A 245,808-nucleotide genomic window follows, 5' to 3' on the forward strand; every position below is an offset into this window, starting at 1 on the left:
AGTCTATCTCCATAATGCTTCAGGTCCTGAGGCCCAATGCTATTAAGTCCGTCAGACTCTGCTGCTGATTCAGTAGAAGCAGAGTGGGGTCTCTCACCCATTCTCTGCTGTGGAAAGAAAGGGGCGTTTGACGAACACTCGTGTGTCCCCGAGGTGCTTCTTTCTTCTTTCCATTTATTATTTCCTTGTGGTATTTGCTATGCCTAGCGGCACGTGAGCTAGTTTTTTACGAACAGGCGCATAAAGTGGCTCATTTTAGAGGGTTCCAGATGATCACTAGGGGCCACACTGTTATTACAGAAAGTCAATTAAAGAGCATACATGCACTTTCCATTGATTTGATTTAGAACTAACTAAAGCTTCAGTAATGTGCAATTACAAGAAACTTAACGACCCCTTTATATCGAATGCAACTTCTGTGGCACCTAATATACTTTGATGAATTGCTCATTATGTGCAACATTAGAAAAGCTTCTATAAAGTTTAATAATTGCATAATCAATACAAAAATTTAGTCTTATTTGGCTTTTTTTTAACTCCAAAATCTGTAAATCGTATAGATTATGGACCCTCTCTTGCTCCCCTCTTTCTTTCTGTACCCTCAGAATTTTTATTCTAAACCTAATCTGTTGCTTTTCCTGAACATGGAGAAAATCCTTCCTACTGAATCCTAGAAACAGAACCCAAACTTTTTCTTATCTTTACTATCTTCAGCTGTCTTTGTGGCGCAGAGGTAGGAGGTTTCTAGGTAAGTGCTATAAACCAGACTTAAATACCTTGCTCTGTGCACAATCTGTAAAACAGAAATACTAGAGATTATAAACTGACCCAGGCTTCCTGCTACCTTGAAAATGGTGAACTAGGTGCTATGAAGGTCAGCACTGGCATCACTCTTAAGAGAAAAGTAAAGAAGGTGCTGGCCTCAGCGTGGGATGAGTTTCGCTTTTTAAGAGATGGCAAAGAAAGTAGCAAGAAAGGGAAAATGGCCGAGTTCTGCTGTAGCCTTGAAGTGCATTCGTCACCATTGCTCTTTCCTTTCTTTCCCTCCTTTTCCCCTGAAAACTTAGGTTTCATAGGTAGAGCTGACCCTATACAGGATACCAGGATAAGATGCAGGAGGCTGGTGGCAGCTGCAGAGGGACCTTTCTTGTGCTCTGTTGCATGCATGCGAACGGGAGACTCCCCTCAGCGTCGTGCAAAGAAAGGCAGAGGAGGAGCAGCAGCCTCCTGCGCGGTGCTTCGCAGCCTCCACCGTGCTTGCTCCTCCTCTCCCGCTCACTACCTGTGAGCTGCGGTAGCTCCCATCTCTTCCGGTCAGCAGGTGGGCTGTCGCCTTGCTCTTGCATCAGTGAAATGCTTGGAGAGTCTTGTATTTCACGTCTTGCCCACTCTGCAACTGATTGCAAGTTGTGAGATACGGCAAACCTCATGGGATGGAGTCAGGAATGCGATATTAACGAGAAACAAAGGAAGTTTCTCTTTGTTAACGTTCAGGGGCTAATAAATACTACCAGAGAAGTCTGGAGGCTGAAAAACAGAGGCAAATACAGGGACCTCAGAATTGCTTTAATTTTGTTTCGATTTTGAATCCACTCTTGTCATGCTTCAGGGCATGATTCATGAGTTTGAAATACCAGGGGTCGACAGTACCGTTTTACTGTTCGGTGCTAAACTGGAAAGTAACACATCGTCAGTTAGGAGCAGTTCGTATTATTATGTTCTGTACGGTAGGGGCAGCTTTCTGTTGTCTCTAGCAAAACAGCACATGTTCTTCCTTCCTTATTCCTACCTCATTTCTACCCCGCAAAGCTTCCAGCAGCACCGACCTCTGGCTTTGGCAGCGTTAGGTAGCGTTTGCGTAGTTCTGCTGTTGTGTGGAAATTTTGTGTAAAGCGTAGAAATATGTCTATTTTGTTTCCCTTACAGATGCTCTTAGGAACGTAAACACATAATTTTGGTTAAAATGTGGTTTATTTGTCTGTCCCCCAGCCCTCCCCTCACGCTTGTGTGTGCGCATGTGTCAAATGTGGCTTGCATCATACTGGGACAAATCCTGCAGCCTTTGCTTAGACCAAATCCCCGCTGAACTGCAGGGGAGTTTTGCCCAAGTGAGGGCTAGTGAAATTGTCCTCTGTTGACTCTTTGATTGATTGTAAAAAAAAGAAAAAATTAATCTGTGTGAGCGCTGTTGTCCTCAGATTTGCAGTAAAAGCAAGCTAAGGTTTCGACCCCGCTGTGTGGTGAATCACTGGGGCTCTGTTGCTTTCTGTGTTGGTTTGCAGCAGCTGGAGATTTAGCCCCAAGTGTCTGCAGAAAAAGAAACTCAGAGCGTTCTCAGGGTTTCACGCGGGAGGGATAAAAAACCCAAACCCAGGAGTTCTTGTGTGACAGGATGGGACTCATTTAGAGCAGGCACCTAGTCAAGAGTCACAGTGCAATTGCTGTCATCCCACTGCAGTGAGGAACCCTCCCCTTAACCCTCCGCAAGCCACCCGCCGGGGGAGATTTTGCGTTATTTGGAGTTACTGAGCTAAATAAGGCAAAGGGTATAGCAGGTAGGAAACTTACTCCTTTTTGATGGCCATCATGTATAACAATACCATTCACCGTGCCAAGCCTCCACTCATATGGGAGGATCATGTTTTATTAAAACCTGCTCCTTGTTGTCACTCACTTGCTCCACTGTCCTATTCGCTGTCTCCAAAAATAGCATGCCCTGTGGTGGTGGCTTATTATGATTAAACAGATAAAAATAAGTTTAAGGTTTAAACACATCCAGGACACCTGAGGTAATACAAGATATGACTTCTTTATGGAACGTGTGAAGTTATATTTTCCATTGCTTCACAAGACTTGTTTTGTTTGCTTTTTAATTCAGTAAGGTTTAATATGATCTATAGTTTTGCGTTACATGCTGGCACCTCAGGAATTCATATCACTACTTTCTGATTTTTTTTTTCCTTATTCATAGCGTAGTACTAGCTTTGAAAACAGAATTCTCTAAGACTTTTTTTTCAGTGATGCAGTAATAATTTTGTGTTGCCTGTTTATAGTTTTTGTATGTCAGAGAGGACTGCTGTTTATTAATAGTGGGGAAGTAGGTGCCTGGATGAAAACTATAGGATTTTACTCCTGTGATACAGTTTATAGCAGGAGCTCCATTTGTTAACCGGCTGTCTATGGGCCTATATTTAGCCATTTTTTTCCTTTAAATAAGATCCATGCGTGGAGATAAGGGAAAACATTTTTTCCTTCTATGTTTCTACTTCCTCTGAATTCAGTTGTGACTTCAAGTTCCTCTTCAGAGATGCATTTCATCTGGAATAAGGGCGTATGAGAGCACAAGAGCCTGATGGAGCTCGATGTGACATTGCTAGTGGAAAAATCTGAGGGCAGTAATTGCAGACAGCGAAGTGAATGCCATCCTGTGAAGCGTTGCTACAAGGTGAAGTTAGCCTCAAACTCTTAGACGCCGAAGTTCTGTTTTAGTATCACTGCTCATATGTTAAATATGGGAAGTGTTAAATAGTGGCAGTGGGGTCAGTGCTATATAGAAATGGAGAGGAAAACAGAGTCGCTGCTCCAAGCTGCTTATAACCAGTGATCTACTGAAGACAATGGAAATTCAGCACTTCAGCAGCATCTGCTCTGGGTAGGGAAGTATGTGGAGAGATCCTTGACCTGGGAGGCACTCTGGTTATACCAGTGTAAGGCATGACCTGAGCTAATGAATTGTGTTGAAAGGCAAAATGAATCGGCAAAACTGAGACAGTTTTGACTGCAGGACGAGTGCTCTTCTCTGAAGATTGCTTAAATGCACCGTGTAGCTGTACAGTTTGATCAGTGCCAGGCCGTGGAGCTCAAACATGACAAGCATGTTGGTTTGATAGTTGCACCCCTTTAAAAGGTGAAGTACCTTCTCAGTACACAGCAAAATCCATGCATAATTTCACACAGTCTTTTCACACACGCAGACTGAAAGATGCAGCTGATGATTTATTTATATTTTCCATGATACGTATACCAGGCAAAGCAGATTGCTTTTGTACTGTCACAGTCAAAGTGCATTATAGCATCCGATCCTCCTGCTTCAGTTCTGTTCCACCCTGGAAACGATGGACTGTACAGTTCAGAGATCGACAAAAAAGTAATGAGCAGATGTTGCTTGCTGAGTTGTGAAAAAAGCTTAGTGTGAACCTGAAGGCATAGGTGTCCAGGGGCATGCTGTGTGGCTGTTCCTATCGATAAGGGAACTATAGACTGGCCCAAAGGACGAATGCCTTCATAGCACTGAACTGACACCATCTCAGTGTACATACAAACATGAAGACGTACATGTCCAGCGAGTGAATCAGAAGGCACTGGCTCTGCAGAAGGGCTTTCAGTGCCGTCTTGCTTTAACTGTGTCATGCTCCTTAAAAAAGATTGACATAGAGAACAGTAAAACTCTGCTGATCGATATAAGCCCTCAAGCATTTCCTCTGTAAACCTCCATTAGACTTCCTCTTAGAATTACCTCACAGCTTTTCAGTGACTCTTGCGCAGCATTACCGGTGTGGGCAGGAAGGCAGATGCATGGATGGTGGTGCAGATGGCTTAAAGCAGGACCTGTGACTTAGTATGTACGCTTCTGTACAGTGCCGTAATACTTTGGGAGCACAGAGAATCCAGTTGTGTCTTAACATAGGACAGTATTGATAATATCAGTCTGTGCCTCCTTTTGTGAGAAAACGCACAAAAGACCCCAGAAACTCCATTTAGTTTCTCATATCACAGCGCAGTCACTTATTTATATAGTGTACTCGTACAGGTGGTTTCACTGAAAAATTGCTTCTTGACCATCGCGAAAAAACACTCAAGTACTCTACTTATTTATTTATTTACTTACTTTATTTTGATTGCAAGTGAGGTTTGCAATCCAAAAGGAATATGACAATAAATATAAACCACAACTCCGATGCTCATTCTATTATACAAACCTCTCTGGGCCAGTGCTGAAGTAGCTTGAAGTCAATGGAAAGACAGCCAGTGACTTCCGGGGCCTTTGGGGTGTGATGTGAGAAGAGACTGCAGCTTAAAGTGGCCAGAAACTGCAACGCTCATCTGAAAAGGAGGGAGAGCTAATGGGTGAAACTCAAAGATGTGTATTAGTGTCAGACTCTCCCTCATCCATAAACCTTTTTCAAGATTAATTAAAAGGTGAGCTGTTTTTTCATGTTAATAGCTTCTGTGAGAACACCATAGTTAACACAGTGCCTGCTTCTTGTCTAAAAGGGCTAAATCTGCCTGCCAGAACGAGAGCTGTAGGAAGCTCTGACTGGACCAGAAACAGCACTTTCAGGCCAGAGCCGGGAGAGGCTAGTCCCGTGGCATTTTCCTCCCAAACGCGAGAGAGGAACACTCTCTGCTTGCTCCTTCATAGCTGACTCCTTCAGTGACGTTTTGGCAGTAGATGTTTCCATGCAGGACTATTTCTCCTGTCACGGTGCAGAAGCTCGAGAGTGCAGGCAGAGGGGTGCTAATGAAGTTAACAAAGATGAGGCTACGTTTCAAAGTGCCGTATTTCGCTCCCAGAACAGTAGACACAGCTCCTCACAACTGTGTTTTTGATCACAGCTCTCGATGTGCCTACCATTTTAGATTCTCTGGAACATTTGCCTTTAGTAGTGCAAGGTTAAAATATTGCAGTCACCGCGGGTCTCATCTTCACATACCAACGAACTCGCCAGTTACGGAAGTCCTCCACATTTGCCTTTTTCCTACTTCTTACATCTCTGACCTTATAACTTCTTAGATTTGAGTGGGATCAGTATCTGAGCTGAACTGCAGAACTTTGTCCCAAAAGAAGAGCTATGTTATTAAAACAGGAGGCCATAATGTTATCACTATGCAAATTAGTAGTCAAAAATACGAAAAGCAGAAGTCAGCAGAAATTTAAGCTTTCAACAGTTAATAGAATCCATATGTAGCCCCCAGATTTTAAAAATACTCCATTTCCTATGAAGCTTGCATCCATATATGGAGTCCGCATTTGTTTAAATGTATCCAGTTGTCCTGTTTCAAGCAGGAACTCACACTGTTGCATCAGTAACGCATTGATTTTGCTAATTAGTAAAACAAAAATTTCCATTGCAAGGGCATTTTAAAGCAAAGTGAAATACAAGAAGAAAAAACTCCTTATTAAACTAAAATGTGGTGTAACAGCTCACCACATCCTGCTACCGTGGCATCTGCTGTTTAGCAAAGGAAAGGTTCCTCTTTCAGACGCCTTGACAGGTAGAGAGGTCATGTGTTACCTGCATTTCTCAGCATTATTATTTTTTTGACTTTATGTCAGTGGAAAAGCTGAACATGACAATGGAAAGTATCAGTTGAAGGAAGGCACTGTGGGGAACTGTAGGTGTTAGCTATAAAAGCAACAATGGCCTCACTCCCCGAAGCCAACCAAAAAACAGTGAAAAAAATCTGATGACAGAAGTGCTGTAAATCATTGTACTCAGCTGTTTGATCTGATAGGGATGAACCTGTTGCTTTAAGGGAAGTGTTATGCTAATATATGCACTGAAAATTAAACATTTTGCAATACTCTTCCAGATCTGCTGCTAAGCTGTATTTGGGACCTCCAGCAAGTCAAGTAATTCTCTCACTCTCGTCTGTCCTGTCTATAAAATGATTCTTTTGGAGTACTAAGGTTATGTTGTTTAAAAGATGAGCGCAAACCCTTTGCAACCTTTCTCTCAAAAATGTTACACCCATTCAAAATCCAACTACTCCTGGAATGTTACTACAACTTTGAATGGATGCGTATCCAAGCAGCAGCTGAATCAAAGACCAGCATTTGCTTTAGAAATGAAATTGAAACCCAGGCCAAAATACCGCTTGTACTGAATACTGCTGTTCTGTATAACACACGCAATACAGTAACAGATTTGTAAGCCAAAACCGGAGCATTCATGACAGCAACCGGCTGACTCTCCTCAGTTATAGAATAAGTATTTTGTTAGAAAGGTGGGAACTAAGAGAAAAAATCAATTACTTTGTCTGTAGCAGCAGTATCTTGGACCTCTCTGAGCAACTGTCCGGTGGATCTACAGTCTGCGCAGAGCCATGAAGCTACCAAGTGGAAGGGGTGTGAAGGATGGCAAAGGAGATGGTGAACGAGGAACCATCAACTCTTCCACCCAATGCAAGAATGAAATTATCAAGAAACAAATTTAAAAGAAAAGGAAGCACCTTTTCACCCAACACATCCTTAAACCCTGGTACCTATTGCTGCAGGAAACCTCGAAGGCCAGCACAGGTTCAGAAAGGCGTTAGACAACTTTGTGGAAAAAACTTCATCAAAATTCACTAAAAACAAAGATGCAGACCTCCCATGGCTCATGAAGCCCTCCACCAGTCAGAAGTTATGAGTGTACTGGAGAAAGCAGCGCTGGAGGGGTGCCCTATTTTTATGTTCTTTCCCAAAGAGTTGGCTACTGGCTGTTGTGAGAGATGTGACCCTGGCACAGGCAGACGTACAGGATGCTTCAGCAGAGCCACAATTGAATAATAGCTTTTTTGATTTATTGGCAGGAAGGATGATTTGGGGTCAGTCCTAAACAAAAGTATTTTATGTTTTCATGCCTCCCAAAAAACAGTTTGAGGTCAAACGAACCGTTTCGTTTGATCCAAAATGAAACACTTCCTTTAACAAGCAACAAAAATCTTAATGTGTTTTAGAGGCTGGGGGTACTATTGCCCCTTATCTTAAAAGGATTTGAAAGAAAAAACAAAGGTTGATGTTAAAAGCCTTTCTTTCTCTAAGCCAAAACTATTTGAGAAATGTCATCCATATTTCCGTGTCTGACCCAAAACTGAACTTTTCCAACCAACAGGTTTCCCTTCCAAATCCGTTTCTCAGAGCTGAAGGAAGAGCGGGGGGTCCTCATGGGAGTGCTAGAGCTGCGTAGCTGGAGGAGGCCGGCGGGGGGGTCTTTTTAGCTGGCCACTGCAGGCATCAGGCGGCGCCCTTCACTTTGGCCCTGGTCTGCGCGAGTCCGCTGAGTGATTTGGCTGTGTCCCCCCACCACAGGGTATTCCCTTGCAGGCTCAGGTGCTCCAGTGGGCCGCAAGGGAAAGCCCGCGCGCAGCACACTTCCCCTTTCATCTCCTCACACAGATGCTGCTTTTGAGCTCACGCCGTGTTTGTAGGCAATATTGGCTGCTACGCGAGATGACATACTGTTTCGCTTTGGGCCTTTTGCTTGTACCCCATCCCTTTTTGTGATTTTTTTTTCCACTGCGCTATTGGGACATTTTGTGCCCTCAGCATAGCGGCAGATGAAGGGGGGACAGATGAAGGTGAAGAAAAGAGGCCCACAGATGAGACTGGAGGACCTGTCTCTGAGCCTCACTGCCCGCTGAGATGCTGAACATCCTCTTGGCTATTTTGGCCCCGTTTGTTTGCGAGATCTGGAGGCAGTGGGTGCGCTGTAAGGGAGTTCTGGTTATCTCCTGCGTATACACTGACGTTGAGTAGTGACTGATGCTAAATATCTGTTCAATGTTATGTGAGGACACTGGACCTATCTGCATCCATCAAGATCGCAGAAGTCCATCTGTGTTGAGAAAGTAACATACGATAAAGATGAACAAAATAGCTGAAGGTCGAATCCTTATCCCGGTGCGGTCAATAACACGATTACGAGTAATTTCAGTAGGACATAGATTGGGTGTTTTTACTGTTGAGCCTCCTTGCGGAGGGCTGGGAGCGAGCGTTCCCAAAGGACCGCGGGGATCCCATGGGCTGTGGCCAGGCAGGTGGGCTCCCAGCTGAAATGAAAAGGCAGGTCATCGCTAGGGGTAAGTAAGGTTGCCGTTAGCGCTTGAATGATGAAGGATTCTTCTGATTCATTACCTAATGCGGCTGAAAAAGGCAGTCTCTGAGTGCCTAAGCCATTCCTGAGGATGGATTTGGGGCCTTTTAAAAAAATACTTCCACCAAGTGCTTTAGTAGGGAGAGGTTTAGGCTGAGGGAGGAGGGAATATTACTTTTGAAAGTTTTACTGAACAAATCGAGAATAGAGTACTACAGATGTGCCATAGCGTTAGCCTGAGATTCAAGATAGCAGAGTGCTAAACCTGACTAAGATGGGGAGCTCCCCGGCTTTTCTACCTCCCTGTCCTCATCTGTGAAATACTGGTGATATTTATATTCCTGTTTACGGAGGTGCTGTGAAGACTCATTATTTAATGCTTCTAAATAATACGTGTACAAAGACTAATGAATGCTATCTTTACTTTATTTGGTGTAACGGAAACCTACAGGGAAGGTTAACAAAAGTGTAACCCTAACCCATATGAGGATTTGTTTTTATTGCCACACTCAACACAGAGATATCACTGCATACCCAGTGTTGCTTTGAGACGTTTATCTTAGAAACTATCTTTACAAAAGCATCATGGAAAAATCATCCCACAGAAGAAAAAAAAAAAAGTGTATTGTTTGCATTCAAGGTAGAGATTCAGTTCAGAAAACTGTCCAAAGTCTTGTAGCATGTAAATGGGGTAGCGTTTATTGCCATGTTAGTATGTATGCAGGGTATTCTTTGTCACAGAGCAGGGCTTGCTGTTTACATTTGTTTCCACTGTTTTGTAATATTAAAGATAATTTCTCCAACACTCTCGAGAGAAAGAACTGCTTTGTCTTCACATCTCATTTCCATACTGCTCTTAGTTTGCTGCCATAAATGGGTAATTACAAATACAAATGATATTTCCTTGCTGAAGTAAGGGCATGCATATCCATGGGTATAAGTGGTTTCAGTGGCCAGGACCTATGACACAAATCCTGACTGATTCATGTGCTGCAATTACAAAACGGGCAAAAGGTCTGCAGAAAAGAAACAAACAAACAAAAAAAACCCAACAACTAACTGCTTCAGGAAGCTGGTTTTTAGACAAGCTTGGCCTTTTCCAGTAAACACGTGGAGTTATCTGCATGGCTGTGAACAGCAGCCCACGAGCAAAGGAAGACTCAGGCTTTTCCATGGCAGTTCCATGACGTGGGCATGTGTTTCCCACTCCCAGTACTGCTAGGGAAATTCAGAAGCAGTGATAGCCTTCCTGATGGCATTTTGTCTATCTTCATGTAAATCAGGTGATGGCAGTCACGGCAGGGAGGTGGGGTGGAAATAAAAGGGATGTTGTGTAGTTCACTGTAGATGGCCTTTGCCAGGTTCAGTCATTTCCTGTCCATCTGCCAAAAATCACAAGCTGATAAATGGACATAATTTGAGTGTGGGAAACTCTATTGCTTGATGATCTGCAGGGGAGGGGGAAAAGAATGAAAGAAGAATCATGAAGAAAGAAAACAACACTTTATCAGTGGAGATGCAGTCTGACTGGCTGATGCTGAGATAACGGACCTTGTTTATTCCTTTCTTCAACTCTTGCCAAGGGTTTTAACTTGTCCATCCCCTCCCTCTGTCTTTATTGGTAAGAGCAAAGGCTGCACGTCCATGTATGTTGGTCAACATGAAGGGCGTATACATTTGTGCACGTTACCAGCTACCAGGAACAGGCAAGCACACGGCAGTTTTGTTTGTTTGTTTGTTTTTTTGAATCATCCCACAGTGGAAAAAATCAGCACGTGAAGTCCTATTCTATCTAGGCACTGCAGCTTCAAATACCCTGTTAAGCACCTGGCAGCTCGGTGCCATTAGCATGTACCATGGCTAACATACTTTCCAAATGGCTCTTTTTCTGGAACGGGTAGTTTATTCAAAGACTCCCTGTGGTTCTTGACTTGAAGTTTCAGGGCCAGTTCTAGAGCAAATGAAATCTTTTATCGGTAACTGATTAAAATGTTAAATATGTTTGATGCAATGAAGGATCCAGGATGCTGCTGTTCTTGTTTGGTTTTACACGGTATTTAGCATGTTAATAACCTCGGTTAATGCTGCTGTTTTGCACTGTGGCCAGCCTTTACTAGCTCTTTAGTGATGTTATGCTTGATGTTCAGAATCATGCTGAAACTGTGAAGGAGCAGATGCAAGTTTTGGGGGGCTGGTTACTGAAAAGACAGGCCTGCAGCAGTGTGATTCTAATCAAGTCTTTTTTTCTTGTGTTCTCTCTTTGCAGTAAATGAAATTATAAGGAACGACCTTTCCAGTACCAATGTCCATTCATAGCTTGCAATACTGGCCTAGTATGAAATCCACACTTTTGACTTAGCTGACCTGTCAGCTAGAGCACAGAGATACCGAATAAACTGAAGACATTATCTGGTACCACTCTGATCTTCCACCTTACTGAATGTTAAGAACTGAGGATTTACCTCTTGCTCACAAAGAAGTGGTTCTTCAACTTCAGCTGATGAAATACCTTCTTTAAAGAAAATCATCTCAAGAGAAAAAAAAAAAAAGGAGGGATAAAACTCCAAGCTGGCGCATTTCATGGGACAAAACTAGGAAACGCGGCAAAATCTGATTGCTTCTTCCCAGTGCTGATCTTTTGGGCATGGCACCGCTGGAATACAGCCCTGGAAGTGCCTTATTTTACCAGGTTGTGGCATCAGGGCATTTTTAATAAGCTTTGAATTTGCTGTCATTAAAAGTGCTGGTAGGTGCAGAAGCGATAGAGCTTACATTCTGGAGAGTGATATTTGAAAAAAAAAAAACCCATAAGACTGTGTAGCAAAGTGGGGAGAGAAATCCCTACTCCAGTAAGATGTGTTTATGAATTCCAGAATTTCTTCAGCTTTTCCTCTGCTGTAATGTACAGCTTGTTGCCTTATTCTCAGTGCATTTCAAAAGCCTCTTGATTTGTCATCATCTCAGCTCTTTCTTTTTCATATTGTCTTTATTATGTGCTAATGAATCATAGGATTGTTAGTAGTAGCATGTTAAGATTTTGATTTTAATCTGGCTTCAGTCATAGCACAAGTGAGTTGAATAGCACAAAATAAAAAAGGTTGATGGACAAAAAAATTGAAATCTATCTATTACATGATAGATGAATGTGTATGCATGTACATACATACTAGTATATATGCATATATTTATATATGACAAATAATATAGATGATTGCCTAGTGAGGGCACTGAATTTAGCAATAATTTCCATTTCTGAGAATGCATTTCAGATCCACAAAAAATATTTCAGCTACTTCTTTTGAGGGTTTGTTGCACCTAAAGCAGGTATGCGTTTTCTTTCCTCATGCAGTTAAGCAAGCACTTTAGATAGGCAAGAAGGATGCATACAAGATACATGTTATTTACCAAATGGCAAAATATGAATTAAAGTAACTGTAAATACCATTATGGAAGAGTGTAAAATATTTGTTCAATTATAATATTATTATTCCGCAGAAGCCTTATAACTCTCTGCTACATGTATGAAAAAGGATATTACCAAAAAACCACAAAGGTTTAATATGCAGCGCTGTATAGTGTGTTTTCAGATTAGCTGATGTTTCTGGAGCTACAGATAGGCATGTAGTGTAGCCTTTAACATTGTATTTTTTACAATCAACCGCTTACTATATAACTAGCAACAACCTATTATTTCATATAACCAAAAAATAAAAAATAAAATAAAATAGCATGACTTAAATTAAAAATGTTTAACATTAATATTGTGCCTTAGGAATCTATGCCCCCTCCTGGAAATACACCTGAACTGCACCTCCATGTTGAGGTAACTCATTAACCGTAATGCAACGATGATTGAACAGGTTTCACGAAAAAGTGAAATCCACCTAAACGTTTTAAAACATTATTCTGTATAATTATGTCTTACTTTCTTTTAAGAAAAGCCATATTTGTCACATTTGCACATTACTGTGAAGACATGAGAATATAATATGGCTATATGTACATAATATGCTGTTATCAGTCCTAGTAATAGTCTGTTGTTCCTCACCTGTTTAACCCCAGTTATTTACCCTGTATTTAGCATTGTAGGAGTTGCATGAAACATTTCTTATAGACTGCCATATGAAAAGTAAAAAGCTTGACAGATGTCAGCTTGACTTGTAGCTAGAAAATAGATCCAATAAAGCAAAATGTTTTGCTGGAAGCTAGTCTTAGAGTGGTTCATTTTATGTTATCTTGACAAATCTTCCTTTGTCGTATAAAATAAGCATTCTTACATTATATACATATATATAAATATATATCTCCATCTCTTCTATTTGAAGCTGTTTGCATCCTGCTGCATCCTGCTAATATAACCATCTTAGTATGGAAGTAAAAGTCTCCTGTCAACAGACTCTTCTTTATTTCCCCCTGCATTTAAAGACATCGCTGCCAAGGAGAGAAAATGATTTATGATAAAATTCTCAGATTTTATTCTCTTGGTATTTCAGAAATGTCAATAAAGTGTGAGTGGAGGAATCTCTGGTTATGCCAAAGCATTTTTTATTCATAGACATAAATACCTGGGGTGAGGCTTTTACAGCATAGGACAGCACACACACACAGACGCACCCTCCACCGTATTTGCATTTCAGCAATAATTTTAGCAAGGTTTTCAACTGTACGGTTTGGATATGTTGCACCTCCTTTGTCCTTATTTTTATTTTCATCTTTAAGCTATTTTGAAAAACAAACTGTTACTTTTAAGCCTGGATAATGGAAGATTATGCATCTCTTGTATATGTATTCATAAAATAAAAATGAAAGCAGAAATATTTCCCGTATGAGACTGCTATCTTGTTTTTGTACGCGTGTTATAGTTGTTCCTCTCAGTTTATGAAAATGGTTTTCATCAACCCTTTTTGAGAACAAAACAAAACCCAAAAGCCACAATGCTCTGAACTTCGTACTTAAAACATATGGGTAGTTTTAAAAAGACTTTTGCCGTGGATCTTTCTTGCTGTTAGAAAGAGTCCTCTGGATGAATTTTAAATGGTAAAGTGAACTACCTTACTAACGGTTCAACAAAGTACTTGCATCTACTTGGAAAAAAAAGTCTTTTGTTCTCCCTTGAACTACTTCCGAAGTGGGAAGGGCCCTAGCGCCTTAGGGTCGCTAAGGGCAGGCTTTGGATGCGTTGTCTTCCATGCAGGATGCGGGAGAGACGTTTCGGTTAGGCTGGAGGCTCTCATACACCTGCGAAAGGAGGGCTGCCCACAGATTGGTGGAAGAGGATGACTTGCCAGGAGATGCGTATGATCTGTAGGATGGCACCTCCTCTGGATTTTTTCCACCCTTGAAGGAAAAGGGGTAACAGGAGGGTGTCAGCTTAGCTAGACTCCTGATTTTTCTAATCACCTGGTGACGTGTTGCATTTGTATGTAGCAATGTGAATCACCTAAGAGGCCAAATCATACAGAAACGCTGAGAACACTGCGATAACCTTCTTCAGGTCATTCTGGACCAAAGGCAAGTTATGAAATATATGATGCACAACAGTATGTCTGCCACAGTGGTCTTGATTTAGGTGATCAAGAAGGTCTTCCTGAAGAAGAGGGAGGCACAAATATGTGCTTAAAACTTTCTTGAATGAGGACCTTTCTTTGCCTTGCATTTGTCTTCATGGGCGTATTGGCTGATAAACACTGCTGCACCAGGCTTCAGTGACTTTGTTACTGAGGCCCTCACAATTTGCGGGGAGACATACGCCCCACATATATTAAAGCCGAGATGTGGCCCAGCTGAGAGGTGTCAGTGAAAACTTTCTCTGCTTCCCTGTCTGGAGGGTGGAAACAGTGATATCGCTCCTCATGTGGACAGCATGGGCCGTACTGTTTGCGAAGTTCCTGGAGAATGGAAAGCACTAACGATTCTGTTACAAATTCCATAACCCCCCCAGAAACTGTGGCATCATTTTATCCTGAAGCAAAATGTCTGATCGCACACTGAATTCGTCTGAGCAACATGCTTTGGTCAATGTGCCACCTGATTTCCTAGATGCTTCCTCTCCTTCTCATTTCCACAGATCCCCTAGTCAAAATACAGCAGACCCAAGCGTGGCTACATTAACCGCGTCCTGACCATAATTCTTTAAGCAGAAATAGTCCTTAGCAAATTCCAGGCTGACTACTTTCATTCATAACTAAAGCATAAGGTGAATCCCACACATCCATCTGGTACTGTTTGACTAAATATCCTTGCTGGAATCCTGCCTTCAAGATTTTCCTTTACAGCTGAAAATGGCAAATTTCAAGGAGTTAAATCGCTTGGATAGAGCTGTACTGCCATGAAGCTAAACTTTCCCTTACCACGTGTGTAATTTTATTGGATTCATCATTGTAAATCTGTTGAAATCGTCTCAGTAAAAATAAAACAAAATCCCTCTCATCAAGTATACTATCGAGGAGTGATAAATTGAGATCAACGGCCAAGATGATTTTGGTTTCTATAGGTTTTTTAACAAATTATCTAATTTGATGTCATAGTCACTGACGGGACTGCTCATCAAAATAAAGCTAGTCCCATGTTCTCCACCTTTACATATGTTTGCCCAACAAGGAGGTCAACCATTTGCCTGTTTTAATATGCTTGCATTGTTTCCTCTTTCTCAGCAAGTTGAAAAGTTTCTTCTTTAACTTCTTGAAGCCCCTTTCCAAAAAAATAAAAAGGTCTTGATTCTCTTCTTTTCAGGTAGCCAAATAATGTGTTCAGAGCAGATCAGTTACAGATTCTCATACTGTTGGCTTTAATTACAAGTTGGTTTTTTTTTTTTTTGGCCAAAGAGAGCATATTTCTGGACTATGCAAATTTGTGGAGCTTTAACAGTTCAAATGGCTAAGTATTCAGGATTTCAGGCCTCTGGTAGTGTACCTGGCCCTTACTGTAGTCCCTGTGTATATTGGCTTTTGCCATTTAAACCAAAGAGTTGCTGGTGGTAGCTCTTCCTTAGCTACTTTCAGAGATAGGCAACCCACTGTTCACAGATGTTCCAAACTCGTTTTCGATCATTTTAGGAAATCCCATTTTTTAAAGTCAGGGACAGGGCTTCCAAAAATGCTGTTAGCATCAGTTTCCAATGCGTCTTCCAAATTCATTTCACGCGTACAGCTCCTGCCCCCAGCCTGTTTCCAGTGCCACTGACCAGTGGCTTTTAGGATGAAAATGACATAAAGCAAGCATTGATAGCTGATATCAGTTATATGCGCTGATAGGATTACCATATCTCAGGGCTGACTCTCAGCCTGGACCGTGTCCAGCACCCCATTCAGGAGCGCAATTTTTAAAACTGCCTTTTTTTTTCTTTTTTTTTGCCTTTTGTCACAACAGACCTCAGCAGCTTTGGTCAAGAGTAGGCTCACAGCAGGGTTCAGCTCTCCGCACCCAGCCTGCTCGGCAGAGGCAGCAGCGGACGTCAGGAACGTCAGCTGGGTGCTGCCGCTTTATTTCTGCTTTATCCCTTTGGCTCCCTTTTCCTGGCTGGGAGACCGGAGTGGGGGGTAGTCGGGGGGGGGGGGGGGTCACATCTGTGCCGCCGAGGCATCCTGGTATCACGGAGGCCAAAGCAAGCCCCGAGCGCCTGAGTCAGGCGTGGGTTTGCCGTCGCTGACTTCACTCCCTTGGCTCTGACCGAGGTTGTTTCTGTCGGCTCCAGGGCCGTTTCTCGCAAGTCAGTGGTTACGTTGGCCCGGCCAGAGGGCACATGGCCCAGCCAGCTGAGAGGCTGTTTGCTCAGCGCCCCAAAACGGCCCAGGGAGAACAGACTCCGCTTTTTTAAGGTGTCTGATGCACCGCACCGGTGACATTCACTGAATTGATGCTGGGGGTGTGAAATCTCTCCAGCCAAATACGCCTAAGGAGGGAGGCGGGGGGGGGCACAAATTTCAACACCCGATGGCATGCTGGCTTCTGCAGCTGCTGCTGGGGGTGCTTCCCAGTTAGTAGCTAGAAATTTCCCCCTCCGACCCTGCTCCCACATACGAAGGGGCACTTCCCTGGGGGAGGGAGGTGCAGGAGCGGCGGGAGGTACCGCCCAGCTGAGCCCCGACAGCTCGTGCCACCCTCTCTCGGCTCCCGCTGCTCCCCCAGCTCCACCTATCCCCAGAGAGGCGGCTGGAGACCATCGCAGGCCGCCGTCTCTGGAGGCCCCAGGACAGCCCGGCGGCCGGGGACACCCCACGCAGAGGCGAGCTAGAGGCGGGGACAGACCGGCTATGCCGGCTTCACGGCACTGGGGGAAAGTGGACAGCTCTGGTCCTTATATTTCAGGGCTTGGCAGGAATCTGCTGCCTGCAAGGTTTGGGGTTTTTCTGGTTTGTATTGTTTTGTTTTTTAATGGGAAAAATGACATTTCCTCCAACATGAAATCTTTTACTGTACTTGCTTTAAAAAAAAAGAAAAGAAAAGAAAAAGATCTGCTTAGAAAATAGAAACCGCACATTATTTCGGGTCAGGTTGATCCTAACTGAAGTGTTCTCCCCCCCAAATCTCTGGGCCGGGCTGCTTTCCCAGGTCTCGGCTCCCTCCTCCACCCAAGCCGAGCATCCCAGGAGTCACACGGCCGCTGCCTCTGCCCAATTTCTTGAATGGTTTCTTTGCAGGAAACTCTTCATGGATCTTTCCTGCCTCCCCGGCCCCTTTCCAAGACTCCTGCCTGGGACGAGCCGATCCAACCCACTGCCTCTCATCCCGCTGGCAAGCTTTTTATTTTTTTACTGTAAGCTTCTGGTATATTGGAGCCTCCGAGACAGACGGGCCACAGTCGGAGAGCGACCCGGCGGCACGGCGCACACGCGAAGGGGCTGACCCCGCGCCCAGGGAAAACAACGGCAAAGCCACCCTTCCTCCGTGGGGGCAGGCCTAGAGGGGGACTAGGGGACGCGGCGGCCCCGGCAGAGGCTTCGCGAGCGGTGCCCGCTGCTCGCCCCCCGGTTTTGGTGGGGGGGGGGGAACGGGGGAGCCGCCGGGAGTGGGCTGCAGGCCCCGACCCGGCCCTGGCTCTTTAAAACGAGCACCGAAAAGGCAGCTGGGCTGGCTGCCTTCGCACACAGGAAGAGGAAGCTGGAGCCCTGCAAGAAGGAAAAAAAAAAAAACCCCACACAGCCAGCACGAGGCAGAGGGAGGGAGGGAGGAGGAGAAGCGCCGTGAGGCCGCTCGCCGCGTGGCCGGCGAGGCAGGCAGCAAGCACAGGCCTCCTTCCCCCCCACCACCACCCCCCGCAGCGAGAGGGCCTGGGGTGCAGGGTGGCAAGGTGAGGGCTGAGAACGGCCACACTTCAGCACACGCGTGGAAAGAAACCCGGTGCTGGCGCCCCCCCCCCGCCCCCCGCGGCGTTTGCCGCCGGTTTAGTTGCCGCCGTCGCGGCCCGGCTCCGCAGCGGGGGGACAAACCTCATGTGGTGGTGCGTGTGTAGGAGAGGCCTGGCGGCAGGACAGACGGCGCTCGGGCCTGCCCTGCCGCCGCCGCCACCGCCCCGGGCCGGGGCTGCCCACGAGGCTCGCGCGCTGGGGAAGTCGCCTCCGAACGCGGCGCCTGGCCGCTCACCAGGCCCCTTTCCCCCCTGTAAATTTACTTGCGGCAGGTGCCGAGCAGAGGGCACCTGGGAAGGGAGCGCGCGGCGGTTTTCCGCCTGGCAGCGCTGCGGGGTCGGGGCGGGCGGGCAGGGGCGGCTGGGACCGCGGGCCGGGCTGCCGTCGGGGCCGGCCGCGGAGGCACGGCCGGAGGAGAAAGCGCGCCCCCGCGGCCCGCGTGCCGGTGGCGCGTGGGCAGGAGGCAGCTCCGCCTGACTTCCAGGATGAGTTTGCAAGGGGTGGGTGTACGAAACCACCTTCTTTTTCTTTTCTTTCAATTTTTAAACTCGGTCTGGGCAGAGAAACAAGAGATGGGGAAGCCCAGGTGCCATTTTCCTGTCCCTCTTTTTCTTTTGGAGCAAAGCTGTGCATTTTCCACACGAAAGTACCCTTCTGAACAGAAGGAGGTTTTGGGGGTTTCGGTGGAGCCGGTCATATGACTCGCGTTGACCTCAGCCATGCAAACGAAAGCCGGAGCGTCCGTTTGAAGATGTAGGCCAGCGTAGGAGTTTCTGGTTTGGTTTTCCCTGCAGAGTGCATTGTCATCATCACTTTAGAAAGTCGATTTCAAGAGTTATGAACAAGATCAGAAGACTATTGCGCTTAATTTAGAAAGCCAGTTGTTTCAGGTTTCAACTCTTAAGGCGCGAGGGTGTCGGGGCATGCCAGAAGGACGGGGAGGGAGCGCCGTATCTGCCTTTCCAGCCTCAGGAAAGGAAAGCGGTTGGGGAATTTGGTAGCGGCCTGGTGACAAGGCGCGCTCCTTCAGGGCACAAAAGAGAGCTCTTTGCTCGCTGTTGGATAGACTCACTGCTGAACAGCCTGGCCGAAAGGAGGGTTTGCACACGTGTCCGGCTGCCCTGTGCTGGCCGCAGGGAAGCAGAAGGGTAATAAAGCTTCTCTGTGTGGAAAGGCCACAGCTTTTGGAGGAAAAGCCTGAATTCAGGCCTGGCTTGTTCCCAGAAGCGCAGCTCAGCTGTGCTGTGCTGGGTGGCAAGGCGAAAGCAGCTGATCTTCCTGGAGCTTAGTCTGCAGCAGGGTGAATGTTGGTGTCTGCATGGTGCTCACTCTTGCTTTTACTCGCTTTTACTCACAGGTGACCTTGCAGCTCACCTGCTGCTCGAGACCGTTTGATCTGTGTTATTAATAGAACGGAGGCTGAATCTAGTTGAAAAGGCAAAAACGCAAGATGGCCAGGAGATGGCCCATAGTATGGGCCACCTTCGCTGCACAGGGTCACTTGAACATCCATGTGATCGTATGACAGCCAGCAACATCTGGCTTCTGGGTCACGTAGCACCTAAAGGGCACTTTTAATGATGCTCATAGGCTTCCAGAGCTGATGCCTCTTCTGCAGCTGCCAAGGTTTACTCAGAGGAGTGTCACCTTCAGCAGATTAACCCCTTGGGGGTTAACCCCTTGCCAGCAGCCAAGGAGGCCATGAGCCACTGCATTAGCAGGATATATTGGTGAAACAGGTCACAACACAGTGAAGAGTATAATAAAAGCTTAGCTCCGGTTAAAAAAAAGTTCCATCTACTCAACCCCTTTTAAAATACATGGGTGTACCAAAAGTCAAGTACAGAAGTAAAACTTGTTGCTAAAAATAATAATGGAAAATGATTGCTACATTTATGTGCTTCACATGTACAAAGTCTTATATGAGGTTTATAAGCCTAAAGAGTTAAACAGAGTAGTTGACTGGCTAGTAGTGTTAAGTAACTTTACACGTAACACAATATATTCCAAAAAGATTTTTTTGGATGAAGTACATGCATTTCTGGTGACTCAAAATACTCTGCCGAAGCTATAAAGTAGTAGTCGTGAGCAGTGACGACACATCACTTATCACTGCTACCTATTGGTCCAGTAGTTGACCTAAAACCCCACTGTTTCCCTTTCCCCACACCCAGGGTTGTGAAGTGTAGAATAATAAACATACCATATGCTGTCTGCTGACGCACTTCAGTCTCGATTCAGATTACAGTACAGTCTTGCAGAGCCTAACTCCCGCCAGCACTGTTGGGTGATAGAAAACACAGAGAGGCCTTTTCTTTCTAGGCAGATCTTTATCAGTTTAATGTGTCTGAACTGTCTGGATCGAAGGAAAAGACCCTGAGCCAGCGTAGCCTCGGATTTTGTACGTTGTTCGTGGCAGCGCTTTATCAGGACTCTTGTGGCGATCTCGGTCAGGCATCAGAAGTTTCAGGGCACTTCTTAGAAGAGCAGAGAGGCACCCGCGTTCATCACCCAGGGCAAGGGACCTTTCCCACCGGCTCCGCTCCTGCGGGACATATCGCTGAGTGCAGTGGAGTTAACGCAGAATCAGTGTGGTCGCAGCATCTGGCACAGAACTTAACCAAAACTCTTTGGGATATTTGAGGGCCAAAGGACCTAAAAAAAAATCACTATTTTAGTCTCTTTGGTGTTTTTTTAAATAGACTTAAAAGACCTGACGCTGACTTACTGAAACTAACAAGTTGTGCAGCACCATGCCAGTGAAGACTTTAAATACCTTACCTCATTTCCAGGATTTCTGCACTTCATAGCCATACTTCATAACCATGACTAGGAATGATCTTAAGCCTTTGTGGTCACATGTGCAATTAATTTGGACCAATACCCAGATGGAAGATAAACCCAGTGTGGGACTCGGTGACTGATCGCTTAGTGACTTCTCAGTGCCCAGGGTTCCTCCCTCCTCCCCATCTTCTCTCCTCCTGCCACGTCTGCCTGTAGTTTGGCACGAAGACATACTTTGGCAAGGCACTGTGTCAACTGCTTTCCTAGTTCACTGGCTGCATTGTCAGCATGTTGAGCGTTATGCACATATCCCAGCAAGCTGTGCGTGTGCTGTGGGCGTCTGAGGGTTCAGGCACTCACCGGCAATCACAAAGTGCAGAAGAGGGTTCATACTTGAAGGAGTCCTATATGCTGTGGGCATTGAAACAGGACCTACAGTTAGGGTAGTCACGCTTCCCTGCTGGCACTCGGAGGGCTTTTTGAGCTCCCAGTAGTTTTGTATAGCACTGAGCGCAGCAGTGTTAGAGGACTAGGCTTGCAGGCTTGTGTACTGAAATCTTGCCTGCTGGATGCCTTCCCTCAGTACTGACCTTCCACATTAGGATGGGAAAGAGCAGTGTGTTTCTCAGCTCTGATTTCTGAGTATCCACTTGACATTACTCAACGGAGTTCAGTTAGTGCTCTTTAATAAGTGAAACCACACATCCCAGCATTGCCTTTTTCTGTGTGTGCTCTGATAATATAAGTTGCCACTGGAGACAACATCAGTACTATTTTGAGCTGATGGGAATTTTCCAAATTTTGTTTTCTTCTATAAAATTTTGCATCATAATGCCAAATATGTATGTACCGTGGGATTTTTTTTTTCCCACAAAACTATTCTTTCAATTAGCTAAAGAGCTAGCCAAAAAAAAATTGAACTTTGGAGGAGAAAAAATTCTCCTTCTTCAGCTGGCTCTATTGTTCACATCATTGATTATTTTCTTATTGCTACAAAGCACAAATTTTGCACAGTAACAGGAACTGGACTGATTTTGATCTTCTACAAATATAACTGTATCATAGTTACTCCTGAATCATGCTAGAATAAGTGAGATCACAATCGATCAGGGTCAAAATCCTGCCTCTCCAGAGCTTTATGATCAAGAAACAGTGAAGGGGTAAAAGGAATAGAGGACAAGAGGACAACAGGTCAAAGAAAGGGTTAGTGCAGTAGCTGCACTACATGCTCTGCACTTTGGCTGCCTTGTGGAGGAAAAAGGTTCATATGCTGTAGCCCCATCCTGGCTCTTTAGTGAAGGTGAAGTTGCATCACTGTTGTCCCCGTTGGTTTCCAGTCTCCGTCTGGCCAGATAGTTAGGGCTGACCTCAAGGCCGTAGATGCTGATAATCGGCACTGTAAGGCCCATCAGCCATCCATCGTGACCCAGGACACTTGGCTGAACTGCTAGGTCTGAGGTCATGCCTGCTCCTGCTGGCCCCCCAATCTGTTCCCCTTCCTTCAACAGGTCAGGGACTTATCTGCATGCCACAGGGAGCACAGCAGTGGCAAACCCATAATTTCCTGTTTCTGACTTCTGCTGTTCTGAATCCTGGAAAGACGAATCTGGAAGGAGAGACATGCTGTCTGCACATTGGGTCTCGAAGGGATCTCACTTCAGATGGTGCAAAGAACTGAGGGATATGTGCAAGTGGAGAAATAAGAAGCACTCGGTGAAAGGCTTTGGGACAGGCTGCAAAGTAGGATATAGATGGGTGACAAGTGGGTCACCCAGCGAAAACTGAGCCAGGGAGACCTTACTATATGGACGGTCCCCAGGCTGTTGGAGACTTTGTCCAAGCAGTGAAGCTAACTAGGCCCTAGAAGACTCTCTGCTGCCCAAATAGGCCAAACTAGAGAGGCCAAATCCCATCCTTGCTTCACTGCAATGTCCCAGAGTGCCACCTGGGGGGTACTGAACAGGGTGAAAGGGGAAACTCACTGCAGGGGCAATGAACATGTTTGGAAAGATTTGAGCACAGGTATTTAGTATAAATGTTGCTGCCTCTAGTCTTACTATATCACAGGTTCCTGGACCAGTTCTTAGAGCCAAAGCAGGTGTCCCTGTCTCTTGCGCCTACGCACAAAGGGTGGCATCTCCTACGTGGAGGCTTGACCATCCGTTTCTTCTAGTGTTGCTCTGGAAGTCCCTGGGCTCCGATCAAACAAGGGCCATTCTGGGGAGAATAGGGCACCTCAGCAGAAGTCCATCTCCACTACAGGTATACTCATCCCCACACAATTTGCCATCTGAAAGTTTGGCTCCTTGCTGTGATGAGCCATTGATGTGTCAGTCTAGTAGATCTAGTCCGTGGCCAGACAGGCTGGCTGTATTTCAAGCCTAAATCATGGCAAAACCTTTGCAACTTTGCCTCTCTAAAAGTCATATTCCCACCTCGAATGATGCAAAAATCTGTAATTATTTCAGCAGAGCCTTGCTGCAGTGTAGAAAAGGAAACAACACCTGTGTGTGGCAGGGGAAGCTCTCCTGCCCTGTGGCTCTGCTCATTCCTGGTGGGCCTCTGGGTGAGTTTGGGAGTCTGGTGACCTCCCAGCGTAGCTCACAGGGGTCCTGAGGTCAGGCTACAGTGAGGCTCTCGTGCCCCGGCTTGGCTGTAGAAGTCACAGCCACCGCTGTGCTTTGGGCAGTGCGGGGAGGAGGAGGCACTGGGCTCTTACCTGCTTCTGCGCTCTCCAGCCATCAAGATCACTGAAAGAGAGCCTCAGCTCAGTCATATCTCGTGGCATTCATTATAATTATTTCTAGTCTTCTAACGTGTGTGGCTTGCATTACATGGAGCTGGGACGCTTTACAACCTCGCAACGATAGATATGTACACAGTCTCAAAGATTCCCAAAGTAATCCTGGCTGAGATTTTACTCTGATATTGGATAATGATAAAGGATGGAAAAAATAGAAAGGAACATGCCCAAAAATACATGTTGTTTTATTTCAGGTTTTTCTTGTTGTTGCTGTTTATACTTGAGATTGGTTTTGCTCCTTATTTTTGGAAAATATTCTTTGTTAAGGTTTATATGTGTATTTTTCAGTTATATTGCATAAAAATAGATGTCAGTGCTGACTATGAATATTTATGCATGAAGCAATTATTTTAGAAGGCCCATAGCTACAGCACAACCCTTCCTCTGTGTAGTTTCCATCATGGTTTTAAATGGCAAAAGGAAGTTTCAGAAGAAGTTTTATATCCAGAGCTTAGGACATGGAATGCACCATGGTTCCCAGATTTAAAAAAGAAAGGGGATGGGGGCGACTGCAGTGTTTCAAGTGGCTATGTAATGAGTAAAATGGAAAAACTAGTATTTCAAACTTGATTACATGCAATGTTTACTGCCAAATCACTGAATCTGAGGTTTCGGTTTAACCCTTTTTTGCTACTGTGTGGCTAAACTTTATAAACATTACGGAAGCTCTGAGAAGTGAACTTCCATCCCTCCCCGGTGGTCCCTCATCCTCCTTGCTCTGCCGATTGTGCTATTAAGCACAATGGATCCAAGCCTTCCCTCTGTGAAATCACTGTGGCTGCCGGGAAGTAACAGAAGTCAGAATTTGGCCAGCTCTGCTTATGCTATGCTAGAAACAAACAAAGGCCTTGCTAAATACGGCTCACTGTGGAGTAACAGCCTCCAATCAAAAGGTAACACCACCACCAACAAAAAGAGATTATATTCACACCAGGAGTTTTGCCTCACTTTAAATCACCACAAGACATCCATTTGTTTTAATAGTTCTTTCTTGGCAAAATTTTTAGTATTCTGTTTTCAAACACGGGCACCTAAATTATCTGTCTCATTCTGCATTTTATAGGCGCTGTAGTAATGTACGCTCGCATTTCACCATTCACTTAAACCCTTAAAGAGAAGACTTGAATATTGTGTTTGAAAATTTGGCTCAGCCTCTCTGAGGATAGATTTAATAATTAGAAAGGGAAAAAAAAAAGAAAAAGAAATGCAGAGGGGTTTAGAAGTGCTGTGTTACACTGACGGTCATAAAGCAACCTCTGAAAGCAATGCAGAGTCTGCCATTGCCAAACAATCAAATTTCATTAGTTTGGAACCATGTTTTAGGACTCAGACAGCTTGTTTAAATGCGTTTATAATGCCCTGTTGCCAAGGGCAGACCTGCTTCAAGCTCACCTCAGGTCTCTATTGTTTCTGTCTGGATCTGTGACCCATCTCGCTTCCAACCTTGTATGTACAGGGCTGCCTTTCATCCTGAGGGATCTCAAAGCATTTAATAGACTGCATGTGCAAGGATCACTTCACCTACCTCTGGAACGGAGCCACCTCTGGAGTAGGGTAGGAACACAGCAGGTATTCGTGAACCATTAATATACTGCACAAATCTGTTTTTAAAGAAGGGAAGTGAAGAATAACTCCTGCAATTAAAAATACAGAGATGATTTTAAGTAGGTAAACTGCCAGAGTTGGTGAAGTGCCAGAAGGGGATTTGGCCAGAACGCCATGGCTAACACCTGCACCGTTACAAGAAACACTGTGGGATCAATGACTACAAGTAGTCAGAGCCTCCGTTTCATATGTCACTTTAAAGCTCTCCCCTCTAGCCATGTAGCCCTCCCCTGGCACTGAGGTCTAACATCTGGTCTACAGTTGACATTATAAACATAATAATTATTAATTGATCCAGTGAAGACTAAAAACTGCTACCTAATGAACCTCCAAACCCACACTTTGTGAAGACGTTTATCCCAGTGCCAGCTGATCTGGGGATGGTAGAGATTAATGGAAAACCTCCCAAGAATGTTGCCAGGTTCTGGATCCAGACATAATCATCAAGCCCAAATTGGTTACTGTAATGTGTGAGATCTGACAAGAACATAGCAAAAAAAGGGCTGACCACAGGCAAATTTCTTCCCAACTATGTCACCAGTGAACACCATAATTCCAGACGAGAGACAGGAGAATAGCTTTGCCTTTTTAAGAAACCTGTCGATTCAAAAAAGAAAAATTTGAGGAGAAATTAGCAATTTGCTGAAATCTGGTTGATTCTGGCAAATAATTTGAATTGGAGAAAATACTTAAAATAGCTCAAACTTGGGGAGAGAAGAAATTCTGAAAATCTATTATTTGCACAGCTCTCCTCCACAGAGCTTGTATTATACTGCCCGCTACCAGCTGGCCCTAGATTTAGATTGCCTAATATTTTCCGTTATAAAAGATTCTTTCAACATTTTTATTTTTTTAGAAGCTCTAACACCTCCATTGTTTGCAGCAGGCCCTTATAATTTGGCAGGGACAAAGCCCTTGGGCTAGAGAAGTGCCTTTTCTTTCATCCATGAAATTCCAGTCAGGTTTGGCGGGATGAAAAAAACTGTTAAAAAATCACCATTTCCCTTCTCTCTCTTATGTGCCTCAAGAAAAAATGTTGGCAGGCTGCCAGCATAGCAAGTGAACGTGAACATTCTCATTAAATTGAGCCCAGGTTGTCACCAAAGCAGCCGTCCAGACTGTGCTGGGAATGTCTGGGGGCTTCCAGGGCAGCTGTAACAGCAGGGGAAGAGCCGAGGGAGAACGAGCAACACCCTGAGGAGTTTCCTCTACGGGAGAGGGAGATGGAGAGTGGTATGAACTCCTCCCATTAACCGTGCCACTGATTTAAAAGGCCTGGCAAGCCAGACTCTCTGTCTTAGGGCTCCTGCCCCTACTTTTGAGGCTGGGATGAGCTGAGCCAAGTTTTCACTCAGCCAACCGTGAAATAGCAACAATAACCCATGCCCCTCTTCTCTAACACCTTGCTACCCAGGGCAGCAATCTTCTCCTGTTCTCCCCTCTAATATAATTAGTCTTGTGGTCCTAATTGTGGCAGTCTACTCTGCAACACTGAACAGAGAACGGGTTGGGGTTTTTTTGCAACAGTGAAGAGAGGATAGTTGTCTTGGAAAAGCTTGTGGTCTGCAGTCTGGAATGGGCCCAGCCCAGAAGACTGTGCAGGAAGTGACAAGACCCCAGGAGCCAGACTTACTCAGGAGGCAGCTTCCAAACGGCGGTCAGGAAATAGAAATGGGACCATGTATACAGAAATGAGCCCAAAGAGCTAATGGAAGTGGAATGGGAAATGGGAAAATTTGGACATCATTGTGTGGGAGACCTGCTGAAGGACTGGAAGATCTTAAATAGCCAATATAATCTACTCCTGGCAGAGGAAACTGTGTTATGAAATTCAACATTAAGTGGAATATAGTGAGACGAGCATTAAAGCAGAACGAGCACAGAAATACATCATTTGATCGCCTGATCTAGTTTTTGGTCTCCATGAGTGAAGTTTGAAAGAATGGCATAAAGAAGCTCTGCAACCAGCAAATTTCTGCCATCTGTGAAAGTTCCAGTTCAATCTCAAATACAAGAGAGTAGTCTATGCTGCAAAGTATCAGGTTTTATAAGTCTTCCCAAATTTGTTAGCGTTAACTGAAAATTGGGTTGAAAGCCAAACATCAAAGTATACCACTCAGCTTGCCTGTACAGAGCTCTGCATTCCCATCGATATGTAGTTGCCAAGAGAATCCACCTGACTTTGCGAGGGATGTGTTTATCAATGGAGAAGCTGGGAGCAGCCATTTGAGATGTTCAGTTATGCCTATGGACAAAAGGTAGAGGAGAACAGAAGATCTCCTTAGCTTTCCCATCCTGCCCCTGCTCTCGTGGCCATGTGTGTAAGGTTTAGGCACAGTTTGACCCTTTGCTCTTTTGAGTCAGAGCACTCATCTGCACTAAGAGATGGAGCAAAGTGAAAAGCTGCTAGCTGGGCCTCCCCCAACGCTGAGCTTTGTTGAGAGGTGGATCTTATCCCTGTAGGCATAGTAGAATGGGGCTATATGGCTTTGGAAACCTGCACTACTGTGGGTGCGTGGCATGGATGTATAAGCCAATGGGCTGGTGCAAGTTTAGGGTTCTTTGCATCATGCTCTGTTGTGCTGAGTAGGTGTGGTGGTAAATAGGTTTGTAAATCATGAAAGAAAGACTGAATGGTGGCAGTGAGAAGGTAAGAGTTGGTACCTTCACTTCTACTAAGCAATAGCTTTATCTTAAGAATGGGTATGTAAGTTAAATGAGAGGTGGATGGCCAAAGATATGCCAGAGCTTGGGTTAGAGGTTTGGGTTTGACGCCTTTTCAGAAATAAAACGCTACTCTCACATCTGAATTCAAATAGAGTCAAATCTGTGCCCCTCAAGGCAAAGTGGGTGTTCAGATTTGGGTCTTAGTACTTCTTCCAATTTAAATATAAAAGATTGTGTATTTTCCATTTCAGCTGGGTATTGTATTAATTTGCAGGATAACTTCTGGAGTGCTACTAATAAAGCCTACATTCAATGACTTTGGCAGTAAAAACCATCTAAGCAAGCATCAGCAATTCTTGAAGACAGAATATAACTATGAGTACCTGAAGACTCTTTCTTTGGATTGCAGGGGTGGGATAACTTGTCAGGAATGAATAAATTGGAATCAAATATGTCTAGAAGTCAGACTAGCTAAACACAGAATAATCAAAACCATCAAAGCCTGGTGCATAATGGTTTGAGACAAGTGGTCCGCCAAATATTGTTCTAATATCATCTTAACCACAAGGGCTGTTCAGATGTGTTTCTCGAAGACGTTTAAGTTAGCAAAGAGTATTCATCATTAATCTTTTATAATGGCTTTTGGGAGCCACAGTTCATTTAAACATTTTACATTTTTATTACTTATGTATGCGGGGCAGCAATTAAAGCTGTCGTGGTCATATAATGAAGACTAATGAAAGCAAGGCAAAGGCAGGTTTTCATCTTCTGTCAAGCTGAATATCCATCTGCTTCTGCCATCCCCCCTGCCCCCCACCAAAAATACCGTTTTTTTCTTTGCTTGAAAGCCAGCTCCCTGCTCCCCAGACATTGAACCAAACACCTTCACTACTGTCCAGGATGAACTACTAAGACTAAGTGGTCTTTTCTTTTCTTACATTGAAGAAGCATATTTCTTGGTAATCAGACAAGTACCGTAAAAGGCTTGGTCTTTCTCAATGCAAGTAAATGATGCGATAACAACATCTTCATGGTATGTTTTCTTGGCCGCTGTGAAGTAATAGTTTTGGAGGGAAGACAGGGATTAGTCACCCCACAATTAGTCATTCTGCAGTGTAGTTTGATACTTGAGAGATCTGTGTTGCAGAAACGTGGTTCTGCAACCATGGGTCCTATTTCTAAGTATTTTCTGCTTTCTCCCTTTATAATTTTGCAGAAGCAAAAACATTCTTTTTACACTAACATGTTTCTACATTCACATGTCTCTATTTCATCTTTGTACATACATCACTCTCCTTTTTTCGGGAGCTGTGAACAATATTTGGGAAGCACATGCCTGCTGTCCACAGCTGCTTTCCCTCACCAGATTCCAACTGGACTCTGCTTCTGCCTGCAAAGCCTTCTGCTATAACTTATCTAAGGAAGAGTGTATCAGCCTGGCTAAGTATCCCAATGCTAGCGCTGTGAAGGGGAAGCCATAAATGTAGGGCTAGTGTCCCCTCACAGGTGTCTCTTGTAGCTAGTGAGAGGCTAGCGCTGGTTAGCACTTGGAGAGGTGCTGAGGGACTTAGAGCTGTTGCAGCTTTGTACCCCTAGAGTGAACTTTCTGGGGAGTGAGCTACACAGCGAGGCGAACCTGAAGATACCTCCTTCCCAAAGGTAATTTCTAGTAACAGCAAAGAGCAGAGATATCTGAATTAGAAGTCTCCTCTTTCCTGCTAGTCAGAAACTTTGCTACTAAAAATCAGTTTCCTTTAACTGGAATTCTTCTGAGTCAAAAAGGCAATGCAGATGTTTTAAAGTGTTAATCATAAATATCAGAGAAGAGAGAGCTTAATGGCAAAGCTCCCACTGAGTAAGGACTTAATGGTTGGCCTCAAATATTTCAGCTGGTAAGACTCTGCATACTTCACTGATTCATATATGGCAGCTCCACACTTGTCTTAACTGTTCCGTTTTTGAAATTAGTATTTGTGATCTAGCCCGCATGTCACAGAAAGTGTGCTATGTAGCAGAGTTTGTGCTAAATATACTCTCAGGACTGGTCCAGACACCTAGCCTAGATCTATTCCTCTCCTTAGAAGATGGCTTGTTTTATCTAATCTCCCCACTACAGCAAGAACCTGGATCTTCTTTCCAACTGACATTCCTCCCAGCTTTTTGGTATTTCTCAGTTGCCAAACTCTCTTCTCCTGAATGTATTCCATGCATACCAAAGCCTGCTTGAAATTTGGCACCAAGAGCCTTTTATAATTCTACTTGTGCTGGTATAAATAGAGTTAATATCTTCTTGTTTCAGACACATTGTTGTCATTATTACTTACCAGCCCAAACTCCAAACACAGAAATCAAACCTGGCAAAAGAAATACAGAGCCAGTCATGGGCCAAATTGATTTGACTTAAAACAGCATTGAAACAGATGAAATACTGTGTTTCATTTGGAAAAACAGCAGCTGTGTCTGTACAGTAACTACTGTGCTTCTCCAAAGGGTTTTTCCCACATGCAGGGCCAAATTCAGCCAAATGTAGCTTGGAGTCAGAGGGTAAAGCTCCCATGAAATTTTCTGGATCGAACTGTTTGAAGGTGTAAACAGGGTCACTTGATTTGAAGTTAGCCGTAAGTGATATGAGTTGCACCAAATATGGGAATTCAGTGTAACATAGCTGCTGATGGCAGTCAAATATTGAGTGGGAAAAGAGAGCACAGCAGAAAAACGTCAACACAGAGGACATAAGCTAAAGACAGAGCCTTGCTCCACTGTCTTTCATGGCATCCTTTCCTTTCTGGTTATACGTAGGTGTCAAGGTCTGTACTTGCTCCCTACAGAATAGCAATCATCATAATTTAAAATGATTTAATATTGAAATGTCGGCGCTGAAGTACAAGAAACTATGCTTCTCCCCAGGACCACTATGCAGCGTCTGTATATAACTGATATCTTCCTCTGCATGGTATAGGCCTCTAACGTCCAATTAGTGCCATTATGCTATTCTTACCAACTACAGCTGTTTTCTGATATACTGGAGAGTTCTTTTTGGCATGTTATCTAAAGCGTGGTGGATATTCATTTTTTCACTGATCAGGTGGTTTAAAAGATAAACCAACCTGAAACAAAACTCTTGGAGCGGACTTAACAGGATTTATATCTGCATGTAACGCAGTAGGGAGTTGACTGGCGCTGTCATTTGGTTGCGTGTTGTTATCACTGGAAACGAAGTTCCACAGAGCAAGTGCGACTCAAATTTTGTTCTCGGTGGCACCAGCACAAACCTAGAGGAATGCTACTGGTATCAGAGCAAGTACCTTTATGCTACTGTCACTGAAGCAGCATCTGAAATGATTATTATTTTAAATGTGTCATGACCTTGATGGTTTCTTTACGTAGAGTGGGATTGCTGAAACAGATTATAGCTTCCAAAAGTGAAGTTTCATTTCTATTTGTTTGCCTGAGGGGTTTTGTGTCTCAGATGGAAGGGGGATGTCTGTTGTCTGGTGACAGTGGTAGATCTTGTTTCTGTTTATTCAACAGGGTGTGCATGGCATGCCCGTGTTCCTGAAGCTGAACGCTGTGCTCCAGCTGTCAGAGAGTCAAAAATGAGGCATATCCTTGAGCCAGCTTCGGTCCTTTTACACGGGGATGACGGGGGAGAAAATCAAGGCAGATGCAATTAGCAAAAATCAGAAACTGCAATTCTGCTTCTCTCTCTGGCTGCGTTCATGCAGGGCTCAGCACAAACAAAGCAGCCTCCCCCGAGCCTTGGACTCCTTACAACATAACAGAAAGGAGATCACTGCAAGCACCAGGTATTTTTGTTAGCGGGAAGCCTGGTAAATGTTCTTTCAGTGCCAGTAACAGCTCCTGTTGGCAGGCTTACTTGGCAGGCTCCAGTCACTGAAGCAAATTCACTCTCTGTTGTGTGAATGTTGGTGTTGTGTCACCAAAACGGGCCTGAGTCCTGTCATGCCTCTCAAGACATTCTAGGCAGCCAGTTGTGCCACATATGGCCCCTTCAGCCTGAGGGAATGAGATGGCCAAAAAAAGGAACTGCCTGAAAAAGAGTTGCCCGTTAGCTATGCCAAGCAATATGGAAATAATTTCAGAGGTTTACGTGTGAGGTTTGTTTCATATTTGATTTTTTCATAGTCTCACTATAGTTTAGAAGAACTCCGTGGCAGTGCTGTGTAAAAAGGCAGAGCTGAGAGCAGAAGACAGGACACAATAAACCTGAGAGAAGCAATGAACCTAAACTAGCCACTTGGAGGTCATGTTTGGGCAGAGCCCCTCTTGCTCTTGCAGTGTCAGCTAACTCAGGCTGGAAGGGACCTCAGGATGTCTCTAGCCCAATGTCCTGCTCAAAGCAGGGTTAGCTCTGCACGGGAGCTTGAAAGGTCACCTGGGGTCCCCAGAGCCTAGCAGAGCAGAGGTAGGTTACCTGTCACAAAGCTGCTTCATGGAGAATAACTTGAGGCTTATGCTATCAACCCACTGGTGTGTAATTGGACTTCGGGGCCTACCCTTTCCCTCCTGGCTTTTCTGGGGTCTAACATGCCATGTGTTAAGGGGGTTTAGTTTAGCCTACTGAGTTTCCAGTTAAGCTAAGGGAAAGGGAGTTGTTCGCCTACACAAAAGCCTAGCAGAGATGAGCTGCGCTTTCTCCTGCTTCACTCACTGCTGCGCTATCTGAAAAGGACTTTGCCAAGGCAGAGGTTAAACTTCACAATGGCACTTTTCTTTGAAGCAGAAATGAGAACACCGAGGAACTGTGCAGTGATCAATATCCCTGGAGTGCCTGACTAATGTTAACTTAATTCTTTATACTAAATCCACCTAGTGGTAAATATTACCACCGCACACATGCCATTTTACTTTTTACCTGTTGCTACCTCCTCTCCCTTTTAATGTTTGAGTAAACCGAGGCACTTAAAAGGCAAGTGATTTGCTTGAGGTTGTGTACCCCAGTGGAAATGCGAGGCTCGTATCTAGAGTGACCGAGTCGTCATCCGGTTTTCACGCCTTCAGCCCATTCTGCTGTGAGTAAATCCCTACATAAAGAGTTGAGCCTAGGCCTTGTTTTCATCTCAGTGAATCAAATGCCTCATGAAGGGTAATATAAACCATGCACGGGGATCTGATGCTTTATCCTTGCAAAAAGTTACACGACGTGGCTCAGTGCTACATAAAACAGGCTGCTTGGCAGCGACTGTGCACAAATATGTCCAAAATTCAAAATCTGGATCTCTCTGAGTATGTGAACAGAGCCGGAGCATGCAACTGCCAAACACAGTCCCTCGTGAATAGAGTCCCAGGGATGCTGCTTCTGCAGAGGCTGGAGGCTGACCTTGCCCCGCGGGTAGTCATACATGTGCAGTACGCAGGTGCCAGCAGCTGCACACGAGCCGCCGAGAGCAGGGGCCTAAGCCACCGTGGAAGTTATGTCCGGGGGGGGCTGGTGTTTTCGTATGGACACTGCACTGGGATGGGTGGTCCCACAGCGCGGCAGCCCTCCTCCACCAGGCCCCAATCCGGCCCCAGCTCTCCTCCGCCAGACCTGAACCGGCACCGGCAGCTGCTGGCACCCAAAGCATCTCAGCTCTGTCACACCCAGAAACAAGTTATTGCTGCGGATACAGAAAAATTTGGTTTAGGGTTTGTTTGGGAAGGGTGGGAAATGTCCACGCAAAAGAAAAATAAACTGCAGACAATATGTCAGTGTCTGGGGCTGACACTGAAATTTGGGCAACGTGCGGACAGAGGAAGGAGAGCTCTCCTGGTCCTTGGAGGAGCCCATTGTTTTCACTTGTACTTTCTGTGCTCCCCCACATCATTCAGGAGCCTTCAGGGGTGCTCCCGAAAGGGCCAAGAGCTCAGTTTTCTCTCTGCTGGTTTTCCCACTCCGTGCAATCACGTCTGTATTTCCAGACTTAGCCCAAAGGGCTGGAAAGGGAGCTGGAGCCTCCCAAGAAATTGTGCAGAATGCACAACTGGCTCCTGCGCCTGTTGAGTCACCCCACTGGCTATTTTTTTCTTTTTCTTTAGCTAAATCAGGCAATTTGAACTGCCCTTGCAGGCCTACTTGGCAGCTGCTAGGGAAGCCTGATCCATGCCAGCCTGCACTAGGTTTTTCTTGCTCTCAGGCAGGAATTGCTGCAGTAGAAAGAACAGGAAAGCACACACCAGGAGAACTGCAGCCTTGTATATCTGTCAAATGACATTCAGAGCCCCCAAATTGGCTCTTTATCAATTATTAGCCTGCTGCTAAAAGAAGAAAATAGATTTCATAAGTGTGTTTCTGTTCCATACACCAGACAGATAGTCTGGCTAAATGATTTACGGGTGTGAGCTAGTGCATGTGTATATGTATATGCCCATATGGTTCAAATCCTATAAAGCAGAGTCCTGCCTGTGTGTGTGCGTGTATGTATTTAATGCTTTATATGGTACATCATTCCTTTTTTGTGTGTATCTGTCTGGTTTTCTTGGGCAGCGCCAGTTAAATTTCTTTTTCTTTTCTTTTTTTTCTTTCTTTTTTTTTTTTTTCATTTCACATGAATTGTGTGGTGGAAGCCAAAAGCTCTTGTCTGCCAATTCTGCTGTCCCAAAAATAAAAGTTGACACTCTTCTCCTAGAAACAGTTATCATCTCCCCAGTGTAGTCATGGTTAGACACACCCACACCCATCCCTTTCTTGAAGCTGAGGCTGAATTTAATAATGTGCTTGACTGCTTTTATTTCTGACTTGAAATGTCAAAGATTGAAAAGGCGTTTTTTAAAGAATGCAGAGGACTTAAGCGATCCCAGGACACTGAAGCAATAGTAAGCGTACACAAAGGAGCTGACTCCTCTCCCCCATGCCAGCAGCTGGGAGTAACTGCTGAAGCCAAAGGTAAAGATGGAAGAAGTGATAAGAGAATTAGCCCTGCCTTCTCTCCAAGTTAAAACTCCTCTCTTCCATCAGCTATGGTAAACTGCCTGCTACAGCTAATGAATATCCTTGAATTTTTCATTTTGTTTTTTGAGGTTTTGGGCGCCTTCTCTTTCCACACCCCCACTTTACTCAGAGAAAGTAAACAAACATTGATTTCACCCCGATGCTAAGTTCCACAAACACAGTCTGCCGATGGAAAGTTGCTTGGCTCTAAAGCCACTTCACTTCCCTGCCTACCAGAATAGAAAGAGGAGTTGGTAAGAGTCCTGCAAGACACGTAGTCCACTCTTATACTTGCCCTGTGCAATCTGTGTTCTGAGTCACTTGGCAGAAAAGGAGCTTTTCACTGTTGCTGCCATAGGTATTTCAGAAATGATGCTTTTAGCAAGAGGTGGCTACAGCCCCTGGGAATTGTCCGGTTCAGATAGGAAAACATGCCAGGAAAACAGATTGTCCATTCATTTTCTAAGTTATGTTTTCCTGAATCAATCTCATTTCCACCTGAACAATACCTAGACAGCAAGCAAAGGTCTTTTAAAGCAAAAGTAAGTAAGCAAAGTGACTCCTGCCTCTGCTGGAGTATATAAAAAGTATATTCCTTCCCAGCCTGCAAAAACTCCCACATATTCCTCTCAGTTTAGGTGCAATAGTTTCATGCTCCCATAACATGAAGACTCTGAGCCTAAGCTGAACACTGTCTCTCTGTGAGTTCAAGCAGTTGTAGCTGGTTGGATATTTTAAAGCTTCCAGGGTTGAGAAATTCTCCAATACAGTCATTCAGGAGTCATGCCGTTTGGTCAGTGTTGTGGTTTCAAAGCAGGGGTCAGATGGAAACAGGTTAACTTGATGACTGAAGAATGTTCTATATTCCTCAGTGTCATGGTGATTGCCGGTCAGGTGAGGCCATTGGATACAGAAGCCACCGTGAACAGAGATTAGTTGGTCTAAGTGGCTGAGGAAACTCTTGTGATCCTTCATGATGGCTTTCTAGTAGGGTTGTTGGTCCATTACCTTTGTAAAAAAGAAGGTGGATGTCTGCACCTTGGAGGTCTGCAATTAGTTCAGCATAAATTTAACGATTTTTTTCCCCAGTGAACATAAGAGAGCAAAGTTCCAGAGCAAAGAGGTGTCTTTTGTTACCATATAAAGCAGTATCTTTGGCACTGTAGGTGCGTACTGAAGAACCTTTTCTCTAAATGGGTCAGAAACATCTCTCCTTCTCGTTTACTCAAAGATAGCAGTGATCAAAGTACAGTCCCATACTGTTCACAAGATAAGACTTAACGTCTTTAGTCCTAAGCAGTAGCAGGATACAAGCTGTCCAGGAGATAAGTAGCTCATCATTCTGTCAGATGTGTATAAATATCCATATTTTACATTTACGTATCAGATATAAGTCTCAGATTTAATCTTGTTCCATGATCTTGGAACAAAGCAATGATTTAGAATTACTAGAAGTTGGCTGGTCTAGGAACCATTCGTTGCTCACCTGTTCGTAAAATACCTGTGCACAGAGTGATCACACAAATGAAGTGTTAAAAAGTAGACTCTGCTATTTGCCTCTCCGCCAGAAAAAGCAAAGTGTGATGAGGACAGCTGGCCAGCTCCAAGCAACCATTTTTCTTTTCCTGCACAGGCACAGCATCATATACGTTTGGTAATCAACATTTCTCAGAAGATGTGCTTTAGCTCTTCTGCCTGTGTTCTGCCTTGGCAATGGTTAACATTGACTGTTTGACTGTTGTTACTTACTTTTTTTTTGCAAACAGACAGGAACTGCGTGGTGAATTTGTAACAAGTTAGTGTTGCACCCAATGAACTTTCTCAGTCATGGTTGACTTGCCTCTTTTGTGCAAGCAGCAGCTTGGGTTCAAGGCAGCTCACTAGCTACTTGTCCCTGTTTTGAGGACTGGGTTGAACTGTTCCACCTGAACAGTAAAGTATCTGATCCCCTGCATAGATTGTGAACATCACGAAAGCTCCAAGCTGGGAGGAATCCTGGAGTTTGACTGTAGACCAAGAAAGCCTCCTTTGAGGCATTTACCTATACTCTGAACTGCTCTCTGAAGACGGCTTTCTCTCTCCCTTTATAATGAATCTGGGCTTCTAACTGTGGTTCCGGATGCCATTCAGATTAGACGTCTGAAGAAAATAGTATGAGTAGTAGTCTGAATGTGTGACTCTTCATAGAGGTATATAACGCAGCACCTTGCCTGTAATGGGTAATAGCTCCTCATCTTTCCCATTTTATTAATATCCTATGTGAATTTTGTAGTTGTTAAGTATGTAACGTTTTTAGGGGAGGGAAGGGTTTTGGTGGTGGTTTTCTTCTTCAGAAGGTGTTTGTTTTAATGAAAATGGTAAACATTGTGCTGAATACATCCATTCATCTTGGTTAGAGTGGATACAAGATATAGTTAGGTAGAACTTAAGGATCAGTAAGTGGAGTCTGAATCAAACTGTCAGTCTCTGAGAGGTTTTATGTGACACTTTTCTGTGAAAGATATCCAGTATTGCTTTTCTTTGGAGGTATGACAGTCTTTTTGTACAAGTCCATCCCCATATGGATGGAGTTAGAAGGAGTATGGTTGTCAGGTTAAAGCGCTAGCCTGATACCTTGAAGATTTCAGATTAGTTCCCTGCTCTGGACAGATCTCTGGCAGTCTGATTTCCTTCTTTGCACTGCTTCTTTCCATCATAGGGCATTTGTGTGAATTATGTTAAAGGCTGTGATTCTGTAGGTCGTCCTGGTTTCCAGGTTCATTGTCGAATTTAGCAGCACAAAATATGAAGAGAGGATACAAATCAATTGAAAGTGGCATCTTCATCTCTGAAATGGACGGCCAGAGCAGAAAACTTGATTGTGCCAGAAAGTCACAGTAGAATAGAAATCAGTGGCCTCATCAACTTGTGTGTTGTCCAAGGAAACACTAGGCTAGCACTGGCTTCATAGAAGTACCTTACTAGAAATAGACTCATGCAGACAGTACAAGAACAAACTTGGTACCTCTTTGATGAAGGTAGTCTTGGACCAGCCATCTGACAGTGACTGAACCTGACTTTCACTATGGGCTAGTGGTGGAAGGTGATGCGCTACGAGCTTTCCGTTCCCATGAAAGTCAGCCCTATTAGTGTAGTGAATTAGCTTCCCTTTGAGCACTACAGCATAATGAATGAGGTGGATTCCCATTTTGTGAGTGTGGGTGGCAATGCTCCCCATTACCTTCAGGAGGCCTTAATCTAAGGGATCAGGGAAGGCCTCAAGAATCAAAGCAGCAGTAATGCGTAGGCCAACTCACAGTACTTGGATCACGACCAGTTTAAAAGCCTTTTGAGTGGCCTGATGCTGAGCTAACCCTTTGTCTCTGGGTACTTTGGAGACTGTTGAGCTGCATGCGGGGACTAATGTGAGAAACCACACTGGTGGGTAGTGTATGGCAGAAGAGATTCGCAATGAGCTGGAGCTGAGGTCTGCACTAGAGGTGCCATAAGAACCTATACTGGAAGGAAGTGGGAGTTCAGCAGGTCTGGGGTTAGCAGCAGATTATTATAAGAGCCCAAGAGCTGATGCAAAGGGTAGCTGGAGGAAGCCAGACTGCCATGCACAATAATACGTTTTACCAATTACTGGTCTCTAACTCTTGGTATTTATCTATTAATAGCTATTTACCAACCGAGTGATATAAAGCACTCCTGTAATGAAAACTGATCAGCATGGAAGTGGACTGCTGCTGAATTTCAACAGTCTCTCTTTTAAGGAGGAATTTTCTCTCCAGGTTGCAAACACTAAAGATGCAAGACTTTCAGCACATGTGTACCATATCACCAGCTGGTTTATGGCTGTGATTCCTACTGAATGTATTTTTTGAGATATGTACATATTTATTAGATAAGTAGCCCTGGGATGGCTTGTTGTGATGTCCCGTGAAGTGGTTAGTGAACCTGGACTTTTCAATATACTAAATCATGCAGTACATAGCTCTGGTGATCTGAATGCAGAACAGCATACGTGTGAGAAACTGAAAAATATATGTCACTTCACCACTAAAACGCAGTGCCTAGGAGAAAAGCCACAAGTAAACACTGAAGCCAGACTGAGAGAGAGAAGGAAATAGAAAGCTCTCCAAAAACTATGAAACTTATACATTTGTTTCACAAGAATATATCTAAATGTATACATCTTGGCAAAAAAATTATGTATAAAGTATTTCTGTCTTTGAAACCATGCAGATATCAGTCTTTTCAGGGGAGGATACCTGGAAAACTGCACTTTTAAAAATTGTCAGAAAAGTATGCTTGCAGGTAATACATCTAAGATTTCTAAGGCTGATTGTCCCTTAAAGTTATTTATTGCAACAGACTGCATCAGAGTGTTGTGGAGTAAGAAGGATGTTTTCCTCCCCATTTTAAAATGATCTATATTCAAATAAATACAAAGCAAGCTTGTAACTTTGATACAAAGCTGAGACAAGGTGAAATACTAATAAAAAGCAATCAGATATTGTTTCTAAATGTAAAGATACATGGCTCATTGGGTTGCCATTTTTAATGTTACTGCACAGTAAAACCTGAGTACATCTGCATTCACAATGAGAGTTACTCTCTTACGGGGTTAAAGTTGCAGCCTTGCAGTTGCACGACTCCCGCTTGTCTTGTCACTAGCAGCCTGAGCTATCTACGCAAGGCTGCAAGACGGAGCTCGGCTCCCTCTGAGTGATCTGTATTGCAGTCCTAATGGACATATTTTTTCTTTACACTTTCAATTCTTTAATGAACTTTTGACTCTCAGCAATAATTTTCATTTAAAAAAAATGAAAAAGACAAAAAGTAGTGGAGAAATCTAATCTTGGATTATCCCACCCACTCCTGGGAATTCTGCTCTCAGAGGCCCTGTGGGTACTTTATATTCATCAAACAAATTTGAGTCAGAAGAACTCCCACTCACTCACTTGCTGCTTTTTTTTTCCAGCATCCTTACTGTAAACAACAACAAGGGAACACCTAAATAACAGTGTGATATAAGTGCTGGGAGAGAACATCAAAACGAAACTGGAATAGAAAAAGGAAACGGCATTTTTGAAGAATTCTGGTTTAAGATCTAATTCTCGTGCCTCTTAGATCAGCATGAATCAAGAGAACAGTCTCTCTTAGCATCATAATGTTTGCAGAATTTCAGGGCAGTAAAGATTCTCACGCATTGTCTATTTATTTGGACCTTTTAATGGACATAAGGAGAGTGACTGAGGGTGTGTAGGAATTGTTACTTCCTCTCAATGGGTTGCTAGGAAGTAGCAGGCATAAAGCTCTCCAAAGTTTAAGCTAGCTTTGTCTCCTTGGGGACCAGGTATGAATTTTACAAAAGGAGAGAAGGTTAATTCTTGTTTGTTTTTAAGAGAGACAGGAAATTGCAGAATTTAAAGAAATGGTAGGTGAGACTTGCAGCTACCTGTTAAATGCAAGTGTCTAATCAAGGGCTCCTGGAAGGGTTCAGTCTATTCCCGCTATGGAGTTGGTCTCCAAGGAGCTGCCGCAGGTCAAGACGGCTACTGTAATGAAAGAGGTGAGGCCATGAGAACTAATGATTCACAAAAAAGAAAATGTCAAGTAAGTTGGTTATTCTTTGAGAGTTTCACAATGGCAAAGAATAGGAACCAATATACTGGCCAAGAAAACAGGCAACAATGGGTACAAGTATAAACATGTAGGGCTGACATATAGGGGGCAGGCAGCCAACAAAGAGGAAGGAAGAAGCTAAAATAAGCCGATGAATGAACAGACAGGAAATATTTAGCAGTGAAAGAGATAACGTGTGACTTAGAGGGAAATAAGAGGAAAGCGTTACAAGGTTAAATCTATAAAATAATACAGTGGTTATTTAGGGGAAATTTTTCTGATGTCTTGATGCAAACAGAAAGGGCAGAACAAAGCGGTGCAGGGGAAGTGCTATAGAAGTACAGGCAAACAGAGGCGATGGTGGCACCTTGCCCCAACAAAGGCTAGCAAACCCCTTCTGAACTCTGGCTTATCTGGGCAATCACCCTGCTGCTTTACATCTTTTTGTCACCTGGCCTGTAAAATGCAAGCACTATTTTTGGAGTCTTCTGAGCGCTGCTTTGCTGCCTTGGGTCTGAATTTCCTCTGGACTATACTTTGTATACTTTATAATCTGCGTACTGAACTGTACTTTGGGGTTTTGGCAGGGAGGGTTCACTGAAGCTGGCGGATTCCTACACAGGTGACATTCACATAGGGGAGAACAGAAACAAGCATCCTATCTTTAGCCAAAGTGGAAAGGAGGCAAAAAGGCAGATGGAGCCAACTAAGGAAAAATAGTAATGGTTTCAACCAGACCAGGCTAGTTTAACAGTCCTAGCAAAGTGCATCCAAAACCGCTTTGGTATCTCTTCTTGGGCCAGGAAGAAGTAACGGCAGCTCCTGTCTCTAAGCCCCTGACATGCCTCCAGTCCTGCTCTGCCTTCCCCTGTGGATGTAATGAGCTGGTGGAACCCTCCTGTAGGCTTCTTTAGCCAGATCAGAGAGTATGAAGAATAGTCCGAGAGGCACATTTTTACAGGTTAGTAAATAAAGTAATGAGCTTTTATAGTGGAATAGAGCCATGATAGCGTGCAAAATTGCACGTTGTAAAGCCGTATTTTCTAGACAACTTAATAGAAGGAACAGCTGGGTCTACATGGAACACTGTTGTTAGCATAAGGTGATTCATGCAAATATTGGGGGGAAGTGTTTCTTTGTAGTGTGTATGGTTCATTTCCCCCCACACGCACACTCTTTCTGTGCTCTATCTAGGTGACTTGAGTTCTAGATTTGAAAAAAACTTGAATTCACAGGATCTTAAAGTGACCAGAATCTGAGTGTTGAATTTGTAGCATCCTGAAATTAAGTAAGTTCCATATAGTTTTAGGTTTTTTTGGATAGCTCTGAAATAACATCTTGGGGAGATACCAGAAAATCATCAGTCTGAGAAAACTACTCATCCATAAAAGAGGAACGTACATTATGACACTAAGCAAAAGGGGATGAGAATTCTCCAGGACAGCTTCCTTATTCAAGTTTAGAAATAAGGAAGTGGAAAGGGAAAAATTACTAACTTTGCTTTGCTCAGCACAATACCATGACTTGAGCGTAGTGCTTGATTTTGCTCTAGGTGACCAGAGAAATTCAGTGTGGTCACAGCGTTATACTAGTAGGATCAGAATAAGGCCTGTACAGTTTTCAAACATAAGAGTTTTCGCCTCACAGTGTCTGTTGTATGGGGCTGACAGTGTGCTCAGTGCTATGTAAAACATAAAGGAAGACACTGATTTTTGGAACTTGAAATGAAAGCAGCTCTTTGTAGATTCTCTCTTCTAGGCTAAAATGAAGATCTGGAATAAGATGTGTGTGGTGTTACGGGAGCTTCTTCTATTTTTGTGCTTTCTGATTATCTAGGGACGGGAAATTCCTGGCTTAGCTGCACAGGATGTTGAAGGCCTGACATCTATCCGAGACTAGATATAGTCAGCATGGATAGCAAGAGCAGTGAAGACTGCCACACAACCCAGCAATGAATTTTCACGAATTTCATGAATTTTACGAATCGAGATCTGTGAAGACTTTGTGCTCTGGTCCCAAGGAAGGCACTATGTCTTAGGGAGGCAATGCTGTCTTTGCCAGCATGTCTTGCTGTTGTAGGTGATAGCTAGACTAAAGCTATCACAGATATGTCTATCCGTGCTACAATTACGCTTTCTTTTTGTCGCATAGGCAAGCACTTGGATACCCTCTGTAAATGGATGGTGGCAGTCTTCTAGCTAACAACAGCATCTGGACTCTCTGTAGTACTACCTGCTGAGGTGTTCCTACAACATGCTACTTCTTTATTTACCCTTACTCCTGGCTCTTTCCCTTTGGATGGGGCTTGGCAAGCAGCCCTGTGGACATTTTCTGCACTGTACATGTGCCAGAGGAATCCCACTTGGTAGGGACTGGGACTTTTTGACCAAAAACAAGGTTGTGAGTCCCAGTGGATTCTTTTCAATATGTTTGTTAGCATTGTTGCTTCTCCTGATTTTGCCGTATGAAATAGTTTGCTTTCCTTGACTAACGCGCTGAGCTATTATTTGTAAGCTCTTTTTACAAGTCTCCATCTTGGAATGGAGGAAGACTAAATCCTCTTCATTAATTTTCTTCATTCCCAGAAAACGACATAGCAAAAACTGCATGGCAAAACTTGCGTGTGTTTGGGGTAATGTTTTCTCATTTGTGTTTGTTTTATACAATTTAATTGCTAACAAATGGAGTTTGATGGCAAATGTGTTTTAATGATAAGGTGCTTCGGAAAAACAATTCACGCAGCTGCCAGGCTAGCTTGGTCAACCCTTGCTTATGTCTGGCCAGTGCTACATGCAGGGGGGTGCCAGCTTGAGGCATCTAGATGCTCCTCTGCAAGAAGCAGTGCTAATGGCAGTTAGTTGCAGCATAAGGAAAATGATGCCAATCACCCTTTCAATGAGTTATGTATTCATGTCAAAGATCAAAAGTGGTTAAATGACTAATAATTTGCTCATAAATGAATAGAAAAGTTGCTCTTTCCATTTTCTCTTTCAGATCAAAGCTGTTATTAAACTCTCTGAATCCACAAAGTGTGCCAGTTTTTAAACTTTAATTTTCTTGTTTTCCCTTAAAAGTTTCAGCTAGCAGACCCTGACTACATCAGTGTGCATGGCACTGGCATAAGCAAGTTTACGGCTAGAGATTTTCTCTTAAGAAATGGTGTCGTTAACAGTACCTTATAAAGCGATGATAAACATCCTGAACTTGTACACACAAAAAGGCCAAAGATCAAATAGATTTCCTCACCAGGGAATTGTCCTGTAAAACATGATGATCCTGTTGTTTGCATGGTAACACAAGAGTTATAGAATGCAGATGGTGATGACACAGATTGGATTGAGAGATTTTGAAAGATCCGTGGCAGATGTTGGATGTTTCAAAGGGAAAAGGTTATTTTGCAGATTTCGTCATCCTTGAGTCTTGTCAGTTTAGCCCCTGGGTCTAGTCCTTTTCGTGATATTGGGGTGAAATGTGTGTGCTTGCTACTGACCTATATCAAAAAGTACCGGAACAATTCAGCTGGATGATACATAATCTGCATGAGACTCTCCTCAGTCTCACAGGATAAAGGCACATAGTTTCAGACAAAAGACACTTAATCTCTAATGGTGTTACGAAGACAGGAGTGGTTATAACTATGAAACTTAAACTAATGGCAAGTGCTGTACTGTGTCTGTTTGCATTCACTTCAAGGCTTGCTTCCCTTTTGCTGACTCGATTGCCTTCAGTTTGCTGTTGCTCAGACGGGGAGAACATATAAAGTGAGATCAGCTCAACGTGCAGACAGCTCGGAAGTGTCCCAGGGGAGCAGTTAACGTTAGCATCTTCATAAGATTTCTAAGTTCCAGTCAGTTTGGAGTTTGCCTTTATTTGTGGGATGGAGTCAGCATTGGTTGGTTGGACTGATCATTGTCTAATGAAATGTTAGTCCAAAGCAACAGTAATATCACTTAGTACTACAGATCAGCGGATTGTTGTGGAGTCCACAAAAACTGAGGCATGAGTTGCCTTTGCCTGTGAATGGAAAATTAATTTTTTAAATAGGAAAAAACTGTTACTTGCCCAATTAAAAAAAAAAAAAGAAGCCAAGATGTTTCTGTTTGGGCCCGTTTGGCATTCATGCTGGCATTTGCTGTTCTCTATTACTTATTTTCATCTGACATTCTCATTAGACCAAGGCACCATCCTATGAATATATACCAAGAGACAGCTACCTCCTCTGGAGTTGAAAATCAAAATTATTACATGATGCAACAAGCTGGTGTGATAAATGAATAGAGGGAGCGGAAGAGAAATGATGAGGCTAGCAGTGACAGGAAACAGAGCTATATAGGCCACGTATAAAATTTGCAACTTTGCAGTATGTGTTAGGCTTGTTTCTCTAAGATATAAAAGAGGAGAAAGATTGATGATGCCGGTTGTTCCTGCTGGCCACCTGCTTCACTATTATGTTAAAATATAAAGATGCACTCCCTTTATACATCAGGGTGCATTTTATGCTTTCTGTAGTAAAGCATACCATGGCATTTTGCACAACTGCATTTTCTGTTGGGCTTTAAGAAAATGAATCAAGAAAAAATGGAGAATAAGTCATAGATCCTTGAGCACTATGAGCTTGTTAATTCTGGAGTTAGCAAAAGCCCCAGCATGTTGTTTTGCCTTTCTCTTATACATATTTTCCAGAGGAGTGTTATGTCTTAACCGGACCATCGCGTGACCATTACTAGGGAACAGAGAATGGTGATGAGTGCTGTGCTTGGATGAAAGCCTGCCAGTATTGGTAGGACAGCAACACATACCACCACTGCTCAGACATTAAAAAATGTCAGAGTAAGTCATCCTTTTTCAAGGCTGGGAGAGTGGTGCAGCTGACTGTTACATTACAGAATATGGCAGAACATGTACATAAATGAACGTAATTTATGTGTTTGTGTGCATATAGACATAAACTGTATGTTGGGGGGTGTATATAGAGATCAGACTGCCATTTTCTCAGTGAAATCTAACCATATGGCTGAATATAATTGTGTTTAAATTGGCAAAGAACAGCAAGCTTTCTTTCCAAACAAATGTAAGTGCCCATTTGAGGAGAACAGCAGAGTGGGGATGAGAGGTGATGTAACCTCCGTTAGGATCTGGTGTCTCCCTACCCTGCAAAGCGGCCACTGAGCAGGGCAGAAGAGCTCCTCTTCTGTTTTGCCCCTGCGGAAGGACTGCAGCTCTTGCTCTGCTGCGAAGGTTAATGCCCAGCTGTGCCACGGCCAAGGCACTCCTGAGAAATGCCTGTCGCGCTGTGGCCTGTGCACGGTGCTCTCTGCCTCTGCAGCCAGGAGGTAAAATGATTTCACTGAGTGCATTGTATGGGCTGCCAGCTACACCAGCAGTGTAGGGACACCTACACTAAGTACACCTAACCTAGGTAAACTTAGCTCTCAGAGTACAGCTCCCCATCACCACAAGCTAAAAAGCCGCCGAAGCAGAAAACCATGCCAAGCTTAAGTCCTTTTGGTTCAGGCAAAGGTGAGGAACCCTAACACCATCTGGGCAGCAAAATGCTGTCAGGAGATTGCTATGAAAAAGCTGCAAAGTATAATTTCCGATGTGAGAAGTTTGATCCAGTCTCATACTGTGCGTGCTTACAGATTTTTTTCATGTAAGACTGCTAACTTTGCTGAGGCCTCTTTTGTTACTTTATCTATTTCTGTCCTACTGGAATTCCTAATAGGCATCCTTTTAATTAATTGGTACCCCTTCTGGACCTTCATGACTTCCATGTCATCCCCACTATCATATCCTCTATGCTTGCCCACGGCTCACAGCCTAGAGCGTTAGTGCTGTTTTGATTTTGTACATTTATACACAAAACAAGGAAGAGCTGCCAGCTCCACATACAAAGCGTGTGGTGCCTAATGCTTCCTATTAGGAAACAAATTTTCAGGAGCTGAGAAACTTGTCAGATTTTAACAGTTGTGGTGGCTTAGTCATCTGTCTGTGGTAGCACCTAATGGCCTCTGCACTGGGGCCTCGTTGTGGTAGGCGCTGCACAAACACGGAATAAGAGGAACTGCCAGCCTTGAGGAGCTGAGGGAACAGGACAGAGGGAGGTCCGGCGCAGAAAGAAAAGACACGGAGAGGTAAAGGAATTGGCCTAAAGCGTGAGGAATGAAAGTCTGACTCCGCTGCTCGTTCCCGTGGTCCACACTGGCGGGCCGACAGGAACGGCCCTTTGAGGAAGAAACTTTTGAACTCCCAGATGAAAGGACCAGCTGTTAACCAGTGATACGAAATGTGGATTCGACGCAGAGCATTTTCTGGTGTGCCCCCTATTGATTTCTAATTAACAATAAGCTGTTGTACATTTCCAGGCATTTCCACGCGTTTCAGAACTCTTTCCCATTTTTTCTTGAATCTCTCTTAAAGATGAAACCTCGAAGGTAGAAACAACATCTTGTGTGTAAAGCGAAGTAAGCAGCTCAGGAGATGAAACGTTAGCCCCTAGGAGCTCCCCCCGGCACATGTGAGCACACATCCTCCTCGGAAGCGTTCCTCGCAGCGTCCCACCTAAGGGGCTCTCCGTTTCCTGACTGAATACCACATGGAAAATTAAACTTCACAGAAAATATACATAAAATCCAACACCTCTCTGAAGCAAGCTATATGGAGTGGCCAGATATTAAGTCGTTAGTTCTTACCACTGTATAATACACGACCTATAATTACCACTATATAGTACTACACAGCACATGATTCTTTTAACATGCTGATCAAGTTGTCATTTATTTCACTTTCTTTCCTTACATACTCGGGGTCCTCCCTCCCATTTTCTTCTGACAATAGCTCTCTTTTCCTCCTCTCTTTTTCTCTCTCTCTTCTTCTCTCGCTTGCTTTCTGTGTAAGAATATATGCCTTACATAGCCCTAGCCCTGCAGCATATACAAAATTTCCTTAAACTAGTCAGAACATTTAGCTGGGATTAACTTATCGCAGAAGCATAGACCCTATTGCTCTGCCTAAGACTCCGACCCAAGGCAAGTGTACTACTTTCAGCCTAAGCATGGCTCAAAATCCTGATCCTGGGGGGAGCGAGAAACAGGCAATGTGGAACAAACTAAAAAAAAAAAGAAAAGTTGCTGTTACTGCTTGCGTTTCTTTCTCCTGTATACTCTCTTCACTTTTACGAGCTTCTGCATCTGTTTACATCTATAGGTATACAAAGGTATATGTGTGTGTGTGCATATGCATTAGATATACATAAATGCATATGTCTAAACAAACACAAAATTTTAAAAGGTATCAAACACTAAGTCGACGTCCCCGTCCTTCTTCCCTCTTTTTAAAGCCATTTTCCCGCCTCATGGCTGAAGAATCTGAACATTTTGCTAAACGAAATACTGTTGAAGAGCATTTTATGCATTTTGTGTCAGCACGGAAAAGCTGGAGCTGGCCTTTTCTGCACAGGGCTCCCTTCTAAAAACGAAAATAAGCCGGCTCTTCCTGGGAGGAGGAAAGGGGAACCCAGAGCAGAGCGCACTTTATGAATCGCTGCGATTAGCATGTGTTAGTGCTATTAACTGCGCTCAGTTAGTACTTAATGTGTTTAGCGAAGGAGGGCTGCCAAGTCTGAGCCCCCCAGAAAGAGACGGCTGCTCCAGGCCTCAGCGCCGCTGCCTTTTATTTTGCTTTCGCCCGAGACTTTCTCCCGCCTTCCTTTTACGGTTTTTATGTAAACTCTGGGGTCCTCCTGGATGAAAGTGCTCTCTGTTTCTCAGCAGAGCTGCGGCTTTTGGATTTTACAGCCCCAAAATTACTTCATGATGATCCAGAGCACACATCACAGCCCAGCAGCCCCGCGGGAGTTGTGCGGCTGAAGGAAGCTGCGAGTTGCTGAAGTAGCCAGGCTGAAATTTATAACTGTGACCTGGGCCTTGTCAGGCCTTTATGACACAGTGTAAAGTGAATTGCTGCTTAGTCACCAATTTGCTTGGCAAGATTGGCTGGATTAGGAAATACATAAAAGGTCAGACAGTAGGAGTTTGTCTAGACATCCTATTTTGGATTATATGCTCTACAGGTTTCTGTGGCAACCTCTGCAAAACAGTCAGATTTTAGCAATATTTTTACGGGCCGCTTTTCTGTAATAAGCTACAAAAGCTTTTGTGAGCAAAATTAACTTTGTCTCTTGACCGTAGGCAGCCTGCGGCCGTCGAGCCTGCACCGTTTTAGAAAGTGAAGGGGAGTTAGCTCAGCCGGGCTGTTTCCAGGCGGCTGGAGTTCCAGTAATGCCTGATTTATAGCGAAAGGAGAGGTGATTCCCTCGGGGAGGAGTCTGCGCCTCGGAGAAACATGTGGAATTACCACCGATGAAAGAGCCAAGAGATAGAAACTGCGTGTTTTCCTCTGGCTCCCGGGCGAAGTTCATGTGCAATTCGTCCGCGGGCGACTCGCGCAGGCTCCGTCTCGCCCTACGCAAGAGAAACAAACACCCCGTCAAACGCTCCGCTTATAAATAGTAAATGAAGGCCTCAGGCGGATGAAAGGAGGGAAGAGGAAGCTGCGCGGCGTTTGGCGAGTAACTAGCGGCTCCGCAAGGATTTTAGCTGGGCTGCTTGGAAGTTTCGACCAAAATAAATAAATATCTGAGAAACACAGTACTGTAGCAAAGGAGGAAAACCAATAAGCCAAGCAAAATGGGCTCCACCGCCAGGTTTTTCAGTCCCTGACATTATTGTTATTTACTCCCTTCCACCCCATCCCTCTTGCAAAGTGAAAGATGGGAACAACTTCAGATTGAGAGCCCTGGAATTCTTTTTGTCGGCTTTCAGGCTTTTAAACTTTTCTTTTCTTCCTCTTTCTTCTTTTGTTCTTTTTTTCAAGTGAACTCCAGGAGTTTCAATGACATTAATTGCATTTGGCTGGGCTTTCCAGGTGGAATCAAATGGATGCCAATTTAAACTAAATAGAATTGTAGCTAGAAAGGTTTTTATGAAAACCAAGGGCAGATTTACTTTGTCTGCTCAGGTAAAAATTAATGAATAAATAAACACTCTAGACAGCACTTTTGACCAGGTTCATTAAAGTCAGTGCATGTTTTAACTTTATGAGTCCTATCGTCTGATACCTAGAAAACCAGCTTTCAAAGTCATTCTTGAAAGGGCTGGTATTTATTAGGGCTGGTTAGTTTTCTTTCCTTTTTTCATAACTATCTTCTGGATAAATAATACTGTAAAAGGGGGTTTGCATTGCCGGCTGATGACATAGCTAGCACCTGGCGTCCTGGTGGTGCTACTTCACCGGTGCAGCAGATGTTCCTGTAAGGCTATAAGGTACTTTCCACGGGTAGGACTCTTCCTCACCTGTCTCTGAGGCCTTCAGAAAAGTGGATATCATTATCCTCCTTTTACAGATGGGCTACAGCTGTGGGGAAAGCAGGGCTTAAGGAAGTAAGGAGACAGTTTTGAAAAGGTGTGGGCTATTTGCATCGTCTTTCTCAGTCTTAGGGTGAGAGCACTGCTTTTGTCACCACTCAGTATTCAGAGATGTGTTGAGAAGGCATGTAATTAGGCTGCTTTGTTAATTTAAACTGCAAAATACCATGCCAAGTTATGGCTGGGGCAGGCTGAAAGCAGAGTATTGCTAAACTGAGTAAGATTTCTGAAGCAAGACCAAAGAATAATAGCTGCTGTGCTGATACCCTTTGAATTTGAAACCTCGTGCTCCCAGGCAGAGTGAGTCAATGTGCATTTGTAGCTGTCACTGGGGTAATCAAAGCGATTGCACATGTATTAGGGGAGTGTAGCAACATCCCCAGGGCTGAGGGTGTGTGCACTGATGTATGTACTTACATGTATCAGATTCCATGGTCTAAAATAACTGCAGGCAAATGCATATTTCTTGGGCTACCTGTTCACCAAAGCTCCCAGTTGACAGCCGATGAGTCAAATAATTTAAAACTGAAATGTGCGATGAAAGGGAAGTTCCAAGTCTGACCAGACAAATGCTTCTCTGTTTCTAAGGTGTTTTCAGCCAGGTTCCTTTGGTCATACTTCCTTGGTGATTTGCCTATAAAATGGGTGTTTATTTAATGTTTTGAAATACTGTGTTAATAAGAAGGCTGTAGAACCACATCAGATATTTCTGAAATCCAGCAGAAATCTGTTATCTGTTATTGTTATTATTCTGCAAACAGCCCTGTTTAGACAAAGGATCTATGCAATACAATTTGCCAAATGAGTAACAGGTCTCTGCCCTAAGGAGCTTACAGTCTAAAGGCAGTTTTGGCAAGGTTTTCAAAGGTGCTGCATACCCACAGTTTACACCAACTTCAATAAGAACCTGTGAGTACAATGCAACTTTGAAAATCAAGCCAAATGTAAGCAATTACTTTCTTCCTCTTTGATATCTGGAAGTCACTCGTAACTTTTTAATTACAAACATATTATTGAGTCTTTATTATTTGGCTTGCTTAGTGCCATCTTCCCCTTTCAGGACTGATCTTTGTTTTGCTGGTAGACGTTTATCGCTTCTTCTCCTACAATGTAAGGGGAATGTGATACTCCTGCTAGAGGCTGCTAGCCACAGTTAGGAAAAATCCTACTAAAGGCAGCAGCTATTGGGGTGAACGTGTCTCTGTTTTTACAGATGAATGTAAATAAGAGTTTATCTGTTACTTGTAAAAGATAAGCTGAGGGTGCTAGATTTCACTAATACTTACAAATATAAAGGACTAGTAAGCAGGATGTTTTAGGTCTCCGACAGTATGTAGAAGTCTCAGCCACAGTTAAGAGAGGTCTTGGTAGGTGGTTGTACATAATGGTGAGGATATTTAAGGTAGTTTTTAAAAATAGACTTCCTGGCATGCTGATATGTTCAAAATGCTAGGATAATATAACCTGTAGCAAAATATGTCACCAAATTTAAAACTTAACACAAGTTATACGCAGCTTATGATGTTTTGCACTATTCATATATATAGCTGGATGTGGGATTTGCACTGTATATTCAAGATGACCTCCAATTTCTCAACATTATCCCTAATGCACAATGCAATACAGTATATATTCCTGAGGTAGAGTAAAAGGAATTATAAGATTATGCCTACATTAAAAGGAAAGTTTGGGGTTTGGGTCCTTAGGTTACATTTCTATGATTCTCTCACAGGACTCCACGTGCTTCCCTCTTTTGTGTTAAAACCAGGCTATAAAGCATGACCATTTTGATAAAGTAGAAGTCAGTAAGAAGATAAATCTATTGGCGTGGTCTGAGTACCAAACTACAGAAGAGGAATTTAGAACACACGTGGAAGCCTTGAAAATGAAGGAAAGAAATGAATTCTGTCCACACAGCGTAACTTCAGTCACACCCAGCTCTTAGTGCTTTTGTCTTGTGGATCTTGAGTACTTTGCCGAATCAGTCACTGTCACTACCTGGTTTACAGATGAGGAACTGAGGAGTAGGCAAGGAATTTCACACGCTTAGTTCTGCCCAGGGTACCAGCTAGGAATAGCACCAAAACCTTTCTGCTGCAGTGCTGCATGCGCTGGTTCGTATTACCTCCAAACACTGAACTCACCTGAAATTCACATAAAAGTGTTACTGAATTATCACCGATAGCAGCATGCAAACTCCAAAGGCAATCGAGTTTCTCTGGCCCACAGTATTCCTTGGGAACTGCCCATTCTCCCTGACGACCTGCTCAGCCCTTCCTTCTCCTCACGGGTGAGCAGAGGGCTTTGCCTCTGCTCCAAACTTTCTGCCCAGGTTGCCTCAAGCAGTTTGCATTCTGCTTTAGGAAAATGGCTAGATTTTCTTCCTGGGAGTTTCCTAGGTACCTGGCATTCAGCCTGCGTTACGTTCTTTGGCACGTTCCTCTTCACCTTTGCATTGTCCACGTAGTTAGCTATCGTTATCATTATTAATGCATATATTATCTTATTTTGGCAGCAGTTTTTTTTCTACAAGATAACAAAAGCAGTAGATTTTTTTTAATGCTACTTATCTTCCTTGCCAAGTCCCTACCTCCTTCTCTTCTCCTTTCTTGAGTCTTTTCCAATGTCTGTTTTCCCTCCACTTAACTTTCCCTCATGTTGCATACTGTATTAATCCTTTTTCTTCCTATTTCCCTAAAGCCCTTATGCTTTCTTTCTATTCGTGACCTCCATCCTTCTTCTGTGTCTCTTCCCCGCATTCCTCTTTTTTTCTACCTGGCTTGTCCCAATCTTCTCAGCCAGAAGCATACAAATTGTGTCAAGAGGTTTGGGGAGTTTCAGAGCAAGTGCACGAGTAGCAGTCAGTCAGTCAGGCCAAGAGCAGCATCTGCGTTCTGCAGTTTCTCAACAGTTCTTCACCCGCCTTCTGCTTAGTCCAAGTATGTGGAAGAAGTCATGGCTGCCACATCTGCTGTATAGTTGCTCTGGAGTAATAAAAGAGATGATACAGCTATCCGGAGGCTGCAAAGTGCCCACGCCTTTTTAGCCTGAGTGAGCTGGAGCTCACCTCCGCTTTCCTTAGGTTTCCTTAGAAGGTTAGAAAAAAGTTTTGGGCATGAGCCAGGATGGGGTACCCCATTAAATATTTAAAACTGCCCTCGTGTCAGGTCACTGCTGTGGCTAAGCTACAAGAACAGCAAAGGTCAGCAGGTTTGTAGTGCCTCATAATGTTATTTAAGAAGGTGAAGCAGATAAACTGATAGAAAAGTGCATGTGTTTAGACATAGCTTTGGTGATGGTTTTCTTTGTGCCTAGAGATTGCCCAGTCAATACCATAAAAATACTGTTTAAATTGTAGAGAGGAGACTTGAGACAGTCTTGACTCATGTGTTTTTAACTACGCAGACTGATTCAAAGCTCTTAAGAACAGACTTTGCACAGTTGCCTGCCTTCAAACCTAGTTGCTGGTCCTTGCAGATGGCAACAATATCGTATATGTTGTGACTGCTGTACTGGAGAATAATTACACCAATTTTTAAAATAGCATTCATTGCTCCAGGACTTAGTGTCTGAAGGAACAGAAGCACCTCAAAAGGGGCCGGTTTTGTTGGCAGAGCCAGTATCCTTGAGGATTCACCAGCTCCCCGGGGCTGATGCCTTGAGCTCCAAGGCTCATCTCCCTGCAGCCTCCCATGACCCTGCACCTGCAGCAGTGCGGAGCGGATCATGGGCTGGGCAGGCCCCGGGAAGCTGCCGCTCTCTCAAGTGGATACGTCCTCAGCAGGGACACATGATGCAGCGCTTAAATTGCCCAGGGCCCTGCCTAGCGTGACTGGAGGTTGCTACCTCCAGTGGGAAAGTTGTACATAAAAATTAAAAAAAAAAAAAAAAGCCTAATGTAAATATCCTCTTGTGTAAAAGCGTAGTGCCTTCAGCTGTTTCTATCTGAAGCGTGTCGAGGTGTAGGAGGGAAGCCCTAATGGCTTACGGGGAGCTGGGAAACACCAGCTTCCGTGAAATGCCTGTGGCCAGCTTTAAACGTTCTTCGAGGTTTTATTTTTAACTGTTTCAGTAAGCAAGAGATCTTGAGTGATTGTTTGGACGATAAGCAAACAAAATGCTGGTCATTTTGTATCAGCTGTGTACTTGGCCTCATAATTTTCTTTTCTGTGTCAGTTCTTCATCAAGCCACAGAAGCCAAACTTTAATCTTTGACTCTTCCTCAAAACAACACAATGGTTTTTGCAATTGTCTCCTTGACAAGCTGCCAGCAATACATTATCATATATGCAGGCTCTCACAAGTCTTTTAAAAGCTGCATATTATCCCAAGCTGTCTTCTTGGTAAGAAATAGTGCTGTGTTTGCTCTACTGAAACAGTAGTTAGCTGTGAGGTATAAATTTCTAGATGGTGATTGCAGTTTGGATGGTGATGTCGGGGCCAAAGAGAATGCAGTAACTCTTCGAGAACAAATGCCCTGTACTCCCCACCGCTGTGGACTCGCTCAGTATACCATACATTGCAGTCCAACTGATCAGAGACAATTTCGGCTCCTGATTTTCTCCCACTAACGCACACACTGAAACAAAAAACCTAACCAAGCCGCTATGATACACCAACTATTCTCCTCCCTTATCTTTTTTACACTCAATTATTTAATTTAAAATGTTCTTTTTTTTCCTACTCTGTCTTGGTTGGCCCTCTTCCCTTCTCCCTAACGCTATTTCGAATGGGTCAGCCCCTTGTCTATACCAAGTCACTAAGCAGATCACTTCATAAAAGGCTTCCAAAGGGAAATTGCCTATTCCCTTCATCTGACTGGTGAGGTGAAACTTTGTTCTTTGAAACTTTGTTCAAGCCAATAATACATCCACCTACTGACACATTTATAGATTGACTATCTGCTTCCTGTTAATATTCTGCTAAAATTTAGGTCATCTGACCTGCCACTTCTATTGATACACTTCCACAGAGTTAAGCTATCTCTAGCTGTGATAAAAGGTTGCTTCTGCAGATAACCTCTGTGCAGTGGAAATAGTTTTATATAGTTTCTTTTTCATAAAGGGCCCTATCAGTGGAATCGGAGAGAGTACTTTGAGTAGGCTAGTTTTAAGTGTTCCATATTAAGGTAATTTGTCTCTTAGAATTTGCTGGGATATCCGCCTATAGAATTATATTGCTATCAGTAATGAAATAAATATACTGAGCAGTTAACTTTTGCTTTCAATAGAGCAGAAATTTGCTTGCTTTTTTATCTGAAATCCTGCCAATTAAGATTTCCATTTAACAGCTAATCCCATTCATAATTAGACCTAAAAGAAGCCTGTGGTATGTCTTTCCTAGTCATCATACCATCAAAGTAATAGATTGGGATCCAGAAGATTAAAATAAATGGGATAAGTAATGGATAATCACAAGGGACAGTCAAGAGCACATGCACAGCGCAGACATAGGAGTGGGTGCAGCAAGAGTCGGCATGCACAAATGGTCTTAACAGTAGGTTGTACGCCGGTAGCTGTAAGGATGTGGGCTATAAGCCCCGTGCATCCTTTGTCAGCCAGGCTATGGTGAGCTACCTGCTGCTGTAGCTCCTGGAGTCTGTGAGGTGTATCAAAGCTCGCTGGGCTGCTGGGAGCACAGCACTGACCCCAGGGGTGGCCGTGTAGGCTAGGAGAAGGCTTGCAGCTCACAGAGGATGGGATTCGTCTCTGCTGAGATGCTGACGTAGTCATTCCAGGTTCCCCAGTTGAGAAGTCGGCTTTATGACACTAAAGTGAATCATAGCTGGCTACATTGCCTGGATGGCCATTGAATCTAAAGGGAGCTACAGTGAGTAGCTTAGCAGGCATCAGCATTTAGTCAAATGAAGCCTGAAGCTGCCATTCCTCTTACTGAGCTTTGGCCAAGCAGAGCTGCTCTAAGTGAAGTTTATCCCTTCTGAGGGTGTCTCTCTAGTTGTATACAGACAGAGAGTAAACGGACCAATTAAAATGTGGTGCCTAACATCTCAGTAATTTAGATGAGCTGAATTCTGCACCAGATTTGACTGTATCTTGTTTACCAGCCTTAGGAGACTAAGCCCCAATGTGGTAATAGTAATGTTCCACCTAGCCATGTTTATTACCAAGGCAAGAGTTAAGAAGATAGTGCTGCTCTCTCTTCATCCTCTGAAGTCTCTCCATGTACATATTTATTCTGTCACTCCTGAAGTAGGTCATTTGATGTATGTCAACTAGTGAGCATTAGAAAGAATCAATAATATGAAACACTTTTCATGTATAAATACTTTCCATGATCATCAGAATCAAGTTAAAAAGTAATGAACTGTTGTGTTAATAATGACCGCTCGGACCTGAAGCCATCCTCCAGATCGTTTGCCTCACCCATGTCTGGAGTTTGCATAGCTGATACAAATTGATTAAGAAGCAGCATGAGATGGCTCTAGTTTCTCCAAGTGTCAGTTGAATACCTCTTTCCAGTAATCGTGTACAGTCAGCTGGAATTGAGCTAGCCTTACAGTTAGCGCAGTCTCCCAGACAGCCTTCTGTCTTTAATCATTTCCTGTAACTGTGCCAGTTTGCAGGGGGATGGAGAGCCTGATGGCTCCAGGCCTCCATTGCACTGCTGTTGGAGTATCTTAGACTCCAAAAATAAGGTTGGAGAGGTCCTCAAGAGATCAGGCAAAATGTTACCATTCTCCTATTGTTCTTAGAAGTAATACTGAAGTGAACCATTGCCAGCTGAGGAAAGCCTCTGTTTTCTTTTGACCGTAGTTGATGGGCCCTGTTAGCACAGAATTCATATTTATGTCTTCATACTTCTTGTTTTTCCATTGTTTAAAGGTAATGTGTAAGCTGAAGTTCTATGCTGTGTAGAGCTGGCTCTGTGGCTTCCGAGTGTAACCTGCAGTCTGTGAAGACCGTGCCAGCGCATGTTTAGCTATAAGGAGCTTCATTCGTTTGAGTTGCTGCAGTTAATTTGCATTTGCAGGATCAAGCTCTTCATCATTTTCCCTGCTGTTTCACTTGGGTTTTCACAAATGAGCCGGGGCATTTTATTTTAGAAGAGGAAAATATTGGTAATGGAAACCGAAGAAAAAAAGGAAAAAAAAAAGACTGGGAAGGCCACCTGAAATGGCGTTGGCTCATTTCTTCTTTTTCTTTCTTTTATTTTTAATAATGAGAAAATAGAAAAGAGAAGAGTATAGAAAGTATACTTCTTTGAGAATACTTTATCTTGATGAGTTTTCTTCTTTTTACAAAAATTCCCCACGTTGTGTTTCATGGTTTTGAATGAGTGAAGGAGCAAGGGTTAAAAAAATCGCTTTGATTTGAAAAGGATATAAGGCCAAATGTTGTTAGAAGGTTTTTGCCAGATGTCTGCATTGAGCTATATTTTTTTTTAATAGAGTTGGTATATTTTCTTGAAAAATAGACCATAGTTCTACTAGAGTCTTTAAAATATTTCTAACCCATTTCACCTAAGAATTCCCTGATTATATATACTTTTAATAAAACGGGCTAATAGGAATGGCCCCTGATTTATGGTAAACTGGTTTTGAGTCCTAGCTGTGACACTGGGAATTGGGGCGTGCTTTGGGAAGAGCTGAGTTAGTTTTTCAAGATATTCTTGAAGACTGAGTTCTGGAATTCATGCCCCCCAGATATTCACTTATGACTTAGTGAGTGTGACTAGGGTGGCAAAAATAAGGGGAGGAGAAGAAGCATTCTTGCCTCATTCCACTTAAATCAAGAGTAAGGTGGGAGGGTTTTCAAGTTGTTATCGCCAAGGCATAGTTTGTTGGAAAAATATTTTTATCCACAATCTAAACTCAGAGCCAAAATTAAAAATTTCTGAAGTAAAGAACAAAAAATCTCTTGGGATCCTATCAAATGTTTTCTTGGAATCAAGACTGTGAATTAGGCTTCTATTTTGTTCCACAGAAGGTAATGAATAATATTTAATAACCTCCTTATGTTATTGTTGGCCTGCCTCTTAAAGGATATACCCTGACTGGTCAGTATGGATAATGGATGTTAGAAAAGGTGCTAGGCTATTTGAATATGCCTTGGCGAAGATTTTACCATCCACATTCAAGAGTGATATAGGTCTTTACGAACTGTATGATTTTATAGCTTCTTTGAGAAAAAAGTAATTGTTGCTTCATTTAGGACAGATAGCAGAAATAATTTGGAAGGCTGTCTGTGAGGTTCACATAGGGGATAAGCAGTTTCTTTAACCAGCAGAATAGTCTAACCTGGATAGATTTCACCTAATTGAAAGTTGATTTCATTTCGAAGGGGCTGGGTCACTTCACCACCATCAAGGCTGCAAAACCTGAGCTTGTACTCCTGTACTTCCTCTGTTCTCCCATTGCATTGTAAGGTGTATTCTAATGGTCTGTCATTCAGAAACTGATGTGTAGGGCAGCAGTTGTACAGAATATCACTACCTCAGTACTCAGTCCCAAGCAATTGAAAAGCACTTCCTTAGCAATTGTGCAGCCCAAAAACTAATAAATAAATACATAAAAATAATGTCAAGTACCCCATCTCTGCTAATAAAACAAGGTGCCCGTAACATAAGCAAATAGCAATGGTAACCTCTAAGCAAATTTCAACCTTGGTTACTGTTAATAATAATTTTATTGTTTTATTATTTACAGCAAATCAACTTAAAGGTGTTCAAGTTAAAGTAAAATCTCATGATGATCAGTTGGTATATTCCGTACTTGTCGTCTTTCCTCTGTTTTCAGCAAGTGAGCAAACGTATGGATTCTCTGGATAGCCCAGGTGATGTTTCCTTTCTCACTACAGAGTTTCTGGGCAGCATATGTGGCGGTATCAACTGTTCCTGTTTCTTTGAACACTTTCCTCCTTTGATTAAAGGTCACTTTTTTTTTATTAACTTTTTTTTTTTAGCAAGAGTTGCTGAAAAGTGATAGTAGGCTGTAACTGTTTTGCCTTTGTTTAGAGGAGACTTCTTATTGCTTCATTGGAACCTGCTGGTCTTCATATTTGCACAAAGCTAGAATTATTATTTTTCATATCTAAATCCACTAGAAGATTGCCTGCACTAAGTCCTATCATGCTTTTCTTTTGTTATTGTCATAAAAAATTGCTGTTTCAGATCTCTGTGATGATCAACTAGTTTCTTGGGTCTTGTTGATTATCCTTTTCTTTACAAGAAGAAGGAAGCCTCAAACCCCTGTTCTGCCACAGTCTCTATGTATGACCCTTCTTGTGGACAGCTGTGATTTGAGTTGATTGTTATTCTGGTTCCTAGAATTACCCAGCCTTGCAGCTAACAGAGGAATTTGGCTGAGGTCACAGTTTCGTCCTTTTCATTATGAGCAGGATTTACACCAGATTCTGTGTTCTGCTGTTCAGCAGCAGCAGCTCTCCAGAGTTGTCCTCTCTGCCCCCCTGGGAGTAGGTCAGTAGATCAGAGATGCTGTAGTGACTGAAGCTGCAGGAATACCTAGTTTCTGCTTCCTGCAAAAGGTTTGTTGGGTTGGTTTTGTCTAGTAGAGTCAGTGAATCCTGAGCAGTCTCCCAGCAAGTGTTAAGGACCCTGAAGCTAATACATTTAGATCTCTAGAAACGCAGCTATCTGTGTATCTTGCAAAGCACGCACACATTTGGTTTTGCTTCAGAGTACTACTGGTGACCACACAGAAAGCTCCATTTGAGTCCAGAGTTCAACAGCCATTTAGTAAATGACATTTTTATGTCTATCTCGGTAGATTGGACATGTGATAAGAATATCATGTTGTTTTTTTGACAGGAAATGAAAGCCTTTTCCATAGATTTTTGTTTAATGTGAGTTTGCAGCATTGTTGAAGTGCCCCTGTGCTGTGCTAGTCGTTTGGCAGATAACTCCTCTGACTCACTGACCAAGTCCAGCAACATTTTCATTGTTGCACCATTTCCCGCTTCCCGACTGTTGCTGTACCACAGCCGGCACACTCCAGCCAAGAGGAAGCAGACGGGCTTTCCTGAACCCGCCAACCCCTATTTGATGTGCACCTCTCCTAGAGAGGGGCAACTCCATGGCTTTGGTGTCCATGGATCTCCTTCCACCCTTTTTTGCGCCACTCTGCCAGCCTTCCTCACCTCAGTGGGTGAAGGAGAAAAGGAAAATAGTAGAATGTGAATGAGTAGGCAGATAATGGCATTAGAAACTCTCTTCTGGCAATGTATTAAATCTTCCTTAAAAGCTTTGAAGAGTTTCCTGAAAATACAAATACTAAAATATGTGGCAGGGTTGTCAAACCTCAGACCAATGAGCCGTCATAGATCATCCAGGCCAGTTCAACTAGTCCACATTGTTCTCTCAGCCAACATCTTTCTCCACAGCTGCTCAGAGACAGGCAAACAAGCTTAGCAAATCGTTTTGGAAGTAATTCACTACCAGCTGCCACCTTTGCTGGGGTATCGTAGTCCTTCTGTTGTGGTATGACTAATGTATAGGTGCATCTTCTGACAGGCTTCTCCAGTGCAAACAGGGGCTCCAGACTACAGCCGTAAGGGGCTATGTTGCTTGCTACGATGAGAAGCTTGGACATCACTGGTGTGCAGTGCACCTTTATGTACCCAGGAGAGGAGCTGCTTTCTCAGTGAAGCGGCAGCAGGGGAATAAATAACCCAAATTTAATAGGGGTTTGATTCTTGCATCTCAAAATTGTACTGCAGTTTAAAGAACAGAGAATACTATGATTTGTTGGTATTATGGTAGTGCTCAGGAGCCTGAATTGAGGATTGTGCCCATACACATGCTGAGTAAGGAAAATCGTTCTTTGGCCACAGTTTAAACCTTCGACAACTGACAAAATAAAACCAAAACAATCAAACAACTAGGCAAAGACTGGAGAACAAATAAACAAAAATGAGTTGATCAGAAAAGCAAAATCATAATTCACAAACCAGATTAGGATTTATTCTTTCTGCTTTCTTAATGGAAATAACTTAGAGAGGTGCACAAATTTGGAAACTTGTTCTTGCACTGCAAGGGCTATGGGTCTGTTGGGGGAGAGACTGCTGCGGCTGCAATTCCTGAACGCATTTTGTCTCGGATGCTCACGGTGGTGGCAAGGAGGCACTCCGGAAACCTCATACTGCTCTTGTGGCAGTGGTGAGGGCAGAGCAATATCATTTTCACCCTAAGTCTTGCAGCTTCCCTTCTGGAAGAGCTTCCTGGCCCTGCTCTGCCCCATGCTCACAGCACTCTTTCCAGAGAGCGCTGCCCTCCTGTCCCACTGGCCAATGCAGCTACACTTGCATCTTGGTGTAAGCCCTGAGCCCTCTTTTGCTGAGCTTCCTTTTCTGGTCTCTCGATAATTGTCACAGCTTAGTCTTAAGTTACACTGACTGAATCAGCCCCAGAATGTGTATGTTACACAGCACAACCGGACTGCACAGCCTGGGAGATCGAATTCATAGGTGTTCTTTGGCTATACCCTTACATTCAAAACTCATGAATCAGGTCTTCAAAATCATGGGACTGGCTTAATGATCATGAGGTTTAATAAAAAAAACAACATGGGTTTCTTTTTATTTGCTTTTTAAAATTATTTCAGTTTTATACTTTCAGGCGGCTCTCAGATCAGTGTTCAAAGCTCTTCTCCATAGCCACGAGGGCTGCAAGCAGATGTAAATCCAGGAGCTGGAGGTTTAATTAAAACATGGAAAACTGTGAGATTTGTAGGGGCTGCACTGGCAGCCTTGAAATCACAGCAATTTATATTGCTTTAAAACTGGGGTGTGTAAAGCAGCGCTACGTAGTGCCCACCTTCAGTGTGAGCAGTGGACCTGCCAGGATGGAGAAGGGACCTTTGTGTGGTGTCCCTACAGTGGTGTCCCCTGCGAGCCAGACCACACTATTCCCAGATCCCCTGCATGTGTGATGTTGCTCAGAGGAAATTTCTGCCCGACAAGTCTACTTTTTCAACTCGCTGCTTATCGCCTCTGCAATGTGAAGACCCTGTTCAATATCTAAAATGCAGCAAGCAGTGGTGCAATTCTGGCAGTGCTAGTCCCAAATGGGGTGTAGGAAGTGTAAAATTAATTTGCTTTTATAGTTTTGGGGAGGTTGCAGAAGGGCAAGGGTTGTTTTAAAACAACAGAGGAAAAAAGGTGAATATGTTCAAAACTGAATGCCCCTCCTCTTTGGATGAACGTCTCTATCCAGAAGAACTGAGTGTGCTGGAAGTCTCAGCGATCTGGATCCATTATTGGCATTAAGACAGGCTGGCTTGTGAATCTTACTTCTGAGATTGTGTAAGTTAAAATTCAGCCAGGCCTTCAAATGCAGCCTAATTGGAAGGTTAAATTTATGTAGAGCAACTGAATTTGGTCAGACAAGCTTCCTGGAAATTAGAAATGAATTCAAACTGCGCCACTGCGAGCCAATTTCGAAAGAGTCCAAACTCTAGCATAGTTGATCATCTTCTCTTCGTTCCCCTTTCTGCCAATCTATTAAAGATTTGGCCTCCGCAGAGAAATTGTTAAAGATAGGAGCAAACTGCAAAACACACATTTGGAGTTAGTTTTGGCTTTTGGAACCCCTGATGTCCTGAAATGCTTAAACCTGTCCTTGCTGAATGCTCATCCCAAATTTGAGGTTTCCAATGTTGGTCTGAGCCTGCAGACGCTGGCTGAGCTGGTGACGCAAAAAATATGGGGTGTTCGCTTTGCTTTAGTCTTGTAAAACTGAAGTTTATTATAAAGTCGTCTAAGTAATGGGCACACCTTGAACTGCTGCCCCTAAAACAGTGACTTTTGTATATTTAGAAGTTTGTGGAGCCAGGCAGAAAATACAGGGGAAAAAAATAGTTTTGTTTAAGTAAGTAGAGCCCTAATGCAGGTACAAAGACTGATTAATCCACATGAGGAAAGCAAACTAATTTATAGTGTGGGGTTTGGGGTTTTTTTCCTTTGGTCGTTCCCATAATTGGTTAGAAAATCAGCTCTGATCAAGGAACGTTTTTATTTGTTTTAACTATGTCCTACTTAGAGGAGATGTAATAATTCAAAACAATTACATTAAAGTAATTATATTTTAATAAACATAAGCTTGGAGCTTCGAACTGTAAATAGAACCTGTACCCTGAACCAATTAACCGCTGCGAAATGAACACGAGACAGTTGACTGCTGTTTGTGGAGCACGTTTATTAAAAGAGTAACAAATAATCTATTAATCTTTCTCTAAACATCAACGACTTGAAAGAGTTCCTCGCCTCAAAGCCGTCGGCGTTAAGTAATTTCACGTAAACAAAATGGGACGCCAGAAGTTTGCATGTCAGGATATGATTTATAGCATGAATTAGCTGCTTTTGTGTGATTAAAGGTATAATTAAACTCCGATGGCAGCGTGTCCCCGGATTGAATGGCTTGGCACAAAGCTGAGCTTTCGAAGCTGGCTCACAACGCGGCGCCTGTTTGTTGCTCGTGGCGGAGGCAGGTCAGCTGCGCGGCTCGGTCACGGCCAGGCTCCTTCCTACCTTTGTTACACACAGAGGAAACGCACAGGTTTACCACCGGCAGCCCAGGCCAAAAGGTACTGTATATACAGAGCAAGCGAAACACAATAGCCTTTGTAAAAACAGAAGCGTTTAACAAAAGCCACTTGGCTGAGACTGCAGTATGTTACAGGTAAAAAATGTAAAGGGAAGTGCTCAGCACAGAAAGGGCATTACTGTTTGAAAATCTTTTGCTTGTGATGCTGGGGTTACCGAGCTGAACGACAGAGGGAGAGCGTTATGTGTCTTCCTTTTGCTTGCTTGCTTTCCCAGCCTTTTTTCTGCAGCCCGCTCTCCCGGCTCTCCCTGCCGCCTTTCTTTTTGATGTCGCAAGGGAGAGGGAAGCATTTTTAAAAGCTGTCATAACGTGAATCCGTAAACCACGCAGGGAAATGCGAAAGGCCAGAGGGACTTGGCGTAGGGGTCGTTTCAGATACTACCTCCGCTGTTCCCTTTCTGCGCTGGGAGGGTCTCTGAACAGTAGTAGGTTGCCTAGTGGCTGCCCCCTCTCTGCTGCAGAAGCCCCCAGCGCCTGACGGCGCTGCAGCGGGCACGGAAACCCGAGGCTTTGTACCTACGGCAATCAAACATGCTTGTTTGGGATCTAGCTGTTCAAGTGCAGTTTCTTCGTTCGTTTAGCACTGTGCGAGGAGACACCACTGTTATTGCTGTTGTTTCTTTAATTGGCAAGATTTCATATTGCTTTTAACTTAACAAGATAGATGTTCTCTTTCATGTGGCAGGCAAAAGTGAATAGCTTAAGTTTGCTGGTGGTGAATCATGGGCTTCTGATTTATTTGAGAAAAATGAAACAATCTAACAATATATATTGATCTAATTTACTAATAGAAAAATTGCTGGCTCTGTATATGCAAGCCAATACTTTTTCACGGCTAGCATCGTTGCAAGCAGTAGAGTTAAGCCTAAAATTCCTTACTTAAGCAACTTTCCTAGCTATACTGGTTCTCTGTCTTCACTTTTTCCTTCCTAAATTTGCATATTTTTGCCTTTGCGATTTTCATTTACTCTCTGTGCATGGCCTCTAATGCCTTAGTTAACGATTTCACCTTCATCTTGGGATCTCTCTCTCTGTGTTGTCCAAAGGTATGGTTTGCCAGATGTGAAGCTGATTTGTAAGAATAGAGATTACGGGCTGCGATAATTTATATAATTTATCCAGGAAGTGGATGCAGTGTATAATAATAGGGGTTATTAGAATCCAGTATGACCTTTTTGCAGACAGGAACGCTTTTATGCATGAGAGGGTGGTAGGGAAGCTGGTAAGCTAAATCAGGCTTTTTGACTCCAGTGAGGCTGTAGGACCTACATTGCTTGGTTGCGAGCCTAGATTTTGAAAGTCTGCTGAACATTGATCAAAACCCTATTCATGAGACAGAGGGAGAGACAGCTGACCAGTCTTGCAGAGGGATTTGGGGCCTTCCCTAGGTTCAGGGAATGCTAAAGATCCAGGGAAAGGCAGACCTGCGTCTCGACTGTGCTGATATGTTCTTATGCATCGGTTTTCTCTCTCGTGTTTTTGTTTTTCAGTGACGCCCTGGTTCAAAAAGGCAGTTTGGTTTCCTGACTACCCTTGTCACGGCACCCAAAACCACAGACGCGCGAGGTACATCAGGCTGCAGAGGTAGTCACACGTAGCAAGGCAGAGCACAAGCCAAGGCCTCGGCTGCCCTCGGCTACCGTGCGTCCAGCTCCGGGGCGCGTCGCGGGCCAGGACCAGAGGGAGGGAGGGCAGCTGAGAGGCCGGGAAGGGCAAGAGGGGCAGTCAGCCGAGGGACTGTGACCCAGGCTCTCTTAATGATTGCCTCAGATTCCTAGACAGGCGACTTCTGGTATGACTTGGTGCCTCGTATGAGGAAATGGTTTTGTAAAAAACGGGGGGTTTGATGGGTAAACCAAAAGCTGGAACAGAGTTTCCAAAAGAGCTGATCCAAGGGCAGGAGAGAGAAGGGTTCATCATCCAAATTGTCGTGTGTGGTTTGCAGCTCTCTCTTTTACGTATCTGTCATCATTTATTGGTTAAGACTTAATACCTAAAAGAGAGTACAGCTAGGCATTTATTGCCAGAGCTCTGAACGCAAGCATTATTTTTATTTCTTTAACCACAGATAGCAAATCTTTCAGAATGCCGTCCCCAGGAGCCTGATCCCCATTCTTCTCTCTCTAATTTTTATCACTTTGACAAGGAAATAATTCCCCTGGCTTCATTGCAGTAAGTTCTAGCTTAACACCGAATTAAGCTCCTTAGCAGCAGCCACCGGCACGGCGTGGGGGACTCGGCTTGCTGCAACCTTGGCAAAAGGCAAACACACGCCAGCTTCAAGAGCACCCGGGGGAAGGGCCAGCCCGCCGGGCTGCGCAGTAATGAGGCCAGCAGGTCTCCATCAGCGTGCTCACTCTCTCCTTATAGTGCATGAGCTAATAGTGAACTTCTTAACCTTAAAGTTTATCAAACATTCAGGGAGTTTAAAGGTATGACCACAATACATCCCTCTGATAATAGTGAGCAATCTAAGACGAGTTACCTGTCATATATGAATCAACGAAACAATTTCATTGGCAACCAAGCACTTAATATTTGTGTTTTACTCTTTGGAAGCGGGTCCCTCTGGATTAGGAAGCACAGTACAGTGAAGCTATATACGTCAGTCAATCTCCTTGAACAATCCTCTGTGAAATATGATTTCTGGTGCCCCATTACATAAAATTTCCATCTTCTGAACCATCAGGGCTATGAGACGTCATGGGAAGCATCCCGTGATGGAGAGAGCCAGGCTCGGAGCAACACAGCAACAGTGCCTCAGCCCATGGAAACTTAAAACGGAGGAAAAGAGTAGTTTTAAAAATACACATTTCAACACTGGGTTTTTTCCCCCTGCACAAAAGTTTGAATGTATTTTAACCAGATAGCAATACAGAAACTGTAGCCCAACAGAAAGGGGAGTTCAAATGATACGGATAGGACCGCAGGCAATCAGTATTTTATTTCTAGGTCCATGCAACCAGTGGCAAGTAACTTATTACAGCTTGATTTTAAACAGTATCCAGAGCCTGCTGAGTGCAAAACGAGCTAAGGACAAGTCAGCACACAGCATCTTCTGTCTTACAAGTTCAAACCATGTGGTCAGCACTTCTGGAGCATCAGTTACTTTTTGGTGTCTCGTGTGGTTTACTCCCAGAAACTTAAGGAGGAATTCTTGTTGGCGCCAAGTCTGCTAATATCAGACCAAAAAAGCATCACACCAGCCCAGAGACATCCAGAATCAATGGTGTTTTCCCAAATATTGGCCTTTATTTCCCAGCAGCTTAACTTCCTCATAGGAGAGGTGAAATGAAAATCTCACCCAGCTTTTTGGGGTGTTGAATGGCAAATCATTATGGTGGTGAGCTGCTCAGACGCTACAGTGATGAGCGCAGTTAAAAAAGCCAATAATTGACTGTACCCATTTAGTGTCGATATTGTGCTGTACTTGCATCTGATTAATTTCAGTTCCAGAAAGTCTGTCAGGTTGTCTTAATTTGGACTGGCAGTGTTTGCTGCTTTTACTATTTCTACTATTTACGTCAAGTGTACCTTGTACTCTCTCCCTGCAGTATGGACAATTAGTATAGTACTATGTACATTGCATTTATTTGAATTCCATATACTTCAAATAAGGCTGCTGATTTCATCGCAGCGCAGTAACCTCCTTGATATGAAATATCACGGAAGAATGTTTTTTATGTGAGAGCTGTTTTTATATACTAGCTGCTACAACCAGTTAAAACAGTAAGGAATCTGCAGTAGAGTAAATATCAGTGAAAATGTGAGAAGAACAGAATGGCAGTTTTCAGCCAGTTTTCCAGAAACTCAGTAGGTATCCAGAGGTCCAATTACAGGAAATGGTTTTGCAGTATGAAGTAAAATTATAAGAAATAGTAAAGTAAATGAGAAAGTTATAGGCACCGAACATGCTTTTGGTCCTGGCATAATGAATGAATTAAGAAGAATCACTATTAAGCAGCAAAGATGAAATTCTGCTGTGAGATGCACCTCTTTAAATCTGGCATAATTTCATATACTTCACAGAAGTCACACCAGATATGAAAACGAAAGAGACACAAGACTCTTGCCCTGGCAAGCAGAATTTATCATCTCCCTTGGCCTAAGGTCCAGCTCACCCTGCCTATTTAGTGCAGTTCAGGGTCCTGTTCGGAAGCCAATGCCCTGAGTTCACAGGGATCAGCAAGACAAAGGGCAGCATTTTCTTCTCGTTCAGCTTCTTTGCCGTGTCTGAGCAGCTAGCCAGCTTCTTTCTTTAGCTGCGTGTTTCAGAAAGAGTAAGGAGGCAGCCTGCTGTTCCTCCCCTAGATTAATTTTGAACCATATCATATCCCTGGCTTATGTTTCTGCACTTTCCTCTGTTTTCTTGCAGACAACCTGCCAGAAAACCCTGTCTGCAGCACACATGGGACTGCACAGTCACCCTGCCCCGTCTACCTGCTGTTTCCCTCATCAGCACCCGTAAGCACTGTTTGCTGTTTAGTCTCCGAATTGTGCACCTCTAGTGCTGCCAAGTGTACTTGGTAAAACCTACTGAGCCATTCATTTAAATACTTGTTAAACAGGAAACTGCTGCTGGAAAGTTGAGCGCTGTTTCATATTTAAACAAATAGTGGGAACAGGCATAAGTGTCATTTTGTGATGTAGTGGAAAATTTGAATGACTCGCATATCCCACAAGTATCCCCTTGAAAACAAATTGAGAGGCTGTTCAGGACCCTGCTCAAATCTATAAGCCAATTCTGCTTTTGAGTTAGTACCAGCAACAAATGGGTTAACCTCTATGGCTCTTTCTCTGCAAATGCAGTTGTTAAGGAAAAGTGATGCACACAATGGTGTTGCATTGGTGTTTCCCTTGCGATTGAAGGAAAGTAGTTATTAAGGTCAACCATGCTTATTTTTGGCTGATGTGGAGTCCCTTTCAGCCTGAACACTCCTTAGGAGTGTACTTAAGGTCAAGAAAGTTGCATATTTTGTGAGTGAAGTAAACAAGGGAAGCAAGAAATGTTGGTGTGTTAAGTACCTTCTTTACGTTAGTTGTGGAATGCTGAGGTTTAAGAGTTTGATTTAGACTTTGTCCCCTGCAAAGTTGGGCATCTCTGTCATCAGGGATGCCAGAGAGGTAAGCTACGGTCATGGTGTCTCTCTAGAAAGCCATAGGCTGCTAGCGGGATGCCAGGTTGCACAGGGGCAGCAGCTGAGGGCGTTTGGGTTGGGGTCATCCTCGGCGGGATCCTCGGGCAGGGCGTTGCTCTGCACCTGATTTTTTTGCCAACTCTTTCTGTTCTGCAGGAGGTTTTTGACTCCTCTGAGCTCTTTGCTTGTGTTTTGATAGGCCATCACTCTGTAGCAAGCGTGTGAACTGCGAGAAGAAAGTAGACTTTTTCCTCCTCTGTTTCTAATGATGGTGCGTTAACTGTTACAGCAATATCATGTCCATTTTACCAGCAGCCCTTGGGTTGTGGAGCTCCCTGGAGAGCTGTAGCCTACTGCCATACCAGTCCCCAGCTCTGAACAGAGATGGCTTGTGCGGTCACTCACAACCAGTCTTCCTCCAGGTGGCCAGAAACCATTGAAACAACTTCTGTAGCAACTCTTTCAAAATATGATGGGAAGAGGCACAAAAGATTAGATCTCCTGCTGAACTGCTGGCAAATGGCCAAGTGGAGCACCCTGGTATCAAACAGGCAGCAGACCCTTGTCATCTATGGCACTACCTTTTTCTAAAGCTCCTTTTATCATCAGAATTAAGAACTATCCCAAGATTAAGTATACTAATACATTAGTACATTAGTACATTAGTACTAATACATTAGAATCCAAGCTACATTTCCACTCCCAGTTAAGGTGCTAGTAATTTACACAGCTGTTGGTGTCTGCCAAGCTTCACAACATAGCTAGGAGACCTTTCCTGAGAGTATTTTGGAGACATGCATGCATTAGGATAGCAGGGAGATATGTACCAAGGTGAAAGTAGGAGGGAGTCTCACAGTTTTCCCAGGTGACCGGAATGGTTAGCAGCTCTGTGCAGCTTCCCAGATATATCACAATATTCTTCTGTTCATGATCGCACTTCATTTCTTGCAATCTCCTTGTTAGCCTCTCTCATTTCAGGTTGACAAGTGCCATGTAAACTATCTGACTATTAATGGAAAAATATTTGTAGATATATTTATATTTTTATAGTGTATCTATGCTGTTACTTATATATTTATAAGTTAAATTTCTGTTTATAATTTAAACCGCACAAATGAAGATGGTTAGTGATGGCCCAATGCCAAGAAAATAGTCTCATTTCTAACCGTTTCTCATAACTTTTTCTAATCTTTCTGTGTATGTTTGTGTGTGTGTGTGTGTGTGCTTAGGCATGTACTGGCATTATAATATTTTGGAAGTACGTCATTTTGCTTCAGTTTTAAAAGTCCTTCCCATTTACCATTTAATATACTTTTGCCTGCTGGCTTGTTAGACGAAGCTCAGAAATGCATTGCAAACTACAGGCCTAGTTATTTCTCCTGTGACTGCTTTAGAGCACAAAATATTTTTGTAGTCTTGAAAGCCTGGCCTGAGAAGCATGCAGAAGGATTCTCTGCGGAGTGGGTGAAACGTTAAAAAAGCTCCTCGGTGGTCGGGTAAGGTCTGTGTTTGCTTGCTGGTTGCGTGTGGTGTCCTTCTGCCTGGCAAAGCGAACGAGCCCTGAGCCCTTTCCCCTGCGGATTCCACCCTGATTCCCAGATAGTCAGGTGAGGTAATGCAGCTGTATTGCATGAGCATGACCCAAGAGGGTGGGTTTTTGCTCAAAGACTTTGCCAAAACACAAAGTCAGAATTAGCGCGTACAAAACACATCTAAACAATGGAACACATACAAATTAGAGTACCCACCCACAACGCTTAATACATAACCAGTGAGTCATGCCCAGGGCCCAGTGTGAGAAATCTGTGTAGGTGGGTTTTATTTAGTTTTCTTTTTGATTGCAGTTGTGTTTCTCTCTAGCTAATAATTATTGCACTCTGAACTAATCAACATAAGGATCTGAACTTCCAACACAGCCAGTGGTAAATATTTCATTCGTTAGACTTAACATTTGATCTGCGTGGAAATGCAAGTGAATTATGTCTTGGGACTCAAAACACAATAAGGTTTACACTGACAAGAACTCTTCTCTCCTTTCCACACCCCATGTAACCACCTGAAGGCGCATCCTTGCTAAGCATTTGAGGTCAGGGATTAGAAATGAGATACTAAACCACTGAGATGAACGCCGTCAGGGCAGCAGTGCCTGAAACAGTTGCCATTGCTGAGTTATTCAATGCAAAACATGAAATGAAAGGAACAGGGTAGTCCCCAGTGGATAGAAGTGCACAGCACAACCATTACCAGCACTTCTGACTTCTTTTTATATTAGATTCGGCAGAGATGCCAAAGGTTTCAGAGGTGTGGAGCCTGGCCTGCCTGCTCACGCCTAGCGCTGGTCCCTGGAGGTCAGGGCTGGGGCTCGCTAGCGGGGCCGCGGGGGCAAGCGCGCTCCGCCGCTCCCGCGTCTCTGAGCCGCCGCACATAAGCAAGGGGAAGCTCAGTCCGCAGAGCCAGAGACTTGGCACTTTTCCTGGGTGCTACCTTTAGGGGACCAGAACGAGAATGAAAGAGCAGCTGGAAGCTTAAGCCACTTGTTAATGCGACTTGACTTTTACTGATTTCATTAGAATGGTGAGAAACAGAATTTTTTTTAACTCCATAATTGTTTTTACTTTATTTAAAACAAATGAGTCTTCTGACCAACCGCTGAAGGCCTTAAAAATTTCCTGTGCTGTAATTGCCATAGGCTCTCTTAATCCCACAGACATCCGGGGTTTTCCAGAACATCTCCAACTCTCCGTGCAGCAGGCACCGGCTATAATTTAGTGGCCGTGAATATTGCTTGGTGCTGTTGTTCCAAGAGAAGCTAGAAAGCAATGTAATTCTGAGTGAGATTTTTTAAAGTGCTCATTGCTAGCTTAACTCTGCCATCTCTTCTTATTCTTATTGCCAGCCTCAGTGGGAAAGTAATTATAACTTTTTGGGACAGTCAGGCACTTCTGAAATTTCTGTCCTTAATTTACTGCTTCTGGAGGGCTTCCTCTTCATTTTCCCCCTTTTTCCTTTTCTTCTAATCCTCCTGTATCCATTCTCTCGATCTCTACTTCAGTACCATCTTTGCCTTTGATCCCGCTCTCTCTTCTTTGTTTCTTACTGTCTCTCAGGGTATTCTCACAGCATTGTTCTCCTATTGCACTTGTTATTGTCCATAGACAATAAGGTGACTCTCTGTGACCCATCTTCACATTGCGACAAGCCACAAAAACCAATACTACTCCCCTCTCTGTTAGAGCCTCCTTTTCTCACATCCTCACTTAACCTTACATTTCTGGTCTTATTTAATTGTTCTTGTAACCATTAACAGAGTCATAAAAAAGCAGAGCATAACAAATAATGTGATTTTTTTTAAAGTAATTTTAAAAGTACAGTTATTTTTTTCAAACGCCACTTATTCCAGGAAAATTCAGTGAGTGGATAGACTTGCTCATGTCTACAATTGCAGAAACTTAGTATTCGGTGACCCATGAGATCAGGCTAAGTTCACTGTCTTCTCACCTATGGAAATGCTCATGCAACACACACACAGATAGTGTTTAGGACCCCTGCAGTCCACCTTTAAGGTCTTAGTGAGAAAAGTCTAGCTTATCTGCTGGTATGGCGAATGCAGAATGGTATGAGTCACTTAGACCCCCGGCCCTGCTAAAATGCACATTAGAGGGAAACCTTTATTCAGTCTTCTGGATTTCTGTAGCTTTCCTTTCTTCCATCCTGAATAGGATCACAGCCAGGGCTGACTAGTGTTTCCACACAGAGTCTCCTTAAGTCATGGTCTAGACTCAGCAGTTTTGGAATGGATTGTAAATTATACTTCACTATCCAGCCCAAAGCGGACATCACAGAAAGGAACTTGGATGCTGGGAGTTTTAGTTCCAAATGAAATTTTGATATTCAAGAAGGATTAGAATTCTTCCAGAGCGGATGTCTTGCATAGCCATAGCTCTGTACATCCTCAAACATTTTTCAGAGTATATTAGTTAAATGGAAAACTGATACTCGTTACAAGCTGTGAAAGTTCCCTTTTATTTGGACACCTTTCATGGCCAGTCTAAAGCTTTTTTTCTCATAGCAAATGCATTTTCTTCCCTCACTCCACTACAAATGTATGTTTTTCAGTCTTTTCTCGCACAGAAGTGTCACTTGAAGGAAGATAAATACTTAGCAGTTTTCTCTCAGGCCGTGATAGACAGCACTTCTGTGGGCTCATGCAGCTTGTTTACTTGTGACCTGCTATGTTCTGCACATTTAGAGCTCTGTCTGTTGTAAGAGCAGAAAAATAACATCTCTCTGTTGTATTGAATTTTTTTAAATATCTTTTTGATTTGTTTGGAGAGGAATAAATGCTAGTGCTTCCTGGAAATCAGAAAGAGGTAGAACACAAAACCTCATGTGATTGCATATGCCAGATGCAGTGCACGAGTAGCTCCATTATTACTAGTTGTCCTCTCAGTAACCTCTCCATCCCGTGCACCGAGGAAAGCACATACGCACCTGTGTCTCAGAATAGCAGGTAATTTAGTCTGCGTGGTAGTTTTATGAAGATCCACAGCCACTAAATGGGGACTTGTAGTCCCAAGAGTCAACCTCATCTGGAGCGCAGTTCTCCTTAAAGTAAGGTGATAAGTGTAGTGTGTTAGAAGAGAAGAAAAAAGTGTGGTTTTCCCCACATCAGATGTTTTCCAACTGACTGCAGGAGCAAATGCAGTGAATAGGTCTCAACGAGATTATGGAGTGCTACCAAACTATTCCAATGAAGTGTTTTCCAGATGTGCTGAATAACTTTCATTGCCATGAGCTGATTATGCAGAATTCAGCAGGTCGTTAAGGTTCTGATGCTACAAATACAAAGGTTAATAGTTGTTTTGCCACTGACATACGAGAAAACAAAGCAGGTCCCATATTTGCAAACCATGTTCTGCTTTCAATCTATCCATCTCTGTTAGTGGTTTTTGGAAATGGTGTGTTACCTGAATAGATGCTAGGTGTGAGTCCAGCCTGTAGGGATGCAATACTTTAGATTCGCGTTCAGGAAGAAAAAAGTAGAAATAGTGATTTCAGAATATGAACTGCAAGGGGAGGTCTGGCAAGAACTACTGCAATGGTAGTGATGTAAGAGGAGGCAGACAGAAGAGAAGGGGCATATTTCTAATTATGGATCTCTGCATCCTACACTGGCTAGAGTAGTAGGAGTAATGACAAATACACAGAGCTTTGTTGGTGCCAGGCACAGTATTGTCAAAAAATGGGAAGAGCTATAGCGAGGGGCGTTGGTGTAGTGCCACACACGAGAACAATAGCGAGGCACTAAGCCCCAAGCCCAGCAGTGCTATACAGGATGTTTGCTGTGGGTCTCACTGATGTGGCATAACTTCTCAAAACAGCAGCTGACTAAAAGGAAATAAGCAGCATCAAGTGCTTCTCTGGACTGCAAGTATCTGAAAGCTGGAGATGTGCAGAGAGAGACCCACGGTTTTGATAACTAGGGATATGTGACTGATTGTGGACAAATGTAGTTGGACCATCTTCCAACCAGATTCAGTTTATCCTTCACCAAACCATCCTCTGATCTCTTGCACCCTCAAAGCTTCCTGGCCTTTCCTGTAGGCTGCTCTTCGCTCTTGTTCTCACCCCTGCTATTTTAACCTTCCCAAGCCCTGCTTGGAGCCATTGGTTTCTGCCGTGACCGTTGTTGGAGGGGATAAGCATGGCTTTCTTGCCCTCTCTCCCTGATGCCCTTTTCACTCTCACTGGCTGGCAGGTTTGGCTACATAAATTGCTAAAGATGTAGGACCAGGATCCCAGTTCACTGGCAGCAGAACAGATGCCTCTCTCTTTCTTCAGATGAGCTTTAACATTTTGCTAAAGGAAACCCTGTTATCAGCTGTTACCATTGTACTCTCTCACTCTTGGTGACAGCCTGGTGCCACTTTTTATTAGTTAGTTGTTTTAATCACGTGATTTCCCTCGAGCAAAGTGACATGCTACCCGGTGAAGTAGCCTGCATGTCTCTGACTAAGGTTAAGTAATGTTACTGTGTCACTTACTAGTATTTAGGGCTTATAAGTAGTATAGTAAGTAGAAATCAGTCTGGTAGGGTCATTCAGAACGTGTCTCTGGCTCTGATCTCTGGGCCTGTCCTTAGAGGGAGCTGAGTCAAACCCAGGATCACAGGATAAAGACAGTGATCTGTTTCTCATGATGTTCAAGATCTGTGCTGGAGTTTGATGACTAGCATTGCCAGCTTCAAAAAAAAAACCTCATGTATTCCAGAAGGCTTCTGTAAGTCAAGACGATGCTCTTCCTGATCATCTCTGCTAGGGAGAGGATGTTACCTCCTTGCTGTGTTTCTTCCCACCATCCTGCAGAAGTCTTTCATTCTGCCAGTGCCAAGAGATGATCTCAGCTCCAAAAGATTAGCAAGCAGGGGCTAGAGAAAACTCAAAGTAATGCTGAAGTACGTTATTTCTGTGAGGTCACTCTCTCTTGCCAATAGATATGGTGAAGCTGCTGAGTTTAGAGGGCCTAAACTTGTTACCTCTCCTGATGGAAAAAATACAAGGAAGTTCTGAGATATATATTCTTGATTCTTCTGCCTGCTTGTCCTACCTGGTAACAATTCTGCTCCTGAGAACGAAGCCCTGCTGGAGAAAATATTGGGTTAGGCCTTAGGCCTGAACATGACACCTGTGCAGATTTACCAGAAAATGTAGTGCCCCTTATTAATGTTCATCCAGCTGTTGGGCTCACACACACAGGACAGACTAGTCCTGTGCAGAGGACCCCCCTACTGCTCTGCTGCTGTTCCTTCCTGGGTCCAGCAGAGAGATGTTTAGCATGAGATGTGGAAAGGGTTGGGATGAGGCCTGCAAGTAAATGTGTTCCTAATGTAAATATGGACTTGATTCTGCCGTTAGGGCAAAACTCATACTGACCTGAGGCAAATTTTTACCTATAGAGAGGCTATAGGATTTTATTCTGTATGTGAAACAAATAAAACAGTTCGTTCTTCCCCCATTTCATTAAAATTATCTCAGTGGTCCAAGTTCCTTTCTTTTGTCAGTTTCTTCACTGGAAGTCAGATTTTTATTTTCAATGGAAATAGTTTAGACCACTCTAGGTAAACCTCCAAAATTTTACGGAAGCTATAAAAAGTATCTCAAAGATATTTTGGTTGTTTGAACTACAACGAGATAAAGCAGCACTATACAGAAAAATTGCTCAATAAAAAAGAATGGGTGGTGCCCTATTTGGCACCCGTCAGCCCTGTTTGACATCTGTGCAGCAAGTGATGCGTGATCTGTTATTAGCAAGAGAAGTACAAGAGGTGATCGTCATCCCAAGGAGCCCCAGTCTAAGGGCTCTGCCATGAATTTTACTTGCTGCTGCTCCCATGTTCTGAAGGGATATGTAACCTCAAGTCTCAGAGTCATTTTGCTTGCACTATGATGAAGCGACCAAAGTGCCCCAGGAATGTGGAGTGGAGAGTTTCTTCCTGCCACAGCCTAGCGCAGGGTGTTTTTCTCTCAAAAACTGGTAACCAACACTTCATATTAGCATGACTACATGCAAGGAGGAGCGTGGAAGTTGGCATTCTGTGCTATATTATTTCCCTGTGTGTAGCATATAAGAGAATTCAGTCCATCCCCGCATTAGATAAAGTGAGCTTATTAAAATTCCTATTAACATTCATGGTAAACTTCCTTCTGATTTTAGTAGCATGTGGATCAAGCACATGAAGCACAAAGATCTGGATCTAACAGTAACGTGACCATACATTTTTAGTTTGTGTTTGTGTGTATGCATGCACATGTGAGCTGGCAGAGAGGACTGTTAGTGGTAGAAGATTAGCTCAAGCTTTACTGACAGATAAAATATGGAAGTAGAATCCTGTGGTGATGAGTGTTATTGAAAACTCTAAGACAGGCTGAATGAAAGAAAATATAACTGTAGAAAAACAAAGTCTTGGTCTGTGAGATTACCGAATACGTGTTAAGAACAACCGCAGAGCGCTGGAGACCAGAGCTGACCCAAAGCTGAGGAGCAAACACAGAGGCATGGACAGATGCCATAAATCACTCTGACAGACCTATCATTAGATCTGTAGGAAAGACCACCTACAAGGCCAGAGGGAGGGAGTCACCAAGGCTGCATCTTCTGCTGGAAAACATTATAGCTGGAGAAATATTGCTTGCCGAAAAACTGTAGCTATTTTGAACATTAATAATAGTGTTTCTTTCCAGGTAGTAGAATGCAGGGATTTGTTTCCCATGTGATAGTAAAACAATTTAATTTATTAGACTGGCCTGTCATAACCCAAGAGCAAAGAGTTATGAGGTCATTTCATTATCACTTCAGTATTAAATTATCTTGATGAGCCAGTAAAAAATTATTAGATGTGTTTTCTCACAACTTGAAAACATCAAGTCTGTTTTCTTTTCAAGGAGTTCTTATGACCTACAGTACAGATAAGAGTTTTCCCTGATGGGGGTAAAACAACTTTATTAAATCATGTATCTCAGCAGCTTTCCAGCTGAACATTTTAACAGGACATTCTGATAGAGAGAGAAAGAGAGAGAGAGAGGCTTGGCCTTTTCTCCCAGCGGCCAAGAGTACACCTGACAAAAAAATTAATCCTCTTTTCCTTTCTGTGTTTTGAAAAGAAGTCTATTGTCAGCTCGGTTTGTTTATTTACTTATTTCACTGGGAGGAGAATTATTTATTAAAAAGTTTACTTGAGAAAATTGAAACTATTGCAACTTGTTTACAAATGCTCTCTTGACAACCTACCACATTCAAATTTCATTGGTCATCTTAACATGCCACAGATGACATATTAGAGTGTGTCAGGAGACTATCAGACAATGGCTACTGTTGGTCTTTCTCCTTGAGGTGGTTGGTAAACCTTGCGTTGGTTTCTCATGGTCCTTGATGGTGGACTAAGCCTGCTTAGGAACATCCTGTTTTCTAAAGGAGGTAAAATGCAATCGGCAAAATGAAGTCAAGTGAGCTTCAAACTGAATGTTAATCTGCTGCTTGAAAGTCTTAATGAGATACTTTGTGAATGGGTCATTCATAGGGCTTGGCAGTTAAGTGCCTCAGGCCGGACTCTACATGGTTATGCTAAGCGTTGTTGAATGTGGGTGCATAGCAAAGGATGAAGCAGAGCTGAGTATTTCCAGTATCCTCATGAGTGCATTACTCAGCAATGGCTTGTCACATTGTCACAGAGTCTCGTACTAATTAGGATCTGAAAGGAAGGGAGAAGTGGTGTATGCTGTCTTTCTGAAACATCAAACTACTGTTTTAATGGCAAGATTTTCACTGTACTTACTTCCTCACTTCCACAGCCAAGCAGGAATTGCACGTGACATATGCATCCAGCAGTTCTGTCTAGCAGCATTCAGTAAAATGAGATTTTAAGGACAGTGTTTTATAATATGAAGTTATTATTTTTGCATTTCTTCCACCACAAGTATTCAGCGCCCCATTCAAAACAGAATATAAGCATTGTGCCCATGCAAGTACAGTTCAAGTGCTAATGCTGTCACACCTAGCTAATTTAAAGCTAACTCAGGTGTTGCTGCATTACACCAAACATCCACAAATTGCTTACAGGACTTGCAGTTTCTCATGTAGGAATAAAACTGCATTCTGTAGTCTATAACAATCCATTTAATGTTGGTATTGCTTTTGCCACTGACTTCTGCTAAAACCAGGACACTAGATTAGATCAGATGAAAAATGTGAAGATAAGAAAGAAAAATTTTAAAAAAACCACTCTGAATAGTTGAATAAAGTAATTTTCAGTTAAAAAAAAAAAAAAAGAACATGTGAAATAACTTCTGTTCTTGTTCCGCAGTGCTTAGTATATTGAATATGTTTTCTATGTTGGAGAAAAACAGGCAAAATGCATTAGATAGAAGAGCAGAATACCATGACAGAGTGAACTGGAAAGGCACCTTGGGCTTGGAGATCAGTGGACCAGAATGGCATCTACCACTAATCTGTTGTGCGACCCTCAGCAAATCACGTATCTGAACTATCTACTGAAAAATAAAATTGATACAAGTCTCTTGTTTCAGACATGTACAAGTGCATTGACTGAAAGGGGCTATATAGACAACAGTGATTATTTTTTAAAGTATTTCCATCCAGCTGGATGCTGTGCAAGCTTAGCTTGTGTCTCTCTTGGGTACTGAGAGGCAGCATTTCTGTTTGATCAAAGATGAAAATATTTGTTCATTATGACAGTCATTGAATTTAATCAGGCAGTTATTTTTTCCATTTCTTACTTATGTTTGTTTAAAGTAAGTGATGGGTTTTGTTTGTTCTATGGTTGGGATCCACCCCCCTTTATCAAAACAGTACTCTGGACGGCGGAAGGACTTGGGCAACCTATAATCTTTTTCCATAGCACATGATTCTTTGAATCAGATGAAACCCTCACGTTGTTCCATGAAATTTGTACCTAAAGTCCAAGTCTGCACATGACAAATACAGATGATGGTTCAGTTTTTCCTCTAAGCTTCACCAAGCCTAGGAAATTAGGATTTGCCTGTTTGGTGTGTTGGAGGGCAGTAGCTTCTCCACGTCTCCCCCATAGTCTGCAGCAGTGCTGGGGCTTGAACACGTGGGAGGTGGGAGGACCTGGGCAGCAGTGCAGCGCAGCCTCACCATTGAAACCAGGCCTACATCTACCTGGAAGAGTGCTCCTTGGTCACCACGTTTAATGGCTTCTCATTACAGCAGCTACCTCTGCTAGTCCTTTTAATAATTTCACCAGTCTGAGGTAATGGTCCAAAAAGTGGCAGCAACAAAATGGTAGGAGAGCGCCAGGGCTGTTACTTTAGAATAAAGGCGGGGGGACAGTGTCTGGAGCTGAGAACCCATTGGTTTTAATAGCAGAGCAGTTAAAACACTACAGCCCTTTACAACTCTTCCTTCAGAGAACTGTTGTCGGGAGGATTTGGTACTCGAGAGACTGTTGCCAGCTTCTTACGTGCATGAAGTTAAGCTAAAATTGTCCACGGTTGTGAAACCGTGTGTCGATGTCTGCAGGTAAAGGGAAAAAAAGATTGGCAGCGGCAGGGAGAATTGGCAGGGCCACGGTGCTGCTGACTGCACAGGCCATGGGGGCGGCCAGCGCAGAGCAGCCCAGCAACTACCCGCGTTCAGCGTGCACTGCCCACAACTTTACCGGCCCTCAGCCCGTTACCTGCTGCCCCGCTTCTGGCTATCCCAAACCTCCAAACGGCACGAAACCGGAAGAAGTTCTTTTCTTTCCCCCTCCGATCAGTCTGCTGCAAGAAGTGTCTGTCTTCTCCAGATTTATGAATTTCCTTCTCAGAGTACTAGTGACCTGACATTTAGGCTGGGCAGGATTGAAAAGGGGGGTGGGGGGAGGATGACAGATTCAAGGTCTGCCATCTAGAAATGAATACTGGAGGGTGGAAAATATATCTAGCAAATATCTAGCAAAGCTCTCCTTTTCCAAGAACACAAAGCGCTTTCTTCTATTCATAGACCAGACCTCAGTATCACAGGGAGAAAAATCTTTTTCCTCTTTTGCTCTCCGAGAGTCATTTTTATGGTGTGTGTGCCACCTTTGCTTCCTGGATGTCGGACACACCACATTAATCCTTCAGCTAGATTTTCAGCCTTGGGAAGCGAAAGGGACAGGCAGCAATGTGGCATTTGGGTGTAGTGGGCTTTACTGCCTAAACTATTTGTGGCTCCGGCATTCCTGAACAGCATGGGGTTTCCCAAGCTCCTGCTGGGAGCCCTCGCTCCATCCCTTCCTGGGTACACACTCACACTTTCTGTTCCCCTCCCTTCCCTCACACCCCCCGTAATTTATGTATGTTTTATGGCTGGTGGCCGAAAGTCCTCCTTGCTGATGTTTATCTTTGTGTGCTGATTGTTGCCCTCCCCTCATGTAATTTTATTGGTTTTCTAGCTTAAAAGCCTGTTATTTGTTGGCAGAAGAGAGGGCCTGAATGAGCAACCAAAAGTACTCTCGCATACAGACGTGCGCAAGGGAAAGAGGGATAGGATGGAGACTCTTGTTTACACTCTGAGGACAATGGTTTGCAGTAATTTGAAGTGCAGCATTTTTCCTGTTGCTCTTTTTTAGAAAGTATATCTCAATAATGTATTGCGTGTAGATGCCAAAGTAAGTTCATGCCGAAGTACTTGCAGGGCCCCTAGTGGTCACAGAGAGCTTTTCGAAAAGTCATCCCAGAGTATTGCTCCACTTGCAAGGGCTCTGTGGCTGGAAATAACCACATGAGCTCCAGATTTTCCCCCTTGCATTTGTAATGCATATTATGTAGTTGCGTAACACTTTTTACTGCTTTAACATTTGCTTTTGCTTTCCAGTTAGTTATACACGTAAAAATGGATCAGATTTAGAAATTATGTCCTGACAGTTTTTTCATCAGATCTGACCTCTAAAAAGTCTTCGAAGCTAAAAATGAGAGAAACTGAAGGCAAAAGATAATGCAGGGCAGTGCCCAGCAGAATGGTTAAATTTACTGCCACACAGTTGAAACTGGTGTTTCTGATAAGGAACAGTGGATACAAAAACCTCGTAGTGGCCTCTCATTTTAACAGTTCACGAACAGCCGTAAGGGGCAATGTTTAAATCCAAACCTGATTTTCCTTGAAGTTTAGAGTCAGTTGTTTTGATACCGTCTGTAATGTGTGAAGCTTCCTTGATGTTTTGCTTAGACGTTTTTGGGTTAATTTATCTTGTCAGGTTCTGATCACTCCAGCCATAAGCAGCAAATCCTATAAGCACATGCTTAACTGTACACATACATGCTGGACCACAGTTTGCAGCAAGAGTATCAGAGGACATTGCAGGATCAGAGAGTTTGTTACAGAAGTGCGGGAAGACAGAAAAAGAAAGTTAGAAAAAGGTGCTGGAAAATATTATGCAGTGACAGTGTTAAACTACTTTGTTTCCTGTTGGTACCATGGATTTTAGCCTGCTGCCAGCGTAACTGCTTGGGCATATCATTAGCTGGTGGACACAGGGCAGTGGAGATCAGACAGTTTATACCAGTGAAGAAGATGATCCATAGCCAATAAAATTCTTCTTAGTTTTACCCTATGCTGAGTACTAATCTTTTTTTTTTCTCTCTCTCTCTCTTCAAAGGAAATCTAATTTCAGAATGAGAGGTACAACACAGTAAAATGTACTGAACCTTAAAGTTGTCAATAGCAGCTTAGCTGTCTAGAAGAGCGTTGCCCTGACTCGTCCCACAGTTTCCTGCTCTGGTTGGGCTTTTTGTTTTGTAGCATTTGTACTCGTTAACTTTATTCTGAATCCCTGGTCCATCCAGATGCTCCTGTAGAGGATGAACCAGAAGCCCTGAAAAAAAGTCTACTCCATTGTAACAAAATGTTTAAGTATGAGATTCGTATTGAGCAAATTAGTGGTTCTATGGATGATAGTACCTCAACTTAAGAAGCCTTGGCCATGATTCAGCAAAACATTTGAGCATGTGCTTTAAATTCTGTGGGCTTCCACGAGATTTTAAGCTTATACTTAGGAACTTAAAAATTTAGATAGGTTTTCCTCTTCTTTTCACTGCAGAAATGACTTATTTAGTCTTTTAGTAATTTGAGAAGGAAAATATTGTCTGGTTCGTCAGTCCATCCCCATGCTTGGATGTAAGAGTAATGGGCAGGAGACATAGAGCTTGGATCTAGAGTGAATTCACCTTTATTTCACTGTGCTCCAGGGGCAGGACTCTAAAGCATCTTTTCCTGAGTCTTCAAGTCATCTCTTCATCATCCAAACCCCTCATTTATCAGAAGGCTTCATGTGTCTCCCAAGACCTTGATATAAGCAGAATTTTATTGTCAAAACCATTTGAAGTTGAAGAGAAGCCATTTCTCACTTTTTTAATAAATAGAGATACTGTTTATATGAATAAAAGTGAAAAGCACTTTCCCTAGATACTTTTGAAGCTTCCAAAAATAGTCCTAACTCTCAGCCAAAGTTACTGTTGCTTAGCTTCCCCAGGAGAGCATCAGTACATGGTACTGCTGTGCAAAATATTCTCATTGCCAGCTAAACTGGTGAGAAATCACGTTTCGGTGGTTTTGCAATAAAACAAAATATTTTGTGGCCTGGCCCCTGATTCTTGGCTTATTTCTAAAGAAACAAAAGGCGTTTCCTTTGCTACAAAAATAGGGAGACATTTCTGTAAAAAATTATGCTGCGATCTAAAACTGAGAAATTTCATAATTTTGCCCATGGTTAAACAACGATTTGACCCGCAAATAGCGAACCTTGTTTTGTTTGCAGTAAAACACTATGCTCTTTGAAAGATGTGTTTTCCTTTTTATCAGATTTGCGATGTGTAGGTAGGCAATTTTTCACATGAGCTACTGCAGCACTGTACCATACCACAGCATCTAATCCTGTAAGGTGCAGAGTGTTCTCAGTTCCCATCGGTTTGGGTAGGTGGAGAGGTCACACAGAACCCAACGCCTGTGCATTTCTTCACTTCTGAATTCTTTTGTTTCATATCAGAGGCAGCCAGGTTTGGGGCTCGCTTCTGCATTCGCTACCTACCGAGCAATCCCAAAGGACTACCAGATGACAGAGTAGAAGCTATAGTAATGGGTCTTTTGTTTTTGAAACAGCAGCAGCTATGAATGTGGGAGCCATTCTGACAAACACTAAGGACCAGGGGATGTTTTCAGTAATACCTCCTTATTACTCTCTGTAATGGAGAGACTATTTACAAGACAAGCAGTCTTTAAGGCTGGGTATAGATAATGTGGAAAATATTAAGAAGATCAATATAGTAAAGTAAAAGGAGATCTGTTAGCCACTGGTATCACTGCCATCAATTTGTTTTGAGTGACATAACTTGTAACAGTAGGTAGTCATTGGATAGTAAATCTACTTGGGAGCGGGTTTATTTTCAAATACCGCACTTATCCACTCTTGCTAAAAATACAACTTTACGAATATGTGCTTGCATGTGAATACATAACTTTGTTAAGTAGGAATTTTTAAAATCATTAACACATTCTAGTGTTTTCCCCTCAAAGCGTGTCTTTAACATAGCGATGTAAGTTTCTGTGAATGTGTAAGAAGCATGATGATTATTTACCAATTTATGGCATCTTCACTAACCAGAGCATTGCATAGCAGTGGTTCCCCTTTACAGAAAATTCATTATTTTTGCACAGACATGACAGTCGTTTAGGTAAGGGGCAGAACAAGGGCTGCCTCCCTCTGGACGCTTCTCAACATACAGACTAAGATGATAGGAACCAACTCCTTCAAACCAGCCATGGATCTTATGAAATAATTTCACACTTCAATTCTGCTTCATTACAAATGGGATTTTGTTACAACGTCATCATCGTAACTAGGTTCCATTACATGCTTCAGCACGTAACTACCAGTTTACTTAGCTTGTCACTGAAGAGAAGCCAATTTTAGGGATTAGAAACCGCCATTATTGCTATCAGTTCTTGCCTTGCCTCATGGCCTGAGAACTGTTTTTAACTGTATTACTACTTTATATTCAGGACTCTCCTTCACTAATGTGCATCAGTGCATTTTCTATTAGCACTGTGGATGGTAAAGTCCAGTATTATAGCTGGGGTCACTCGCACAATTCATTTACTGCCCAGCATACAGATGCTTGAACGTTCAGCCATTTCTAGTACCCAAGAGAAAACACTGCATTATTGCTGGACTTTTACGTTAACTAGCTTAGGTCCTGTTTTTCCACAGGCCAGGTTTGGAACAAGCATTCAGTGCTTGTCTCTTGTGTCCTGTTGACTTGATACAGACATTTCTCATTGAAGCACAGTAATTAGATTTGCTCCTTAGTACTTTATAAGGTAAACCAGAGGTTCCGCTTAGATGGATATGTCAAACCTGCAAGTACAGTAAGCTGGCATCTCAGGTGCTAACTGCAAGCATATTTTAATGTTTCAGATATTGCAGGCTTATTCATAAAACATAGTGAAACTAGGTGCACCTATACTAAGCTATGGAATTAGCTCGTAAAAGAAAAAAGCCAGTCCATCCTTCAGACTATCCTTCTCCAAATTCTCAAGAAAAAATATGAACTTAGCAGCACGTCTGGCAGTTTAATGCAGTGAAAACCGGAGCCAAGGGGGCTTTGGCAAATCATGCCCTGCTGGTATTCCTCACTATCAGCTGAGCCCCCACCCAAAAGCCTCTGGTGGTGTGCTGCAAGGAGAGAGCCTGCCTCCACAGCTTTAAAGGTCAGCACCAATACGCTGAATCCTGCTGGCGGTCAGCGCAGCTCAGAGAGCGCCGCTGTTGTGTGCTGCCAACTTAAGCTCTGATTAATATGTGACTGCCGCATTCTTGACTCACTTCAGACTCTGAATGATCTCAAACAATAGCCTAAAGTGAAGCATATTACAGGAATCTAATCCTGAGGTGACAAGACTGTGAAAAAGTATAGCAAGTTTTGTTTAGAAGGATTTTTTTTTGTTTTAATTCCAGGTGGACCACAAATTCTGGGACGGAAATTAAAATGTGTGTGCACCTTTTGAACTGCACCACATGTGAGTGATGGCTGTTGAGTGCACTGAAGTGATTTGATGTTAAACATTCTGGGGATGAAACAAGTAGCATTTAAGTTTTCTACAATGGCTACAAATTAGCTTTATCTGTCTGTAGGTATCTACAATTTCCTACCCTTCCTTTTCAATACAGTGTCAAAGGGATCTCGATTCCTGCTCAGGACAGTTAGTGAATTTACTATATCATCTTTCCTGTCTGAAGGACAGATGAACAGAGTCTCAATAGCAGCTTGCTGCTATTGTTCCAGCTGGTTAGAATAGATGCTCAGAAAATGTGTAAAACTCACTCTAATACACTTGTAAATGTTGCTCACAGCAGTAGATGAGTTGTGTATAGAAAGGTGCATCTTATGTTACATACAGCCTTTTTGGAATATAATGCCCTACTAATGTTGGCTCAACTCCCACAGTCTTCAAAACCCCCGACTTTTACAAGATAAATGGGGATTTAAATTGTAGGAAGTAATTTGCTGCGTTGCATGAAAAATAATGAAATTCTTGCTGCTTCAACAGTGGTAGACAGAGTGCTGGAAAAATATTTAGCTCTGGGACTAATTAATAAAGCAAGAGATTTGAATGCACTGGGTATAATTGAGCCAGAGATTAATTTGGCCCACATTACACAAATGAAGTACGCACACTTTGTGTAACTAAGGATATTAAACTTCCTTATAATACAGTGCTGTAGGATTCTTACACTTTCAATACAGAGTTGCACCAGTTGCCAGTTGCTCAGACTTGAGCCTTTTGCACAGATCGTGGCAGAGATATGGTACATCACTTTTGCTTTGTATTGGATTTTGTCTATGGTTTTATTTTCCTCCGTAATATAAGGCTTTATGGTTAAAATCTGCCCTCCAGTCTAATGATGAGCAGCTCCTTGTCCTACTGCTTTCAACAGAGCATTACATAGGTATTCAACATAGGTGTTACTTGGAGACTGTGTGGATGACAATCATCTAGTCCTTAAGCAGGAACTCCAGTAAATCTTAACTTAAAGGTTTTCAGAAAACTCTTTGAAACACCAAGCTATTGTCTTAGCAGTGCTCTTTCCCTTCTTAGAGGTGAGGTGGGAGGATACAAACATGTTTGCTCTAGATGCCTTGCAGCAGTGGCAGCGCGTCCCAGCCAGGCTCGAAGATGGGAAAAGCGGCAGAAAGGGCAAGAGGCAGTTTTCACAAAAGCAAAAGATGGTGCCAAAAGTTAAGTACAGCATTACAAGCCAAACTCTGCAATGTAGTTGTTGCATGGCCTTAGGTAAAACCCTTTGGTTATGTCTGTGTTCGTAAACTATGTGCCAAGGCGTACTGTGAAATTATCTGTGGCACGCTTTCACCTAGGCCAACTCGCACTCTCCCAAACAATTCCTAGACATGTTTTGGGTATATGCACAGACTAGGAACCATCCCCAGTAGGTAATTTGAAAGTGGCCACCCTGTTTTTGCTGAAGTCTCTTACCATCTGTACAGATAGAAATATGTTGTGACAGTCATTTGCAGGGCCAGGAAATGGGCAATGGCCCATTTTTTAAATTATTTGCTATTAGTATAGAATTATTGTATACTAGTTATTCTATGTCTGTGCTAACAGAACAATTCCTATAGACATAGCCTCAGAGCCCAGTCTGCCTCACTTCATTCATTCTGTAAAACAGTGATGATTATGTTTGTGTATCTACCTGCCTGACAAGGATGCTGTAAGAATTTAGACTCTTTTAACTGTTTGTAAAACATTGGAGGGGAGAGGGGGGCACAGCGGGGGGGAAGACATTAAATAGAAGTTATTAATTTTCAACGAACCTTGGCCTTGCTTGTAAGTATGCTAGTAGCAACATTTCTTGCCTTGCACCCAGCAATTTTTGTTGCCATTTTATTTTTCGGGAATTTTTTTTTTTAACCTTGTGACTGATGTGAGAATGAAATGATGGCGGAATGTTTCTGATACTGGATGAAGTGGAAGACTTTTCGTTAGGCTCATTAGACCCTCAAAATGAGGGACAATCCATTTAAGAGTTAGCATTTTTACTGTGTTGGACAACTCAGGTAGAACCTAGAGTCTCCATAGAGTCTCCAAAGGAAAGATGTGGTGTAGTGGAACTGCTATTATAAATGATCTAACTGAGATGTAGGCCATAGGCAGAGGGATAGGCACATAAATATTCCAAAATACAGTAAGACCTGCTCATGTAAAGTCACATAACAAATATTAGCTATACAAAATAACAAGTTGGCTATCAGCTGTCCCTAGAGTCTACATTCTCCAAGACCGTATGAAATCAGGTTGGCAGGATATGAAAAGTTTGTTGCTGCTCCCACACGTCTCATGCAAAACTTCAGGAAATTGCATTCATGTTTCTTACACCAACACTCACCAATGAGATTCACTTCTTCAATGCAAGGACACTCAGAAATACATATTAAAGAATTGCTGTCCTTATACACTCTGAGATTTCACAATATTAAGTATAGTCTGGAGCTGGAGCAGTGAAACCAAGATCAGAAGAACATCAGAAAAAAAGAAGCAGAGTAGAGGGCAATTCATCTCCTGAAGATGAGAGAAAAAGAAGAGGAGTGAGACAGCAGGTCAGTTATTCCATAAAAATTGCTCAAACAGGCCCAGGAGAAAAGCCTTTGCATTTACCCTGCATTGGAGGGGGACAGGGCCTCTGCACGGAAAAGAGGGCAGGACTTCTACTGTGAGCACTCTGTGTGCACGTGCTTTGTGTGCAGGGGCGGTGAGGGGGAGAAGATACTAGGTGATAAATCTCAAGAAAATGCAACTAAATTTGCTAGTATTGTTGGACTGTTTAAATTTGCTGTAGGCGCGGCAATTTTTTTTTTCACAACATCTTATATCTACCTCTACAAGGGCTTAAAGGAAGAGCAAGTTGAACATTTCCCCTTCCCCACCCCCACAGATATCACAGATAGTGAGAGGAAGAGTCTTTTGCGGGGAACAGATTATGTAGAGTAGAAGAGACGTGCAGTCTGTTGTGTGCCCCTTCTTTCATCAGTTCAGGGAGTTAATGCTTTCATTGGTTCAGTAATCATACTTTAATCGAATCCCCTAATGCTGATGTGCTCAAAGCACTCCCTTGCTTATGTTTTTATTTTATTCTTTTAATTTAACCTTTTCAGCTAACTCTGATGGGCCAGTAGATGAGTTGTGTATATTTCATTATTGGAAAGCACCATCTGGAAATTATTAATTGTATGGTCATGTTCAGCCATGGTGATTTCAACTAATTTTCTTCTTTTGCACTGAAGTGGACACAGGGTCCTCATATTGCCAGTCATGATACCTCAGACGAGGAGCAGCAGCAAATGAAGCAGGGAAGCAGGGAGAGGTTAACTTAAACTGCACCAGCTTAACTGATGGTGTACATAGGCTTACTCTGCGTGGAAAAAGTTCTCTTTGCTATGTGAAGCTAGGTTAGCACATGGTTAGCATACACCCAACTGTAACTGCTGTCCCAACCTAAGGACTAATTGTACACAGGACAAGTTTAGGTCTGGAACTGTCTTCTAATACCGTGATGGGAACAGCTAGCAGAGTTTGACTTGAAAAGTGATCTGTTCCTCTGCTGATGCTTGGAGACCTCTAGGCTCTAGAGACTGTCTTAAATGTCTCAGTGAATACTCAAGTTCAGCTTAAGTAATGGGGTTCAACACAGAATGCCGGTGGAATCTGTGGCTTAGAGGTCACGCAACATGATGATAATTGTTCCATTAACCCTTCAAAAATCTGTGGACTGTAAAATTTTGCAGTCCCTAGAAAAGCTTTAGAAGATTGATTTGTCATGAAGGCTCTGTCTAATGCACACAAAATAATACCCACCTCCCATTGCTGGCCTATGTTGATTGCTTAGCTCGGTCTATTGAATTGCCTCTGTCCTAACGGAGCGCTCTCATTTACCAGAATGTGGAAGCTAGAAGAGCCAGCCTCAGAAATGTTTTGTGGTGGTGTTTTGGGGTCTTCTTGTTTTTTTCATTTAAGAATGCTCATTTCAGAAAAATCTCACTCAAATGCTGGGTTTCCAGTCTCAGGCAGGCACCTAGGGAACAAACTAACAAAACCAGTGCATAATTGTTATTTGCTGATGGCAAAGCTGTGAAACAAAGTGACAGTGCTGGGTGTTCAGCCAACTACTAGCTGCCACTAAACAGAGCCACACTAAACAGAGGCTGAACCACAAGAGCCAGACTTAATTTACACACTGAAGGAGGGCAGCAGAGTTTGTACTGAGGGAAGCACAAGAAAACAAAATGCTATGATTTCATTTCACGATCTCATTCTAAGAAAAGCCAAAGAAGTCACTGCTGAAAGTCAGTTTTGCCTAGTGATTTTTTTCTTATTGAACCAAGGGCAACGTAGTGTAGGGCCTGAGTGACAGGAAGAGCAAGGTCTGAAAGGTGACTCACCACTCTGTTTGTGAGCAGAGGTAAGCACTCAGTAATTATGGGGAATATGAAATTAATATCTAAACAGCCTAGGTTTCTGCCTTTTCATATTAAATAAGCGTACTTCTTCTGGTGGCATAACACCGTATATTTGAATCAACTATTCTGTGAGGAGTCTACGCTTGTTTCCCAGCGTTGCAAAGACCCTGCATAATCAAAGCATAGCAATTCTGTGCTTTCTATTTGTAACAGACACGAAAAGGAACAACCAGGGCCAATTATTACTGCTAGTAAAGGAGGGATTCATGCCTTAAGGCCTTTGAAAGCCTAGCTCAAACATAACTAAAACCAAGAATTTGAAGGAAAAAAGCAGCCTTGTCCAGTAAGCAGAGCGATCATAAATCTATTCCGTGTGTCTAGGTAGGCAAAACCTTTCCACAGCATCTGAGTATGTTTAAAATAAACCCCTAGTAACCCTACAACACACATAAATACACTTGGTCTCTAGCTCCAAACAATTCATAGGGACACAGAAAGGAATCTGGCTGCTTGTTCATGTATGTGGAACAAGCACAGTTAAAAATCATTGGAAGTCAACTGTGTGGGCTCAGACTCCTGCTTCTCAGGGTGACGTCGTGCCAGGCTTGGCTTTTCTTTCAACTCAGCTGATCTTAACCGCCACAGCAAGAGGTAGGTCAACAGGCAATACCACAGATTTGCCCTTATATTATTTTCAGTTTTGCATGCTAAAATGGTTGTGAACCCTGATTGCTGGCAACAACATTAGTGGCAGCTACTTAGTGCAGCTTTCCAAGAAGGGCTGGCATTGCCGATTCATGGCCAGCGTGCTGCACACTGTCATCCGGCCATGCTCTGCACAACCCGTTGTCTACAAAGACAGCTCCACATACAGTGCATTATGGCAATCTACCTTACAGCAATACAAGGTGTGAATTACTGTGGTGAGATGCTGGTCTAGAATAGAAGTTACACTTTCTAAAATTTTCAAGTTGAAAAAAGTAGCTTCTGACCATATGTGAAACTTGCTCCCATGTTCAATTGAGAGAGAGGTGAAACAAGACAAAAACAACTGTTCTGAACTTGGAAACCTCCTTGCATCAAATCACTTGCAACAGGAGGTATGCTATCATATAGGTGACAGCCTTTAGAAATTTTCCTCCTTAAGTTATTCCTCAGATTCATGTGGATTGAATTCAGCTACTTGACACCCAGTGCCCCGTCTCAGGTGGTAAAGAACAGTATAGAGACGAAACTGCTGTTATCAGAAGAGATAATAATGCAGTTCTAGGAACCATCACGGTGCAAAGATTTCCTTGGGCTGTGACACTGGATCAGTTCTCTCGGCAGATTTATGTGCATAGTAAACAATGATCATGAAATCAGGCTTTCATTATTATATACAACAGGGCTCTTTGGGGTGAATGAGTTATCACTGAACATTGCTGACTGAAGCCTCCTCTGAAGAAATAAGAAGGCTTCTAAATTGATCCTGTCCAACCCAGCTAATTGATGCAGTCAGGTTATCAATATTTCATAGTCAGTGGCATCAAAAGCTACCTAATAGATTTGGCACTACCTTTATAGAAAGCTGCCTGTCAGATGAAGTTATCCCAGGCATTAGCCTTTCTGTGCTAGACCGTGGTCTGAAAACAAAGTAGAAGTTCGTAAGACAAAACCTGTTTCGTCCAGATACTTCTAGAATTATTCACCTTCTGCCACTTGACCACAAAAGTAAGCAATAGTTAGCTCTTTAGAGTCCTGGCATGATTTCTGCAATAGAAAGTGACAACTGGCATAATTTAGATAATCTGACACTCTGTCCTATCTGAAGTCAATGTGGTTTGATAGAACTGATCAGCCAATTGAAGTTTGTATTTAAATTTCCAAAATGCCCTCTGAACATTACAGAGACTTGGCAAAGATACATAACTGTGATCTGTAATGTGCATGTTTGTACTGCCTGAGCATTTGCCTACCACGACTAACATCTTGAGGTCCTTTACAAAATTATGGAGGATTTGGTGCAGTACTCTGAATGCATTTCCTGGGAAAAGCCTCCAGAATTCTTCTCAAGGATCTGTCAGAAATTCCTGAGAAAATTAGATGGCCCTATAGAGAGATCTTCAAAGAGCATTATCCATGTTGCACCTGTACTGTGCATAAACAAAAAAGGCAGTCTTCAGAGCTGTCAGCTTTAGTCATTAGGACAATTGCTTAGAGAAAACTAATATACTAGGGAAAAATATTTTGAAGGCCTAAGGTTCTTGCACATAACTAATGCATTTGCTGGCTTGTGTGTGTATCTTCATTTCCTGTGACTGTGCACACTAAGCAATGTAAAATTATGCACCTAAATAATCATCTGCATAGCTGATCTCCTTATTTGATTAATTCAAAGTCCTCTGCATATAAAATTTTCCCTTTAAAATGTACCTTCCTAAATCACATTAGAGATCTCTGTAGACTAACCCATGACATCTATGTAGTCATTTCTGTTACTCTTCATAAAACTTAAACAGTAGTTATGATGATGAGGGGTTTCTGTGACAGATGTGCTTATTAGATGCTTTTTTTTTTAAATTAAAAAAATCTCAATAAAATGATGTTTGAAAATAACCAGGGACTTTCCTGGTCTGAGTATTGTAGCTTCTCTCACAAAGACATTTCAGCAACCACATAGAAAACTATTTAGAGAAAAAAGGGAAACAGCACGTTTAAAACAAGCTGAAAATAGGCATGATTGATCTGAACTTCTCTTTTTTTCAATTCAAAAGTTTGTCCTTCCCATATTGTTCAGGAAAACGTGTCTATGTGCAAAAGTGTATGGTGCCTAATTGTTTCTGAAAGTAGCGTTCATCTGTAAATACTTTAGTGGGAGAAGACAATGACAAATCTCTCCCGTTACTCATCAGGATAGAGTTCTTGCTGATTGTTAGTGCATAGTTTCCTGAGCTATCACAATTCTGTTGGTTAAAGCCATATTTCCAGAGTACCAGGTATCTGACTGTTTTTGTACTTAATATAGTACAGAACATTTACAGCTAGTGGATGAGTAAAGTCTGAGAGTGCATTTTCTTGTGCTGGCATTTATGCTAAACCAGAAAAAAGTGGGGGGAGGGGAGGGAAGCAGAAAATTGAAACTGTAAACTTTTAATATTTAAAAACAATATTTTAAAATAGAAATTAAGAAATTACAGTTAGCAAAATAACTAGGGGAATATAGCATTCAAAATGGACTAAAGGAAGCAGGTTTAATAATATCTTTCAAAGATAATGGAGAGTCAGCAGAGTTGCAGTATGTATCTCAGCATTATATTTGTGTGGTAATATTTTTTAATAGGCTTTTATTATGGCTCAGTCTTTCCTCTGTTCCTCAAAATGCACCACAAGGGGAGGCATCTGGGTAGTGTGTAAGGGAATTAGCAGATAAACACTGGACAAACAAAATGTTACAGTTCAACTCAAGCAAAAGTTTTTGTGGGTTCCGTGCTCTTGACTGTCTAAAGATGGTTCTTGCACCCAAAGTCATTATCCCAAATCTTTGATTAGTGGTATAACTTGGGGATGATGTGGGTATCAAGGGATTGGTTTCTTTCCGTCTTTGCCGTAGGAAATGTTCTGTTTCATATGAATTACCACCTAGTCATTGGTACAGAAATGGAAAGAGGGGAAAGAGAGCAGAGAGGGGGACGAGAAGACGCCCTGACTCTCCAGCCATTAGCTGGGAAATTCAGCAGAGCTGAGAGTTCAAATACCTCCTCAAATAAATACTTAATTATTGGTATTAATTGAACATCCTTCACGAGACAGAATGAGAGATTTATCCCATATTAGTCAGTAGCCTGGTCATCCAGCTGGGATATAACAGATCAAGTTCAACTCCCTATTTGAAATCAAAGCTCAGCTGTTGTCCTATTTTAAAGTGGATCTTGGTGTTTTACTGGACTCTTAATAACTCAGTAGAGGGTTACTTAGACAAATCCTTTGCTCTGTACGGGAAACCACTTTTTGAAAAACATGCCTCATGAAATATGTGCAACATTAAAACATGTTTAAACAAATATAAAATAATATCTACTAATAGATATCTACTAATATCTACTCTGCAAAAAATAAAGGCTCAATGGGTCAGCCAATTTTTCTGCAACTGATATCTAACAGTGCCGCTCTGGGTATTCCCCTGGCATGAGGAAGTAACTGTCATCTTTCTACTAAGGATGTATTCATCATTCATCATACTGACTGACCACAAGGAATGAGTTTAAGACACCACTTGGGTACCTACATGAGGAATCTTAGTCTGGGACAACGGCTGGATTTATATACATACATATTTTTGGAGTGACTACAGAATAAACATCCGCCTAGAACTAGAAGCTTGCTGAATTACTTTCAAGACATCTCTCTTAACACATGCGATAGATGTAGATATTAGTTCAGCCTAGTGCTTGCAGATTTGAACTTGTGACTATTTATCAGGAAGCCTTGTTCACTGGATAATCTGTTTTCTGTCAAATGCTGTTAAAATATGTTTATAATGTAAATGCAAAAACAGGGGATGTAATGAATTTCTGTTTAGATCCCAGGACTGAAATAAATGTCGGCTACAACATCCTTTTACTTCCTCTTCAACATGTTTGAAATTTAAGGGTAATGTAAAGAATCAGATTGTTATTTGGAAGGGGACAAGAGATATACATGTTTCAGCTGATCTACGCTTGTACATAAGAAGAAAGATGAGCCAATGATAGGGAAGGGAATGAAGCCATTAGTGGATTGTCAAAGGAAAGGAAATACTGGAGAATAGGTTTTGGAATTAAGAGATTGACAAACATAAGTCCTGGTCAGAAAATCTGGAGAAGGGATTTCCCATAGGAAAATTATCATCTTTCAACAAAAGACTAATAACCTCAAAACTGTGATTTAGAAATGCAGCTGCAGTATCTCATTATAGGTCAGAGTTCTCATCTGCCCGAGTCAGCCTCCTTGTCAAACCGCATCTCCCATGATACACTACTGTTGTCGCCTTGATGAACAAAAGCCCAAGGGGAGTTCAAGACATGAACTTGTCTTGTTCAGAGATGAGAACGGGGAAACCAAGTCACCGTTTTATAGTTTCTAGCAGGTACTACTGTACCATATTCAATTAAGATATTTTAGCTTGCATAGGTCAGCTGAAATGTTGCACTTCCTTACACTTTCAGGTATTCTCTTTTTCAATTACATTCAACATTTTCCAGGGTAAGCAGATACTTTTCTCACATCTACACAGCACACACAAAATAAAAAACCCAAATTTCTGCTGAAAACAGACCTGAACAATTTCAACCAACAATCAGATCTAAAATAATACTTGATAAGAAATTATGAAGCTCTTCCTATTTTTCAAATAATTTCTGAAATTTTGGTTATGCAATTAGCAGGCTTCCTCAGAAGTTGAATCAATGACATTTCTTGATTTTATAAAAAGCAGCATTCTCCACTATGGGTCCTTACGGCTAGTCAGTGAAACCGACTTTCTCTCTGATTATCTTTCTGTCTGCCTGGCACTGACAAAGAGTGAAAACACAGTAGATGGCCTTTTAAGTTCTTCAACAATATGTGTGATTAACCCTTAGGTATCACTCTAACTACTTTGGAGCAATTTTGAAACAATGGTAAAGAAAAGGAAAACTTACTTTTGTTCCTTTAACTCTGACATTTGGACATATATCACCTAGACAGTTAAAATTGCAAATTTGTCATTGGATCATTTAATCTGATACTTGTTTTTCTTGGTTTGGAGCTTTGCGAGTCTTAGTGAGAGTCTTTATCACAGAGGTAAGCCTTACCATTGAATCAGTATATGCTGCATGGTATGTTTTGCAAAGATGTGGCTAATGTGGGGGTGGCAGGAAGGGGAAGCAAAGCTGATATTTGTTTCTTTAATTTCTTACACTGTTCCATCAGAAAAGTCATCTTGCTCTAAAGTTTCCCCTGATGTTAATCTCCTAGTAGCTCGGTTTCCCTCCACCCCATTGATTCATTGGTCCAATCTTTCTTCAGATTTGTTCAAAAAGATAGAAGCGTTTTCTCATCTGCAATAGAAATTCCTGTGTTGGTTCTGTGCCTTTTACTATCAGAGGCCTATGGGTTAATACTTGATAAAATGGAAGAGATACGTATTATTTGTCTCTTGCCTGGAGAGAAATTCTTTGCCTCACAGGCTCCTTCTAGGGAAAACATCTGATTCTGTTGCAATGATTTTTCTTTTAATTGGAATGCAAAGATCTTATCTTTTTATTACTCCTTTATTGTTGATAACCACTCCAGTCGTTCACTCTCCACAAATGTCCAGTTTATATGTACAACAAGGAAAGCAGTTCATTTTTTCTCCTTTTTAGCTTTAACCATTTGCCTAACAACTGAATTGTGCCAGAGTGGTTCATATATCCTTTCCTGTGCTGCAGTCTCCTTCTCAAATGCCTGTTGTGAGTTTGCCTCTCTCTAATTTCCAGGCAAAGATCAGCCCAGCGACTGCCTCTTTCTCTAATAACTGCCTGAGGTGTGGAAGACCACTTTATGGGAATTCAGTCACACAAGCCTATGCAAAAATAACAGTAAATGAGAAATGTGCAGAGAAAGGGAAACATTGCATGCAAGACGTACGCCCACTACTCTCTTAATTTAGTTTCTTTGTGGCTTTGCGTTGCCATACGTTCTGTAATGTAAGCTGATTGCGTGGGGACACGATGGCCTTGCGGATAGGGCTGAGGTGCAGGAAATCTGGCATCTATTCTGGGCTCTGCCCAGCTCCCGCGGCCGCGCCGTCCAGCCTGCCTCACCCGTGGCCACGGCCAGCCTTGCACCGACCTTCTTCCCTCCCTCCCTCTCCACATTGGTGCTGCAGTTGGAGGCAGCTTCAAGATAGCAGCTACGGACATTGCCACGATCGCAGGGTTCGCAAACCAGCTTAGCTAGGTGTGAAACAGCAGGCATTTCAGGGCCGACTTTCCTGTAAGCAGGAAAAACAGATGGTTTAACCCCGTCCTCCTTCTGCAAGAGGTAGTCTCCCTCATCTCTGAATAATCATGCTTTGTCAGTTCTGACTTGTGTGTGAGCACGCGGTTGTGTCTAGGTAATGCCACTTGGTCTGTTGCTCTTTGATTATAGCTTCTCTTCAAGACCCCTCTGCCACTGCTGTAGGTCCTCAGCTGGCATCGGAAGTCTCCTGTCCATTTTTCTCTTCTCTGTGCCCACTTTCAGTTCCCGTTTCAAGCATCTCTTCCTCTCCCCTCTTCAGTCCCAAACTCCCCTTTCTCCTTTCTATCTCCGCAAAGGAAAGCACTGTGAAATAGAAACTGTAAAATATATGCATATGGATGCATAGGTGTGCAAAATGGTATGTTCTGTACCATTGCCCCCTTCCAAAGGGGTAGAGCTGGGCTCCAGTGGGACCCCCACCCTAATGGAGATTTACACGGAGGCTGTTGCATCCACCCTGTGCCTTGCCACTGATGGGTGTTCATGCGGTGGGTCATATGCTGCAGAGTGGCTCCCGGCTTCCCCATTTGAACTGTGTCTGCAGTCAGCCCTGTCTTTGGCTACTGTGGAAGTATAAATCATCATCATCATCAGAAATCAAAGTATTTCCCTGTGTCACAGGATTTTTGTAAAGCCTAGTTCATTGCAGGCTGTGTGACATGCTCGAGGTCTGTGTAGTCATGAAATTCCAGCGTTTCTGTTTCGGGGTGATGCGGCTTGAAATATATGAGAATATTATCTGGATTGCAAAAGGTTTGTTTTGAAGGGTTACAATAGTTGTTTCAGACAAACACATACTCTTTATGCTTCATGTTACTGTTTTCTGTGTATGAGAGGAGGCAATCCTAATTATATCATGTCTAGAAGAGAAAGAAGAAACTTTTGTATAGTTTAGGGTGAACCGATAGATGTTTTTTCTCGGTTCTTTTTAGACAACGTAGCATATAACCACTTCTCATACTAAATATGCATTTCTGTCCACCATTTCAGTTGTCACCACACCATTAGAGGAGATGGGGAGAAAGATATGTCCTGAAGAAAAAAGAATTCTTCTTTACAGACAGAAATGAGATTTACCTGAAGTTACCCTACAAAGTAAAAAACCAGATTTCAGAAATGTTACGGATGTGGGCTAAGATTGACAAGCAATCTAAAAGGAGCACCCAGCATCTTAGCTATATAAAATGCATTTTTCATCCATTAAGTCTTCCAATATACATTCCCACTATACACAGGCTGATACTGGAGGCAGCAAGATCATAACTCAGTCATCACAGAAACCTTCTGAAACATAAAACTGTCCTTGGTTGGGAAGGGGAGAAAGCAGAAGTAAGTGCTGCTCTGCTGTGCTTATGTGGAGCCTTTATTATACCATGGGCAGTGCTGCTGGTGCTGTATATTTTATTTAACTTTCAGTGGACTTAATATGCCTATTGGGACTGTTAAGCTCATGTACCTAAGCTTAAAAAAATAGCAACACTGACAGATAGCTACCACTTGAAGAATCTCTCTAACACACAACAAAAAAACTCAAACTACCTGCTTCCAGCAAAAGTCTGTATAATAGGCAAACATTGTTCATGACCCTGCTTGTGTCTTTCAGAGCTTTTGATCAATGAGAAAATGAGTTCAGAGTTAAAACCTGAGAATGCCCAGTCAGTCTTCACTTCTCTGCTTCAAACTGAGACCCAAACATACCTCCTCCCTCAGCCACTGGAATGATGTGGAAGGAGAGAAACCATAGGACTGCCTGTCCTGAGGATTAGAAAAGCATAAATCAGGTCCCCAGCATTCAAATCATTACCCTAAAAATGATGGATTTAAAAAAATTAAATGTGCCTTCATTTTTTGAGGCAGTGAGTTCATATTTTCTACTCTCCTGTTAACTGTGAATTTTTTTAGTGACAAACAAGATTCTCATGTAATCACAGGAGCTGTGAAATTACAGAAGTTGTGAATACTTCATGCAGTCTCTCAGAGCTCGCCTGCATAGTCTTCTAGTACAGATTTAGCTCTGTAATCACTGCAATCCACTAGTAGGGACACAGATGTATTAGTAAAAAGATGGGCATTTAGGTGTATTTCAGCAATGGTTCAAAGCAGAATGCGCTGTTCAAATCCTACACTGCCCCTGGCATTAATATAGCCTGCAGTGATATATTGCTGTATTGCATCCCCACAAAAATAGCATCGGGCAATCTACATAATCAGCATTTCACTGTGAACACCATACCAGAAAATAGCACCTGCAAAAGCAAGTCAGGTGAATCAACAATCAGTGGAGCCCAGGACTGAAAGTTTTCTTCAGCTCTGCAATCATACCAAACTAACTGCAGTATGAGATGCTGTATGAGGGCCATCCATTCCCTGCTGCCTCTCTGTGCTGGTGCTAGCGTCCATGCAACAAGCCAGATCAGAGAACTAATCAGATTAAAAACTAATTGATTGCTTTTGTCAGATGTATTTTCAGCCAAATCAAATTCCCTGGTTTCCTTTGCCATGCAACTGCACAAAAGCTAACGCTAATGCAAATGAGAAAATGGGAATGTGAAGTTGGGGACAGAGGGGAAAGGCAGGACTAACTTTCTGGAGACTGCTTAAAGTTCTCGTAGCTTAACATGCCTGGGGAACGGCACTGTCAGGGTGGGCGTGCAAGCCAAAGAGGTGATTTCAGGGCACTAACCTCCTGAATTCAGAAGCCGCTCGGAATACATCATCTAAATGGTCACTAAAATGTAAGTTGTATACTGAAAAAAGTTTTTAATCGATTAAAATAAGACTCAGCATAGAAACAAAGCTGAGGTGCAGCTCTGAAACGTGGTGTTTTATGGCAGTACCTCATGCACAGCGGCAGCCTTGTTTTCTTACTGGTTCTGTGTTTTTATAATCCAGCTCTTTGACAGGAAACTACTATATCTTTGTTTTCAGAATGGAAAAAAGCTTTACTGTTTTTAATTTTCTGTCTAACTACATAGTCACACGCACAAGACACGTACACATACAATATAAACAGAGGCTGAAAATTAAAATCTTGCAGTGCCATCCTTTGGTGAAAGTTAGGAAAACATTACATTGTCCAGCTCATAGACACCAGGGTTATCTGCTGTGAAACGTGGAGGCTTTGCGACGGAGTTAGCAACAGCTCAGTACCAACACTGAGATTATGGCAATTAATGTTACACTCACTAGGAGAGAAATAGGAAATGTTGTGAGGATGAGATCCTTAGCTTGATTTTGTATTATTCACAAGCAGCCCCTTCCAGGTCTTTTGACTTCTTTGCTGGGATTAGGGCTTTTCTCAGTTAAGCAAGATTGCTGTTAAGTGAGCAGATGTCTTATATTCCAGGCCTCTCTTTGCACGCTCTGCTGTCAGTTATGCCAGAGTAATTCTGCTGATGTCTCAGAGCACTTCAGACACTACACTGCCGTAGCACAGACTAGAGTCTTAAATGCTGCTGTTATTTCTTACTGTTCTTTTTTGCAATGTTATATCTTCTCAACCCCTTGCAGAAGACATGCTGTCCATCTCCAAAAATATACTTCTTCTTTGAACAGAAGAGAGAGGAAATATTCTGGGTGTTATTCTGCCCTGCAAGTAGCTGAGCAAATAGCAAATAATATATATGGCATGGCAGGCCAGGTGAGGTAAGTCCAGGTCAGCTGCTGGAGATTCCTCAGGAATCGCTTGGAGTTGACATGGTCAGCTACTAAAGGCGGTTTAGGGACTATTTTTTTGGTTGATTTTGGCCTATGGTACAGTGAAGTTCACTTGTAAATAGGTCATAAATTCCTGCTCACTGGCTAAATGGATTTTTTTCCAGTGAATCACCACTAAACTTAAAAAGAAAAAAAGGGGCAAGCCAAAAGGGCATGAAGTCAGCCAACAAGGGAAAGAGAGAAAAAGAGATGTCATGTAAATAGTGTGCAAAATATGCAGTTGAAAAGTAAAATGTTTACCAGAAGGTCTCAACCATAACTGAATTCTGCATGGGGATGGTTCTGATGTGGGCCATCATACCTGAAGCTCATTCTTTTGCTGGGTCATGATTTTGCTGCTACAAAAATATGAATTTAATACACTGAACACTGCCGCACTGGACATGTGGCCTGTTCACTTGCATTCCTAAGACAGAGGCATTTTTGTGAAACCGCGATGCATGCAACACATACATTTGCCGAAAAAACAGTGACACAGTACCCCAGGATACTGTGCTTTCTTAGTTCTCAGTATGCTTCCTTCAAGGAAACACTCTTGTAAAACGCTGTGTAAGCTAGGATAGTGTCGGTTCGGAGTTGGCCTCCACCTGCATAATTTATCGAAAGCTATAAGAAGCTGGGACCTCGAGCAGAGCACATGTTGATTGAGGCTTCTCTATGGATTACTGTCAAGCCTTTCTCTCCTTTGCTCTAGAACTGCCCATTAGCACGATTAGGGTGAGCCCAAATTTTGTCATAATGAGGACAGAATATAAAACTCTCTTCTCCTGGAAGGTAATCCTGAAATAAGGAAACAGAAGAATCTAAAATAAAGGGGGAAGAAGGATTTTAGTCTCGCTTTATGCAGGCACCCACATTGTTTCCGAGTGTCTCAATGTATGATTATGGGTTTCTTAGTAATGCTCACGGAACTCCACTTTCACCAGTTCAGACTCTTACAACTAATGTTACTGTCATAATTTATGGTTTGTAAGAGCATCTTATAAAGCTACCATTCTAGTCTTTCATGCTAATGCAGTATGTCTTCTTTGATCGTTTATGTGGTTGTACCATCTTCCCCATTCTGCTTCAGAAGTACTTGTTTTCATCCCTGCTTTGAAAAAAAAAAATGGTGCTTGTCTCACCCCATTCCCAGCTGCTAATGGCTATTCTGTCACCGGGCACTTCTTCCCTCAGCAAGGCACTAGACCGAATGATTGTTTGTTATCACCTCCATCAGCCATCCTTTCTTGATCACTTTTGATTTGGCTTATCTCCTTTGCAGTGCTATGATTTTTCTCTGTGATTAAAGATCACTGAGCACAGCTTCTTCTTCTTCTTCTTTCCCCTTCATTTCTGCTTGGCTTTCTGAACTTTGCTTAATGTGCCACAAGCAAGAAGGTATTACCTGCAGGCCTCTTCTGAACTGACTGGAGTCCTACCTGTTACATTTTACCTGTTGCAGTGCAGATGGCACATCACACTTCTCATCTCCCCAGCTGAGTGGGATTTTTTGTTCCCCATTGCTCTAAATAGTTTTTTTCCCCCCTCTGTTTAAATAAGAACAGTGTTATACTCAGTACTTCCAGCTTCATTTCTCCTGGTGGAACATTTAGTGGCATTTTGTATGAAAGAAACTATAGACAGATATGTTATGACAGTCTCTGAAAGTAGTCCAGCTGTGCCACCTTGTGGGAGCAGAGAATAGCACGGGTCACTCTGCAGCTGGCTGTGCTGCTGCCATCTGGCTGCCTCACAAGTGCCTTCAAAAACAAGGATTTTTTTCCCCCCCTGGGCTGGAGACTCGTGGCAGTGGATTATAAAGTGAAGGGAAGGGCGAGAGGTTTTGGTCTGAATAAACGTTTCACACAAGTCTGATAAGAAGACTACACTTCTCGCTATGGCACGGCTTTTTTAGCTGTTTGTTATTTTTAATCTGTACACATCTTCCAGAGGAGGTGGGTGCCCCTTGAAACAATTTCACATCTGTAGATTGCTAGATAGTAAAGTGCCTTTCCTAATCACCATCAGTGAGCTCCTTCAGTCCCCAAGGGTCTGCAGACCACAGGTGGAAAATCACTATTCTGAAGTTTTGCAGCCAAGAGAAACAAGTGTCTTCAATTACAAAAATTCCTGTACTTTTCTGGCAATTTTGCCTCTCCAGACAGCATCAGGAGTTGGTCAAAGCATGCCAAAGTCATGAAGACCTTCTCCTTGGGTTTGTCCATTTTCGAAACAATTTACAACTATGTCCAGCTCTTACTGAAATGGCATAAATTTTACAGGTGTTCTATGTGTGAGGAGGCATGAGGACAGCCCACTGGCAGGTGACAATTCGGTCCCTGTCAGCTCAGCCTTCTTGGACCTAGTGCAATAGATGCTGTGAATTGTTGTCGTGTCAGCAAGGTGGGCTTTCTGTATCATGCCTTCTAGAACCCCAAACAGTGGCAAAACTAAATATGTTTTATCCTCTTGCAGACTGTCCTTTCTGGTGAACGGCCTGGTCTAGAACTTGAGTGAACTCGCGTTGCGATGGCACAGGAGTCTCTGCCATTACCTTCTACTGTCTCTTCTCCCAAGTGAATGGAGAACATGCTGAGACATATTTTCCTTCTGCAGTGGAGGGAAGGGATGCTAAGTCATATGTATCCCTGCTAGAGAAAGGAAGAAGTGTTGATTCATGCTTCTGAATCATGCATTTCAAAAATATGTGAGGTTCAGGATGTGAAGCCTGACTCTCTAGGCATCATGGGAGTAGCCTCAACAAAGTAAATAATGATTTACTTTATGAGTAAGGACAACTCCCTGCAATGTTTTCAAGGGCACGACCAAAAGCCTGTGTCTATGCTGGAGTATGCAGGGGTAGCCACACTCATGTAGGTGTGTATGTGTTAATCTCTTGTAAAGATGAATTGGCATGACCCAGTTTGTATACTGATATACAGAAAAATGTCCATGCAAAAATATTTGCACTGCTGCAAATATACTTGTGCAGATCCCGCAGTGTAAAAATAACCCCATCGTAGAGCAGTAGTGGGGAAAATGTAACTAACTTTCACAGACAATTTCTTTTTTACATCCTTTTCTTTCAGGTTGCCCAAGAAAAATAAAAATCGAGAAGCTAAATTAGTCTCTGCTATATTTCCACTGAAGAGCATAGTTTTGCCAAAAATATTTGCCAGAAAAAAAAAAAATCTTGTGCTAACAGAGCATGAAGATTTAATTTCCAAACACAAAAAGCCAGGTAATGTAAAAGGTGGGGACAGCATACATTTAAGCTGTCTGATAATTCATTATTTTGAGGCTAAGAATTTGCAGTGTCGCCTTTTGAAGGCAATTAACAACATTTGTGATAGTTCAGTGTTAGTGGGATCAAGCCCCAGATGTACATTTTATTGTATTCCATGTGTTAAATTCATTCCCTGCGTTGCATCTGTAAAAGCCAGCAGAAACTCTGGCAGAAGGTCCTTGGCTGAGAAGTCAAGAATCTAGAAACAGGAAAGGATTGCCACAGTGGAAACTACCCAAACCTCCTTTATGCAGAGCGCTCACATACAGCAAAAGCTGTTCCAGCTTCTGCTGGTAAGTCCTGCAGACTTTTGAGGAGGATAAAGCTTCCTTTCCTACTGGAAATGCTCATGGGATGAGGTTATGTCACTTGCCCAGGTGAAGTCTGTCACCAAGGATCAAAGTACGTCCATTGAAATATCTGGGCGTATACAGCGTGGAAGAGCTGTAAGGGCTTTGAATGTCCCCATATTTTGTTGAAATATTTAAATGTAACATTGTCTTGCAGAGCTCTGGCACTTAGGAATTACATCTAAATAACTAGAAACTCCAGGCCACAGGGATCTGTGACTCTCGAGCAACTTTTGTGTAGTTCACAAGTAGTTCAGCTATGGCCCTCATAATAAGATTGCATCATGTAATTGGCAATGGGGCCATCTAGCACCGGGACTGCCAGTTGATTCAAAGCCCCAGCTACAGGGGAGAGCAGGGAGTGACATTGTGCTCAGCCACCCTGCATCGCTGCTGCACGCCCAGGCCTCGAGCTGCGGAGCATTCTTGGATCGAGTAGCTGTCCCGCACTGTCTGCAACCTCCCGCCACAGCTCTCCTGGGAGCTATGAGGAATATAGCACGTGCCTTGTGGTTCTTGCCCATTTGCAGATTTCGGCAGGCTGGTTGTAGACTCTGGGAGGCTGTCTGCCATGCTCTATAGCCTCCCAAAAATTACCGTAGTACAGTGCTGTAAGCATGCTGTGAGAGGCTTACAGCATCCAAGTCACCAGTCTGAGCAGGAAAGCAGTCAGCCACGTCACCTGCAAGGTGCTTTATATAATGCATTTTGAGTTTTCATTAAAGCTAGAACATCCAAAGTAGTGTAATGTAAGTTTTATTTTAAGAGAAGCTTAGCTAAGAATACTTAAAACTTAAGTAAATAAACTTCAAAATGCCTCCTTTGCCTTCTTAGAAGTCAGCCATACCTAATGCATGTATTTTTAAAATTCTTCATCTCTCATTTTCATGAAATGCTTCTCCATGAGGTTACCACCCCAGAGCTTGCATTCCACAATTATATGAAGGTGATTTCTACAGCATATGCTTTTGTTCATGCTATGCAGTTAAATACATAGGTGTGGCTAAATTCTGTTGTCCTTTTTGAAGGGAAGACTGGGGAAAACATCTGCCTCTTGATGTAAGCCATCTGGTATATACCAGACATGAAGTCAAGCATTTTAACACAGTATATTCCTTAGGATTGTACTTACTTAAGAGAATTACAGATTCTTCTCTTAATGTTTTCATCATAGGCCATCTCAGGGATTTTTCCTTGCACCTATCTAGGACTTTATTTTGTAAAGCTTTACGTCAGTGCATTCAAAGTAACAAGAAACAATTATAATTATTATATAGATTTCAGTTGTCACTCTCCAGCTGAAATTTTTGTCTGCACATTTACAGATGCAGAGAAAATCGCAAATAGTTTCTGTGGAAGGAGAGGCTGTAGAGGCTTTCCGAGGTCAACATTATTGTAGAAGCTGCAGTACACTCATGCTCTGTTCCAGAGATAAAGAGTTAGCATAGCATGCTGGTAAGATGAGGTCTTCCCTTCCCCGTGAAGTAACATTGCCAACTCTAGCCACGCGTGGCCAAGTAGTGTCAGACTTCAAAGTCACTGAATTCCTACATGAATCAAACCTGTCAGTGAGGGATCAAATATTGTCTATCCTTGTGCATCCAAGGAGGTCTGACTGGATAGATATGATGTTGAAATATAAAACAGCTGTGTGGTAGGTCAGTTTTCAAAAAAAGGCAGTTGTTTAGAAAGCTGTGTGACCTTAGATGTAAGAATAAGTATTAGGTAAGGGAAGTTAACAGGCAAAAGGATGGCAGAGTAACTATAAGTTCATGACATTTTGGGGGCAAATGAGGCCTTATCATTTTTATCACGTGGTTCTGCTCTGATGCTAAGGGCTATCATCACCCCATACAATAAGGGGACATTCAGTTCTGACAAATACAGATTGCATAACTGAGGTAATCTTCAAACACAGGGCAAGATTATGCTCAGGGAATTTGGAGATAATTTACATAGTCTCTTCAGGTTTCCTTAAAGATGTTATTTCCTGTGGCAGAAACTGGAAAAATATTACTGCATGAAGGCAAAGCTGGTCCCTGACGCTTCATGTTAGGCTAGGAGGGTCCAGTCACTAGTTACACGGTCACTAGTGCTGTACCCTGGTGCTTGATACGGAGGTCTCTTAACATCTTCATAAATGACCTGGATGATGGGGCAGAGCGCACCTTCAGCAAGCCTGCAGAAGATACAAACTGGGAGGCATGGCTGATGCAGCAGACGTTGTGCTGCCATTCAGAGGGTCCTTGACAGGCTGAAGAAAAGGGTCAACAGGAACTCATCGAGGTCAACAAAAAGAAATGCCAAGTCCTGCCTCTGGGGAGGAATAGCCCCCTGCACCAATACAGGCTGGGGGCCAACCAGCTGGAGAGCAGCTTGGCAGAGAAGGACCTGGAGGTCCCGGTGAACAACAAGTTAACCATGAGCCAACAATGTGCCCTCATGGTAAAAAAGGCCAACAGTCTCCTGGGCTTCATTAGGCAGAGCATCATCAGCAGGTCAAGGGAAGCCATCCTTCCCCTCTACTCAGCACAGGTGAGGAGGCCACATCTGGAGTGCTGTGTCCAGTTCCGGGCTCCTCAGTACAACAGAGACAGCAACCTACTACAGTGAGTCCAGGAAAAGGTCACAAAGATGATTAAGGGTTTGGAGCATCTGACATATGAGGAGAGGCTGAGAGAGCTGGGACTGTTCAGCCTGGAGAAGAGAAGGCTCAGGAGGATTTTATCAGCGTGTATAAATCATGCACCTGATGGCGCGTGGTGCAAAGAAGATGAAGCCAGACTCTTCTCAGTGGTATCTAGTGAAAGCACAAGAGGCAATAGGCGCAAATACAGAAAATTCCACTTCAGCATAAGAAGAAACTTTTATCCTGTAAGGCTGGTCAAACATTAGAACACGTTGCCCAGAGAAGTTACGGAGTCTCATCCTTGGAGAGAGTCAAAATGCAACTGGACGCATCCCTGAGCAACCAGCTCTAGGCGACCCTGCTTTGAGCGGGGGGCTTGGGTTAGATGATCTCCTGAGGTCTCTTCCCACCTCTGTTCTTGATTCTATTTTAGTCTTTCTCTGCCTATCATGCCTTGGAAGTCTAGAAAGGTTTTAAAAATAGGGAAATTCCTGAACAATTCTCCTGCTCTTTGAGGCTGTTCTTTCCTTGCACTCCTAAAGGGAGTGGTCCCTTGAGGTAGGCCTCAGCCTGCTGTCCCTGAACACTATCAATCTACCCCCAGAAAGAAAGAAAACTGGACGGGAGTTAAAAACATTGGTCAAATGAGAGTTGGGGAGAAATGCTGCAAGTCAGTACCTCCTAGCTGAGCTCTACAGCGAGCTCTGCTGAGTTCCATTAGCTTTGTCAGTGGTTGTCGGTTGTATAAATTTCAACTTTTATATGCAAAGGACGTATTTTTTTAGTGATGATTATTTTTATTTTGAACTAAGAAAAAGCAAACAGAAGCAATATATATAGTAGAGAGTACTACCAGTCTCTCCAGTGAGAATGGCGAAGCCTTGTGAGGGAAAGAATAGTAGGCAGAAATGACTCACCTTTTATTATGTAGCTTTATTACAGTCACATAACAACATTAAAAGAATATTATTAAAAAGCAGAACACTTAGACATTAGAGAATACTAGAGTTAAGGCTGCTTGTCTATATATAAAGAACAGTTGGGGCTCATATAGCTAACAGATGTTGAGTTTTAACTTCAATGTTCAATGCGTGGCCCCATCCTCTATTTATAATTTCACACCTTTCAAACTCTATTCAAATCAATTACTATAATAACAAAATTTCTTATAAGTAAATCCCTCTAATAAGGGGAAGGTGGTATTATCCCCTCTTTACATACTCTGGGACAGAGTGCTTAGCACTCCAGAATTTTAAATATTCAAAAATATCTGAGCTCAGCTGAAGATGTGATTTCTCAACACTTTTGCCCCCTTGAGAAGGGCATCATAAAATGGAGAGCACAAACATTTTCTCACAACTATGGCTGAAGGGACTTGCCTCAGACCTGACAGGAACTCTGGAGCAGAAGGAGAATGAATGAACAGAATACAGTTCTCCTAAGCAGCATCCAAATGCCTTGACCATGAAACTCAACCATTCCTCCTTACAGTTCTTTAGTTTCACTCATAACATACCTTCCAACTTCTGCAATAAATGAGTGGAGGACTACACAGTCAAAGCCGCCTTTATTATACAACTTTCAGTTCTCCTAAAAAGGAGTTCCCTTCAGTTCATTGTGTGAGGAAGGGCTCTAGAAGAAAACATATGTGATCCTGTAGTATGTCATCATGCCTGTGTATAAGGAGCTGATGTAAGATGCATGGCAATTTTAATTCAAGAATTTCCTTATCTCTGGTTGTTGGTGATGGGGCCTGCCTTATGACCCAGTCTTGCCATGAAGTTCACAGCTACATCTTTCAGGCCAGATTCCTCATCAGTCCACACTGTTCTTGTTCTCTGCTAGCATGTTAGGAGGAAAAACTTTACACGCCCTTCAGAGACTGTCTGTAGACCATGCGCTATCAGAAACTGACTGTAGACTGTCCGCAAAGGCTTCTCCCTACCAAAATTCTTGCTGCTAGCAAGTCAAACACTCTCAGTTTTCTGGAAAGGACCTCTTGTGAAGGCCCTTGTCTCTGTGCCTGTTGCTCTGAGCTCTCAGGCTCAGACACATTAACGCTGGAAATGCCAACGAGGCACAAGGGTTTGGTGTACTTGCTAGCTAGTACTGGAGATGCTGAAGCAGAGTCATGTGTTTGCAGGGCTGCTTGTAACATCTCCTCCCACCTTAGCACGCGAGCGTGAGGCTGAGGAGAAAACGGTACTCTGCAATGTGGATGTGGCTGGTGGGAAGCACACCCACAGACCCTTTCCACGGAGAGCTGCCCGCATGCTCGTAGTGACAGTTCAGCCCTTAGCTCTAGCCAGTCCTGCTGTGCTCCGGGAAAATAACTGGGACAAACGCCTGGCGCCGCCCCACAAGGGATATCCCGGTCCGGGTTTGCCGGTTCAGAAGCAGGCAGCACATGCTTGGACTTGAACGACTCCGAGCTCGGGTCTGCCGGCCTCCACCGGCTGCCTCCGTGCCGGTGCCGCCGCCCCGAGGATGCGGAACCGGGCCGCGGGCCAGAGGCCGGCTGCGCTTGCACGCGGGGTGCGACCCTTATGGTGGGCAGAGGCGCGCCCCCTTCCCTCCCTTCCCCTCCCCTCCCTCCCTCCACCCCGGCCGGCTCCGCGGTGAAGAGCGGCGAGGAGCCGCCGCGGGGCCGCTGTACCAGGCCGACACCCTGACCGGCAGCCCCAACCCCCGGCTTCCCGCCCCGCCAACGGCCGCTGACGGGAGGGAGACTACAATGCCCAGCATGCACCGTGCTCTCCCGGCCTCCCCCCCTTCCGGCAACTGCCTCCTGCTTCTGCGCGCTGGCCGGTGCGCGGAGCATGCTGGGGCCGGTAGGCCGCGCGCTGCATGTCGGGGGGCGTAGTTCGAGCGCCCTCTCCCGCGTAGCTTGCCCCACGCGCTGGGGCAGGTGAGGGCGCGCGCGGATCCGGAAATGTGTTTGAAGCGGGGGAGGGACTTAGAGCTCTCTCCTTCGCCGGAGCGGGAAGAAGTGGGCGAAAGTCCTCTTCTTCTTTTCTTTTCTTTGCCTGTTTATTTCACTAATTCTTTCCCCTCCCTTTCCTCTCCCTCCGCCCTTCCCGCGCCGTTTCCCTTCCCTCCCCGCCCGCGGGCGCCGCGGCGCGGCCCGTCCCGTCCCCCGCCGTGCCGCGCGGCGGCCCCTTTAAGGCCGGCCGGGCGCGCGGCGGCCTGCGCCTGCGTACCAGGGCCGTGACCCCGCAACCGTCGGCGCCGCTGGCGACTGTTGAGGGTCCCCCGCCTCCCTCTGCCCCTCCCCCTCCCCCGCCGGGCAGCGCGCGGCGCCCCGGCCCCCGTTACTGACCCGGCGGCGGCGGCCGTTGCCATAGCGACCCCCCCTCCCTCCGCTCGGCGGCCGGCACCATGGAGGCGCCGGCGGAGAGGGGCGGCGGCGGCGGGACCGCGGCGGAGGGCCCCGCGGGGGTGATCACGGAGATCCGGGCGCCGGGCCCGCGGCCGCTGCGCCTCTTGGAGTGGAAGGTGTCGGTGGGGGCGGCCGTGCAGATCGGGTCGCTGCTGGCGCTCTGCTCCCCCGTGCCGCCGGCCCCGCGGCCCGCCGGCCCCGCCGCCGCCGCCCCCCCCACCGCCGGCCCCGCCGGCAGCGGCGCCAGCACCCGGCCGCAGCGGGCCGGCCCGGAGCGCAAGCTGAAAGCGGAGCGGCCCGGGGTGGTGCGGGAGCTCTGCGCGCGGCCCGGACAGGTCATCGCGCCCGGGTGAGTGCGGGGGCCGCGCCGAGACCGGCGTGGGGGGGCGGGACGGACACGGGGGCCGCGGCGGCGGGCCGGAGGCGGGGGAGGCTGGAGGCGGGGACGGACGGGGGGACAGCGCCGAGCCCCGCGGCGGCGGCGGCGGCCAGCAGGTGCCTAGCTCGGCGCCGCGAGTGCCTGGGGCAGGCTGCCCTGAAACGCGGCTTTCGTGCTTTTTCCGTAAAAAGCCGAGATTTGTGCTCCCCTCCTTGCTCTGCCGGGTGCTGAGCTAAAGGATAAAGACCTTGTTTTGTGCCTATTAAAGCTGTTCGTTTATCCAAGGTAGTTGTAGTTGTTACCCTTTCCTGTAGTTACTGTCATAGTAGTAGTTGTTACTCTCCCTCGGCCCTTACACTGCAACGTGCTATTATACCATGTACAGTCAGTCGGGATCCTATGGGGGTGGGGTGGGGGAGAAGCCAACGTGGTATTCTTGATAGCTTCCAGTGATTACAGATGTTAGCTAGGTGATATTTAACAGCAGCTTTCGCCTGCGTTTAAGCCTTGCTTCCTCTTCATGATGATTGATGTGAATTGTAAAGCTTAGTCTGCTGAAAGTGTTTGATCTGAAGCCATGTAACTTCTTGCAAGAAAAGGTTTATCTTGTGCAGTTTTATGTTGAGTAACATGCGGAAAACAGTGGTGTAAGGGGGAGGCTGGGGAGGCGTGCAGGTGAAAGAAATCATTCCCTGTTTCATTGTTCCAGAACTCGGTACTTCACTGTGAACTTTATTTTCAGAGAACTGAGCCGTCATGTATTTCACAACTCTTTGAAAACGGCTCTTACTAACAAAACTATTTGTTATCGTATTATTCATTGAGATATCGTTCTCAGGTTTGGTAGTTTACTGTTTAGTTTGTGCAAAACTCAGCTACTGAAGGGATCGTTTACTGCTTAATAAGAATATTAATGGGAATCAGTGCTGCATCGGAAAAACATAAGTTACTAAATACGATGTATGTAATGCTGGCAGCCTAGATGCTGTTAATACTATAGATGTTTTAATGTATAAGGCCTCACAAATGCAAACTAGATGATCGGATTTGAATTTTCAAAAGAGCAAGGGGTTAAATGCCAGATATTTCCCATCGTTTAACAATGCCTTTGTCTTGATAAAATTGTATATTGGTTAACTTAATTTTAAACTCTTAAATGGCTAATAGTAAGATAGGGCCTCTCAGATTTCTATGTTAAATTGGGCTAATAGCTTGCTACGCTGCACTTCAAGCAGATTTTTTTTCTCAACAGGAAACCACTGAAACCCTCTACTTCCTCTGTTTTATGACAGCAAGTTATTTTCTTTTATTGCCCTTCTCTTGGTTCTTGGGTGGGTGCAGCCAGGCCTAAACTTTCTTGATTGAAAATCAGGAGTATATGCAAAACATCTGTGTACAGAGTCATTCTCAGAGGTTCAAGAAAAAGCATTGAAATTTTTAGCAGTCAGTAATATGAGATGATACAGAGAAGACAGAAGCCGTGTTTTCTCTCGCTGCTGAGAGCACTGTTTTTTTCTGTGGTAAGACCATGGCTTTCCATTTGTACTACATTCGTATTCAGCTCTTGCCACTGGTGCAAGGTGGACAGTCTTTTAATATCTGCTTTAGAACAAGGGTACCATGAATGCTAACTCAGACTAAAAGTATCTGAAAAATACACACTAAAGTTTTAAAACAGTGTATGTGTGATGAAGTTCATCTTGATAGTGCTTTGTGGAAGGGCTGATCAAATTGTCTTGTGTCATTGTGTTGACTAAGCACCTGGGGAAAAAACAAGCACAAGAAGACTTTAGATGGTGAATATAAACAGCTGAAAATTATGCTGGGATTAGCATAACAGCATTTTAGATTTAGCTTTGCTAAATGTAGACTTTTGGACTTGGATGCACCATTTTTTATGCAGTGCTTGTACTGGGTTTTTTCAAAATGGATTCACTTGATAATAGCTTGCTTTGAAACATTTAGAACACGCTATTGTTTTACTGTTGTGTTCGTGGCTTCCTAGCACGCTTGTGTCTTACACAGCAATAGTCAATACTAGGAAGCTAACTTTTAGCTAAACTTTACTTTTCTGTAGTGGTAATTACTGGGAACATGTAAAAGAAAAGTCCAAGTGAACAGATAGTGAAAGGATGTCCTGAGGGTAGTAGAGCTAGCTCAGTAGTTGGGTACAGAAGCGTAGCAGTTGCTTAGAGATTGCATGCAGTAGCTTATAAGTTTCCTTTGTGAGCAACTCTTGTATGTAGCTTGCCACTTTGTGGAATGGGAATAATATTTCCATACCTATCAGCAGCATTTGAAAGTAAATATATGTTAAGGTTGTGCAGTATTAAAACACAGTAGTGGTAAAGGTAATAACGTAGATTGTTTTTGTTTTGTTTTGTTTTTCCTGGCATTGCTAGAGGATGAATCTCTTTTTTTCATAACTATCCATGGTGATAGGTGCCTTATGCTGCCTTCACAAGAAATCATGTTGGTCAGTTTAGCCCCGACTCACTATAAACTAAAGATGCATACATATATTTCAGCAGTATTTCAACAATAAACACTGTAGGAAAACTTCTTAGTCCGAATATTTTGCCTTTTAAGTAGAACATTAGAAGGTGAATGGATTCGAACTTTTTCTTTGAGGATAAATAACATAATTGACTACATTTTTATTATGTCAAATTTCATTATTTCTGAAACAAATGACATTTTATAGCACTAGTTTCTCCCTCTTGGGAGGATATGTTTGTAACTTTTCTTTATTTTTCTGTTTAAAATCTGGCATGAAATAAAATCTATCAGCATATGAAAGTGATGTACCACATATTTAGCACTTAATTTTCCTATAGTTTGATTAGCCGCTTTTTGGCACTGGTGTTGGCTTATCCAGTCATCCCCTTCTTTCTGCGTGGTCCTATCTGACTGTTCCTGTGCATTGCTTTGGCAAAAACAGTGCATAACTGATCTGGCTTGGAGAGGGGGAAGCCTTTTATCAGTTTTCCAGCAGGATCCATTCCTGATCCAGTCTGCTGTGCTAACACACACATGGCTGTCAGCACAATGAAGAGGATGGTTTAGGGTGGGGCTGACAGCCTGAGGTGAGCAGGAGGTGCCTGTTGTGTATACTAGCATAGGTAGGCTTGCATCAAATCTCAAACTAGGGCTTGAGAGAGGAAGGAGATTGACCTCTTAGGACTGTAATAGCAGGAATGACAGCAAGCAGTTAATGAAAGGTCTTTAATGTTAACATAACTTCCATTGGAGGCAGCAGCAACATATAAAGTGTTGAGATCTGCTGCCGTGCTCTTTATATTATTAATGCCAGTTACCCCAGTTAGCCATCATCCTGAAGCAGCCACTGGTATGTCAGGACTCTGGGTTGGGGCAATACTTTGTTTTTTATGTGAACGTTTACATAAGCATTTGTAATATGAAACAACTGTTCCCTTTCAGGCACTAATGATGGGATAGAGTACTTAAATTCTCTTGTATGATTCATGTTAGCAGTCTTCTGAAAGGTTTATTACCTGTACATCTAAGCCTTTGTGTCTTTTGTGTCTTTTCACGTAGCTTTATTAGCTAAAACTTGCATTCTGCAGAGCGTAAAACGCATGAGACTTGTATCAAAATCTTGTTTAAACGTGTTTGGAAGCAAAATGTACATCATCTTCTCTTTTGGAGAAGATAGCAAGAAAGAGGAGAGAATCTGTTCCCTAAAACTGCACAGTGTTAAGTGTGGTTACTTGGCTTTTTTTGTATCAAAAACTTGATTATATAAAAAGGATATCTTCCTTTGCTCATCTCATGCCACTAATCACCCAAGATGAGAAGGACATTTAACCCAGGATCCCAGTACCTTTCATCTTGCAGCCTTCAAGGGGAATAAAATACCGATAAATTACAGTTTAGTTGAATTGATGGCATTTGTAACAAACTACAGAAAAACAACTTGCTACTTCAGTTAGACACAAATGTTTTCATGATGTCCTATCAGATATTTAATTAGATTATTAGAGCCTATAGAAAAAAGTCTGTTGAACACAGGATTATTGAATGACACTTGACAGTTCCTGCTTACTACATCTCTCACGTACTTTCTTTTTATCCACTTTTTTGTAATAGGCTATGGTTTGCATCTTTCCAACTTGTTTCCTGTATATCTTCTCCCCCTACTTCCCCCTTTTCTTCATATACTGTGAGCTCTGATACTAAGGAAACCTTGTTTTTTTTTTTAGCACATCTGTCTTGGGTTTGGTTGAATTTGATACTGAAAAAGGTCTGAGTTCTGAATGAGGGGTTTCCCTCCTTAATTGCTTTTTTTCCTCCTCTTCCTAGTTCTCTGGCATCGAACAAGTTGGGAACTCGCACTGTAGCTTACAGTGTAGAAACCTCATTATCGCAGAGCATCGAAGTGCTCAGCCAGGTATAGTTGGAATCAGACATCAGGCTGAGAAGTTACCAGCAGAGGTGGGCCGATATGCACTGTGGTTGTGGCAGCCTTGTATCTGTAGCTCTTTTCGTTGTGGCTTCCTTAGGCTGTAGTTTCATGATTGTTTCAAGCTAATAGGAGAGTTGACTGGAAGGAATGCTCACAGATGTAGCTGCCTCCAGCTTGCAGTTAGTTGGATGTCGGAAATGATCTAGCTTAAACTAGCTTGGCCTCTCTCCCTCCTTTCCATTCTTCCCACCCATCCTCCCCCCAAATAGTCCATACCCATCAATTCTCTCATCTAGCTCATATGCACTAGCATGACTGTAAGAGGAAAGGGAGAACAGAATCATCCTTTCGGCAGTAGGCTGCATTTAAGTCAGATCAAAGTGGTTGTGTAAATGCTGGTATAGCTGTTAAGGGGATAAGTAACATGTTCATATCAGGAAATAACATTATTAAGGTTGTGTATTTCTGCTATGGTATTTGTTATGGCAGTCTGTAGTAACACATTACTTTTATCCTTACAGGGCTTCTCCCAAACTGGGAGATTTTCTGTTCTTGGAGTTCTTACTACAAGTTGATGATCTTTCTTGAGCTCAAGGACTTTGCCCCGTGAGCATATGCAGAATCCTATAGGCATGCAGACAGAGTGAGAGAGCTCGTTTAACTATTTTATGCGCCCTGTTGTAGATTTACAAGTTTGGTTGTAGTTCTTGAAAAAAACGTATGTTTGTAGATGCCTGTATTGGGAATCTGTTTGCTTTTTCCCAAACCGTAATGGATTTTTATTTAATTGCTGTCCAGATAGTTTCTTTACTGCACTTTCAAGCTTTACTTCAATGCTGGAGTTGTCTAGAAAATCACAGACTTTCTGAAGGCAAAGCTGCATGGTGTATTTCTTTAAAACTGTTGTGTGGTTTTTGCTTAATCTTAAAGCAAAAACACTTTTGAAGAGAGACCATATGTACTAAAATTATGAACCCAGGACTGGGAAGGGACCTTAATTGTTATGCTGCACAATACCTGGCCCTTTGAAGTGAGAGGGACTCAAGGTAGGAAAGAAGAGATGAGGGCTTTTGCTTAGAGTTTGCTTAAAAGCTTCTATCTTGACCTAAGGGTTTTTTTTTGTTTTGTTTTGTTTTTCCCCCTTCCCCTGTTTCCTTTAAGATATCTCAGTAATACAGCTTGTTTGCCTGTCTGGAGCTGTCTGATTTGGTGACTAAATATTCACTGTTAACTTAAGGGCTGACCCTAGAAGTGATCCTAGCCATTCAGTTTTTTAAAGTCAGTATTGCCTAGTGGAAGATTCTTCTTGGGTAACTTGAAAACCAACATTTGAACTCACTAAAACAAAATGGATATGGGATGATTGTTTTGCAAATTCTTAAATATTGCCAAAAGTATATAAAAATATTTCCAATTGAGACTTTCTGGCCTGAAGAACTATCAGACTTTTATTTTAGGATCTTGTTTTCAGGAGAATGATAGACAATTTGTTTCAGGTTGTCACTTACAAAATATTCTTATGAGGCATGGTCTTTATCTTTTCTGTAGTTGAAATTTTAATTACAGTTTAATCTAAGGTCTCCTAGCATGTGTGGATAGTTGACTTTGCAGCAGTTGCCTATTGAAGTATATAGGGGAGCATAGTGAGACTTCCTGGAAAGTAAACTGTAATCTATAATGCAATACCAGTTAAAGATCTTGATTGTACATCTTGCCTGGGTATTATTTTGCTGAAGCTAGACTTACAAAATCGGAAATCTCAGCCTTGGACTGTAGGGGAAGAATATTGTCTCTAGCAGGAGATACTTACCAGTCTGCAAAACACTTTGGAAGATAGATAGGTGCCCTTTTTTGATGAGGACAAGGAAGCGTTGCCATATGTAATGTATACTGTGAAACTCTGGTGAGGTTTTCTCTCCACTCTTCGCTAGTGTACAACAGTACTGAAATCACAGAATGGTTGAGGTTGGAAGGGACCTCTGGAGATCATCTCGTCCAACCTCCCTGCTCAAGCAGGGTCCGCTAGAGCATGTTTCCCAGGATCGTGTCCAGGCGGGTTTTGAATATCTCCAGCGAAGGAGACTCCACAACCTCTCTGGGCAACTTGTTCTGGTGCTCTGTCACCCTCCCAGTGAAGAAGTTTTTCCTCATGTTCAGATGGAGCTGCCTGTGTTTCAGTTTATGCCCGTTGCCTCTTGTCCTATCACTGGGCACCACGGAGAAGAGTCTGGCCCCATCCTCTCGACACCCCCTCCCTTCAGATACTTGCACACACTGATCAGATCCCCTCTCAGTCTTCTCTAGGCTCAACAGGCCCAGCTCTCTCAGCCTTTCTTCAGAGGAGAGATGCTCCAGTCCCCTCCTCATCTTTGTAGCCCTCCGCTGGACTCTCTCCAGGAGTGCCATGTCTCTCTTGTACTGGGGAGCCCAGAACTGGACGCAGTACTCGAGGTGAGGCCTCCCCAGGGCTGAGGAGAGGGGCAGGATCACCTCCCTCGACCCGCTGGCAGCGCTCTGCCTAATGCAAGCCAGGATACCATTGGCCTTCTTGGCCACAAGGGCACGTTGCTGTCTCATGCTTAACTTGTTGTCCACCAGCACTCCCAGGTCCTTTTCTGCAGAGCTGCTTTCCAGCAGGTCAACCCCCAGCCTGTGTTGGTGCCTGGGGTTCTTCCTCCCTAGGTGCAGGACCCTGCACTTGCCTTTGTGGAACTTCAGGAGGTTCCCCTCCGCCCAACTCTCCAGCCTGTCCAGGTCCCTCTGAAGGGCAGCACAGCCTTCTGGCGTGTCGGCCACTCCTCCCAGTTGTGTATCATCAGCAAACCTGCAGAGGGTGCGCTCTGTCCCTTCCTCCAGGTCATTGATGAATAGGTTGAACTGTACTGGACCCAGTACTGACCCCTGGGGGACACCGCTAGCTGCAGGCCTCCAACTAGACTCTGCGCCACTGTCCACAACCCTCTGAGCTCGGCCATCCAGCCAGTTCTCAGTCCTCCTCCCTGTCCACTCATCCAGCCCACACTTCCTGAGTTTACCTACGAGGATGTGATGGGAGACAGTGTGAAAAGCCTTACTGGAATGTATTGCCATGTATTGCCATGTATTTTGCTTCAGAATCTGTGTCCGTCCTTGTAATGAAGAAGTGCTTGAAGCAGTGGTTCATCTTTTTGTGCAACAAGGCAGTAGAAACTGCTTTAGTCTCAGACTAGCCTGTTCATAAAAAGAAACTAGTTGGAATGAGGCACATATGCTAGTTGTATGAGCACACTTCATCTTTTTTTGTTGCTTTCCCAAACACTGATTCTAGTTAAAAACAAATAAACTAAAAGAAACCAAATCAACCTATTTTCTAAACTTATTACCTGAAAAAGGTTGTTTTATGCTCTTCACAGTGTACCAGGAAAGGATTTACTTTAATCATTTGATGGTACTGAAATTACAGACTTAATTAGCAGACTTAATATGCTGACTGGTTTATGTAAGATACCATTCATGAGAATTATCAGGATCCTCTTTTCATGTGGTGCATCGCTGTGTGAAAGGTGGCGGTGAACCAGGTAGGTTATTTATAGACACATCTTTGGCATGTGACTTAAAGGAAAGGATGGAATATTGCCAGGCTATTACTTGACCAATAATCTTTAAAGTGAAAAAAACATTTTCTCACCTTCCTACAAATGTTTTGAGAAACACTGTAGAATAAGGCACTGAAGGCACGTGTTCTGAGTAGAAATGAATAATGGACATTTGTTTGCATTGTAGTGCTTTCTTGTTTAACGCTTGCATCTGAACCATCACAGCATTTGGCTGGTGTGTAAGGCAAAAGGTCTTGGTCCAAGCTAAGTGGGGTAAACTGTTTGAATTACCATTCACTGGAGAGAGAGTAGATGAACAGTCCTAGCTGAGGAAGGTGATTTAATTAACCTTCTAGGTAACTTTACAAATACTTCTAATACTTTCCCTTTTTATGTTGAGCAGCCCTCTGAACAGTTTTACTCTCACTTTGGAGTAGAGTTCTGGGCATGTGTGATGTTCTTTGGGTACCCCTAAGGCAAGTCACATGGCTGCTGCCAAATGTGGACTTGCTCTTCTTTCGTTTGAACGTAGTCTGTATGCATCTTGGGACAGTTTTGCTCATACTTGCTTTTAAGGGTATTGGAAGTTACTAAATGTTCCTGTGTTCGTTTGGCCTAAGAGGGAATCCAAGAGGAAGGAATGAGCAGAATATATCAATATAGGTGTGCCAGTGTGTTTGGGACAGGGCGTGGGGGAAAGGAGGAAGCTGTTAGACTCAAGGATTCTGCATCTTGTCACAAGCCTTTTCCCATTCTTACATAGTTTGGAAGTAATAGGTGAAAGGACCATAATCAATTAAGTGCCTTGTTTTCAGGGGAAAAAGTGATCAAAAGTCTGGAGAAGATGTAATGGTCTCTGTTAACATATACCGCTTTCCAAAGTGGAGGGACTGAAATTGTAAATCTGGGAGAATCCTGGGCACAGGAAAAAGCAGCTTAAAAAGGACACATCTAGCTTTGCTGTCAAGTGTGTTTATGTTAAGCTGTCACTTTGAGTCCTGTTTCTCTGCTTTGGTGTCAAGGCTGTCTTTGTGGTCAAGGAGCTGTTTGTTATTTGTAGCTGTTTTTCTGGGTGTGGGCCTGCAGGTGCAGCCAGTAAATCAAATCTGCTCAGGTAATCCTAGGTGATCTTGAGTGGGGGTGGGGAAGAATGCAGTGGTAACTTGCTGTGAGGTGTAGGGGAAATTACGTGCCATTATCTGGAGGGTCAGGGGCTTTGGGGAAGGATACACTTGAAAAGAACAAAAAGGGATCAGAGATGGGATTAGTCACAAGGTTGTTGTGACTTTGATTTGCAGCAATTCATATATGACTGTGATTCTTTTGCAACTGACATGAAAGTCAAAGTGAAGAGGTAGTTCAATCAAGAAGACTGCAAATTTAGGTTAATTTTGTTCTATCAATTCGAAGTATGTACAGTCACTACACTGCCACTTCCTTTTGGATAAATTCTTGAAGTTTTCAGTTAGGTTGGCTATGTTCATCATGCCTTTTAAATGCCATTTGCGGACTTGGATGAGTTAGATTTTTGATTCTGCTGTCAACAGGATATTACTGAACTCACGAACTTCTCTGGAAGTACTAAATATTAAAAGGCTGCATATAGAGTGGTTTTAAAAAGTAGAATCTGGGATAATGTAAGCTTTGTAAGAATACTTGCTTTAAAATCTACAAATAGATTTGTACCATCTCTTGTTATTCCCCTGCCGGCTTTTCTGAGTGAGGTCATTTCCAGTTTTTTAAAACCCATACTACTTGCTGCTTTTGCCATGTACTTGAGGTGCTGATGGCAGTGAATTCATGAAATGCTGAATGAGGAGAAATCATAAAAAACCCTGTTCCTTTAGTGTGACTGTAAAAACCCTGGGTATTCAAGTTAAAATTACAAGTATGGTTCTGTTTTTAAATCTGGACATTGTTTTAAAGCATTTATATTTTGTCTGTTTGTAGAACATTTTCATACACTGCATAATTCTTACTTTTCTAAGATGTGCTATGTATTAGAAAGAATTTTGCTATAATGTAAATTCTATTTCAGTCTAACTGGCATTAGTTAGTCTGATGTTAAGTTCTGACGTTAAGCAAGGCCAAGAAGTTACTGAAGGACACGTGTTTGCTTTGTCAGGTGTACTGTTATCCATCTGTTTCAAGTTACAGTCATCTTAAAAAAAAAATGTAATCGTGTGTGAACACAAAAGTAATTTTTCATCATTTTGGCCTTGTGCTGTTAGATGCAGTTCCTTTAAGGGCTGGAGTTGAATGTTGCAAGTATTTGAGAAGGGTGGCAGATAGAAATCATGCCATGTGACTGCTAACGCTATAGTCAGAAAAAAGTGTCAATAAAGCAGATGCATAAGACAGTAATGCAAATAGTCAACCATAAAAATGGTGGGGGAAGAAAACTAGAGAACCACTTGTCCCTTCAAAGAATTACTGAGACATGGCAGCTTATTTTCTTCTTTTTTTGTTAGGTATACTACTTAAAACTAATGAAACAAGTTAGGAAAAACATGAACTATTAACTTTACGCTGTTGATTTCATTGTGCATTGTTATGAGATTTTTTTTTTAATGTAAAAGGATTCTTTCTTTTGAAAGAACTACATTCTTACCTTTACCTTTTACAAAAAACATAGTTTTGAAATATTCCCAAGTTACAGGATTTTAGTAATGTAAGTGTTCTAAATGAAATGAAGAGCCATTCTGAATGACTTTTAAAAGTGTGACTAGATTTTATGTAAAAGGACACTGTGACTCGGAACTGTTTTTCTCTTGAACTTTAGGATAACATCATCAGCTTTCAACAGCAGCCTCTTGCGTTGTACAAGAAGCTGACCATAGGGATGTAAGTGCAGGGTGAGAGAGATCCTGCCTTCTTCCTTGTAACACCGAACAGTCCTTCAGCAGTGAACTGAAATGCAGCTTGAGTCTCAGAAACCATGCAGATCAAATGCATGGATTTAGCTCATGTTTAAGATTTCTTTTGGATTTTAAATAATTAAAATCTAGAAACTCTGGCCCTAATGTTTCTGCTGGTATTCATGACCTACATGATACTGTTGACAGTATCTAAACCTGACCAGATACCTTGGAAGGTAGGAGGAGAATCACTTTTCGGCTTTCCTGTTCTAAAATATTTTTTAATTTCACGTATGTTTTCAAGAACCCATAATTGTGAATAGTTTATTTAACAGAAAAAAAAGTCTCAACTCCTATCATTTCACATTAGCTTTGAAGAGGTGAGGTGATGCCTTGAAGTTTCAACCATTCCTCCTACAAACTAATGCTCATGGCATTTTTTGTGTTATTGTTGAAATAAATGCGATGTCTGTACCCTGATGTCTGTACCATGTTAGGATAGAGCTTTTTTGGTTTTTATTGTTGATGTTTAAATCAAAAGAGTTGCCTTGATTGGGTGAAGCCTTTTGGATGTTATGTATTTGAAATAAAGCATTGTCTCCTCACTTGCCATTCTCTGTAGGTCAAGAGGCTTCTGTATAGCACTGATGAGACCATTCGTTGCAAAACCTGAAAGGGACTGTAGGCTGTGGTTGCCTGCAGCAGCAAGGGATACGATGCGATGTTTTTGTATATTTTTGTCATCTTTGGTATTCTTAATCAATTACTCAAGGAGCCTTCGTGGCAGGTATTGTTGTGAATTTTTTTTTTTGTTTGCTGTAAATTATCAAATCTGATGTTAACTATCTAAGGAATTATCTCTCTTGGTGATTTCTAGGTGATTAAGGCTCTGGGAAATGCTAACTATGAAAGCTGAGTCCTATGTAACAGAGGTTGTGGTTTAATGTTACAGTAGATTGGGCCTGAGGTCTCTTTGAAGTGTGTCTAAATACTGCAGCCACGTACCACAAATGCTGTTCTGATGTGGGCTAACAAAATGTTGTTAGTGTTTCACGAATTTCGGTAAATTGAACTGTAGAAGTAGGCTTTTAATTGGACCAGGTTTCATGTGTCTGCTGTTCTAGTCTTACAGCAGCTGCTGAAAGATTGTGTAGTCATATTTGGTGTAGATTAGTTGGATGATCCGATAGTACTTGGTATTAATAAGCATGGATCTGACATATGTTCATCTGGTGTGCGTACTGCTTGCCGTACTGCTTTGTCAATAAAACTCTCCTGAACGTGCTGCAAAACCTGTGGAGCTTTTGCTTTTGTCTAGTCGTACGTTGGGAGACTACCTCATTTTGCTGCAGTAGTACAGTTTTACTTCTAATGCTGATCACAAAGGCATATGCCGTTAGGTTGAGGACAGCAGCTTTAAGTGATTACTGTGCTCACCCAAATATCCAAGATATCTTTCTTTATCCTGAACCGATTTGAGGAAATCCAGAAGTCCCTTGTCCTTTGATAGATACTGATGAGTATAGGTTTGTCTGTTTTTTCATTTGCCCATCTGGCAAATTGCACTATATATTTTCTATGTTGATGCATGTGTATGGTCCTTTTAAACAGGCTTTGTTAAGGGAATACATAAATGGAGATGGAATAAATAATGGGGATGTTAGAGCTAGTCCTGAAAAAATGATTAAGACAAATGCTAACAGGAGTACCCCCTGTTTTGGGGGTACCTGTATATTCCACAAGATAACGTGAGCTGGTGAAACTGCCTCGGTCCTCTCCTACTCTTAGCCTCACACTTGTACTGTTGATCTCGTCCCAGCCCTTGGGACAAGAGCCTTGTTGGACCCTTCCATCAGCTGCTTTGACTCACGAAACCGAGAAACAAACCTGGATAGGGCTGGTTGGTTCTTCTACCCCTAAGTTACCAAATTAGGCATTTCAGGAAGTGCCAAAGCTGAAGTGGGCTTTCTGAGTAAAGGTTGAAGTTAGGAAAGAGAAAGTAGAATGTTCCCTTTCTTCAGCAGCAAGCAGTTAGATGAGCTGTCTGCAGAAGGGGCGGTGTGATAAAAGGCCATAGCTAACTTACTCTGCCTCTCAAGTTGCGCTGAGTAGTTTTCAGTGCTTGAGGTAACTAGGGTAACCTGCCTGCCACTGTGTTGTGCTGCGTGGACATAAGGTTAAGGTACAGTCCTCTGTAAATTTATTTTCAGTAGAGCTATCTTATGGCCACTGTGCTCCTAGGCTACAGTTGGATGACCCTCAGAGGCTGTAGTTGGATGTTCTCTGTAACGAAGATAGCTTAAGAGGTTCTTGCTCTTGTACGGTTTTTACTGCTGAAAGTATTAGATCATGCTGGGAAACCAAATTTAAAACACAAAGCAAACAAAACCTTTTGGGGTTGACTTTTTGTTTTGGGGGAGAGGGTTCTGCTTGTTTCTTTAAAATGGGACCAGTTCAGTATTCCGGTTACCTGTTTGCTACAAGTGAGGAGTAGCAAACTGTAGCATAAGTGTGAGACCTTATATGCTGGCTTTTCCACTAAAGATAGTGCACGTGGAACCACAGCCATTGTTGTTTGATACAGACTTCTTATATTTTGATTCAGCACTAATGACTAGGCCAGCATGGATATTGACTTTATTAATGAAAGCAAAATGCTCATATCAAATTTCATGAAAGCTTTTCTCTTTTTTTTCCTTTTTCTTTGTTCTGCCTTATGCTGGGGATTGAAAGCAGATACAATTAAAGATTTTTTTTTTTTTTTTAAAGCAGTCAAAGCGTGGAAGTGCTGGGAGAGCAGGAGAGCAGTGGCAGGCTTATTGTCATCTACTGCATCCTGAGACCATTAGTATAATGTTTGTTTGTATCTGTGATTGTAGCAAAACTTTTATTTTTGTTGCAATAATGGCACACATAGTGTCTCTGTTTCTTACAAGCTTACTCGCATCTGGAAAGAATGTGAATAAGATTGTAGGGTGGGTTTCCTTATTTACTTGTTCAAGTTTCACTTAAATCCCGCTGTACTTTATTACCTGAAAAAAAAAATAACACGGGCAGTCCACTTAGCTATCCTGTTGCAATGCTTTGCCTCTCAGAGTGGGGGCAGGTATTGGAGGAAGAATGATATATCCACAAAAGTTACTGTGCCATTCACAGTCTGTCTACTCTTCCCCAATGCCTGGCTTGCTTGCACGGTTGTGACAGTTTGTAAAACTTGAAAAAGGGTGCTTATTTTTGCTTCCCGCTCCCCCCCCACCCCAGACGTTTTCCTTGAGAATGTTAGTGTTGAATTAGCCAATAATCTCTGCCTACCACCACACGGGTCCCTAGGAAATTTAGGGAGAGAGGAGGACACTGTTAATACTGCCAGCAGTAGAATTCTAATTTCTCAGATTCTAGGAGGTTTATTTTTCTCTCCAGAAATGGAGTAGGGAGTGGCTCTGTTCTTTATGTAGATTTCACTCATGAGCTGTAAAAGAGAGCATGCAAAAACCTGAACCCCTATTTGGTTTATGTAGCCATTTAAAGAGACATGCACGCTTCAGTTCAGAGCACTCTTGTCTGATAACTGTCTTGGATCTTGGCCATTATATTTTGAAAATCCCTCACTTCAACAATTAAAAGGAATATATGTAGTTCTCAGATTCATAAAAGCCATTTTACTTGAGTTCCATGCTTATTCTTACACAGTATATTCAATTTTAGTAAATCTACTTTTTTATATACATTTAAAACATACTTGCTAAAATGTAAGTGGGTTAAGATATCAAAGAATGCATAAACCTTGTTAGAATTCAGGCCCTCTTTCTAGATCATTACATAGTTAGAGTGTTATTCCCTAGATGAAGCCTGATTAAGAACCTGGCAAAGCTTGACCATCTTGTTTATACAGCGCTCACAAGTTCTTCCGTGCTCTAGAGTTTTTCCTCTGTCCTTTGCGTTAAACATCGGAGTAGCGAGTGGTATGACGGAGGGTTTTGTCATGTACTTTTCAATTCTAGCAAGCATCAGCAAATTAGAGGTTCTGATCATATTTAAGTGTGCACAGGCAGAACTGGTATGTAGCACTGCCGCTTAGTATATGGCAACTTACGCAGGTGCTGTTCAGAAACAATATCAATGAATTCTTCAATTTAGAAGTAATTTTGTAAGCTCTTACACAGTTTTATAGCTTCTATTGGCTTTTTGGCTTTTCAGGTGTCTGCATAATTCCAGGTTTCTTATACACTGAACAGAGATTAAACATAGCAATTCTAACACGCTCCTAGGTGTGAGCTGGTAGCCATGTAATGAGTAAGGAATTTAGAGATGGATAAAAGTAGAGGAAGGCAGAACAGACATTGTAAAAGGCGAGGGGGAGGTGGAGGTGGCAAAAGAAGCAGTGCAAACATGGGGATGAGAGAACTAAATAAGCATTGAAAAGCATCAAAAGTAAGAACTAAATAAGCATTGAACAGCCTAAAGGCCTAAGAAGGGCCACAAGAATAGCATGTCTGTTGTGCTGTTCCTGTGCAGCCTGACTGACCGTTTATTATTTGTATTCTATGAAATATGAATATATATCCTATTAAAGAAGAGATCTTAAATGATTACACAGGAAGAATAGGTGTAATTGCTAAGCAGATGATGCCTGCCAGTGAGAAGGGAATAGATCTACACTGAGAGATGTATGAGAGTATTAGTAGTATAATGATTTACTAAGATTTTTCTTAAAATACACTTGACCTTTTGGTAGCTGAACTATATCTACCTATTAAAGCGAGGGGCGGGGGGAAAAAAGTCTGGGATTGCCTCCTTCAGTTGTATTGAAGAAAATGGGAGGTGTCTCCTGTAATGACTGTTTAAGTAATTGAAAGAAAAGAAATAATGATATTTTTCAAGACCCTAAATTTTGAGAGCTGAGTTTGAGCAAAGCAGTGCTTTAGCTGGATCAGTGATCTAAAAAGTAGACTTCACATCTTCTGAGCAGTTTGGAATAGTAAATGTTACACTTTGCATTTCAAACTCTAAATTTCTGATTGGTTTTAGCTGTTTGGAAAAAGAATAAAATGTCCTTTTGCATGTCTTCGTTTCAGAATATGGCAATCTGAGGCTTAGGCATCTATCAAAAAGTTAAAATAACTTTTTGAGAAGGCTGAAGTAGTATATGTTCCTGCTATGAAACAAGAAAACAATAAACTAAGATGAAATCACTCTGGCACTGAAGACTTTCCACATTTAATTTTCATTACTCTATAGCTAAGTAGCCTGTTAATGGGGGGGTTGTATCTAATTCAATGTAATCTGTTGTGTCTGGACAAACACTGCTTGTTTTGTTAATATACTGAAGTTTATTGCAAACTAAGGTTAGAAACTGACCTTATTACATATTCCAGTAACTTTTAAAAGTGTTAAGTTGAATAATTCAAATCAAATACTTCCTCAGTAATCTTCTACTTTTTTTTTTTTTTGTGCAAAAGCATACATCTCGGACATCTGGTTCAGAGCACTCAAATCATAACCAGAAATTTTGTCACTGCTTTCAGTTTGCAGTCATTGATCTAAGTGTCTGAAGAAGCATGTAATAACTGAAACAAATGTGTCTTTTCAGGGGAGTCTTGGTAAGACTGGAAGGATGTAGCCATCCTGTTGTTATGAAAGGACTGTGTGCAGAATGTGGCCAGGACTTGACTCAGTAAGTATTCTCAGCTTTTTTCCATTTTGCACTGATCTGTGATTAGGGATTCATACTCTTCCGTCTCTCATTCTCTTCCTTCACTTCTCCCTTCTGAGGCTTAGTAATCACTGTGGATCTTTCCCATAAGAGTAACTGTGAAGTTGCACATACTGGTAGGAAGGGAGGACTGTATTCGTGCTACCTAACATAAGCAGGTAGTCTCCCTTTGCTGCTGTAAGGAGTGTTGAGAGAGAGTTTCCTTTAGAAGTTAACTTTCACTATTAAGTGCTCTCCCATGCTCTTAAAAGAAAAAACTACCTAGAGATTAGCTAGTGAAATTGTTGCTTAAAGTTGCGTGTTCGTTCCTGATCCCATTATTAATGGCGTAATAATTTAAAGTGTATTTCTCAACTGAAAAGTTGATGCTTGTAGGCAGGAATTGGTGTTCCTTGGGGATCAAGCCAGGACAGGAAGAGGAAATTGGCAAGATGTGTGCTGTTGCTGCAAGGTGGCTAATTTACTAGAGCATGTTAAATGCGCAGCACAATCTGTCATTCTCAATGGTGCTTGTTTTGTCACCCTGAAATAGTTTTTCAAATACACGCCCTCTTTCACCTTTTATGTTGCTGTTGTCACAGATACATTGTTTAGAACTATATTTACTCTTAACTATTACAGGGCTTAATAACTAGGTGTATGGGTGAATACGAGGCCATGTGGATATTTAAGGTGTAAATTTGTAATGTGAGCTATAATTCAGCAACTGCAAACTCTTTCTGTGAAGATAAATATAGGGTATCTTATTACCTTAGGTAGAATAAGTAAAGATCATGTATGCAGACATACATTCTCATCAGCATATCCTGCTTTGAGTTTTATGTGCCTGTAACTGAGGCTGAGTGTTGGAAAGTGTGTCAGGAGTAACTTAATAAACCTGAAAACTTTATCTGTGCGGGTGTAAATAGCTGTAAGGTAAATGCTATGTCAGTATCATTCACGTGATTCTGCCTTTTTATACTGTGTCTGAATGTGCATTTAAATAGTAATCTGGGAGCTAGCTTCTCTCCAGTGATTTCAATTTAAAGCTTCGCAAATGTTTTCAATTTTCTTGTGAAACGTTATGTCACTGCACTAAAGGAATTTAAGTGTAAGGCCAAAAAAACAAATTTGAAAGATTTTTTTTTTTTTCTTCTCTGCTCTGTCATTACTAATGCAGCTGTTAAAAAGACTGTTTCTTACACATATCAAATCATCAGCTCAGCAGCTGTTTTCCAAAATGGACTGTTCGGTAGCCTGGACTTTAGAAATGAATGATGCATGGTCATTTCATTTGAAAGGAAACAACTTTAGTTTCATTGTAACTCCTGCTTTTATTATTAGGAATGATTTTATGTACCTTATAAGGCAGTATAAGTAGACTGAATATTGAATCTTTTTATGCAATATGTAGCCCAGTTAATTGTGGACTTTACCTTCTAATGAAAGGCTGAGTGTTAGTATTTTATGGAGAAGTATTATTTGGAAAAACAAACAAAATTAAAAGTTAGGTTAAGAAAGAGTTGGACTTTGCCAGCCCTAAATGAATATTTGATCTGTTTTTTACATACAGGTGTACCCGTACATTGCTGTATTCCTATTAAACAGTTATTTCTTAAAAGCCCAGATGCCCAGTGCATCCTTTTTGTTATGCAGTTCTTACAATTGCTCAACAAATGATCCAAAAAACAGTTAATTCATTTTAAATGAGCACTTAAAATGCCATTCAGTGTTATATAGGAGGTGTTCTGAACCCTAAAACAAAAGGATATAAGAGATTAAAATGTCTGTGTTATCTTTGGACAAACAGGCCAAATGAAATACGTCTTTTGTTTCTGGGTATCTGTAGCGCTTCCAAACATCAGCTACAGTAAAAGTATGTCTCAGTCTGTGTTTGTGCCTTTGTCACTGCATAAAGGCACCAACATACCTGAATTTCCCCCATGCCCCCATCCCAGGAACTAGCTGGTAAACTGTTTGGCTCTGTGTTTTAATATGTGAAAACTGTGAAGTTTAACTCTGGCTGTAATTGTGGTACCAAATTTTGTCTTTGGTAGCACAGGTACTTGGGAGAATTAAAAGATGCATGTGTCACATGGGACAAAATTTATAGTGCCCTGTTTTTAATTGTAAATTTATTTCTGGTGAACCAGAAATAATGGATTTAAACATGGATGTCACAAAGAATTGATCTGTGTAAGCTGAAAGCTAGTAGTGCTGTGAAGCTACTTAGTCAGGTTTGAAAATTCTCTCTCTCTCTCTCTCACGCTCTCTCTCTCTCTGTGTGTGTGTGTGTATATATATATGTGTGTGTGTATGTGCATATATATGTATACACAGGTGTAGCACCATTCTCTCTGTGCCAAAGGGAAGTGTGACTGTGGGGCGGGATGGGGGGGTTGATGCTTTTCTTAAAGCAGCAGTCACATGCAAGTTGCTCTGCAGCTGGTAAAGAGCAACTTTGCCCATCAGTTGCTTTAAAATTATTCCATAAGCTGGCTTGGAGAAGAGTAGTTAATTGCATGTTGAGTGATCACAACAAAATGTGTGTGTGTGTATGTATACACACCCACCCACCTCTATACATAGTTTTAAACTGGAATGGTTGGGTCGCTACATTTAATTTACAATTGTTTACTAATGGATACAAAACTACATTTTAATCCTGGTGTTGTAATGCCAAAAAATACATAGATATTTGTTTCATCTTGGTATAATTTTTCATGAAATGATTCTTTGGAAATGTAACTAATTTCTTATGGTGAACTACTTTGAACAAAATGGATGAAACGATCAATATCTTGCATTAAAAAGACTTTGGAAGAGCATATTAATCTGAATCAGAATATCTCTGTTTAATTACGGTATCTGTTAGTGACTGATTTGATACTACAGCTTTTAGCGTGTTCAAGTTTTCCTTGACTGAAGAGTTACCCTCTCTTTTGATGCCTCTTTTCCCCTGCATGGTTAGGTTACGAAGCAAGAATGGAAAACAGAACGTGCCGTTATCCACAGCAACTGTGTCTATGGTTCACAGTGTCCCAGAACTGAAAGTTAGCTCTGAGGTAAGTACCCTCGTGCTTTCTCTATTTGTACCTTTCACTTTAGCTCTGAGGTAGAGAAGCTTAATGATAGGAGCTTGCGCAACATTATATATACATAAAACGGAATATATGGCCTCCTTTTGAGGAAGAAATCAATTGGGGGCAGGGGGGGGAGAGGAACATGTTGAACATGGGTAACCTAGAGTTCTGGTGTGCAAGTTGATTGTATCCAGTTTTGTAGTGTTTTTTTTTTTTTTAAGGCTATGCACTGAAAAGATGGCACTTCTGTGACAGCAGCCTGAAAGCTTGTTGCTTTGATATTGTTGGGGGATTGTTCTGTGTCCAAGAATAGGAAGTTTGGGAAAGTTCAGTTTCCACCAGCTGAAATGTGCTCAAAGTTTGCAATGTCTGTAAAACATTGCTTTACTTTGTTTAGTCAGGAACCTTGAAATTGCCCGTACTAGATTTAGTAAAGCTAGTTTGTTTGCAGGTTACCTGCTGAGTTATCAAAAGAGGCTTGTTTCTTGTGCCTTCCTCAGTTTCTTTGGAGGAAAAAGCATGTTTATTTTAGAGATACACAGCCTATGTCTTTCTTACCAATGCTTTCCAAAATGCTTTCAATCGCTACCAAAATGCTTTCTCTCCCTGCCCCCTGCATTTTTTTTTCTTCTTCCTTTTCAAAGAGGAAGAAATTTCCATCCCCACACTGATGGGAAGAAATATTAGCAGCTCCAAGTAGTCTCCGTGGCAGGGGAGAATTTCAAAGGGCAGTTTGCACTTGACTCCCAGTTCTTCATAAAGCTCCACTTTACTTTTAAGTTTTGCTGCCTGGTGGCTAACACTGCAGCATGTTAGTGGAAGTTAGTGAAGTGCTTAAAGTGAACATGAAGTTTAATGCAGTTCATTGGAAGTTTGTTAGTATGCAAGAGAGGACAAAACTTTAACTCAACTTACCAGAATATAAGGTTTTTAATATCAATGCTTGGATAGTACTGTGAAATATGACTATTTATAGTGTGAGAAATATCTAAAGACATATTCTTTGGACTTGTGTTGACAGTGATAATTATTTCTATCAGCAGCAGCTGCAATTTAACACTCAACCTAGAGTCATCAATTGTATTTAATTGATATTATAAAATTGCTGAATTTACTAGACAAAATTTTCAGAACTACTGATTAACTTTTCTTGTTTTGTGTAATTCTGAAGATGCTGCTAGTTTCTCTCAAGAATCTTGGCCTTAAATTACTTGGATTATTTATTGTATTTAGGAAGTTATTGTATTGAGTTTATCCATTTTAAGTTACTAGTGTCTCATGGGTCTTCCAGAAGACTCTTGGAATTCTTTTTTCTACAGGAAAATGGCTGACAAAGCTGCCGTTGCTATAGTTATGTTGAAATGTTATTTTTTTATGCAGTTACTTGGTAGCAGGATATCTTCTCGAGTTAAGACTACACAGAAGTCAATAAATCCAGTTTTATTTCTTCTAAGCTAAGCTTAGTATGCGAATCTTCTGTTATAGCAAGCTGAACAGCTAGGAAGGGAAGATCAGCAGCGACTACACAGAAATCGAAAACTGGTGCTCATGGTAGATTTGGACCAGACATTGATCCATACTACAGAACAGCACTGCCAACAAATGTCTAATAAGGTAAATGTTTTTGGTTAACTTTCAAGCCAGAGTAATGACAGGAATATTTCTAAGCATCTTTATTTAAGTGATGGTTCTTCAAGAAAACATTTGGTAGTTAGATAAAATTATAGTTGAAGAATAAAAGAAAATAAGAAAAATGTCATCTGAAATATATTCCTTTTTTACCTCTACATTTTAGTTGACCACTTTCTTTCCTCCATTTATGCTTTTCTGCACTTTCCATTACAGTTGCTATAAACAAGAAATTCAAGTAGCTATTTTTCAGTCTCAGCTTTCTTTACTGTAAGATTCATAAACTGCATACCCAGTATCGAGGCTTTTTTCCTAGGTGGCTATAGGGAATTACTGTTAGGCATCCTTTTTAGGGTAGTCCTGTGTTTTTTTTCTAGTTCTGTCATTTTTCCGTAGAGATGTGTAGTGATTTTTTTTTTTCTTCAATTTCATTTTCACTTTTGAGTGTTGGTGTTTAATTTCTCTGTGAAATACTTCTTTTTGAACTGATAGGATTATTGGTTTGTAGTATCTCCAGTCTGGAAACTTTGAAACAAACAGCATGTTGGGACGTGTCTGCATGGTCAGGTATAGGAGGATGCAAACTCAGACTCCAGTTCAATGTTACGCGAACTGCAGCTGCTCAGTTCTTCATCTTTCTTTTCTCCTGCCATTCCTTAATGCCCAAGTATTTCAGCATATGTTCCTACCTGCTAGCAAAAGCAACTCTTAAATGTACTTTGTAATTGATGGGAAAGGTAACAGTGAATATTCATTTTAAAGATTAAAAAACCTTGTGTATTTGAAAGGCTGTAACTTTTATCCACATAATGCGTAATTAAGAGAAACATTTTTAGAAAAGCCTTTGAGGGTTTAACTAAGGCTTCCTCTGCAACGTTCCTTCCTGGTTTGCTGTCTGAGTATATGTATTCATAGATTATAGTATTTTTTTTAACCAACAAGAAGTCTGTCTCTGAGTTCGATACGTAAGTGAAATGAATCTGAGTGAAAGTCACTGAGTGGTAGTGAGTAGAGTGAGATGCTGAACTTCAAGACATTTCTCAAGTTGCTTTTGTGAGATTAATTTGGTGTAAGTCAAGCTATGAACAAAAGTTACACTGATCATTAACATTTCAACAGTGCAGCTTCCTGCATTTGCAGAATTTAGTATCGGACTATCTTGCACAGAGCAAAATTGTACTTTGGATTTTTTTTGCTCAGATAATCTTTTTGGCTGAAACTTAACTCAGCCCAGTCAGACTAAATGAACATAGTGGCTATGATGTAAGGGGGTGCTTCTGGATTGGTGGCTTTTTTGTTTTGTTTATATATGAAATATGCTTTTTTGTCTAGGGAATATTTCATTTCCAGTTAGGTCGAGGAGAGCCTATGCTGCACACTCGTTTGCGTCCTCATTGCAAGGAATTCCTGGAAAAAATTGCCAAGCTGTATGAATTACATGTTTTTACCTTTGGCAGCAGACTCTATGCACATACAATTGCAGGTGAGTAACACATGACACATTCAATGACATTTAAGTAACCTACCTTCATCCTAATATAAGTTTTTCTTTCTGTGATTGTCTCCCAATATTTCGTCTCTTTTTTGCACAGAACTCTTCATAAATAGTCTTGTAAGCAGCAAGATTCTTGGCTCATTTAGAAGCCAGTGCCTCTAATTTTATACATGATTTTTCTTTTTTTCCATTTTTTTTCCTTCCGTAATACTTAAAGAATCAAATTGTGGCATGACAGCAACTAGTACCTTCCTATTGACTTAAGAAAGAAGTGGTTTTGACAGGCTCGGAAATGATCTACAGAGTCACTTGTCTTAGAAATCTAAAGCAGTAGTTTCATAAAAATCTGCCACATGAAGCTAACTCCATCTGTGGAGAAGAAAAAAATCTGCTATTTCCCTTCAGTGAAGGAGGTTTTGCTGCTATAAGTCAATTTGGAGGAATTCTGTTTGTTTGCCATGGAGCTGAGATGGCCTTATTAGAAGAAAAAGTACAGATCTAACAATATCTTCACATAGTCTGCTCAGAAACATTAATATTTTCTCCTTGTAACTGAACACTTGCATTTAAATACTGGAGCTTATTGCTATAGCAGTATATGGTGTGGGTCACTGATTTTTTTTCATACTAAGAAGCCTAAAAGAGAGCTACCTTATTATGCAAGCATATGGATCAAATGAATGTTAGGCATGTGACCATATTTTTAAACTGTAAAATTGACTTTCACCCCATCTTGAGTCTTCCTTTACAGAATAGCAATTTCACCTCATGTTTTTCTTTTCTAATAGTAATCTGTTGACTTAAGATAATGTGGATAAAAATGTTTCGGGTTGTGACCCGGCGTGTTGAACTGTCCTTGCCAGTGTTCTATGCTTTCCTCGCTTTTTTCCTGGTCGTCTTTCACAGGTACTTTTTGTGTCATGTTGCCATGAGTACCTTGAGCAACACTGTCCCAATAGCATATCCCAGGAACCACTTTTTTGGCAAGAGAGGAAGACTCCAAAGTAGTTAGGGAACTAACTATTCTAGTTTAGTTCTGGAATAGTTCTTAGTAAAGAATTCTCTAACTAAAGAGTTCCTTATACATGTTAAATAAGCCACAGAAGATGCTTATAATGAAAAACATAAGATATTTCTGTAATGGGAAAGAGACACCTATTTGTGGTCTCCAGTTGAATTCTCCTTCTTGAGAAAAAGTTGAGGAGAGGTATGTCCCTGTCCTGTCCATCCATGTGGATGACAGTGAAACCACCCTCTCTCTCCTTTTTCTACATTACTCAGTATTTATTGGCTGAGGTGTTCGAAGGAGCTGTTCTTCAAGCTTTGTCAGTGTCGCTACTAGATTAATATCATGTACTGCTAATGCATAACACTTTTGTATCCCGCTGTCCTCCTTTAAGTAAAGTGTGGTTATTATGTAGCAACAGGGGCTTGATTTTCTTATAGACTAAGTTTAAATACCTGGCGACAATAAAGTGCGTGGCCAGACTTTCTGACTTAGATCTGTGCCAAAATCAACACATGGCCTAAGGTCAGATGATGTTTAGCAAATGCCTTTCAGAGCCAGGGAGGAGGACAAGCTGCAGAGGGAGTTAACTGGTGGTATGTGAGTGCCTTCCTAGTGATCGTTCCTCTTCGAATGTGTGATTTGGTCCAGTGTTAGCCCATTTTAATCCCCATGCGAAATTTGGGTTACCTGCAACCCCCATGCTGGCACAGATTCATTATGTAACAAGCCTCTCTGTGGGCATCATACTTGAGCTGCTCTCTCTGTTGCCTGTGAATTCCACAGAGGAAAGAGTCACTAAATGAGCAAATTAGGGTATTGTCACTTCCTGACACTTCTAGACTTCTGGACTTTGGCCTGAAGCTGTCTAACTTCATCAAAAGTGTTCAAGCCAGGGGTTGATGACTGGTACGGTGATGAGGATTAGTTTCTGCTGAAATATGTTGGCATGGAAAGACCACTGATGCACAGGTGAATATGTGGACCTAAGGATAACCAAGATGCAGTAATAGAGAAATATATAGTAAATACGCATTTGGAACACTTGATGGCAGCATTGGTTAAATGATTTCTCATAGCTGTCAGTTGACTATTTTACCATTACCCGTATGTTACATAAAGGAAGGACTTGGATTAAAAGGCCAGGAATCTTTTTCTTAATCTGCTTGTTTTCTCAGGTCCTCAATATGCATCTGGTATTTCTCTTTAGACTCTCTGTGAGCTGCTGCTTCCATGTCCTGGAAAGCTTTCACCACCTTACTTTTTTTTTTTTTTTTTTTAAATCTAGTCAGTCCTTTGCTCCCATCCTAAACTGACTCTTGTGAGCTGTTAAGTCGGGTTAGCCAATATTTGCAAATATCATTTACATCCGCTTAAGTCCTTTCTTAATTGGACACATTTACAGAGTGATATCTTGTATCTCTAATCTTTGAAGATTAGTTTTGGATTTTCCAATCTGGAGTTTTCTATAGTGTTTTTCTTCTACGTGATTATTTTGACCAAGTGCTATTTTAAACATTTCCCCTTCTCTTCCCCTCTCCAGCCTGCGTTAGAGTAGTTAGGTATTTTTAACACTGAACGCAGCTTAAACGATGGTTATAAAAGTTAATACCACTGTGAATTTTGGGTTCAGAGTCGCTAGTCAACAATAATGCAATGTGAAGTTGCTCTTGAGACTTATAGTGGAATCCAGAAAGTAGGACTAAATTGAGAGCATTCATGTGTATGATTTGTTAAAGCAAGCATATTATAGCATGTATTTCAATAAGTAATTGATAGAATGTGTAATGTAATCACCAATGTCTGAATATCTCGGATGCTGTTGAAAGGCTGGGTCAACAGCTTTCTCCAAGTTCTAAAGTAGGAACTGATATAACAGAACTGAAGGAGTTTTTTCAGAAACTCAGTTTTAGATTTATTTTTAAAACGACTCCAACTTCATATTGGATGCAACTTACATCAGTTCTGCTAGAAATTTGTGTTCAGTTCAAACTGTCTTAAGGGTTGAGACTTCCCAAATACGAGCTACATTATGAACATTATGAAAAAGCCTTGCTGCTTTTTTTAACTTGTGTTATTTACAAGCTTGCCTTTTCTAAAAGACTTTATATATATAAACCAAGTAACAATTTTGTTAGACTGTATGTGTAAAGACCGTGTCTGAAATGCTGGAAAACAAAAATGCTCTTGTGTACCACACTGGCAATATCTGAATGCACTGTCTTTCTCTCAAAGACTGTTAACAGCATGCCAGAATCCTTGAAAGTGAAATAGGGTTGCAAGTCCCTGTAAAAATTTAATGACTATATGAGCAGATACAGACAAAGTGTCATATGAATGTACTATCTTTAGTACATAGTCTTGCTCACGGTAAGGTGAGGGTGTGCACTATTCAAAACTTTGGAAGGTAGAAGTTGTTACTACAAAAACAACCAGAGGTTTAAATCCTTTTTGTGTTGGCATCCATTTAATCCACGAAGTATTGTGGGGAGGAATAGACTCTGCTAGGTAAGTCCACGTAAAAGTCCCTGGTTATATATGGTGGTTGAAGGTTGTCTTCAGTTTGTTTTCAAGAGGAGACCTGAAACTAATTAAAGACATGTTTAGCACATTTCTGTCTGATTTGTGAGGATAAAAACTGAAGCTCAGTCTTAATTTGAAACAGCAAGTCTTCAATAGCTCATTTTGAATTCTACAGAAGGCTTTTAAGTTTTTTGTTTAACATGTTTACATAATGAGAAATTCATCAGCACTTACCCTTCCCCAGGAATGGTTTCCACAAACTGATACTTCTCTAGTAAAAATTTATATTATGAAAAAAAAACTCAAGCTGCACAAATGCAGCAAGCTGTGACATCATTTTTCAGGATGCGAAGGGAATGCATAGGAATAAATAGAACAGGGTTAAGAGCACGTCTCTGGGAAAACACTGAACATTGTCACTATTTCTGTATCCTTAATGAATTTATAGAGACACCTTTTCATTCTTCCCAAGTCATAGAAACTTGCAGCAAAATACGCCCACAAAAAAGTGACATCGGCTAAGTAGACGCTCTTTTGATGGTCTGTGGTGTTTGTGGGTTTTTTGTCAGTTCTTATACAAGCAGTCACCAGTATTTTCTTTGGAAGGTATTTTCCTTTTAAACCTACAGCTTCATGAAAGCTTTAAACAGTATATTATAATAAGATTCTAAATCTGTCAATATGTAGTTTGTGAAAAGTTTTATTTTCGGAGCAGTAGAGCTTTTTCATGGTAAGGGCTCTCAGTTCCTTTTGTTACCGCAAATGAAATAGCGATGAGCTTTTTAATAAGGAAGTTAAATCTTAGTCCTCACTTAGGGGTTCATCTTAGGACATATCTGCATCTACCTACTGTAGTGTAAAGTTGTTATTTCTTCGGATTACAAGTGTTATTTGGTGTATGATTGCAAACAGAAGTTGCAGTTTTTGCTGACACTGTGATCTAGCCACTAGGTGTCTTGTTTGTTCTTGTGTGGAGTGTTATCACTGCACAGATTAGTGAAAAGCCAATGTACAGTCCTTTTCAAAGATGTAAAGCCTGTTAAAGAAAACTGATTGTATATTATGAATGAATTGTTATCTACCATGCCTCTGAATGTGAAAACATCTGGATCGTGTTCGTTATATTGATTCTATTCCTTAGGCAACGTTCCGGAAAAGCAAACTATCCAAGACACGTAAAGAGCTTCTTTAAAAGATCAGTGCTGTTTTCCATATTGCCACTCAAGTTCTGAAAGACTTGACTCTTTCAAACCTGGCTTTTACCTTTGTGGGTACATCTCTGGTGAACTATATCCTCAGTACTCTAATTTCAGTGAATTACCAGGGCGGGAAAAATACTAAAATTTGTCAGTCTTTACCAAAGCCTTATTGAATAGCTTTAGAACAACTACCTCATCTCTGCTCCCTGACAGTCAGGGCTTCTGTGTTTAGGCTTTCTTTAACTCCCTTTTCCTTACAGATTTACCTAGACAATGCTGTGATTTAATGCCTCGTTGTAATCCGTATTCTCCTGTCCAATTTAGTGGAGACGATCTCTATGGGTTCAGATAAATAGTTGTAGAGAATTTTGTTGGAGAGAACAGCAGCTTGTATGATAGTTTATGTAGTTTGTCAAAATATCTGTGTATATGGCAATGAATCTTTGTAGCTAATTCTCTCAATTCGTTATGCCTAGGTACTGCAAGGGTCTCACTACAGGGGATGATTCTACGAGTTTGCAGCAATTCTTAAGCATAGTCGGGTGAGTTAAGGTTGAACCTCTGTCCTTAACTCGGAATTTTCTTGCTTTTATGGGTTTTAAGTTATTCCAGTTACACGTTACTACATGCAGGATCAACTTTTCAGTTTTTTGTAGACCCAACCTAACATACCACTGGGAGCTAGACTTCTAGAAAGAGTTGAACAAGTATTCTATGAAAATCCAAAAGCTCCTTGAAAGAAAGTCAACATGGGTCCTTAGAGCAGTCATTTAGAACTTTTGTTCTAGCTTTAATATGACTATCTTTTTAAAAAAAAAAAAAAAAAAGTTCCCGAATAAGTATTGACTGCATTGTACTGTTCATAGGAATAGTGAGAAGTTGATGAGAACTTCAAAGCAAATTCAGTAAAAAGATAAAAACAACTTAACATACAAAATGCCACTTTCTTTCTAAGCGGTTATGTAGCTGGAGGTGTTAAGCTTCGTTATTGGAGGCTAGATTCAGAAGCATGTGCATGCATGTTTGTACACCTGAGTCACCGTTTTCCCAAATAATGGCATTTTATCATACTTTAAGATCGGCTAGAATTCTCAGCTTCTCCTGTGGTGTTGTTTTTTTTTTCTTTAAGTGTGCAGTCAAACAAGTTACTGCTACTATATAAATGCATTTAAAAAGTGTTAAAGGTGCAACTTAAAACCTACAAATGCAAGAGCTCCGGCTGAGTCTGTCCCTTAACTTGCCTGTTGTGCTTGAGTATTGCAGCACACTGCCGACTCTTGTGAGACTTCTCTGCAGTCCGTAGGCATAATGAGCTAAGGAGAGCATTTAGCTTTAAAGTACTGTCTATAGGGATATAAGTGTAAGTCGCAAAAATCATGTATATCTATCGTCTGCTGTGTCTCTTTCCTTTGGCCTAATTTATCTAAATGTCACAAATTTAACTTCAAAATTGGTGCTATGTTGAAAGAAAATGAGATTTTTTTTTTAATATTAATCTCATTGAATTAGTTAAAAATACTTGATCCACTGTGCTTACCCTTTACTGCATATAATATCTTTTATTTTAAAATTGTCCGTTTGTTAAAACTATTATTACAGTTTAAAGTGGCTGAACTATATACAGCATGAGCAAGGAGCAAATGTCTTGAGCATTAACTTTGTACTCTGTTCTTTCAAAAGGATTTTTGGATCCTGAAAAGAAGCTTTTTTCCCATCGGATATTGTCAAGGGATGAATGTATCGATCCATTTTCTAAAACTGGGAATCTTAGGTATGTATGTGGGTCTTCTGCATTAAATAAAAGAGGAGAACAAAGAGGTGGAATTCTATATAGTAATAATAAAAATGACTCCCTCTGTTTTTAACATGTTTGTAGTCCTCCCTTGTCTGCCTCTTAAATATCAACACTGTCTCAGTAAAACTGAGACGTCAGATGGTATAGCAATTCATCCACTTAATGTACTGTGTGATACTGGAACAGCAAGGTCTGGAAGCAATGGCATTTTGCTTTCACTTCATAGTTTTTATTCTTAAAATAATCATATTTCTGCCTGATAGCTTATGATCTTATATAGTGACTTTTATGTTGTATTTATATATATGTATATATTAATTAAACCAAAATTCTCAGTCTGACACTTTCATATTTGAGTATCTAATATTTTGGCTTTCAAATGTGCTGTATATTTAGCAGCCTCTCTTCTGCAATGTTTGTTGAAATTAGGTCATCCAGAGCCTTGAATTCATATTCTCATCTAAATTCAGGTTCTGATCTTTTTCTGGAGTATAAAGCCAAGATTTTTTTGAAGACAGATGTGCTTATTATTTCATAAAGTTAGATTAGAAATGATTAAGCCTCCCATCTGACTATAGCAAATGGGAAGCTTTTTGTGTTATCTTAAAGTGTTTTCATATGTGTGTGTGTATCTTGAGTGCTGTGCTTCTGCCTGCTAGAAATACAAATATTTCTGCACATAAATATTATTCTGTTTCATTTATCTTGACTTGAAGGAGTCTACTCCTTAAATTGTTTTGATTTTTTCCTAGTTATATATAGAGAGAGCATATTGTCTATGTAATAGTTGTTTCTGGGCTCGTCAAGTCAACATAAAGTGTGTGTGAAAACTAGACTGAAATATTGTCATGTTCTGTTTGCTAAAAGCTTGTTGGGTTCTTACTTCTAACTATTGTGACAGAAGAGACTTAAAAATAGCTGTTTCTTTTTTTTTGTCAGTTTTTATCAGTTTGAATATTGTATTTTGTAACTTTAGTGTTGCTGATTCTTTTCAAAGTTATTCATATGTAAACTTTGTGTCCAGCTGACATGCGTGTGATACACTAGAGTATCAACAGAAACTGTTTGCATCTGCAGTGTTCACTTCTAAAACTAGATCAATTTTATCAACTATTCTCTTAGAGATCTCTTTCCTTGTGGAGATTCCATGGTTTGCATCATTGATGACAGAGAGGATGTTTGGAAGTTTGCACCCAATTTGATAACTGTGAAGAAATATGTATACTTCCAGGGTATAGGCGATATTAATGCACCTCCTGGATCAAGGGAAATTCAGATGAAGAAGAAAGGTAATTGTTTAATTTGTAAACTGCTTTTGCATTTCTCTCCGCTTTTGTAGATGTGATGGACATAAGTCACTGCGGTGGTTTTGTTAGTACTTCTTCTGGGCTCAGATGAGAGATCCTAGACTATTGTAGGTCATCAGCAAATATTCCTGCAGCACATACACAGTAGTTTAATAAGACTGGACTATGCCCTATTAATAGCTCCTCTTTTGATGAGGTACAACAGCAAAAGTGGAATACTGGTAAGAGCATTTCTGCTATTATGGCCTGATAACTGATATAAAAATACACCAAATTGCTCTAGAATCTGTTGAGAAGGACATGCAAAGAAGCTTTTTTTTTTTTTCCCATGTAAAACAATGCACTTTATTCTTTGTAGGTGGTAGGGGAACCAACTTCCTCCTCTTTTTCCTTTCTCGTATTCTGCTCTCTTCCCTGCTTCACTGTTGGAGCAATAGTTAATAAATTCTATTCTTAATGTACTGCTGGAAATGAAGGTTTTTAGCTCTGCTTACCTCCCTGCATAAATCATGCTAATAAAATTTGTGAGAGATTTTAATGTCTACTGAATGTATTGTTCTGGCATTTGACAAGAGAACCTTATGTTCAGCAGGCTTAACAGGATAATATAAATAGTGGATTTTAGGAGGTATATGCCACTCACTATATTAGTATTCATTTGGGGAAAAGTGGGTTTGAAAGACAGTACCTAAAGAGGGGAGGGGGGAAAAAAAAAAGCCAAGCTGGAAAAAAAGTTTCTGCAATTATTTCTGATTTAATACATATGGTATCACTGATTTCTTGTTGAACTAGAAGTGGCCATTATAGTAACAATAATAATGTTCTCAAACTAAGTCAGGCCACTATGACATGAGATCTGTACGCTTAACTTGCTATTGTTATTCGCAGGATAGGCACACGGACCAAAGAGGTCCAAAGTATGGTGATTCCATCCAGTGCTTCTGGCAAAGAAGGTTTGGGCTCAGCTGTTTGGATGTCAACAGTTTCTTTGATTCTCTCTTGCTTCATCTGCAGGCATCTGATGAAAACACGGACTAAAATTACTTTTCAGCCTTTGAGTCCATTACCCTTTCCTTGCATTTTAGCAGGGTATTGAATGGAGCTTGAAAGGCACATTTTTAGCAATAAAAAGACGCTGATTTTTCTAATTCTTAAAATACAGTAATTTTGGTTTTGAAAAAGAGGAAATACATGAAAGTGGAAGAAAGGCAGTTCTTGTAGTTAATGCTCTGGATTGGGACCTTCTGGAGTGGTATTTTGTTTACTGGTTTTGCCTGTTTTTTTTTCCTCTGTGGCCTCTGGAAAAGTAGTTTGCCCTGAAATTTGGTCCTAAATGTCATGCTACAACATAAATCCTTTAATGTCTGTAAGCTTGACAAATAATTACTTATGACCTATGTGATAGAAGTCTACATACACTGCTCTCTTACAGAGGTGGAGAAGCGTGTTAGGCCTTCCAGTGCTACTAATAGTTAGACACCTAAAATTTCTTAACAACCTTGAAAATTCTGATCATCATTACTGAGCATAGTGAAGTCTATGTATGTAAACTGTTTATCTGTGGAAAAAGGGAATGAAAGTCTGATGAAAGCTTATCTTTTCTAACAGTTCTTTTAAAGTAAGTGTTTTTTATTTCATACTTTCTTGTGTTTTAGTAAACCACTCGGCAAAACTAGAGGCACTGGATTCAACAGTGACATCAGCAAAAGATGCTGAAGAAATAAAGAATGTTACATGTATAGAAGAACAAAGCAATGGTCTAAAAGCTACAAAGGACACTTGCACTACAAATGGTAATACTTCTGTAAGCAGTGAAACATCTGACTGGGATTTGAATTCCAGTGACAAAGTTAGCGTCAAGGACTCTTTGAGTGATAGCACTGATTGCAAAACAGATAGTGCAATCGTTAACAGTTTGACAAGTGCTAAGGAATCTCAGATTTCTTCAGAACAAGATGATAGGACAGTCTTGGAGAAGCAGCAAATCCAAGACAAGGCAACAAATGATTTGGACTTTGAACTGTCTAGTGACAGTGAAAGTGATGGTGGAGTGGATGCCAGAAAGTCATCCACTTCTGTATCAGATAGTGAAAACGAGGAAAAGAGAAGCTGGAAGAAATCAAAACAACCTCTACAGGATGAAAACTTGCAGCAAGGGAGTTGCGCTGATGTGAATGAGAAAAAGGATGATCAGGTGAACCATTCTGGGAACACAAAATCTCTGCCTAGCGGAAATATTCATGACAAAACTGTTGATCTTGAAGTGCAAGAAGAAAGTGAACAGGAAAGCCTTTGTGATTTAGGAAATGGGTGTGCGGACAAGAAGGAAGCTGAAACAGAGTCCCAGAATAGTGAGCAGTCTGGAATTACAATGGGTGAGTCCTTAGACCAGAGTATGGAGGAAGAGGAGGAGGAGGATGATACAGATGATGATGACCATTTAATATACCTCGAAGAGATCCTTGTTCGGGTTCACACTGATTATTATGCAAAGTATGATAAATACCTAAAAAAGGAGATTGAGGAAATCCCAGACATCAGAAAAATAGTGCCAGAACTAAAAAGTAAGGTGTTGGCAGATGTAACCATAATATTTAGTGGACTTTACCCAACAAACTTCCCCATTGAGAAAACACGGGAACACTATCATGCTACAGCCCTTGGAGCTAAAATTGTGAAGAACCTAGTACTAAGTGCTGATGATCCTGACAAAGCAACGCATCTTATTGCAGCGAGGACAGGTAGGTATTTGAGACTTGAATCTTGCATTGACTTTTTTGCATGCTAGAGCTTATTCATACTTTGAGCCGTTTTTTGTATAAACGACAAGCCTTAATGTAACTGAGACGGAATTTAAATTAGAGGGGAGATTGCTCTTAAAACAAATTAGAGGTTGGGTTAAATTTTATTTAACAGGGTTTGTTTTGTTTTTTATATCTTCTTGATTGAGTGTGTCTTTTAATTGTTAAAGGAGGACCTACTAAACTTCTATAGTCCGTCATCTCTCACCTCTTGCTTAGAGTCGGTGATGCTAGGTGTTTGACTGCCAAACAGGTTGTATCAAAGCCTTAACAGGGAAAGAGGTTTACACTGGTCTTACTATAAAGCTGTAGTAATGCATCCCTTCTCAGTTTCACAGATTTTGTCTGTAACACTTCAGTTTTACGTTGTATGGAATACAAACAAATTATTTTAGAAGGCTAGAATCTGATGGTATCCCCTGTCACGGCTCTCTGTGCATGGCATCTGTATGTTTTTTTGTGTCATGGAAGATACAAGAAAGCTTAGCTGAACTCTTTTGTTGTTATGTATTTCATAGAGCTACCTATTTTTACATAGCTATAATGGATAAGAATGTACCATTGTAATGGATAAGAACATACTATTGGCTAGCTGTTATGGAGGAGCTAACAGGCTTTTGCTAGCTTCTAATAGAAATTTTTTTGGTATGCGTTGACCCTTGGTTCTCTGCTTGTTGGCCTTTCAAAGTTGTATGGAATCTATATTTCTACTACCAAAAACATGAAATCAAAAAATAAAACTGTCTTGTAAGCCAAGAAATGACCACCTACTGTATTTTTCTTAACCACTGTTCTTATAAGCCTTCAGTATATGAAAAGCAGCTTTGTTTCATAGGATTATATTATAAAACGTTGCAGTGTTTTTACGGGCTATAGTATAGGTGCATATACTTTTCTCCAAGTGTGTAACCTGAACTATTTCATTTGTTCCACTTTTTGTATGATCTGGGAAGAATGGTTTGCTCCTGTTGAAGGAGCAGTAGTAAAAATGAAAATTTGATTTCTAAACGGAGAAAATAGTTGCAGTTCCTTTTTTCCACTCCTTTAATTTTGAGTAGTGTTAAGACTACTCATGCTATTCTATGCATTAAAACCAGTCAATCTAACAGTATATTTTGTTATGCTAATCGACTATTTTCATGTATATTAGCTAAAATGACAATAAGGCTGTATCTGTGCTAGACTAGTGTAAACTTACCTCACAGTAATCTCAAGGTACGGTTTTAGTAATAAAAGGTGCAGATAGCTTTTTGTTTAGCATGGTCAACTGTACCAAGAAGGGACTGCAATACTAATCTAGTCAAATCACAATGGAATAAAAACTGTACTGACAGACGTACAGTGATCTAGCAAAAGTGTATTAATTCTCCTGCTGTAGATGATATGCCATTAGAAGTAAAAATATAACCTAAAATCCAGATGAAATTGGGATTAGTTTCACAGAATAGTTAAGATACTGACATGAGAAGGTGTGATAGTTCAAATAGCGAATGTGAAGTGTTAAAACTGGTGAATGTATTCATTTTTTGTACTCCCTGCAGTTGTTGATCAGCTCTTTGTAGCAAAACTGCAGTAATAGCAGTGCTTTAACCAACCAGGAGTCCTGCAAGTTTCTCATACTTCATTGGAAATGTGGTGCTTGTCAATATAACTTTTATATGGCTCTCTTGTTTTTCAAGTTTCAAATTCTAAAATACTTCATTTCAAAGTTGCTTTGCCTCAGAGTACTCACCTCGTTGATCTTTTAACAAAATACAGCAATTCCAAGTTTGTGAACCAAACGTTTTCATGGCAATTTGCCAAAATTTTTTCTTCCTTATAGCATAGAAAGAAAGATATGGTTTTAGGGGGAAGACGAAAGCAATCTGTTAGTTAGTAGGCATTCCAGCATGTTAAAGAAAAGAGGAAGTTAGTATTCTCTCCTGGCTTTTTACAAAGTCTGACTTGTCCTGGATGGTTCCTGAATGTCGATGTACTTTGGATGCCTTCTATTACATTATCCTTACAATTTTACTATACAAACGTGACTTTTTCCCCTTGCTTCTCAAAGAAAAAGCATTATTCAAGATTAGGATAAGGTGCATAGCATATGATCATGAGAAGCAATTGCTTGGTTTTGGAATGTATGATTTTGCTATGAAACTATATACATAAATCCTGTGTTCCACCTTTTTAAGCAAATTCTTCACTGCCTGCCCATTTTCAGTGAATCATCCACTGCTGTCAGATATTAATATGAGTAATAGATTTAACTTTTAGGCTTTAATCATATTAATACACTTTCATAGTATTTGAATTGAGTTTATTAAGACTTTGTTAATTGTCAATACTTATATCAAAAATAAAAATTAGAGTGGTTGCTATTTTTTGACTTTTTGCAAGACCTGGAATCTCTCTCAGAATAGTTATATAATGTTGGTATTGCACTTGATACTTAATAGTGGAAAATATACTTGAATATGGACAGCTAATTAAAACTAGAACTCACAAGTAGAATACTACTCCTGCCCTTTTGGGGTGATAAACCTTTATTATCAGAATTTGGAAGCTGACCTGTGCCTTTCAGTAAGAAAAGAATTGCACTAACTTATTCTGAAAAAGCTCACTTAATTGGCCATATTTTCAGTCTAATGAGCAAGACTGTTGTCACCTTTCATCACCACTTAATAACTTTTTTTTTTTCTCTAACAGTGGCAGTGGAACAGGGAGATTTAGAGTGAAATAACATATACTTCAATATCCCTTTTTTGTAAGATGCTCATGGATTGCATGTGTTGTAGGGGTTTATGGTGTTTTTTGGTGTGGGACAAGGTGATATAACTGAAGATTACATTTTCCCACCTCTGGTAATAGGAATGTTGTATCATCTTTCTTTATGAGGGAGAAGCTGCCTTTTAATCGAAGATTTTAACGATATAAATTGTGTGCTGTCACAGCTGGAGGTATGATAATTCAGCTGTCAACATGATTTTCATACTCATTCTAGTGTCAGTAGCAGGCGAATTCTACAGGTATCTCATTGCAAGTAAGCCATAAAAATACTACATCTCTGGCTCCTGTGGCAAACAGCTGAAGCATTGCCTGATGCCTAATTGCTGAGGAGAAGGAGAAAAACATGCTCTTTCTTAAGTTTTATTCAGAAGCCGATGACTTAGCTCCTGAGAAAGGACTAAACCATGCTGTTCTGTCTCTTCGCCCCCACCCTCCAATAGTGAAAAGGTGATCTTAAAACATATCGGTCAGGACACTGTTTCCAGATGACACCACGAATGACAGTAGACCTAGGACTTGGACTCGCAAGTTCATTTAGGTGATTACCATGCATCATTTGACCTGCAGTAAATGATAGATTATTAAACTGCGGCATGTGTGGAGTAAATACTGTTTCCTTTTGAGTCTCGAAGAGAGGTAGAATTTATCAGATGAAATAACAAAGGAAGAAATCAATGTGAAAAGGAGGAGGACTTAGGACTTGGAGGTATTGGGGGTGGCCCCCCCCGATGGAAAAAAATCAGTGTGGTATATAAAATGAACAGTTAGTAAAGACCATTTGAGACTGTATTTAAAGCACCCTCTTTGCAGCCTATTGCAATAAATAATTTAAATTCACTTTTAGTCTTTGTATGTGCTTCTCTCTGTTCCTCTGCAGACAGGCAGTCTGTTTCTCTGCAGACACAGATGCTCTGAATTTTAAAAGTAAACAAGTCATTGCTTCTGGAAAAAAAATAGGATCCCTTTCCCTTATATAAGGGGGAAAATAATCTGTCTGAATTAGATAACACAAAGGTTGTCATGTTTTGCAGTAAGCCGCTTTCCTAAACCTGGGCCACTGACAAAAGGCTATGTTTTAGTCCTTCTGACTGACTGTATAGGTTATATAAGTTTTGTTTCAGTTTTGGAAACATCTGCCTTTCCAATAGTAAACTGTACTGTATGGTTACTTGTTATGGCTGTGTACACACTGATTAACCAGTTACCTAAGTGTTTCATAAGCCTTGCTATACTCCTTGTCGAACAAATGAAAGATACTGTAGTTGGTTGGGGTTTTTTGTGTTGAGTTTTTGTTGATAGAGAAGAGAAAGCTGTAAAGGTCACTTAAAAATTACTCTAGTGGGGTAGGATCAGAAATGTGAGTTTAGGCCCTCAATTTTTCTTTTTTCAAAAGATATTTCATTTTGTGTATTTTCTCACAGTTTGAAAGCTATGTGGGAAGCACTTTCAAACACATCAAATCTTGCTTAATTTCATTAAATATCAAATTGCCTAAAATGAGAGTTGTTCTATTAACTACAGCTTCTTTCGCTCATGTTCATCTGCCTACTCCCAAAAGCGTTTACTCTTGAGTCTAGCCCAGGGATATGGACAGGGGAAAGAAAGCTGCCAGCTATTAAGCTGCCAGCTATTAGCAATAGTAAAGTCTTTCTAGCCTATTTTATGAATAGGCTTAAGATCTTCAACCAGACATAGCCTTTGAAAATGTTCTTGAGGAAAAAATCTGTGGACTCATCATTGCTGTGCCCAAGCTTAAAAAAAAAAAAAATCCACTTCAGCACTGCTCTAGAAATCAGACATTGACCATCTTAGCCTATTTTGTTTGCTGGCAAAATAGTGCAGTGTTAAAACTTAATCTAGATAGAGATTCCTAACAGTGAATCTATTGCAATTTTGTGATCGCTTAATCCTTGTAGGACAAAACACAGAAGTCTGTAGGATTTTTTTTCTTAGGTTAATATTGCTGGAGAAAAGCTTCAGGATTTGATTGTAAAGCAGGACAATTTCTCTTCAGATCATTTTTATATATAAATAAACTTTTTGAAATCAGGTTTTCCAGGAAATATCTAGTAACCTGCTGGCACACTGCTGTAGAGGTATGTTGACTTTGATATGTTGGAATTGGGAGGCTACTTTTGCAGTGAATCTTCTGGTTACTCCTCTTAAAGTACTGTCGTTCATTGTGGTGCAGTCTCGGGGCTGCCCACTGGATTCCTTTTGGATGCAACTGAATTGGAGGGTGCGCTCAGCTGAGTGCTCACGGGCCTTTGGGCCACAGGACCAGGTTGAGCCAGTCCAAAGCAGAGGTTTTTTGATTGGTTTGTGTTTCTTGAGTTTTTGTCATGCTTGCGAGTTTCATGCGTTTGTAAAGAGTAAGTAGTGGAAGTATAACATGGTTTTAATTTAGGTATAATAAAAGCATAGGAACGAAGAATCCAAAAATTATTACTGTTTTGTACTGTTCAAGCACATGCTTCATAATTCTGCATGTGTGATCATAAAGTTATCTGTGCGAGATGGTTACGTTTGATGAATGCACAGAATTTTTTATTAGTTCCAGGGGAACTTTGTAAACCAACAGCTTCAGGTTCTGCGTTCCTTATAGAGATGGAAGGTATTTTGGAGAAAAAGGCAATGTTATTAAGTATTGTTTTCTCTTTTACAAACTATAAATACTGAAAATAAGCAATCTCTTCCTAATATTATGTACTCTTAGCTGTGCCATCTCAGCAGGCAGATGCAATAATCTTGGACCCTAGCTGCTTCATATAGAAAGCATGTATGCTTTTTCAACTTTTTACAACAGTAACTTGAGACTAGAATTTGACAACAGAGAAAGGTGATTAGAAGACAATACTGCAAAAAAAAAGTCTAGAAAAAACAATTTCTGTAGTGTTTTTAGCCAGCTGATTGCTTCAGCTGTTCTTTGCTACATCAAAAGTATTGTTGTGAAAATGCTTTCTGCTGAACTAATTGCCGCTTCTCAATAAGCATACTTCTAAAGGGGAAATTGCATTGGGTAAAGGGAGAGGAGCCGGCAAGGATGTTAAGTAACACAGTACTATTTTCCCAATCCAGTTAGATTTGGTGTTCCAGTAAATCTTACTCTAAGAACATTGTATGTATGAAATCTTGATTTCTCAAAATGTCACATAGAAATAGGTGGCAGCCCCTGAGATGGCACGGTTATCTGTTATCTCACGGTGGTTTCGGTATGCTGCAGCATGCTGGAGCATGGTGGCATGCAGTAGACAGCTAGGTTATAGAAACTGGGAGGAAGGAGAAAGCCTTGATGTTGTGGCAATGAGAAAGGTAAGGCTTTTGAGTCTAGAGAGATGGTATTGCTTACACATTACTATTCCTGTCACTAACTCTAATTTTGAGTTAATACACCTTTGGAGATTGACTTACGCCTTTCAGAGCTATTGTTTCAGGACTATAACAGTTTCATAAAAATAGTGCTATTTTGGTTTTCATGTTTAAGGCTTTTGTTGTAATCCTGTTGACGAGAAAAATATTTTGTCTGGAACCTTAACGTACCTCCCCTATGAAGCAATCAGCTAATGTGTGAACACTCAATGTGTACGCGCCTAGAATGGGCCAAAAGGTGGGGTGCCTGGCAAATCACCAACACAGAATCTTCTATTTTAAAACTGGTTGGAGGAAACTATCTCCTCGCATACTACACAGACTTACCGTAACATGAAGGTGTGTTTTCATGGTTCTTGCTTAGATTCCTTGCGATGCAGTTCAAAAGGAGCAGGAATATCTTTAGTTGGGCAAACTATGTGTTTTTATTTCATGATTGTAGTAAGAAATTAGATAATTTTTCTTCAGGTATTCCAAACACAGTCTGTTTGCACCGGCAACTTTTGAGTGTTCTGGTACATTTGTTTGTGAAATCCCTCTTGTAGCTATTGTACACCTGTATTCCAGTCTGCTCCAGAGCTGGTTTTTTTTTTTTTTTTCAAAATGCTGTTGCTAGTCGTGCCTGATACCTGAATCAGTAGCTAATACCAGGCACGGATGTCTAACTTCTCATGGGATTTCATAGTTTTGTTGCTTTGATTTCTGAAACTTCTGTGCTTATGAACCTGATCTCAGCATCCTTTTCAAAATGGCTATCTTCTCAGCTCTTTGTTCATGTTATGTTATTGCTGCTTTTCTTGTTTTCGTCAAAAGAGGTTTTTCCCTTCTCTTTAATCCTTTCTTTTTCTAGCTCTCTTAATCTGTTTCTCCTTCAGTACCTCTGTCTTTCATCCAGAAGCGTATCTTAGGTATGAATTAACTATAACCTTACACTTGGCTGTTTCTAACAGCAAGTATTTCTGTAATTCCAAATGAGGTTATTTAAAGAACTAAAAAATAAACAAAAACCTTCAGTGGAAGCTGCTTCTGACATTGTAAACTAACTCATTTCTGGCCAATGTTGCGTGAAAGTAGTCTGGGTTACTAATTATTTTTGTAACTGAAGATTAATTGGAAAACACAGATTTCTTCTGCTAAGTGGGATGAACAGTCTGGGTGTACTGACCTCCTGGGATCTGTCTTCAAAAGTTTTGCTTTTTAGCCAGTTATAATGTCTTGAACAGCAAATGTGTGCTGGCGTTAACATTGTTGTAGCTCTAAGGTTAAGTTTTTCCAACCAGTCTTGTTGGCCAGTGTTTGTACTCTTACTGCACTGCAGAATTTGAAATACAGCATTTCTAAATTGTCTGTGGTTTAGAAGAAGCTTCATCTTTAAATACTCAATTTATCTTCATTAGATTCTGGTCTTAATTTAACACCCGTTTTTATTGCACAAATATGTGTGTGGAGAAAAGCCCAAAATCTTCTATTTAACTCTTAATTCCTTAACAGCAAAATTGTTTGCTTTTGCTGCTGAAAGCAGAAGAAACATATATGCACAGAACATCGCTAAAAATATTCTTCTTAAATCTACATGAGAAAACTTACTTGCATCTAGAAAGAAGGCAGCCCTACTCCTGTGGGTTGCGGGGAGGGTGTTTACTGAGGAAGCAAAGTAGGGAAATGGGAGCTTTTATTGCTTTGCTGAAGGAAGATCTCCTTCACTTTCCTTCTGTTTAGAGCGTTGAAATTACAGAATAATCATCTAACCAGTCAGGTCAATCTTCCAGTGCACTTAGTTGATGTTCCTACCCCAGTAGATCCTAGTTCAGGTTGTAGGCTGCTAGATGTTGCTATTAACTGTTCATTCTGTTCTTCAAATGATGTGCAGAAATATGGGAATTCAAGACTTTCATTTTAATAGAAACATGTAAAGTCATGTTCTTAGATGACAGTTGTGCAGATAAAACTCCAGGGAATGATGTTGAAAATATCAAACTAATTCATGTCCTCCTGAATTTAAGTATGACATAAAAATTACTGGTTTTGCTTCCTTGTCAAAATTGTTCTAAAGTTTATTTTTTTCTTGAGGTTTCATTCTTGAAGGGACATGGGTAAGAATAGACCAAAGACTCATAAATCCTAGTTTTAAATAAATAAATTTTAAAACCTTAAAATTAAATTTTGACTAATTTCTAGGCAAGTAGGGTAACAGATTGGAGCACTGGGCTGTAAGTTGTGTTTTTATGTAAGTATCTGCAACAGGAAACCCCAAGATCCTTGTATAGTACTGGCAGGTTTCCACTAGAGTGGTACCGTTTGAAGAGCTCTTTCAGTTCAGAGAGCAGAATTTTTAACATGGGGGAGAAGGCAAAGTTGTTAAAGTAATTCCTACCTTCAGGTCTCCTTTTGTTTCCCATTTCTAAACAACAACTGTGTTGCGGTGTTAAATGCATTTAAATGCCATCGCACCAAGACACGGTGCGAACAAATGTTCGGACTTGATGAGCATTTTAAATTGCAGTATTTCATCTTATTTGCACATTAATGATAGGGATATAACAAAAGCGTAATGGCTTTCAGCCTTGGGACCATCAAACTGATGAAAGGTCCTTTATCATGTTCCTGGTATACTAGGATGTGTAACATGTAAAAAATACTACATCTAAGTAAGTATATAGATATTTCAGGTCAGAAACCTTGTTTTTTCTATTGTTTATATCTGTTAATGATTCATTGCCGATTATACAGTTTTGTGTTGTCTCCCACCACTTAGTCCCTCTGTGTGTCTCTATGATCAATGCTGAAACAAATGCAATAACTGATTTTTAGATTTTTTTTTTTTTTTCCCCTTTCCTGGTCTAAGATATGTGTTTTCACAGCATTTGGAGAGTGAGTTGTTTCTGGGAATGGACTACACTGCAAGATTAACTTTCACTTTTATTGGCTTCTTTTTGTTCACTGTTCATGATGCTTCTTGACAAAGATCCATAGCTACTTCACTGAGTTTGTTTTGTACTGGTTTCTCCAGAAGGTACAATTTGAGATACCTCTGCTGTTATATTACACTGCTGATGCTTTCACATGGACTTCATGCTAGCCTGCTATGTTTAACTTAACATTTCGTTGTTCCCCTTTGGCGCTAAATAATCTTATGTCTGCTTTGACTTGCCTTCTGCCAAACCGAGAGTGGGCGATTGGCTGCTAAACAATAGCATACCATGCATACAGAAGACTGTGCATAGGAAAAATTAGCATGGTAATTTAGTATGTTAGACTTTAACAGCATTAAAGAATCATTCCTGATTAGACTCTGATGAATCTAAATGAAGACAAAATGCAAAATTGCACTGCTGTTGTTTATTTAGTTAACATAAAAATGTGGAGGTTTTCCACTGAAATTAGTTTTAGTAGAATACTTCATGGTACCAGCACTTCAGCAAATGACAAATGCCTTCATCCAGCTTGAGTCTGAGGACTTCGTGTGTTACATAGTGTTTCACTTCTGTCATTTGGGCTTGTCTTGTTGGGTGTGGGTTGCATTGTTTTTGGTTTTTTGTTTTTTGGTTTTTTATTTTTTGCTCACAAAATGTTCTACTTAAACTGATGTGTACCTAAAACTGCATTTTTTTGTGTATGGGAACACTGTAATATTGTGCTTGACTTCATAATAGGCACAGAAAAAGTGCGACAAGCTCAGGACTGCAAAGACCTCCATGTTGTGAACCCTGACTGGCTCTGGAGCTGCTTGGAACGCTGGGATAAGGTTGAGGAACAGCTTTTTCCCTTGAAGGATGACTATATCAAAACACACAGGTAAATGAGGGCTTAGAGGAATAGGGGCCATGCAAATAAATTGTTCATACGATCAAACTGCTTTGTTGTTGCAGCTATAAAATCAAACTGTCTGACAAGGCAAGAATTGTCATTTTTGCCCTTTCTTGGACTACTTAAACTGAAAACAGTTGCGGGATTGGGAGGCAATTCAGCAGCCAGCAGAATTCAGAGAAACCTATGGTACTGCCAGTTTCTTTGGCAGTTGTATTTGTTGATCATATTCAGCAGAAACAGTTGACCTGGTCACACAAACATAGGGAATGCCACCAAGGGGCAGGAGCATCATCCATACTGCCAAATGAGGTGGGGGGGGGGGTAGTATCAACACATTTGCACAGCATGAAAAGTCTGTAAAATATTGTGGTTTTTTGAGTCTCAGCTGTGAGGAGAAAGGGAGAAATGGAAAGCTAGAGCAGAAAAAAGTAAGTGGGGTAGAAGGCATGAAGAGGAGCAAAAACTGGAAGAGAGATACAGGGCCAGCGGGAGTAGTGAGAGAGTACATAGAGCCTTTGGGGTGCTAAGAAAAAGGGTTGAAGGAAAAAGGGTGAAAATGAGTGCATGAGGAAGGCAGCAAATAAAAAGAAAACAGCAAAAACCTACATTAACACAGAGAAAGTCAAGCACTCTTAAGAGCAATCCCTTTAGGAAAGTGCAATGGCTAAAATAACTCGTGACAAGATAACGTAGATCCAGCTTTTGCTTCTTGACTTATTATCAGTTTGAATAGACCCACCTAATAGCATCTTGCAAGCCTAGTGAAGGATCTTCCCTTCTAGATTTGGACGGGAAAGTACATAGCACACTGGATTTTCTGAATTAAACTGATGCTGGTTGTTGAATGACTCAATAGGCTAGACATTTGCTAAAGATTTACTTTCTGCTTGAAAGGTGCTAGCCCTTTGAGGGCAAGATGCACGTGCTTCTGTCTCGGACTCCGAATGCATCAAAAGTCAAAATGTCTGAAAATGGGAAATAGGAGACCAGATGGAGAACCGGCATCCCTAAAACTTAAGAAAGAGAGGTTGTTCACTTAAGACTGACTGAGAGCATTTTGTGCTTAAAAAGTGCTATCAGATTTTTTTAACCACAATGTGGAATATTTGTATGAGACCTTTAACTGAGGCCTGACACTGCCAAACACCAAGCTTTCTAGTAGAAATCTGTACAGTGACCTGCAAGCATCATCTTTTGACATTTATGTGGATATTGGTCTTTCTGTCCATCTTAATTTACTCTTCCATTTCACTTAGATATGATATTTTTTCCAGTTCTTTGTTTCAAATACAATATACCTTAACTTCTGACATTTTTTCCCAGAACTTAAGTCGGTAAGGACATCTTAAAAATGCAAATGCTTTTATTTTATTAAGCTAACGTGCAAATTCTTTGCCCAAGATTTTCCCCTTAATGAATCCATCTGAAATAGCAGTTACTGATACAGAGCACTTATGAACTAGGTGAGGGATGAACTCTGAGAAAATAAGTATATCTAAAATGAGTTTAAGACTAGGAAGAAGAATAAGTAAGCTTGGAATTGGTTGACCTTAACTATTGGTGCTACAGCAATACTGCTTCAGAAAGGTAATCCATGAAAGCATATGCGCAAAACTTCAGTTTTGTGGTACTTCTAATATGTGTTGCAGTATAGTTGAATATTTTTTTCTATAGCATTGGTTTCATACTGCATACGCATGTTGTTAGTGACTTTTTTTAATGATGCTATTTCTTTTCGGGTTTTTGTGGTCCTTTATCAAAATTGGATAGTATGCCATAATAGTGATTCCTACAGACTGATCTCTGAATGTTTTGTTGGCACTTCTAAAACTATGTTTTAAAAATGGTTTAGCGTGCTAACAAATGGATTGGATGGTTTGTAAATTAATACCATGTCTTTATTTTCTCTCAGAGCCATGTTAAAGAGCAAAGCTTTAGTTCTGGTTTAAAAAAAAAAAAGAAAGAAAGAAAAAAAGCATGCTTTTCTTTGTAGCATATATGCAGATTATAATTTTAATCTCACTGTGTATTTGATACCACCTAGAAGGAGCTTCAGTAACTTCATATGTTAAGACTATTTTAAGGCATCTTTAATTTTTTTAATGATATAAATATGACATTTGCATTTTTCTGTTTTAAATTCAGTGAGACTTTCGTGGAGGGCGGCAGAGATTGGAAGATTTCCAAAGAAACTTTTTCTCCACACACCCCCCTCTTTTCCTTTAGGGAGAAGGAATACCCATCTTCTGACATTCTGGTTAGAGATAGTCTATTTAAATTTATAAAGCAATTTTTTTTCTAAACTTCATCCAACAGAGAGAATAGCCCTGCCACGTTTCCTGATACACACAGCACATTCCAGACTGCTCTGTTTCACCCGACACCCATCCATCCAAAGTCCCAGCCTGGTCCTGAAGTTCGACTTTATGATCCTAACACTGGAAAGCTAATCAGGAAAGGCTCTCAGACCTCTGGCCAGTCTATGTACATCCAGTCTCCAGCTCCGCCCCTCACCTTACCAGTCCATGGCGAACACTCATCCTTCAGGTACATAAAGCATAGCTAAGAGTCACTTCAGTTATATTTTCAGATGTTGTTCTTTAAATTTAACTCCTGTTATCTTTGCATTTAGTCAGATTGTCACCTTGACTTTAGGTATTTTTTATTTGTTTTCTGAAAAGAATAGACTTGTAATATTTAGCCTAAAGAAAAGAGTAAAAGTGAATATTTGGCTTTAGTGAAATCAGTGACTGAAAATTCTAGATTTTGTGCCTCACTTAGGGTTTGAGTTTTTCTAATATGCTTTAGAGTACGCAACAGACTACATACTACACTTATTCTTTTGGGGATTTATACTCGCAACCAAGTGAGGCAGTCTAATGTCTTTTAAATACAAATCCAATATACTAAAATTTATTTAAAACATGTCTAGTAGCACTTGGTTTTGTTAATGAAGTTTTCCTCTTGACTTAATTATTCTTTCAGGTGAGAGATTACTCCTATGTTTTATTTTGAGGAATATAAGCAGTAGGAGAAGAGTGTAGCTAATTACCAAATTCCCAAAGTTTGGCAAAGTAACAAAGGCAATACGTCTCTTAAGGATGTATAAAATCTATCTCTAAAATTCATTTCTAAGAAGCTGCGTAAGAGGTGTAGTTTTGGGAAATGCTAAGACTTTAGCAAGTTTTGCTGACTTCAGTAACAAAAAGAAATATGCATCTGGTTGTTGGCCAAGCTTTTCTCTTTGTAAAATGTGATCAGAATACATCAGCTATTACAAAGCATTTCAGTCTCCCAAGCAACTACAAAAATACAAAGCACAATTGTAAATGCATGCAGTTTCTACTTCCCTGCTCCTGTTTACCCCTTGGGTTTTAACACTTATATTGTAAAGGTTTTGTGTATTAGTGTATCTTATTACGTTTCCTGTGCGTCTTTCTGTTGCTAAATTATTTCAATTTATTTGGTATTTCTCATTTTTCGTCTTTTTATAGGCTTTTTCTTATTTCAGTGTTCTTATTTCTGTCAACGCTTTTTTCTCCAGTCTCTTGTTTGTGAATATTTTTTAGTTTTCAGTTTCTTTTTAACCATATCTCTAAAAATCTGTATTTTATTATGACATGTTAAATGAACAGAAAAAACTTTAAACAGTCAAGGCACAGCCAGTATCCAGAGAGGAACTGAAAAGCTTTTTTGTTTGTCAGTTATTGAGAAAGAGAAAATGTCAAGACATGCAGAAAGGTAGAAAGGTTGTGTATGTGTATAATTGTCACCTGACGCTTCTGAGATGCTTTGATATGATGGTTTATGTTCATATTAATGCATCGTTCAATGCTTTAGAAAGTATAGTTTTTAGTGATTGTTCTTCCTTTTTCTGTCAACAACTTAATTAAAAATTATGTTGACATCTAAATCCATTTGTCTTTAATGCAGAGATGCTTCTGCATTTGATCCTTTTATGGAAAAGGGGAAAAGTATACTGCAGCTGGCACCTTAGTTGAGTTTCTCTGAGTTCCAGGTAGATTTTGGGGGTGGGGGAGACTATCTCCCTCCTACGCCTTTGTTTTATTGCACTTCTGAGTTTTTTTGGGGGTGTGTGTTTTTTTTTTTTTTTTTTTTTAACGGCCAGTGCTCAGGGTTCAGATGATTAAATCTATCTAAGAATGTGAATCCAATCAGTCAGTACTGCAGCTTCACTACATAACAAAGCAGCTGTATATCTTAAACTAGTTCCCTTTCTTACATTGGGAAATGGGTTTTTTTATGATTTTCTCTCAATTTGTTTCAAGTGGTAAAATTACTGCCTGTCAACACTGCTTTCTACATTGGAGCATGTTTATAGTCCTCGGAGCAGTTCAGCTGTCTTCAAATTCAATTGTTATAGTGAGGAATATCTCGGTAAAGTCTAGGAGGAAAGCGGCAATCAAATACTACTTTAAGTTCCCTAACGCAGAGTAAGCACAGTGCAGAACATGAAGGCTTTTAAGAAGTAACAAAGAAATGAATGCAAACAGTTTTTTCTGTGTATTGGCTGAGCATGAGTTGAGGCAAAACTACCATATCTTCCTTCCTTTATCTTCTTCCTTTATCTTAACATATATGTTTATGATAACTCAAAAAAAAAAAAAAACTGCTTCACAGGCAGTTTTAAATCTGACATGGTGCTTGACTTCAGAGAAAATTACCTTAATGTAGCAATTTCTTGGTAGAAGGCAATATATTTTGTGTCCTGACAGACTTTATGCTCATATGTTCGCCTCCTACAGAAAGATGACAACACCTTTAACTAAGTCATTGAATTTAAGCACAGGTGGATAAAGCTGTTAACACTTGCAACTGCTATGCTCTTAATGTAGTTGGTGGGGGAAAAAAGCTTTAGCAAGAACTTATTCTTTGTATACAAATTAACCAAAGTTTCAGACTTTCAGGTTGCTGTGTCCTTTTGAATGTAACTGTGGATGCTGCCATTTTGAATTCTGAAGCAATGTAGATAGGATCTGCTTTATTATATCTAAACAAAATTTTTATTCTGAAGTCTCTCATTCCTGGCACTTTTTGCAGACGTAAGCCTTTAGAAAGTTTTCAAATGCCTACCTCCTCAAATTCTTAGTGTACTTTATTAGACAAGATTAGAATAATATCTCTGATTACTGCTGTGGGTGACTAATCAAATTCCTCTTGTTCTTGCCAAAGCCTGCAATAATTTGTTAATTTCTAAAAGAAAGGACCCATCTTTATCTGGATTTCAGACAACCGGCAACCAACTTGCACTGCTCTGTGAAAGAACCACTGAGGAAATAGTAGCCACAGGTATAGCATAGCCATGATACTGGGTCTTACTATACAAATAGACCTTATTATGCTTAGAGCTTAACCTGCTGCAAGATGGGTTACTGAGGAGTGCTCTAAATTATCTGAGTACAACATTACAAGTCTGTAGCAGTTCTTGCCCTTTTATGTTGGGTTCAACATTTTTATATTTTCAAATGAATTCAGCAGACAAACTAATTTAGAAAAGGATATAATTAATTGAGACATCTACACACAATTTGCAGTGGAACTGTCACCAATAAATTAAAATTGATTCTGTTAATTTGTTCTCTTTTTTTGTAACAAGCTTAGGTCTTGATGTTGTACTTGGTTCTACAAGACTTTTAAGAACACTTGCTTTTTGTCATGGGTACTGCAATCTAAATGGAAGGATGGCAAAGAACTCGTTGCCATTCCCAGAAAGGAATGGAATGCTGCGTAATTGTCACTGAAAGCTGACAGTAGTTCTTTTCTATCTGAGAGTAAGGATTCCTCTTTAAAAATAACTTACATGTGAGAGCTCTGACAGTAGGTAGGTATCTCAACAATTTGCATTTTCATATAGGGAAGAAGTATTCTGCTAAAATTACACTAAACGCTCAAATGAGAGTTCTTGAGATGCAGTATTTTAGTGTTGTCCACGAAAAGAAAGGCAAATGGTGTCTTGGACTAGAATAAAGAAAAAATGATTTTGCAAGTTAAACCCTGAGCACTAATAATTCAGTAACAGATGATAATTCAGTAACAGATGAGGCAAAGCCTAGAAAACTGCGTACAATTTACATGTGGGAAGCTAAAAACAGCACTCTGATTGCAACAGGTGGCTCAAGTAGATACTGGTTGTTGGAAAAATTATTTGGGATTCATATAAATTAACTTCACTTGTAAAATTTCAAGTTCTGATTTACATGTTACAGGTTTTTTTTCTGACTAATGTTATCAGATTTGACAACAAAAAATACAAGCAAGAAGTTTAAATGATTACTGGACCTTAAATGTTCTTCACATTTTCTTGATGGTAATACTATTTTAGTGATACTGTGTCACTGAAAGTAAGATGCTTGTCGCTTCCCCGAATGTTGCATCCAGCCTGTATGTAGTCATTTCTAATGCAGTTCCAATGCAGTTCTAATTGTGCATGCAAGGTTGGCCAGTGCCAGCCAACCTATTCAGAATGTTGTTACTTCTGAAAAAGTACTCATGAAACTCATCTAATTAGAAATAAATGTAAATTCCAGAGTTTCTATTTCTTTTAGATTTGAATCAGCCTAACAAACAGTTGAAAATGTGAAGTCTGAAAAGTATCTTTGGTAAAATAAATGTTTGTTACAAACTTCAAAGTAGTCTTTGTTTTATTTTACCTTTTGGTATGTTGTGATGAGAAGTCCCAATATTTCTTAACCAGTAGTAACTGGAAAATACTGGGAAAAAATCTGACAGAAGTCCTAAGAGTATATTAATACAGTTAGCTTTAATAAAGCATATATGTGTCTGTTTCTAGTAATGTGACCAATGTGTGTAGTAAGACTACATCCCTCCGGGTAGTCTTAGCTTTTACTGCTGAGACTTGAAATGTTTCTGCAAATTACTGCCTCAGAATATAGAAGTTATAGCTATGCCTACTCTCGTATACAATAGCTTTGGAATTAAACTGTTGATACAGTTTTCATTTAATAATGATGCAAAATAATCCCTGCCTTTGCCATCGCTTAAGGTGCAGATAATGTTCTTTCTAAAGTATTCAAAATAAGAGTGTAAATAAGAATATGACTATACAGAGACTGCAGAAAGAGGAGTTCTCACTGTCATCAGGATGATAGTAAGTTCTTTAGAAAAAAGTAGTGTGTTTTTTGTTTTTTAGTCTGAGAAAATCTGCTTAGCTGCCTACTACATAGAATTTAAGGGTAAAATTCCTGGCATGGTCAAAGTTTGGTTTTTTTTGTTTTTTTTTTTTTTAAATACAGTAGTGTAAGATGCTTATACTTCTTGTTTTGTCATTCTCTACTAAGAATTTAAATCACAGTCTTTCTCTTGGCTAAGATACCTATTAAAAAGGCGTGGAAATCATATACTTAAAGATCCCTTTGGAAGATACAGTGGAATGCTGTATTTTTTTTCCTCTTCTAAGTGTGAAAACTGTCTGTGAGCAGTTTAACAGAAAAAAATAAATTTAAAAAATTGTGAGATGGAAGAAACATTTGAATGAAAAAAATGTTAGGCTGTGATGAAAAATTCTAATGGAAAAATAAGTTTAGTTAGTTCGTTTCCACAACATCTGAATTGTTTTTTGGTTTCATAGAAAATCCCAGCATACAGAAATTTTAAAACCAACAAGGGCTCTGTTTCTGCTGCACTGCTAAGTAGTGGTGAGTTCATAGGCATCTTCCATTGCATATAACATGATTTTTTTTTTCCCCACATAGTAATGACATGAGTTCCCTCTCTCTTCACCCCCTCATTTCAAAAATGAATCCATGTTGCCTACACCTATCCATGGGATCTGAGAGGACAGATGCGCGTTTAGGAAATATGACTCCTCAAAAAAGCTCATTTGACAACTTCATCTGGTTTTCAGATTTCTTTGTTCTGAAAAACAGATGTAGAAAAAAATCTTAATATCTGGCTGGCCTCCTTAAGAAGCTGTTAATTTCACAATAGGAGAAACAGTTTTATAGAAACTTACATGTGACTGGGCTTGTGTATGCTTAAAGAATCTTAAGTACATGGGTGGGGTTTGGGGTGGGGGGGAAGAGCTACCTAAAGCTGCTTCTTGGAAATCCAAGCTTGATGAGAAGCGGGCGAGCTGCACTGAAACTCTTGTCAGCCGAGACCATGCTGTCCGCTTTCTGAATCTCCACCTCTATCTGGAGCAGCTTGGTAATGGGTCTCACCTGGTGGTTACAACTTGAGACAGTGTATGATTTCAGACAGAGTCAATTGTAGTTGTTTGTGGTAATCGCACCCCCACATACGCACTCTCATGGCTAACATAACAAAAAGCTCCTGGGTCACAAATTCTCTGTGTACCTTGAGATTTTTTGAACAGGACCCTGGGTGGTGCTGAGCTGCTGTAATGCGTTCCCAGGGGACTGGCATTAATAAAGGTAAATAAAGTATTCATAGTTAGCTATACTGCAAAGCAATTCTAGCATAATCATTGGGCTTATAAAATAGGGTTTCAGAAGTCTTTAATGGTGAAAAAAGTTACCCAAGAGTGGTGAGTTTCCTGTTGTGGTTTTAGATATTGTCAAGCTTTTCATTACTGTTATACGGCAATTCCCTTGAAGTTATGATTAACCAATCCATTTCAATGAATTGTTTTGCTATTGCTTTTTGTACCTGCTTGTTCTCCTTAAATGCAGTAACTAATGAGGTAAAAAACTTCAATTGAAGAAAAAAAAAAAACCCTACCATATCTGGGTTAAAAAAAAAAAAAAATACCTACCATACACTAGCCAAAAAGAAGTAGAGCCTGTTTCACATCTCATCCAAGCTTAGCATCTGGGAAAAATCTGAAGAATGAGGTTATAGAAATGAGCTTCCTCATCCTGATGCAACCCTCCTATTATCTGTGCAGTTGAGAACTAGAGAGATATACTTTGAGTCTAAAGAACACAAGCATCACATAGGTCAAGAAACATTGATTAGAATATAAGAATTATTTCATAAATGATAAACTTGTCAAGTGACAGGCAAACTCCGTTTGAACACAAACTTTATAAAGTATTTTAGGAGAAGTGCATCTCCAGCTGCAGAAGTTCTTGGCTTCAAGAAAGGTTTGATAGTTACTTACAGGAATAATGGAAAGGCAGGAGAGTGAGTACCTAGTCAAAGGTAGAATGAAAATGTAAGCCATCGGACAGAAAATAAAAGCAGTCATTCAGAGACTTGATCTTTGTTCTGTTGCTGAACACAGAACGTGACAGGATTAAGGAAAGTTGATTTGAATTTGTTTTCTAGACAAACCATAAATGAAGTAATTTTTTCTTATGTGGGACCCCTGAAATTTTTCAGAGTTGTTCAACCACATCAGCAGCAGATGTTTGAAGAAGAAGATGACTTACCAGCAAATGAGAATGAAGAGCAGCCCGGTCCATCTAAGCGAAAACGGCAGCCAAGTATGTCTGAGACAATGCCCCTGTACACCCTGTGTAAAGAGGATTTAGAGAGTATGGATAAAGAGGTGAGCCTAACTTACTGTGACAGAATTCTAACCTAATGGTTGCTAGTTATGCATGACAGTTTAACTTTTGTTAAATTATGTATGTATGTGAACCGACCACGTATGCCACTGCAATAGCTCAAAATAAAAGCTGTAACAGACTAACTAGAGTTTGGTTTAGAATGCAATTATGTTCTGCAAAGCAAACTTAAGGAATGGGAACACTCTTGCATGTAAGTAGGCCTCTAAAGCACAACTTTGTGCAAGAGTAGCTTTGTCGTAATAAAGGTATTACCAGGTTTGCTGTGTTTAGTGCTGTCAGGGGTCACTTTAAGCCTTTTTTTAAAGTAAGTCTTCAAAGAACCTGGACCAAATCAGTGGCAGACCTGGAGAGAAGAGGTCTGTAGATGTTCAGGGCACAGGCTGTAGAGAACAGATGAGAGATTAAAGAGATCAAGGAGAGCGTGAGACCTCATTATCTATTGACAGGTAGTTGCAGTGCTCTGTCAGGGTTCTGGGGGTGAGGAGAGAGCTGTCTGTTGGAGGGAAGACCTGTACTTTTTCATACAAAACCCTATAACTTGAAGTTCATGTAGACTGTCCATGAGCTGCTTGTTTTTCACATGTTTTAGTGTGCACTTTTTTTTAGAACGAATTGCATTCTTTTTTCTAATCTTGTGAAATATTTAATGATACGTAGAGAAAAAATTACCTATGGTTACATACCATATTTTCATGAATTCATTACACTGTGCGTGACTTAACTATAACATCTAGTGACACTAGAACTTGAAGTCATCTTTGACCTTAGATGATTCACTAGGGGCAGGGACAAGAGCCAGCTTTCAGTAGCAAGTTGATAAAAAGGTTCTAGCCGTAACAGCCCTCAGAAGTTATCATGTTTGGAAAAATGTAATAAAAGCATGAGAAGGAAACTGCATGTTTTGCTAAGGAAATAAAGTTTATACGTACGTATCACGATTTTGAGATGTGCTCAGTTACCGTGAGAGATCCTGGAAGAACTTTGAGCTGACTTTCAGGATGATGTTCCAAGGAAAGTTCCAGTAACTTTCCACGACTGTGATCTACTCTGAATTTCAGATCAGCATAACCCTTTAACTTTACCTATTTGATCTCAGACTTTCACAGAAGTAGTATTTCTTCTTGTTAAAAGATATACATGAAAAAATTGTTAAAGAGCTTTTATGATGAAAAACAAAAGTCTCTGGAGACCACTAGATTTAAGCATGCCTTAGTTACGTAACCCAAAGAAGGGTTACATTATTGAGCCAGTAGAGTTCATTTTCTACTATATAATTTTCTTCTTTCTTGTTCTTCAAGGGTAGCTTAAGTAGTATGATGATAATACTGTACTTTTGAATCTGCCTGTCTCTGATTATCAACATGTTAGCTGTGGTTATATTTTTTGCAGTAAAAAATGACAGCTTGTTTGGAGCCAAAGTGAGACCACCAAGCTGCCTCACTCAAGTCACCGAGCATGCTAGAGGTGGTAGTTTCAGTTGCGAGCCTGGCTCAGGTTAGCTTGTGGCCCGAGTCTTTTTAAGACTGCACTGTCACAGTGCCAGTCCCTGAAACCATCTGTCGCCTGTGTTGTCAATGGTACTTTGTGGCTGTTTTAGCTTTAGTTACAAGAGTGTGATTTGAAGTTACAGCTGCTGCCAAAATGTTTCCCTTCTGACATTTTGTGCCCACCCCTCTTTATCTACTGCAGCATCTACATTTCTCTGACCCTCAGGCAGCTGAACCAGCAGAAACTTTTCACCACTTCTTCATATGGGAATATGTTGTGAGTTTGCATATTTTGGAGGAAGTGGGCATGTCTAGGATTTTACATCCCTAACGTGGTTTGCTCAGGGATCAAATGTTAGTAGTGACATGAAGGAGTGGGCACAGAGGATGCGTAATGACAAGGTTGAACTGGACATGACAGTGCCTGTCAGCAGCTCAACTTGTCCTAGGAGCTGACTATAAAGGCAGACCAGGCAGACTAAACTTTGCAGGTTAACATAGGGTAGCCTTGTGACTACTGCCTTCCCCTGGTAACGATAATGTATTTATGGAGGAGAAATGTAATGTAACTAATAGAATGAGTTTTTATTGCCTCCTGCGGTAGTACACTTATGAAAGAGGAGACTCTGTGGTAATGTAGTCCATAAAATACAAAAATTTAGTGAAGCATGTATAAGGGATTCTGCTGTCAGGAATGCTATCAAATAAACAAAGTGAAAACAAGTTCAATAAGCATTGCTTATTGGTTTTCAGTTGCTTTCATGCTGTGACTAGTTTAATTTCCACAGAGTCATCCAAGTCTGTTGTCTGCATCCTGTTCCTCATAAAACTATGTTAAAGGATAATGAACCTTTCTGCAATAGTGTCACTAAAAGGTGTGATACTTCTGCTTCCTGCCACAGAAATGATTTTGCTCCTCTTTATCTGCTGAAGTGATCTTGTAGCTATTTGATCAGCTGATTTTTCAAACAATTAAATGTAATCGATAATAACTAACTTGAAATATCTTTTGTCCTTAAGACCTGTTACCCAGGTGACTTCTTTTGTTTAGCAATTATCTCACAGGGTAGGTAGGTACTTTCATTCCATTTACTGCATTGGAAAGCAAATGTTAGAGAGGCCTGTCTTGTAGGAAGGGAAAGCTGGGCTCTCTGCACACCTCCCACCTGCTTTATGGCAGCAGTCCTCTTGTCCAGCTACTTACTGCGGAGGTACAGAACTGTTGACGGTGTGTGGTAGGTGTGGTTATTACATGGAGGAGCTGTTGTTCCTCTGTGGCCAGGTGAAAGTTGCTGCACTACCAGCCAGCCACTGGAATGTTGTGCAGATCTGCTGTAGACTACTGACAAAAACCAGAAGGTGGGATCCAGAGTGCAAATTACTAAGTCTTCTGTATCCATATCCAAAAATAAGATTTATTAGCTAAAACATGCTGCACAACATAGGGTAAAGGCGTACAAATCATGTGAAGACATACAGGGGTTCTTTCATTCATAATTAATTATCTCAATATGGGATGACATAGAGTTCTCTACCCAGAGATTACTTGTTGATCATCTTGTGATGGTGCTCTTATAGGCTGCTGCCATGGTAGACTGGAAGTGACAGCCAAAGACAACCAGCCGTGGACGCTTACATCTCTGTCACTGTTAACACTTGCAGGTCAGAAGAGAAGCAGTCTGAGGCAGATAACCCAGTGTGGGCCTCACTCAATAAGGAAACCCTCACAGCAAAAAGGTTTTGTTACGTTCTGCAGTGCCTTCTCATCCCAGGTGGCCTGGAATTACTCATGTCTTAGAACATCTGTGCACACACAGTCTATTTGTATGATCCTTAATGCTTTTGTGTTTAGTACCCTGTTCTCGTCAAGAGGTTTGTCGGTAACATCTGTCAAGAGTCATTGTTTCTGCCATCTAAGGTGAAGTATTTTGCTGGTTTAAATTCTTCTTGGTTTGGGGCTTGAGGAGGGGGAAGAGAGGAAGTGAATGTGATACCAGTCAGACCTCGAGCTTTCACATCTCTCACTACGGTTAGTGGAGCTGCACTGATTCCTGCCATCAGGTTGGATATGTACTTAGTAGTTGCAGAAATGACCCCATTGCAAAGACATGTTCTGCACATCAGTGGACTTAAGCGTACAGCTTTCTCTAGAGAGGGAATTGCATAAGTAACTTCCTTTGCATCAAAGTGGTTCTGTTGATTTGAAACAGGTTCTGTGTGTTCTCATCCTTATATATGGTACATAAATCCAAACCTATTTAAAAAGATTGATATTTCAACATTCTGCTTATATAAGGCCATTTTGTCACTCTGCCTTCTGCTTTCGTCGTCTGAACGTTGTAGGTGCAGATGGATCCCTTAATTTCTATTTTGTGTTCTAAGTTAATGAATATACCATGGTGTGAATTAAGGGTCAGTGTTTTTCTTCCTCAGTTTAGTGAAAGCTATTATCTCAGTAAATGGTAGCCTCCTGGCTAGTTTAAAAATACTAACTTAGTGCAATGGATGTGGTCCCTAGCGCAAAGCAGCGATTGCCCAAGGGTCGCTTGGACACTGCATTGTGCATTAACGTTTCCTTGAATTTCCAAAGCTATGTTTCTCACAGAATTCCTTATGTGTGGCATTTTAAAATATAGCATGTCATAAATTGTGCAGATAATAAATTTGGTTAGCAGTCCCTTCCTGTAAATTGTAGCTTTTTTTTGAAGTTAAAAAATGTATGTGATTGTGCACACTTTACATAGTCGGCGATAGTCATACTGATGCATTGACCCTTTGGATTTAGGAGGTATCTTTTAAAGTTATTAGACCACTTCCAGTAGAACTAAGACTTTTAAAAAAAAAAAAAAAAAAAAAAGTAAATAGGTTGAAATCATATATATGACAAAGTATCATACATAAATACACTACTCTTCATCAAAAACTTACTGGAGAGAAGCAGCATGTGTGAAAGCAGTTTGCCAAAACACTTTGTGGCATAAACAGAGAAAAACATACTAAGATTGGCTGGCCTAGACCTTTGTGGAGCTAAGTATTTCCCAGTGCTTTCTGTGTTTCCTCGTCGACTGCCCTCTTGTCAAATATTTCTTCATATACGGGCTTTCAAGGCTATTCCAGCTGTGGGCTCCGATCGGTTTCTCATTTAAGGAACGTGATAATGTAGAAGTTGGAGAAATGAGAGTGAGTCTTCTGTTCCAGCAAACTTTTCGTTTTTAATTTGAAGTGCTGGTTATTGAGTAGTTTAACACAGCATGACTAAATGTGTCGCTTGCTTTTCTTCACTCTGAAATTAATTATCTGTAGTATATGTAGAGAAATGGGGAAGCTGTGGTGTCAGGAATCAAAAGTTCTGGTGCTATTTATGTACATGGAGGACTTGCTCTAGGGTGGTGACTGGCAGATGCCTTAAGAAAAGTTACTTCATTTTGTAACAAACAGCCTAAAGATGTTGTAAAATAAGAAAAGAGTTTTTGTCGTTTTTCCCCTGTATAAAATTTTGACACTTCCCCTTCTCTAGTAGGGTTAAATATTATAAAAGTAATTAAACGTTCAAAATATTGTGTTAAAGCAACTATTTCATCCTTATCTTTGATTAGTAGAGAAAACTGAGTAAAGTTGTTCGGTATTTTTCTAATAGTTCAGAAATGAGAATCAGTGACGTAGAATGGAAAAAGATCAGTACAGAGGAATAGAGAGGAGAGAGAAGGAAGGATAGGCACCTAAAGGAAGCTGGATATCAGTGGCTTGTTTTTGTGTCTTTATATGTTTTGCTTTAAAGAATCCATTTGCCACTGAAAAATGGAAACAATTGTAAAGTGTATGAATGCATTTTTATTCATTATAATTACAGAAGATGTAATATGTATTACAACAAATCAATATGGATCACTTTTAATTTGTAGCTGTGTCGTCCTGACCGGAAGCATTGAGACTCAATGTTGTTCAGTTAATTGAAAGAATACTATAAAAAAACACTGTGTAGATAAGGCTAGTGAAGTTTGAGTTGATTATCAACATGTGAAACGTTTATTTGCCTTTTTTTCAGTATGATGTTTGCTTGCAGCAGTTTACTCACTAACTGCATGGAGCTGATCTGCTAATCTTTATATTCAATAACTGTTGAGAGGACATCACGGTCCAAACATTGCAGCTTTTTAAAGAGTCTGTAGAAAGTATTTTGAGGCAATACGTTTTCCATGGAGATACCTGTGATAACTAATTACTGAAACAGGAAATAGGATTAGTATCTACTTTGATATTATCTCAAGTATGTAATCAGTGTTGGAATGCTTCTGTTTTCATACACCACTTGCTTAGAAAAGACTTTAGGCACAGTTTCTGGTGTACTTAGACATCTTATTTTCATTTTTAAGTTATTTTTATGAATGTATGTGCTATGGGGGAATATGAGAAACAGATTGAAACCTTTTGGCACGTTCACTTGGCAGACTGTATTAATATTAATGCCATTCTTCCAAAGCTCTTCTCAAAATTGTTTCTTTGAAAAGAATCTTAGGGTTTTAGAGGATTTTCTCTTAAGGTAGTTTGTTCTTACACGTTGCTATCATTCTAAGATTTTTGCTAAGCATAGAGTAAAAAATTATTATGGAAATAAGATTAAACTTAAGCTCTCTGTGTTTGAGGGTTTTTTCCAAATATAAACAATTTTGTGTCTCTTAGCTTTTAAAGTATGACTGCTGATAGAGCAAATGTTACTCTAATGTTACTCTATATGAAATGGGAAGTAGGTCTCTAAAGCTTCCACCTCTAGAATGTACTGACAGGGGGAGAGGGGAAGGCAAATGTTGCATATTCTGTAGGGAAGGCGGCTCTTCCATAATGTTTTGTTTGGCTTTTCTAGGTAGTAATGATAATGCAGCCATCTGTGTTTGGCCTTTTTAAAGAGAAGCGGCAAGTCTTTTTCAACTGCCTGCCTGTTCAGTGAAAATGGGGCAAAACTTCTCTAAAGAGAGTTCAATAACCTCCTTTTAACATACGCGTCTACCTCCATATTCTAAATCAAATGCAGCTAGGCTGTCAGCACTAATTGGACACAGTTAAAATGAGTTGTTTGAGCCATGTGAAAACAATTTGCAAGTTGATCCCTAACATAATTTTGTGGGACTGTATATAGGGCAGGATTGAGCCTCATCAGAAGTCTAACATGTTTTAACATATGAAATTCTATCTGTTATTCTGTATGTGAATGATATTTAAACAAGTCTGCTCAAGTCCTGGTCTAAGACCGAACTCTTTCTTTATTACTTTTTTCATTTCGTCAGGATTCTATGATATCTGCATTTCTTCATAAAGAATATTGTTATAGAATTTAGCATAACATATGCTGCATGCTGTGGAAAGTCTTTTGGAACAGTTGCATTATGCTAGTTTGCCGTGATTATTTAGTTTTAGTTTTGATTTGTGCTTAGAATTTTCGGGTTATGAAAAAGCAAGTTCCTTTTGGCGACACAGAGACCAGATTTTTTCTAAATGCAGCCCTGAGTGACAGTTTGCATCATTAGTGTTTAATCGGCAATTCTTGAATCAGTTATAAGATCCACTTATTTTTAAATTGAAAATATGCCTAATTAAAACTGCTTGCTTCTAAGACATTTGCGAGATAAGATATCTTTCCTTTGCTTTGGTAGAGTCTTAGCTCTTTGTTGGCTGCCAGCTTCAGGGAGTACTGAATATAGCCGCTCAGCTGCATCTCTCATTATGAATGTCTTGCAACTGCAAGTATTCCAACTACTGTGTCAGCGTTATCAAGGAGATTTCCACTCTGTGTGTGAATTTTGACATGGACTCTAAAAAGTTGCAGAACTAGAGCCCCCCAACTGATGCAGAGAATTCTCTTCTGTGACTTTTTTTTTTAAAGTGTGTACAGTAGTGGTATTAATTTTAGATTTTGAGAGAATGCAGTTGTTATGCGGTATTGTTTCAGTTTTCGTGTGTGAGCTTGCACTTTCTCTCGCTCTCTGCCAGGGGTCACAGTCAGCTGTAGATGATATTCTGTCGCTCCTCCTAGCAAATATGATGATATCACACTCTGAGATGAGCACAGACAGCTGCCTGTCTCAGATATTTTAGTGCTCTAACATCAAACTTGCTTCATCACAGAGGTATTGAAGACTGGATATAGCTGACATACCACGACACAGAGATCATATCAAAACCAGCATAGTATCCATCACCTTAATGTTGAGTTCGTTATAGAAACTGTCCGCTTTTCAGATCTGGGCCTTATCTTTCATTGTGCTTTCTATCTTTTTGCATAATAACCAGAACTAAGCAAAGAACGAGTAGATTAGCTATGTGGGACACTTTGCATGGAAACAGAGTACCTCCGTTCTGAGCTCATATCACTTCACTGCTTTGTTTAAAAGCTGCATGCTTGATTGTGCAGTCTGTTTCCAGTCACGTTTCCAGTCCCAGTTCAGCAAAAACCTCTTCGAGACTGACCTGCCTTCCCTGTCGTCTTTAAGCTTCTAGCAAAGCCAGCTTAGGTGCCTCTGCTCCCCGATGCTTGTTGTTTGCGGTGGCTTTATTAGCTTGAGCACAAAGATAAATGTGTGATAGTGAGACCAAGTTAATAAGGCTTACTGGAGAGGGCAGTTCACTGAAAACCAAGCAACTCTTCATGAAGCCAGCTGGTGTCTGGCAATACTAACGCTGAGATTAAGCTAAAGCTAATAAACCCTGGCAGGTCCAAGCTGGCCTTGCTTTTATCTAGCTTTGATCAGGGTGTGTTTACTAGCTTGATCATAGTATACGTGAATAAAACAGCACTGAAAAAAGGGTAGCTGTGTTTTATATAAAAGTGTTGTTGAGTTAGTAAGCCCTACTGAATCCTGATGGCTCTACATAGCAGTGGTTTAGGTGCCTTTGCACCCGTGATACAGAAACCTACACTCGCAGGTAAAATGACAGTTGATTTTTGCCTATCTTGTATGAGTTCTCCCCTCAGTATTTTTGACTTCTGCTAGTAGAGTATCACTTTTAAACAGCTTTTATGGTGCTGAACAAGAAGACTGGTAATTCAGCCTTTGACATGGAAAAATACATATTTTTCTCTAGAACGTGCTGCCTAGTGATGAAAACCAGTCTCTAAGTCCTTCTGTATGCTTTCAGTTAACCTTGGGATAGTAAAACCTAGAACTATGTTAACAGTAGAGGTGTTAAAGTATCTGGTAACAAAGATTCGTGGTGAGAAATATTTGAAACAGTTGAGGCACAAAAAAACATACCACCTTCATGTGTGTGCATCTGTGTATATTGTATATACCAGAAATTATTCACTTATACTTGTATATATCTTTTTATAAGGTGTGGAGTATTTGATTTCTCACATCTATTGGAGTAATATCCACAGTAGTAACCATTCTTCTTTTTTTTTTTGATTGCAGCTTTTGAGGAAGTCTTGATGTTTGTATCTGAGCTGAAGCACATGAGAGCCTGAAATGTAATCTAAGTAATCTATAATTTAGGTTGAAGTGACTGGAAATTAGTTCAAATGAAGTTCCTTCACCTTGGATTTCATATCTTAATAGAGTAACTGAATAAACCCTAAATGGTTTTGTCAGAAGTTTTCAAGGATAAAGTACTGACTTCTAAGTGTGCTTGCAGTTTGACTACAGCATTAATTAATGTATTTGAGGGTTGAATTGAAAGAGAATATGTAGATTAGTATTCTGGTACTTTTTTCCATTATAGCTGAGATTTTCAATTTAGAAGTGCAGGCTGCAAAAACCTGTATCATTTTTCATATAAAAAATGAGATTATATTATCCAGCAACATTTACTGGACTAGTAGAAAGTAAAGTAACGAATACATAGAGGACTGTCCCATTCTCTTTTTAAAGTCAAATGGACAGTCAACAAGTTGGACTGATGAAGGAAACCCCTTCTGTCCGCACTTGTACAAAACTGTGCCTCTGTATAGCAAGGAGCATTATATCAGCTTGGCCAGGGTGGGAGTGAAACTTAGCAGTAAGTTACATATAATCCTGGCTTTTTTAATGTTATCTAAGAATCCCATTGCTTTTTAGGTTTGGCCAATCAGTGTGCTGTCGTTTACAAAATGCTTATGGAAGCAAATACCTTAATAGATGTGTTCAGGGTCTTTGTAGCTTGTTTTTTATTTTTGACTTGTTAAGTGAATCTCATAAGAGTAGATGCTGTCAAGAGGGCACTTGAACATATTCTGATGATCCAAAAATTGTTGTGAAATGAAGCTCTTGTCCAAAGAAAATTCTCTTTGAGTGAGAGAATAATTGGAGAATCTGTGCAAGTAGACTGTGTATTTTTCACACTAAGAGATTTGAACATGAATTTCCTTTTTTTTTTTTTTTTTTTTGTGGTAACATGAATAATGTAAAAACAGGATAGGAGCTCAGAAGCTGTAAAATCCCTTTATAATAACATACTGTTACCTTGCTGACTGATGGCAGCCCTTGATTAGCTTTTTCCTAATGATGGCTCCCTTTGGCAACAAAATGGAATAGAAAAGAGCACTGAAAGCCTAGGCTCTGTGCCATCTCAAATTGCAATGTGTCACTTTTAATAATATGTTAAGCTTTCTAACTTAATGTGTCAGTGATGTTTTGTGAAATTATTTAAACTCCTTTTGTGTCTGGAAGGGACAGGTTTTTATGAAAGTGCAAGCTCTTTTTCATTAGCAAATTAGATTAACTTATGTTACTAAAAAGAATCCTGATCACTTGACTGCTTGTGCACCTCTTTTGCTAAATCCTGTAGTGATAAGAAAAATGCTGTGACTTCATCTGGCAAAACAATGCCTAAGTTAGCCAGGCTGACAGTTCTTAGGAGAAACTTGCAAAATTGTAAAATGAAGCTTCTTTCCCAATGCCTATCAGCAAAATATGCTATTTTTTTAAAGCAGCAATGATGACTTTGAGAATGAAGAGTATCATGATATTGTCCTGTTTTAAAACAAGAGTGAACAGTACCACTATAAAGTGTAATGATTTTTTTTACCTATTGCTATAAATGTTTGCAGAATGGGAGCTATACTGCTACAAGATTACAGCAGGCTGAAACTGCTAATGTGTGCCCACCTGTCCTACCTTTCTGTTTAACAAGCATAGACGCTTCTAATCTTACACTGTTTTCACCTGGCCTTTTTGTTGTCTAGGAAAAGATTTTATTGATGTTAGTCTTTGTTCACTTTGCACATGTGAAATATGATTTCTCTTGACTGTAGGTTACTGTAGGTGTATTTGTATGCTAAGAATTTCTCCTTCTCTCCCTTTCCTCTCTGAGTCTGCGTATTACCATTCTATTTGTGTAGCATCAACAGACATTCCTCTAGGTTTTCTAGTCTCTGGTTATTTAGATAATACTTATCTCCACAAAAAGAGTGCAACAGAAATGTCTCTCAAGACTATTATCTGTGGAAATCCTCACCAGCTCATTCCTTTAAGATGAAGGTTCACCTAAGCTGAAGTCAGGACACTTAGTAAAGTTTGACTCTTAAACTTCAGCATGCAGCTTGGGTTTCTTGTTCCACCGCAGGTTTTTTGGTTTTCTTTTTTTAAGATTTACAGGTATGGAATGGTTACCAGTGGCAAATTTCTGTGAGACAGTCTGCTGATAATGCCAGTAAGCTGCAACAGTAGCATATGGTTGCATTCATCAGCTTATTAAATTCTGTATGAGCCACGAAAGAACGCTTGGTAGTGCTTCTTACCCAGGTTTTGCAAGTCATTGGTCCTGCTTCCTGTTGCAGACTTCCACAGTTCAGGCTATGGCTGCACACTTAGTAGAGATGTTTAACCAAAGTCTGTTCCTGATTTTTTCATTTCTGCTGTCATGTAGCATGATGTGTTGTTATGGCATAGGCATTTGTGTAGGCATGAAGTGAAATGGGACAGGGGACTGATGTAGCTAAGCAATAGTTGAGCTTAAAAAAATGGAGGTAACAATTAAGCTGTTGCTTTCACTAAAATGTTGCCTGTCAAACAGTGGGATACAGTTTTATGTTGCACGTAGTCCAGTCTAACAACAGGATGCTCAAATGGTCAGTCCTACTTCCTTCTGGAGGTGATCTTGAAAGACCAGGAAAACTCGTAGTTAAATTTAAACCTATCAACTAGTCTTTGAAGGTGTAGTCATTAAGTTTTCCCCTTGATACTTGGTAGTGTTACGGAGGGGAGGGGAAAAAGCTTTGCATAAGCTAACTAAAATCATCTTCTCTTTTGGTGGTCAGTTTTCATCCAATAATTTCAATGCTATTCCCATTTTCCAGGAAAAAGCAAAGTAGAGTTCTGAATTTGTGAAAGTAAAGCCAAACTCCAGCACCTTGCTTTCCCCTAAAAACCCTGTGCATTGCTTGGGATGCTCTTGTATATAAAAGAGGACAGGTCACAATCCTCGTACTCTGACGTCAGTTGAAATTAAAAAAAAATCCTTATGTCAGTACTTCAGAGACCAGGAGTAAATATTTTAATAAATTTAATGGTTGATTGTCTGTCCTAAAGAAGGAGCCTTGCAGTTTTAAAACAAGCTCCTCCTTAGAGCCACCCAAGTTCCATGCTACTGTTTTTCCTTAAAAATTATGCATCGTTACAAGCACCTGGCAACACATTTGGAGGAGTGCTCTGACTTTCAAATCCGTTTCACAAAAGAACAAACGGTTCCAAATGGTGCTAAAATGGCCTTTGGTGGCAGTAAAGAGAAAAATGAGGAAAATGGAGGAGGAGAACATTGATTTATACTGGAGTATAAAGCTGGAATTAGGTTTGTAAAATCTGAAACTGAGAACAGGTGTTTATTCCGAATATGTCAAATAACTATGCAGTCCAATTTAATTTGGTAATTTTATTGCCAGAATTAGCAAGGGCATTTTTAGAAGAACAATATTTTTGAAAGTTGTCCGCCTTTGGGCAAACCAAAGAGCACTGTATTTAGTCACATGAATGTGCGCAGAGAGACATCTGTCAAAAGTTAGAGGACTCTTAAAATACATTTGTAAGTTGGGAAGCAAATGCAGCAGTCTCCTGCTTTATGCTTCAGGTGTTCGATCGTTGCTTGAAGAATACCTTGAACACTAATGTTTTCCGGCTTGTCTATGATGACCTTATTCCAATGCACAAATACTGCATCAAACACTCAACTGGTATTCATAGTATAAAAATTTCCAAACAAGTTTCTAGTTGTTAATTTAAGTACTTATTTTCTGTCCTGAGAATAAACTGCAAAGCAAAGGCCAAAGCATCTGATCTTCTAAGCTCTTCCCTTTTCTTTTGCACTGATTCCTTAATAAGATGGTTGTTTTCATTTCAGCACTGTTAGAGTTCATAGAATCGCAGGATAGCTACGGTTAGACAGGATCATCTAGTCCATCCTCCTGTTCAAAGCATGGTCCACAGTGAGTTCAGACCAGGTTGCTCAGGGTTTTTCCCAGTTGGGTTTTGAAAACCTTTGTGGACAGGAACTCTGCACCTCTCTGGGTAACCTGTTCTCATGATGGAAAAATGTTTGGTTTTTTTATGTCACGTTGGAATGCTTCCTATTTCAGTTTGATCGTTCTCTAGTGTCCTGCTGTGCTTACCTCCATAAGGAGCCTGTCTCTGTCTTCTCATAGATGTTGTCTTAGATACTGGAAGGTTGCTACTAGGGCTGTTCCTCCCTCCCCTACATCTTCCATTCTCCAGGCTGAGCAAGCCCTGGGCCCTCAGCCTCCTCACAGGCAGCACTGTGGGCCCCCATCTTGGTGGCCATCAGCTGGACTTGCTCCAGGATGTCAGTTTTGCCGGTATGGGGTGGGGATTAAACTGGATGCAGTATAACAGATGCAGCCTAACAAGGCCAAGTAAAATGAAATAATTGCTTCCCTTAAAGTATTGCCTGCACATCTATTCATACAGCCCCCTATGCCATTAGCCTTTCTTGCTGCCAGAGCACACTGCTGTCCCCAGTTGAACTTGCTGTCCACCAGTACCCCCAGGTCTCTCCTAGCGGAGCTCCTGCCCAGCCCTTTAGCCCCTAGCCTCTACAATGACAAGGGGAAGAGTCTGTCCCACATGCTGCAAGAGAGTTCAGTAACTATTTTCAGAGGGCATGTTGCTCGTTTAGTTGTTTCTTCTCACTCTGCATGAATTAGCTCCTCTAACCCTGTGATGTAACTATGGTCAGTCTGTTCTGTCAGAACAGTGCTTAATGCATATCTGGAGCTCGCAGATGCCAGAAAAATATCGGGAGCAGTCTTGGCAGGGTCTTTTAAGAATTAGGAATCGTATTGTCAGGTTCTGAGGGGCTTCTAGATATTTTCAGAGCGCTTTAAAGCGCCAGTGTAAACACTGTTGTGTGGGATGCATTCAGAAGAAATATTTGCAGACTTACAGATGCATAGTGGAAACTTCCATATAGAATGAAACTATTTCAGAAATAAAAGTGTGTATGAGAGGACATTGAGGCAGAAGGAGGAAGGCTTATGTGGTTTTTGGAAAACTTTCCTTCAAGCACAGCCAAGTGTACAAAAAGTTTGCATCCTTTAGTATTAACTGCATCAACAGAGGAAAAAAGCAATCTTATTGTAAGAGGAATGATTTATATAGTGTGCTGAAGATAAACAAATTAAGTATATTTCGGTTTTGCAGAAGAGCAGTAAATCTATACAGACTCCATAGACAGTAGTTTGTCTTGCTAACCAATTAGCCTAATTGCCCTGGGAATACTGAAGTGTATATGAAAAAAATTATTCCCAGAGCTTTAATGAGTGATTACCTATTGTCATTCACTTGTATTCCATCCGTCACAGAGATACTGTATTGTTCGAGGCAAAAACTGTGGTGGTTACACTTGGTACCATTTAAATGCTGTCCTTATAGTGTAGCTGGAGTGCCTAGATGTAATCTTGATTTTATTAATAGAGACTTCTAGATGACAAAGTTGAAGAATACATCTCTGACTAGATGATGGTGGTTCAGATACTCCATTTATGTAAAAATTGTATGACTTTAGTGTGATTCTTTTACTTCTCCAGCCATACGTGTCTGTTTTTTAAACTATCTTTACTGGATCACAAGGCAAATTCATGAGACTTCTGAATGCAGGATAACATTCTTATAACTGTTATGATTATACATTGAAAAAATGTTTTGATACTTGTGTCTTATACCATAGACAACAACTGATGAGCAAAAAATAAGCACATTAACCTGAAAGGAAGAGAAATGTGAACTTAGGACTGCCTAGACCTTTTTAAAATTAAACTATATAGGCAGAAAATACTACTTGTCCATCTTTAGGGGTAAATACATGTAAATATTTTTAAGCATCAGAACATACTATCTGGTGAAGTTGTAAGATCTTCTTTACTGGACTTGTAGAATAGTTCAGAGAGCATTTTCAGGGAGGGTATATATCTGTTATTTCAGGGAAAGGAAGAGAGAAAGGATCGGGTGACCTTTTCTAGATCTCTTCCTGTCTTACCCTTGCAATCTTTTCTTCTCTAACGATGGTGATGAGAGTTCAGTTCTTATTGTGGCCTACAACTACATGGATAGGAGGGTATAGAGAAGACAGAGCCAGACTCTTCCCAAAGGTGCACGATGACAGGAGAGGAGACAATGATCATAAATTGCAGCATGGATTATTTAACCATATATAGGGAAAAACTTCACCATGAGGTTGATCAAACTTTAGAACAGCTTGCCCAGAGTGGTTGTGGATCTCCATAGTTGGAGATGCTCAGAACTCACCTGGACCAGGCCCTGAGCAACCTGATCTAATGGGACCTACTTCAAGCAGGGAGTTGAACGGGGAGTTGAACCTTCAGAGGTCCCTTCCAACCTAAATTATTCTGTGATTCTAAGTGCTTTCAAACTAATAAACTCTCAGATGCCCTACAAGGTGTGTATAGGTTTTTGTTTGTTTGTTTTATTACAAGTGGGGTAATTGAAATAGCAAACTATGAATCCTGCATTTTCTATTAACAGAAATGGTGGACACTCAAATGGCTTCCACTTCCTTCAAACTTGCCGAGTACTGTGCACATTTAATAGTCAAATCCTATGATTTTTCAGTTGGGAAGCTGATACTGAATAATATGCAATTGGTGATTGGGTGTATAAAAATGTCAAGTCTTTTCTCTGACCAGTTTTCATTTCACCGACTCTTTCAGCAGTATGCCTTTTAATTTAAATTTAGTGATCCAAGACAAGAGAGATGATTTTATCTCTAAATTAATTACACATGAAAGAAATCTCATGAAAGCTTATAAAAGATTTGATAGCATTTCTTAAGGAGTGTACAGCATTTTTAAATCTTTCAGAAGGCATATAATATCTATATATATATATATTTATATATATATGTGTGTAAAATGATACTAGTTTTGGGGGGTTTTCTGCTTTTTTTTTTTTTTTTTTTTTTGATAACCTGTTCAGATGAACCAGTGGTAGTTGTGATAGAGCATGGTAAAATCTGGAATTGAAATGTTTGAGACAGAGGGGTATTGAACCACATGAATAAATGCATTACATGAATCTAAAATCAAGTAAGGATTTTGAAAAGGGAAAAAAAATGCTTTAGTGCCAAAGAAAGAAAGAATGTTCTTTATGCCCTGAAATTCTGCTGCAGCAGAACATGAGACAAGTTCTTCAAAGGTTACTCAGAAGAAATGAACTGAGTTATATCATACATGATCTCTGAAATTTCATGTACTAAGGGGCGTCTTAATCTTCTTCTGACAATTTATCCTTCTAGTGACATCTTCACAGAAGACAATGATTTGTTTCAAAATGACTTAAACTTAGCCTTGGTCTCCCAATGCAGACTTTCTGTGTCTTATTTAAACATTCACACACTTAAGTCGTGCTATCATCTCTCAAAGAAAGCTTCTTAATAAACTCATCAACTTTTTTTTTCTTTTTTTTTTCTGAAGACATGGGTAATAATCTTCTGAGTCTCAGATAACCGTTTCCAAACATTCAGTTGGTGAGAATATTCATAAAAAGCTGTTTGTTTCATTGAGGCAAAAAATGCAAAATTAAATTTTCGTAAACAGAAGAAAAATAAGATAAAGAATAACTTTAAAATTACCAGATTAGCTACTGTATTTGGAGAGATTTTTTCCTGATGTCAAACTGAGTGGATTCTCTGCTGCCAATAAGAATTGGAGTTCAAGCTGCAGCCTAAACTCTAGTTATAGTCTTTTCCCTACTGGATTGCTTGTATCTATGAAACTTGGAAGAAATTACTATGTTTAAGTTTGGTTGAAATGAGGTAACGGACCCCAAATTATTGGGAACAGGCACTGAGGTGTGTAGAAACCTAGGCCTAAAATGGGCTGAAAGTACTTTTTTCTATTTAAGGTCTTGCAGCTAGTAATGGAAGCGTTGCACTGTACATCAAAGTAATCTAGTCACTGGATAAAGTAATAACAGGCAAACGACAAAAGTAGTGTCGCAAGACTAAGCCATACGGTCCAGGAGAAAGGAGCAATTTTACTAAGGAGGCAGCGTTCCTGGTATGTCCTAGTGAGAGGCTGGTCCTCTTCGAAGAACTTGATGACCCAAAACTTCATCCTAATGCTTGGAGGGTGGAAGGGTTGTTTGCTGCTGTTGTTTAGGTTTTATTACCTGAGAGCCCGAGCTTTTCATAATAAGTAATGGTCAGTAACAGACTAAGCACATGTTCTTTTAAGTGTAGCTGTAGATCATCCCGTTATTCATTGGCCTTTAATTCATGCTGTTGGAGACTTTCCGGCATTTCAAGAAGGATTTTCTCAGCAATCTAAACTGAAGAATCATTGCATGTAGAAGCCAGAAATTTCTTATTTCTGTTATAGAATCATTGTTTTAGAAACGGTGCAATGGAAGAAATGGAAAGCTCTACCCCTGCTGCCTTTGGTAGCCTCAGACTAGCCTTCCCCTCACGGTCAGAAGATCCTGCGCAGTCAGGACAGAGCTGAAATACTGTGTCTGTTCCTCAGTGATCCTGCACAAGAATATTGTGTAGGCACAGGCAGTTAATTATTCCAGCCAAATGTATTGTAGTCATTTTGATTTTATTCAAGGACTTCACCATTTAAAGAAGAAATCTCAATATAGATTTACAGGATTATTGCTATTTAATGATCTTTTGCCAAGGGCTTTCTTTTGAAAATAGAATAAAAGAGAGCAAGATTAAAGGTATGGGCTTCATAATCAGATGAAGGCTTCCACTTTCAGACTGCAGTCGTGTCACTGTCTCAGAAAAGCTTTGGAGAAGCTGTTGTATTATTTCCCTTGAGACATTTTCTCTTTGGAAACTTTGAATTAAAAAGTCATTGTGAATTTTACAATTAGTAACTTTTGGTCAATGAGAATTCATTCTGTACTCCAGAAATTGATAGTAACTAATGGGCTTTTTTCGCTTTCCAAAAGTCAGAGCATTTTTGCTTTAAATGAAGAAAGAAATTTCATTATACTGATAGTGTTTTATAGGGACTGCCTAGAATTGTTAAGTTAGCACTCTAGGCACCCTAATTACCAAGGAAAAACTTCAGCTAATTATTCCTTTAGCAATTTGGAGTATTTGTCCTGAAGTTCTCCAAAATGTTGACAAGTTTTCTATTCAAATCTAGACATAGCCTGCAAGTCTGGAAGTTCAAGGATATTCAGAAGTTACAAGTGTCTTTTTGATCAAGAATCCTACTCTGGCATAAGCAAGGATCCATATCCTAACTAATTGTTATTAGTTCCGAGTGTAGCCTTTTAATAACATTACCAGCATGTAACCTCTATATGAAATTTTATTTCATTGGTAGTTTAAGTATTAAATGCAGTGGTAAAAACACACAGTGAAGTGTACGGTTGTGATCACAGTTACCTTACCTTTTCATCTGCAAAGATAAGTGGGCAAGTTAATAAAAGCTATCTGTTTTTTTTCAGTTGGGTGGCTTGTTGGGTGGCTTATCGTTTTTGTTTGTTTGTTTGTTCCCCCCCCCCCCCATATTTCCTGTCTTTTAGAAACTTACTATATTGCCTAGAGTTGCAATTGAAATGAGTGCAGGCTTTACAGCTAATGCTGCACAGCAGCATTGTAAACTAACTATGGGGACTGCTGTTGCCAGTGTTGATTCCGTACGTGATCCAAGCCCAGTCCCTAGTGATTGCCGATGGGAGCTCCTGTAAGTAACTCCACATAATATTTTCAAATTGCTGCTTTTCAATTTTGAGCATAGCAGCTGTTCTCAGTGTAGAGCCAAGAGCTCAGAGCTTTTTTTCTTCATATAATTTGCTTTTTGTCCTAGAACTGGTAGCTCTGTACCAGAGCCTGCTAATTTTTCCATATACAATTCAGTAACATTGTTTAGATGAACAGAGTTCAGAACCACAATTGACAGGAAGCACATGTTGCAGATTTCCTTTTTGCTCTCATTGTAAGAGTGTGACTTAGATAACTCAAAAATCTTTTCAGTGCTTAAACTAAAAAAAATGTATCAATGTATAATACTTCATTGAAGAAAAAGGCAACACCTCCGACTCAAAAATACATTATAGGATATAGAGAAAAGCAAGATGTATTTTAAATAACGTTTCTAGAATTAAATGAATATGAGTGAATATCTCTTTTATTCTGGGACTTGCTACTTGGTTCTTCTGCAGCAGAATGGATGGGGTTTTCATTATTTTGTAGATAGTGTAGTATTCCAAAAGCACAGTAAAAAGATTTAATGGTTCCTTAATTACTAATGAAGAAGTTGATTTTATTTTTGCGGAAAAGTGGAATCTGAATTCCAGCATATGAAAGTGACCTGCTGGATTATGGGAAGAAACCAAAAAAATTGATCTGTGTTTATGTATAAATATAAAAGCAAAGAACAAGAATAATTAGGTACAGTAACTGATATTAATTATGAAGAAAATACAAAATTTAATACATAATTACAGTAAATGGTATTAACTCTGAGGAAAGGGTACAAATACAATGCAGTTCCATTTATTTCATAATCTCACTTTAAAAGCCAGAATACTAACACTCTGATACTTTTGAGAAAAAGTATTAACAATTTTTTTTTCCCCTTTGCATTGACTTGATTTTGGCCTTGGTTTGGTAACTTTAACCTGTTTGGGCCACTGCACACTTTTCACTTTGAAAATGAAAGATCCTTCTGGTTGAGTACTTTTTTTCCTTTTATGTACTGACCCTGTGTGCTCATTTTTGAGAATGCAGCTGCACAATTTCTCCATTCTAGTTTTGGGAGACTCCAGGCTTCAGTATTTTGTATAACTGGTGCTTTCAGCATGCAATTTCTGCTAGAAAACTCAGAAGGCTAAGAGCTACCTAGAAGAGTAAGCATAACTAGCACCCAGAGCCTGTTCTCATTGGGTTTTTTCTCCTCCCCCAACACCCCGACTTGATTATTTTAGGCGAGGAGATGCATTTATGACCCAGTGCTCGATAGAATACAACCAAATTAGTTTCAATAAACCTCCACTCTAATGTGTTTTGTTGACATGTTTTATATTTGCAATCATTCAGACATTTAAAGATATTGCTAGCTTTTAAGTAGTTAAAATTAAGCTCTCAAACAGACTGTAGGAGTCAGCTTTTATTAGTATATATAGTCTACAGCTCTTCTTGGCTTTAAACATTTTTTATTTTTTTATTGATGTTCTAAGATATATTCAGTCCTTTTTTGAGAATGTGTTGACTCAATTAAAATAGGCTTCATTACAAGTTATGCAATATAATTTTAAATAAAGTCTCTCTCTCAGATTATCTTCCTCAGTATCCGGTTCTTTTACTCATCTAGAGATACAATTTCTCTTTCTGTAACCATCTTCCTCACTTTCTGGTAGACTTGTTCTCATTTTTCCTGCTTTCTGTTTTATTTTCCTTAAAAAGAAATTGTGGTTTGATATTTATACTTCAGATGTGTGGTGTTGGGTTTTTTTTTTTTTTTTTTGCAACTGGTATATTTTCTGCCATGAATTAATTACCTTGCATATTTTTGTGAAATAATTGCGTTAACTCTATAACCAGTTTAAGAGTGGTAGAAAATAAGCTGAGGATGTGTAGTGGGTTTGTTTTGTTTTTGTAGTTTGGTAGTACACAGTCTTGTATTGCCTTTCTATTGCACTCTAATTTCTGACCTGATCACAGAGTTCTTCCTGTGGTGTTGGTGGGTTTTTTTGGTTTTGATGGGTTTTCTTCTCCCTCAGAATTTTACTGTGCAGTGAATTGCATCTGCATGGATATGTCATCATCTCAGATTTGCAGGTTTTGTGCCTGTTTGTTGTTGCTAGGTCTGTCACTGGGGATGGGAAGGAAGACATAGAAGATTTAAAGCATGCAATGACTTCTCTACTAACTAATTGCAACAGTTAACTACAGTTAACAGTTAACAGTTAACTACATAGTGTACAGAAACAGTTTTTCTCTTGTCTTAGAAAACAAGATATGAGACTAGTGCTTAGACATGTACTTGGTTTGGCTCTTTGCGGAGTATCTGTACATCGTGACAGGGAGAGATGTACAGTTCTACCTCACTTCAGTCTCCTTATTTTGAAACTAATTGATAGTTCTGAAAGTTTATAATAAAATCCCAAACATTCTACTTTTTTCACAGTATGAATAACTGCAATTGTCTTTAATCATACATGTATTTGATTTTAAATATTTTTGTTCTTTCTGTGAGTTCTGTTTGGTTTTGGAATATCAGTAGAACACTGCCTTTAAGTACAGCTTTATTTTCTTTACGCCTGTGCTAATATCACTTTTTTGCTACTTGGCTTCATTAGAAATTAAAAAAAAACCAACAAATTATGGACATATTGCTGAATTCAGCAATATCTTTGAATATCTATTATCAAGGATACAATTGTAACACAAGTCAGTTGCTTGTTAAAATATATATAAAAATTAGATTCATGTTGTCTTCAAGAGAGGCCAGCCCAAAGTTCAAATAGTAACCATAGTAGAAAATCTACTCTTCTGTATAAAGATTTTTAACCAAAACCTGATCTGTTTTTTAAGCTTTACATATGAGTAAAACTTGTTTTATGCTATTCAGTGTAAAACTAATCAACGTAATAAAGATTTTTATCAAAAGGATTTGAAATTGAAAATGAGTATCTGCAAAAGTTAACTGACCCTATGTTGACTCTTTTCTGCCTCATGAAGCTTATGTAGGTGCTTTATCAATTCTATCACGGCTTATCGCTCTTGTTCTTGCAAGAGTGCTTTTTTATTTCTGTTCCTGGGTTTAAACTTTCAGTCTATCAGATGCACATACATAACTTATTCTGCCCCACTTTAGATAATCCTTTCCTTACTTTACCCAAATGTCTGGTGTATGATTGTAGGAGCTTGAGAAAGCAAAAGACCATCATTTGAATGCCTTACAGCAAGACTTTGTCAGACAAATAATATGCTATGTCAAATGTGCACGGTTGGGCAGGAAATTGCCTTATTTGAACCTTTTGAAGAACAGAGCTTTTTAAAAAGAGTTCTCATCTTTACCTTCTCTATTGTTAGTGAAATATCCCCGGTGACCCACATGGCTATGGGAAGTTTTGTGGTGTGTTTGCATATTCAGAAGCGTTGCTTCCCCACCGAGAAAAGCAATGGGCTTGCATTGTATCTTCCAGTGTGGCAGTGTTGTGGTGCTTAGTGGTCTCATGTAATTAGGCGATGGGAAGATAACTACACTTTCTTTAGAGTTATTGATATGAAATTAATTCCTGCTAACTAGTTAATAATCTGGAGTTATTAACTTTTTGCAGTAGTATTTTCATTTATTTTGCTACTGTCAGAGCAGCTTTGTTTTCATCTCCCTTCTGGAAGGCTAAAACGAGTTTGGCGCACAACTCCAGGAAGATGGAGCCACCATCAGTTCTTTCCCATTTGTGATCTGATAACATCATTCACTGATAACTTCGCAGGCCTGGAAGTGCTGTTTTACACGGCGATTATCATTATTACCATTCTCATCCAGTCTTTCTTAAGCTCCTCGTTTTTACTGTTGCGTTGAAGTTCCAGGAAAAACTCCGGTGATTTCTTTTACGTTTCATGTAAAACGTATGTGAGATTGCTGGTCGGTTCAGTCAGTGTTTCTGCAATGTGATAAAGAGTAAATTCTAGGACAAAGCAGAAGGAAATGTTGGAAATGATTTAAAAAAAAAAAAAAAAAAAAGTAGGTTCAAAGGGAGAATTGTGGGAGCTTATGAAAGCAAGCTCTCTGTCCTCTAGGGAGATTTTCTATATTCCCCAGAGGTACGTACCAAACAGTTCTGCAGGAAAAACAGTGACTTACACAGAAGTGCATCTCTTGCCTCTGTTGCTAATGCACTGTGAAGCTCTGCTGCTCTAGCAAAGAAAAGGCAAAATAGCAAAGTGCTCATTCTGACAAAATTAGGATGTCAGCAGCTTTTGGAAGGTGCATGTGTTCCAGTGACAGCTTTCTATTGCAGATGTGACTTGAGATGTTTTACAAGTAGCTGAGGACATAGTTAAAAAGCACGCTTTCTCGCATGTTCTCTTCCTGCATATTTACTTGATAATTTATGAAATATATGCTGTTTATTTGCAGCCTTGGGCAGTCTGTGTTCCGTAGTTTAGAAGTAACGTGCAAGTCCAAAACACTAGCTTTTTTAATGAGTTTCGTACAAGTCATTCAAACATGTGGGAGACACACCCAAAACACATTTTGGTAGAGGGGAAAACATCAAGCTAGAACAGCCCTAAATATTGAGCTGTTCTGGTTCTCATTAACAGTTTTGAGCAAATCAGGATTTCAGGATATTAGCAATATATTTAAGCATATGTAGAGAAAATGTGGTGTCCATTTCATGATTCTTCTTTTTTCCGCACTACCCAGGCTATTACATTTCAAGGAGTTATACAGTTTGAGATTCCTTATCTCAAAGGATGAGATGAACTTTTTTTAGATGAACTTATGTTCACAACTGCCAAAAAAAAAAAAAAATGCCAACAAGTGCAGCTGAACTCTTCGCGTGGTTTAGTTGCAAGATCTTCCTAAGATACAATGTATTCAATGCAATCTCCAATACTTGCTTAGGAGACACAGGCTTTAGGCTGAAGTGCAGTGTGTTTGTTCCTGCCTTTGCTTACTATCAATACTAGTTCAATTTTGTTCCCATTCCTAACAGTGAAAAGTAATTGTGGCAGTAGCAAACATACCTGAAGTCCTCTCTGCAATATTTTCTTTCCTATGTTTCTCCGACTGATTGCTCTATTTAAGGGAAAAAAATATAAACAGTCCTTTAGGAAACCTGAGGGAAGAATTGGATGCCTTTTTCCATACGAAACTGGAGTGAAGTTGTTTTGCTGCCCATCAGACCTATTTGTAGAATTTTTGTAATTTCAGTAAAGAATTGATTCAGAGCAGGCTGTCATTTTTTTGGAGAGAAGATCGTATATGTTGTTGAATGTGTTATTCTGTTGCTTTTTAAGCCGCTCAGTTTCTCAGTCCTATTGAAATTTGAATTTTTAAATACTTGCTAGTTTAAAAACAAGGATTAAAATGTTATTCACAGCTTCACTGTTTTTTAAACATGTAGTTCACATGCATATGTTCTTCTGAAAGATGCAAAGCATCGTAGTATGTCTCTATGTCAAATCCGTAATGCTGTCTCAGTGCAGTGCCTGTAAAAAGGTGGATATTTTTTCTGAATTTTAATTCAGTTTGAATGTGTAAACTCAACTTGTAGGGAGAAAATGTTTTCCAGCTGACTTGGTTTGGTAATGCTGCATAAAGCTTAAAAAAGCCAAAACCTTAGGTACTTTACAGCTTATAATTAAGGAATATGAGGCCAAAAATCTCATTGCTGTTTGAATATATTCTTTCAGTGTACATGAATATATGCTATGTTTCTCCTAAATGAGAAATAAAACAGCTTTGACTGCTGAAGGTTTGGAGCGGGGAGGGAGGGCTGTAGTCAGGTATTTGAAAGAGTTTTCAGGCTTTCCATTCCCTTGCTAAATGGAATGATTTGTCGTCTTCAAGGGATGAAAGGAATGAATCATTTTTTCTTTTTCAGTGTGAATCATTCTTTCTGAGTTATGAAAGTCTTAAAGTATTTTAAAGATACTGCTATGGCAGTGTTTAAACAAAAAATGTCCCTGGGCTGTATCTTATTGATAAGGTTTGGTATTAGCTGGCATTCTCCCCTGAAGTGTTTTATTACAAATGTTCCATTTGTATTAATGACTTAAAACCTAACTTTATGAGCAGAAGTTGTAGTTGGTGCATCAGTCTTGGTCTGTCTTGATCAGAAACAGATCGAGTTTCCTCTGTTCTTTAAGATGCGATTTAAAGGTAGCAACACATGTCTCTGTATATAGATAGAAGTTGCCTAAATATTAATGTGCATTCTTTTTATTCCTATTGATTTGTTCAAATGAAAGGCTTAAATCTCACTGTCTCAGAAAAGAATTGTTTTCTATTGCTTTTGAGAATTCTGGAAGTTGATGAAGCCAGAGAGATGGTAGTCCTGATCTTTTCAGCGCAACTTGCAATTTCGTCAATAATTAGGCAAGAATCTATAATTTGAGTGCTATTCTAATTGGAGTGGTTTGGAAAGTTGTTTATAAGGGCAGTCTGTATTTACTGAGATGGCATTTTCCAAATTTGCCATATTTATGCACTAGTACCTCCTTTATATTTGCCTTTTAAATGGCCTTCCACAGAAATGGGACGTATATGTGTAGAGCTAATTTAGTCATTCTAACCTTAAGTGACATTCCAGACTTCAAGAGACTAAAGTAATCTTTGTGCAGAACGAAAGAAAAAGACATGGCAATAACTAGCCTGGTAGCCTGTCAGAACTGTTCACACAAAGTAGATTTAAAGATTATAAAAGCTCAGTTTGTGAGAGAAACATGTAGCATTGAATATCTGTCACTGTAACTCTGTCCTTTGGAAAGCCTAACATCTTTTATAATGAGATAATGTAATTTTAAACATAAAATTTGCTGGGAAAGAGTTGCTATATGATTAGCTGTAACTTCTGCTGCCATTTGACTATCAAGTGCTGGGCAGGTTAGCTACAATGGGTGTCTTTTAATAAGTTAAAAAGGCATATAGCTGTTGCATTCCTGCTATCCCATACCAGAAACTGTAGTACTTAAACACTTTGGGTTTTCTGCATTTTCTATACACGTGGAAAAATCTCTGTCCTGCGTACTTTTATGCACTTTTACCAGATTTGCTGTTCACTTGTCTCTACCTGTCCTTTCCGTCTCTTTGACCCTGGAATGCTTTTTTGTGGTTCTTATTTTCCACATGTTTGATGACAACTGGTTGTGGGAAGACCTGTGCTTTAATTTGACATAGTGCTTTTGATATAATACAGTTTCTGCCCGAAACTATCATCTGTGTATAGATGCCCTAAAATGATATGTGGTTCCTTTTTAATTATGGTTTCCTTACAGCTTTCACAGTGAAAGAGCTGGGCATTAGACAACAATGTTTCACGTAATTAAAAGGGTCCAAGACAAGGAGACCGAGACAAAGGTTGATGGAAAGCCAGCTTAAATTGTAGGTCTAAGCAGCTAGTAAGTTACACTTACTTCATTTTGTACAGAAATTATTCCATACAAGGATTGGATAACATGTATTTTCAAATCCAGTTTTTAAAACTTGATTTGTAGAACTTTGAAACAATCACATCTTCAAAAAAATTTTTGTCACAAGTATACTTTGAAACAAAATGGCCTCCTACATTTTCCATTTCCCCTCCCTTCTTGCTCATAAGCTGTTCCTCGAGTTTCCTTTCTCAGAAGGAAGTCTTTCATTCAGTTCTACGTTATTTGAAGTAGAGTACTGGTTAAGTATAGTCCTTTGGCACTTAGATGGAGCAGCAGAGAGCAGCCTTTACACTCCTGCCAGGCAGTGTTGCAGTGTTGCAGGCAGCGTAAAATCTTTTAGTCTCTGTTCATATACAGAGCTTTTCTTCTTGATGAAGCAGGCATGGTGTTTGTAGGAACTAAGAACAGTGAGATATTTCTCAACTTTGGAGTTTTGTCATTTATCTAGGACGCACACTGTGACTATTAAAGCCTTTGATCCTGGCAGCAGGAAGTGAGATTTTCTACAAAGCGGAAACAAAACTGAGTTTTGGTGAGAATGGCTCTGTCAGGATTTGGAAATAATCCTCCTTTCTTCTGAACTTGTCGTAGCCTTGACCACATGGACAACGGGAGGATATTGGAATCTTTTGAGGAACCCGTTTGTTTTGGACTCCTAGTAGCTCTGTGTAGAGTTGTTGTCAATGATGACAGTATGAGCCTCGTAGGTCTAGGAGAAGGAGGCCAGGAGTATTGAGAAGTGGGAAAGCTAAGCAGCTGTGACCTTACTGCCTGCCCTTGTTGTCGTTGAGATCAGCTGCTTTTAGGAGAAATCTTTAAGTATCAGTAGAGAAATAGTCACGCTTGGCATTCTTTCCATGTCCTCCGCCGATCACAAAAAATAAAAGACTATGGTATCATCACCTATGTTTTCCCATGTTTTCGTTTCTTTCTGAAGACTGAATACTGACTGAAAGAGAATATAACCTTTTGAAGCTTAGTGGTGTAGCTCATAAGTATGATTTACTTTTAATGGTAGTTTCAACAGCTCCAGAACTAATAGAGCAAATTAGCATGTTTTCAGAGGAATAAGAAATCCTGTGGTAACTTCTCAGAAGCAAAGGCCAAACAATTATTTAATGAACTCTGCAAATGTTTGGATAGATTTACCTTACTAACGAGTACATAAGCAGACAGAATCTGGTTAGACCAGTGTTCTCTTTATGTTTGGTTCCTTTCGTACCTTATTATTTAGGAAAACACTTCTTCAAACCTATGCCTTTTTCCAGGAATACCTGGAAATATAAGATTACTCACTAGCTGGAGACTTCAATATGCCATGCATAAATGGTTGAATATGTTGAGATGATGTAAAACGTCTGTCCTTTCAATTTCTTAAGGGACAGTATTTGTTCCATAATGTAGTTTCTTGTACGGCTTTACTATTGCTATAATTAAATACCAAACACCTTCAAATGTGATTCTATCATATATATGACTGTGTGTATATCTTAAGTTGAGCATAGACTAAGTATTTTTACTTTGAATAGAATGTTTCTGGAACTGTTACGGAAAAGACTTTGAAGACATTTACTTTTGAATTTTGAATATAATTTTCTTTGTTATTATTTTCTTTTACTTTGAATTTTCACTGAAAAGGTCAAGGGAAGTTGAAGTGGTGTTTTTTTTTTTTTTTATGGTTATCCGATAACTATGGAAGATTGATATATAATAGCCTGTTAGAGGACTTACTGATTCTTCACTATTTGGCAGGTTGATGACATCTTAGGAGAGGGCAGTGATGAAAGTGATAGTGAAAAAAAAAAGCCTGAAGAGGAAGGTGAAAAACCTCAAGTTAATGCAACAGAGACTCTAGGAAAAAAGACAGATCCGAGACCTGGGTCGTCGTCGTCGTCGTCATCATCATCAAGTGAAAGAAGCTTAACAGGCAGTGTACCCAGGTATGATTTTTTCCAATGTAAAAGGAAGTGTTAATAATATCTCATTGTGTTCCTGCAATATTCAGCATACTTCTTGAGAATGTAATCTTTATGTAGTTGTTACCACAGTATGTAGGAAGCTTTTTTGTAACTAGCTGAAACTATGTCGTGCTTACTCCTGTGATGTTTTGGGATTGATTTAAAGAAATGGTCATAATAAATCTCTGTTGAGAGCTAGCTTCTCACCTGCTTTTTGTAAGAATGGAATAGACCGCCAAACAGTGCTTCTTTTAAAGTAATCTCGATTCTGATTCGGATGCAGGACCATGCCTTCTGCAGTTTTATCATAACTGAGATAAAACTGAAATACGGTTTGGAAGAGCTGGTTTTTCTAGTCCTGAATGTTGGACAGGCTTTTATGTGGGAAATTCGTAAATGTTTAGACAGTTCTATGTTTTAGTCTCTTAGAAATAAATACAAATTTATCAGTCTCTTCTGGAAAAATGAATTTAATGCACACCCATCAGTTACTGAATAATGACTATCAACCAATTTTCTAGTAAACTAGAACTTGATAAAAATAAGTGCAAATTTTTAAAATGTTAAGGCATAGTTGTCAATCTGAAGCTTCTTTATAGTTCTTAAATCTAAAGATATGTAGAGGACGGTATAAGATGGAGATCATAGTAATATTAAATTAGAATTGCTGACATTGTCATCCTGCACCACCAAATGCTAAAACTGCGAACATGACTCAGGTGTACCTTTTATTTTCTTTCTGCTCTCTTAACTAGATTCAGCTTTCAGTTGTAAGGATTTAAGCTCAACAGATTAAATATACTGTTCTCATATTACAGATGAATAACTTTCCCTTACTGGAGGAGAAAGTAAGTAGTAGCACTTGAGTGACTTAGCTACATTATTTTAACTTCTGTGAGCTACTCGCATGATAAATTGGAGAAATCTGCGTACGGATTGAAGCAAGCATCGCAGTCTAAGTGAAAGCTATCGGCTTCATCATAATAAGAGCCAAACATGAGTTTACCAGTACTGTTTCAGTGTACAAAAAAAGCATAAGAAAAATTGAGAAAGGCACCATGCAATTTGATACACTTATATTCTTGAGGAAATTTCAGTTGGAATAGCAGGGTTGCTGTGTGTCAAGGATTTGTTGGAGAAAGGGCTGCTTGGGAAGCTTGCACAGACTCTGTAGTTTACCATAAGTATTTCTAATCATTGAGCATATTAGAAAAATGCCAGTCTGATAGGTATGGTAATTTAATCCGTCCCAAATACTCAGAAGAAAAGTCCCCTCCTAAACGAGGTTTGGAGGACGAAAGGTAATCCAGTGATGGATATTTTTAAAATTCCACTCTAAGTAGCAAGACACATTGTGTCATGTCGCTGCTAGTTTATCCTAGTTCTGTGATGAATTCATGTGTAGAAAGCACAAGAAATTCTGAAAAGCAAGTGTCCAAAAATGATACCAAGGAATATTGTTGACAGTTATTGCCAAATGCTATTCCCCACGTGCAATTTACAATGATGAGAGAGCAAGCACACTTGCAATGAACTTTTGTTTTATATAGCAGAGTTTACAAGTAAGCTGGCAGTGCTTTTGCACTCAGAAGCCATATAAGGTCATGTATATGTAGTAGCATTGCTGCTAGAATGAAGTTTTGAGAGGCTACTTAAGTAACTTTTGTATTTTTGACCATTCTGGTTTTTAAGAGTTTCCCTGTCAGTTTGTTAAATTGCATCCAGGGTTGAAGCTGAATGGAGTACTGCAAAACATACTCACAAAAATGCTTGTTCAGCACTGACCCAGCGTATGTTAGCCTGGAAATGTTGCTCGAGAGGGAAGGAACTTCCATCTGTCACGTTAATTCCATTTTGAGTATAAAATTTTAAATTGACCATGAAAACATCAATCAACATTCTGTGTGCCAGCAGTGTACTGTACCACAGAGGAAAGGTAGGCACAGTCATGAAGCACCAGGATTAAAATCTCCAGGAGCTCAGTCCACTCCATCATGAATATTAGCTGCAGTTTGAGGGCCGCATTTCTCAACGCTAAGTGCTATACAAGCACACATGTCCCAACAGGATGGTCCTCCTTCTGAAAATTGGAGTTTTTGAAATGTTATGAGCATAATGGAGATGGAATGGTAGTTAATAATTTTAAATTATTTCTGCTCTAATACTAATAAAATCTGATGAAGTACACGAGTGCTTGTGTCAGCAGTCTGTAGCACTGGTACTGGCGATGACACATGGGCCTTTCTTGAAAGGCAAACAGCGATCAGCTAGGAGAACAGCCTCCTGGCTCTTGTCAAGTACTGAACTCAAAAGGAACTGGCATCTGCTTCTTCACACAGAAGCAGGACACAGACACGCACTTGGCAGCATCTAGCCTTAGTGTCTTTCACCTTCCACTAAGTTTTTACTAGCATGCTCAAGTTTAACTGTGAAGAAAAACAGTCTCACATACCGTCTTTGAAAGCTTGATGACACCTTCAGTAATGCAAGTTCAGATGTGAAGATGAAGTGTCGATCAGCAGCTTTTTCTGAAAATATTTCGAACTTTCACCAGTCCTACATAAAGATGAGCATATAGAAAACATAAGATGCTCCTAATCAATAAATCTGAAAATTTGACATTATCCATATATCTTTTCTGACTGTTTAGAATGACTCGCACAACAAGTTGAACTAGCAAGCTCATTTCTTATAAAAACTGAGGTGGTATGGAAGTAGCCTCAATACATTACATTTATTCTGGCATTTCTAAAGACTAGTTATACTCTGAACTCTAGGCTAGTGAAACAAATGCAAACAAATTATGACTTGCTGCAGACATTAAACTGTTGTAGTAAGATTCACATTTAGACTAATTTCTAAAATAAATCCGTGACTTTTTCAGCTTAAAAGGTTTGTATGATGACTTATAGATCTTACTGTTGACAAAGAGGTCGTCTCCTGTCTGATATTGACTGGAACATTAATCAGCTATTTGTATCGGCAAATTGCCCGGTGTCTAAAGATGATGTTTACACTAAATAATGAAAAACTGATTATTACTGCTCTTAGTAGGGAAAATGACCATAAAATTGGGGCTCGTTTATTAAGGTGTAAATGGAACATTGCTTACCAGAAACCTATAGTCTCTGCAGAATATATCTCTGCTAGGAATGAGCTGAGCCAGAATATATCAGTGTTGGATCATATTTTGACTGCCTTCCCCTTGTTCATCTTTTGTTTTGCTTTTTATGTATTCTGGAAGCATTAATAACTAAAATATGGTTATCAGGAAGTTGTGAAATAATGGTTTAAAAATTTCATCCTAGGTGGATTTACAGAATAGTTGGAACTGGCCTTTAGAATGCAAGCCCTCTGCTTTCCTAATGTGCCAAGGGGTGATGGTGTTCATTGCCGGAAAGGACTAGTGACTTTAGGCTATGTGACATAGCACAGATGTGTCACACTGCATACCAGTGTGGAGTAACTAAGGAGGTGCATATAGCAGAGTAATAAATAAATGTAGTATAGATAACTGTAGCATGTTTTTTATGACCTGAGAAATAAGGCATATAAAATATTTTCTCCATAAAACTTCTTTGGGAAGCAAGTTTATACTATCAAATCCATCAAGGGCAGCTATTCTGTGTTTATTGGCATTGAAATCATGCCATTTGTATGATAGAAATCTAGCATTTCTGTTTAATGCTCAGCTTCACTTTTGGAAATCTACAGAGTACCTTGATTACTTCCCTTTGTGCTGCCACTTCTCATGGAAGTTCTCATGGATGGATAAAAATAATCGTTGAGAAATTCTAATAGCTCTTTTTCAGAAAAAGAAATGTAGCGCCTTTCGTATGTCCTTTACTTTTATGACTGCTGGGACGTACCAGGCAGTTATGTTACATTTTGGCAGCATAGAGTTGTTTTAAAATCCTAGCTTATTATGCAATTTAGTAGAATGCTGGTGGCTATCACACAAATGTTATGCTAAAAGGATATTGCATAGACCAAGCAATTAATATGAGCATCTTATCATAAAAAGATGGAGTAGAAATCAGTCAATTAAAAAAAGTTGTTTATACTATTCACGTTTGATCAGCCTGTCATGATCATGACCTGCATAATAATAAAATGCATTTGCAGCTTACATTTATTTAGCAGTGCTAAATGAGGTAAACCAGTCTATATTCATAAATATTCTTGATTTTTTTTGTGTGGATTATAGTTTTCCGAGTTGCTGCTTATCTAATTTTTTTAAATAGAAGAGTTGCTGTTAGAGGTTTGATCCAGCTCTTGTTGAAGCAAATAGGAACCTAACTTCAGCTGGAACGAGCCTCACGTGAGTCTACTAAAATCTTCTAGTTGGAATGAAAATGGCACGTAGGGTGGTTGAAACAGGTCGTACATGAAACGTGTTTCAATAAGTTACGGATTAGGAGTTCTAAATTATGGAAATGCCTAGGTGGTTTTAGTAAGTGTTAACAATGATTCAAGGTGCATAATATGAAAAGGCTTTTAAAGAGAGAGTACAAATGTAGTTTGTAGGAGAAACAACTGACTGTTTAGCTTCCATTGCAGAGTATATATGTATTCTATCAACAAGAAATTTATAATTAGTTGAGATATTTGAAGCCTTAACTGCACTGACAATTTAAACTTTACTTCATTTTTCAAGCGCATTTTGGTTTGTCTCTTGTCTCCAATGAGACTTGAGTGACAGCGAACACATATATTTTCAATGCACATATTCCCCATATATGTTTAAATTTGCATATTGTGAAGTAGTTGGCACAATAATACGAATTAAATATATTCCATGTTAGTATGTTTCAATAATGGTCTTTGTATGCAGGAAGAGGAAAATATCAGGTGGCTATGAGGTCTCAAAATAATACATTCAGTAGAAGGATGGACAGGAGCTTGAGACATGTAATGCTGATGAGAAAATCAGCCAAATATTATGTAGAAAAGTGTTTTTTTAGCCTCTTTCAATTTGTAGACCCTGAAAATTTCTAGTGGAGCCCTGTATGTTAGTTTAAGTATGTCTTTTCTGAGACTTGCCTTTCTCTTGATGCGGAACGGACTTTGAAAACAACTAATAAAATGCTTCTCAGTGCTCTTCAATTTCATTACTGAAGCTAGGCAATCAGGTGCACTTCATTTAGTAGATTGAAATGTTAAAGGAATTTGGGCAGCAAAACAGGAATTTGAGATGCTCTGTCTTTCTAGCTGTCTTCTAGTGGCATAGCGTATAGCTGTGGCATGCGGTCTTGTATTATATGCCATTTCTGTTAAGGTGTTGGAAGAGTTAAGGAGTGAGTGGGAGTTAGTAGAAAAAAACCACATAATATCAGTTTACTTTCAGAATACTTGTGTTCATGTGAGATGCTGAACTTGATAGTTCGCATGATCCCTTCCGCTTCTGCGTTAATGTGTTCATGTGCAGGCTTTGCAGTCAAGATGCTAATCCTTGATGGAAAGCGTGTGATGATAACGTTCAGATCCTTGAAGGGATAGCTCATGCCACAGCACTCTGAACACCGTTGTGTCTGGCATCTCTTTACATTCTTCAGTTGTGCCTGCAATTACAATCCAAGCACAGAGCACCTCAAACAATGGGAAATAAGCCCAGGAGTGACACTGAAATTAAAAAAAAAAAAAAAAAAAAAAAAAAGTTCATTTCCCTATGCTGTAACACTAGTTTTCTTAGAATCCATATGTTGTCTTTTTAAATAATTGTTGATTAGGCTGCTGCAACAGTATTCAGTTTGCTGTTTAAAGTAGCTATGGTGTGGTGAGTCTTCCTAGGAGATCTGAGGTTTGTAATACGCTTAAGAGCTTGTTATAGTGCATGAAGTTAATGGGAAGCAAAGGAGCGGCTGCTGCTTCTTAAAGGGAAAGACTGTGTGGGTTTTTAACTCATGAAAGATTCCCAGGCTAGCACGTGGGGGCTCTCCTTAAGCACAGAGAATCTGAGGTAGCTTGCTGTTCTTGCGTCACTCCACTGCCGAAGCTCAGTTCAGAGGATGTTGATGGACTTTCACGGTTTTCCATTTGGTAAAGGGTTATTTTAGCCTGTGTTTTGGGGGATTTTTTGTTGTTGTTGTTTGTAGGTATTTTTTGTTTGTTTTTTGAGATAGGGGATTGCTTTTGTACAAAGGTTGGCCACCAACATGAGAAATGGTCCCCTCAGGGTGAGAAGTGGTGAAAAGTGGTGAAAGACGGAGGTTCCAAACATGATTGCGTCAATGAAGTGTTTGAGTGCATTTTTACAGTCGTGAAAGGTTATGGTTAACAACTATAGTAGTTATTGGAAGTATGCTCATAAACTATATTTCTGTCTGTATCTATCGTTAAACAGTTTAGTTAGACTTCATTTGCATCAGACGGTTCATACATTCATTGAAGTCCAGTATGAGTTTTTAATATACGTTTTTCTGAGTGCTGTCAATTCACAGTACTGGAGCTGTTGCTTTTACAGTGTTTAATTCCAGTTTTATAGTCATGTCAGCTTGTGTAAATCTGATATAAGGGTTAACTGTTACTCCGGAGAATTTCTTACTATTTGGTATGGAAAAGTCAAAAGTTTGTGTGTTAAGACCTGTGTTTCAGCTTCAGAAGGAAAATTATCCTCTGAATAACTAATGAGGAGAAATCTAATAACTAGCAGTAATATTAAATCTGTTAACAATGCAACTTTCCTTGCAGAATTTAAACTTTTTTCACAAAATGACTCAGTAAAATGTTTCCTTTAACAAAATAATTTTACTGATAATTTTTGCATCAATCCGGACTAAATGATAATTATGACTAATGGAGATATACTGACTTTTTATAAACAAATGGTAAGAGCTGTGTATGAAACACTAATCTTGGTCTTAAGGTTATTTTCAAAACATCTGAAATGCCTTCTGCTTTTGTTCATACAAATTGTCAGCTTCTGATGCACTTTTTTTATTAAATTCAAGGAGGAAGCCTTTTAACTTACTTTGCTTTAGTTTAGCCAAACTTCAAGGTTTTGTTCTGTGCAGAGTTTCAAAGACTGGAGGCTTTCTGAAATACTTCAGATAGCTACCACTCTGTAGCAAAGTATTCTGTTCATTTGGGCTACGTGATCAGAAACAGTCTGCATATTAAAGCTATCCTTAGAGTTCTTCCAAAATAGATTTTGTCACTCTGTCTATTCTTTGTTGTCTAAAAGAGTAAGAATGATGGTTTAATTAAAAGTACTGCTGTGTAGGATGATTAGTGATGTGAGCTAAAACTTCAGTTATCCCTAATAAGGACTTGCTAGTTTCATAAGCAAGGAAGACTGAACTCAGAATCTCACAAAAATCTCTGTTATCTTTTTCTGTACCTGTTTACTAGATTTCTAAAAGGAACCTTAGTGTTTTTCGCCCTTAAGAATGTCTTCAGTTCTATAAAGTGTTTTCTTTCCTTTCAAATCCAGCAGCACTCCCTTTCAACAGCTGCTCTGGTAGAAGATTGAAATCACAGCTTTACTTTCTTTCTTGCTGCCAAAAAACACTGTGCTCCAAACTTCTGTGCATAGTTTTGTTTATGACACTTCTCCTTCTAATTGAACCAGTATACTTACCTTTCTTGCAACTTTTCTTCCAGTTCCTAAACTTGAGACACTTAGCTTCAAGAATCTCGGGACTTAAGTTTTTACAGTTTAACACTGCCCTCTCCTCAAACTGTCTGCCTTACGTTGGTCATTCATAGTCATCTGAAAATTTTTGGAAAAATGTTTGGATTTCTAATTTTTTCTTTTTTCAACCATATTTGAGATGTGCTGTTTGGTAGTAAGGGTACTTTCAACAAGATTTGGAGCATTATGCCAATTCTCTAATACATTTGGAACCGATGAACTTTGTCATTAGAATTGTTTTTAGAAAATGTTGATGCTCTGTTTTCTAATTTAGGTAACTCTTTGCTTTGTTTCCTTACTAAAGTCTTGGTTTTATGACACTGTATACTCTTCCAGAATTCTTCTCTAAACAATGTGAGTAAACTATTGATGTAATCTTTACAATATGGAAAACCTGAAGATCTCCATTTAAAAATATTGGTGGTTTAAAGCCACCCTTTTTTGCCTCCTATATCGCTTGCTGTAGCAGCATGGATGACTGGATGATCAAGCAGACTGTCTAATAAAAGAATCTCTCTGTAAGATCTCACTAGACAGTTCCAGAAAACACACTTTTTGGAGTTAATTTTAAGAACTAAATCTTTCATTAACTCCTTATACTTTAAGATGATTTTATTTAAAGAGCCATTTAATGACTAGTAATTGCAAAATGAAAAGGGATGGTGTATGGCTATTCTGAATTACTTCAGTTTCTTGAGGAATAGAGTTTACGCTAGTCACTATACAGAGATCCTCTTGTAAGTCTCCAGTGCAGATCTCCCTCTTTAAGAACTGGAGTTAAGTATTGGAATTGGCTCAAACTGCAGTATCAGCCTGTTTCTGAAACTGCACTGTGTTTCTGGCTGGGGACCTGCCCTGTCAATGGCTGTAGGATTACACAGAAAAATGTCTCATTTTACAGCCTATTTTCCCTCAAAACTTGCTACATCTGTTTTCAGATTGCAGAAGGAGCATTTCAGTTAAGTGGTAGTAAATTGGACTGAATCTTGCAGCTTGTTCGAACAATTTAAGATCTCTGCATGGAATTAAGAGCGCTAGAAAACTTCAGAAGGAATTATAGCCCATTTATTTATATTCATAGTGAGATCATGAATCCACAGTCCAGCAAAATGTGTTTGATAGAAGCAACAGCTCATTATTGTTCTGTGCTATAATTTAGTAAATAAATGCTGGTTTCCTGCTTGGATGTTACAAGGCACAGTATCACTAATCCATTTTAGTGAGTTTCATTAGATTTCCTCACTGAAGGATGAAACCCACTCCGCCTTTGAAGATGGTGAATAATAATGCTGAGGGGGAAAAAACAGTCCTAAACTCTACAAAATTTAAGATCTATGACAGGCAACCTCCTCCTCTCCCGATTGTGGAAAAAGCTGATTCCCTTTAAGTATTTGCAGTGATAGGTGGCATTTGGCAGCTTGAACGTACTGCTCTAGCAATTAAAAGAAGCTCAACGTAGATATGAGGGCTCCAATTTTATTGATTGTTACACTTCTGGAATTTCAAGCTGTTGTGAAAAGTTTGTGTGAGTTTCACAAAGAACAGCCCAAATTTGTCGCTGTAATCCTTACCGTGCGTAGTCGAATTTCTTACAAATTTAATGTAAGCACATACAAAGACTTCATCATTTGGGAGGAGAAAATAAACTTCAGGGAATAAGATAAAGGAGCTGATGCTTGTTTTTTGTAACAGAAAATTGTCACTGAGAAGTTTTGCAAGTGTATCGCAGGTACTTTCTTTTCTGATCGAAATCTTAACCGATGCTGGTAATGCGATAGGTAATTGGTATGCTTCAAAAGTGAACAGTGCTTTTGTCAAGATAAGAATTTAAGTGACTGTTCAAGAGTTGTATTTTGGGGTATCAAGAATTTTAAATTCCACAACCCCACTTTTCCCCAAAATAATGTATTGAATTTAATGTCCAAATTGAAAATTTTGTTCCATTACCTGGAGGTGCAAATTAATCCTAATATAAGATGTAGATCTCTACTTATAAGACGCTAAGAGTACGTGTCAAAGACTGAATTCCCTTGCATTTCTAACAGTTTGGAAGTAAACAGACTTCTGGTATGTAGTGTACAGAAGCAATTAAAAATTATTGCAGCTTCAGTTAGTTTTTTTGAGACGCAATGGTGAAGCACTCCAGACTGAAAGCCAGGATCAGCTTCTACAGACAAGTGTTCCACTTGGCAGCACATCTTGGCTGTTTTCACATGAGCAGGCTGCTCTGCAGAGTTTTAATGTCACTCCTATGTGAAAGTGATTTTGATGAAGACTCTAATAAGGAAGAGGGCTCTGGGCATGGGCAGCGTAATTTGCTTCTATATTTAGCCTCCAGAGAACTATCCTTTCTGAATGATTGTCCATTGTATACATTAAATTTAAGTTTCCATTTAGGAAGATGTTTTTAATTAAAAGCTCTCATGTTACCAAAATCTACATAACAAAATTGATACTGGGGCAATGGCAGCTTTTTGAAGCTGTTTTTAAATAAATCCATTTCTTTCCTCCAAATCTTTAAAAACAAATAAGCAAGCAAAAAACAGTTTCTCCTTCCAGATGCTCTATTCTCTGTACTGTATGAAAGCAAACCATTTTCCCTGATTGTCAGCCAGAAAATGGTGGATTCTGGTTTCAAAAAGTTGAATAAGTAGGAAAAAAATGCAGAAGGCATTGATAGATGCTTAAATTAAACAGTAGAATCAACAACGTACAGAAGTGAGTGGTTGGTTGTTGGTTTTTCTTAACACAAGTTGTCTTACTGACTTCATATACAAAATTTTTTCATCAAGAAAACTTGATATTAAAGGATCTATATGGTATCCTCCTCTTCACCTTACTTACTCATATTCTTTCTGACTAGTGTTCTCAAAATAATATTCATATTTAATTACAACCCTAAATAAAGGTAAATATTAATGGCTATAAAGCTAACTGCTAAGATGTTTCCTGATGTGCATGCAGTGGTCTTTTGTAAAAATGGATTCTGGTGTGATGATGATCTAGTTGGCAAAGAGTTATTGCGTAAAAAGGTCTAACAAGGAAACAGGATAGAAGAGAGAATTCAGAAGGTAGTTGATTGTTGTGGTTGAAGGCATTTGTCTTTGCAGAAATGTAAATATTTTAATAGAGATCAGTAACATTAAGTTGCCTGACACTTCCTCCTTACATAACTGTTTTTAATTGCTTGTAACTTTGCCAGGCACAAACTATTGGGGCTAAAACACTTTCAGCTTCAAACTTGCTCTGTGTTTCACACTTCATTATTTTTGGAAAAATTCAGTCAAAGTTCAGCTGGGGTCGGTGGGGCAGAGCACACTTTAAAAAAAAAAAAAAGACTTATTTCTCAGAACTGAAAAACAAAATCAAAAGCTAGAAGCTTGTGACAACCCTCGTTTTTAGAGTGGTGAATCTCAAGTAAGTGGTGGTCTGTGTATCAAGGAGGTGCCCTTTTAAGTCCTTCTTGAAAAGTGCCCAAATATGGCAAAGTTCTAAACATATTATTCTCTCAAAAGTTTACACGTTAGGTACGTGTTAGCCAGTAATCCTTATTCACGTTTTACGTGATTAGCAAAGTGTTTTTTTGCTGAGTATTTCCTGCTGGACAAACTAAAAGCACCCCAACCCAGAGTACTGTAGGATACTAATGGTAAAGGGCCATTAGACGTTATCCTAAAAAATAGGAGACTTGATTTCAGCTGTATTCTTTGCCTGATACAAGGTTAAGATTTAGTTATTGGCCACCTCCCAAAAGTTCATTTAGAGTTGGTTTAGGCAACTGCCACACATCCCATCAATATTTAACCACATTGTTTGAACAGTAAGAACTCTTTTTCTTTTCAGTATTTTTGTTTCAAATATACTGTTAAAATGATTCTGAGCTTTTTTTAATCTGTATCTCTTTTGTATTCCTGGTAAAATTCACCTTTCCAAAGATATCTATAACTGAGCGAGTCATTCTAGCCCCACTTTCTCCTCAAAGGAAAAAGAGATAGTTTTAGGATGCAGCTCATTTGACCTACTTTGAATGTCTACGTTTGGTAAGGTGAATCTCACACCTTGTTACTTCTCTCTTTTAAGGTGGAAAACTTTATTTTGAAGAGCAAACTATGCAGAGGATAGCTATGCTTGAAAAATATACTTACAACCCATGCATTGTTTCCTTTATGTAGCTTTGTTTCATGAAAAGTAGTTTTGATTGGAGTGAAATCCTGTCAAGGCTTCTGAGTAATTTCTTTCCTATAGCAATCTTCATTATAAAGCTCCAGCATGTACTGATCTGTGAAGCTTTAATTTAAAATTTGAAAAATAAATGGATTTTTTTTTAGCATGAATGTTCAGTGGCATTAGAATGTGGTTGCAAATGTCTAGACAAGTCACTGACATAAACTCAGCTGCTATAACGCTATATTAGAGGCATTTTGTAATTATCTGTGGAGAATTTAAAAATGCAGAAGAGTCAAAAGATAAAAGGGAGCTGGAAATATTATTCTTTATTTCATCTACATGTCTGCATGCTTCTGTTCATTGCCTTGCTTACTATCTGTAATCTAGATTTCATTCTTTTATTTTTTAAAGATGCCAAATATATCATTTGACTGTTCAAAGTCTAAAAAATCATTCTTATGCTATGGCCTCTCAAAATATATATATATGCTAGGTTGTGTTTCATTTGCAAATGTAATTAACATTGCAGTTTGTTAAAGCAGTCCCTCTTTCAAAGGACTATTTGAAGACTTCTACTGTAGACAAAATGACTATTTGAATGTCATATAACTATAAATCTGCTCATGTATTTGTACCAAAATATTGCCCTTAAAATTTCAATTAGCTGATATGGAGAGTTACAGTTCACCCATGTGAAACAGAGAAAAGTGGTCATCGTAAACATCTACCTTAAAGATTTTCATATTTAAATTTTGCAAGGTATTGCTTAGTAGGCTTGAATCATGGTAGATGCAAATCTGTAGACTTCTTAACAAACTAAGAAGAACTTCCACTGTATTTATACTTATTTAAGACTTTTTCTTGGTTTTACTTATGATTAGTCTGTTTTATAATGGCTAGTCTTCCATTCTCTTTGCCTAACAGTTGAAGTAAACGTGACTGAGCATTGGAACAGGTTGCCCAGAGAGGTAGTGGAGTCTCCTTCCCTGGAGATATTCAAAACCCGTCTGAATGTGATCCTGGGCAAATATGCTCTAGGTGACCCTGCTTGAGCAGGGAGGTTGGACGAGATGATCTCCAGAGGTCCCTTCCAACCTAAACCATTCTGTGATTCTGTAAATTAAAGTTATTAACGAATATAGTTTAAGTTGTCCTATCGAAGAAGCTGTTTGTTTTTTGCCTTCTGATAGTTAAAGCAAAATGTAAGATTCAGCAGTAGTTTTGCACTGTCGGAGGAATCTGTCAGCTGAAGGCAGTGCCTATGGATGGGTTTTTTTAATTCTTTTTTTCTCAGAGGGTAACGATAGGGCAGAGGTGAATCAAAAATAACCCTTAGGGATTTCTTCTCCAATTCCTTAGGTCACTTTCCTTCTGTAGCAACCAGAAGAATTCTAAGGCTTATTTTTTAGCTCTGATCTTGGAAAATAAGCTGACCCTATAGTACTCTCTAGTATCTTCTCATAACAGAAAAAAGTTAAGTTATCTTGGTTTTAGGCAAAATATTGCTAAGGGCTAGCCATTAATTAAGTAGGGTTTTATTTGTTAGCCTGATATTCCTAAATTTTTCCACTGGAAAGAGATTGCTGTCTAAAAAAGCTACAGAACAGAGCTTATTTGGAACTTCACTCTTTGCTGTAGATCTGTCGGGCGCAGTGAAGAGAGTTAACTGTTCAAAAGAGCCCGCTGACTCACTGGGTTTGCATGCGTCCCTCCCGCCTAGGCGCGCGAGAGTCAGCACGTGTCTGCTTTTAGTGTTGTTTGCTTCTGTTTAAAGTCTGTTTTTGTTCTGGAAAGTTCTTCTATCTAGGCAAAAATACTGCCCTCCTTTTAAAGGCAAAGGAGGGACAGACAAATGTATTAAAAGTCGATGAGGTATGCTCTCTTTAGCTTTAAATTTTGTGTGACCTAAGGAGTTAAATATGCATTTCCATGCCTGGTTTTCAGCCTATGAAAACATTGAGGGATCTTACCTCTTTACGTTCGTGTTATTCTTCTATTTCTAAAATGTATACACTGTGAAATATGGCCCAAACCAGGGTCATTTTGAAGTGTGTGTTTATTTTGGACAACATAAGCATAGAGAAATTCCTTCAAAAATACTTTTTTTTGTTAAATGTTTAAGATAGTCATAGTGCATGCTCTTTGAAAGCTACTTCACTGATTGGATTGTCTTAAGATTTAGACAAATCTTTCTGTCCTTTAAGACTGAATCATTTTTACATACAATATTTCAAATAATGGTCTTTGCAAAATAGTAACAATATCCTGCTTGTTTGCTGTGCCTGAATTATATCTTTTAGCTAACCTGTTCCTTTATTTTTTTCCTCATCAGATGAACAGGAGGAGCGTAACACTTCATAGATCTCTTTTCACAAAAGGATTTAAAATTCCATTTTTGTGAAAGAATCAAATCCGTTTTGCTGTGTTTTGTTCCATGTTGTCTTCCTAGAAAGTTTTTGCTAACAAAAAGCTTACAGCCTCTATAGGCCTTTCTACTCCAAAACAATGGATTTTATCAACTTCTCTTTTCGGTGCTAAATTAAATTAGATCTCAATCTACTATAATAAGCGCCCTGTAATGAGCCTTTTTAATACTACTTCTACTTCAGATCTAGGAGGTGTAACTGTAATATATTTTACCTAAGGGACTATAAGGCCTATTTAAATGTTGGGTTGCGACATAGGTTTATGGGGGCTTTGTGCCAGCAGTGAAGAGTGCAGAGCTGAAGGTGCAGAGCAGTGGGCAAGCCTGTATAATGTCAGTTTTCAACACCTTTATAAGCATACAGGTAAACGGAAAGGACTTGAAGGTTATTTGTAGACAGATGTAGTCTGAGGACCATAAATGAGTGATGCTATTTTTCTTGATAAGTAGCTTTAATACCATATAAAACTGCATATTGAAAAGTCAGAAATACGTGACTAAATTGTGTTTAAGCAGCAGTGTTAACTTTATTTTAAAAAATGAAATAAAAAGAAAACTGAAGTAATTCACTTCCACAAATGAAAGGGCATCTGGGAGACCTGGCACAAAAGAGGACAAGTGTTACAGTAGGATGTTGACACTGAACATTTCTTTTCAAGAAGACTGAATGGAATGCTTTAATACAAGTGAAAAATCATATTGTCATCTAAATGAAAAATATTTTTCCTCTTCATTTTCTATTATATAGTATCTGATTGAGGAAACTGTTCCCCAGGGGGATTTTAGAGAAATGAGCTGTACCAATTTGCTTGTTCTTTAAAGAGAAGTTTTCTTTTTTTAGTACCTTAAACCTTCACATCTGGTCTGTATGTCCTTCATTATTAGTAATTGTGTTTAGTTTTCTGCTGCTGAGCTAATGAAGTTTTTTGTTCTGTTCTTAAAAGAATTAAATATTATGATCTCATGCAGAAAAATTCAAGTCTAAAATGTCATAAATCATAAAACATAGTTTAAACTGCTCCATCTATTCAGAAAAAAAAATTAGCAGAAGCATAAAATAAAATGTCAATAGTTGGGCTATAATTTATTTCTAAGTTCATTTTGAAGTATCTTCCGTTTTATTTCTATATGTCACTCAGCCGTGAAAGGAAAAAAGTTGTGTAACACTGCTGCTTGATGGATTGTCACTTAAGGCATCCAAATTCTGCATGGTTTATCTGCCATCAAATTGCATTTGCAACTCTGATTTCATTCCTATAATGTAGTAAGCCATACGCCAAACATGCTAACATCGCGACCAGCCGGCATCATAGTTATATGTACTAGGAGAATGTTGTTTTGTTCATGAAGTTCTCATAACCTTCTGTTTATAAAGGGCTTTACCAAATTTCGGTTATTTTCACTGTGGAGCTATCATGTGTTTCTCATGTCACACTTGGGTACACTCAACTCTGATTTCCCAGTGGTCATCCTTCCAAAGTTGGTGTAAGCCAGCCAATGACTGATGATAATGTGATTGGGTGAAGAATAGGAATTCTCGATGGATTAAATCAATGGCACCAGAGTGGTGTGGATGTATGATTTCTTTCAAAAATAAATTAGAGAAGAAATTACAGTACAGGTGGTAAGCACTTGAAGGAAGTTGTCAGAAGTGAAGTAGTCGTCCCTGTTTATGTGGTAGGTACACAGCTCTCAGAGGAGGAGTAAATGGTGGTAGGAGAAGAGCACTGTGGTACTTAAAGGTTGTGCCTACATTAGTGCTGCAGTCCAGTTCAGTGTGCTTTTACAGCCTCCCACTTGGTTGTCACCGCTTATGCTGTGGTATGCATCCCAGAGGGATCTTCAAGTGCAAGAACTGGATTCCTTTAGATGAGAAAGGGGGCTGGGATTTGACTCTGAGAACTTACCTGCTGTGTAGCAGCCTCTAATGCATCTCCAATCCCCAGGGCTAGATTAGAGCTAGCCCAAAGGAAAAGTCTCAAAACTCAGATAATGTGGATGTCTGGGCCCCAGCACCAACTCTGTTGCTTTATGTAGGTCGGCTAAGCGACTTATCTAATGCAATTACAGCCAGTGTTTATCCATAGACACCAAGAGAAACAGAACCAAGAAAAAAAGGTACATTTGAAGGATGCACTGAAGTATGGTAATGGTATGGCAAACTGCACAGAGGAAGAAAGCAGGTGCGAAAGAAAGAAGGGAATCAAAGGAGAAGCCAGTAGAACTGAAATGTGTTGAAGATATCTGAGGCTTATGGTCACATAAATGTTGTTTCTATGCTTCCCTTCAACCCACCATATGACCCATGTGCAACAATGTAGAGTGTATTTTCTGACTACGTACAGTGTCGACAGTGCAATTGTAGATGAGTCAGCTGGAATATTGTTCTATTTAAACTTTGCTATATGCTCAAGGTTAGATCACATTTTTGTCACTTTTGATAGTCTGTCTTATATTCTAGACAGTGTTCACAATTTTATATCATTTCTTTTTGGTCATTTAAATAATGGGATATTGCAGTACACTGCTCAGTTTTAAAATTTCAAATGGTATCTCTGCTTAAACTCTTCAGAGGTTTCACTGATGAATAGTAAAATCAGCTATGTAATTAAATGTATGCATGGCTTAGTTTTCTATATAAGCACCCAATTAAGTAGATGAGAAATTCATATCTTCAAGCTTGTTAATTAATTTAACGACTTAAATATTCAAGCTGTTACTAAAAACAAATCTACTACAAGTTCAGTTAAGTTGCAAATATAAATTACAGTTGTATTTCTAGCTGCTCGTTTTTCCTGTTGGTACACAGTGTGCATCTGGATATAAAGAAAATTGTGTGACAAAATTTTTGAGAAAGTGAATCTGAATATTGAACGAGCTGTGGATAGAAGCCGTTGCAGTTGGTCTTATGGTTCTTTTAACAAAAGTTGTCTCTGCCATTTTACGGTTGGCTTTACCTCTATAATATGTTGCTGTAAGAATAAATAATATCAAAAAGTAGAGACACTGAGCTTTGTACCTGAAGATATGCTATGGAATATCTTTTTTAACCTCTCAGTGGGCTTAAGCTGAGTTTATTTTAAGTGCTTTGAGTTCTGAAATAAAAAGGCATATTTAATGTATTTTCTTTAGGGGCGCCTTTTTTGACATGTTTTAACAATTGAAAGCTGTCTTAATGTTTAAACAGTATGGTAAACAAAGCACTGGAAATTAAAAACTTCTGTTTAAAATATTTTGATGGAAAGGCAAGAATGATTTAGTTGTTTATATGATGTTTATCAAACAAGATGCAAGTATATTGTTTCTGTCCCTTTAAAAAAGTTTTACTTATCCTAGACAAAACGTGCTGCATCTCATTTTCTCAGAAAATGATGCTTTAAGGATAATGCTGTCATGCGATTACACCAAAAAAAAAAAAATAATAATAATTTATGTTAGAAAGTTTTCTCTTGGCTATCTGTATGAGTTGCATTTGCAGCCAGCAGGAAGGCTCATAAAGGTGACTCAATCAATTTTCAAGTATCATTTAGAAAAATTGCAATAATTAAAAGTCAATTATCAGTAAACTGATTCCTTGTCTAGGATGCTTACCTAGGAAAGCAAGAAGCCTAGCAGAATTTTTATGTGCCCCATAGAAACTAGAAATCAAATCCGCATTGTCTGTACGTAGATGGCTTGTAAGTAGATGAAAACACTGGTACAAAAGAGGAATATCTATCACAAAAAATAGCCATAAAGGTGATATTTATACTTTCAGGTTGTAGAAGAACATAGGATTTGGGTAAGGCATGAAAATGTAGCTAAGTTTAAGGAGTCGGATCGCAAAGAAATTGAGAACTGATACTTTGCTCAATCGTTAAAGTAAGTATCTTGCGTTCTTCATATTATCGTACATCCTTTGTATTAGTTAGCCAGACTGGCTCTTTATTAAGATGAGAAAAGAGAGTGCTACAAAGTATAACATTCCTATAGTTATCTTTTTATTTTGAAGTTTAATTTTGTGCAAAGCTTAGCTGTCTGTAATCTGTACAAATATTTTCTTACCCCGGAATATTGTTTTATGAAAGTAAGTCAAATGTTGACTTCATTATTTTACATGTATTAGGCTTGATTATAATGTGATCTTAAAAACTTACATGACCATGGCAAAGATGTGTTTTATTTCTGGCCCTTGATCTGCTGGGATCTAGAATTTAAGTCTTGCTGAGAGGTGATAGGTTTGGTTATCAACGGAGCAGTATTTCTTGCTGGTGACAAACTTTTAGTTGAGTGTCGTCTTTTCTGACTCTATGCCTCTCTGTTGGCAACTGTCTCACTGTGGCTTATGATTTCACAGACAGCAGAAGCACTGTATGGACAAACACTCAAACAAGGACCTAACAAGCAGTTTCTACTGTCTTCAGTTCTAGACATGTGAGCTGCTACTGCAGTGAGAAGATCAGAAATCTGGTCATTTACTCGCTTCTATTCGCTGTAAAGCCTTAGTCGTGAATTACCACCATCTCAGTGTTTGCAGTGGTATAAGCAACATAGTGTTGTGTATTCTTGTTTGAAGTTTTGTTTTACCTACATACAGAAACGCAGGTACATAGCTAGATGTTTGCTAGAGTAGTCCGGATAAACGAAGGGAGTGTTTCACTTGGAAAGAAAGACAGTGGATGTTTGTGCTCCTTGGATTCTGTAGGATTTTGTTCCAGAAACATAGATTAGCCCCTGAGAAAACTCTTCTTTCCAGAACTTTGCCAGGAGACTGCCTCACAAATTCAGATGAGGACAGATAAAACTTCTCCAGATATATGAAGCCATTCCTGTTTTCTGTCTTTACCATGGTCTTCTGGCATGTATAGTTTTACGGGGAGAAGTGATGCAGATTTTCAGGTTTGTGAAGATAACTAAACACGCATGGGCTATATGTTATAAGGACAAGATATTAACAGATCTATGTTCCTTTGTGCTCTGTGATCATTTATGCATCGGTCTATAAAACACTAGAGAGCTTGCAATGATTGATTACGCTTGACATCTCAGCTTCTGGAAAGCATGGAATTGGTTGATCTGTGTGGTTCAATGAACTATTGAAAAAGCAGGTTTCTTTCTCTCTAAGCTTATTATGGCTAGAGGAAACAAATGATAGACTAGTGGCGTATTACAAATGCCATATATCACAAAAGATGATTCCTTTCAGAAGGAAGCCATGGCAGCTGGGGAAAAAGAAGAGGTACTAGAAAGATCTAGAAAACTGTAGAAAGCACCAGATGGTTTTGAGGGGTGTTTGAGGCAGTGGAGGATGCGAAGGAAGGGAACAGTAGAAATCATTACAGCAAATCATCTAGCCATCTATCAAAGCTGTGTTCTTGTGATGGAGACAGGACCAGTGTGCAGCTGTTTTCCCCAAATGACTTGGAACGTGTTTGGGTGAAGGCAAAGGAGAAAAGACCTGAGAAAAGAAGCCCCATAGGTGAATACCATCTTCTCAGACTTTTGGCACTGGGATGGGTGCCAAGCTGCACAGAGCAGCGCTGGGATCCCATTACAGGGAGACCATGAATAGTTTCACATCTCTGCAGGCTTAATCTGGCACTTATTCAGCATCAGACTCTTCACGTGATCATCAAGTTTCTGGTGAGTCTTTCGTGAGTAGCTCGAATTACTGGTACATAAGACGGGCGTTTTCTAGAGATGGTGGTGGCAGTGAGGTTCAGTGCTGGGCAGCACCATGGTAGGTATTAAAAGGAAGGTTGGGGGCCTGCTGTGCAGTAAGGAGTATGGAGTAAAGAGTATTTGCCCTATGTAACTCAGGGTGAGATATATAGTCATGGATACTGAAATGTCAAAGCTGAGCTGGTACAGTACAAATTCAGGTCCAGGATCTCCAAGCTACACAACTTTTAGGATCAGCGATGCGGTGCCACCACTCTCAGATACCTTATAAGCCCACACAAAACTGTGAGGTGGCTTCATGCAGTACAACTTGGATGTTTCACACAGGGTTCCAGTGTGTTATCTTTGAAGAGATTTTTGTTTTGTTTTTAATTCACTTGGATTTTTCACCCTTTTGAGAACTTGCTCTGGAGTTGCAGTACAGAAGCTCTGGTGTGCAGACTGGATCTTGCAGTGCCTAAACAAAGGCAACTTTTTTTTTTTTAGTGTATCTTTTTTTGGTGAATCTTAATTGTGCTTGTTATCTCTTGCACCGTACTCCCAATGCAACTGATAAACACTTTCATTAGCTGCGTTTTCTGTTGTCAGGGATAACCTGGTCTAATCCTTATATACCTGGCTGGAAGAAAGGGGAGGGAAGTGACCCTCAGCGTACAGAATTTGGTCACCGCTTTGTAGAGCTGTAAAACTAATGAACACTACAGTCAGACGTGATTTGCTGGAAGGAAAGTTTTATGTATTTAAAAAAAAAAAAAAAGTTTATCAATAGCAGCCAGTTATTAAAAGATGTTCGCAGTATAAATAGCTTTCTCTAGATGCGATTGACATATTGCATCAAAGTTTAGAAGACAGGAGGAGAAACAGCATGGGCTCCTCAGTAGAAAGGTTCATCTCCCAAAAGATTTCAGCAGCGGCACAAATACTTGCACATTATTGAAATTTTCCTTCACTCTACCAATTAAAATTTCTTTGATATTAGCTGTCACCTTCTGCAGAGTTTTAGCATTGCAAAATGTTTAATACTAAAATACCTCAAACCCTGTGCTTAATACTAAAAACAACCCCCCCACACACACACACTAAAGTCCTGTGTTCATTAAGTTCTCCCAGCTGCTCATACGAATTTAAGCTGCTTCACTGTTCATAGAGGAAGATAGCCTTAAGCTGATGCTTCGTTTCCAGATACTGTGGGGACAAAGTCAAACTTATAATGTGACTATTAGTGAGAGGATAATGCCTGGGACATCCATATTGCTTATCAAGAGATACCTTAGCAAAAAGGAGGTTTCATTTGTGAGGATGAGGGGGAAGTTGAGATGAATTAGGGAAGAAAAGAAGGTACAAAGAGTGTGTTTTATGGAAACTAATAGTAAAAAAGATGTAAAATATCAGGGATGGTATACAGCTTATGTAAGGAATGGGATAGTTCTGGAGATGGGGGCCAAGGGGAGAGAACATCCAAAAGTCAAATACTGAAGACAACAGAGGGGAAAATATGCTCTGGTAGATAGGAATTTTGCATTTCAGGCATAAAGCACCCTATGCTTTGCATGGCAGTGCCGTGATACTTCCTGCTGCGCTCCATGCTTTCCATGATGAGTACAACCCTTTCAGGGGTAATGGAAAAGCTGCATTCTCTGTTAGATACTTTCAGTGGCTCCTCAGTTGAAGGAAGTTTCTGAAACATACTTTTAACGTCTTAAGGGTTCAGATGAAGTAGCATCTATCTTAGATGTTCTCTGTTGATTCAGTTCTGTTGGTAGTATTTTAAAGCCTATTAATAGATCAGACTGTGTTATATGAAACTGCTCTTCTGGATGAAAATGCCATAGTGTCTTCATAAAAATAAAAATGTTGAATGAACAATTTCTGTGGGCTGGATGAGGCTTTTATTGCTTCTTGTATTCCTAATCACTTATTTTCTCACTTCAGTATTGTCTATCATCCTCCTTATTTCCTCAGACTTCAGTGCTGTCAGTTTTCTCGATTACGTGAGAGGTAATTTTAAGATTTTTTTTTAAACAGACAATGCATAAAACCCTAGTATCCTACTTTATTTTTAAAAGGAAGCTATCAACTTTATTATGCTCTCAAAATGCTTCACTTTAAAAATTGCAATCCTTACTCATAGGTAGGTCACAATTACCCTTCCCATCTGTGGATCATAAGATTTAGGGAGGGGAAGACCCATGACTTCCTGAGCATTATGGACATAAAGCTGTGCTGTACATACAAAAGATTGGAATAATCTCTGTAAGAAAAAAATAGCTTATTGAAGTGGTGCAGTAAAGCCTTTTGAAGGGAATATCTATCTTCTGTAATGAAACTATTAGTTATGTATTGATGCAAGGAGATGGGTTAAGATAAGAAAATAAGACTGTATATATTAAAAACTAATTACTTTCAAAAAGGAGGGGAGGGGACAAGGGAACCCTCTCTAAAACCTAGGAGTCAGTTATGAATGATAAGCAGGGGTCTGGCAGAAGGATCAGTGCTGCTTTTCATCTGGACCGTTTTGCCATGAAGGACTCATCAATGAATTTCACTAGAAACTGACAGTGCATTCTTATTAAAGTGTGTTTCATGTGCTTGTCTGGAATATAATTTTATGTGTTGTTCTGTATGTGTCTATCCAATGTTTAAGAAGAAGAAATTGACTTTGGAGTAGTATGAAAATCATGGAATTTGAAAGGCATGTTGCATATTTGAGAGGCATGATTAAGCTTTGTGCTTGTAGCTTAATTTAGGAAGTGTGTAACTCATAACCTTAGGTTTCTTTATAAATTGTGTAGTTGTATTACAAATTTATGGCAGAATTTTGGGAGGGAAGTAAAATTGCAATAAATTCTTTATGAATTCCTTATAGAATATGGATGACTACCTTTTCCTGCTGCAGATTTGTGCCTGTTAAATACTATGTCATGTTTCAGATGAACGTACTTAGCAGCTCCAGAAATAGCAAAAGAATGCTAGTCACTAGAGCGGAGAAAACAAGAAGTATGCACCAATTCAAAATATACTTTACTTTTTTTCCTCTGAGGTGTCCTTTGAACCGGTTTAAGGAAGAAATATAATGCTTCTAAATCAAAATAGCAAGACAACATTGCAGATGCAAAACTGCAGTTGAAGCAGAGCCGTTCTTATGAGAAGTAGGGTGCGTTTCAATTGCAGATTAGAAGAAAGGTCAGGTGCATGTTTTAAACAAGGTGCGTCTGTTAGCTGCTACTCATATTTGCATTTTTTCTCCTTCACATAAAGCGTATCATTAACTCTCTGGAAAGCAGACAACTCATTAAACGTAGAAGTCTTGTTACCCAAATGGTAGGGTGCTAGTGGAGTAATGAAAATGGGTTTACGTGACTAGCCCTGCAACATGTCACTGTTCGTGCTGTTATAGGAAGGGCGTGAGCACAGAATAAAACAGTTCTCACTGAGAGATAAAATACTTGGAGTTACAGTCGTTTGTCTTGAGGAAAGCAGTTTCATCTTTTTTTCCTTGCTGTTATACAACGAATGTTATAGTAATTCCAGAATAAAGGCATGGAAGACGGGCAGTATGTAAAGCACTAGCCTGGTTTTACAAGCACTTTTTATTCCTTTTTTTAATCATCAGAGTTGTACCTTGAATTCTCTGAATAAATTATTTTTCAGTCTTTCTTTTTCCTGCTCCTTGATTAAAGTAATTTTCCTGTGTAGAAGTTACTGATGTTCTCTTTTCCTTGCACAGTATTTCCTTGTGCAGCGGAGTGTTGAGATACTGAAACTGGTTCCATTCCCATTTACAACAAAATCAAAATTCTCAGAATTATCCTGAAAGGATGTATATGAGCTGACAGGAAAGTTGACCCTGATGGGTGAACTGGCAGGAACTTAAAAGTTGAACTGCCACTGCCAGAAAAACTTTTCTATTATTGACAGGTAGGGGGAGGCTTGTTTGATAGAATTCTGTAGTCAGTTTTAGCAAACACCATTAGCGAGAAGAGCAGGTAAAATTAGGTCTGTTATATTTTGAAAGACAGTGATAAATCGATAGGGAAACAAAGGTATGCTGTTTAAGCTGGAGGTCCTTCTTCTAAGACTCTAGACATGCATCATTGATATATGCAGCGCAAGAGAGATGAAGTCTGCTGTAGGAAAAAACACAGAAGGATGCTAAGCACTTCATAGCTGATGCTTAAAGATTTGGAAATACTTTGAGCTGCTAACTGAAGAGTTACTGCAAAGACATAATACAATGCCTGTTAATTAAGGAGAAACACATGCATTAACTGGCTGAGGAAAGAAAAAGCCTTACAGGAGAGAGCAGTGAGAGTGTAAACTTTCACACATTCAGGCTATTAACTACAGCTAAAATTAACCAAGGTGCTGGTTCACATTTAGATCATGAGATTGAAATGGTCTTGTATTTCTCTGTGTTTTTTACATGAGGCAAGTGCACAGCTTGTGCAAGTTTGCTAAAAGCGTCAAGTTGCTAAGTTCCTGTTGCAGCTCTTTTCCCTCTAAAATAGATGTACATCTTCCCTGAGACTTTCAGAAAGCTAACTTCATCATCTAAAAACCCTGTGCCCCAGCCAAGTTAACCTTGGCACAGGACAACTATCTTTATTCTACTGTGGACTTCCCTAGAGTCTGGGTTAACCTCAAGACAGTTCTATAATGTGTTGCCTGATCATTCCTACCAGCAAGTGGGACAAGTGTTGTATTGATCTGTCCTATATTCATGGCACCTGTTCTAAGAGAGCTGCCTCTGCTCTCTGCCGTGCAGAGTCAGTGCTTACTTGGCCTCCAAGGGCTGCTTACAACTACAGCAGCAGAACAAAGTCAGCATGGGAGTATGTCATCATTGACTGTTATATGGTCGGTGATCGTGATCTCATGCTGAAAAAGTTCAGTGTTATCATTAATACATGCTTTTTTTCCACAAGTCTTAAGTGGCAGATACCTTAGCTGAAGTTCAGGGGAACAGATGTTCCCCTGAACAAAAGCCAGGGGCTTTTACAGGTTTCTCCCAGGATGATTCCTTCTGGAGAAAACATCTGAATGACTTTTCTTGTACAGGGTTCCCAAACAACTAAATACATTGTTTCTCAGTAACGTATACATGCACAAAACCTGGAGGTTATTTTCAAAGCAAACCTATAAAATTCAAATGGCAGTTGGATTTTTTCCCTTTTTTTTTTTTTTTTGAGAAACACTTTTTCCAAAGTAGTCGTCTCTCTCCACTCTCTCCGTATGGATATGATGTAGCTTTTTGCCAATTTTCTTTGGCATTTGATGATATAATAAGCAAGGTATTCTCCACTTTAACTATCGCCCAAATCTAATCAATTTTACGTTAAGAGCAATGTAAGCTGTTTTAGTTCTATAAATATTTTTTTCACTGTTCAGTGAAAATCTGAACAGTGGTAGTTTGAAATTGTGCCCAATACTTTAACAAGTTTCTGTGTTATCTTCACATTTTCCTCCATAATATGGAAGATTCAAATCGCTGCGAGTTGTTAAAAGGCATAGAGAGCATATGGCGCTGTATTTTTCTTGCAAGGGGATGATTTAAAATACCTGTGTTTGTTCTAGACCAGGTCAGATAGGAAGTTTGGAAATGCAGTCTGGTGAGAGGGACCATCTGCTCTTACCTTATTTTACTCCCTGCTATTAAAATAGCTAGAAGTTGTTCAGATATTTCAATTACAATATAGTATTCTCCTGTCCAGGTGTGAGTCTGTGTGTGTAGGTAATATAACTTGAATTGCACATGATTATACATATTGAGGGTATACCTACTAATGGACCCTAATGATTAAGCAGTTGAGATTGCGGAGAAGTGTCTTTGGAAATGTAAAAAACAGTGTAAACTTCTCTTATACTAAATGTTTTCAGTAACAGATTTGAAAATTGATCTGTCCTCTTAAGTGTAGAGAGACTTTGTTAATAATGAACTAAGAAGCCAATGCCTTTTTTTCTTAATGGATATTCCTACTTCAGTATTACTTGGCTTAACCTTTGTAAATCTACATAAAGTGAAGTGCTAATAAGTCTAATACCTTGGTTGAAGAATGGTAATTAAAGTCCATATGTTACTAGAGTCAAGAAAGTGCTGTTATCCTTATTTTCTCAATTACTTTAGCACTAAATAGGCTTCACTTGCAGGTTCCATAAGCAGTGCTAAATGCTGGTATTTCCAAAATGAACTGTGATTCTGAAATTGTTCTATTCTTCCTACTTTGTACAATAGCAGGATTTTGGAACTGTAATGTAGATTGTCAGACATGAGAGTATTTACCTTGTTCTTTATTCTCGTCTGCTTAAATGTGCTAATAAACACTAAAGCATATGCTGGAATTGCTGCTGTTCTTATATTTCTCTGATTCCTATCATCTGTAATGATTTGGGGAATCTGTATAACTTGCACGTTCTGGATGAAGTAATGAAATGGATTTATCGTTAATGCTTCAGTGTATTTGAAGTGGAACTTTTTCTGCAGTTATTGCCTTTCATTTCAGCAGAGCCGTTAATTGACAGCTTCCATCTTGGGACAACGGAATGGCTAACACCTGATGAAAGATAGTTTTCTGTGATATATTTGCCAGCAGCACTAGTCTAGAACAGCTGAATTTCCTAGAAGCAAACTATAGAAATCAAGTATTTGTTACTGTCCTTTTAGAAACAGTGAAGTCTAAGTAATAGAAGGCCTTCACAAAGGGGGAGAGAAAGAGCAGAGGGAAGAGGTGTGCTTTCTAGCAGGGGATCTAGTTTAGCTGTACGCACTGGAAAATAAGACATCAGTTTGGAGAAGAGTACGACTGCAGCAGGGAGGATCCTGGACCCCTTGGAGGACCCCAACCTCAAGCCTAAGGCATGCTCTAGACTAGCGAGAAAAAGGAGTTGAGCGAACGTGTTTTATCTAGGTCTGTTTTGCTTGTGCTTGCTGAAGTAAAGAGCAATTTGTCTCAGAATCAAAAACAAGTGTTTTGTTTGCTTTAATTAATATTATAATATCACCATTAAGTGAACTGTAAAACCAGCACCTTTGAGGTCAGAGTTCAAGGAAAGGCTCTGCCTAAGCTGCCTGGGAGTCAGAAGAGCCCAGGGTTAGTCCTAGAGACCTAAAGTAGATGTTCATGAGGTAAAAGGGAAACAGAGCCTGTGCACTGAGGAGATGCCGGCCTAACCCAGACCAAAGGAAACAGAAGTGCCCTTGGAGTTGACGTATTGACGGTCTGAAGCGCTCCTGGTTAGGGAGAGCTCTTGCCGGGTAATATTGTCCCTTGAGGTTCTTGTCTGTGAAATGGTTCACAACAATCGGAAAGTTTTCAGGACGATATACGGGGAATATTTATGTGATACTGGCTTTATAGCCCAACTAGGAGAGGTGCTATTCTGTGAAAGATACTTCATTTGGATACTACCTCGATCAAAAAAATGCCAAAAGGATATTTTATCTTTGAAGAAATAAAGGCTGCAAGAACGGAGACTAATAGGAAACAAGCTAGGAGATCCTAGCTTTAGCTGCCTAAGATTTTGTTGCACTACCTACTTCTTACCTAGTCTGACTCCTAGTACAGTCCACAGCTGCAATTTGGCTTCCAGGATTGCTGGAGAGTGTGAGGGGGAGAATTGAAAACAGGAGTGGGTTTGAAAAAAGCCATGCTGCTGATGGATGGTGAACTGTTAAAACTAACCGATTGGACGTGTTGGTGAGGAAGGCAAGGGAAGAGAAGATCTTCTGTACTCAAATATTGCCAGGATTTGGTCACTTTTTTCTGAAAGGAAATGTTCTTTTCTGACCGTCCTGAACTCTTAATGTTAAGTGCTAGGTCAGTCCAGCCCCTTTTCACACAAGAAGGGAGGGATAGGAAAAATGTTTCACACAATCTTAGTACTTAGAGTGCTTTTCTACATGTAGGAAATAGTTCCAGTTCCTTCCTCTGATGGGATTGAATTAAAGTAAAAAGCTTTAACTATTAGATTGTTTTGGAGTTGGAGTTATTTCCATTTCTCCAAAGAAGCAGTTAACTAACTATCCTAGGCTCTAGTGTCCTGGCCTCCACTCATACAAGAGGAACAACTCCCCTGGCATTGGGTGAATATTTAAGTGCTTATTATTAGCATCCCCTCCTCTTTAGGCAATCTACAGGTGTTACTGGGTTTTTTTTGCAACTGTGGCTTGAAAGGAACTAAGGAATAAGGAAGAGGTGCAGTAGAAATTCAGGATGACAAAAGCTAGTGACTTAGTGCTTCAGTTCACATATCAGTGGGCAGGCTGACATGCAGACTCTGAAGAACAGCCTAGTGTTGGCCCTAAGTTGTTTCAGCCAGTATCTTTTGCTTTAGTGAAGCTGAATGCTTCAGGGCAATTTGTAAGCTATTAAACAATTAAAGCTTTTCTTCAGTAAATATATGTCTATTTAAATATCCCTTGAAAATAAGGAATCTAAGAAGCACATTAGCAGCTCTTAGGAAAGATTTTTAATCCTTTATTCTATGCCACTATTAAGACCTAGGGCGTTAACAGGAATGCTGTTGAGCCACACTGTTCTGATACAGGAAAAACAGCTAATATGTTTCAGTGTTCTGGTTTCCCTAATGAATTCTAGAAGTACCTTAGATTTCACATAACTAAGGTGTTAATCTTGACCACTGCAAGTCTGTAATGGCTACTAAATAATTATATATGCACACAATTAAAATGAAGCCTGTGCTAAAAATCTTAGTAAGAGACAGGCAGTGCTACTTCTAAATGCAAGTGATAAACAGTAGAACTTAAAATGGACAAATCATCCACTTTGTGAATAGTTTATTAGTCGTTTGAACCCCTAGTAGGTTATTCCATTGGGGAAAACAAAGTCAAATGCTGTAGAGAATTTGAATGCATGTCAGAAGTGTGCTGTGGTAAAGCTGATTCTGTGGAATTGTTCCTATGTTGTTACCAGCCATGCATGTGAAAAGCAGAATATGGACGCTGCAAGCCCCCCCCTCGCTAATAGATGCCACACCAGCAACAACATCCTTTGCGATGTGGTACAAGCATTTTCCCGTGTTGCTCTTGCATTATACAGGAGGATTTCCTGCTCGCTGAAGGGACGTCTCCTTTTCAGAGTGCTGTTTTGCCAGTTCTTGAACTGCCAGTGTGGTTTGAGCATGCTGTTAGCTATCCCAGCCATTATCTACTGGGAAATTAAATCTAATACCTTGCAGTTTTGCCAGTTGCAATGAAATAACCCCTATTAAGTTAAAAGCTAATAAAAATACATTTATAGTAGGCAGACAAGCTGCAGAGCCTATAGACACAATCAACAGAAATATAAAAGATACCTATCTCTGCTTACACTTCAGTTACCTCAGTGTCTGTCTTTAACCTGGAATGGTAATATCTCAAAGTCTGACAAGAGGATTTTTAGCATTCCAGACGTTCACAGGAGCGGGGAAACTGCAGCTGAGCTGGGGGAACCAGAACTGCCTGCAAGCTCTTACTGCCTCACCAGGCTGCTTTTCTTCTTTGTCACTGTTTCACATGCGCAGTAACCCCAAAAAGGGAGCTAGGCTGTGCAGGCTGCCTAGGACCAGTAGTATGCTTTAAGCAGTTTAGCTATGGAGTGTACTTACAGTCAGTTTGGGGAGGGCCTGCAAAGTGATACGTTTGCTAATTCATGTAGGGAAGTGTCTGGTCTTTCCTCCAGTCAAGTCGCTGTCTGCCATGTCAAACTTTGCTCCTGTCCCGTTTTTGCATTTTCTGGTAATAACTAGAAAGAGAATAACTTATTTACTGACTTATTTGAAGCACTGTGACTTTCTCAGTAGCATAAGTGGCATTCGGATCCCAGAGAAACACCTCTTCACGCATACCTCTTCCATCTATCCATGTATCTATGTAACTTGCTAATCATACGTTATAGGAGCTGGTAACTGGTAGCATTATGTGGTAAGACCAGGATCAATAGTAACCTGTTACTCTGAATTGGTAGTAGATTTGAAAGATCTCATCCCTCAGAAGTCTGCTTCATTAGATGTACAGGAAAGGCTGTAAATGAACTATGCAGTGAATCTGGTTTTAGGATGGCGCAGTCCAAAAAAAATTGAAAAAACTACACGATAGAAGATGCAGATAAAAAATAAACTGATTTTGCTAGTTCAGATTTGTTCCAGAAATAGTGATAGAATAAACTGTAGAGCAGGCTGTATATTGGATCAAGCGTTGTTAGTTAGTAGAGCTGTGATCTGTTGCATTGGGTAGTTTGTGTTATCACAACTAGCGTAAAAACAACAGGTACTGTAAATATTGTGTGCTGTGATTCGATTTGGCAGGTATGCTGGCATAAGCTATTTTGATCCAGATCAAAATCCTGGCACTCGGTGATCTGATAGCATAGAGGTCCACTTTTAATGTATGTAGACCTAATTTCTAGGGAGTTTGCTAATACTGCACAGCTAATGAAAGACAGATAACATGCTATGTTTTGAAGGTATTGCATTTACTTGCATAGACCTTTTAAAATTGAGGTAAAAGTTATGTAATTCTGTTGGATGCTCATTTACAACTTAATTGCAGATATTCTTATTTGTAAATCAAGCCTTGACACCACTTTCATCTGTTTCTCATGGATTAGTCTAGCAATTTCTAGCCTAAAATTTCAACAAATTGAAATATGACACTTCTACCAGGAGGTGACTCCCTGCATTGATGTCATTTCGTCTGGTAATTTACTGGCTTTCCTAAAATAACTTGCAGCATACCGGAATGCCTGAAGCAAATTGCTGACTTAAAACACAACTTTTTTTTTTTCCTCCTGATAAATGATTTTCTAGGTTCTGTGCATTATATCTTTATATTTCATTGCTATTCTATCTTCAGAACGAAATCTTCCCAAACTTACTTTACTGCATGTAAAAAAGATTTGTTGCATGAAACTTCTGCCGATAAATCTAAGCTGTTATTGTGGGGAATTTGGGCAAGGAGGAGGTATAAGGAAGGAAAGTGCTGAGTGGTGTATAGTATACTGTACCACTGAGAGTGTGAGAGTTTTCACTTCCTCCAGGCTCAAGAGCAGTGCATCCCTCTGAGGAAGAAGTCGAGCAAAGCGGGCGGGAGACCTGCATGGATGAGCAAGGAACTCCTGGCAAAACTCCAACAGAAGAAGGAAGTATATGGGATGCGGAAAAGGGGACAGGCCACTTGGGAGGAATATAGGGACGTTGTCAGAGTGTGCAGGGATGCGACAAGGTAGGCTAAGGCCCGTTTGGAATTAAATCTGGCAAGGGATGTCAAGGACAACAAGAAGGGCTTCTTCAAATACATCAAGAGCAAAAGGAAGACTAGGGAAAATGTGGGCCCGCTGCTGAATGGGGCGGGTGCCCTGGTAACGAAGGATACAGAGAAGGCAGAGTTGCTGAATGCTGCCTTTGCTTCAGTCTTTACTGCTAAGGCCAGCCCTCGGGAATTCCAGAGCCTGGGGACAAGAGAGAACGTCTGGAGAAAGGAAGACCCTCCTTTGGTCAAGGAGGATCAGGTTAGAGATCTTTTGTCCAAACTTCACATCCACAAATCTGTGGGCCCTGATGGGATGCATCCATGAATGCTGAGGGAGCTGGCGGACGTTATCGCTAGGCCACTCTCCGTCATCTTGGAAAGGTCCTGGAGATCAGGAGAGGTGCCTGAGGACTGGAAGAAAGCCAATGTCACCCCCATCTTCAAAAAGGGCCAGAAGGAGGAGCCAGGAAACTCCAGGCCTGTCAGCCTCACCTCCATTCCTGGAAAGGTGATGGAACAGCTCCTCCTGGAGGTCATCACTAAGCATCTGGAGGACAAAAAGGTGATCCGGAGTAGTCAGCACGGATTCACAAAGGGGAAATCACACTTAACCAACCTGAGAGCCTTCTGTGATGGAATGACTGGCTGGGTAGATGAGGCGAGAGCAGTGGATGTTGTCTGCCTTGACTTCAGTAAGGCTTTCCACTTTGTCTCCCATAACATCCTCATAGGCAAGCTCAGGAAGCGTGGGCTGGATGAGTGGACAGGGAGGAGGACTGAGAACTGGCTGAACGGCAGGGCTCACACAGTTGTGATCTGTGGCACGGAGTCTAGTTGGAGGCCTGCAGCTAGCGGTGTCCCCCAGGGGTCAGTACTGGGTCCAGTACAGTTCAACCTATTCATCAATGACCTGGAGGAAGGGACAGAGCGCACCCTCTGCAGGTTTGCTGATGATACACAACTGGGAGGAGTGGCCGACACGCCAGAAGGCTGTGCTGCCCTTCAGAGGGACCTGGACAGGCTGGAGAGTTGGGCAGAGGGGAACCTCCTGAAGTTCCACAAAGGCAAGTGCAGAGGCCTGCACCTAGGGAGGAAGAACCCCAGGCACCAACACAGGCTGGGGGTTGACCTGCTGGAAAGCAGCTCTGCAGAAAAGGACCTGGGAGTGCTGGTGGACAACAAGTTAAGCATGAGACAGCAACGTGCCCTTGTGGCCAAGAAGGCCAATGGTATCCTGGCTTGCATTAGGCAGAGTGTTGCCAGCGGGTCGAGGGAGGTGATCCTGCCCCTCTCCTCAGCCCTGGGGAGGCCTCACCTCGAGTACTGCGTCCAGTTCTGGGCTCCCCAGTACAAGAGAGACATGGCACTCCTGGAGAGAGTCCAGCGGAGGGCTACAAAGATGAGGAGGGAACTGGAGCATCTCTCCTCTGAAGAAAGGCTGAGAGAGCTGGGCCTGTTGAGCCTAGAGAAGACTGAGAGGGGATCTGATCAGTGTGTGTGCAAGTATCTGAAGGGAGGGGGTGTCCAGAGGATGGGGCCAGACTCTTCTCCGTGGTGCCCAGTGATAGGACAAGAGGCAACGGGCATAAACTGAAACACAGGCAGCTCCATCTGAACATGAGGAAAAACTTCTTCACTGGGAGGGTGACAGAGCACCAGAACAAGTTGCCCAGAGAGGTAGTGGAGTCTCCTTCGCTGGAGATATTCAAAACCCGCCTGGACACGATCCTGGGAAACATGCTCTAGCGGACCCTGCTTGAACAGGGAGGTTGGACGAGATGATCTCCAGAGGTCCCTTCCAACCTCAACCATTCTGTGATTCTGTGATAAAGAAACAGTACTAATAGTTGAATGTGGTATTTCAGGAAAAAGGTGTATGGTATATAGGAGCAGGTCTAGCAGCTGATCAGCAGCTGTCAGAAAGGGCAATCTCACTCCCATGTTCCTAGCAGTACCATGGTATCACCCGCTCCCTTATAACAGCTCTGATGCCCCAGCATCTGCACAATAAGACAATTTATTAAAAACTAGCTAGAAAAACAGTGGATAGGTGTTATTATGTTAGAGAGTTGAACCAATTTACCACCCAGTTAGAGAGGCGGCAGAGCCAATAAGCTGAGGAATTGCCTAATTTCAATCATCTGGGAAAGTGGGGAAGATAAAGGATTTACCCTATGGACAGGAGTAAGCTTGTGCGAGTGGATCTTCATTTCCTTTGACCATATACCTGCATGGAAAGAGCATGGATATTTTTCTGCTGGAATAAGTGACTAAGTGTAACATTTTAAACATTTAAACATTTTAACTCATTTGTTATGAGTCTTTTGTGCTCCCCTGTAGATGGTGATGTTGCCAGTATCCATGTAGAGTGGATGGTGTGATTTCTGTTAAAGAATCTTTGATACTTTAGGATGAAACAGAGATGATGATCTTAGTTGATGTTCTTGTGATCAAAGCAAAAGCTTCTCAATGATTGAACATTGTAGAAGGATGTTATTTTTAGCTATTTGCAATTTAATCTCAATAATTTAGTGAAAACAATGACAAAGTGATAGATGAGCTGGTAAAAAGTAAAATTAAAAGCTTTGAAAAATCACTTTAGCATTCTGGATGGCTTAGTGTAACCGATAACATATATAGCTTAACAAACATACGAGCTAATCTGTGAATATCTAACTTACAAAGCAGCCACGTAAGAGAGAGAAGAAATACACATTTAGAATTAGTGGTTGCAGACAATAGAAATGTATCTTCATCATGCAGGTAATCTGCCACCACACTTCTTTTTTTTCTTTTTCTTTTCCTTCTTTTTCAGATAGAAGTAACTTAACCAAATTCAGAGGAAAATGTCATTATTCTTATTCTTCTCAGGATCATCCATAGGATTAGACAGCCACTGCACATACAGGCAGTTTTGAAGGCAGAAGTTTCTTCCTTTTTCTCCGTGTTGTTGTTCTGTATAGAAATATCTTCTACAGAGAGATATTTTCCTCTAACTCCTTCAAAACACCTTTGTATTCCAAGGTTGTTCCTTTCATTATCTAGAGAGATACAAATGTACTAATTAAATTTTGTTGAATTACAGAAACAAAATCAACTGCTTGAGTTTGAGGTAGAATTTTAAAATAATTTTTTTCTTTTAATCTCTGCTCTGTTTATCAACTTAAAAGTAATCAACTTATCCTGTGTCTGATAGAGAAAAGTGGATTTAAGAATAGTTTTCTAAATGTTGGTTTTATGGTGGAACAAATGCATTACCTTCAGTAACTCGTGTAACAGTTCTTCATGTCTGCATCAGGTATCTTAATCACTATATTGTGTGGTCTGCAGTTGGTAGATCGCAAATTAGGAAATTATTCAAACTGGTGTAAATCTTATTTGTTAATTTATCTCAATATTCATGCAATGTAGTTCAGTATGTGGCATCTTGTGAAAGGTGCGTAAAGGTGACTATGCAAAGAAAAGAATTTTGACAATGCTGTTGTTTGAGAAAGTGATAGGAAGAGATATAATTCAAAAGTACGTGGTTAACAAGATAGAACCCTGCTTCAGCAGTGATGCTATAACAGCTAGCATTCTAGCAACCAATTACAAGGTATCTCCATTTGTTAGTGTTAAAAAGCACACAGAGAAGTTGTAGGCTTGGCACATCGAGAAAGTGTAGCAGGAACTGTTAACCTTACTTATGCCTTACACATGCCTTCAGCATTGCCTTATTCAAAATCTGTTTGATGGACCTAATACATAGGGTCTGCATGTGAAGGTGGGAGTTTGAGCAGAGCTTTACCAAGTACTGCTGTTGGGGCCAGGGAAGAAAAGCATGATGTGCTTTTTATCTGTAAAGGGACAAGTACTGAGGGGACAACCAATACTCCCAACTGAAAAGCGACTGCAAACCACACTTTCCATTTTCAGATGCACAAAACTCTACACCATTATACCTGCATACACTCTACACCAGCTTTTATGAAATCCACAAAACGGTTATTTAAGCCAGTGATACCAGATCCTACTTCCAGCCTCCTTGGTTAGCACAGTCAGTGTATTATAAGCTTAATTATATCTTTGGTTGTTAAGATGCCTAATTAATTTTCTCTGGAAGAATATTCTCAGTGTTTGGGTGATGCTAGCAAGTTAAAGTAAGGTAACAAAGCAGGTAAATTCTAAGCATTACTTTGCTTAGTTGTACTCTGTTTTATTAACAGAGAGCAATGAAGGACATCTGACTTTTTCCAGAGAAATCAACGGCTTTTTGTTTTCTACCTTGTTATTTTTATATACTTTTTCATACTTAGGATTTGCCCACTAAATCTTTACATTTTCCATCTTAAAGTTTTTATTGTACACTTTTTCCTGGAACAATCTGTTGTATTTAGATATCTAGTGATTAGACATAAACATAGAACATTATTCTTCATCAGTATCTAATACTATCTCCTGTAGTGCTTCCTGTAACAGAAAAGGAGTAATACAATTTTCAGTGGACATTTTTAAGCCAAAGCCAGGTAGAGCTGCTGTACTGTTACACTTTCACCAGTGTAAGCACTGGTGAAAGAAGGCTTTAAACTTCCTTTGTTTGAGTTGATCTTTGGTTTCTCCCATTATGGCTTCCCAGAGCTACCTAGAATCATTACAAGACTATAAATCTACCATCCTATCCACAATTACGTGTGCTGTGCAGAAGTGTGAGAGATTTTTACGGGTTTCCACTGTTATAAACCTAGCACCTGGCCTAAAGGAGCACTGCAGGTCGTGATCTCATCCAAGTGGCTACAAATGGTGAGTGGCTTGAAGGAACAGTTCAGAGAATGAAAATAGGTCAGAGCCACAGACTGCAGTACCATAGCTCCGTCATTCTTTGATCAACAACTAACTTTCCTTAAACACATCTCTTTGGAGGGAAATTACATGGAATTTGCTCACTGTTATTTAAAGGACATCTGTTAAGTTGGGTATTAGTAGAGGAGATAGCAGTTTTGCTAGAACACAAAGCTGAGTGTTCAAAACTGTGGCTAAATTCTCTAGGCTTTGTATGTTTGTGTATGCATATAGACTATGTCCCTTACCAGTTTAACTGCACATGTTGCTGACATTTGCTGTCAGAACAGGTAATATTTGTAAACTAGATGAGGCTGGAGAAAGAACTTGATTCAAACAGCAAAGGTCTATTTTAGTTTTAAAAAGAAATATGTTCATCTCAATTGACATATTTTTTGTCTGTCTACCGGCTTATTCCCCTGTTGGGAGGTTATTTCAAATGCAGTAGTCTAGAAGGGGGAGAGGGCGGGATGTCCAGGAAAGGAAAATGCGTTGTCGTGTTTGTATCCGTTTAAATTAGGATAAAGAGATTATATGCCAGAATTCCTCTGTACATTTGCCATTACCAGAGTGTCAGATAACAGTCTAGCGTTCCAAATATTGACAAGAATGTTTAATTTTCTGTTGTCTTCTACAAATTAACGACAAGATCACTTGTTATGTGATAGAAAACTGCCATTGTCGCATTTTCCTCTTGAAGAAACATTCAGTATTGTGCATTGTATATTGTAAATGTTTTCGTATGGCATCCGCATAGGTTATTTTGAAACGACATGAAGTTAATAAAATAACTGATAATATTTTAGAGGCATAGTTTGCCTATCTGCAATTTAGCAGTGTAAACAAAATTGTAGCTTCAGCTTTTCGGTTTTCCTGTATCCGATGTAGTTACTATTATAGTGCCCTGAAAATTTTAATAGAGTCTTTCATTTTAAAGCTTTAATGCTACACTATTTGTTTTTCATGTATGCCAGGCAAGTGTTTAATTGTTAATAAATAACGATTTTCAATGAGATGGGGGCAGGGAGAGTTGGTAATCAAGCTTTTCTGTCGCTCTAAATATCAAAAAAATGCAACCTTGACAAATGGGAAATTTTAGCAATATTTACAGAAGAATAGTGTTATTGACACATTGTATTAATTTATGAATTTCTTTTTAATTTTCTATAACTTGCTGACTTGAAAAACACTTTAAGTCCATTTTGATATACAATAGAGTATATATTTCAGAGATTTAGGAAGCTGCTTTTTAGAGAGTTTTAAAAGTTTTCAGAGTATTTTTTCACTATTAGAATAGTGTCCAGGTGTTCTGGATTTTGAAGCAGAAAGTCACTGAAGCTGTAGAGCTACAATAGCATTTAAATAGATCGCATTTTCCTGTTATTTTAGTTAACACAGATTCATGAGCTGTCAGTTGGAATCGGTTTGTTTCTGCTAAGACATTTTTGTACAGATTGATAAAAACATGCCGTGCAGTAAGGTGCGACATCCACCTGCAGCATTTGTTTGCTGAATACTGGTACTATTCAGTAAACGTTCTCTGTGCATTTTTTGTGCATATTAGATTTCCAGATCACCCTGTAATCCTGCAGAGAGCGTTGGATGAGTTCCTGAGAATTTATGTGAGGTGTCTGGCGTTTTTTTTCCTGCAATACTCAATATTATCCTGTTTGTGACAGCATTAGTATGAAGTAGGACCACATCCTTTGGCTAGCCAGCATGGGGCTAATGCTATTTGTTGCTGGTAGGCCATGTGCTCGGCAGCGTGCTATGCCAGGGCCAGGGAGGAGCACAAGGACAGTTTAATATTCCTGCAGAAATGTATGAGACAAATTGCCAGCTGGCACATACCTGACCGCTGAGCTTTATACGTGTGCTATAGATAATCACCTGCTATTGTGTTAAGCATACATAAAAGACATAGCCGTGCATCCCATGTCAAGAAAATATAACTGCCAAACATGGCACATGTCCTTAAAAGTTTGATCAGCTTGTTTTTCCTAAGAAATGCTAATGCCCATGATGTTGATTTACAGTCAGTATGTTCTCATGGCCTTTACTTTAGTTAGTCAAGTAGTGGGCTGGCGTCCTTGAAATTAGAAAAAGGATATTTGTCCTGGTCCTGGATCAGGTCTAATCCATGGCACCTCCAGGATATTGCCACAGCGCTAGTCTGAATACACTGGTCTCATAGCCAAGCTCCTGTTAAAGGAAGTGAGATTCCTGTTGCATTACAGAGCTCACCACCGCTCCGCTCTCCGCCCTGGAGGGAGTTTACAGAAGCCTATGGACTAGCCGCGCGTGGAAACTGGGACACCACTCCTTTCACCTTCGATGAAGCCGCCGTGGGGCTGGGGCAGCGTAGGTAGTCCTGCACCGCTCTTGCCCGGGGTTTCACGGCTCGGCGTTGGAAGGCAGCAGCTGTTTCAAAATGCGCCTTTTGAACGCTTGTGTTCCCAGCCGCTTGTGGGTGCTCTGGGAACCTTCTCGTTTGGAAGTGACCGTGCGATGTTTGATACCAGATGCAAGTCCTCGTTTCTGATGTCAAAGCTATGCGCTGCTTGTTTGTAAAAGATTAAACACGTTTAGTCTACAGATTTGGTTTTCAAACTGAACAAGTTTTAGAAGCTACTAGAAAAGCAGGCTAATTTGCAATGATTTAGAAGTTTATTTTTCATCAGGGTAGCGGTGAGGGCTATGAATATTTTGAGATTAAAGTATTAAGTGATAATTTATTTAAATATTTGCTGCAGATTTCTTTAGCAGCTGTTTAAAAAAAGGTATGGAAATATATTTCACTTTTGGCTCCTCTTTTTATTAGATGTTTCTATTTTAATGTAGCATTGTATTCCTTAAAAGGGTGCCATTTAGGTGAAGAACGGACCCGACACAGTCAGTTAATAGCAAAAATGCTTTTTTCAACATTATTTTCAATTAATTGTAAATTAATCCTTATAATAGCAGAAGTGACAAATACTGGACTGTTTTCACTGTTTTCCTCTCTGTAGCTCTGTCAGTCAACTAAAAAAAATGAGAATGGTAAGAACTGAGCTTTTATTCAACTCACCGTTATACTTTGCAGTCATAATTCAGTGATTCATTTTAGCAGATCAATAGCTGAATAAATCATGATTTAAAATAGTTTTTCCTGTTTTGCTTGCCACATGCATCCACCATGCTCTATTGCAACTTTGTGATGTCTTCTGTTCCTGCCTCTTCAGCTGGATACCACGCAGTATGTTTTCTATTAGCATTCTGTAGATGAAGGTTTCCTAAAAATAATCTTTTTACGTGTGCACTTACAAGGGCTTTGACTTTTAATATCATTATGAGTTATACTTGTAGTTACCGATAATTTATTTAAATACCTGTATTTTAAAAATGCGGTTTCCTTTGAAAAAGATTTCTCTATCCCAGTTGGTAATGCTACTCTTAATTGGTATAGTTAAAAAAAAAAAAAAAGGCTTCAGAATTACAACTGCAGAGTATTTGAGATGAGCTGGACCATGAGAAGGAAATTTGTAGTGTGAAATCACATAAAATGGAGTGCTTCCTAGGACTGATTATTATGAAGGGGAAAGATGCAATGCAAAGGCAAAGGAAATACGAATTGTACGAGTATTTCACAGGATCGCCTGATAATTGAAGATCTAATGAAGTTCAGACCTTTGGAAAGCTTAGTTATTTGTATATGAAGTTTAAAATATTCAGTTATTTTCCATGTGTTTGTTGGTTAATAGTAGTAAAGCAAAGTTAAGTTTGAAAATGCGAAGCAAGCTGGTGAATGTCTGCTCTATACCACCAAATCATTTTCTCTAAATATTAAGAAGGAGCTCTGCATTTGGTTAACTTTTTCACTTCAGTGTGATGCACTCAGAAACTGGAAATAACAAGGAATGGGCATAGAATAATGGAGCAAAATACACATTTAAAATTGTTAATGTTAATAGATATACTGCCATGGGGATATGCTGCTTTTCTCTGAAGATAATAGTAATTCAAGTGATGTTGTCTGTCTCTTCTGAATTTGCAAATAAAAAATGCAGCATTATTTTATTGATATTCTTCTTCCTCCATCCGTCAGCATTATCTTTGCATTTGATTTCATAACACTCATTTAAATGCTTTTCGAATGTCTCTAAAGCTACGCTTTCAAGTATACAAACAGTGAAAAGCGTTTGTATCTTAATGAGAAGAATAGTCACGTTCTCAAGAGATTTTTTCATTTCTTATAGCAGAAGACTAATATTTAGCTGAGTTTTCCTTTTTGTTGTTGATGGTTTTTCCCTCCGAGTGAGTGAGGAAATTTTCATATTGAGACTGAATAAAGCTGTTGTTCTATCCTTTTCAAAAAAACAAGAACGGACAAAATAGATTGCATTTAATCTTTAACGTTTCCAAAAGTCCTGTTTAATACCATTGAGTGAGAGAGAGAAATATGTCAGGACTGTCCCTTAAAGTTTTCTGAAAAGTCTTTTTTTAGAATGGAGCCCCAGTCTTTAGTTGCACTGAGTATTTCAGGTCCCTGTATTTTGTTGATTGTCCTTACTGAAGTTTAGTTGCTAATGGAGTAGCTTTATATAAAAAGGTGATTTCGTTGCATGAATTTCACTAGCCTTTGGTTTAATTACTTAGTAAATGAATAGTTTCTCACTAGGAAATAATCACCTGGCATGGAGATACATGTTTCTTCACAGGTCTTTTTTCTATAGAATCTTTGTTCCAGATTTAGGTTACAGCAAAATTACAGCATCTGGCCTGGTTCTAAAAGGCTGCTGGTCCTGCTTTGTTCTTTAATGCATAACCGGCAGTCGTGTGTGTGTTCCATATTGCTGTAAATTGTTAATTTTATTTTTCTATTTGAATGGATGTATTATTATAAACAGCGGTGTAAAGAGATGAACAGGAATGTTTTAACTGTGACCATTGTACTATAAGTTCCTTCTTTATTTAATTTCGTTATTGCTAAGCGTGTAGTCCTCATCCGCTACTCATCAAATGAGCACAACTTTTTTCTTCTTATGCTGAATAAGACTTTTTCAGCTTTCTTTAATTCCCAATTTACTTTTCTGTAGCTAATAGTATCATTAATGACTAAAAGAGTGCTGTATCTCTAAAGGCTGAAATCATCCTGAAGTGAGCAAGAGAAACTCAAGCTACATACATTTGTATAGCTTTTAGTGGAAATGTGCTAGGATTTCTTCCTATTGGGCATTTTTAAACTGTGTGCTTCCTTGTCTGAACTGTGTGCTAACGTAAGCTGCATGGAAATCACTAATATGTCTGAGAAATTGCTTTTTATTGTATATTAGGCTGCGTTTAGTGCACTATGACTCCCTCAGCAGGCCACATTTGAGGTTAGGTGGCAAAACATTCAGACCCATACCAGGGAATGCTTTCACCTCATCCCATTTTTCTTTATTAGGGATTTTGCCCCCGGACTGAATCCTAGGATTTCAGCCTTACTTCTCTGGAAGTTTATTCCTGCCACCCTATACTGAAAGAGGGAAAAAATGTAACATCATTGTGAGGAAGTAATCAGTAAAGCAGCAGCAGCAGTGTATCTTTAGGTCCCACTGATGCAACATAAAAGAAAAACAGGGCAACATAGTACCGTTCTCCTAACATTTTGACTTTGACTCACCTCCTGACTTCACACCCTATCTTGTCAGTCTCCTTGAAAAATTGAGAAAGGGGAGTTCAAATGTCACTGAACCAGCCTACAAATGACGCAGTCTGGACTTCTGAGGATCAGTGTTTCTGGGGAAACAGCAGCAAAAATGTTTTTGTATAAATAAAATTGTTTTGTATTTCATTTTTGTTTAGAAGCTCACAAGTTTGAGGTTTCATCTTTATTGTTTTGGATATACACAGTTCAAGTCGGTATTTGTCAGAGGTCTCTGCTGCTCTGTGCTATTTCTCTACACTCTTACAAGTAGAGGGATCATTGCTGAAAATTATTCTTTAACCATTTTGCCAAAAGATAAAAGATCATTTTCTTAATTTTTCATTATTGTAATTGTATGCATTCTCTTGTAATGAAAGCCCACCTAACAGTGGAAAGGACAGTTTATTTAAGAAATATCCACTTTGCGCATCTTTCCCTATTTGAATATTGATCAAATGATCAAGGAAGGATTTTTTTAAGGCATTTCTAAGTTCATTATGAATTATATGCAATGCAAAGTCTCAGAAGTATTTGTCTGATATAAAATTCCCTTTTGGCAGAGGAAAGAGATTTTAGGATGCCACAAATCCAAAATCTTTTGCTTATGGATATGTCCCAGTTGAAGTGTTAGATATTCCTTGGAGATATTCTGCAACCAGGAATATGATTCTTTCAGCAGGGTATGGTGCACATCAGTTTCCTGTTCAGACTGCGCTTAATTCTCTGGAGATACTCAGAAAGTTGTTGTTCAGACTGGCAGTACTAATCCAAAGCGACAAAACAAGCAGTGGCCTATTACATAAAAGGGAAGAACGAGACCCCTGTGTTTGGCAGCACACAAGTTTGGAAGTTGGTGCAGTGAGACCTCTAGGACATTAATGCGCGTTGCTAGATACTGCAGTGCTCTTGTGCAAAGGACCAGTCTCAGGGGAGACCCTCCTCTAACCCCTAGAAAAAAATTAGGAATGCATATTAGCAGATCTCTTTATATATATTCTATAGTGAATGTCTCTTCATTAAAAGAAAAAGCTGTCTTTCATCCACCTAAGCAAGGAAGAAGATAGGAGTGCAGTGGGTATGTTCTCCTCTGGACAGAGAACGCAGTTCAGGAGAGCTCAAGCACGATTCCTGCCCAGGTGACCCACAGGGGTGAGGAGAACGATAAAGGTCATTGGGGCTAATAACAATTAGCGATTTTCAGAGTTGGCTTTTATCTGCTCTGAGAACAATTTGAGAAGCTTTCTGAGAGGTATTCACAAAGCTACTGCTACTCGAGGGAAGTCAATCTTAACAGAGGTGCTGTGAGTCGCACCATAAAGCTTGTCTTCCTGCTTTAGTTATACAGGAAATACAGCCCAGCCTCCTGAGGCCCGTCTTAACTTTTCTGGATCTTTCCCAGAAAGTCACAGCAAACATGAAATGTCAGAGCATTTATCTAAAATGTTTGTACAGTCTCTCTTTCTCGAAAGCAGTCATCCTCCCACCAAGATAGAAAACTAAAAGTGACATTGATTTTAGTTTTATGATTGAAAAGGAATCCAGGAATTGTCATAGGAACAAACTTCAGTCTTTTCTTTATAAGGATACTTGCTTTCCATTTTAAATTAAGGTTCAAAGTTTGCTAGTCATTATTCTCACATTATTGTTTATTGTGGCACTTTGTTGCCTTATTAGAGATGTTTTCTGGTTTTTATTCAGATTTAGTTCAGTTTTGTTCTAAAGGAATTTCATACTAGATTAGTAAGATAAGCTGTCTTATACATTTGCTGAACATTATTTGATGCTGTGTGAAGAAATAAACTAAGAAAACAGACCCAGGTTTGATCTGTGCACAAAATTGAATAGCAGCATCAGAATTCTAGAAAGCATTTTGACAAGAATGGAAGAAATCTCACCTGCGAGAATTTCAGCCTCTATTTTTGTGCAGCTTCTAAAGGAAAGCAGGTATTTTTCACTCATAGACCAGATGGAACGACAGGAAAGGTTTTGCTTCAGAAATTTAAAGGATGGGTAAATAGATTCTGCACCCTTTCAGATTTTACAGAGATGCTATCCACAACAGTCAAGCAGTTAGCATTAGTAGCGATCCTCGCGGCTTTTTAGTCCATATAGTCTTAGATAGATTCGATTTTGGTCATTTTATTCTTGACCATCATAATTTATACCTGCTGCCTTGTGTTTCCTATAAGGCTAACACAATTCAGTTTTATTTATTTATTTTACTCCTTTGTTAGTATATTCATGGTTCTTGATCTGGTTGATCAGTTAACGTTTTATTTTTATTTAAAAAACAGAAATTTGTATATTTCAAAGTATTATAAAAATATAATGTGTGTTGATAATCTCTCATTGCTAGTATTCATGTGACAGATATTTTTTCTTTCAGGACATGAGAAGAAAGTAAATCAATTCATTTTTACAAATAGTCTTATACTTTCTTTTGATTCCTTGCTCAAAAGAATGGGAACGGTAAATTAACAGTACTTTGTTTGTTATACCCACAGGTGACAGTACATAACAGCAATTAAAAAATCAGGTGTGTGTGTGCAGTAGTTAGTTCATTTGCAAGTATTGTACTTTTTTGTCTAGATCTGAAAAACAAGTTTAGAGTCCTTTAGCTCCATGGTTTTTTCTCCTGTCAGAGAATAGTGGTCTGTGCTACTGAGCAGTCAGGTACCTCTGTTCACAGATATTATCTCTGTCTATTCTTTCAGGGGTCACAAGCGCAAGCTGGAGGAAGATGATGCTGCCAGTGAATCCAGTAAAGAATCGAGCAACGAAGATGAGGAAGGAAGCAGTTCTGAAGCAGATGAAATGGCAGCAGCACTTGAAGCTGAATTGAATGACTTCATGTGACGTTTATACAAAAGAGGGGATTTGTAATTATGTTTTACTTCTCATAAACCGATCAGACTTCAGATGAGTCCCTTATGTCAGTACTCGATGTTTTCCAAAATGTGTGTGTATATTTTGCAAAGCAACACAAGAGGTGACACATTATTTTACAAAATCAGAAATAGATGTTTTTAAGGTGTTTTACTAAAGGAAAATATACTTTTTTAAAAGAAAAAAGTATTAAATGGGACTTGGTGTGCTATGCCAAAGACATGTTATGAGCTCTGCCGAACTTTCATAAACAGGACAGTAATACAAAGATTTGTGATTTAACATACAGCAACTTTTTTAAAATAATGCAGTGTGTGGTTTAGGGGTAACAGTCTTCAAAAGAGAAAAGGAGATAAAAGAGATGGAATTGTTTGGGTAACACAGCAGGAACCTGATGATCTGGTCATCCTTTTCCACAAATAAATGCCATCAAATATAAAAGGATTTTTAAAATAAAAAAGAACAATTTATATTTGTACAGAAACAGAGAACGTGATATGCAAGCTTTGTGAACTCTGCACTTGACCTACCTGTCATTTGCTTCTAAAAGAATACATAATGATCAAAACTCATGTTTTTAAGTTTCTTTGTGGAATAGCTGGGTTCTTTAGGGACACTGTTTAGATTTTTAACTTTTCTTCTCTATAACCTCGAAATTTAGCACAGCATACTGTGTGATCCCGTACTGCCATAAGAAGCATATTCACCTGTTTGTGTTGTTCTTGGAAAGAACGAGTGCTACTTCAGTCTAGATAGGATTTAATTTCTTTGACAAGAGATCTGATGTAAAGTTTTTGTATATTCTATTTCATATTTGACCCACAAAACAGATTTTCTTTCATTTAATAAAAACCCATTTTGTAAGTTTTGTTTCCCTTTCCTGCATCAAAAAGTCAGTAATGGCAGTTCGTTTGCTTCCATCAAACAAGGCACCTTTCCTTATTATCCTTCCTTTACTCTACATGAAAATAATTTAAAATATTGGAAGCAACTGCAGAATTTCAGGCTCAGGCGGTGACTGAGCCAAGAGAGAAGAAACATTGGCTCAAAAAAATTGCCTTTTCTTTGGTATTGGGACTGTTGCATTCTGACATTTTCTAGCGGCTCTTTGACTGAGCTCCAAAGTATTGCCAGAGTATATTAAGAGTTATTGCTGTGGTATTGAATTTTTGCGACTAGAACTGTGGTTTATTCTAAATTGGTAGCAACCGGAGAGACAAATCTCTGCAAAACATATGAGCAAAAGACAACTCATTAATTCAGATGTTGTGGTTAAAAGGAAGTACTTTCTGCTGCAGAAATGCTTAGTATTGTCACTTAGCAGTAAAACAGAGAGGATTTGCAGTGGAATCTCAGCTCATTTACAAAGAACAGGCTAGCTTTTAATATTTCCTAATGACAAAAAGGGAAGATTGTCCGGGAAAATAGGATAATCTTTTCAGGTTAGGACTGTTTTTCCACTTCAGAATGCAAGGTCAGCATCCACGACACAAAAATAGTGTTTCTCTATGAGAAAATGGTTAGCTGACTGGACGTTCACACAAGCGTCACAGAACTGAAATCTGCAGTGACCCATTTGCTAAAGTTCACCATGAATACAAGCCAGACTTCTCCAAATTAGTTGAACTGTAACAAAGAAAAAAATCTAATGTTTGAAACAACAGAAGTCAAAATATATTTTTAATCAACTCAAATGCAGCCTCCACAGCTCTCAGAGGATGGTTCCTTGCAATTCAGCAGTCAGGGTGGGTTACGTACTTTTTTCTTCTTACATTAAGACCACTTAAAATAACTTGAAATAATGTCAACTTTTGGGGTCACTGTGATGCTGCACATGATTCCACCACTTGCATTTCCGACAGCAAGTCTTTCTTACTAATCTTTGCCAGTCACGCAGTCCTGTGAAAGCATTCAACTTCTGAATGTAAACAGAGCGAGTGAACAAAAATCGGTAGATTGTTATTACTTCAGAAATGTTCTATTTGAGTTCGAAGTGCTCGTTAGATGCCACCTTCCTGCAAAGACAGCTGTCTCATACTGTTAAGTGAAGTCATTCCATCCATGAGAATTTTGAAAAGCGTTTTGGTGAGGAAGACTATATCCTGTTCTCAGTTTTATTTTATGACTGCCACTTCTGGTTTAACTAGTAAACACAGTTTAACACTGTGTGTCAGGGCAGGAGTCCTAAAATTGATCAGCCATCTACTAGACCCAGTATCAGCTGGAGCCCTGTGGAAACACTGACTCCCCTCCAGAATGTGAGAACGTGTCCTGATCCAGTGTAGCGTTCTGTGCGTTCATGGGATTTCCAGGAGCCTGCATTTAGAACTGCACGTTGAGACGCTGGTGGTAGGCAGCATGCTGCTAGAGTTAAAGCCAAGTACTTCTGTTGCAACCAGTATGTTACAGACAGTTCGTATTTTGACATTAATTATTGAGGTAGTTTTAATAACCTCTGTACTCAAACCTTCAGAATGCAGGATGACCTGGTACGGTGATTTTCAGGAGGTGCTGATGCACTGCTTACTGCCAGGATAATCCAGAAGGGGCAATGGATGGTTCTGTTTCAAAGCAGAATGGTGCTCTTTTGGGTAGCGCTTTCCAGTAAGCTAGTCACCACGCTCTGCTCAGGCATGAGGGAGAAATGGGAACTGAAAACTGAAGAGTTGATAAATTAAATGCCCTGGCTAACCTGCCTGCAAGAAGTCCTTCAGTATATGAAGTTGTCACTCACTTCACTCACTCCCACTAACTTATGCTTTTTTCAAGATGCAGAAGTATCCTAGAAAAGCAACAAATGTGCTTTATGAAATGGCTTTTAGACTCATTATAAAATGACCCCTATCCCTTGGCTTGCTGTTCCAAATGTAATTTGGCAATCGTAAGACCAAACTCTCCTGACTTGTTTTTTTCCTGTCTTCTTTCCTATCTAATGTGCTTCTGCACATTAGGACATTGTGCGTTGTGCACTGATGTACGCAGAAGAGCTCGCAAAGACCTGCTGCCAGGAGGGGACCTCTCGGAGCAGAAGCAAAGACCAGATTCCCACTCGAGCTGTTGAACTTGCTGGGCAGTGCTGCATCCGAAATGGTACCCAGCAGGGAAGTGAGCATGACCAGGGCATAAAAAGCAATCTTTTTAATTTAAAGACCTGCAGGTTTTTTGGTTTTTTTTTCTTCTCCATTTGCTCTAAGCAGTTCTTAAGAGAATGGGAAGATGTCACAGGTTTGTATGTACAGGTATGCAACAGGACCTGTGATACAAGCAGAAACTGTCCCGAAAGGGCCAAGCTTTGCTCTCGGGGGGGGGGGGGGGGGGTTGTATGTGGGTTGGGGGAGGGAAGGAGAAGCAGAGAGGGTGGTACCACTTAGCACTGAGATGTGAAAAACTCCAAGCGTGCAAATGTTGTCAGGTTTTGTGCATATGTGGAGTGGGTCCTTGAATCTTCTCGGTGTTATATAGTAACATCCTCTGCAGAAGGTGAAAAGTCTCAAGTTTCCTTCTTGGCACTACTTGGAGAATAGGTGACTTTCTTACAAGCGTGAAATTCCACACACACAAACTTGGAGCTGTACCTAAGGATTTCTCAGCTCTGCCTATTTTTATTACAGTGAACATTGCAGTAGATGACAAGTCAGAGAATGAATATATAGTGGTCTTGTTAAGGAAGTGGCTCTTTTCATGTAGCTGAAAATTCAGCATGGGAAGTCTTCCATAAATTATTAAATCAGGCATATCCAAAATGAAAACATTTGTGGACCATTTTTTTAGTTAAAAAACAAAAATGCAGATAGATGTTCTTAAAAACAGATTTTTTAAGTAGAAATGTTCCCCAGTAGCTAAGCCTGCCAATCAAATCAATACCATAAAAAAAAGGCATGTTTATGTGGTGTGAAACTTTAAATATGAGGGGGTCTGTGCACCAGCTGAGCATTATTTCTTTTGCTGCTGTTCTCAGCAAAGTCTCCCAAGTCCTCTTTCTTCTCCTTGCCCAATTCAGATTTATTCTGCACTGTCTGGCTCCCTCCATGCCTTTTCCTGACTTGTCTCCTTTTCTTATATTCTTCAGCGTACCCTAGCCATTGTGTGCCCAGTCCCATCACTTCAAGTAACATTTTCCCATCGCTTTCTTTTTCCAGTATTTCCCAATTACCACTACCTACACATAAGCTTTTTGTTTGTTTTTACTATCCGTTGCCCCTTCAGTTGTCGTTTCTGAAGTGTTTTGATCCTGGGGCCTGGCACAGCCCCTCCTCTCCCACGTGCCTCTGAGGAACAAGGCGCGGTAGCGTCTGTTCCCCCAAGAAGCAGCTACAGCAGCCTGGTTTGCTGCAGCTGCATTGCCTAGACGCTTCCTTTTGTATTCTTCTGAACTGTCTTTTTTAATTAAATTTTACTTCCTACTCATGCATTATTAGTAGCTATTATTTTATCATATTATTTTGATTATACCAGCTTTTTCCTCTCCCTGTCTGAAGCACATTAAGAAAACATGCAGCTTATGCAGGGCCTCATCTTGTAGTCACATCACGTTTCTGATCTCCTCGCAGAAACGTCAGAAACAGGCCGATATAAGGTTTCTTGCCTCGGCACAGCTCCATTGACAGGCTCTTCCCCATGCTGGCCCAGCAGAGGCCTTGTGTTGCCCCACTGCGAAGCTGCTGGACCCAGAGGCAGCTCTCATGCCCTGCCATGCAGCTGTGGTACTGCTGCTCACAAGCAATAGGAGGATGAAGGCCCTGGTGGTCTGCCTGTCACACACACACAGTCACTTCCTAAAGTGCTGGAGATTTCACAAAGCCTGTCTAGGTAAGTCTCAGTTTCTTTTAGATGGGCAAATAACTCCCATAGGTGTTTTAACTAAGAGTTTTAGATTGGCTTTATTTTATATATAGGAACTATAGTAAGAGAGCAGTCCAAGTAGTACCAGTAAGCGAAACCGCTGCCCTTCTTTAGGCTGGATATGAATACTTTCATGTGGAGGGAGGAAATTCTTTCATCTAAGGAAACTTTATTCCTCAACATCATACACCTCGTCGTCATAAGTGGAGAAACCTACCTTTGCTCATGGGTGGGCTTCCCATGCAAATCTTTCAGCTGGCTGATTCCCAGCAGCTCTAAGGTCATTTTCCTAGAGAGTCAGAGCAGCTGCTTTCCTGGATCTCCACTGGGTCCATATATCCACTAGTGATCTTTCTCCTCAAAGGAAAAGGTTTGTGTCTATTTTCATCAATATACTCTTATAAATGGAAAAGTTAAAAATGAGATGTGCAAGGGAGAAAGAAAGATAGCACAAGGAGCATGATCAGTGTTGTGTGTTATCACACAAGCTCCTTCTAACTATTCCGTGCTGGCTAAGATAAAGGAGGCGCAAGGCAGGAATGGTCCTCACTCTCAGGTTTCTCCAAGAGGTGAAGCTTTTGGATGACTTACTGTAAGAAGTTCTGTTGTCTTCCAAGCCCAGTCAGCTGGGGTTTGGTCTTCTGCTACCCTCAACACTTCTGTCTGAGAGTATGGAGTTGGGGAATGGCTCCTTCACAGCAAGGAGGACTTGCTTTGCTTTAGCGAACAGAAATACACTAGCTATGACAGACTCTTGTATGTGCCATTGTTTGTTCTCTGTAATGCAAGGAGTAATATCAACACCTAGTCCACTGCAAGAGGTCCTAGCTGTTGTACCTGAGAATTTCCTACCATGCTTTAAGGACAGTGCTTTATGCCTTGGCATTATCAGCTATTTATTTCTGGCCAAGTACGCAGAACTTCACATTATGATTTTGTTTGACTTCACTACAGGAGCTGCTGCATTGCTCTGGCTGCTTTCAGCAGATATAGCTTTTTTTCTTTTTTTTTTGCTGTACTGACTCTCTACAGGTTACCTGGGAACAAGAGTTGTTGCTGCACTTTAGGAAGAAATCTTTTCTTTCTCCTGTCCATTTTTTTTCAGTTTTTATTTTTAGAGATGAATGCTGGCTTTAGGTTCATTCTGTTCAGGCTCCTGTACTGATCCCCTTCACTGTAATGGGTTACAGATGGGCTACATGGTGTAGCTTATGACTGATGCTCCCTCCAAACTCCTCTTCTTCCAAAGAGAAATTATTAAGTGGATTTTAATATATATGTCATGGGGGTTTTTGAGCCACTTGAGATTTTCAGATGGGAAGAGAAAGTCTGAGAAGTATACCAAGCACTTGGAAAGCAAAACTGCTGAAACTGTGGAGAAATAGAAATGATGTAAAAGCCAAGGCCCAGTTTTGCATAAGCTTTGTTTCTGGTACAACCAATTATTCCTTTCACAGTACATGGTACTTTCTCATTTTGCTGGAGGAACACAGATGATCTGTGTTCTGATCCCAGGGCATGAGGAGGTTGCTCATATATCCCAAACCACTGTATCAAGAGCATTTATTTGGAGAGGCGGCAGCTGATTTTGGCACAGATTCTGCATAGTGTGTGCTGAGCAGATGACCGGTTTGTTATGTTTGCATTACTCTACACTGGCAGAATGCACTGACACTTTTTAAACCCACTGGAGATGTCTCACCTCTGTAGTTTTCATGCCCACAGGGACTGTGCTGCCGTATTAATGGAGCTAAGTCACCCTCATGACAAAGAGCTCCCTTAGCGGATGATGCTCCTCCTCTGACGAATTCTTTCTTCTTTTCACCCTCTGCCTTAATTCTGTTTCTTGACGAGACAGAGGGCCTCATCTGGTGGAATATAAGCAAATATGATACTTCTATATCTCTGGGTCCCAAGAAGAAGGTTTAGCCATTGGGTAGGTTTGAAGGCACCTTAAAGGCAGGGCGGATGTTTATGCCCTGGGTAAAAAGAGTGCGTTTTTGCTGTCACATCAGTGGGGTAGTCTACAGCTTGCTATGGGCTGCCCTCTTCCACTGAACTGTCCTGCCAGTCAGTGTGACCCTCCAGGAGGAAACCAGAATAAAGAAATGGAGTGAGGAGTTCCTCTTTATTTACCCTTATCCAGGGTCATCTTCCAGTTATCTTCCAACCAACCATCCTCTCCCATAGCCAATTTCTTATTGTATTTGGTAGACAGTAACTGTATTGCAAAGTCATGTAGGTTTAACAGACAGTAACAAAACATCCGTCCTTATCTAAGGTCTCCTACAGGACATAGACAAGGCAGAGCTATCTCTTCTGCCCCTTCCACGTTTGCCACAGCAAGTCTTGAAAAAGTAAATGACAGGGACATGTCTGTGCTCACAGAAACAATAATTAAAAAAAAAAAATCCTGGCCATTTCCAGGATCCCAAGAAGGGCTGTGTTCCCTTCACTTTCCTTTCACTAAGGAAGACCAACATCTTTAAGTTCCTGAGAATGTTTTCCTGCCTTGTCTGTCAGATTTTGGATGTTGTCGCTCTTTCACAACAGGCAAGCTGTTCTCGCTAAAATACAGCCTACCATTGCTATTGATCAACTGTCAGCAGCAAAGCCTGTAGGCAACAGCCTCCTCCTCCTCATGTTGCCTTCAGACCAAGTGCTGGTATTTTTTGGCAGGGAGTATAGCAAGAAGTCAGAAAAGCTTTTTATATTTTCAGATCTACCACTATGGATATGTATGACCCTTTCAGGACACAAGTATTAAATGTGTCACTTAGTGCCATTGTAAATGGTCCTTGGGAAGTTCTCTGTTTTAATTAAGTGGATGCATTTGGTCCTCAGAGAGCTCAACATGTACTCGGTAAATAAATGTTTTAATAATTCAACTTTGTCTTTCCTAATATTATCGTTGCAGCCCACAGTAAAACGTTCTTTTCTTTGACACTGAATACCAAATGAAGAATGCTCTGTTTTGTTTCTATAATTTTTCCTTTCAGTCCTTGAATCCAAGTTCTCAGCCAGTGTCTAGGATCACATGGGAACCCTGCTGTGGGACCCATTTATGCAGAAACTCTGTGTGACCTCAAACAGCACGAGGTCATGCAGCTAGCATTGTCTCCAGCTCTGACTTGAGTTGCTGTCCCAGAAAACAGTGGCACCTCTGAATATATCAGAGCTATGGCTGTGTATCTTCCAGGGCTGTGTCCAAAATAATTGCCATCTATCTGCTTCCCTGATCGCTGTCTTCTCTTCAGTGGTGAAAATGCCATTTCAGCTTGGTTGTGTGGACAAGTCACAACTTTTCTCCTCGGCTGATTCTTTCTGTCAGTAATTTGAGCCACTTTCTGGCACTCTGTCTTTGCATTGTGCTTAAAAATTTCGCAGGTATTTTAAAATTCAGAATGCAGCTAAAGAAGTGAAAGCAGAGTTCTGCCCTAGGTGGACTATGGGATTGAAGAGAAAAGAAACTCATCAGTTTGAAAGTTGTTCATTGCCAAAAAGAACTCTTTTCTCACAACGCAGATTATGCTTGGCGTGCATTTAATCTGACTGTATATATCAGGCAAGGAAAGATAATCTGTCAGTCACTTTTCCAGGACAAAATATAATCTACAACTATTCCTAATGTATGAATCTACAACTATTCCTAATGTATGAAATATACATGAAACTTAGTACTAGAAGTTTGTGAATTTTCTGGTTTTATTCTGTAAGGATTGTGAGACTGTGATCAAAAACAGCCAGTCGGCACAAGCCATGTTTTTGTGGGAAGTATGGAACACGTGTGTATCACTTGTCCATTTTGTATCCGCTTAGATTAATCAGACCACAACATGGATATCTCCATATTTCAAACTTGCAATACTTTTGATGACAGGAGGAGGAGAAATTTAGAGCTGTGAACAAAGGGGCTGCACAGAGTTTCCTTATGTGAGAAGGCTGTTTGTCTACAAGCTGAAAAAGTACAGCAAAATAGCAGTTTATCGGACTAGACATTGTCCTCTGCAACATGTATCAAGTGCTGTTTACAGTTCAGTGAGACTGCATGGGCTTGGTGTCTATCACTATCTTCATAATTTAAACCAAAACCCAGCACACAGACCATTTAGCAGAGGCTCTGCTAATCTATTTGCTGTCCACCTCCAAATGGATGCAAACTGATGGATAACGTGGGTTAATTTCAGATGTGACCTTACATAACTTTTATTTTAATTGCCTGCATTTGAGAACTGTGAGGCTAAGGCACTGATAGCCACAGTGCAAGTGCTGAGGAATAAGTCCGTGAGTAATTCCTGTTTTCTCAGTAATTTCCTGTTTTCATTTACCTCATTATAGTAGTGCTTACTGCCTTCAGCTGCTCTTTGCTTACTCAGAGTTGATAGAGTCACACGCCTCTATACCATGTCCCTCTCTTAGCCAAACTAAATCTCCACTTAGGCTCAGCAAATAATTTCCTTCTGTGTCTAGACTGCAGTTTCACCGGTGGCTTAGTATGAAGAGGCTCAGTTGCTGTGACACAGAAGCTGCATGTTGAAAATTGCAGGAGTTGAAAGAGCAACCTCTGGCCATGGTGTTTTGATGCAACACAGCAGGCTCAGTGGCACAAACGGCAACGCAGAAGCAATAGCTGTTTTCACGCATCAGTCAGAGAGCACATGCCAGAAATGCTGCCTGTGTGGGAAGGGACCAGGTTATAACTGCAGTTCAACTTGGTCCCCTCTGGCTGCATCTAAACTGGAGCAACCCCTGAGCGCTCCCAGAGCGGGGATGTGCAAATTTAGTTCCTCTTGCTCAGGTGAGGTGCCTGTGGGGTGGCTGGTGTAATCAGGGTGTATGCCTGGGTCTCCCCACATTAGGGCATGGTCTGTGTGTCAGGAACAAGCCCACCTGTGTAAATAAAGCCAGTGTGCCTACACATCCGTTTCATGTCTTTACATCAGAAAAAGACATTTTGGGGCGAAGCAGCCCCTCCTAGGTCAGCACGAGGTGCAGGCTTGGTTAGACCATGCTTTAATCTGGGATTCAGGTCTTGATATTAAGTCCATACTTTTTTTTTTTTTTAAGTCCTATCATTATTTGTTGTCCCTGTGC

General features: G+C 40.4%; 2 protein-coding genes across 9 annotated transcripts in view; both read left to right on the forward strand.

Moving 5' to 3' along the window:
• The window catches only part of NFATC1 (nuclear factor of activated T cells 1), a 120,679-nt gene extending 107,004 nt beyond the window's left edge, over positions 1-13,675 (forward strand). For all 5 annotated transcript variants that reach the window (XM_068931600.1, XM_068931604.1, XM_068931601.1 and 2 more), the window contains one exon: positions 11,125-13,675. In XM_068931600.1, the coding sequence (XP_068787701.1) occupies positions 11,125-11,174 (50 nt within the window). In that variant the 3' untranslated portion in view covers positions 11,175-13,675. The remainder of the gene's footprint in view (positions 1-11,124) is intronic.
• A 74,106-nt stretch (positions 13,676-87,781) lies between these two features.
• Positions 87,782-236,736, forward strand: CTDP1 (CTD phosphatase subunit 1). 4 transcript variants are annotated; one of them, XM_068931611.1, is made up of 13 exons: positions 87,782-87,921; positions 126,955-127,038; positions 130,028-130,121; positions 131,625-131,753; positions 133,101-133,251; positions 139,672-139,762; positions 140,909-141,075; positions 142,749-143,834; positions 153,689-153,830; positions 156,162-156,392; positions 163,170-163,338; positions 191,164-191,351; positions 235,701-236,736. In XM_068931611.1, the coding sequence occupies exons 2-13, from the start codon at positions 126,998-127,000 to the stop codon at positions 235,840-235,842; spliced, it is 2,631 nt and encodes an 876-aa protein (XP_068787712.1). In that variant the 5' UTR covers positions 87,782-87,921; positions 126,955-126,997; the 3' UTR covers positions 235,843-236,736. The 4 variants fall into 4 exon arrangements, with proteins under 4 accessions (XP_068787712.1, XP_068787708.1, XP_068787710.1 ...); XM_068931607.1 differs by lacking the exon at positions 87,782-87,921 and adding an exon at positions 109,959-110,475; XM_068931609.1 differs by lacking the exon at positions 87,782-87,921 and adding an exon at positions 122,066-122,151.
• The last annotated feature ends 9,072 nt before the right edge of the window (positions 236,737-245,808 follow it).

The sequence above is a fragment of the Struthio camelus genome, chromosome 2 (assembly GCF_040807025.1).
Source record: "Struthio camelus isolate bStrCam1 chromosome 2, bStrCam1.hap1, whole genome shotgun sequence".
Lineage (NCBI taxonomy): Eukaryota > Metazoa > Chordata > Aves > Struthioniformes > Struthionidae > Struthio > Struthio camelus.

Excerpts from the sequence above, each read along its gene's own strand:
- CTDP1 (XM_068931607.1), top strand. The coding sequence starts at position 110,126 with ATGGAGGCGCCGGCGGAGAGGGGCGGCGGCGGCGGGACCGCGGCGGAG. Across the intron at positions 127,039-130,027 it reads TGTGGCCAGGACTTGACTCA|GTTACGAAGCAAGAATGGAA; the intron begins GTAAGTATTCTC and ends CTGCATGGTTAG. Across the intron at positions 156,393-163,169 it reads GGCGAACACTCATCCTTCAG|AGTTGTTCAACCACATCAGC; the intron begins GTACATAAAGCA and ends GAAATTTTTCAG.